Genomic DNA, 262,304 nt, shown 5'->3' on the forward strand with positions numbered 1-262,304 from the left:
GGAGCTGCTCCGGGGAAGCGGGTACGCGGGTTAACCCCCCGCCGGCTGGGTTGGGCGGCTGAGGAGAGAGAGGAGGAGGGCTCCCTGCCGGGGACGCAGCGCGGGGGTCGGGGAGGGGGGCTTGGAGCCGCAGAGTTTCAGCCGCTGAGGAGAAAATGGAGGCGCTGCCGTGAGGGGCCGCCCTCGTGCCGGGCGCGGGCCCCGCGGGGGGGGGGGGGGGGGGGGCGGCCGGGCCAGCGGCACCGAGGCCCCTCCGGAGCAGCCGTTACCGTTATTGCCCTCACCTGCGGTGACACCCCGCGGGGAGCTGGGGGCGAGCACGGGCGGCTTGGGTTGGGGGTAAGGGTGGGCTGCCGGAGAACGCTGATCAAAATGGCTGTTTCAGGAGGACCGTTGTGTTGCTGCGTGGGACTGCGGAGGAGCCGTCACCTGAGCACCAGGTAGCCTTTTAGCTGGAGGGGACGAGTGGGTTTGCCGTTAGCCACATGCTGAAGGAAGAGGGAAGGCTTGCTGGACCGCCATGGACCGCGCTTCCCCTTCAGGATCGAGGTCCCGACACCGCACCCCTGTGCCCCACAGCCTCAGGGAGTGAGGTAAGCCTGGCTCCTCACCCCAGAAGCTCTGCGCACTGTTTCTGGTGTTAGGTCTGGCCTGTGCCATCTGACTCCGTTTACTGTGCATCCCGTGGCTTTTTTAATAAGTTTTGTTCCTGTCTACATCTGTGTGTAGATCAGGGAAGCTGTATGGGACAGGGATTAAAAAAAAAAAAGGTATGTATTTAACAGTGTTCAGGTGAGAATTGAAGAGGATTCAGAGGCATTTCTTTTACCTTCTCTTTTCCATATGGTCACTCTGAATTGGCTGATACTCTTTGTATTTTTCACCTAAATGCTTACTTTGTCTTCACATAAACCTCAAACTTGCTATCAGCTTCAGTGCTCAAGTGGTGGGTAGTATGTTATTTTCAGCGTGCATGTTTCAGTGAGAGGAGTTAAAAGCAGTGGTGGGCCAGATACGCCTTACTGTTGGGCAAGGACAGGGCACCATCACCTGGAGACAGTCATGAGCCTGACAAGGTGATATTACAGCAGGCCTTATCCAGCTGGGGCAGGAAGAACCAGAGTGCTTGTGGGGGAGTGACCAGAGCTGTGCCCCAGCTGGGGTGACCAGGTGTGTTGCCAAGGCTCAGGGGCACAAGTTTGGTCTGGAGGCAGACCTCGTGAGGAGCTGAGAACATAAAGGTTTCAGATGGGCAAGAAATCACGGCCCTCATCAGAGCAAGTGACTTTGCTGAGAGAAGGGTGGTTTGAGGAAAAGTCATGGGGAGCCCCGAGGGGGTGGAGCGTGGGCTTTGGTTGTGTGACAAGATGGGAAGGAATGGCTGACCTGGTTGTAGGCCTGGGTGTAGTGTTTGTACGGGAAGCCCGTGACTGTGCCCTATGGACAGCGTACCCCATCTCTGGAACATGAGGCTGTTGGGTTATCCAGAGGCCTAATAGCATGGACCTTTGGCTCTACCTGCAGCTCTGCATGCCAGAGACTTGGCTTCTCAGGTTTCTCTTCACAATGTCATTGCTGGTGTAGTTTGCTGTTATTTTTGAGGGGTTAGGTGAAGAGACTGTCACTGAGAATTAGCTTTTTATAGCAGTTTGCTACAATGCGTGACCATCCGTCTCAGAGGTGTAACATCTTCCTGTCCTACTTGGGACTGTGCTCAGTCACAGGTCTTTTTAGGGTGGGAGGTATCTGCTCAACAAAATCAGGTAAGAAAAATTGTAGCACGTCTATAGTTCCTAAAATACTTTTTTTCCCCGAGGATGAGCCTCATGAGCTGCATAAGACGCTTTGTTAAAAATGATTGTTGGAGGTATCCTGTAGTAGTGTGTGTAAATTGTCTTAATATAACAATTGCTTGGAAAAAAAGCTTCTAAGTAATTCAGCTGCCTTTTAAATTTTTCAATTCTGTCTACCTAAAATATGTTGCAATGTATTGGTACTGTGTTTGTACTGTTACGAGGCAAGTGAATTAAGAGAGTCCAGATCCTTTCTTGGTGTTTGGTTATTCTGCTGGGAAGAAATCATACAGGAGTCTGTAGAACATGTGGAAAGATATAAAGCAGGCAGATGTGTAACTGGAGTAGATCCAAAGCCAGCTGCTGGCGACAGATCACTTACTAACAATGGTCTGTCATGCCAGGGTCCAGAAGTAGACCCTGCTATTTAACAGACTGTGACTGGGGCCCAGGGATGTGCTGTTATGCAAATACTGGCCTAAATTTATTTGTGATTCATTTTTTATCTTAAAGGCTGAATTCATAGAGCTATTCCATTTGACATGCATGATGTTGGAAGAGAGATATTATACAGGAGAACATACAATTTTCTGAAGTTATTCGAGCAAAATCACTATAATTACATTGTAAATGGGACCATGGTAAATAAAGTGATCAGTTAGCAGGGCAAGCTGTATAAAATTATTTAGATTTCTAGTTTTGGGCTTTCTAGAGCATATAAGGCAATTTATGATTTTCTTGTTGAGTGTATCCTCGTGTTACTTACAGAGAGATAAGAATAGTCATGCACGTGGAGCTACAAGTACCTTGGCTTTTGCCATAGCTGATAGATACAGCTTTTTTTCAGACCACAGTCAGATCTACCTAGGTAATGCTGCTTACAGGAGGGGGATCTGTGTTTTCTGTATGTAGAGATGTCTCATGGTTGCATGCAGTGAGGTTGAACCAGATGTATTCTTCAGCTTCTGTTCTCTGGAGCAGTAACTGCTTGTTTCCTTCATGTAGTTTCTCTTCCTAGTTAGCTAACATCTACATTGCAGAACTGATTTCCTGGGTCTCAATGCTCAGAATCAGTTGATGTAACCTTCTTTTGCTTTGAAAGCTGAGGCCGTTTAGCCTGCAATGGTATGTGCTTTCAATGCATTTTAAGCTAAAATACATAAATAGTTCTTGTGTGGCTTGTGGGTACCAGAGTTCTCACCTTTTCACAGCTGAGAGCCCTAATTGCTGGGGTAGAGAACAATGCTCACTCTCTTTGGTCTGAGCAACCTCTTAGTCCTGTACGTGATATAGAAGCAGCAGCACCTCTTGTAACTGTGTTGAATGAAAGGCTTGACCTTCCCCACAGGAGAAGTTTGGTGCCTGATTATAGGGGACAGTTCAGGGCTGCCTCCAAACAGAGGTAGACACTTTCCCACAGTCCAGTACAGCACCGAAGGAGAGGAGCCTCGAAGAAGAGTGAGGTTTCAGATAGTTTTTTTGTTTTTTTTTTCTTAACCTCTCCTTGTCTTTCTGGGGTAATTCCACATTCATCTCACTGCTTCTGGGAATGCCTAACTTTCTTCAGGTAATACAGATAGAGTATAGGTGCTTTCTGCCAGCTCCACATGGAGGGTGGGAGTCTTAAGAGCCTACTAGGTAATGACTAAAGGGCTTACCCAGCCCTGATCATCCTTCTTCTGTTTTTTGTGGCAAAGCAGAGACTTGTGGCCAGTCTAAATGCCATGCTACAGCCTGTTCTTTTAAATACTGAACTGTATTGCTAGGAGGGTTTGTCTTTGCCCTTTAGCAGAGGAGAGAATGATTGGGAGAGGAAGGAGTTTGCTTTCCTTCATGCTTGCTGATTCTTGATACAAACTGTTAATGTAAAAGTGATCCCAGAGCCTCAGTTGACTGCTGCTGCCATGGTAGCCTCATTTCGGACTGGAGCCCTCTTAGGAAAGTGGTGTCAGGTAGAATCCTCTTTTAATCTTTGCTTTTTCTCTTTGGCTAATAAGTGTGACCTTCTTTACAAGTCCTAGCATTTGAACGGTGGGGGGGTGCAGTAGTAATTTATCGTTATCCTGTGGGTCATTTAGGACCCATTAAGAATTAGGAAAATTTTTTTCTACCATGTTTAGAATGATTTGAAACCTATGACAAGGTGCTGAAAAGCAGTTGAAACACCCCTTTCCCTCCGTTCCCCCCTTTCCTTCTTTTTTTTTTTAATGGTGCTGAAAAGCATTCAGTGTCTTTCAGGAATGACACCTCCAACTGTTTAGCTCAACCTGGTGTATTAGGTCACTGCACTTAGTACCTAAGATATTTTAGTTCAAAAACTACACCTTCGCCTTGAACCACACTACAGGGATTGCAAGATTATTCTTAAATGTCTGTTTCATGGGTTTTTAATGCACTTCAGAGGGTGGGCAGTTTGTTGGGTATGCTGATTAAGTAGTTGTAGAATTGCACCAAGTGTTTTGAACATTAGCACATCTCAAAGTTGCTGTTTTGTTTTAGTGGAAGAGTTCTTACAGCCACCCAAACATGGGCGGGATGCACCTGAGGTGACACAGACTGCATACCATAGCACAGACTAAGTGCTGGAGATAGCTTTTTCAACAAGATTGATAGGTTCAGAAGGAAAATCTGCCAGCTTATGCTTTTCATAAAATAGTGTGGAAAAAAGTGATGCAGTTTTCATGGAAATGAAAAGTTTGGTTTTGCAGCGTAAGTGCCAAGGAGACAGAAAACTTAAGTTCAATGGATATGTTGTACTTAGGAATATATTACTACAGGATGGTTTGGGGCAGATGGGACAGGGGAGGCAGGGCCTGAATCGCTTGAGAAACAGCAGTGACCTTCTGTAAGAATATCTGGAAGGAAAAGACCTCTGAACAAAATCTCTAGGGAACAGAATGAAGATAAACATGCTAGTACACTTCTCTAAATTATCAAACTGGAAGTTTGTTTTCAAGACCATGTGGGTTCCTTTCTTACTGTCTTGCTTTTGAAGTTCTCGCTCTCTTCCTCCCACTGAAGCTTTCTTGCCTCCTTCTCCCCACCTGAAACTGTACTTCCACTCAGATTCTTCATTTCAAGGAGCACTGGCTGTTTATTTCTTTAAAAAGTCACACTGGGAGAATTCCAGATGTTCATTCTCTTTGTTTTGAAAATTGTTTCAAGAGGCTACAGACTGTTACAAATGTGACTGAGAATTTTTTTCCATTAATGATGATGAATGTAACGTTTATTCTGTTTAATGGCTTTGGCTCCGCTGAGTGAAGCAAATCCTAATGGACTGTTCAGATGGGTTCCACTTTTGAGAAGTTCAAGTAACAAAGTTACGTGGGCCAAAGAAACGTGGGGTAATACAGGCTGTTTCACCACTGGATGTCATGCCTAGCCTGCCTGTCTCGGTTTAGAACTGTCTGGGCAAATAATTTATGTCCTGTGTTAAAGGTAGACCAAGCAGGGTGTACTCATACCACTGAATCTATTTGCTGCTAGAAAACTATCCTAATAAAAAAGAGGGCAATAAAACTCTCTTCTGACAACTTCAACCTGAAATAAAAACAAAACGATACCTGAATGTAACAAAAATGGCAATGCTGCCTGCGAGTTTGGGACATGACTTTCAGCACCTTTTGGACAGGCAGTGCATGCTCTTCATGACAAAATCTGCACTGGAAGTCTGTCATGCCTGAGCTTCAAGCAATTTCTGTAATTAATGTTAATTAAAATACTTATGACCTGCTGTGATCTGAAGTGTCTGTCTCTCCCTTTGTCAGCTGTTGTTACTGCTCATGTATAAGGGGATGCTTGATCTTTAATAAACTTTGCAGCACATGATCTGCAGGAACTTTCAAAGACCCTGGGAAGAACAGTGTTCATCCGGGAGGCACAGATCAGCACTCCAGCCCCAGCAGGTGCATTTTAGAAAGGAAGATGACTGACCTGTCCTTGACAGTGTTTTTGCTGACATTGGAGCTTCTTAGAAAACATGCATAAAATCAGAGGGCTGAGTTCTGGGGGTTGCTGACAGCTCTTCAGGAGTTGCTGTATATATCTCAGGTAAGTGGTTCATTGCATACAGCTGAAGCCACTTTATGCCTTTGGTTTGAGTGGTGCTTATTAGGGAGGCAGCTTTCTTGCCCCCTAAAAGGATATATAATGGACAGTGCATTTAAGGGGAAGCAGCTGACAACGTATTACATATCTGCAAGTGGCAGATAGATATTCTTCTGAGGCTGCGGTGGATGTAATGATTCCTTCTCCTGTTGCCACTTCTGTAAAATGTAGCCTGGAGGTAGCACTAAGTGATAAAACTCCTGTCGCTCCAAATGGCATTGTCCTTTGACAGGAGGCCTCCAGCTATGGGGCTTTCAGTTCAACCAGATAATAGGACTGACTGTCTGAGGGAATCCTTCAGGATCCAGAAGTGTGGCTGAAGGCAGATACTTGCTGAACAGTCCCCAGCAGCGTTTGGGCTATGTTCCTGCTTCTGCAAGCGCAGAGAAAGCTGAACCCAGATATCAGGGAACATCTGTGAAAAGAAGTAGATTCTCTTCCTAGTGGAAGAATTGGTGAAAAACCTTCCTCTAAGGCTGTGGCAGACAAACTTTCCTCAAAAAAAGGTTGTGTTATATGGGACCAAAAAGCACCTCCCAAAACAGGTAGTCTACTATCTTTGTTCATGTCTCCTACTTGAGTATAAAATGAGCTTAGTAAGGCTTTCTTGGAAAGCTGATAGAACACATGGCCCTAAATGAGTGTAAATCAATCTGATTCCATTTCACTCCATTGCTCATCAGTAATACAGATGGTACCAGCTCAAGTAAATACATCTCACATGGCAACACTTGTTATACTATTATACCTGTACTAAAACTTGATAGTGGATTGTAAGATGCGCTTTCCCTGTTGAATCTCAGCACCGGAATTTAAGACTGATAAGGCAGTTAACAAATTTTTAATTTTATTATTTTTGTTGGGGAGTTTAATTAAGCAATTGTATAGTAAGTATTATTAAGAGGTAGCTAAAATGTTCTTTTTCTTGGCCTCGTGTAGTATCAGTGTCTTTTCTCAGACTACTTTGAAACTAATTAAGCCTACCCAAGATGATGTGCAGTAATTAAGAAAAATATAGGCCACATAGGCACATATGGCTTGGGGCCATAACATGCCAAATGACAGAAGACATGCAGTATATAGTCATTCTGGGACTGTGCTGAGGAAACAGCACCTGGTGAAAATAAGTTAAGATTGACAAAAATAACTGCATTCTACAGTAAAACTTGGGTCCAGGGAAGGCAGGCATTCTGATGTGACTGTACCCAGTATTCTGGTTGTGGATAGGGAGTTGTTTCTGACCTGACAAGTACGTGAGAATCAGGAGTGATTTGTTCTGATTTCAGTGCAATTTCTTATAAAAGTTGACGAGTGTGGTCATATAGAAGTGGTCTGAGTAAGTGATTAGTGGTAATGAAAAAAATACGGTGCGATAACAAAAAAATCTGTCTTTCATTAGGAAATAAGACTGGATCTCAAAGCCTTTGATCATAAAAAAACAACAAACCTATATTGGATATTGGGATGCAGTAAGGCCTAGTTCATTTAGACATGATTGTGAAACCCTCTTTAGAAATATGCTATGTATTTCAGTTTTAGAAAGCCTATTCTAGCAGTTTCTTCGGTAGTGAAAAGGCTTGGCTTCTGATTGTGATAAAATTTATAAACTTGGTAGATTCTTCATTCTTTACAATTGTTTTCTCTGTACTTAGAAGCACTGAACAGGACTGTAAAGCAACAAAGCCAAGGCTCTTGAGGTAATTAAGTGAATGCTGGCCAGCCAGCATGATGGGAATGCGTCTTTGATATTTCTGAATTTGAATGGGCTTTCAGCTTGTTGGAATGTGTTTGGGGTTTGGGTTTTTTGTTTGTTTGTTTTTCTTTGATAAGGGTATGAGGCAGAAAATCCTGAGGTGGTTAACTGCGTACAGCTGAAATCAATGTCCTAGCTTTATGTCAATACGGTTGTTTCCTTTTGGGTTTGGTCATTTTTTTTCCCCACCTCCAAGTCTGGTAAAACTACATAGCCCACAGTATACTTTTTATCACTTAGAGCTGAGGGGATGCTAAGTATTTTCTATAACTTGGGTTCATACAACAAACGTCAGCAAATAGATAGAGAATTAACTTCTGACTACCATATACACCTTGACACAGTTACTTTCTTTGTGCAAAATGGGAGTAAGTGCTTCTAGACTAGAATTCTCTCTTTGTACTGATAGTGTTTTACAGCTGTGCAGCATGCACTTTCCACGTTTTTTAAGGATTGCATAAAAATTAAGTCAGTGGGAAATTAAGTCTGGTACAGATCAGCATATAGAAGAAGGATAATGGTCTGACTCAGACTTATTAAAGGGTTGTTATCAGAGGCTTCATACTAGTACAACTCAAGGTATTTGGATACAGTAAGAGTCTTCGCCTGTAAGATGCATACCTTTTTAGTGGTGTACTTGCTTACACTTGTGTATTTGTAATGCGTGACAAAAAAAGTGTGTTTTAGCCTTATATTATGCACAATATTAGAAGAGGTCTTCATTGTGAATTGGTCACACGTATCATAAGTGAGTTCTAATTTCCGCAGGGTGTCCAGTTGAGAAGGTTTTTGTTTGGGACACTTGTTTCTGAATTCTTAAAATAATTTGTACTGTAGTTGTTGCTAACTTTAGAAGAAACTTTTCTAAAATTTCAAGCCTCTTAACTGCTTGGGAACCAAAATGTGTAAATTGCTCAGTTTGAAGGAAAAAGTAGGGAAAATAAGATTAGGAGCAATTGGGAGTCTCATACTGTGTATGCATACGTGCTTGTTTTGTTACAGTGAATGATAAATTACCTGTTTCTCAGGTGTGACATTGGATTCATGCTTCTGCATGGTATCTGGACAGATCATGTATTCAACTTTCTCTGGTTCTTCAGAATGTAGAGTAAAACATCTCAGAAAAAATGGAAACTCTGTTTTGCAATTGAGCAAAATGAACTTCCAGCATTCTTATGGGAAGCTTAGAATCAGTTGAAAAGCCAGTTTTCTATATTGAATCCACATTAATGTTCATTTAATATCAAATTAAGATGTTTTATTTGGTAACAAAGGAAAACTAAGAATGTTTAAATGCGCTTTCAACCATATTTTTTTTCCCTGGCTTTTAATGCATTTTTGTGTTTGTAGCTGCTTTGCTTATCAACTCCCCAGAGAACCAGGGAACAAAAGATTATGTAAAAGTTGTCTGAAAAAAATTTATGAAAACCCCAAATTTGCAAAAATCAGAAAATTATGAAAAGTTACAAAATATTATGTACTTTTCAAATAAATTTTTGCTATGCAGCAGCTTTTTAATCAAGTTCCCATAGTGTTTATGTACAATAGACTTATCCTGTACTTAATTGCTATGTACAACTATTGCTAGCCAAAAGAAGGGTCACGTTAATGTCTTAGTATCCTTCTAACTGCATGAAGATTTTTCTCTCCGTAACAATTTTTCTTTCTAATGACTACTGGACCTTTCATATGCTCTGTTGAAATACTCTGTTACTTAAACTCTTTTTAGGCATTACAGATCATACCAGATGCGTGGTTTGCACCTGAGTGCTAATTCTTAAGTACCTTGGAAGTGACACACCATTTACTTTTGATTTTTGTTCAGTAAAATGTAAATAGGACTGTGATTTTTTTTTTTTTTTTTTTTTTTTTTTTAAGGGCAGTTACTTCTGAGTATGTGTACAGCTACAAAACGTTAGTCAAGATCTCTTTTGATCCAAATGCTAAAGATCAGTGGAACAGAGACATAACATGATAAAAATTTGTCTGGTCTTCCAATGTCTTAGCTAATTAAACCACAAAAGAATCTAGCAAATTTATTATAGTATTCTTTTTAAAATCTCATACCATGACTGTAACCATGGTATCTGAGCACCTTCTAGTCACGGACGGCTTTCATAATGGTGTGAAATATTCTCTAAGGATTAGCAAGAAACTGATCAACTTGACTTTTTTTGCCAGCTAGGTTCTTGCTCAGAAAAATCACTAATGTTCACAAAAAGACTTACATTCATGCTTATCTTTAAATGTGGGTTTAAAATCTTCTTAACTACTTACTGAACTGTAACTTCAGGAGAAGTTAAGCATCTGATGACTTTGTAGCCAAGATACAGAATTCCCTGCTGTGGAAAGCTGCTGGTTATTTGCTAGGTGTTATTTTTGTTCTCTGATTCAGTATCCTAAAATATTAAGTGACATTGTGTATTTGGAGGTGTCCCATGGTTGAAACAATATAAAGCTGCAGTCCAGATGCCCTATAGCTATTTTGTAAGGATAGCTGTTGGCTGTGGTAGGCTGGCCAGTTTCCCATTTCAGTAATTGCTTTTGGCATCCCTGAGATGTGCCCTGCTGCTTCAATGAGATGCAATGTCTGTCTTTTGTTTCCTGCCCTATATTGTCCTGTAGTCATGCTCCCATGTCACATTTGTATGTGAAACTATTGTGCAGCACAGCCTGATTCCTCATGCTGTAAAAACCATTATTTTCAGATAGAGAAGAACATTTAGAACTGAATTAAAAGCCTAACCTTGAGCTCTCTGAAGGGTGGGATGATGCATCTATTCCAGTTGCTCTTCTAAAGGATCTTTGACCTATGCTGCTCTTGTCTCCCCATTAGATCTAAGCATCCCTGGCCGCCTTTGCAAAGCCTGAAAATCCTTCTCAGCGGCCTGCTTCAAGGGAAGAGCCCCTCTCTGTGCTCTTTCCATTGCTGTAGACTTTCTGCCTGTCTTGCCCCAATTTAGGCATGGCTGTTGATCCTGGGGCACGTTCGAGCAGCCAGGAATGGAATGAGCACTGGTTTGAAGCTTCACATGTCCCACATCAGTGCCTGGAAAGGTGGACAGGCAGGTACCATCCCTCCTGCCCTCCCTGTTATTTCACTATTGTTTTGCCTTATTGTCTCCCTGTTCTATGTGCATGATGGCCTAATCTGTTCTCCAGTGCTCAACTCTGGCACAGCTTCATCCCAGTAATTCCCTAATAGGGAGTGGGACCATAAAATAAACCCAAAGGGCTGAGTGAGTGCAAGGGCATGTCCTGGCAGAGGGGTGCTAGAGAGCATCACTAGCAGTCCCCACTGTGTCACAGTGCTTCTGCCCCAAGACTTACCAATAATGGAAAAACAATAATCAGATAATACTCTGCGTTGAAGTATGTATTATGTCAGAGAGCTTTCTCTTTGCCCAGGCCACTGTGACTATATTTCTGCTTTCAGACAGGCATGGCATAGGCGAACACTATTTTTCACTATTGATGCTGGTGTATTTATAAAAATTGGTCACTGTTACAGTATCATGTGTTACATGATTCCTGTTTATACCTTGTCCTTTGAAATCTGGAGGCAAGATCGGGAATGTTTCTTCAGGCTACCATCTATTTCAAGTTACATTCTTCCGTTTTATTAATGCTTTAAAGTAATAGATAGAATTTTTGTGAGGCAGCAGCTGTAGGCTTGTGATTTGTAACTGTGCAGCTGTGTCTGCAGTGATGGTGCTCCTGACATCTAGCAGCAATAGCAATGTAAGAAGAATAGTCTGAGCAGGATTTTCCTCTGTTGGTAACAGCATTCTCAATCCATATGTCCCAAATAGCCTTCCTGCAAAACTGCTGCTGCAAATACTACTTCTGAATTACCTTCCTGTAGTGTTGATTCCTAGTTTTCACAGTAGCATTTCAGCTTTTGTTTCAAGGAGGACACCCTTACATGAAGTGTGCATGATGGAAAATGTCCATATTGCTTTAACTGCCTTGGTGCTTTTGGTTTAGTTGGATCATGCTTGTTGCATCCCTTTTAAACTGGGACCAAGGTAAATGACTATTTTTTTTTATTATTTTCAATCATGAACTTAAAAAATCTTTCTTCCCGCAGCACCTGAGCAATCATATTAATTTGTATTGTTTTATTCAACTGCTGCCCGAAAGGGTGACATCAGTTTCAATTTTAATTCCTTTGGTCCTTGGTGTATGTTTCTTAAGACACCAGTTACATAGAAGACAGAGCTAAGGACATTTATTGGCGTGGCATCTCCAAGTGTTAGAATAGTTTGCTCTCTGTTCTGTACAGTTACACATCCTACAGAAGGCTTGTGAATGAGGGTGGGCACCTTATACTTCAGGCATTGAAAATACTGCAGACCAAGCTACCAAGCTAACTCATTCCTATGCTTCCCCCATCTTCTCTGTTGTACCCAGTTGATGCTGGAGCCTCTCCTCTGCTTGAGGCTAACGTTAGCTAGCATTAAATTAGGACACACTGCATTTTCAAGCAGCTGGATCACACAGCGTTTCACTAGACTTCCTCCGTGCTGGGCCTGAACAACAGGCACCCCCCGCCACCAGTGAGTGAAAGGCAGCGGCTGCTGGACTGAGCAGGGGCCAACTGGAATAAAGTGCGTTTGCAGGCTGGCTGGCCGCGCAGCGCAGGTGGGCCAGCTCAGATGCTGATGGCCATGAGGGGAAATTGGACAATGTACTTAAAAAGGGGAGAAAGGGTTGTGGACGAGGGAAGCAGGGGAATGACACTGAGGAGAAGCTGGGAGAGGTAGGGAAGGGTCACTGTATTGCATAGTGGGGGGAGCAAAGTTTAGGGAGGTGTAGGTGGTAGCAGTGGGTGTGGGGTCATCCGCTGTCCTGAGGCATGTTCCCGGTTGATACCTTCTAATACAATAGGAATTTTTATTTCTATGACACCCCATAGCAACAGAAAATAGAGGTCTACTGTCATTCCCACGTCACCATGCTGAAACTAACCATCCTGGTACTTGTCATGTTAGTATGTTTAATTCTGTAGCTCGGACTTTGAGCCTAGCACCAGTATTCAACACTGCGTAACCTCATTCTGAAATACGAATGTGAGAGCACGACCAAAAAGGATCTTAAAGCGTCCACCCCATTTCAAAGGCTATGTAATTGTACATCAGTGTGATAAACTCTACATGTGATAGCAGAGAGTATGAACTTACTGAGTGCTTCAGCTGGAAAAGATAACTGACCTAGTGAATTTCTAAGCTCACTCAAAAAATGCTCCTTTCAGAATTTTTCTGTCCTTTTTGGTGCTTCCTTCACCCTATTGACGTGTCCTTTTCTGTCACTCTGGATGGTTATTTAAATATGGGGGAGGGAGGGAATCTTTAATCAGTACTATATTATTGTGTTGTCTTTGATTTATCTTCTCTATGCTACTCAATAATAATTTCTGTGATTACTTATGTGCAGCATAAACAGGGCTATATTTTAAAAATTAAGATAAATCTTCAGAGTAATAAAATGAAGCAACCTAACACAGAAAGCTTTTGTAAAAAGCCCAATCAAAACTGCTAAGTCACAACATAATCTGAATGAATTAAATTGCCCTATTAGCTAATTCCTTTAGAAGGAAAAAGGAAAATGATAATTTTGAGTATTAGCTACATTGTTGAACCAGTTTAGTTTAACTGAAGTTCATGGATTCTCCCATGCACTTAATCACCTGAATGGATCACTTTTCTTTGTCATTTCCATTGTTTATAGTTGACAAAACACTATACAAGGGATAGACACATCTAAGCTAGGGCAAAACCAGCCTCTTGCTACTAAACTGGAAAAGAGTGTAGTGACATTTTTAGTGAATACAGTGCTGATTAGTTGAAAGAAGAAAAAATAACGTACAAATACAGTAACAAACGCAGTTGTTCTGTATTTGCACTACCTTGTTAGCATTTTCCATGGACAAATGACAAGATGTTATAGTTATTTATCAATTGATATTAAAGGATGTTTTGAGGCTGTATTCAACTGTTGCAGCTAATTGCATACCTTTATTTTTTTTAAGGACTGAAAAACTTGGAATGAGACCCAGTATTGTATAATTTCCCTAAGACCTTATTTAATTATATCTTGGACAGCTGGGCAATGCTGGACCATGCTGGACCTTCATGCAAACTCCAAGGGTTAATTTCTGTCTTTAATAAAACTTCCTTACTGAAGTTTGGAGGGTGCTGCTTAATGTAAAATGTATTCTGTACTTAGTTCATAACATGCTGAACTAAACTATTCACAGAGTTAGAGGCTGCTCTTTGCTTGGCACCCAGAAATCAAGAATTGATGAGGTTTCTCTAATATTCACTTAAATGAAAGTATTTCAGAAATAGGAACATAGAGGAATTTGGAAGGTATACAGAAAATTTAAAAGGAGGAAAATTTATTGAAGAATGTCATGGTATATTAGGGAGTGTCTTGTTCTGTGTGTGTCTCAGTGGTATTCAGGGCTCTGAGGTTTTGCTGGGTTTACTGCAAACTGTTGTCTTCTGGTAGAATTTCACACATGGGATTTTGTGAATATTTATGTTATATTTATTATAAAAACTTCTTTTTTTCACTGACTGATCAAAGCTGCAATTTTAGCCTGCAGAACTGGGCTCTTCTAGTCTGAATGTGAATGACAGTACATCTGGTGATTTAACTGAAAACTGATGTTATACCAGTTTCCTCAAGCATGAGGGCTTCAAAATACCTAAATATTTCTTCAGGTGATACAGCTTAAGGGAAACTTGAAAATGGTGTACTGAACTGTTGGAACACTGGAGGAACCACAGCTTTAAGAGTGACCTTTTTTAGGGAAATGTCACCTTGTAACAAGTTATGCTGAATATTCTAAGAAAACAGGTTGAAGGGAGAGTTTTGGGTTTTTGCTGAATTCTTGGAATTTGTAAAAAACAAACAAACAAACAAATCACATTCCACACCTGTGAGTTGCTTTATGTACAGAATTTTCATTTGTTAGCAATTTGTTAACATTCCAAGTACAGAAATAGTGTCCAGAAAGTTCAGATGGGGATAACTTGCATCCCATCCTAAATGTGCAAATTACCCAGAGGATGTATTGATGGACTGTTCCTCAGGACACCAGCTTGGTTAAATAGGATGCCCTTTGCAGCCCTTTCTGTGCAATGGGCAGAGCTTTCTATTCATCTAGCCAAAGATTTCTATATAATGGAACTGCTTTTCATTTGAAAGCAAAACTTTTGTCTATTTTGGGCATTTTTTTCTATTAGAAGAATTACAGGTTTTTGTTAAACAAACAAAAAAAAGACAGCTACTCAAAGTAAGGTGTTGTGCAATAGTTCCGTTCCATTCCTGGGGAGAGGAGCGAAAGGTTACTAATGCTATTTTCTGTGTGATCATGTAATTAAATTGATTTAGCACTATCTACCTAGAGCTTAAGATAGTACACTTGGAGAAAATTCAAAAGTAAATGTAGGATGGAGTTTTAACTGAATTTGTTGGTGTGTATTTGTCTTGCTCTTTTTTTACTTTGCCTTTTTTTTTAATAGTTTTGCTGGCTCCTATCTGTTTTCATAATTTCCCTTGTGAAATCTTTACATTCTTTTTTAATTTTTATTACTGTTTATGGCAACATTTAAAACCAAACATCACACAAAATTAAGAACCTATTCTAGTTATGTTCAGCTTGTATTAGATCAGACCTTTTACCGTAGCTGTACTCTTCCGATGGAAGCTGCTGACCTGCGTTGATCAAGTGTGCACTGCTGCAGCTGCCGGTGAGATCTGATACGAGGAGGCTGGCTCTGAAGATAGACTGTGGCTCTGGTTTTAGCACACTGAGTCCGGCCAGTACTTTCTCTGAGATTCCCCTCTGAAATGAGGAGGGGAAATTTGAGAGGGGAATTTTGAGAAATTTGAGAATCCCCTGAGATGAGCAGTTTGTCCCCATGAATTGAAGGAAAAACTGGCATGAGAAATAGGTCTGACTGGACCCTACATACTGTTCAGAAATATGTGTCTGAAATCTGCCTGGAAGTGGAAGGGGTGGGTGAGGATGGGGGCAAGTGGGCCAGCGTGCAGATTGGCCATAAAGCGGCACGTAAGGACGTTTGACCGTGGATTGCGTAGGCTGCGTGGGACAGCCGGGCCCTCCGGCCTGCCCGCTCACTGACTGCTGCTGTCCTGGCCGGGCCGCTGTGGTGCCCGTGGCCGGGTGCTGTGCTGTACGCCTTGCCGCTCTCACCTTCAGGGCCTGCATCCCAGCCAGCAGCACCCAGCCGCGAGTCAGCGCCTTTAAGGAGCTCAATACTCCTGCAGTTTGGCAAGGAGGAAAAATAGGCAGCTTGGGGGAATTAAAAATAACAGCAAGAAAAACCTGTTCAGTAATCAGCTGAATGCTGAGGGAGGGGTGAGGAGGAAGATCAAATAGAGTGTAGCCAGCTGTATGTGTTTGCCCCTTAGCACAGCATTTGGGCATGGGGATTGATTATACCAAATCCTGAATGTGTGACTGAGCAAACACTTCTTACAAGAGAAGATACAATTAAAGAAAGAATAAAGTTTCACCCTTTACTTGCTATAACCTACTTAAAAATTTTTATGATGGGATTTTATTGGCTTTTTCACTTCTAGAAAAATTGGGCAAAAAAAAAAATACGTCTCAGCCGTGAAGTAGCCTGTGTGCAGGAGTTTGCCATAGTGTATTGACTGGCTTCTCACCTCTTCCTCCTTGCTACTTATTCCTCTCTCATAGCCTGACAGAACACTTCTCTCTGGTCATACCTCAAAAAGTACTATCCATCATGAGCAGGTATTGTAATTTAGCATCCTCAGCTAAGTGGACAGAATATGTCTTTCAGAGTATGTGTTCTCCTTTTCCAAGGCATATCCACAGAAAATTGTCCCTTTGGCTTTTCCCATCCCAAACCCATTATTACGAACCACCCAAATGTGCATTTGCTGTACATCCCTAACACACAGAAGACCAGAAACACTTAACCCCAAACCCTCAAAAACACACCTCAACTCATTTTTGAGAAGCAATAAACAGGTTCCCAGCTCAATTTCTGATGTTTTTCTCAGCTGGATGATTATTCAGGCTTGAGTTAATTCTTTAATTCAGATGATTCAGGACAAATTGGAAATAGCTGCAGGTAGCTATGTGACCAGTTCCAGAAAACCAGTTGTTTTCCTTTAATATTTAAAAAGTGAACTAATATCTTCAGGTTGTGCATGCTAAGGCTCATCTTGACTTCAAATTTTTGCCTGCCTGATTCTACGGCTGAGTGGGGCTTTGGTGGTTTTTGGAGGGCGGGGGAGTTTTGTTAATAAGTGCAGTTACAGAGAGAGCCATGTGCCTTTAACCAAGCGTGCAAGAACAGAAGATGGAAATAATGTGCCTCTGTATTGATGCCAGTGGCATCCATCCTAGTCATTTATCAGCATAAGTAGGTTGGGACAGACAGCACAGCTGTATTGGTCTTTTACTAACTTGTTAATTGGCTGAAGTGTTTATTAGTGTTTCACAATATAAATGTTTTAGTTAATCCTTTTTCTAGATGATTTAGGGCTGAATTAGCTATGGCAAAGAGGAATTGTCTGTTGCTTGCTCTGTGATTTTTGTCTGTTGAGTCCAGAACTTCATGGCACATACAGATCCAGATGCCTGTGGGCAGGATGTCTGGGCTTTTGGGTTAAACACTAGTATTGGGTTGTGGAGTCTGGAGCTGTATTCCTGGCTCTGCTCTGAGTTGTACACTGAAACGCCATAATAGCTTTGGAAAAGTTGCTTCATCTGTCTAGGCTTCATTTTTTACCTCTCTGAAATGAAGATGTTGATAGTGCTTCATGTGAAAGATTTCTTTCCAGTGTTCATTTTGAAAGTGACCTTTATGTTTCCGTGCCTCTTTTGTGAGTGGACACTTTCTTTCCCTAGCAGCAGCGAGGTATTGTAGTGGTAGCAGCCCAAGAAGCTACGTGGGGCAGAAAAAAGCAATGCTTGAACTTTACCAGTCTCTTTCTAAAAAGACCAGTATGAGCAGGGGTTTTCTTGTAAAAGTAGAATATTAGGTAACATGCTGAGCTGGAACACAACCTGTGCTAGACATGTTGGGAAGAGATAATTATCCTATTTATACCTTGTGTTTTCCCCATCTAAGGGAAAGATGATTCCTTTTGACAAACAGTTTGAGATCTCAAACTGAAAGGTGTGGGAGGGTATTATTTGTGTTGTGGTGCTTGCTGGAAAAAATGAATGCAAGAACAAATGGAATGAGAGGAAACGTGAAAACAATGGGAAGAGAAAAACTGCTTTTAGCCTTACAGAGTAGTCATTGATTCATGAAAGCAGAAAGATAATTCCTCATTGTATAGCTTTCAGACAACAGTTAGAATATTCACTTCCAGTTAAAGACTAGAAAAACATCAATGAACTGATGGAAACCAAAGGAAAAAAAAAAAAAGTTAGGGGACTGGGGGAATAACTAATAGGAAAAGAGGAAAAAAAAATATAGTTTAGTGAACTGGTGGAATGGAGCATGAGCAAGGAAGTGACATAGCTGTCAGAGTTGGAAAAGATGATAGAGAAAAATGAATTGCTTTTGTAGCTCAAGTTTAGAAAGAGGAATTCTGCAATGAAAATAAAGGTGGGGTTTTTTCCCAAAAAAGATCTTTTGGGAAAATCTTTTTTTATCTGAGGGATGATCTCCTAGAGGAAATGGAAGAAGTCATTATTTGTAAGAATGCTAAACAATTGATTAGAATATGCTGTACAGACAAGACGTTTTCCAATATCTTTCAGGCTTCATGTGGCGCAGTTACCTGAGTATTGTGTGTAACCATGGTCTTTGGATGTTGTTAGTTTTGAGGATAGCTTTACCATTTTTATGCATCTGTATTCTGCGAAGAAAAAATAAAAGAATCACAACTATAAAGTGCTTCTTTTCCTAGGCTTAATATTTATTAGTGACTTCTATAAAATTAATGCTGTATTCTGACTTAAAAAACTAAATGTCTCTTGCTGAAAGAAATCATGCATAGGGCATCTTGCATGGAACAATTACGGTAAAGTATAGTAACATTTTGCATTTGTGCAAAAAGTTAGAGCAATCTGAAAGCAAGTTATACATCTAACTAGTGGCATTATGCCCATTTCAGAGAGGAATAAAATAGGAAGGGGACTTACTCAAGGTCAGATGGCCTCAATGAAAAAAATGGAAGCTTTTTGCTTAACCAAAGCCATCTAGATAAACTATTTAAGTATTACTTTTTTTTCTCCTTATGAAAATGGAGGCTGGATCAGTGCTGTGCTTATGACTGCATAAACTTTAATTTTAATCTTTATTCCTTAAATTTTTCACCTCTCTAGAATTTCCTTGAAGCAAACCAGAATATTGGTGCTTGCTAGAAACAGCTCAAGTGTGATTTTGCTACAGAGTCCAGTTTCATATGATGCAACTCTTCGTAAATATTAACTCGTGAAATACTGTGGCTACTCCTTTTTGGAACAGCGGTGAGTTTACTGTGCATTAAGTTAATGTGTACAGGCACACATCTCTTGCGTACTATATTTGGCAGTCCTCCAGCACATCCCCCTGTGTCCTGCCAAGACTAACCAGCCTGTTTGCTTCTGTTGCTCCAGGGCCATGATAGCTGGATAACCTCTCCACTTTAAATGCAAAGGGACAACTAGTCTCAGTTTGTTTGCATCTGCGTGCTCCAGTAGCAAGCACAAAGGTGATGTTAGAGCTCGGTGTTGTCTCTTTTCTGTGTTTCCATCCAGAGGTCTTGGTTTGCTGTGCTTACTGAGTAGGAAAGGCTGCGGGCGGCTGGAGGGGAGCAATTCTGACAAGTACTTTTCTTTTCCTAATTGTATTGCTAAAGGGATATGAAGTGGGGACACAACTGCAGGATTGCACAACAGTGGTTCTTAAAAGAAAGCGGAGGACTAAAACTCACTCCTAAGGTCCTAAAGGTATTGTGAGCAACTGGTAAGAGTACAGCTGGGGGGGTGGTAATCCTATGAATGGTACTTTGACCATTGGTCGTTTATTAATTCTTTCTAGTATCTTTATGCATATAATTATGACACAATATTTAAGCTGCACTTTGTCTGTGCACTGGATGCTGTCATATTGAGCTAACGTGAATTACTCATCATTTTGAAGTTCTAATACCCTTCTTGCTACATATGCTCAGAATGTTTTGTATCCATGCATAGATTAGTTTGGAATTAGTCTTGTGTATGAATTTAGTTGTTACTTAGTTGTTCATGTATAATCCTTTTATTTTCCCCTTTATGTTCTCATTCATGGTCTTCGAGTGCAAACCCGTCCTGTTCCTGTGTGTTTGTCTCATTTGTTCTCTGGCATGTTTCCTGTTCTAGCCTGCCCAAGGGCATTTCTGAGGTGCAGAACACTGTTTCACCCAGGCTGGCTTGTAACAGTGTGAAAAAGTTACCGGCTAGCTAGATAAAGGGAGAGATGGTGACAGATTGAATGAGACCTTAGATTTGAGGTTACTTCAGACTGGTTCCTACTCATCATTTTACAGTGTGTTGGGATCCAACAGTAGTAGAAGAAAGGAATTGACACAGCCGCCTGCAATCCTGAGCTCTGAAAGTGCTGATTATGTGGCAGTGATGATTTGTACTGGGGTAAGAGCCAGCTGGCTGTGTGGAAGTGGCTGTAGATTGCGTTCTAATAAATAACAGTTAGTATGGCTCAGCTTGGTATGAACGGGAAGTGCCATGCAGAAGAACTGTCACTCCAGAACATGAGTCAGAAGATGAAATTAGCGACTGACACAGATGCATATATTTCAATGCCTCCACGTTTGGCATCCCTGTACAGGCAAAATGTTCTAATAACAGCTCCCCTCATATACCTTGGATCCAAAGGAAAAGAGCTAGTGTTGTGATGAGTAACATATAGAAGGCATAGGTGAATGGTATTTTTAGCCTGGCAGTCAATTTTTCCAGATACTTCATAGATTGGTGTAGGCTGGCTTCAGTCATGTTTCTTAGCACTTGCAACTGCTTCTTCCACAGCTGATCAGTGACTGACACAAGCTCCTTTCCTCATCTTTTAATTGGTAAATTTGCCTCTCTAAAATATTTTTCTTTTGCCTCATGTAAATTGTGAACTCATTGGCCAAGAGAAGTGTCTTGCGTTTGAGCCCTCAGAGGGAAATGATTTTTTCAAGACCTTTATTGGGATGAGTATACAATACAAGACTCTTCTCATGTATTTCTGAACATTAAGAGCAGCATTTATTTGGGCAAATCTGGGTCTGGTCTAGTTAAGTAACTGCACAGGCAGATCACTGTGATTTTAATAACACTCGAGAGTGACAAAGCATTACCCACAGAGCCCTAATTGCAAGATGGGGTCACAAGTAGCAATTTGGTGTCTCGTATCCAATCAAGGAGCTTATGTTCAATGTCTTTTGTTGCTGTTTCGGCTCTTTCTTTTTTTCCCCGTTGACCATTTATTAAATGGTGGCACAGAAACATCCGGTGTCCATTATTCTAATTGTTGTCCCATTTCTGTATAAAATGATTTCTGAGTCGCATCCAAAAACATATAGACTCGTTTCATTGCCATGACAACAGCAAGGCATGCCAATGTTAGCGGTGTCTGCTGGAAAAAAGTCAGTAAAAGCAAAACAGAGTTTATTGAGACATTTAATATATAAATCTTTTTCTGTAATGATCCAACATTATCCTGCATTGTGGAGAAGTAGTTAAGAACAACCCCTAGATAAACAGCATAGTCTAATGCTGAATATTGGGTCCTGTCCTAGGGCACTGCATTATGAAAAAAGATCTTACAAAAGTAGTAAAGAGTGGAATTGGTCTTAGCCCTGGTATAATGTCTGGATCAGAAGAGGATAGAGTTAAATGTGGTTACTAAAAATAAAGGATAATTACTAACAATTTTAGAAAAAGAAAGTCTTGATGTTAAAGTGTGCATTGTTCTTTCATTATCATACCTTTCTCATCATTGCCTAAGATTAAAAGTACATTTGATGGGATTACATAACAGTACATTTAAAATTAACAAATAATGCAGCAACTCATATAAAATAATAGGAAATCATTGGTGTGAAACAGGTCTTGTAGAGCTGAATGCTAGAAGAAATCTGCCTTAGTCCAAGTGAAGCTTGGAAGGAGGAAAGCCAGGGGGTGGGACTTGAGAGATCTGTAGTCATCAGGAGGGATTACTTCTGTTTTAAAAAAGAGGTGGGAGCACAGAGCTAATGGAGGTAGTATCTACAGCCTCCTTTTCCTTGAAACTTGCACATCGTATGGGCTTTCTCCTGGCCTCCCTCTATGCTTTGAAGCTAAGATGAAGACTGTCTTGGAAATAGAAATTGAGCATGAATATCCTGCAGTCAGGGGCATTACCTGCCGAACTTTAGAAATTTGTAGGTTTTGAAGACTTCTGCTTATGCTTGCTGTGAAGGAGGGGGAGAAGATTAATGATGTTGCCCGCTGTGAAGCTGTGATTCGGGTTTTCCTGGCCTATGTCTGGGGTTCTCCTATAAAACTCTTCTCAACTGTTTTTGTTATTTTCTCCCTGTTAATATGTAGCTGCAGATGGCTGGAGGGCTAATCTTCCCTCTGATGTGTCTGCAGGGTGCCCAAAAGAGTTTCAGGAGCCTCTGCAATTTCCAAGGGGTGGCAGTGCTACGTTTTCATTTAACGATAGTTTGACTCTCAAATGAGGTGGCTGATTTCTAGTGACAGCCATAGGCGACGTCAGAGCAAATGTAGGTCTTGTTCCCCTTATTTATGTCCTTATCCTTAGACCTACTGGTACTGCTGTAGACTAGGATGCTGTTGGCTTTGTTTGGGTTCTCAGGAATTTTGACGATACCTGCCTGCTTAGTACAGGGAGATGGAATAGGCCTCCTTGTCCCGCATCACTTGCCATCCTGGGTTTTCTTTGAGTCGGGGCGGGGGTCCCGAGTGCCAGCTGGCTGTAATCGCAGACGGTAGCTCAGACCCTAGCGAGTGGGGACTCCAGCTCTGAAAGAGCCCTCCTGGGCTCCCAGAGAAACTGGGGAAGTCACTTGACTTCTAGATGCTGTTTGAGACTTACCAAAGATTGCAGTTAATATAAAATATTAACATTTGCTATCCAATAAACAAACTTCATGTGAGGATTCAAAAAGATAAATTGCAATGGTCCTTTGGGACATTGGAAGCATTCTATGGGCTGAAAACCTTACGAAGGTTGAGTACGCCAAAGTGGATTTTCCTTTTTTTTTGTTGTCCCTCTTACCCCCACCTTTAGTTGGCAGCATGCTATTTCGCAAAAGTAATGATCAGAAATTACGTGGCAATGATTTTCAAGGCATCTTAGAGAATTAGGTACTTTGATTACAACAGTCTATATTATGGTCATCATGTATGTTTAAAAAGATATATATTCTAAAATGATAGGAAGATTTTAAATTTAGAACACTCCTATTAATTTGCTTCCTTGATTCTTCTCATGTTCTTGGCACCTCAGGTCACAGTCTGGAGAGTGGCTGCATAATGTCTCCAGTGTAACTTAGATGCTGAGATCAACGAGCCTCTGTGTAAACGGACAGATAGATCCGCATACAGACGAATTGCAGGATGAAAGTCCTAGACTCTCAGTATTGCAAGGTGATTGATGGGCTGTGTCAAGACTTGACAAACAAAACAAGAAAACCTTGCAGCTTTGTGAACTTAATATCTAAGTGTATGTAACTTAAAAACATTAAACGTTTGCAAAGCTAAGAAATTCCTTGAGAATTGTACAACACTTGGTTGCTGGTGGAGCCTGCAAGCCATAAAAACCTGCAGTTAATGATAAGGTTTGTCTTCGTGCTGTGGTTAACATAAGTATGTGGGTGTGGGGCATGTTAACACGTTGAAGAGCACTGCTTAGTGTGTCTGTTTATTCTGCTTTCTGTTCTGTGGAATGGCAGATCTGCTGGACATTTCTGAATTGAATGTATTTTGATGTATCTGTTGAATTTTTTAAGTTTATGTCTTACGCAGCATCCTCTAGCTGGCATATTTTAAATACTTAAAGAATGCTTTCAAATGTTTTTATGGTTTACCCCATTTTTAGTGATGTTTGTTTGCAAAGGTGATCTTACCAGCAAAGCAGCTGCTGATTCACAGCAGAGTTTGACTATGGCTTTAGACAAAAGATTAGCTGGTGCAGTTAGGGGTACAAAACTAAAAAAACTTAAAAGACTCCTTGAACAAAAATGGGTTGTCTTGACCATTGTTCTGTGGGTTGGTACTACATGGTTCCTAACAGAGACTTTGTTTTGGTGTGTGTTTTTTAGCTTGGTTGGGTCAAAGACTATTTTCAAAACAAGGCATTTGGGTTTTATTCTGCTGCAAAGAATTACGAACCCATGAGTAGCCTTTTAGGGGGACAGAATAAAGGTCCCTGAATAGCTGGGATCTGCCTCCAAAGCTGCCAGTGTCATTTGATCTAATCTTGGTTGGAACCTGTGCCATGAAGTGCAACAGCCCCTCCAGGGAGCTGAGCCTGTAGTAAATCCCCTAACCACTTTATACCTCAGAATAAACTGTTACGGATACGTGCTTTGGGCTGAGAGGGGGGCTTACACTGAGGAGAGATGAAGTAAAGATGGGCTGTAGGACAAGGACGTGAGGATGGGAACGCTGGCCCCTTGATACCGTGTGTCTGAGGACAGCCATCAGCAGATGCCTAGGGAAGAAAAGGCAAGAGCAAGCCCACAGTAATGCGTCCCCAAATACTTTGCGGGTCAGGGTGTTTTTCAACCAGAGGAGGTTTCTTTGGTAATCTGTGATGGATTTTTTTTTTTTTTTTTCCTTTCATGTTTTATGCTGGTCCCTTTTTGAGTCCAGGTAAACTTTTGCTACATAGTGTCCTGCAGCAAGGTGTTCTACAGCTTACTTATGTGTGAAGAAATAATTGCTCTTTTGCTTGTTCTGAATTTGACATCTACTAGTTCCACTCATTAGCCTCTAGCTCTTCTATTGGAAGAGACAGTTAACAATTGTTCCCTGTTCACCTATTTCATGTCACCAATCTTTCTAAGCTTCTTTTATATTCCTACCTTAGGCTGACGTATCTAAACATACGCAATGGCTCCTTGCAGAGAAGTTTTTCTCTTGCCTCTCTTTTCAGTTTTCCCATTTATTTAATGAAAGTCACGAACAATGTGTGTGAATTCAGTCATGACATCCCTACCATTGTACGGACCATAACCAATTGACGTGGGCGTAAGTGAAATTTCTCACTTTTGTTTCTTGCTGGTGTGGCCTCACTGATCTTACGTGGCATGTCATTGTTGCTGCCACCATCTTAGCCTGTAATTCAGTCTTGACAGTACACTTTTCCTATTTTAGACCCAGAATTTCAATCCCCAGTGACACTTCTTGTTGTTATCCCGTTCATTTTGCTTAAGCCAAAGCTTGCTTTCTCAGTATACTCCTGCTCATCCACTACCGTGACCTGTTTTGCCTTCTCTGCACAATTTCTATCCCTGCATGGCAGCATCTGTTTCTCTTCCTTTCACTGACTTTCCAGTACATCTATTTGATCGGTATCCTCATCTAAATTAGATGTTTCGCTCCTCATCCAAATCAGGCGTTTCACTCCTCTAACCTGTTTTTTAGATTGTTTTTGTGCGAAGCCAGTTGTCTGCTATTCCTTGCACTTTAAGAAAACAAACAACTGCTCTGGTCATGTTTTCATGCCCGATGCCGGCATCCCACTTCCATTTTGACTGAGGAAAAGCCATCCCCGCTGGACGTACTGCCCCTGCTCCAGCCCGGCCCCGTGTGATGGGCTTGGGCTCCTCTTTCTTCTGCACGCCGACGGTTCGTTTCCCGGTTTCTCCGTGGCTCTTGTCAGACTCCCTCACGGCCCTGCTGGGAGCCTCTTTGCCTCGCCAAGCTCCCGTCGGCTCAGCAACGGGCACCCGAGGTGCAGCCCGGCTGCCTCGGTGCTGTCCGCGCACCCGCACCGCGGGCGCTCCGGGCAGCCAGCCGCCCTGCCCCCGTCCCTCCGGCGGGGCTGCTGCAGGCCTCGCTGGGGTGAGCTGCTGCGCTCCCTCCGCCTGCCGGCAGTCCCCTCCGTTCGGGGGTTGCTTTGCAACTCGTCGACCCGGGGAGAGGAGGCCCCTGCGCCCGCCCCTCGGCGGGGAAGCCCGCCTGCTCGGCCGGGGGCTCTGGGCGTGCCTCCCCCCCCCTCGCCCGCGGAGCCGGGCTGCCGGCGGGGCCGAGCCCCGAGCGCGCCCCCCGCGCCCTCCGCTGGGCACCGCCGCGGCGCGGCGAGCCGCGCGCGGGCCAGCGCGCGCAGAGGAGGCGAGGCGCGGGGCGGGGCGGGCGGCCGCGCGCCCAACTTTCCCGCGGCGCGGCCGGCGGCCGCTCGCGGCCCCTGCGCGCGGAGGCGGGGAGCGCCCGGCGCCTCGCGAGACCGGCGCGGTAGCCCCGCGAGATCTCGCCGCCTCCCTCCCCCTCCCCGCCCGCGTCATGTTTTCTCTTTGACAAGCCGCCGTCGCCGTTGCTGCCGCAGGAAAGGACGCGGCTCCCGGCGGGGACTTGCCGCTTGCCCCGGCCTCGCGAAAGACCCCGGACTAAGGTCCGCCGCCTCCCTTCCCCCCCCCCCCCGCTGCCCGGTGAGCGCTCGGCTGCGGGGGGGGGGCTGACGAGCCCGGCCCCCGGCGGGGACAGGGGTGGGAGGCCTGAGCGAGCCCGGCGGGGGAGGGGGGGGTTCTCCTCAGCGCCGCTCCCCACCGAGACAAACCGCCGCCTCGCGGGGCGCGGCCGTAGCAGGCGGGGGGGGGGGCGGGGGGCAGCTGCACCCCGGCACGGCCCCCCCGCCTTGTCTTGCGGGGGCGGCTGCACCCCCTGTGCCGCCGACGGGCTTGTGGGGGGGCGGGCGCGGGGAGGCGAGGCCGCGGGTCTGGCGACGGGCGTGTGGGAAGGGGGGAAGGTGCAGGCGGGGATGGAGGAAAGCGGGGGAGGCAGGTGGGGCCGGTCAGATGTCGATGCCCTGTTGCTGAGGGTGGGAGAACGACGGGCGTCCGGCAGCTCTTCTCCCTTTGTAGGGAGGGGAGGAGGGGGGCTTTTTGTGCCTCTTCAGAGCCGTGTAAACCGTACGAAATCTGCGTTGTGCTTCGGCTGAGGTGCTCGGAGCCTGTGCTTTTCCCCTTGAGCGTCATGAATGCGGTTGTAGCGTGGCCGTGCGTTCTTCCCCTAAGCGTTGAATGCGTCTCTGGCTGTGTGCGTCCTAGGTGGATCTCGCTGGTGTCACAAAATTCGGTCTGAAATTTGTCATCTTGGCCTTTATCAACTGTGTGTATGACTGGAGGTGTTCCATGTATCTCCAGACCTGTCATCTGAATTGCATTGTCTCTCCATGGCTTGTTTGCTGGCTCTTACTTCCAGTACTGAAAAATTACATGAATACTTTTTCTCAGAGATTTTTTATGGTGTATTCTGAAGTGATGTCCTAGCAGGTGTTTTGTGGTTTTTTGGGGGGCGGTGGGGTGTTGTGGTGTTGTTTGGTTTTTAACTGCATACACTTAATTTCTTTTAGAAGTTACTGTATACAAGCTGCTTTTCATGTTTTTTAGGGACAGAACCCTATTGTTATGCTCTCTCCCTTTCACAGTGTATGTAGGAGAGGTTTGTGTGCAGTTGGTGAAGCATCTTTATCTTCTGTTGTTTTAGACCTGTTCTTCATATTTAAGCTGATGGTTGCTTCGTGGACTGTTTAATTTGCTGTAGCTGGGACCATGTGCTCTCTATATATGCATGCATATTACATACCTATATATATGTGTATATATACACGTACATATTGTATCACAAGCTTGATCAGATCTGTAGTTCAGGAGAGTGTTCTATGCTGTTACTTCATAACAAAACCTCAAAGCTATAAATTTATACATACTGAATTTAATGCTCCTTGTTAGAGGCCACATATAAAATACATCATCTCCAATGCATAGGGATGTGGGACTGCAGAGGACTTGGACCTCAGGATTGAGTCTCACATAATTATGGGGAAAAATATAATAGACGTTTAATCTGGAAAGGTAGATCGTTATACCTGGTCAGCCTGCTACTGCTTCCCAAGCATATTCTAAGAGGAATATTCTAAGAGGAATCTATTAATTTTGCATGAAAGATTAAACGCTATGCCATGATGATGTGCAACAGGACAGAAGGGCATTGGCTGTCTCCTGTATCCTCACACTTATAAGGAATTTGTTAGGCGGCTTTATACACAGTAGTTGTCTCTCAGAATGAAACATCTTGTGGCTCCTTGTCTCCGAGTATAAACAAACTTGTATATGTTTGAGGTTTTCCTCTCTGCTTTTGTGTTCTTATTTAAATGTATCATGTATGTTTTGTTCATTGTCTTAATGTTAAGGATAACCATGTTTTTGTGGCTAGAAGTATGTAAGTTCAAGGGGGAGTAGGAGTGTTGAACTTGGTTTTTTTTTTCTGCAAGCTGTGTAAAGGAGGTATTGATATCTAATTGTTAATTAAGAATAACAGGAATATAAAGTCTGACTTATTTTTGCTGAAGCACTGCTTGGTATAGTAAGAGTATAACACAGCATTTTTTTATTCATTTAATTCTTGAACTGAAAGATAGTTTACCAGTGAAAGCTTTTTCTTCTGTTATTTCAGAACTGAATTAAATGGATATTAGTTGATTAGGAAAGGATTTAAGTGGCCTGAATAAAATCTCAGTTGTTTTTTTTGTCTTTAATTTACCAACTTCAGATAGCCATAATCTTCCCTTTTTTAAGAAGACGGTACGGGGTGCTCCGCATGTTTTAAAATATCAGTGATAACTGGAGTGGGACCTTTTTACAGATGGGAAAAGCTACATGTGAAATCAGGCTTTGTATTTTGGTAGTAAAATTAGGAGTATATGCATTTAAATACTTTTGTTTAAGACTCACTTCTAGTATTCTGATCTTTTTTTCCATTTTTTATGCAATTATTCTTGTAATTATCATGGGGCAGAGAAGCACTTTTATCCTTATTTTAGAAATAAGTAACGGAGACAAAAAATATATGTATTTCAGGAAGACATGGTGGAGCGGGCATTTGAGTTCTCGTCATATGTTGTTAGGAAGTCATTATGCTTTCAATACAACGGTCTTCATTTAGGTACTGTACTGATAATCTTCCTCTGTTTATGTAACTTGAAAGATTTTTATCTTGCATTAGTATGTTTTAGTTAAATGTAGGGTGCATTTGTCTATGGCTGATTTGACTTCCTGGTGTCGAAGTTATCTTAGCAAATGGTGTGTGCTGTGTTGGTTTATGTTTCTTTCTCATGATCGGTTCTCTAAAGTACTCAAACTCTGAAATTGCTGGCAGGTTTTCTTTTTTTCTGGTTCCCTGTAGTGGTTGACAGTCATGTGGAACATTCAAATCTAGTAGGTGTTTTCTCTTTAAAAACATCTAAAGTAGCCCTCAGAAAATGAAGCTGTACTTTCCTAGGGCTGCTGAGGTAACTGGCAGTGTGCTGCAGCTGCTTACTGTGCATCATAGTAACTTCATAGTAATCCTTTCAATTTCTGAAGATGAGGAAAAAAAAAAATTAGCCTGGAAACCAGTGGCTGTGGAATTTCCCAGTCAACACCAAGTGTAATTGTGGCCTGGGAACTGGCCAGGTATATTCTCTGGCCTTGACTGCCTGTTGTGATTGACCTGATGTCATCAAGCTAGTTGGGAGTATGTTCAGGTGGCTCAAGCAATCATGTTCTCTGCTGGAAGCTGGAATTAATTTACTGTTTAAAGAAGAGCCTACAGTTTGAGTCCACCTTGCTAGTAATAATTTTTTTTTGCTGTCAGCACTGCGTAATACAGAAATTTTATCCTCAAACATCTTACAAATGCACAAATTTTATACAACAAAAGTTTCTTTTTCAGTTAGCTATACTGGGAGTACTCTGAGTCAAGAAATGGAAATGTTAACACAAAGTGTATACTTCACTTATTTTGCATTTAAGTTGCAGTCTTGCTCGAGTAGTACTTTTTTTTTTTTACTCTTTGAAATGAGAAATTGCACATTAAAGCAAAAATGGGCTCAATTGTATTTTAAAGTAGAGTTACTTACACCTTATTCACTGTATTCCAGAGAGGGAAGGGATTCAAAAACTTGCTAAGAGGGCTATCAGATAATTAGGTTGTAAGTCACCTCTGGAGGTCACACAGTCATAGAATCACAGAATGGTTTGGGTTTGAAAGGACCTTAAAGATCATCTAGTTCCAACTCCCCTGCCATGGGCAGGGACACCTTCCACTAGACCAAGTTGCTCAAAGCCCCATCCAACCTGGCCTCGAACACTTCCAGGGATAGGGCATCCACAGCTGCTTCGGTGCCTCACTGCCCTCACTATAAAAAATTTCTTCTTGATATCCAATCTAAACCTACCCTTTTTCAGTTTAAAACCATTGCCCCTTGTCCTGTTACTACAGGCCCTGATAAAAAGTTTCTCTCCATCTTTCTTATATGCCCCCTTCATATATACATATGGAAAGGCTGCTGTCCACCTCTCTGCTTACATCAGAGCTAACTTGAAAGTTAAATGAGATCCCTGATCAGGTTGAATTTTGAATACCTATACATATGCGGATTTTGCAATCTCCTATCCATTGCTGACTTTCTCAATTTAAAGTCATGATTACTAGTAATAGATCTTAATAATTTTTCCAGTTTTTACAAGAAAATATCTGTTCCTTTGTCTTAGTGGTGGTTGGAAATACTACGACTATATGGTTAGTAGTAGTACAAGTTAGTAGAAGTACAAGTGATCGTACCTTTGGGGGAAAGTGATGGTGGTAAAACCTCACCAGGGTTTTCAGCACTTTCCCAATGCCAGATCAGGCACCTTTCTTTCCTCAAATTGTTAGAACATTTTTGATGCATCGGGATGTCTGCTTCTCAGCTCCTCTTTTTACTAGCTGCTTTTGATGATTATGTATGTGGACTGTCTCTACATTCTCTGCTTTTGTTTCAGTATACTTTTATGCATCTGAAGAAGTAATGGATTAAATTGATTTTTGTAAGTTTCTCTGCTGAATAATAATAATAAACTTTTATTTCTGTTCTGCTTGGGTGGGTTTTGTACAGCACTAAAGGGTATAAAGGTTTACATTCACAAACCATTATTAGGTTTTTGTATCATTTTCTTTATAAACATAAGGGCAAAAGAGCAAAGAAATTTAATTTCTTAACAACTTAAAAATAACTTTGTCATCCTTTTGTCTGTCTCCCAAAAGATTTTCGGAGTGACCAGTTATGACCGGCTGAAAGCATAGGGTTATGTTGGTTTCATTAGTAGACCTGATAATGAATAAATAATCCTAAGGGAGCCTAAAATCATGGAGGAAGGCTAAATTTGCAAGAATATCAGTAGTACCTCAGCATGGCTTACCCGACAAATATTATAAAGCTAGGTGGAATTTAATGTTTGGAAAGAAAAGTTGATAGTTGGCTGCAGAATTAATCTGAACTAGGATATCAGTAATTTGGTTTCCGTATGCTGAGCAGAAGGCTAATACAAAGAGGAAAGGTAGTGGACGATGTGACCAATGGAGACAGATGTTCACACAAATCAATTAATGTTAGTGTGTATTCACTGTAACGTTTTTCTTATGAGTGAAGAACAATCTGCTGTAGCTGCTGTTCTTGCTTGCTCTTTCTGGTTTAGTTCCTTTTGCTTGATGTCTTGCTGTTCCAGATTTGTAGGAGACCATGGCTTATTTTTTCTGCATCGTTTTACTGTCCATCTCCTATTATCCAGCACCTCTCCCTTTTCCCTTTTTTTCTGCTTCTAACGTCTCTTTTTGTCTCTTTAGTTTCAATTCTCTGTTAATTTGTAGTAATTTCTCTGCAATGTCAGTATTTTCTCATTTAATCGTTTTCTCTTTTTCTTTCCCATGACTGTTTTGTATAGATTCCCATTCACCTCACATCTGTCATGACACTGCATATAGACTAAATGTATTGGCCAAAAAGAACATCTGAGGAGCATTACCTTGCACAGTGATCTACAGTGGTTTTTGGCATGAGTAAAATATTGAACAAATGACTCTTTTAGGCAACATTATGTCCTGTTACCATTGGTTTTAACTGTCATAGTTTGCCTGGGCCATGAGTAATATGGAACAACTTGTGGGTTTTGCATTGCTTGTAGGTTTTACATTGTTGGCCGATGACAAGGCAGGATTTTAATTAATTTTATGTATTCCTGGTTTCTAAATTAACCTTTCAAGAAAAGGCTGTAAATGTTGTTTGGAGCCCTCATATCTGCTGCTAAATCACATATATACAACCCTTTATTTATGAAAAAAGGAAAGCAAAGAGTTTGCTTTTCTTTTAGTTGTACTTTCAGATTGCAGAATTTTAGTAAGGGTTGCAAAAATTGCAATTCTAACAGTTGGTAGCATGTGGAGCATGATTCTTACTGGGACTTTGTGCCTGCTTTGTAAGAAGTATGAAAGACTGGAATGGTAAAAGTTCAGGTAATATGTCATTTTATGGAATGCTAGGAACTGTGAGGACTGGAACTTAGCAAAACCAGAAAACAGTCCTTCTGTTGCACAAATTCAAGGTACATCTGTATCTTGAATTCCACATTCAGTTCTGGAGTCATACAGATGAACATACAGATACATATATACTGATGCTACAGGTAGGTCATTATATCATTATAGATGATCATATAGCAATAGGGGAACTAAGAAAAAGGCAAAGGAATGTGGTATGGATGATTACAGGTATGCAATGCTTCTGTGGAGAGAGAGAGTCTTTGGTTTCAGTTGATCCTGCAGAGGTGAAATAAAATAACCACATTTTTGTGTGTCATAGTTGTATTAGGAATTGGACAGAATATCGAGATAATAATTTAGCAGACTTAGATACAGAATAAAGGCTTTGGTATACTGGTAAGAATGTTACATTTATTTGAATTAACAAAATAATTTATAATGGTTCTAAGCGCTTATGCTACAAAACTAAAACGTTGCAACTTTGAAGAGATTCCACTTGTATAATGGAATTGTAGTATTATTGTCACAGTGAGGCAGTAAATGTAAACATATTTGTCCTGGTTTCGGCTGGGATAGGGTTAATTTTCTTCCTAGTAGCTGGTGTAATGCTGTGTTTTGGATTTAGGATGAGAAGAGTGTTAATAACACATTGATCTTTTAGTTGTTGCTGAGCAGTGCTTACACGAAGTCAAGGACTTTTCAGCTTCTCTTGCTGCCCTGCCAGCGAGTAGGCTGGGGGTGCACAAGAAGCTGGGAGGGGACACAGCCGGGACAGCTGACCCCAGCTGACCAAAGGGGTATGCCATGCTGTATGAAGTCATGCTGAAAAATAAAACTGGGGGAAGTTGGCTGGGGGGGGTGGTAGCCTGCTGCTTGGGGACTGGCTGGGCATCAGTCAGCGGGTGGTGAGCAGTTGCATTGTGTGTCACTTGTTTTGTATATTCTTTTATCATTATTATTATTTTCCCTGCTTTTTCTGTCCTGTTAAACTGTCTTAACCCACAAGTTTTACCTTTTTTTCGATTGTCTCCCCCATCCCACTGGGGGGAAGTGAGCAAATGGCTGTGTGGTGTTTAGCTGCCTGCGAGGTTAAACCACAACAATATTGCATCAGGTTTTCAGTCATATTTCAAATAAATTAACTGTTCCAGACCCATGATCAGCTGTGTATATAGAACTTCTGCTTTCTTAAGGACTTAACTAAAATAACATCACAGAAAAAAGAAGTTTTTGAATAGTCAGTCTCACTTGCAGTGAATGAATTGAATTATATTTTTAATGAGCTAGTAGAATTACCTGATTATTATGATTGTGAAATCTTTCCTGAGTTTTGTGTAAGCCACAAAAAGCTTGATTTTTCTGGCCCATCCACAGAAATTATTTCTTACTGTTGCAAACAAAGATTTAACTACTTTCAGCAACATTAAGAGCTGTAGTGTGCCCTGGCTGCCATCCACTTAAATATTACATTTTCTAATCCTTTCCAGAAACTGCCCAGGTGACATGCTTAAAGTATCTCTAGCACAGTTTACTCTAGGACCAGTCATGTTGAAAATAGTAAATGAAACTGCTGTGAACTTGAGAAAGATCATTGTCAGTGAACACACGCTGAAGAACTCTGTCCTTTGGAAGTACACAAATCTGCTTATTTGTTTTGCTTATTTGTTGAAGTTTTTTTTTTTTTCTTGCAGTGGGTTTAGAAAGTATCTTTGCCTATCCATTGGGGAAAGGTGGTATAACATTACAGTGGGGCAGTAAATAGAATTCAGACGTGTGAGTTTCACAACCAGTTCTATGCATGTTCTTCAGTTTTGGTGTTTCCTGCCTTTGATTTGACTGTACAGACTTCCAGCTTTTTGTGTTACAAGCTTTTGTAATTAGGTGCCCATAAAATAAAGTTACATGTAGTCAGCACCTTACAAAGGCTGCTGAAATTGCTAATTGCAGAGAGGGAGAGAGTGAGTGCTTGTGAGGTTTATTTTTCCTCTGAGAAAACTTTTGATTTTTAGGACATGTAATGTTTGCAGCTTTATAGGTGCAGTTTTGCAAGAGCTTTGCAGAAGATAAAGCTTTCAGCTGCTTTTGTAGCTGTTCTAAGAGTCTGAGCACTTAGCTTCTGTCAGAATAATTGTTTTTGTCTGTGCTTGATTTCTGCTGTAGTCAGACTAAATCAAAGAAAAATGTGGTAGTAAGTAGCTTCGTTAAATTCTGACCTTGTTATTATCTTCAGTGTGTGTGCTGGATTTAAGAAAACATATTTTCTTCATACTGATTGAAGATACTGTATTTCATTTTATGCATATTGATTCTCAGATTGTGGTTCATCGAGTAGTGCTGTCTTCATGTTTCCAGAATTGAGAAGCTTCTGGATCATGGTTTAGTGGGCATGGGTGATGGTTGGACCCAATGATCTTGAAGGTCTTTTCCAACCTAAATGATTCTATGATTCTATGATACTTAAATTTTTTTTTCATTACCTTTCTAATATTTATTTTCACTTTTCCATAAGTTAATCCTGGTTTTGCTACAGGATATTACAACTTAACTCTTTATAATTACTAAAGTAATTTTCTAGCTCTTCCCACATATCTTCTAGCTTTTGGGGTAGATTGTTGAAGCTGTTTTTAATTGCTTCATACCTAATACATTACTTACACAGGGAGTGAATAATCCTACATTTTATTCAGTTGACAGTGTAGCAAGAAACAAAATTAGCTAAAATAGAATTTGGGTAGAATGTTAAATTTCATTCTTCTAATACTCTTAAGTGTTGCTCAGATCTTTTTAAAATTACAAGTGATAATATCTATGGTTTTTCTCTCCAGAAACTTTGTCCTAACTTACTGTTGAGTCATAATATTGCTTCCTACAACACAGAATTCTCTCCTCTTGTTTCTCTGGCTGACATGCCATGCTTTTTCTGAGCAGAAGAATATGACAGCGTTTTCCAAATCTTCAAGAGGCTTTTGTGTTTTTGGATACGTTTATAATTGTAGGAGTTTGTGATGATGTTCTTATAGTTGAACCTTCCTCAATTGTAAAAGTCATGATGAGATACTTGTGTTACAGAGATGGACCTTGTACAAGACACAGTGTTTTCAGTATTTTTGATTGTCGTAAAGAAATGTTGGCAAAATATCTTAAAAATCTGGTTTTTATTTTGAAAAAAAAAAAAAAATTATGCTCTGCTTTCTGTTTGAGTGCCAGACTTCAAAAATGCAATCAGGTATGCTTACCGGGAAGTATTATTACCGTTTAAGAGAAAAGTAGCAGAGGAATAGACTTTCATGAGTCATAGAAAACTTTGAAACTTGTAATTGTGTTAGTTGAAGAATGATTTTTGTAAGGTTGAAAATCTCCATGGACTGTGACAAGTGATGCCTAAAGACTAGGTGAAAATATATTTCCCTTTTTTACTGTGTCCATTTGATGACACTTAATGTAAGATCAGTTTTGCTTTTTATCCCTGTATTACAGTGTTTACCTGTTTGGACCTTGTACACAGGGAGGAAAGCACAAAGTTGTAAAATAAGAATTAAGCACGAAGATTCAGGTATATATAAGCAATGGGAAACCACTGTACTTGAAGATTTAGCTACATTTCTGAGTTGATTGTTCAATTTTTCTGTTTAGCAGTCTGGGCAGCAGTTATGCCTTCTTCCTTCTTATTTGTGGGCTTTTATAATTGAAATTCTTGATGGAATACCAATGATTAACCGCATTTGATAATGAGGTAGAATCACTGTGTTGGACATCATGATTCTTTTAAAAAAAACCAACAAACCAACAAACAAACAATAACTAAAAAACCCTAAGATCACCTCTTCCCTTCCACACACTTGGGTGTTTTCTGTCTGTTGATAAGCTGAATGTGTGTGCTAAGGACTGAAAAAACAAAACACTCTTTGTGGGGAAACTGTGCTGTTACACTCTCTACTTTTTAAAATGGTAAGATAATTTTCCTGTCTTCCACTTGTTAATGATCTTTGTACAACCTTCTTTTAAACAAAACAAAAAACCCTCTACTTTTTCTTGCCTTGACTCTCATACTTTAAATCTCTTCTTGCAGGAAGTTAGAGTTATCTCTTTGGGGTTGCCTAGAGCTATTCCTTATCTTCCTGTTCCTCCCTCAAAAAGAAGCTACAGTGTGTGCCATGATCACTTTATATAGCTTCTGCCCCATCTCTACCTTTCTTTAATTTATCACAGCCATCTTCCTCTTAGATCTATACACAGCACCTTCTCAGTATTTTTTTTTTTTTTTTTTTTTTTAAATCTAAACCCTAGAAGGGAGTTTCCTATTTACTTACATTAGGATAAATTATCAGCTGCGTGGAGGCAGTTCTTTGGTGACAAATTCAGATCTCTCCCATAGTTTCCAAGCTGACATGGAAAGGGAAGACTATGGAAATTCCTTCTGGGAAGTTGTGCATACGTTCTGTCCAGGGCCAATGTTTTCTGCTAAGCTCAGAAAAAGGACTTTTATAACCTTATAAGCTTTGACCTTCAACCCCATGTTGAAGTCCTATTATTATTATTATTATTATTATTTCCCACCCCTTGGAATATAGGAATAATTGCTGTACTTTACAAATTCTGAAGTCTTTCGACTGCGTTGAAGTTGAGAATTTCTCTTATTAACCTGTTTTGTAATGTTTTTTTTCCCTCTAGTGAGTTGTTCTTATACTTGCATTTGAAGTTGATCAAAGCTGTCCCACTTACCTCAGAGTGAGAAGACCTAAAAACTTAGTGGTTTCCAGAAGCTGTAGTAAAAATCTGACAAAAATTTGTTCTTAGAGATTTGACAGTCTTCACATCTGAGCCAACCAAGTGGATTTATGAGAACTCTTTAGTGTTTCCTTTGTTCCCCTTCTAGAAGAATCTGCATTTTCCATAGATAATTTAGGAGGTGGTGGTAAGTGGCTGGAAAACTTACTGTTACTTTCCAGTCCCATTTTACCTTTTCTATGGTAGATTATATAAACACAAAAATATATTTTACATAATTTTCCCTATAATTTCACTTTGATGTTAACTGTGATATTTTGAAAAAATTACTCTACTTTTGAAAAGAAATAATTGTTACACAGAAGTTACTCATGCTTTAGACATATATACATGAAACACTGAAATATTTGTAGTATATACTATAAATACTGAAATATATATATTTGTGTATATCTTAAAAAATACTGAAACACTTATAGTGGAATACCTATTTTGTTATATCTCTTAGTGAGTTTTACATCAGGGTATTCCTCATGCATCCCTGCAGTCAGTGGCTTGGTATTGTATATATAAAATAAACAAGCTGGGATGAATTGCAAGATCAAGTTCCTCTTTCTGTTTCTGAGTGTTTAAATTGCTATGGTGACAGAGAGAAGAAAGGAGCAGTATTTATAGTTTATCACTTCATAATTTATTTCCGCTTCATGGAAATAACTTGTAAATTTAGTTATATGCATCTCCAGTCTCTTATTCTTATTTAAGATACAGGGATAGTTCTTACTTCCTTAGAAAATATCCAGTTTTCCTCAGTAAAAGCATTTACTGTTTCCTGTTTAATTAGTGATAGAAACTTAATCTTAATTGAAAGCTCATTTGTTCAGTAGTCTGTTGTACTTAATGATTACTTCAAACAGGCCTTTCACATTTTAATACATGTGATTTATTAGTTATTTTAGGCAAGCTTACATCTCAAAAGTGAATGTTTTAAGTGATCTGTAAGAAGTAGATGGTGGTTTCAGGCTGAATTAATTCCTATTTAAGAAAACCAAACTCTTTAATAACACAGAATGTTTTAAATTCTTTAAAAGTATTTGCTAGGACACTAAAGACTGCATTCTCTTCCTGAAATATGACAGCTTTCCTCTTTTTCTTTATATTTAACTCAAGGGAGGAACATGAATGTATTAATTGTTATTAGCATTTACTCTGTCTTGGTGACAAACATGTGCACGCTCTTGGTTTTGTGTTTGTTTTTTTCCTAGATGCAGGGAACACTGTCTAAACCAAAACCTCTTTAAAATCATCATATAAATAAATAGATAAACTGAAATATGTGGAAAAAGGGGAAATGAAATTTGTTGTAAACTTTCATTCTCTTTGAGTTCTTGGCCATGTGGAAATGTGTGCCAAGCATTTAATTATTATAGTTTCATAATGCTTAAAATTGCTTGTCAGTTGATTTATTTGAATTTGAAATGCAGCCTATTATCTTCTTTTTATGCTTACTAATTATTGCAAGATGTGAAGACTTCATCCTGAGCTTAGAATTTGAGTGATAATAGCATGAGGTAATTTGTATATTTGGTGTTAGTTTGTTTACATAATGGGGAAAGCCATGAACACACCAGAAGAGGTAGCTGTTTTGTACTTTTGTGCTTGAAAACACAGAATCTGAAACATAGGGGAATGATCATTCATTATGCTGTGAGCTGCAGCTTTGGAAATTGTAGGTTTGTCTTTGGGTGTATTTTAAGTGGTGGACTGATAAAAGGAAAAAGAACCTTTGTCTGTGCTGCAGGTAGGTTCCATGTTTCTTATAACATTAAAAGAGAGCGCTCTTAAGCGTATTTTCTTCTGTTATTTAAATGTTCTACTCTCCTCTTAGCTCAAGACTCCCCCCTCCCCCCTTGATTATGTTCCTCTTGTTTTCACACGTTTCATTTTAAAGTTCTTTTCTTCTCGTTTCTTTCATATGCTGTAAGAGAAAAAACCAGCAGTTAGTGTCCTAATTGAAGTGAGGGGTAACTAACAGCTTGCTTTGTTCTACAGCTTGCAAATATTCCAGTAGAGTATTTGATGAATCCGAGCTTTTTCTTCAGTTCAGTTGTAGAGTCTGCAGCACTGTCTGTGACGCACAGAGCTATGAAGCATCATTTTTTCCCCAGCTTCAACAGTAGTTTCTAAGAGGGTGGTGGACAAATGCTTTTTCCTTCATCTTCTGTTTGGCAGCAGTTCTTTCTTTTTGGAACTGCCAGTAGTATTGGTAAGAGTCTGAATCTTCCGCCTTTTTTCACCTGCTAATGAAAACCACTTTCTCGGCAAGTATTAAGTTGGATAAGAAATACCCAACTACTTTTGTCCAAATAATGTTTATAAGGAAGGCAGTTGACCTTTGACCTTCCCCAGGGTTTTGCTGGAGGTAGTCTCATGCTTGTATCTTTGCTTTACTTTTTCATGTTTCTTGTTTACTCCTGTTGTAACGAAGTTTCATCAGCTACACTTGATTAGTGTTTCCACTTAAATGTGTTCCTGAATTTTTTTTTTTCTCAGAGAGTCAGCTCTTAGGTGGAGATTTTCCGTATTGTTTTCTTTCTTATAAACAACTTGGAATTCTAAGTTAGCAAACAAGCTCTGAAGGCAGTCTTAGAAACCTTCAGATTTGTTCTACTGCAGCTCCAGTTGCTGCCACTGCTATTTTGAAAAAAATTCTACATCCAGGATACATAGAACTTGTTTTTTAGGGTTTGATATTTTCATTTTGTCCTAACTGTTTCCTAGAGTAAGCTTTTGAAATAGGTGTTAAATTTGGTAAGACTGTCTTGTAATCCTTGTTCAGCTATGAGTTCTAAGTCCATTTTAGTTGACTTACTGATCAGTGACAGCAAAATATATGTGGGCATTTACTCCCCCAAAATGGCTATTTGCCCAACAGGAACTGTGGTTCTAAAAGATATGACAAATGAGTTGTGTTGCAAATTCTTTCTATTTTCTACCTTTTTTTTTTTCTTTTTTTTTTTTTTCCCCCGGGGTGGAGAGGTAGGCTTTTGTAGTGCATGTTTTGTCAATGTGAATAGATTTTTCTCCACCTGTGCTGGACAGATACATTTTTATATAAGGTAAAATATCAAAACTTTCTCTAATAATTCTAATTTAAAAACTTGGTTATGTATCTGGAAATTATGCAACAGGTAATGTTTAAGGCATCATCTTGGCTAAATCATAGCTTTTTTGAACCAGTGAGAGCTGTTCACTTGAAAGATTTGGAGGTTTACTGCATGTAAAATGTTGGCTAGTGATTTGACAGTAGGATAAGTTATTTTCAGATTGCTGAAAGGAATATTTTCTGTAATTGGAGTCCCAAAATATGAAAATATAAACACATAACAAAATGTGATAGGGCTGGTTTTAAGGGGGAGCAGTTGTTGCAATTTCAAAAAGATGTTTTGGTTGCCTTTTTTGGGTTTTTTGGGGTTTTTTTTTTGTTTTGGTTTTGTTCAAATAGAAATCCAAGAAACTTCTGGGAACTTTGAATTTGGAACTTTGAATTCAAAGTGTTTTAAGTGCTCCATTGTTGAAATAATTTTATAAAAATGTTGCTATACATTTAGACTGGTTTTGGTTTATGCTGCTGCTGCTGAAGGAAGAGTACTTCCTTTCTCCGCTGCTTGTCACATGTTTCTGCCTTCTCCCTTTGTGCTTGGCCATATGATCAGCTTGTTTGGAAAGTTGGTGGGACTACAGGCTGACCCACACTGCAGAATTGGTACCTTCCACGTGGTCAGCTGATCTTGTAGTGGTTAGATGTAGTAAAACATCAGTTAGTATATTCACATGGTCTTTCAAAGTCAAATGTATTTTCTTTTTGCCTGCACTTAGAAAGAAATGAAATGTCCTTGCCCATGCTCCAGAGGAATTATAAACCTTACATTTGTGGTCCTCAGCAATGAGCTGGAGGAAATAAAGCCTATTTATAAACTGTGCTAGCCATTGTTGCCTAGTTTCTGCTTAACTTCAGTGATACATAGTCGCTATGCTTATACTCCACACAGAGACGGAGAATTTACATTTGTATTCAGAGAGCTTTTTCAGGGTTATATCAAATCGGCTTGGTGCCATCAGTGCGTCCGGTTGAAGACTGCTACTTGTCATATCAAACTAAATGTTATTTTCAAGATGGACCGAAGTATTTCTTTTGAAAGTTGCAGTGGGAGAGTAGGTCACTACTAAGAGCTCAGATTCAAGCTCCAGTCTCTATTTTTAGAGATGTGAACAAGGGGAAGAGAAAAAAATCTATTTGGTTTCAGGAAGAGGAGTAGTATTTGCACCTTTGAGGTATGTGAGCAAGTCTTGAAATTTCTGAATGAAGAATAGCTGGTGTAAGCATAACATAAAGCAAATGAATGAGTCTTTATTCAGGGAACTTCTTAATGTGGCTAGATCCCCATGTGTTGTCTCTTGAGAAGGCGCTAACTTTGTTACTGAAGACCAGAGTTTTGAAGTTTGCATTAATTGGCCTTACAGTTGCAATTCAGATCAAACAGTAGTCAACAAATCCTTCCTGACAAATGAGAAAATGTTGCCTTTTCTTTGTGAAGAAGGTCCTGGAAGTAATAATACCTATCTGTGTCACTTGGAGGCTGAGCTGTTGGTGTGTTTTGTAGTGTGAGTAAACAGAAGACACTAGAACAGCGTCTAGTATGAAATGCAAAGAACACTCACTACCTCTGAATGGTAGTTAACAGTTGTGGCTCCAGTTTTTGTGTGATAGACATGTAAGGATTTTGTCTGCTGTAATACTACTGGAGTTGCTTGGGCAAGGCTCACTGAGGCTCAAATAAGACTTTTGATGAAGGTGCTAATCTATTTTAGAGAAAATTTGGCTGGAATAAAAGTAGATGCTTAATAGCACAAAATGTGCTATATTGGCAGAAGAGCTGTAGTATAGGTCTCTGATCTTTAAATTTTTTTTTTAAGTGTGAAATACCAAGACAAAGAGAGAACAAAGTTGCATTATACATTACCCGTTGCACTAGAAGCATTACAGCTGTAGGAAGCACATCCTCTCACTAGATGGCAGAGAGATTCCCTCCACCTCCCAGAGGTTTAGTTTTAAATTAGATCAAACAGGGCTCTCTTTCAGAATATTACATTACTTTTTGGTGAAATTGTAGTACATTAGAACTTGAAGGGTCAACGAACAGAAATTGATCTTTCAGAACCTAGGTAACCCAACACCTCTTTTTAAAAAAGAGCAGTTTGAAAACACTCCTTTGCTTTGAAAAAGCTTCCTTGCATATTAAGCTATAAGTTAGCTTGGCAAAATTTACAGTTGACATCAAGAATCCTGTTGAAGAAACTGGAGTTCTAAATGCTACCAGCATTAAAATTAGTAACTCAGGTGTCTCTTTGGGAGGAGAGTGTGCTGTTCTTTTTATTAATTTTAAAAAATTTTCTCAGACTGAGACTTAGAAACCCTGGGCTCAACTAGTTGTGATCATTCTGCATTCTTGTATGTGAGAAGTTTTTCAAACTCAGTGTTTGTTTTTGGAATTAGGGTTTTTTTGTCACGTTATCAATGCTTTTACTTTTGCAGCACTTGAGCGTTGTATAAATGCTAACTAAGAAACGTTGATTTTAATGACTTCATTGTTATTTCGCATGCATGTAGTTCTTGTGCTTTATGTTTTTGCTGTTGAGTTCAAAAGCTGTCTACTGAAAATACTGTGTTTATGAGGGTAAAATATTAAGCAAGAAAAACAAGCATAAAAAAATTATTTTATTGGAGTACAGAAATTGAAGTCAGTAAAAAAGTATCCTAAATCCAGCTGCAAAGCACTGAAATACTAAAATGCTGCTAGATTGCAAGTGAACAATAAAAATAATAAGACATTAAAGTAGTCTTTGAAATCTGCGGGACACATATAAATATGAAATGCTCAATGTACATTGCATTTGTGCTCTTCTATAGATTCCTCCTCCTCATGCCAGGGTTCTGATCCAGAACTATGAATAGGATCTGACAATGAAGCCCTCACTTCATTTTTAAGTAGCTGAATATCCCAAAAGTTAGTTATTCCAAAACCATATTGCATTCTTTTTTTTGGTCTTAAGTGTCGACAGAACAGCCTGAAATTGCAAGATAAAAGTTAAAACCAAGAAGAAATAGACTGAACAGTTTTATGACACATGCTGCAGCAAGATATGTGAACTAGCTTGGATCCAGTAAAACATGACTGTATCAGCAGGGTGCTGTGCTTGAGCTAATAAGCCCTTCTGAGAAGCTATCCTAATACAACCTTTGCTTGTATCTCAGCTTAGTCTCACATAGGCCAACACTTCTAGACCATACAAACACTGGTCTCTGCAGCAGCTTGCCTTTGGGTACCAGTGGCATACATTAATGGTTTTGGTTAGAATAATTTTTTGAAGAATACTAACATCTTCCGTTTCTAAGCTTTAAACAACATGTATGGTATAGGAATTCTAGTCATTGCTTTAGTCTTGGGAGAGTGCTGTCATTTGTATTTCCTTGTTCTTTGGTTGATGGAATTTCTTGTTGTTACAGGAGAGATGTGGACTGTTCAGCAGTTTACATTTTTTTCAGAAAAGCTACCCCATTAGGTTAGCCTCCTTTATCCTTATAAAATACCAGAACATGAGGGCAGGGTCATACACTGTATAATTCAATGCAGACATAAATCATCATAATGCTGAGATACGCTTATCAATTCTGCAACTTTTTAGTTCTTCAGATCTAGATCTTGAATTACCTTGTCTGTTAAATAAATGCTGTTCATGTGTACTTTTAAAATAATAACAAGGTAAACTAAAACTGTGGTTACTAACGTTAAAGTACGATTCTATAGTACTGGGAAGAAGTGAATTACGGTGAGATGTCTATCATGACAAAGAAGAAATGTCATGCGTTGCTGCATTCATATGGAACAGTATTCCTCCATACATCCTCATCTGTCTGTGAGAGAGCAGTCACTAAGCACTAGGCACTTTCTAAATACATTTGAAAAACAATGAATTTACTTTATGGCTCTAAGTATTGCAAAATTGGAACAAATGTCGCTTTGTGCTGCAGATTACTTAGGATTTATTTTTGTGATAGAAATCTCTTCAGGGAAGATCTTTTTGTTAGCCTGAAATAAATGTTTTCCTAATAGAATGACAACATGAGACTATAAAAGTGCTCTGTGTTGTATATCAGAATTTATTGTACTCCATTTCAAAAGTGTTTGCTATTTCCATTAGAAGCTCATTGCAGAATTTAACTGGGAACAAACTTCTGAGTTTTTCAGTTTAAATTCATTTGTGATTGTTTCATACCCATTTATCATAGAATCATATAGGTTGGAAAAGACCTTCAAGATTATAGAGTCCAACCGTCAACCATGCCCACTGAACCATGTCCTGAAGTGCCTTGTCTACACGCTTTTTGAATACCTCCAGGGATGGTGACTCAACCGCTTCCCTGGGCAGCCTGTTCCAATGCCTGACAACCCTCTCAGTAAAAAAATTTTTCCTAATACCCAATCTAAACCTCCCCTGTTGCAACTTGAGGCCATTTCCTCTCGTCCTATCTCCAGCCACCTGACAGAAGAGACCAGCACCCACCTCCTTTCACGTAGTTGTAGAGAGCGATAAGGTCTCCCCTCAGCCTCCTTTTCTCCAGACTGAACAGCCCCAGTTCCCTCAGCTGCTCCTCGTAAGACTTGTGCTCCAGGCCCCTCACCAACTTGGTTGCCCTTCTCTGAACACGCTCCAGCACCTCCATGTCTTTCCTGTAGCGAGGGGCCCAAAACTGAACACAGGACTCGAGGTGCAGCCTCACCAGTGCCGAGTACAGGGGAACGATCACCTCCCTGCTCCTGCTGGCCACACTATTTCTGATACAGGCCAGGATGCCGTTGGCCTTCTTGGCCACCTGGGCACACTGCTGGCTCATATTCAGCCGGCCGTCAACCAGCACCCCCAGGTCTTTTTCTGCCGGGCAGCTTTCCAGCCACTCTTCCCCAAGCCTGTAGCGCTGCGTGGGGTTGTCGTGACCCAAGTGCAGGACCCGGCACTTGGCCTTGTTGAACCTCATACAATTGGCCTCGGCCCATCGATCCAGCCTGTCCACATCCCTCTGTAGAGCCTCCCTAGCCTCAGGCAGATCAACCCTGCCTCCCAGCTTGGTGTCATCTGCAAACTTGCTGAGGGTGCACTCGATCGCCTCGTCCAAATCATTGATAAAGATATTAAACAGAACTGGCCCCAATACTGAGCCCTGGGGAACACCACTTGTGACCAGCCGCCAACTGGATTTCACCCCATTCACCACAACCCTCTGGGCTCGTCCATCCGGCCAGTTTTTCACCCAGCGAAGAGTGCACTTGTCTAAGCCATGAGCCGCCAGCTTCTCAAGGAGTATGCCATGAGAGACAGTGTCGAAAGCCTTACTGAAGTCTAGGTAGACAACATCCACAGCCTTTCCCTCATGCACTAGGCGGGTCCCCTGGTCATAGAAGGAGATCAGGTTGGTCAAGCAGGACCTGCCTTTCATGGACCCATGCTGACAGGGCCTGATCCTCTGGTTGTGCTGCACATGCCATGTGAGCGCACTCAGGATGAACCAACTGTTCCATAATCTTCCCCGGTACAGAGGTCAGGCTGACAGGCCTGTAGTTCCCCGGATCCTCCCTCTGACCCTTCTTGTAAATGGGCATCACATTGGCAAGCCTCCCGTCATCTGGGACCTCCCCGTTGACCAGGATTGCTGATAAATGATGGAGAGTGGCTTGTTAAGCTCCTCTGCCAGCTCCCTCAGTACTCTTGGATGGGTCCCATCTGGTCCCATAGACTTGTGAGTGTCCAAATGACGTAGTAGGTCACTATTTCCTCCTGGATTATGGGGGGTATATTCTGCTCTCTGTCCCTGTTTTCCAGCTCAGGGGACTGAGTACCCCGAGGATAACTGATCTCACTATTAAAGACTGAGGCAAAGGGGGCATTAAGTACCTCATCCTTTTCCTCATCTCTGGTAGCAATGTTCCCTTCTGTATCCAATAAAGGATAGGTTTTCTCCTTGGGATTCTTTTTACTGTTACCGTATTTGTAAAAACATTTTTTGTTGTCCCTTACAATAGTGGCCAGATTTAGTTCTAGCTGAGCTTTTGCCTTTCTGATTTCCTCTCTGCATGACCTAACAAGATTCCTGTATTCTTCCTGAGTTGCCTGCCCTTTCTTCCAAAGATGGTAAATTCTCCTGTTTTTCTTGAGTCCTAGCAAAAGTTCCCCGTTAGCCAGGTCAGTCGTCTTCCTCGACAGTTTGTCTCGCAGTGCATGGGAATAGCCTGGTCCTGAGCCATTAAGGTTTCCTTCTTGAAGAATGTCCATCCCTCCTGGACCCCTTTGCCCTTCAGGACTGCCTCCCAAGGGACTCTCTTAACCAGTGTCCTGAAAAGGCCAAAGTTTGTCCTCTGGAAGTCCATAGCGGTGGTTTTGCTGACCACCTTCCTTGCCTCACCAAAAATAGAGAATTCTGTCATTTCATGGTCACTAAGCCCAAGATGGCCTCCAACCATCACACCTCCCACCAGTCCTTCCCTGTTTGTAAACGGTAGGTCCAGGAAGGCTCCTCCCCTGGTCGGCTCACCTACCAGCTGTGTCAGGAAGTTCTCTTCCACACACACCAGGAACCTCATAGACAGCTTGCTCTCTGCTGTGTTTTATTTCCAGCAGATGTCTGGAAAGTTCAAGTCCCCCACGAGAACAAGGGCACATGACTGTGAGACTACTGCTAGCTGCTTGTAGAATGTTTCATCTGTCTCTTTAACCTGGCTGGGTGGTCTGTAACAGACTCCCAGCACGATATCTGACTTGTTGGCCTTCCCTCTCATCCTTACCCATAAGCATTTGTTCTTATGCTCATATTCTCCTTTTGCTTATTTTGCCACTCACCCCCCTTTTTTCTCTGCTGTATTTATAAACCAGATTTAATTTTATTTCATTTTTATTATGAATTTATTTATTTTTATTTGCTGTGCTGAAAAGCCACACTCCTAGTCTTACCTTCAGGCTAGATTCTCTGTTAGGGTAGTTCACAGTAATAATCTTTTTCTCTGCATGATCCAGTGTCAGTCTTTAATGAGTTCAGGATATAGGTGATGCTAATTCAATTGATTATCATTTTATAAAATTGTGTAAAAATGCTTCACTTACCTAACCATTCTGGAAATGCTTGTTAATGCTACTCAGGATTGTATTTTTTTTTTGTGATGACTCATGATCCTTCTGTGATTCACTAGATTCTTTTAACTTTTGAATCTGCAAATAATAGATTCACTAGTTATGGGAAAACTTTTTATTCCATAATTGTGTAAGCTTGCGTGTTTTACTATAAATTTTCAAGCTATTAATCTTCCTGCTTGTTACCTACATATGGTTCTTCCCATGTGACATACTACAGTGATACAGGTGCCTCTGCACTTTGTGTTGTCATTGTTTTACCAACTCATTAATCAACATATTACACTGTTGGTTTCAAGATAGAGAAGATCTCAGAACTTAACTAAAAAATAACCTGATATTTTTTCCTTGTTTTACCTCCAAATTTTGTCTTCCTAACACACAGTTCTTCTGTAAACTTATACCACATTAATTTTGGAATTAGTTTATTACGGCATCATTTGCCTAAATAATACTGTATGCTTTTGAATATACAAGATGCCCTTCTGGTGTTTTTGTTTTTTTTTTTTTTTTTTTTTAAATGGCTTACACTTTCATTTTGAGTAGTATGGTTAAGAGGTTTGCAATGACTGAGCATTGAGGAACTACAAGGCCACATGCACATTTGCCGTACTGTCTGTGCCATACACCTATGATGCGTCATCCCGAAAGAAGGACTTTGTAGAGAAAATAATCTGCTTTTCCAACACTATATTCTTCCTTCTGAAAGTGATCAAAGAGGACTTGTTGCCATGTTCAGTTTGAAAACTGATGCACTCAGATTAAATTTCAAAAACGGGCTGATATTCTGTAATTTAAGTGTAACCTTTCCATCTGTTGATTTATTTTAGATTTTGAATTTTGAAACGGTGAACAAAAAATGCAATCCTGTCTTATTAATTGTAAACCTTGAAACTACTTTTCACTTAAGCCAACTTACAAGTGGTTTAATATCAAAGCATTCAGGTTTCACACATGGAGTTTGTAACCGAGGTTTTAGACCACCTGTGTAGAGCTCAGTCAGACCCTACTGTGTCTCTCAAGGGAATAACAAGAGAAAAAGGGATCTTTCCATTCAGCTAAATAAGTTGACTTGAGTTCAGGCAGTGCAAAAGTCACAAAAGAGATGTATGCCAGCGCCTAGTGCTAGCCAAAAAAAGCTTTGTGGTATGTGGCAAGGATTGCCATTTTAACTGTAGGATTCCCAGGAATTTTGTAGCAATTTCATCATAATGTTTCATTGAGTTTGAGTCCACGTAAAAGTGTCATGATTCATAACGTGTTGGGTTTTTTTCCTAAAACTGTCAGCAGAAAGAGATCTCAAATTCATTGATGTCTTTGATTTGAAAGAGTGTTGTAAGCTTTCAAGTTGGTTTGGCAACCAATTTGAACTTTCCTGGTAAACCAATGTTGTTGCATTAAGTTTTCTCTTTACCTCCATGTTGTTAGTGATCCCTTCCTTAAATATCTGTCCTGAAAGCTTTGAATACTTTCAAAGTCATACTGTATACAACGTAATGTAATACATAATTTTCAATACTGTAAATTTACTTGGAGTAGTTGTTATGTGAATTTGGCTCTGAAGAGCCTATGCACTAAATGAATAGGACCTACATAATATGCTACTCTAGCAGTGAAGCCATATGTCCTGTTCTCCATTTAACATTGACATGGATTTTAAGGAGATCTCTAGCTTAGAAAGGGGGAAGAGTGGCCTGTGACGGCAGGACTTAGAGTTTGGTAGGTTGAGCCCTTAGTTATGGTCTGAATTAGTAGTCCTATTTATTGTAAAATGGAGGTTTACTCTGGTACTCCATTCACTTGTACACAGTTTTGTATGATCTTGTGCATTTTTTGAAGTCTTTGTCCTCAGTTTTGCTGTCTGTAAAGGGAATATTATTTATTCTAAAGAATATTAAAAGTGTATTTTCTTTGAAACATAGCAGAATTACATCTGCTTTGTGTGAATTTTCATGCATATGGATTTAGAAAATGCAGACTTACACTAAAATTCTTACATCATGTTAAGGAAGTTGCACATACGCATGTATGTACTTGTTTAAAAGGAAGATAAAAAATAATCTGCAAAACGTCTTTTTTATACTACTAAACTATTCTGTTAGTATTTGATCTGAATTCCAGGTTGCAGCACTTGCATGGGTAAAAAGGTGGAACTTTGGTAATTCTTGGCGATTAATCTTTTGCTACTTGCTTTCTTAAAGGATTATTAGGAATTGTCCTAGTGTGAGTAATAAATTCTGCAGATAATATTGTACACCTATTTACAGTTTTTTTCATCTTCAGGACTAATGGCAAAGGAGTAAACCAACATGGCAGCTATGGTCCCACCTGTGAAGCTGAAATGGCTTGAACATCTCAACAGCTCCTGGATCACAGAAGACAGTGAATCTATTGCAACAAGGGAGGGAGTTTCTATCTTGTACGCTAAGTTAGTCAGCAATAAAGAAGTAGTGCCATTGCCCCAGCAGGTTCTGTGCCTCAAAGGACCTCAGTTACCAGATTTTGAGCGGGAATCTCTATCTAGTGATGAACAGGACCACTACTTGGATGCCCTTCTTAGCAGCCAGCTGGCACTGGCGAAGATGGTATGCTCAGATTCTCCATTTGCTGGAGCGCTTCGAAAACGTCTTCTTGTGTTGCAGCGTGTCTTCTATGCACTTTCTAATAAATACCATGATAAGGGTAAGGTGAAACAACAGCAGCATTCACCAGAAAGCAGTTCTGGATCAACAGATGTGCATTCTGTCAGTGAACGTCCTAGGTCAAGTACAGATGCACTTATAGAAATGGGAGTTCGGACTGGGTTAAGCTTGTTATTTGCACTGCTAAGACAAAGTTGGATGATGCCGGCGTCAGGACCTGGCCTCAGTCTTTGCAATGATGTTATCCATACTGCAATAGAAGTTGTGAGCTCTTTACCACCTTTATCTTTAGCAAATGAAAGCAAGATTCCACCAATGGGGTTGGACTGTTTATCACAAGTAACAACATTTCTTAAAGGAGTAACAATTCCAAACTCTGGGGCAGACACTTTAGGTCGTAGATTAGCTTCTGAATTGCTTCTTGGCTTGGCTGCCCAACGAGGTTCCTTACGATACCTTCTTGAATGGATAGAAATGGCTTTAGGTGCTTCAGCTGTAGTAAACGCTATGGAGAAAACCAAGTTGCTGCAAAGTCCGGAAGGGATGATCAGCTTTGATTGCTTTATGAGTATATTAACACAGATGCGACGATCTTTGGTAGGTATACCAGTTTTGTTTTTTCTACATTGCAAATATAGTTGCATTCTTAACTTTAAATGGTTTCTCAACACTGAATGCCAGTTTGCTCAATAGTTTGCTTAGTATGTTAAAAAAGGGGGGGGGGGGGGGGGTGTGAATTTTTTTTCTTTCAGTATTTGCTTTGTTACCCACTGTCTCTTTCTCTCCCTCCCTGCCCGCCTGTTTCCTCATAGGTAAAGATGAAACAGCAAAGCAATCCCTGTGTTGTCACTTTTGGCATTATGCTCTAACTTCAGGGAAAGAATCAAAGATGTACTTGATCCACTTGCACTTTACGTTTAAGTTCATAGCAAGAAAGTTAGAAAGTATGGAACTGTTTTTACGGCTTGCTATGCTGAATTTGCTTAGAATTCAAAGTTTTGCAGTATGCCTTGTTGCCTGTTCAAAGTTATTAATGTTGGACATTCCTGCTCTCCAATTAACCTGGACCTCTGCTTATACATCTTTGGAGAATCAGTAAGATTTGAGATGTTTAGCATTTTTGCTACTGCTCAGAAACTAATACAATAGGAAAATGAGCCACATTGTTTGGAAGTATGGCACACTGCTTTGTATGTTGAGTGCTTACTTCTGGTCCTAGATGAATATTCTTTTTAAAGGTATGAAATGATATCACAATATGCAGTCAGAGGCTGTAGCAAGCTTCTGCCTCGTAGGCTCAGACGGAAACAGGGAATGACTTTTTCCCTGAAGTGGGCATTCATTTCTCTCAGGCTTGTAATGCTTTCTAATAAACATAAATTTTAAAACCTAAAAAATTTAAAGCGTGGGGACCATGAGAAGAGCATGGCAGTGGCAGGATCTGAATTGGATTGAATGTCCTGATAGGCAGCTTTATTTGTTGTTGATTTTGGACTAGGTGTAAAATTAGAGACCAAAATATGGAAGATACATAAACACAAAAATAATTATGATTAGACATCTTTAAAAAATAATCACTTTAAACTCAACACAAATGACATGCATTTCGGAACAAAACAGTGTTAGGAGAAATTAACTCTAGACCCAGATATTTTCACAAAAATGAATAAATAAGAATGTTTAACTAGCACTTATCACATTTTTGTTATCCTGAAGTGTATGCAGATACTACAGCTCAGGGGAGAAAGGTAGTTTACATATGCTTATAGAAAGAGCTTTCAATTTTGCTTAACTGTAAGAACAAATCCCTAATGTATTTTGTACAGGTGCACTGTTGCTGTATGGAAGTATTTTTCTCATAACATTTAAAAATTGTAGGGATCATCTGCTGATCGAAGTCAATGGAGAGAGCCAACTAGAACGTCTGACGGCTTATGTTCTCTTTACGAGGCAGCTCTGTGTTTATTTGAAGAGGTATGTCTTGAAATAAACCTTGACTTTAAGGTAACTGTAGTTTACTTCCCCCTCACACATCTGATTGGTGTGTGCATGTGGGTATGGTCCAGTCTCTGCTGAGTTATTCTGAAGTAGAAGAGGAAGGCAAAAAAAGGTGAAAAATGAAGATGTAGAGAAACAAAGTAATTTGGGCAAGCTAATGATACGGTGATGGATGATTTGTGTTTTAGGCAGAGAATCATATTGAAGGGAAATTGAAGTTGCATTAAACATTGTTACTATGTGGAAAGAAATGAAAATGCTACTGTGTAATAAATCTCTCATTTTAATAGGTTTGTCGAATGGCATCAGACTATTCAAGAACATGTGCCAGTCCTGACAGCATTCAAACGGGTGATGCTCCCATTGTTTCCGAGACCTGTGAAGTTTATGTTTGGGGTAGCAACAGCAGTCATCAACTGGTAGAAGGAACTCAAGAGAAAATACTTCAACCCAAGCTTGCTCCAAGTTTTTCTGATGCACAGACAGTGAGTGACATTTATAGTGGTACATTATGTAACATTTAACAGCTTCATAGTTACAGTATGAAATTGGAAAATAGTACTTTGTTTCTGAGTGTCAAGTTGTAATGAAGTAGACGCTCGGAAGTAATCACAGAAGTTGTTTTACTGTAAGTATCTCACTACTTTTATTGATTCCTGGAAAAAACATTCTTTTTCATTTTTAATGACACACAGAGATTGATATCGATGTAACAAGAACAACCAAATTATCTAACTTGGATGAAATGCATTTGCAGAGACGAATTTGCTTGCCTGTAGTTATTTATTTTTTTTACAGTTGTTTAAAAGTTATCTTAAGTACTTAATCTTCTGTTCCACTGGTGGTTTTCACACCAAGGTTGTCTAGTTTAAAAGTCCAAACCAGACTAACTGCTGGCACAGCAACCTTATTTATCTTTCTGAAAATCAATATACAGTATGCTCTTTCTGCTCTCAGTCACAGATTCTGCAGTTGCAACTGAGCACTTCTGTTGATGCGTGACACAGAATATAAGTTTGCTTTTCTGTTTACTATATTGGCTTTGCAGTGTTGACTTAAGTAAAAGCATTTTTTTGGTTGCTAAACAATTTAGGTACATTTTGTGGAATTGTTTCTGTTGACGTCACTGGTATATTTTATGTGCCAATGGACTGCAGGACCAGGCATCATAAAGCAAATTTCTGCATTCAAAAAACTTTGTTTAAACAAAACACTAATACACAAGAGTGGAATGAGTGATCTGAGTGAATGGGTTACTCTTTAAATAGTATGGTATACACCCATACAACCTATTTATGTGATTTCCCACTGGGTTAAAGAATTTTTTCTTTAACCTTCATTGATGATCTTTGTAGGATTTGTCTATATGAAGAAGTTAATTCACAGTAAATAGGGCTGTCACTGTGCAGCCTACCACCTGCTTTGTGCTATGTTATGATGTGGACATGCAGTGCCTTTATGCCTCAGATTTGAACCTGCTTTGCACTTCTGGTGGGCTAAGAATCCTATAGGAAATTATTCCAGGGTTAGTTGGTTTGCTATTAGGTCATTCTTCAGCTGCGTGCCGACTTTCCATTAGAGGCAAGTTCTTTCTTAAAAACTTTTGGTCTTATTTCTTTGGTGTTTATGTAATTAAAATGCATAGTCTCAAATGGTGGATTTTTAGCATTTGGCGTATTTCTGTAATGTTACCTCTTGGTACTGGTTAAAACTAAGCAAAACCTACAGTGCTTTATCAAGCTGTTATTTTGTCTTTTTAATCTTAAAAAAAATTAAGATTCCTTCAAACACTGTCCATTTCCATCCGTGAGTCTTGGAGATCTGAAGGCAGCCTGAGTTCTGTAGTCTGTAGGAGAGATGCAAATAATAGATCAATTGCTGTTTACATCCTTTATCTCAAGAAAATGGATTTACTCATATTTTCCAGGAATTTGAATTGTACTGCTTGCTGAAGTGCAAATTCTCCTTAATGTTTATATTACGTTATATGAAAGGGTTATGTAAAGAAACTGACATTCTGTTTTTAAAAATACAGACTTCTAGACCTATATGTGAATTTTACATTTATCTAATCTTTCTTTTTTACTGTCATAACCTTTTTGTTTATAGATTGAAGCTGGACAGTATTGTACATTTGTTATCTCTACGGATGGTTCTGTTAGAGCCTGTGGTAAAGGCAGCTACGGGAGACTAGGACTGGGTGATTCCAATAATCAGTCCACATTGAAAAAACTGACTTTTGAGCCTCATAGGTCTATTAAAAAAGTGTCATCTTCAAAAGGATCTGATGGTCACACTTTAGCATTTACAACAGAAGGGGAAGTCTTCAGCTGGGGTGATGGTGACTATGGAAAATTGGGACATGGAAATAGTTCAACTCAGAAATATCCCAAACTTATTCAGGGTCCTCTGCAAGGAAAGGTATGTTTTGTATAGTAGAACACCTATTTTTGTTCTGTTCAGTTGTGATGTGTAAAATTTGAAATACATAAAATCTTAAGAAAAAGTTTAGTGTTTTTTCTAAACTTCTCTTAGAAGCTGCTTTTGCTTTCAGCAAAGCACTAAAACTTATGATTGCCTTTAGGCATGTGATTTAGGCAATGACATTGTCAGTAAACCTTCTCATAGTCTTAAGAGTAAAACTTGCTCATATGCTTTTGCTGAACTGTGATGACGTTCCAGGAGATGGTTGCTTTTGTTAGCTGTAACATTAGGACTTCTCCTATACAACTCTTCAGTGAATTCATTTGATAAGTGGCTTTGTATTGTCCTAAAGGCCTTCTCTTCCCTATCTGTCTATGTTTTGGCCAGTGTTTTAAACTTCCACTGATGCTTCATTTTGCTGTTGTAAGACTAGGATATCATTATGTTAAATTTGCTTGATAAATAAATTATGACGAGTTTATATATAAACTTGTCTCTTTGTGTACTGATTTTCACTTTATGAAATACTGAATATAAAAGATTGCAAAGCTTAATTTGTGTGTGTACTTGCTCCACACAAGTGAACAAGTCAGTTTACATAGAATGCTTCTGAAACTTGACTTTCGTAAGCTTTCAAACTTCCTGTTCATTTTGTGTAAAAGCTTGATTTTTATTTTTGCATGTAATGTAGGTTGTTGTTTGTGTATCAGCTGGATACAGACATAGTGCTGCTGTTACAGAAGATGGAGAGCTATATACATGGGGAGAAGGAGACTTTGGAAGATTAGGTAACTTTAAAATTTCATGAGATGCTTTTGAAAGAATTCCTGTGTCTGGTAATGGTACTATATGTGTATTTTCCTTGTTCTCTTATTGTCCCCTCTAAATACACATGCACACATGTGCAGAGGTGTGTGTGTATAGGTGACTGACTGCATTAAAACTAGTGCAGAGACACTTAAAAGATTCTAATGCAGTTAATTTTACAAAGATTCTATTTTTTAAAATTTTTCTTTTCAGGAAAAGTTGCCTTTGTTCATTCATAAGACTATATTTGATTGCCACTGTCACTTAAATGTAAACAGTAGACATTTTAAACTGGAATTCTACATAAACGTAATCTCGTGACGGTAGGATGGTTCTTTGAACAGTCATGAATAACTGGCTAATAATATCAAGGGTCTGATTCTAATGTGATACTAATAAGGATACTTGACATTGTTTGCCAGAATGGGTTAATGTCCTTTTATCTTAATATGTCCAAAAAGTTTCATTTAACTGAAACAAAAACCACAGTATTATGCTTAAATTTCACTTGTATATTTCATCATCTTTGCTGTACAGCTGGTATGCCTAGTATAAAACCACCCTTCTCAAGCAGGTTCAGTTGAACCAACAGCTTTTGCATAGAAAATTGCTTCAAGTTGGGCTTCAGTTCCTTTCTGCTGTCTTTGCTTTGAATGTCATGATTGCCAAGTAGAGGGGTGAAAGCAAGTACCTGACAGGGGCAGAAGAGGAGGACAGTGTTTCACGGTAATCAGTGGAAGTGCTGAGTCTACCCCTGCTGTTAAGAACACTGGGTTAGAGGTTTAACCTACAATTTTGGGGTGAATTGTGGAAATGTTCTCATTGAGTTTTAGGTTAATGTGGGGTTTTTATGTGCTTTGGGGAGCTTGGAGTGTGCAATGGTGAGTTCCAGTGTGCAGCTAAAAAGTAGCATTTAGTTAGGTCATAGTAACTTGTTCACTTTTAATCAGTTATGGATATCATGTAGTATTCTTTCCCCTCTCTTCCCCATTTTTCTTCCATATCTGCAGCATTTCTGTAGTTTTAGACATGTAAGTCATACTTACTGTGAAGTAGGTGATACTGTAATGTATTTGGCTTCTGCAGAAAGGACCAGTTAGAATTGTGACTGTCTAAAACTAGCTAGTTTGTTGGTTTTATTTGTCTGTGCAGTATGTATGCTTGTATTGACAGTAGTAAGAGTATGCTCTCATTTTAGTTTCCTCATGCTGTTCAGGCTACCTGCTGCCCAGTATTAGGAAGTGTAGCTACCTAATTAACTAGTTTTAAAGGCAATTGTGCTAGTAATTCTTTTTATTTCTTTTAAACTAGGTAGAAAATAGTCCTATGATTTGGTGGCAGTAAGGTATGAACTAGTGTTATGGATGGAGTACATCTTATAAAAATGATATGTTTGTTAACCTTACTACAGATCTCTTCCAAACCTTACTACAAATCTTTCCAAAAAGTGGGCAGAAATTATATTTTGTGATGATTACAGTGTATATGGGTTTTGCAAAATCTTACTGAAATTACAAACCATAAATAGAACTTAAATCTTCACAAAAAGAAAAATTCTTTTTTTTTTTTTCCTTAGGTCATGGTGACAGCAACAGCCGCAACATTCCAACTTTAGTAAAAGATATTAGCAATGTAGGAGAGGTTTCCTGTGGCAGTTCACACACAATAGCTCTGTCCAAAGATGGGAGAACAGTATGGTCATTTGGAGGAGGAGACAATGGTAGGTAAAACTAACATTATGGTAGTAATTTTCATCTTATTCCATCTACCTCATAGCCTCAGTACTCTTGAAGTTTGGGGGGGAGGGGTTTTGTCATTTGGTAGCTGTTCAAGTAAAGGATTTTAGTAAAACCTAAAAACAATATTTTAAGTTTAACTGCAAGATTATAGACTTTAAGAAAGGATATCAGAAGGAAGAGGTGTTTCACAGAGCAGAAAGCTCAATGAATGCATAAGCAATTCTGGAAAAATGCTATGCTGATAACTTTCAAATAAACTCACTCATTTGATATGGCAATAACTGTATTCACATACTCGAAACTGTTGCATTTAAACTGCCTCTTGAAGAAACACGTCCCATCTCAGAAATGAAGGGCTTCTGACCTTCACTGCCAGTAGACGCTTCGTCAAACACAGAATCATTCATTTTCTATTATTACCGTATTTAGCTAAATTTGGTTATGCTGCTAGATAAAATTTAAAAGTCAGATTAAAATTGCTGTATTATTGCTTCCTAGCCTAGCGTGAGAAGAGAGGAAAATGCAGACTACAGAAATCTCATAATCAAATTGGTGGTTAATAGAACTGGGTAGGAATTTGAATTTTGTTTGAAAGCTAGCTCAGACATGCACATATAGAATTTGTCCCACTCCTCTGTCTCCCTCTTTCTGTAATTTCAGTTGAAAAATTTTTTAGCAGGACAGGCATCTTAATCTTCACAAAGTATTGGAGTTTGTTCTTCTGTTTCAGTAAATTAGAGAATTTGGCTTTTGGATATTAAAGATACGCTACTACAGTGTTGCATGAAAGCTAAAGCAACATGAATCAAAGCATAACATTTGTAAAAATTATCAGTTTTTGTAATATATTTCACATTTGATTTTTTTTTTTTCTCCTTCCTTTTGAGGAATGTTTTTCTGTCAGCACACTGACATGGTCTAGTGACAGTCTTGTTTTTGAGGTCATTGATTGAAAATGGTGAAGTTGTGGAGAGAAATAGCTGCTTTCAGGAGAAACTTAAAGGAGGAATAAGGGAATAAAAATATTAATGGTTACACAAATGCACACAGCTGTTAGAAAAAATGCAGAAAAGATGGGTTTTTTTCAAGTCACTTTGTAAAGTAATCTTTTTTTGCCGAATGTGAAAAGGTTTAGTGCTTTGGAAGGCTTTAGTAATTAAACAGCAGGCAATGAACAGTGTAGATATATGGAATTAATGTTTCAATTTTTAAATACACTATAATAAATATGTATTTCCTGAAGTCTGTAATTACTGCAATTGAAAGAGAAGAGGTTTTATAAAAATTGTAATATGTTTTAATTTTGAATATATACTCTGACACTTCTGGAAATCCAAGGAGAGTTGGTTTTGGGTACTTCTATTTGTTGTAGTTTATGTATTGAAAATACCTTCCACTTGTGTTCCCTCCTTTTGTAGGCAAACTTGGTCACGGTGATACAAACAGAGTGTATAAACCTAAAGTTATAGAAGCCTTGCAAGGAATGTTTATTCGAAAAGTTTGTGCTGGGAGCCAGTCTTCACTTGCCTTGACATCAACAGGGCAGGTAGGCAAAAACAAGTTTTCACTCAAATGGTGAGAGTTGGTGAAGATGGTGTGGGTTCATTATTTCAGCATTTATTATTTGACTGTTGAGAAAATATTCAACTAGTACTTAAATATCAGTAAAGTTCTTGATTAGGGATTGACTAAAGTACTGAGATCCTAATGCACTAGAGTAATTAAAAACGTGCTGAAGAATCATGTAAAAGTACGCTTTTCAAGAGTCTTGTTTAGCCACAGAAAATGAGTTATTTTTAGGTTAATAAACGTAACCAGTGCAAAATCAAATTGGATTCAGGAAGCAAAGTGGGTTCTGGAAGCAAAAAGCAGTGAAATGCTTGTAATTTTTAATGCATTAACCAACTCAGGTGGTTAAGTGATTTAATAATTTTTTTTTAAATGTATGTGTATTTTAGAATGTAGGTGTTAACTGAAAATTTTATTTCTAATCTGAAAAATCTCGGGAGTGCTTGGAGAGAAATGTTTAGCTGGTAAATAAGACTCCTTACTAGCATGATGTATGTACATGTAATACAGTAAGCATTTCTACACATGTAACCTAACTGACCCCAACCCTCACCCCACTGTGATTCAAAGGCAACGGGTTTTAAAAGTATGGATTAGGCATGCTGAAGTTTACTGCAGCTGTTTCTTTTCTTACAACAGCCTCCCCATTGATGTGCTCTGTGGCCAGTGATCTGAGTAGTTGGGGGAAGAAATGTAGATGATACGAAATGTACATTAGAGTCCTGAAAGTACTGTACATGTTTGGTTGAAAGCATAGTTGCAATCATTGTGCAAGTGGTTATCTGGTATTTTGTTTGTTCTTGGTCACCAGTAATACAAATTCGACATGCTAATATTTTGTGGTTTGTTTGCTCTAGGTTTATGCATGGGGCTGCGGTGCATGCCTTGGCTGTGGCTCTTCAGAGGCTACTGCTCTCAGACCCAAGCTTATTGAAGAACTGGCTGCTACAAGAATAGTTGATATTTCGATTGGTGACAGTCACTGTTTGGCACTTTCTCATGGTAAACAGAATAAGGTGTAAAAATACATAATCCCCCTCTTAATCAAAAGCAATTGTATCTCAGGTTTTGTCTTCTACTTTATAGATAATGAAGTTTATGCTTGGGGTAACAATTCAATGGGACAGTGTGGTCAGGGAAACTCTACTGGTCCCATTACTAAACCGAAGAAAGTAAGTGGTTTAGATGGAGTTGCAATTCAACAGATTTCAGCAGGAACATCCCATAGCCTTGCCTGGACGGCTCTTCCAAGGGACAGGTAACAATGACATTGGGGGACATTGGTATAAATTTTTTTTTATACAAGTCCACTTTGGGATACTTTTAACTCTTTCCTGAAAGTGTTAACCATGTAATGCGTTTCAAGTATTCTGCTTGTAATGTTTTGGACTGGAAAGTCTTTTCTTCTCTCTTCCTCTCTCCTCTTTCTCTTCCTCTCTTTCTCTTCTTCTCTTTTCTCCTCTTCTCTTCCTCTTTTTAAATTTAAATTTCTTTTCTTCTTTTTAAATTTACAAGTGAAAATATAGCAGCACCAAGGATTTGGATGTTATATACAAATTTCTTTGTATATGAAGATTTCTTGCCTGCTGTTAGACAAAAATTACCTCTGTTTACTAAAAATCGAAAAGTTAGGCAGTGGGAGGAGAAACAACTCAGTATTTTTTATTTTGTGCTTCTGACAGGATTTTTTTTATGGCTTAGGCAGTTTCCTTTAGTGTAACAATGAGTAGACTAAGCAGAAGACTTTGGGAAACGGGGATGTTTAGACAAATTACTGATGTGGATTTAAATATCTACAAATTTCTGGGTGGTTACATGTTAACCTAAACTAAAAAAAAGTACCTAAATAAATAGTTTGGTTATTAATATACAATAATTGAAGTAATACTTTGTTACACCAAAGACATGAGCAAGTGATTGAAATGAAGCAGTAAGCATCAGATTTATACATGGACTAAAACAAAGGAATAGAAAAACTTAATATTTGGAAGATAATTCGGGAAGAATTTCAAATGCCCTGTTTTAAAGAGAGCAATCTTATAAAAATCAGTTAAGAAAATAGTGAGACTCAAAACAGTACTAAGTGGTACTACTCCTTTTGAATTCTCCCTGCATTGTATCAAAGTCTCTTTATAATCTGGCATTTGTACTAAAAACGGCTTTGTGAGTACTGGTCAGCTTTTGCAAGAATCAGATTAAACACGTATGGCTTTATATTTATGGCATTGTAGGTGTCTTTGTTCATAAATGAAGAGTGTTTGTAAAGAACTTTACAGAAAAGAGAGCAGAAAATACCTTCAGGGATCAGGAAGTTAGTCTGCCTCAATCATACTAGTTTGTTCTAAGAAAAAAATTGGTTTGGTCAAGCACATACACAACCTGCTTAAACTGTTAATTTATTAAAGCAGTTAGAATATTTTCAGTAGTTAACTTGCTTTGATGTTTGATTCCAGGCAAGTTGTGGCGTGGCACAGACCCTATTGTGTAGACCTTGAAGAAAGTACCTTTTCGCATCTTCGTTCTTTTCTTGAGCACTACTGTGACAAAATTAACAGTGAAATCCCCCCTCTTCCTTTTCCTTCATCAAGGTATATACGTTATATGCATGTTATAGATTTATAAAATTTTTTTTTCTTTACAGCAGTGGTGCATGGCTTAGTCCTGGTTAGTCTTTTCTTTAACAAGCATAAGTCTAGTTTATTTGCTGGTTCAGGTGCCATTTGTTTGTTTGTATAACACAGGAGCTTTTCAGTGCCTCAAATGTAGCAGGATCTTTTGTGTGGAATTGATTTTAATTATACACCAAATTAAATATTTTCTTTCAGTTATGCTTTAAAACACATTTTTCTATATAGTTGAAATGCATTTACTATTTCTGTACATTATTTCTGCTTTGCCAGTTCTTCTTCCTGTAACCTGTTTGAGTGGATGCTTACTGGCTCTAATCTACTGATAATCTTAGGCAAAAAAAACCCTCTTCAAGTGATAATCTATCAATCCATACATTCAGTTACAGACTAACACATGTATGATGCTCAGACCGGGAGGTGTATAGTTGCCACTGTGTTTTGAGTTGGGATCAATGCTCTGATAAAACCCTGTTTCCGTCTAAGGAATTAGGATATTTTTCTACAAGTGTTTTTAGCATGGTGGGGTGGGCTATTTTCTTCCTGCAGCTCAAGGTCTCTGATCATCTCTGGAGAGCTAGAAGTCGTTCAGAATGCGTGAAAGACTTTTTTTAAAGGTTATGTATGACTCTGTTGTTCAGGTTATGTCAAGTAGCATAACTGTTACAAAATGGCGAAAGGCAGTTCAATTTTTTCAGGAACTGATTGGCTGTGGAACTTTGTAATGAGGCGTAGTATTACAGTTACAGCAGTTTGCTTCTGATACAGACAGAGGTTAGTGGTGGACAGTTTGGGATATTTCATGATCAGTTCCATGTGGTGGTTTGGGGTTTTGTTTGTTTCTTTGGTTTTTTTTTAAAGATAAGATGTTCCATTATTTTAGAAAGTGCAGTTTTACAAATGTGAGATTCATAGACGTGAAATGTCACTTAGGTTTGAAATATATGGGCAAGAAGCATTTTCCTTGCTTTGGATTTGGGGAGCCTTTCTGCATTTCCACAAATTTGTCTTTTCTGGAAGGTGCTCCAGAAAATGAAATGCAACAAAACTAAGCTTATCTTGATAGTGCCATGTTGACTGAAACAGCCTCTTGAGAAATCATTAGTAATCGTTATTACAGATTCCAGATTTGAGTCTTTTCACCAAAGGTGACGTTTTTTAATGTATTGCTATAAAATATGAAAGCTTGAATGTTTCCTCACTGACGTTTGCAAAAAACACTATAAATATCAAAGATCCTTATGAATCGTTTTTTCCTTGCTACAAAGTTTTTCAAAAGTTTTCTTTTTTAAGAAGACTAGAAATTAATATCCTGACTTCTCATTTTTAATCCGATTGTACTCCTAAATCTCCTGAGAGAGGATTACATTTATTACTTCTTAAAAGGAGGGGTTTGTTCCTTTTTGAGGAATATATTTGTCTGCCTATTTGTGTATTTTGGGATGATTTTGCCTCCTAATTCATGGGAATACTTTTCTAAACGGAATGCCTCTTGGAACCGTTGTCCACAAAGACACTTTTCTCTCGTCTAGGTTTGGTTTTTGTTCTTTTAAGCAGGTTGGCAGTAGGTTTTCAGAGGAGTTTCTTTGAAGTCCCAGTTGTAATTATCTTTCTGTTAAGCAAAATCAAATGAGAGTTAAAAGCTTAGTGCGCAAATAAGTGTAAGGGAGCAAGGCTAATAATAGAATAGATTAACAGGGACGTATTTCTTTTTACAGGGAACATCACAATTTTCTTAAATTGTGTTTGAAGCTGCTTTCTAATCATCTTGCACTTGCACTGGCTGGAGGCGTAGCTACTAGCATTCTTGGCCGGCAAGCTGGTCCTCTTCGAAATTTGTTGTTTAGACTGATGGACTCTTCTGTCCCTGATGAAATTCAGGAAGTAAGTAATGTTTCTTTTGTTCACATGTGAAAATTCTACTACTCTCTTTTCTTTCTTTCTTTGACTGTGTAATTAGAGATTGTCTGACTTTCTGAACTTGGCACTCTGATGAACATGATTCTTACCCGTTTTACTCATTAAAGTTAAAAAATTTAATCACCATCACTGTTTTATGATCTGAAAGCAGAGGCAAATGTTTGCATAAGAATTTCAAAAAGCTGCTTTTATTTTGTAACATTTTAATTATTATTGCTTGTAATAATGAGCCGAAAATGTTCATGTTGTGGATTGAGTAACTAACTTACTTGAGTAACTTCTCCTAAGATGGCACTCTTATGGGAAATAGCAATTTACAATGAATTTTTTATGGTTTTGACAATATGTTGGTCTTGTTTCACTCCACCTATCTTTGCATCACAGCATAAAAGATTAATATGCTATTGTGTGATAGAATTCTGATGTTAAATGAAATTAAGTGGATGTTTTGGATATATCGTGTTTGATGTATTTTTTAAAGGTACAGTTGACTTGATGCTTTCCCCCCTGCCACTGAAAATTTTTTCTGCTACTCTAATTTTAGGTTGTAATTGAGACTCTCTCAGTAGGAGCAACTATGCTACTTCCTCCATTGCGAGAGAGAATGGAATTGCTACATTCTCTTCTACCCCAGGGTCCTGATAGATGGGAAAGCTTATCAAAAGGACAGGTAAGGTCTGTCTTTGAAAGCAATTGTGGTGTGTTTTTTGGTGTGTTTTTTTTTCTTTTGCTAGAACATTTTGAACAGTGAGGAGAACCTCATTTGCAAAGTGCAAGCAAGTTATTGGTGAGATGCAGCGCAAAGCCCAACTTTACAAAATCTGTAGGTAGCCTGGCTAAATCAGAATCTAGTGAGATAGGGAGCACTACATGTTTTCTCAAGTGAAGGTTGACTACAGAAAGGTTAGGAATTGCTGTGTTAAGAGTATCTAGACAAGTTTAAAGATTAGATATTTTTGAATACTAGCCTGATTTAGTAAGTCTTGGTAACAGAAAATTAACTATTTTCTATGAAGAATACTTGTATAATGCTTTTCCTACATGGATTTCACCCTACTTTGCAAAGATGACTGGGATGTTACTTTTTTCTTTTTCTTTCTTGAATGTAAAGATCAGGAATTAATGCAGGATAGGAGACTTGCCCAGCATCTTAAAAGTGGAAGGAAAGAAATTCAAAGAACATCTGTTTCTGTTCTTGAGGGCAGTAGGAACTGAAGCTTCAGCAGTAGTCTCAGATTAAAAAATGAGAGAAACTATTATTCAGTTCTGTACACATAGGATCCTGGTCAAATCCTTTTTTTCATACACTATGGAATAGACTGGTTTACTCTGATACTGAAACTATGAAGAAGAATCTTCTGATCTAATTTTCTAAAGATTTCTGAAGATTAGTACCGGTACAAACTAAAACCCCCAACAATTACTAGGGTAGAACAAATTTTGATTTTTCAGGATTCATAACCAGCAGTAGTGGGGAACAATACTGAAATTGAAGGTTGTATCTGCATCTGCCACCTCCCTTGGTCTAATGTATGCTTCTCCTGCTTTTTACCCTTTTCCTTTTTCCTATGTATAGATTAGAAGAATTGTCGCCCGCCCCCCCTCCCCCCCCCCATAAGATAACTAGAACAAACTGAAGAAAGCATTTGGTCCAATGTGTAATATCTCTCTCTTAATCTCAGATCTTTACTGGGTATGGTCATTTAATTTGGTATATTTATCTGTTCTCTAATACAACAAATCTGCAGGAAAAAACTGGATTTTTTTTTTTTTGTAAAGTCCTCCAGCTTATTTTCATATCTCATTAGAATATTTTTACTGCATAACTATGCCTGATGGTTTTTTCTTCTTAGCTCATTATTTTGTCTTCATTAACAAAGAAAGTTTCTTGTGTCTAAACATTTTTCTTTAGAGAATGCAATTGGATATTATTCTGACAAGCTTGCAGGACCACACCCATGTAGCTTCCCTGCTTGGCTACAGCTCACCATCTGATGCCACAGAAACTTCCTCATTATGTATCAGCTATGGAAATCTCTCCGATCAAACATATGCTGTCCAGAGTAGTCATCCGGATACTCATCTAGCTGAAATCCTAATGAAGACTCTTCTAAGAAATTTGGGATTTTATACAGTATGTATAGGCCTTGTATTTATTATTTATTTTAACTGGTTATGAATTTTGAATACTTGGAAGGGTTAAAAGTTTTTCCCCACTTTCAGAAAATGGTGCTCTTTTTGTTTAGCTAAAGTAGTAGTGCCATATTTATTTGTCCTGAAGTGGACTAAAATCAGTTAAATCATTTCTAACATTATGGTTCTAATACTGTTATAGTGGTATTTATTGTTTAACTTGGCTTATGTAAATGTAGGTGCTTTCATATCAGACTAAAGTATTTTATTGCTCTTACTTTGGCTTCAAAAATTTTTGGAAGATAGAATGTAACACATCAAGTAGATTGTATGGAACCCTTTTTTGTCAGTATAATCTCAGCCACTAGAGAAAGATAGGCAGACACCAGAAACGTGAATCTGTTTAATTAACTTCGCTAGGGTAACTACCTTATAATAGTGCAGCAAGTACAGGTCAGCTATCTTATTACACATAATAGTGTGTCAAACAGATTGTTGTTCTTAGAAAGTTTAGGGGAGTGTAAGAGCAAGTAACTGACTTGCCCTTCTTATTTAACTAGCCAGTCAAATATAACAGCAAAAAGAAATTGGAGATTTTTACTCCTCCTCTGGCATAGTATCCCTAGCTCCTGAGGGTGAGGGTTGCTAGTTTTTTATTCTTTTCTCTGGACCTCCACCAGACATTTAGATTGAGATATCTGCTTTGAATTTTCTACTTGAAACTAACTCATTTTTTTCAGTAGATTTCAGAATGAAGTCAAGCAGCCATCTACCTTCTGCTCCTTTTGTTGCCATCCTAGATAATGCAAGGAAGGATTCTAATCTGAAACATTTGTATCAGCCCACAATAAATTCTAAAGGGTTATTACTTATTTTAACATACTGTGATTTGGGGGCCAGGGTGGTGAGTAAGTTCTTTCATCCAGTTATCCATGGTGAGTTGAACAAAAAATATTTCTGCCTCAGAAAATACCCTTTTTTGGAATAGAAAAGTTCACCTGACAGCTATCACAATCACTATTGTGATATTCTAAATGATTGTAATTTCAAGTTTGGTTATCCCATGATCCACTTGACATTATCTGATTCCTTCGATAATTACAAGTGCACATGGTAGAAGTAAAAAAAGCTTCTTTGTAAGATTATAGTAAAGTGTTATAGCACTTGAAGGCAGAATTAATTGTTCTTTTTTTTCCCCCTTTTTGTCTTAATAGGACCAAGCCTTTGGAGAACTGGAAAAAAACAGTGATAAATTTTTACTGGGTACATCATCATCAGAAAACAGCCAACCTGCTCATCTTCATGAGCTTTTATGTTCACTGCAGAAACAGTTGCTGGCTTATTGCCACATCAACAGTGTTAGTGAGGTGTGTGCCCTAATTTTTGTCATTTGGGGGGGGAAATTAATTCAATATGCATAAGCACCAGAATGTTGTAAGGTCCCTGTTGAAAATCTTCTGAATATTTGAAAGCTAAACTGATTTAAATAATTAACCCCTTAAATACATTTACAGAATTATTCTTAGGTATGTTTGTTTCCTTCCAGAATTCCAGCAGTGTGGCACTGCTTCACAAACACCTTCAGCTTTTATTGCCTCATGCTACAGATATCTATTCCCGTTCTGCAACACTGCTTAAGGAGAGCTCTTGGAATGGTAGTGTTGGGGAAAAACTGAGAGGTAAATATTCATGGAAAAATCAGTAATGGTGGCTCCATAAGCTCAGGGCAGTTCTTATTTGTTTAGATTTGAATAATAAAATACCTTATTTTCCCTATATCTGATAAAGTAGACATCCCAAGCCTCCCCCAAAGGAGGAGATTAAGTGTCTACCCAAGCGTCGCATCTGGTTCATGTTTTCGATAGAACATCTTGCATACAGGAGAAATACCGAATAGAGAGGATATTGTCTCTGTGCATTATTGTTTCAGTTTCGTTAGTTCTAGAATTCTCTCTTTAAAAGTACATTTTTTCTGAGATTACTGAAAAGTGTGGAAGTAAAATATGGAATGGATTAATAATTATTAAACAAACCCCTCAATTCAACATGTACAGTTGAGACATTTTGAGACAGCTAAGCAATTTTTATGCAGTTCTTTCTGACTTGTTAAATTGTGCTTGGAATATAATTGTATAGCTATAACTATAATTCAGAATTATTTTTTTTTTCTCTGTAGGTGTAATTTATGTGTCGGCTGCTGGTAGTATGCTCTCTCAGATTGTCAACTCATTATTGTTACTACCAGTATCAGTAGCTCGGCCTTTGTTGAGTTACCTGCTAGATCTGTTGCCACCTTTAGATCGCCTTAATAGACTGTTACCTGCTGCAGCCCTTTTAGAAGATCAGGAATTACAGTGGCCACTTCATGGTAAGTGTAATAGCTAACACACTTTTAATCTGAAAAATAAAGAATGGCATGTCACCTTTTTGAAGTGGAAATTTAACTTTCCCCTTTAAGATGTTTTTTTTTTTTTTTTAAGCTAGGCATCTTGCTACATCTCCTTTTCAAATTCCTAGATGTGTTAACATCCCTTGCCATGAAATACTTCGAGCTGCAGGCAAACTTCTTTATTCTGTCAACCCAGAATGTATATTGACTTGAGTGGGAATCCAAGAGCAATATGGGAAATATATATATTGAACTGAAAATACTAAGTTTGTAATACATGAAAATACCATTCTTTACTTGTAAAAGAAACACTGATTTTAGAATCATGGAATATCTCAAGTTGGAAAGGACCCATAAAGATAGTTGAGTCCAACTCCTTGCTCCTCGCAGTACTACCTAAAACTAAACCATATGACTAAGAGCGTTGCCCAGAAGCTCTTGAACTCTGACAGGCTTGGGACCGTGACCGCTTCCTGAGGGACTCTGATCCAGTGACCGACTACCCTCTCAGTGAAGAATCTTTTCATAATGTCTAATCTGAACTTCCCCTGACGCAGCTAATAGATAATTTTGTCATGATCTATTTGTTTTCATTTCCAAATTTTACTTTTGCTTTCCATTTTGTAGCGTAATAGAATTTTAACTTAAAATCATGAATTACCTGCTAACTTCCTAAACATGTGCCACCAGATATTTCTGGTGCCAATGAAATAGAAATATAAAGAAAGAGGTAAAGTGACTGAAATTTGTGATAGGAGGTACTATACGTATTTGCTATTCATGGAATTTTTCATTAATGTTTTTGGCAAAATTTTCTGCTTTAATTGAGTGCTGTTATCTATACATGTTTATCAGAACACAAAGAAATATGTATTGGACAAAATAGGTGCTTGGGCAGAGTTTAAAACAGCCTTTACTTCATTGAATATGAACAGTTGTACCATGAATGGTGATGGCCTCTGCTGCTGCTGAAGTTGAAATGTTAAGCGATCTCTTTGTCCTAACTGCTGTTTCTTCAGTTTAAAGGTTGTTGTCTGAGGGGCAAATCTGCTATTAACTGGGAAATATTAACAAGATCTGCCATTAATTTTACTAATTTTGGAATTGTTTTTAACATCTGGGCAACAGTGACTAATTTGACTCTTCATTGCTAATACTTTTAGGTGGACCTGAATTAATTGATCCTGCTGGAGTGCCCTTACCACAGCCTGCCCAGTCTTGGGTATGGCTTGTTGATCTAGAGAGAACTGTAGCTTTGCTTATTGGGCGGTGTCTTGGTGGCATGCTTCAAGGACCTCCAGTGTCCCCTGAGGAACAAGATACAGCCTATTGGTTGAAAACTCCACTTTTCAGTGACGGAGTGGAAATGGATATTCCTCATTTAGGTAAGCTGTTAAATGCAAGTGTCTAATTGTTATTGTAAATATTTGTGTTCAGTTTTGAAATTTCGGATGATGTTTGAATAAGTCTGTGTACTTAGGGTTTGTCTTTCAGCATTCTTGTCTATTTGTGTAGTAATACAAAAAGTTGGAAAACGGGTATTTAAGTATATGCTGCAGTTTACAAAGGGTCTTGGAAATGCATGCGGAAGGGAAAAAAACGTGCAGTTTCTTAGTGAAAGAAGCAACACAGACTTCACTGAGTTAATTTTCAGTGTTTTACTCTTAGATGCTCGGCATTTAACAGACACACCAGGGGCTCCAGTGTTAATGTTAATTATTGAAAAAGATTATCTTAAATTGTATTCTACTTACAAAGTGGAATTTTTATTAATTAGAAATAATACTATTAACAACAAACTTCAATCCTTCTAATCTACCAGAAGTGCTAACAGGTCTCGGCATTAGTATTTCAAGTCATCCCTTCCTATCTGAATAATGCACCTGCTTCTGCTTCTCTGTGGCCCGTTGCTCTTAGTTGATATCTCCTTCTTCCTCTGATTCCAAGTAGATGACTTCAAGACTTACTTACAAGACATAATAATTTGAAATGAGTCCATACAATAATTGCAAGTGTATGGCTATATAGTTCAGGTAGAATTAATGATACAGAATTACGCTATTGAAGCAGAGTTGGATAACGCTTCTAAATCTTCATAGGTTTTATGTAAATTGTAACTCTAAGTCACTTTTTTCCTTACCTAACATGAGTTTGTAGTCGAACAATGAGATGTCTTAATTTCTTTTTTTAAACGAAGTGGAGAGTGAAAGCTGTTTTATACACTTTTAGATTGATGCATGTAATCCTCAAAATTTTCAGAGTTTAATTTCTTAGGTATTTCCCTTCTGTTAGACAAATGCATGAGCTCCTTATTAGAAGTGGCCCTATCTGGAAATGAGGAACAGAAGCCATTTGATTATAAGCTGAGACCTGAGATTACAGTCTATGTTGATTTGGCCTTGGGTTGTACAAAAGAGCCAGCAAGGAGCCTTTGGATCAGTATGCAAGACTATGCTGTCAGTAAAGGTAAGATGTTGAAAATACATATGCACGCGCGTGTGTGCATTAAAAGCATATTACATGCTCCAACTATGTGCCTAGCAGAATCTTGTATTTTCTTTGGCAACGACTTTTAATTCTGCAACATGATAAACTTAATTTATTGTCATGTTCCACGATCTTTCTTTCACTTTTTCTGTTACTTATTTTTGACATTGATTCCAGTGATTGGCAAACATGTGGTTCAATGTTCTTTTTCCCTCCAAACTAGAAAAAAGAGACTCTTATTTGCTTACTCAGTTGTTGGTGTTTCTGTTTTCCTAGTAGAGCAGGGTGAAACTTGGAATTAAAAAGGAAAATTGATGGGGAGGAGATGGGGGAAGGCAAAGTAACTTGCAAAATATGTTAGGAATGGCATGAAGGGCTAAGTCATCTTCTGTTTTTCAAGTCTCTGGGAGGCTGGTCTTAGACTATTAATGGTTCTTCATGCTTATTATCTAAAATCTGGGTTCCTGCTCAAGCTTCCCAGGTCTCCTTTTACTAAGATCTACTAAGCCTTGCAGTTGTACTGTAACTCTCTGCTGGATCCAGAGATAGTTTTCTGTAGCTCTGGCGAAGCTAGGCCAGACCAAGAAGACAGCAAATGGCATTGTGTGCCTGTTGAGAGCAACAGGGAGAATTCTGTTGCAGAATTCCACGGAAGTAGGAATTCCAGTAAAAAATGCTGGTTGTCTGTTTGCAAAATCTGAGATGAAGAGGCTAATTTGTATTATTTTGGTTATGGAATTGGGTGTTTTAGAAGTCGATGTGGTTCTGCTCTGTTCACAGTACAAGCTGACTGAAAGTTGTATGGTGATGGTTAGCATAGCATCAAATGCAAAGTAATAGAACTTGCTAAGGAGCAGGTATGTTAGACTAAACTGTATGTGGCCAGGTAAGTTTTTGTGATTTCTAAAGCAGTTTGCAAGGATTCATAGACAATATTTAATTGAAAAAGATATTATGAAGGTATTTGTAAGGAAGTGGGAAAGTAATTTCCGCCCCCAACCCCCATGAAAAATTACAGTGCCTTGTGGAGGTTTGCTTAGCAGTTTGGTATTTTTATACTAGAACAGTATTACCTTTGTAATGGTTCTTTTTAAAGTAGGGAAAAACTATTTTGAAATGAAAAGGTCAGTTTCTGAATATACTGGTCAAACCTTAATTTTGAGACCTGGAAATGTCTCTTGTTAATATTGGCAGTGAAGCTTGTGCTTGTGTTAATAGTTGGCTTTCCTACTGGAGATAAGGCTTTTTCATCATAATTGAGTCTGCGAAGTAATTCTCGAGTGTGGTTTCAACCACGTGTAAAAGAGCAGAAAGCCTCAAATACGGTGTGTTTCTAAAGAAGTTCCATGTAAATCAGTGGCTCAGTGAAGAGAAGAATTCCAGTTCGGTATCCCTGATTTAAAGAGAGGTTGCACCCTAAATTCAGCTCTTTGAGTCTCTGATGGCACTTTGTGTGCATACCCTTGGCTGGCTGTTAGACTTAAGTGCCTTGAGCAGACCAAAACACATTTGTCTGAAGCAGTGTACTTATTGATGTTAAACTTTCTTAAGCATTAAAACTTCTTCTAAATTGAAAGACTTAAATGGGTAAAGATTTTTTTTTTTCATGTCATTGAAAATATATTTGTTTGTCGGAAACCACAGCCAGTTTTGATGAACCCTTTCTTTTTTCAGATTGGGATACTGCAACTTTAAGTAATGAATCACTCCTAGATACTGTGTCCAGATTTGTTCTTGCAGCGCTTCTGAAACATACAAGTTTACTTAGTCAAGCTTGTGGTGAGAGCAGGCAAGTAACTTAAACCTGCTTTTAAAAGTTCAACTTCAATTTTTAAAAGAAAGTTTGTATGATTTTTTTTCTGGTTTGGGTCTCTTTTTTGTAGGTACCAGCCTGGCAAAGCCTTGGCAGAAGTGTACCGTTGTGTATATAAAGTTCGGAGTCGCTTACTTGCCTGCAAGAACATGGAACTTATTCAGACTAGATCGTCATCGAGAGACAGATGGGTGAGACTGTAAATCTTTTTTCAGTTCTTCAGGCTTTACTGTGTATTAAGAAAATATTACATTAAGTTAGTTTCATATATGTTGCTGGCATTTTTGTTCTACCTTGTTGCAAAACTTTTAGGAGTTTTTAAATGAAAGTGGACAATGTATAATTAGTCGTCCATTAATCTGTAGTACATGTGATATTAAATCAGCCGAAGCAAATGATTGACTCACAATATTTGACTCAAGCACATCCTGAAGCCTAGTTTTACCTGTAAACATAGCATGTTGTACCATAGAAGACTACAACTTGGATGTAGATTGCTTAGCTGTGTTGACCAGGCCACAGCTTAGTCTGGCTGCCATCCCTGAATCCAGCTGAGTTATCTGGGCCTCTAATCTCTGTCCCTTTCTGCACCTCTCTCTTCCCCTTCCCTGCCTTACCCCTTTCTCCTTCCTCCCCGGCCAAATTCTTCTCTTAGTCCTAACATTACCTTAAGGCTACTTGTCCTTGTCAGCCCTACATGAATGTTAGACGTGATAGGACTGGGCCTGAAACTACCATGATGGCAAATTCTGAATAATTTTATTAAGCCAGGTCAGAATTGATGATGGAAGTATTCATTGAGTTACTCAGGGCTGGGGACTTTAGGCATTACAAGGTTGTCCTTAAAGTAGGATGAGGGTTTATCCGATAGAATTTTTAGTTGCTGTTTACAATCTACAGGTGGGATATTTTTACTCAAAGAAATTTTCGTGTGACATCAGGATTATGAGGCTTTTTAGTAATACTGTAAAGCACTAGTCATGGTTTTTAAAATTGTGTAGGTCTCTATCCTCCTTTTAATTAATATCAAGGGGATACGTGTCTTTGCCTCTTCCTTTCTCGTGGTAGGGGTCTAATATCTGCAAGAGATTCAGCACTTCTGAAAGCATTGGATGTAGTGTGTGTACACAGGACAGTATACATACATTAAGACTCATGGTTCTCTGGTTTACCAAGCATACACAGGGTGGTTGTTTTGTACACATGTAATAAATCTGTTGCTTCATGTTCATGTTGTAGCTGTGGTGTATGCTCACAGTCAGGTACTGTGTACTCTGTGTGCAGTAAGTTCCATTACTCCTGGAAATCCTCGAGCTTATTGGGCGGATGCAGCACAGCAAATCTAAATGTATGCAGTAGATTTGTCGCTTCAGGGAGATCTCAGATTTAATACTATTGGGAAAAAATAGCTAGTTTGCATTTGCACAGTATACACAGGCTTACTGGTAGAATGACGAGAGCAAATAAGAGGCGCCAGAAAAACGGTGACCATGATCTGCTGCTACCAAGACCTTCTGGTTTTTTGGAAAGGAAAACTGCCAGGAGAGGGCAGATGAATTATGCTGGTGGGGTGTGTATGTCCCAAGATTTGTACAATTAATTACCTTCTGAAGTATTCTAAAACTTCTAATCTAACAGTATGATTTATATGTAAAGCTTTGCCTTCTTCAGATTGTCTGAAGCTGTTTCCTGCATTGGAAAATTGTCTGTTAGGTAGTCAGTATTTTGCTGGTCAGCACTTATATCTTCAAATTGAAGTAAAGCATCAACCCAAATATATCCACTCAATCAAAAAGATTTTTTAAATTCAAATCCTAAGAATATTATTCTTCTTGTGCACCTCATATGCTAATCTTTGATCTTAGGGTATGCGTCTGTTTAATTTCATTGAAATAAAAGGGAGGAAAAGAACTGCAAATTCAGGACTGTTAAGAATAAAAATGAGAACATATTTGATATCGCTTTAAGTAACAAAATCTTGTCCATCCAAGTAAGTTTTATCATATTCATGCCCTTTAAAAAGGGAGAAGATTTTATGAGACAGCAGCACATGGTTGCTAAAGGCTTTGATGCTGAAGAGTCCAAGTTTGACAGTAGAGTCTAAGCATCACAAGGAGACATTTTTCTGCAAATAATCTGAGGAACAGTTATTAAAGGAAAATTAAATTTTCCAACTTACGTATTTAAAGCCTTGAATGTAAACAGTTGTCTGTTGTTTATATCACACAATATGAAAAGTATCTTTTTGATAGGAAAAAAACCTTGTTAAATACCTATGTCCTTTTCTGTTCATCTTTCATTTTGGTGAGAATTAATTTCACTGTATATATATATTTTTTTATCAAGATGTTAGATAACCAAGAATCTGCTGATATTGATACTCAAGAACATTCTTTTACTCGTACAATTGATGAAGAAGCGGAAATGGAGGAGCAGGCAGAACGCGACAGAGAAGACGGACATCCAGAACAAGAAGATGAAGAAGAGGAAAGAGAACATGAAGTTATGACAGCTGGTAGTAAGTACTAGTTATGTGTGTCAATAATGTAGTATGCTTTGGAAGGAGAGTATATTTTTCTCTCCAAGGTAAAATGAAGACATTATTTAAAAGATGGTGAAAGATTTGTCTGCACAAATATTGTGAGAAGCTGATTTTTATAAAATGGTGTAGTGCTTTTATTGGGTCAGAAATGCCTTTTGATACAAGGGAATGTGAATACTAGGCAAGTAGACTGTCTTTCTGGGCAATTCTCAGGACATCTGACCTAAACCAACAGCTCTTATATGCACTGTCTACAAGACTGATAGGTTTCATATTGTTTTCTCTAAACTTCTATTCAGTAGATCTCTGAGTTTTCATCAGTATTTATATATAGAATTTTTGCTGTGTTTGTATGTGTTAATCTTGTATGTAATAAGCTTTGAAGAGTAGTAGAATCACAGAATGGTTTGGGTTGGAAGGGACCTTAAAGATCATCTAGTTCCAACCCCCCTGCCATGGGCAGGGACACCTTCCACTAGACCAGGTTGCTCAAAGCCCCATCCAACCTGGCCTTGAACACTTCCAGGGATGGGGCATCCACAACCTCTCTGGGCAACCTGTTCCAGTGCCTCACCACCGTCACAGTGAAGAACTTCTTCCTTACCTCTACTCTACATCTACCCTCTTTCACTTTAAAGCCATTACCCCTTGTCCTATCACTACATGCCCTTGTAAAAAGTCCCTCTCTGGTTCTCTTGTAGGCCCTCTTTAGGTACTGGCAGGCTGCTATAAGGTCTCCCCGGAGCCTTCTCTTCTCGAGGCTGAACAACCCCAACTCTCTCAGCCTCTCTTCACAGGAGAGGTGCTCCAGCCCTCCTCTGGACTTGCTCCAACAGGTCCATGTCCTTCTTATGTTGGGGGCCCCAGAGGTGAATATTCAGTACTCCAGGTGGGGTCTCATGAGAGTGCAGCAGAGGGTCAGAATCACCTCCCTCGACCTGCTGGTCACGCTGCTTTTGATGCAGCCCAGGATACGGTTGGCTTTCTGGGCTGCAAGCACACATTGCTGGGTCATGTTGAGCTTCTCTTCAGCCAACACCCCCAAGCCCTCCTCTGGGCTGCTCTCAATCCACTCATCGACCAGCCTATATTTGTGCTTGGGGTTGCCCCAACCCATGTGCAGGACCTTGCAGTTGGCCTTGTTGAACTTCATGAGGTTCACACGGGCCCACCTCTTAAGCCTGTCACGGTCCCTCTGGATGGCATCCCTTCCCTCCAGCGTGTCGACCGCACAACACAGCTTGGTGTCATCGGCAAACTTGCCGAGGGTGCGCTCAATCCCACTGTCCATGTCGCCGACAAAGATGTTAAACAGTGCAGGTCCCAATACTGACCCCTGAGGAACGCCACTTATCACTGGTCTCCACTCGGCCATCCAGCTGTTGACCGCAACTCTTTGAGTGCGACCATCCAGACAATTCCTTATCCACCGAGTGGTCCATCCGTCCAATCCATGTCTCTCCAATTTAGAGACCAGGATGTTGTGCAGGACAGTGTCAAATGCTTTGCCCAAGTCCAGGTAGATGACGTCAGCTGCTCTTCCCTAATCCGCCAACGCTGTAACCCCGTCGTAGAAGGCCACCAGATTTGTCAGGCAGGATTCGCCCTTAGTGAAGCCATGTAGGCTGCTGCCAATCACCTCCTTATTTTCCATGTGTCTTAGCAGAGTTTCCAGGAGGATCTGCTCCTTGATCTTGCCAGGCACAGAGGTGAGACTGACTGGCCTGTAGTTCTCCAGGTCTTCCTTTTTTCCCCTTTTTAAAAATGGGTGTTATGTTTCCCCTTTTCCAGTCAGTGGGAACCTCCCTGGACTGACATGACTTCTCAAATACGATGGATAGTGGCTTAGCCGCTTCATCCGCCAGTTCCCTCAGGACCCGCAGATGCACCTCATCAGGTCCCGTGGACTTGCGTACCTTCAGGTTCCCTAGGTGGTCTCGAACCTGATCTTCCACTATGGCGGGCAGCTCTTCGTTCTCCCAGTCCCTGCCTTTGCCTTCTGCATCCTGGGCAGCGTGGCTGGAGCACTTGCCAGGGAAGACTGAGGCAAAACAGTCATTGAGTACCTCACCCTTCTCCATGTCCCAGGTAACCAGGTCCTCTGCTTCCTTCCGGAGAGGACCCCATTTTCCCTAGTCTTCCTTTTATCACTGACATACCTATAGAAGCTTTTCTTGTTGCCCTTGACGTCCCTGGCCAGATTTAGTTCTATCAGGGCTTTGGCTTTCCTAACCTGATCCCTGGCTAAAAGTGTACTACAGAGTTAAAGTGCACAATCATGAGATGATTTATGGTTCTAGAAGGTGTACATGTGTTACCTGTTCAGTAGATGCAATATGCTTTTGCTGCTTGATACACAGTTATTGTGGGCAAATGCTTCGTGGGCAAATGCTTAGTGTTCTCAAATTCTACCTGGCAGGGTTTCTGGGTACAGTAAAGGAAATGTATCCAGAAATATGCAGACAGACAGTAGTGTTACGTGCACAAATAAGTAGGAAGATGATGACTCTTATTGAAGATCTTAAGAGATGCTGATCCTGACATGCAGAGTTCAGTTAGTGTCCTTGATGTCTTGCTGCCTCTATTAACATCAGTGAAGGAAGTGTTTGGATTACCTTTGCGTTTGCAAAGGGGAACTGAACTTTAAAATAATTAAGTCAAGAGCTTTAGGTCTTTGGACAGAGGTGATGTGGTCTCTCACACAGCTTCTTTAGAAGAATCTGGTACTTGAGACAAATTAAGTAACATGAAGGCTAAGAATTTTGATAGGATCTTCATTGTACTGACCAAAACAAATAAAAGCCTGAAACTGTTTCAGTATTGAATTACAGATATGCTGGTGTCTGGAATACAGATTTACAGAAGCATTACCTCGTATGCATCTGCTAAAAGGCAAACATGAAATAATCTTTCTTTGCTATCTGAACAGGAGTTGGGTTGCAGTAAGACACTGAAAGAGCGTTTAGTGTTCTGTCAAATAGCATTGTCCTCTTCATTTTAATATTAACATTGTATAAATGCTTTGTTCAACCTGTTTGTGTGACTTCTTTTATAGCTTTGTATTACTAATCTGTTGTTTTATTGTTGGAAAAATCTTTGTTGTTCTTTGTAGTGGGGCAGTTTTTGGCCCAAGATGTAGATGAATGTTTCATTCTATGTAGCTTTGTCTAGAAGTTAAGACTTTCTTTTTGTGTTGCGTGTTACAGAAATATTTCAATGTTTCCTATCAGCCCGTGAAGTAGCTCGCAGTCGGGATCGAGATAGGATGAACACTGGGACAGGGACTAGACTTGATGATCCACCTCCTCAGTCTCAGCAGGAACGAAGAATCAGCACTGATCTGACGGAGGGTCAAGATGTCTATACTGCTGCATGCAACTCTGTGATCCACAGATGTGCCTTGTTGATCTTGGGAGTAAGCCCTGTTATCGAGGAGCTCCAGAAACGAAGGGAGGATGGACAGTTACAGCAACCTCCCTCTGCTGCTTCTGAGGGGATCGGACTCATGACAAGGTGGGGTTTGCTGACTGCTTAGAATAGTTAACTCTTCTCTGCTTCCTTTATAATTGATTAAATAACCTCAGTTTTTCTCTGAGGCTTCTTAGAACTTTTTTTAAAAGAAGATTTTTGCCTAGAGCAATGTTATGTTTTTGTTGAGAATAGTGATTTTTCTCAATATTCTTTGTCCACATTAACTAAACCTTAAGAAGAGTTTTATTCTGTGTGGACTGTATTTGCTTTTCAAAGTTGGGTTTAGTGATAAATAGTAATAAAGTCCAGATCATCAGTTATGCAGATAATCTGAGGTAACTGGAAAAATTGTTTATTTTTCCTAAAATTTGTTTATGTGTTTGGATTTTTTTATTACCATACTTGTATTATCTTGAACTTTATCAATGTCCTATATAGTAGTGTCCACAAAAAATTTGTAGGTCATGTTTAAAAGCAAAAGTTTCAAAGACTATTATGAAAAAAGCGTCGTTCATGATTGATTTTTAAAAATATTTCTAACATATTGACATGTGTAAGACACTGTTGTTAGGTATAGGAGAATAACAAATTAAAGCCAGACAGCTCATTGAATTGGAGAAGTGTATAATTTAAATAGTGTAAGTACTTCATAATGTATTTTAATTTTCATAACCTGAGATATTCTTGGTAACACAGTTTTATTCTAAACTTGACCCTTTTAAACTTTTATTCTAGACATCTTTGTGTGTGTGTGTATTGGAACATAACACAGGAATTGCGTAGCTGATGCTACTAGTGAACTCCTGAGTCTACTTAAGCTTCTAGCGTACAGAAACTCTGTTCTGAAACTTTAAATGAAGATATTGACGGGGAGTTCAGAGGGAGATTATATATATTCAGTACCCTTTTATTCTTTTTGCCTCTTTTTGGAAATCTAGTCCCTAAAGCATGGGTGGCTGCCTCTGTCGTTGTCAAAGTGGCTTTCATCTCCAGCATATCAACTTTAGGATGCATTTTATGGGTGGGTTTTTAATAAGTTCAGTGCTTTTTCACCCACTTACTCTGTCTCTGTTTTCTTGTCCTCTCAGCTCAGAAGTGTTTTTGTATATTGTATGTAATACTTACCAAGGCACTTGAATGATCAGTCATTTGAGGTTGCCATTTGTTCAGTTGACCAGTAAGGGTGTTAAGAAGTAACAAGGTTTACTAATACCCTTTTTAAGCATAATTGAAGCCATCAGACCACTTGTTTCCTCTTTGGTGTGGTCTTGTGATGTTCTGTGGTAGTCTGCTCCCAAATAAAACTGTGGTACCTGCTAAATTTGACTACCAACTCTTACTTTTGCCTAATACCAGTATTTTCTTTCTTTGTGTGTGTGTGCGCGCACGCGCACAAATGTGTGTGCACCTGAAGCAGGAGTGAAAGTCTTACTGCAGAAAGTCGCTCAATCCATGCAAACTCAAACTACAGACTGATGAAGTCAAGAAGTGAATCTGATTTATCTCAGCCAGAATCAGATGAGGAAGGTTATTCACTGGTAAGTAAACTAGCATTATGTATTTAGAGATTGTCAATGTAATATTTAGGTGGGAAGTACACCTTAAACATTTGTTTAGTACTGTGTTTCAGTACTTTAGTTTCTCTTGTAATAACCACCATTATTAAGAGAAAATAATAGTGGTAAAAAAACAATTGAAATTATTATAGCTCTGTTAACTTTTTCACTTTTATGGGTGAAGGATGCATTTTAAATACTCAAATATTATGCACCACATAAGTTCACCTAAAGAAATGAGACTTTTATTAATCTTTTAATGTAGAGTGGAAGACGAAATGTTGATTTGGATTTGGCATCATCACACAGAAAGAGGGGTAAGTTTAATTGTTTACCTAGTGAATATTGACCTGATAAATGTATTAGTATTTCTTAAGTTAAAATGTGTTTGCAGTTAAATACATTACATAATGGCAATCAGGATGTTAAAACTGAGTATTTAAAAATAACATTTAAAATAATTATTACCTACTGTTTGTTGTGCTAGGTTCTGTTGCTTTGTGGCTTGGTTATAGTATTTCCTAGGTTCTAGAATTGCAATGCCCTTTTGAAGCAAGTGAGGATTTCTTTGAGGTCAAGTGAATTAGGAACTTTCACTCTGTTTTCACTCACGTGACTTCAGGAAGAAAAAATTGGCAGAGAAGTTCAAGTGGAATGCTCTGTTCTTGTGCTAACAATGAACTTTTACCTTAAAATGTGCTTGAACTTGGAGAATTTGTATCCAGAAAATACAGCTTCAATTTTTGCATCCTCAACACCAGCACACCTACAGAACCAAGCAACCACTTCTGCCATTGCTCCAATATAAATCCAGTTTTTAGCTTTTTTACTGCTTTTTGTTGCTGCTTCATTCTGGGGAATCTCAATCAGCTTCTTCACAGGAGGTAGTGGAGGGAGCAAAGGATGTTTGTTTACACAGAGACCAAAAAGTCCCACTTCACTCTGGATGATGCAGAGTCGCTGCTAGAATCACGACTTATGTCCATTGTGTCTGTAAAAATCTTGGGAAGAGGGTAACAGGAATTAGGCTGAGTTATGATATGCCTTAATTACAGAAGCCTTAATACTGTAAGGTAGCGTAAGAGTTCTAGTTTAATAGCCTTCATCATTAAGCAGAGTACTGAGAGGTTGCATCCTTTTTGAAGTCTTTTGGAATTGTAAAGCATTCGATGGCAGCACCCATTACACTTCAATTTTTAAATAATGTGGAAAGGATTTCACTGTACACGGATAATCACTTGAACGAGTTGAGCAAGTAAAGAAGTTTACTAGAACTGTTCAACAGTGACAGCAGGATGTTTGCTGGCATTCTCAGTGTCAGAAGATCTGATAGCCTCTGTCAGCACTCTGATCTGCAGTATATTCTTTGAAGTCACCATTTTTAGCTTTGCCATTAATCTGACCCAGAACTCTGCACTTGCTTTTCTCTATATCCTAAAAGTAATCCAGGAAATCATCTTGGGTTAGATCTGAGATACAATATATCTTATGGACTTACGGTTCCTGAACTGTTGGTTAGACTGATGAGGTTGTTCTGGCCACGGGCTCCAGGAAATGAGGAATAACGCAAGAACAGACTTTATCAACCAACCAGTCTATAGAAGCTTTTTGTTACAGAAGAAGGTTCTGCACCAGGTGTGTAACACTGAGGAGAAACAGGGGTAAATGCAGTTGATCTATCCAGAACCTGAAGAAGCTCAAGTAGCTCATTTGCAGACTGAACACTGTGACAACATGTACCAATACCAGTTTTCTGGTACTGGAGGACTTATTTGCTGTCCCATGGTACTTAAAGATTTTTTTTTTTTTTTTTTTGTCTGGTTTTGGCAACTGGGAGTTAGTCAACATACAATAATGAAAACTTTTCTCCTTGTGCCGGATGATATATATGACAGTTTTGGTTGATACTCAGTACCAGACTAATCCAGTGAATGCAGGGTGCATTTACAGGGAAACATTCCTGATACTTATATCACGGTCAGGAAAAGATCTACAAAGATCTGTGTGATCAAGTAGATGAGCTATATTCAGCTCAGTGCTGTTTAAGGTCAGTCATTTCTTATGAAATGTCTGGTTTTGTGAATCCTAGTTATCTTCTAGAACTGAAGCATGCCCCAGTGTTTGGTGAAGATGTAACTTGCAGCCATTTCGGATTGTCCACCCCTTGTAACATAGCCAGCACACTGAAGTGCTAGAGATACTGCAGTGTCTATCAAGGATGTTTTGACTGGTAAAACTCCTTCAGTTTCATCTTTATTCTTGTGATATGCTGTGACTAATAGAGGGGACATTTATATTCACTGTTACCTCATCTTGAAGAACAGGAGAAATCTGAATTCTTAAAGCATATTCACATTATGCTGTGCTCTGTCCCGAGTTGCTGGCAAAAGAGATTAAGGAGTTCAATCAGAATGAGCTATCTGCATTTGAATTTGCTAGATTTGTTAAGAATTGAAGGATTAGAAAAAAGCCTAGTTTCCTGGTTTTGGCAAGTAAACCGCTGTAGAAGAGAGGACCTACGGAAGACTACAGCGTTGTTCCTCATGATGTTCTGCAGCTGGATTTTTAAGTGCCACCAAAGTCAGATTCCGCTGAAGCAACCATTAGACATTTTTTTGAGAAACAAACAGCATATTTTTATTTGTTAGGGGTTTTTTTTGAGATGTTCTTTCTATATTCATGTTTGTACCTTGTGCTCCTAGGACTTCCACATATGATCTGCTTTTTAGTGGAAGATATGGAAGGTTTTATGTTCCTCTAAATGAGGAGAAGGAGAGGAAGGAAACGTATGCCATATAGATGCTAGAGAAGATCTCTGTTTTGAGTGCAGAGGATAGTTCCGCGTTGCAGCAGAAGTTTACGTGGGAAACACTTCTCAAATTGCAATTAACGTAAAGCCTCCTGTTTTTTCTTGTCTCTATATCTACAAAACAGCAGTAACCATTGTTGCTTTAAGGGACTTACAGCTGAACTTTTCAAATTTTTGTTGGATTGAATGTAGAGTTGACAGTGTTAGGTGGGAAAGAACAAGTGGAGTCTTACAGAAGAACCATAGGAACTGCAAGAACCACTTCTCATTTCTTTCAGTTGAAGTTTATTATTCAAAAAATTCAATCATGTTTCCTTTTAACATTGGTTTTTAGAATAATATCTTACTGCAGTTTGCAGCAGTCTCTTGAAAATACTTGTTCTCTTAAGTGCATCTTCGTAAACTGTGTGAAGGAAGTTGACAAGCAGAGCTAATCGGAAAGCAAGTTTTTTTCCTTTTATCACCATTCTTTTTTTCCTGTAGGCTGTGGTATTTTGGAGACTTAAAAGGTAATTTTCACTAAAAAAAGTTCCTTAATATATGGACATGAGGTTCCTTCTATCTCTTCTTAAAACAAGTTGACTAGAATTTAACCACACTACTTACAGAACCGTGGCCACACATGATGTTTCCAGCTGAGGTTTTGTAGGGTTAATTTATCCTCAGCTATAGTCTATGCAGAGTATTTGATCCTTGCAAAGTTCTTAAAAGAATGTAGTGTGTATAGGGTGTTGGTAAGTGGTTCTTTTGTAACAGGCAAGAGAGTAATTCCCTCTGGAGTGGATTGGCTTATTTTAGAACTTTTGTTTATGGAGTGCAGCAACTTGTTATTCAAATTCAGATCATGTTTCCTTGATAATTAAATCTCACTATTGGTTATAGTCTGATTTTTATGCTATGAAAGCTGTTCCTATTCATAAGTTGCAATGTAGAAAACTAGCAGTAGAAAAACTACTGATACTGTAAGTTGTTCCTATGGTCTTGCAGATGAGTATGGAAAGAAAGCATTCTCTTTTTACTCAATTAACATCTTAGCCACTCAGTCCAGTCTTCAATCTAATTGCATTCTTTCTCTATTTATTGTATCTGTTCAGAAATATGATTGTGGTATTCCTACTTCAGCCTGAGGATCCTTTGAGTATCTTGTGCCTTGCTATTATTTAGTTATTTCTGAGTTAGTAAACTTTTCCTTCCATTCCTGCAGAAAAAGTCTGTTTTCAAGACTTTTGCCATAAGGGGTGATGAGCACATTATTATTTTCCCCTAATATCTAAGGCCTTTGGGGTTTTTTTTGTTGCTTAGATTAATCTTTTTCAATTTTGCAGAGCCAGAGATTATGCGTCAAAATGTTGTACCTGTCCTGTACAGTACCAGCAGGATACTGTACACTGCATTAGATACTTAACAGTAAAGAATGTGTATTTAGCAGTGCAATCATAAACATAGTTGCAGACAGGTAAATGAGAGTCCTCCAGTCTTGGGTTTTCTTACTTCCGATAAATTTTAATTCAGTGAATTTCAGTGTGCTTGTGTGTACTGTAGTACTTTACTAACACAGCTGGGCAACTCTGAAAAAAGCAGCAACTTAAATAAAATCCAAATTAAATTGAAATAATTTTGTGTACCTGTAATAATACAAGTTCTGCATTTTGGAATTGAAAGATCTTGTTTGAGTAAGGGATGTAAACATGTCTCGGTGTATTCATATAACTGTGTTAAAGGGAATATATTTTTTTTTCCCTGAAAAAAAGGTGGAGAATTTAGAAAGTCTGTTACCTAGGCTGTACTAATTCAAAACAAGAGTAAATATCTTTTTTCCCCAGGCTTCGCTCCTTGATATATTGTTGTATTAATTGAGAAGAGACTGATCATTTAAGTCTAAGTCAGAATAATATGAGGAAGAGATTTTATGACTATGTTACCTTCTGTTTCAAATGTCTGCTTTTGTCTTCTGATTCTTGTGTGGTGTAGTGTATTTACTCCTTTTTGGCCAGTTGAGCCCCAGAAAAAAGAAGAGCTTCAAGCAAGTAACTGATGGCATGTTTATTTTTTTGTCTCTATAGCTTCCCTACATATTTTATGTTTTATGAAGTGTGTATTGCAGCTGTGCCACATTCATTTAGAAAACTCATTATTACAAGCTGGCTTATAAGGACAAATAAACTTTTTTTTTTTTTTTTTTTTACTGTAAGCTTAAAGTTTATTCTTATGTGCAATTCTATTCATGTGATTGTAGAGGCTTATGGAAGTGCTAAGCTGCAATCAATTCTGTGTAATTGATATTACACAGAATCAAGCTAAGCTCTAATATACAATCATACTTTTGATTCTTCTGCTGATATTTAACATCTTCAATGAAAAAAAATTTATTTTGTTTTAGATTTGTGTGCCCTAATCCTTAAATGTTTTTAATTCTGAAGTATACTACTTTGACTTCTGATATCTTTGTTTTTAAACTATACTTTTAGTTATAACTTGTCTTGTTTTGCACTTAATCTGTATCTCATAATTGTTGGAATTTTCTCCTAATTTGAAACAATTCTAAATTGTTCTTACATTTAAACATTCTTGCATTTAATACTAAAATGATTAGCTAAGACCTCATCTTTTTTCAAATATGAAATAGTTTAGGTTTTTATTAATATATGGTGGGGTTTTTTTCTTGTAAGATTTGTTGACTATCAAAACTAAATTTTCTCGTGATGTTCTGTTAATCCTTGGAAGGTATCCTTTAGCTTATGATTTAAGACATTGGACTTGCTTTTTGTTTCTTTAAAAATCCTTTGATTCTGTGCTGTGCTTCATAGTGGCGTAGCATAGGACAGGTAGAGGATAGGAAGCTAATGTCGCTCTGGAGTGCTTTAAGCTCTCCTGCTGTTCAAAGACTGTAGGGCTTAAGGAGGCTTTTGAAATAGTTGTTGCTATGTAGGCAACATTTTGTGGGCTTGGTAATAAAATAGCTATGCTTCCGGTAGGTAATCTGAGGCTTCGTTTATCCTCTCCGTTGGGCTCTGTTCACCGTGCATATGCTAGGAAACTCCTTCCTACATGAAACTATTTTAGCACCTTTTTATTCTACTGTGTCCTATTTATCTTGTTTCTCACCTGCCACTTCAGCATATAATTTAGTTTTTAATAGAGAGCTTTAAAACAAGTATTATAAGAATTCATATTAAAATTAAGGATAAGGTGGTATCTGTCTTTACTTTTGTTTTAAATATTGTTGCCAGGTATAAATTGTAAAATTGAGTAACATAATTTCTTTAAATTCTTTCATAGTAAACATGAAAAAATAGGTAGTTCTCTGTAAACCAGGTAATATCACTGTGTTACATAAACCAGCTGAAATTGGTAAATCAGATTGCACTTTGAAAAGTAGTGTTTAAACTTAATCTTTGCATTACCCAAAATAAATTTGTGTGTGTGTATTTTTGTCAAATGCCTAATATGACCTAAGTACTGTGATGGTTCTTTCTGAAGCTGTCGTGGTTTAACCCCAGCCAGCAGCTAAGCACCACGCAGCCGCTCACTCACTCCCCCCCACCCAGTGGGATGGGGGAGAAAATCGGGAAAAAGAAGCAAAACCCACGGGTTGAGATAAGAACAGTTTAATAGAACAGAAAAGAAGAAACGAATAATGATAATGATGACACTAATAAAATGACAACAGCAATAATGAAAGGATTGGAATGTACAAATGATACGCAGTGCAATTGCTCACCACCCGCCGACCGGCACCCAGCTAGTCCCCGAGCGGCAATTCCCCGCCCCCCACTTCCCAGTTCCTATACGAGATGGGACGTCCCATGGTATGGAATACCCTGGGTATTGGGTCAGCTGCCCTGGCTGTGTCCTGTGCCAACTTCTTGTGCCCCTCCAGCTTTCTCACTGGCTGGGCATGAGAAGCTGAAAAATCCTTGACTTGAGACTAAACATTACTTAGCAACAACTGGAAACATCAGTGTTATCAACATTCTTCTCATACTAAACTCAAAACATAGCACCGTACCAGCTCCTAGGAAGACAGTTAACTCTATTCCAGCTGAAACTAGGACAGAAGCCATTGCAATATGTTTAGTAGCAAGTGTAAGGAATACCATGCAAACACACATGAACACTATTTACAGAAAAGGAAATGGGATGTGAACAGGTTTTCATAATTTATAGCCCTGACAATTAAATTTTTTGACAACTAAGTAGAGACAAACTACCTAATTTACAAAGGAAAAGCAAAATTTCACAGTATTTTAAATTTGAGTTGCATGAATGTGTAAATTGTGACCTGCAGGTGCAGATTAGTTGACAGAATAATAGCTTTTTGCCTTTACCTCAGGTAAAGAATGGTGTAGAATGGTTGCTAGGAGAGTTGTCCTAAGTTCAAAAACTGATGTGTCTGTCTTTCCTTGTTCCGATGAGCAGCTGCTTACAGAGCTGCTGCAGGTAGGCAGTGTTTAAAGGAGGTCCTGAAACTAGTATGTAGCTGTTACCATTGGAACTCAGCCTCACTGATGAAAGAAAGCTTTCGACAGATTAATTTCTATGAATTTTTGCGACTTTTTCCTGAAAATGGCTATGTTTAATGATGTCTGAGGCTGATACTCTGGAGACAGATTTTGAAAACTGAATTGTTAATGTAGATTTGTATGAGTACTGTGAATGAGTTGTGATTCTCTAAATGATATCTGTAGCTCATTGTGCACAAGAGAGATAAATATTTAAAAATTCTATGTAGATTATTTAAGATAATTCAAACTAAAATTTCAAAGTGAATTTAAACATACGTTAGGTTTCCACATAGGTCTCCAGACATTAACTATCTATAGAGATGGAAAGTTCTTTTGTGCAATACCCTCTTGTAATACCTTGCATAGCTCCAAATCGGCTAACAGCATTTACAAAAATAATAAAATACCAACTTCTGTGTTGATATGTGTATTTAACTGACGCAAATCAGTTAACTACTGATGAAGGTATAACTTTAGTGACATTGCACTCACTTGTGCCAGGGATGGAGTTCTAGCAAAACTCTTTTGGAAATGAGATCAAATATATGGTGATAAATAAGTTCCAGTGCTGCAGATTGATGACTGATGCTCATTTGAAGAAGTACGCTTATTAGTGACGGTAAAGTTTCAGGTAGTGTAATGACATGCTGATGTAATAGGAAATACTTGAAAATAGACTTGTGAAATTGCCAGATGACAAAGATATAGATCTAATACATGCTGTAGATAGTATTTAATATACACGTATCTATTTATCTTGATTCATAACAAAGTGAATGTTCTCTGATAGTCTAAAATAAAAATTTTCTGTTCCCTTCTGCAGTCATGAATTCTGTAAATATTTAATCCAAAATAACATTGTGCTTTTTCAAAACTATGAAATATATAGTGGCTTGATTAAAACCTAAAAACACTCTTGTTTTATGCTTAGGTCTTAAAATAAATATCCGAAGTGCACAATTTCTGTTGTAGCAGATCTTTTCTTTACTATTTTGTCATTTAGCTGCAAAGCATTTTTATTCAGTGTTCTAGCTTTAAGCTGAGCAGTTTGAGTGGCTTCTATCTTTTTGTTTTCTCACTTGGCAGTGTGTTGCAGTACTGCTTGACATAATTAAAAGAAATACAGCCTTTTCTTTAAGGAAATTGCTGTAAAGTTAAATCAAGTGTTTTGCTCTAAGTTGCTTAATGCATGGTATAATTAACATGAATATCCATTTTCCACCTGTATGAATAGCAGCAGTTCAGTCTTTACCTACTGTCAAAATGTGTTACCTGGTGAATTGGAATTTATCAGACTTCATTATGTATATCTTTAGGAGCCATACACAGTCAAGTGGAACCTTTAAGTGACTCATGGGCTCGACTAAAACACAGCAGAGATTGGTTATATACTTCCTCCTACTCATTTGTTGAGTCTGATTTTGATCTCTCAAGATCCCTTGGAGTTCATACTTTGATTGAAAATGTTGTTAGTTTTGTAAGTGGAGATGTGGGAAACTCGCCAGGATTTAAGGAACCAGAGGAAAGTATGTCCACCAGTCCACAAGCGTCAATAATTGCAATGGAGCAGCAGCAGTTGAGGGCTGAGGTAAGTCTCAGTTTAACACCTTTTCTTAGTCTTCATACATTATGCTCATTTTATGGATTTTTTTTTTTTTAAAACCTTGTCCAATTCTGTCTATTAAGGACATTTTTAATCTCTCTTCTGTTAAGCTCTAAAATAAAACTGAAAGAATTCCCTTTTTTAAAAAAAAAAGAAGTGTCGATGAGAAAACAGCTACCTCATTCATTCTTGCTTGCAGTTGAAGATGATCTAATTCTAATTTCTAAGGATACTTGCTACTTACTTAATACTGTCTTTTGCCTGCCTTTATTTTTAGCTTCGTCTGGAAGCGCTTCATCAGATTTTAGTGCTTCTCTCAGGGATGGAGGAAAAAGGCAGTGTGCCATTAATGGGAAGTCGTCAAGTACCAGGATTTCAGTCTTCTTCATTGCTTACTTCTGTTAGACTACAATTTCTTGCTGGCTGCTTTGGCTTGGGCACTGTAGGACACGCAGGCACCAAAGGGGAGAGTGTAAGATTGCATCACTACCAGGTATCTACTTCAATAGTTTCTGCTGTTTCAATAACTGGGCGATAAAAATGTATCAGTCCTTATAATACTTATTTGTTTGACCCAGGATGGTATCAGAGCAGCCAAGAGAAGTATTCAAATTGAAATCCAGGTGGCTGTGCACAAAATTTACCAGCAATTATCTGCTACGTTAGAAAGAGCTCTGCAAGCTAATAAGCATCACATAGGTAAGTGAAAACCAGATTTGTAAAATATGTTCTCTAATATACAGTACAACAGCTTATACGTTTAACAAAGCAGACTTTGATATTAGTGACCAGAATTCACTGAAGTGTCTGTCTGACTTCTTTTTGCAAGAGAGAGAAGCTTTTTAACCTTTTTCTGTCTTAATTTTCTTCAAGTGTTAGGCCTTTTTATTTTAAGACTTTTAAGTATTGTCAGCCTTTCTATTCCACATACCACAATCCTCCCATGTCTTCAGCACTTCAAAGTGATCTTCAGGTTTTTCAGGGATAACCAGTTTTCTGAAGAGATGAAAAATCTCCAATCCTCTTTCCTTCATTCAAGTGAACTTTCTTTAAACTCAAAACCAAAGACCAGGGCATCTTGCCTGTTTCGAAAGCCCTTCCTTCTGTCCTTCTATACCCAGATGTTGCTGTGTGGTTCTGTCCTTAAGGGATAGCTGGAACTCTTGCACCTCTTTGTGCCTTTGTATGTGTGCTGACTGAGAGCTTCAGTACAGAAGAGAGTTCTACAATTTAGTTTGTAGGTAGAGTCTAATGGGCATTCTTACCTGAATTGTTTTGTTGTTTCACTTACAATTAAAATGGAACTGAAAGAAACTTCTTGAGAATAAACTTGAAGTACAAATGGAAAATTAAGTATTTCACCCAGTTATCCTTACCCTAGAAAGAAGTTTCTGGTTTGAGAGTTAGCCTCAGAACATCTACATCACAAACTAGATCTACGTGATGTTCTTCCTTGGACAACCTTGATATAGAGGTTGCATTGAGTTAAAGGGGGCTACAATAGTACTACCTCAAAGTGTCTGACAAAGGCGGCTAAGTCTTTACTTGATCATTTAATTAATTAAATTTTATTTAAAAGATAATATGCTGTTCTTCTGTCTTACTGTTCTTACTCTAAACGGCTTATTAATTAAAAACAACTCTATTTTAATCTTAGAAGCACAACAGCGTCTTCTGTTGGTAACAGTTTTTGCTCTAAGTGTACACTATCAGCCAGTTGATGTCTCCTTGGCCATTTCCACTGGTCTGCTAAATGTGCTATCACAGTTGTGTGGCACAGACACGATGTTAGGACAACCACTGCAGTTGCTGCCCAAAACTGGTATTTCTCAGCTCAGCACAGCTTTGAAAGTAGCCAGTACAAGACTACTTCAGATCCTTGCTATCACCACAGGGTAAGTATCGAATGCTCCCTTGCTTTCAGAAAACTTAATCGTTAAGCTTTTCAACACCCTTTAAAAATAACTCTTCTTTTGTATGAGCTTTCTTTAGGACAATAAATGTTGTTCAGAAGCGTGTAAGTGAAGGGGGGGGGAAGAGTAGTCACATTATTCATAAGAAAGATGCACATAAGACTGATAAATATTTTTAAATTGTAAGTGAGGAATTTGGACCAGAATTGTTAGAACTTTATGGTCTGTAAGTACTGTATTCTAGTATTCCCCATTTTTCTAGTTTGGCTTTGTATTTAGACCTCTTCAGTTGATATGATGAGGCTTTCTGTTGCTGTGTAAAAGTCATTTGTGTAAAAGCGATACCAATAATGTGGTAGGAGTTTTTCAGAGCAGTACATTGTGCTTCTTTTCAGAATATAAAGTAACCTTTTGAGGAATACTGGCCTCTGCTAGACCAGAGAACAGCATCCAGAATCCTATCAACACTTAAATATTTAGTTTAACTCAGTAAAGAAAAAAGCAGTGGAGAAAGCATTTTCTATTTGGAACAAGCGGATTATTTAATATTCAGTACATGCATGTTCGTTTCAGTGTTCATACAACAAATTGCATTTACCTGCCAAATCTGTTATGTAAAAAAACCCCAATAACCCCACACCAAATAAACCCCAAAACCCAAACCCACAAAACCAACACCTCATCATTGGAAGTTCCAGTGGGATTGTGTTTAATTGACTAAGTTGTTCTTTTTCCCCTAGGAATTACTGGAAATGTATCCTTTGATTCCCAAGATTGGACAGTTTTAAAGTGTCTTAAAAATAGGGTTTAAATAAGAATAATCTGCCGAGCATATAGTGGAGGATGAGGAAAAGTAACCGCTGCAATACAATGAATTAGAATTAGTGCTGTGTTAGGCCCAGTTGTCACTTGCGCTGAGTTTGCAGTTGTGTCTTATGTTATTGTTCCTTGGATGAGCTCTCTTATTTTTACTTTTTTTGTGTGTGTGTATAGAACCTATGCTGACAAACTGAGCCCAAAGGTGGTCCAGTCTTTGCTGGATTTATTATGCAGTCAGCTGAAGAACTTGTTATCACAAGCTGGTGTAATGCTTATGGCTTCCTTTGGAGAAGGGGAAGGTGAGGAAGATGAAGTAGAATCAAAAAAGGCAGATTCAAATGGGGATAATGAGAAGAGAGACTTCAGAGGTAATTATCTTGCATAATTTCTGTTACAAGTTTGAAATACCAGGAAACATAATAAAAGAAACCACTGAATGCTGAGGCCCTCACCCACTCTACTGTATTTTGATTATTGTTGGGTCATCCTTAACTCTGTAAATTAGATTAAACAAAGTCATCAAATAATTCTGTGCTCAGTTCAGATTAATATAGACTTGATACGTAAAGCAATTTAAAGGTAGGAGCAGGTTGAGAATAAGAATTGCTCCAGCTGGTTTGGAATTAGAAGACTACTCTTTTCCCTCAAAAAATGAGTTATTGGTAGTAGTGTTTTTCATAAATGCAGTCATAGGAGTTTAATTATCTAAATTTCAAACTGCAAATAAATATAGTTTAATTCAGGAAATTGTTGCATTTGCTTTGTATTATGCAGTTTTGCAGTCTGAGTGGATGGGAAGAGGTTGACCCTATCCTGTCATATTAAAAGACCTGCAACAAAAGATTTTCTGAACTATTAATATCTTCACGTAATTTGCAGTCCTTTAATGAGCATTTTGAATTTCTGTGGAAATTGCGTGTTTGAAGAAATTTTTAATTGTAGCGTAGTTTTAGGTATACATATGGTTTTGGTTGTGCTTATAACTGTCTTCACTCATAAAAAATGCAATAGCTGATGAATTCTTTAGATAATTAGTTAATTAGAAATTAGGATATAAGGTCTTTCCACAAACATTTTCTTGTTGAAACTGCCTTGGAATACGAATCAGGGGTGTGAGGAAGTATGGTGTTTTGCATCAAAAATCCCCATAAAACAAAAAACTTACTTAGAAACCAATGGTTACATTTTATAGTAGAGGGATATTTATAAAAAGTCGTGTGAATTGGATTTATGTGGCAAGGTTTTGGTAGTGGGAGGGGGTTGCAGGGGTGGCTTCTGTGAGAAGAAGTCAGGAGCTTGCCCCATGTCAGATAGAACCAGTTTCAGCCAGCTCCAAAACAGACCCACCGCTGTCCAACGCTGAGCCAGTCAGCAACACTGGTGGTGCCTCTGTGATAACATATTTAAGAAAGGGTAAAAACCACCGTACAGCAGCTGTGTGAGAGAGGAGTGGGGATAATGTGAGAGAGACAACCTTGCAGACACCAAGGTCAGTGAGGAAGGAGGGGGACGAGGAGGAGGTGCTCCAGGCTCTGGAGCAGGGATTCCCCTGCAGCCGGTGAAGAAGACCATGGTGAAGCAGTTGTCCATCTGCAGCCCGTGAAGGACCCCTGCCAGAGCAGGTGGATATGCCTTGAAGGAGGCTGCAGCCCGTGGAGAGCCTATGCAGGAACACGATTCTGGCAGGAACTGTGGCTTGTGGGGGACCCATGCTGGAGCAGTCTGTTCCTGAAGGACTGTATCCCGTGGAAGAGGATCCGCAGTGGAGCAGTTCTTGGAGAACTGCAGTCCACGGGAGGGACCTGTTATGGAGCAGGAGTAGTAGAGACGAAGTGTTACGAAGTGACCGCAACCCCCTCAGGTTCTCGATCCCCCTGCTCCACTCAGGGGTGGGGAGGTAGAAGAGTTGGGAGTGAAGTCTAGCCTGGGAAGAAGGGGTGGTTGGGGGGGAAGGTGTTTCAATTTTGTCTTACTCTATTTTTCACTGACAATAAATCAAATTAATCTTCCCCAAGTTGAGTCTGTTTTGCCCGTGATGGTAATTGGTAAGTGATGTCACTGCCCTTATCTTGACCAGTGAGCCTTTTCATCTTATTTTCTCTCCCTGTCTTGCTGAGGAGCAGAAGCGAGAGAGCAGCTTGGCGCGCAGCTATCAGTCAGCAAAGGATAATAGGCCAGCCATCTTGTAATAGCTGATCATTGTATTTTTACTTACAGAACAGTTTGTTGCCAGTAACAAGGACTGCTAGTAACATTGTAATAATAAGGTTGTAAATGAAAACTTTAAATTTAACTTCTTAGCTGCCCTCCGAAAGCAACATGCAGCGGAATTGCACCTGGGTGACTTCCTTGTTTTCCTACGTAGAGTAGTGTCTTCAAAAGCAATTCAGTCAAAAATGGCATCTCCAAAGTGGACGGAAGTACTTCTTAACATTGCTTCTCAGAAGTGTTGCTCAGGTATGATCTTTTCAAAATATGCTCAGTCGTTACTTGCATCTCTGTAGTGCAGTTCCTAAAAATAGGTCCTGTTAGAACATATGTTACATAGCGAACAACTAAAACTAACTTCAGTAGATGTACACAAGTTACACTTCGGAGAATTGTGCGCTAGTGGCATGCAGCTGGCATCATAGGCGCGTGCCTGATGCAGAAGTCACTTTCAGATTATTAACATATTGTTGCATCTTTAGGAATTCCCTTGGTTGGCAATTTGAGGACTAGACTTCTTGCACTTCACGTACTAGAAGCTGTATTACCTGCTTGTGAATCTGGCGTTGAAGATGATCAAATGGCTCAGGTCTTTATATTTCATTATAAGCTTTTACATCTGTTTCTTCAGATAGTCTCGTTAAACTTTTAAATGTTTCATAGGTTTGTTCAGAATCCAAATCAAGTGAGGCTCAGTGTAGATATTTGCTAATCTAAGAGCATTAAATATGTTGACATTTATAGCTAGAAAGTAAAGTAAAAACAATATAATGCTATTTGTTGTCCTCCTCTTGGATTTAAAATTATCTGAATTATATTCTAACGCACCAGGTTGTTGAACGATTATTTTCACTTCTGTCTGACTGCATGTGGGAGACTCCAATAGCTCAGGCTAAACATGCAATTCAAATAAAGGAGAAAGAGCAAGAAATGAAGCTACAGGTAATGAAGTTTCTACTTTCTCTCTTGACGGAATGCAACTGAGTTACATTTACCACAGGTATTTTGTCCTATTTCTGACAGAAGCAAGGAGAGTCTGAAGATGAAGATGAGAATCTTCCCATACAGGAAGTGTCCTTTGACCCTGAGAAAGCTCAGTGCTGCATAGTGGAGAATGGGCAGATTCTAACGCATGGAAGTGGAGGTAAAGGATATGGTTTAGCATCCACTGGAGTTACTTCTGGGTGTTACCAGTGGAAGGTAGGTTGCATAAAAGCGTATTTCTTCTCTTACTTTGTTTGGGAAATATACTATGATCTATAACCAACAGCTACCTTTGTTTTTTCCCTTATGACAGCTTTCTTGAGTAAATGATATTTTGGCAGTGTTACATTTATGGTTGGACTCGATGACCTTAAGGGTCTTTTCCAACCTAGATCATTCCATGATTCTATGATTTTGAATCCAAAGTGAAGACTTTGTGGCTGCTTTTGAGGACTGCCATTTGGGTATCTCAGTACACGGATCGGAGACTGTGAATATGTGTTGCCTATTTGTAGAGGTGATCGTACTTGTCCCTAACATCCATAGTCAGCACAAGTGCGCGTTGTCTTGCAGAAGCTACCTACTGAAATATGTAGATTTTGAATTTTTTCTTTCGAAAACCACTTCACAAAATTATTTTGTTTTCTTGCAAAAAGTCACATCAGCCTGTCTGACTGACAAGACCAGCTTTTAATACAACATGTGGAGTGATTTTTTTTAGGAATATAGATACATAAACAGTTGTAGTCCTTGTTAGTACCATCTTTGAGCATAACACTTTCGCTTCTTTTTTAACTGGAATCTGTGTAAATCACTCACTGTAAATGTGAGAAATAAAGCTTATTTATTTCTGTAATATTAATTTTAGCACTTTTAACCTAACTTCTGGGTGTGTACATTTTGAGTCTGGAAAAAAACCACAACTGCTTTGTGTATTTACATACAGTTTTCTTAATTACTAGTAGGTTAAGTTTAAATGACTTGTTAATGACTGACCCTATACACCAAGATGTCATTTTAGAGGTAGAGCATGATTTTAGCTTATTAGCTTATTATTTTTTATATATTAAAACCTTCTGACTAAAACAGTTAAAGTATACATAAATATGTGTAAGGTAAATTTTCATTACTTTATTGTATTAAAATGTATATTCTTGACTTTTTTGCCCTGTTTGTTTTGTTTTGCCTGCTAGTTCTACATTGTGAAGGAGAATCGAGGCAATGAAGGCACATGCGTAGGAGTTTCTCGCTGGCCAGTACATGATTTTAACCATCGCACTACCTCAGATATGTGGCTGTATAGAGCCTATAGTGGTAACCTCTATCACAATGGAGAACAAACTTTGACTCTGTCCAGCTTTACCCAAGGAGATTTCATCACATGCGTCTTAGATATGGAAGCAAGAACTATTTCCTTTGGTAAAAATGGAGAGGTATTTAACATCAGTTGGTTTTTTGCTGTTTTTTGCAATAGTAATTTGGCATGGATATTTTATATGAAGTTAAGCATGATAGTTAAGACGTGACGGTTTCAGTACTTAAAAGCATTATAATACAGATACAACCTTGCCATGTTTCCTATTTTTGCTTGTTAAGGTGTTCTAAGTTTGAGGGTTTTTGTTTTGTCTTTTAACTAGGAGCCAAAACTAGCTTTCGAAGATGTGGATGCAGCGGAGTTATACCCTTGTGTTATGTTCTATAGCAGTAATCCAGGAGAGAAGGTAACTTAAATGTTGATTTGAATAAGTGTACTGGTTTTGGCTGGGATAAAGTCGATGCCTGTATGATGCTGTGTTTTGGATTTGTGAACAAATCAGTGTTGATAATGCACAGTGCTTTAGCTATTGTTGAGCAGTGTTTACACAGCATCAAAGCTTTCTCAGTTTCTCACTCTGTCCCTCCCAGCAAGTAGGTTGGGCGTAGGCAAGAGGGTGGGAGGGAGCACAGCCGGTCAGCTCACTTAAAGTGACCAAAGAGGTATTACATATGATATAACGTTATGCGCAGCAATAAAACTGCAGAGAAGTTTGCCAGGTGTTTCTGTTGCTCAGGGACTGTCTGGGCATTGGTCAGCTAGTGGTGAGCAATTGCATTTTACATCCCTTGTTTTTCTTCGTTTTGTTTTATTTTGTCTTTTTTTTTTTTCTCTTTTATTTATGAAACTTTCTTTATCTCAACCCATGAGTTTTCTCACTTTTGCCCTTCTGATTCTCTTCCCCATCCTGATGGAGGGGAGTGATTCAGTGGCTGTGTAGGGCTTAGCTGCCTTACCGGGGTTAACCCATAACAAGAGGTCATAAGTTTGTCCTTTCCCTTCTGTTTTCCTCTGTGTCAAATGTTATGGATGTTGGGTTTTTTGGGGGTGGGGGTGGTAGCTAATAAGTACTGAGAACGTCACTGGTTATTCATTTTGGTTTATGACATACATAGCACTACATTACTTGCACACTAGCTAGACTTTTCATAAATTCCTATATTGTGCAATCTATTGTCAATTTAAAATGTATTTTATTATTTAGAATTGATTTACAGACTTAATGTTATACACACAAAATTGCATTCCCCAGAAACCAGGGAGAATGTAGTATTAGGAATTTCAGATAGTCTTATGTGAGAAACCATGAACTGTTATAATTTCAGTGTCCTTGAGTTTGAAGGGATGCAGGTTTTGATTAGTGTTAAGGTGAATTTCCTAGGGATCCCAAGCAAAAAAAGACAATGCTAGTAATTTTTTCTATTCAGCAGAAGACTCTTGTATTTATAAAAGGAGCTTCTTCAGGTACGTTGAGAAGATAACTTTTAAACTGTTCTCTTTAAACATTTAGGTGAAAATCTGTGATATGCAGATGCGTGGTACACCAAGAGATTTGCTACCTGGTGACCCCATCTGTAGTCCTGTTGCTGCAGTGCTGGCAGAAGCCACTATCCAACTCATTCGTATCCTTCATCGCACAGACCGTTGGACACACTGCATCAATAAAAAAATGATGGAAAGACTGAATAAAATCAAAACATGTCTTAAAGAAGCAGGCCAAAAGCTGAAGAAAAGTCGCTCAATTCAAAGTCGAGAAGAGAATGAGGTGAGAGAGGAGAAAGAAAATAAAGAGGAGGAGAAAAGCAAACATAGTAGGCATGGTCTGGCTGACCTTTCAGAACTGCAGTTGAAGATGCTCTGTGTGGAAGTGTGGCCTGTTCTAGCAGTAATTGGTGGAGTTGATGCTGGTCTTAGAGTTGGAGGTCGATGTGTACACAAGCAAACTGGACGTCATGCCACCTTGCTTGGAGTAGTGAAGGAAGGCAGTACATCTGCCAAGGTCCAATGGGATGAAGCAGAAATTACTATCAGGTATGCTCATTTCCTACACTTTACACAATCTAGCGGTGTTTTGTGCTTGGCGATCTTCAGAAGTAACATACATTTTATATTAGAGTTGTGCTGATGAATTATTTTAAGCTTAGACTTCAAAATTTGGCATTTTAAAACAAATATTATGAGTTAATTTTTTATGCTATCTAGTAATAAAACGCCTTTTGTAAAAAAATAAATTTGATAGTTTTGAATTGACAAGCATTGTTAGACTTCGTATATTTGGCCTCTAGGTTTTAGAGTTGGGATGTGACCAGCTTGCCAGTTTTCCTAGATATGAAATGAGCATTGCTTGGTTTAGATTTGGCATGTATTGGCTAACTAAAACATTGTTGCTGTCTTAATTTACCACAGCTTCTTGATTACATCTGTAAAGAACACAAATTTTTACTGGGGGCTAGTGCATGCTTTTGTGGTAAATGGTCAACCTCGTTCTGAAGAGAGACCTGGTTCAGTTTATCAGAGCTGAGAACAGGTATCTTTGCTGCATTGTCAGTCCCTTCTTAGGGGACTGGAAATTGCTCTGTGGGGCTTGAGGAGTGGTTAAGGTCAGGAGGTGGGAGGATTCTCTCTTCTTAATGGTGGATTGAATGATGGTATTCAAATTAATGCTGCCTTGAAGTAGTGTGTGTTTATTCTCTGACCTGCCTTAGAGAGCTAAAGGAATGCCCCTGTATTAGATGATAATACTCCAGAGTTGTTCTGCAGATGATGGTGAGAATTGGGGAGGAGGCTGGAAGGAGATACTCCTTTTTCCACCTATCTTGCAGATGCGCCTTCGAAGTGAAGTCACTTGGAAGGAAACTCTGAAGTGAAGCTAGTGGCTTCTCTGGGCTCTCTGGTGCTCTTGCAGGAATTGCCTGCATTTTTTTGTGGAAAAGATTTGATTCACTAAATTTCTTAAACTCCTTCTGGCTATAGTTGAACCATAATCTTCTGGAGAAATTGAACAGTAATTATTTTTTTTGCCACCAGTTACAGTTGCATTCTGAAACAACCGAGGTCAGTTCACCTCTTAGCTCTGTTGCAACATTATGCCTATTTTGTCTTTATGCAAAGGCTGTTGTCACTTCAACTAAATATAGTGAAGTGCAACTGATGGTCAAATTTAGTTCCAGATATAAATTCTTTCACGTATGCCCGTGTGACAGTGTAGCCTTAAAGTAAGTGTGCCCTTAAAATAATTTGAAATATTATTTGAGTGAAGTGGTACAGTGCTTGAACGTAGGCAAGCTTTTGTTAATGCATTGAATTAAGTTCAGAATATACCTTCTTAACTAAAACCAGGCTAAAGCTTGCTTTCATTTTTAGGTAGAAGTTTACGTTGTAAAATAGGAAAACATTTTGGGATAATAAAACGAAGATTTAAAAGTCCTTTATCTGTTGGATGTATGGAAAATACAAGATTTATGGAAATACAGGCTGATGAATTTTTGTCCTGCTTAGAGTGAAAATTAGTCAAATGTAACAGTCCTAAATATTACAAAATATTATCACTGAATATAGATGGACAGATAGACAGACATATACTATGTATATCTGTTGGGTTTTCTGACCTGTGTTTTTAAAAAGTCAGTGTTCTCTCCAGGTAATCTCTCCTGACATAACCAGAGACAGAATTATCATAAGCTATCAGTAATGTGCTCCTTGTGGTGAATCGTTGAACAGGAATGTGAGGTCAATCAAAGGTTTACCTTAATGTGAATAAAGTTTAGGAGTGTTTTCTTTCTAAGCTTTTATACCTATTCACAAATTCAGCTCAGGTACGATGATAAAATTTGGCTTTAGGTATTTTTTCTTAGTAGAACTCTGTTACATATTTCTAAATAATACAGCAGAAACCTCTATCAGCACAGAATTGATAGCTTCTATGATGCTTCTGGGTTTTAATGCTTGTTGTTGAAAACCTGTGCGTGCTTTGTTGCCTTTACTCTGATACCATATCTCCCCATTTTCTGATCATAACCTCATTTTCCCCTGTTTACATTTAATTTTTAGAATTGGTTTGTTTATTTTATTAAATATATTTTACATCTTACTTTGCCTACATTATTTCCTGTACTTTCCTCCTGTCTCTCCCTCACTTGCTTTTTCCTGTGTCATTCTGATCTTTATTAAAGCTTCCCAACTTTTTGGTCGCCTAGTGATACTCCATTGTATAATCTGGAGCCCTGCGAACCACTGCCTTTTGATGTTGCAAGATTTCGTGGGCTGACAGCTACTGTGTTGCTGGACCTTACCTATCTGACTGGTATTCATGAAGATATGGGAAAGCAAAGCACCAAGAGACATGAGAAAAAACACAGACATGAATCTGAAGATAAAGGGGAAATGGACCAGAAAATGGAGGGTGATGTTGGATCAGATATACGATTAGGACAAAGTGCTGATGATAACAAAGGACATAGCGCTACAAGCTCTAAGTCGGAAAATGAAATTGCTTCCTTTTCTTTAGAACCATCAACACTAGGTATGGAATCCCAACATCAACCTGCTGAAGGAAGAAAAAAGAATCATGAACATACTCCAAGAAATCATGATATAGTGCAGTCGGAAATCAGAGCAGTACAGCTATCTTATCTTTATCTTGGTGCTATGAAGTCACTTAGTGTTCTTCTCAGTTGTAGTAAATATGCTGAACTACTGTTAATACCAAAAGTCCTGGCAGAAAATGGTCACAACTCTGATTGTGCTAGTTCTCCAGTTGTTCATGAAGATGTTGAAATGCGTGCTGCCTTGCAGTTCCTGATGCGACACATGGTGAAACGGGCAGTCATGCGTTCACCAATTAAAAGAGCCCTAGGACTGGCAGATTTGGAACGAGCGCAAGCCATGATCTACAAATTAGTGGTTCACGGGCTGCTGGAGGATCAGTTTGGTGGCAGACTTAAACAAGGTACATTTTCAAAATTATGGAAGTATAGTGCTAAATTATTTTTTTATTTGTATTAAAATTAATAGTAACAATTATAATACAAATAACAATCCTGTAATTTTTTAGTGGTTATACTTTGAAGGAATGTTAATTGGACAGAGAAATTTTACAAAGATGTTTTACTGTTTTGTAGGTAATAATACTGACTTTTTTGTCTTTTCCCCGATTCCTTATTTTAATAAAAAGTGAATCCATATCAGTCAAACAGAAATATAAGAGCTTCTAGTTTGTCTTTAATACTTTTTAAAAATGAGCAGTTCTGTATATACTTGTCAGAAGGATTTGCATGTGATGTAAATCATAAAGTTCACTGTTAAATGTGATTGTATGCGGTCATGTTAACAGACGATGTTGAGCATGTGTATGTTCAGGGTGTAAGTAACCTGTGTTTCTATGAAAATCTCTAAATCAGTTGTGGGGTTTTGGTTTTGGGGTTTTGTTTTCCGAGATATTTGTCACTACACTAAAGAAGCTGAAAAGAAAATGTGTATCATTCTTTTTCTTCTTAAAAATATGTGTATTACAGTCTGCATCTTCAGGGAAACAATTTAAATCAGTGTAAACAAAGAATAAGTATTTAGAATATTAAAACTAATTACTGCACTATCTGGTTCTTTACTGTCTTAAGGACTTCTTCTAAACCAACCAAAAAACCCCTTCAAAAATCTGTTAGTTACACAGCTGAGTTAAAAATAGCTTTTTAGTTAATCAACTCTTTCTATATCTGAGACTTCTTTCCTTTTTGCCTAAGAGAATAATCCTGACTGTTACAATCATAAATCTAAATCTCTAAATCTAAATATCATAAGATCTAACCAAGTAAATGACTTCTGTTATCATCTGGAGAGACTTGTTTCCTGTTTACCTTGTATCAGTATGACAACAGCAAGAGCCGATAGGCTGATTTCTTTACCTAAGTCCATGAGTTATTGGCAGAAGTATGTGCGTGGTGTGCATTTCTGCACACCCCTTTCTTTGGGGGGAATTTTAAATAATGAAAGTTAGTTTTGAAGGTTTAGCCACAGCTACTATTTTGCTCTACACAATTATATTAATGTTCCTGTAACGTCCTTTTTTGTGTTGCAGAAGTAGATCAACAAGTAGAAGAAGGGGATCAGTCTCAGCAAGCCCAAACACCAGTTACAACCAGCCCTTCTGCTTCTAGCACGACATCTTTCATGAGCAGCTCCCTGGAGGATACTACCACTGCTACTACTCCGGTAACTGATACTGAAACAGTTCCAGCTTCAGAATCACCTGGTGTTATGCCTCTCAGTCTTCTTAGGTAAAATAACTTTATTGTCAGCATATACGATTTTGTGGGTGTAGGGAACCAGTTGTGTGGTTTCTATACAATATATGTCTTTAGCTGTCTAAGCTTTTGAAAATGTCAGTGATTGTATTTACTGTCAAGAACTGCCTCTGCAGAGGACAGAGTTTAATTTGTTCTCTGCCTTGCAGGACAGGGGTTACTAGAAATAAAAAGTTGTTAAGCTTTTAGTATACACTGTGTATATATGTAACATCTGAATTCTTCAAGACAGAAGAAAATACCTTCCTTATGTTGTCCTTCAGTTCTCACATTTATTTGGTAAAGTTTAAATTACAAATCTCTGAAATTCTGTATTTTTAACAAATAGTTGTTGATTCTCAGACTAGAGTAGATCTTAGTTTGTAGGTAACATCCTGCAAGCTAAGGCCTCATTTCATCCTACCCTCACATACAGAAATGGAAGTAAGATAAAGCTAGTTAATCTACAGAGGCTATTTGTGATGTAGAAGGAAATCTGCTTCACATTGAATAGAGTCCTGTTCTAAGTTTATTAATTCTGTTGATGTATCTGACCTCTTTTCTTAAAGGTTTTGCAGATACAATTTGACAAAAGCCAGAACAATGTGCTATTACCAGGAATGGGAAGAGTGTTTACTTCTCTTTTATCTCCTAGGACAGCTCTTGCTCTATGATGGGTTTTTTTAGGTGCATACTTAGAATTTAACTTTCTAGGCAAAGGTGGTAGGAATAAGCTGTTCCAACAGGGTTTTTCTGCACCCCCCCACCCCACCCACCCCTCCCCCCCCCCCACCCACACCTCCCCCACCCCCCCCCCCCCCCCCCCCCCCGTATGTTTGTGCCTTACCCTTTCAAAACTCAATTGCTGTAAAGTATGACTTGCCAAGTGCACTCTAATTTGATGTATTTCTTGTGTCAGTCCTTTTTCAGCATAGCTCTTTTTAATATTAATGTATATTGTTCTTTTTTAAAGGCAAATGTTCTCTAGTTATCCTACTACAACTGTACTTCCAGCACGACGTGCTCAGACTCCTCCAATATCTTCTTTACCAACATCTCCTTCAGATGAAGTTGGAAGGAGACAAAGTTTGACTTCTCCTGATTCCCAGTCTGCGAGGCCTGCCAATCGTACAGGTAAATTTGTAGTCAATATAGATAGAAATGCGGACAAGTTACTAGTTTGCAGAAGTTCAGTGTAGTTTTTTAAGACATTGAAAACCAACGGGATTTCTTTTTAATGCAACCTAACATGCAAAGCATTGTTGAAAACCTTTTAGTGACTATCTTAGGACAAAAAGCTGTAGATTGTCTAGGTGTAGGCTTTATCAAGCAAATGAAATTGGTTTTTAAAAGCTGTGGAATGGATTACTAACTACATGTATAAAATGAGAATGCAGTATAACTGGTAATTGCTTCAAAATTTTAATCCGCCTTGGACTTGCTTCCCTGGTTGCGTGCCACTGTTTAGTGCACTGATTGTCTAGCTTTTGTCAGATCATATACCATGCAGAAGACAAGAATTGGTGTATTTTATGATACATACACCAGCATAGCTCCCTCCAATTAATCTTGTTCAATGAGATAGAGGGCTGTCCAGCCTTCATGGGCTCCTCATGCTGCTGTTTGGAATCATGGAGGTAATGGGAGGCTTCTGTTCATAGAAGTTCTATTACTGCCTGCACTGTACTACTCAGAACAGAAACTCGCTCTATTCCAGTGTACATACAGAATGGAATAGCTAGGAGGTTGAGCATCTTGAGAGAATCTTGAGCTTCTAAAGAGCACAAATGAGTGTTGTGATGCAAAGGAGATAATACTAAAAAGAAAAATACAAGTCCATATGTATGTGTTTTGTATGAAATGAATAGAAGAGGCTGAGTTAAAGTATGTTCTCCAGATTTCATACTCAGTTCTGAGCAACAAAGTCCATGCTTTAAAATTCCTGACTGATAGAACTTTTTATTCTTGCTCTTATATCCATGCTATTAGTTGGGTCTTGTAGCTGTTTCATTTGTTGCATAGCAACTTGTCTGTTCAGTTTCACTTCTTTTTTTTTTTTTTTTTTTTTTTTTGAGAGAGAGAGAGAGAGAGAGAGAGAGATGGCTTGCTTCTAGTCATGGTACTGTCTTTACAGCAATGTTTGTTAGTATGTTATTGATGCCTTCGTTGATCAGATCTCACTTTCATGGCAAATGATAAGGACACTGTGTTTTGGACAGTAGCTGACCTTTTTAGAGTCCCTTGAAAGACTCTGCACAGAAGTACAGCCAACATCTGCAAAGAGATTTTTCAGATACGCCACCAGCTTAGCTGAGGTCTCTTTCTGTACCTTAAGAGGAATGTGGATTGGTGTGATCTCGTAACGTTTGGGAATCTTGATGATTCGGACAAAGATAACTTTATCTAGTCTACCTAAATATAAATCAAATAGATAATTTGATACACTATTAAATGGAAATAAACTACTTGGAAATATCTTAAAAGAAATAGTTCTTTGAATATCATCAGTATCCTCCTTGATTAAAAAGAGGCTTATGTAACACGTTACCAATAAGAATGAACACTGTCTGATTTCATTACAAAAAGCATCTTACTTTGTGGAAGTAGTAGAGAGGAAAATTGTTATGGCCAATTATTCCCTTATTTGAAGCTAATATATCAAAGTAAGGTCTGGTAAAGTAACACTGAAGAAAGATTTATGCACTTTACATTTAATGTTTTCTGTCTTTTAAGCTTTGTCTGATCCAAGCAGCCGACTTTCAACATCACCTCCTCCTCCTGCCATTGCTGTTCCATTGTTAGAAATGGGGTTCTCCCTCAGGCAAATTGCAAAAGCTATGGAAGCTACAGGTAATCAATAACTATAATATCAGTTTAAACTGAAAAATTAGATAAATATGAAATACTTTTTTCCAATGCAATACTTAATTTTTAAGTTCTATAACCACTTATGGGGAAGAATTGATTTTTTCACCATCGATGATACAATACAATTCTAAAGTGTGATTTTTCCCGCTTTCAGGTGCCAGAGGAGAAGCAGATGCACAGAATATCACAGTGCTGGCCATGTGGATGATAGAGCACCCCGGAAATGAAGAGGATGAAGAGCCCCAGTCAGAAGGGACTGCAGATTCACGACATGGGACAATAGTCTCTGGAAGTGGTGGAAAATCCGGTGATCATTGTTACTTGCAGTCACCAGGTGATATCCCTTCTGCTGATGCCACTGAAATGGAGGAAGGATTTAGTGAAAGGTAAAATGTAGTTTTCTTCCAATTGCTTGTAATCTGTTGCTGAAACTCACAAGTTCATTGTTGCTGACAGAACATTACTTTGTAATGCCACTTTTGAATTTTGTTAACAGCATGAGTAAAAGCAAAGGTGCGATTAAATTAGGTGTACATGGTGCATTTATTTTCCAGTACTGTTTGTACACAGAACTGGGGAAGAATGTAATTGAGCATCCTTCCTTCAAAAAAAAAAAGAGGAAAGAGGAACAAAAAAAATGAGAGCATAGAGCTTACGTTTTACCTAAAAGACCTAGTAATAAAGCAGAATTTGACTGGAGTGGTTTTTTTCTTCAGTGTATTCATGAACGCGTATTTTTCTACATTCTTCTTTTTAAATTAATTCTTGGTTTGTCCAGAGAGGATGAAACTGAATTGAAGTTTACTTCTCAGTCACCTTCGCAACCTTAGATCTAAACTATTTATTAAACAAGGAGGGAAGGTGGTTGTTTTTCTTCTGTTTTGTTTTTAATCCTAAAAGTAGTGGTTATATTTTTAAGTGACACCTATTAGGAACCATACCAGCCTTTTCGTTAATAGGGAGGATGACAATTGCAAGATATATTTTGAGAATGTTTTGTTCAGATTCCTCAATCCTACTGAGATATGCATTTTTAAGTTTTCTCAGTTACTTTGTCCCAGGTAAACTGTCATTTCATGCAGATTGCAGTTGGGAAAAATAAACTAAGCAACAAGTCTTACTAATTAACTTAAATTCATGTTTTGCAAAAGATTTTGGGCAAAAGGGGGAATGACGGAGGCAGCAACAACAGAAATGTTGGTTTTATTTCTTTTAAAAAAGAGAAGAAACTTAGTTTGAGCTGTAGTTAACATTGACAGCATAAAATGAGTGCTCTCCCAAAATTTCTGCAATGCTTAGGCACTGTGGAAGCATCGAATAGGTGTTGACATTGCTGCATGTAATTTGTTTGAGGTAAATCTCACAGTCAAAAGACAGCAAATAGGTGCTGCAGTGGAACTGAAAATTCTTGATTTCCAAATTCCCTTTTTTATCTTCCGTGAAAGAAAGAAAAAAAAATGCCAATAAATACTGTCCTAGTATTTTTGCTTACTTACTGTATGTGGCTGTTTAAAACTTGATTTACCTGTAAATTACAAATCCTTGTAGCCCTGATAATATGGATCATGTGGATAATGCAGCTTCTGCAAGCGGACCTCCTTCTAGAAGTCGGTCAGCTGTAACGAGAAGACACAAATTTGATTTAGCTGCTCGAACATTGCTAGCACGTGCTGGTAAGTATACTGAAAGACTTCCAAGGCCTTTGCTTATCCAGTAAATGAAGAGGAGGGGGATTGGTACTTAGCATGGAAGTTACAAGACTCTCCTTCACAAATGTGTATCAGTGTATATTTAAGTGTTTCATGTGGTAATAAGTAGATTATGTTTAGCAGAAAAGTTAAAAACAAAGCAGAAGGAAGTTGAAAGTACAGCCATCTTTATTACATGCAAAATAACAGTACTACTTTCCTTCTTTTTTTTCCCCCTTTTTTTTTTTTTTTTTTTTTTTTTTACTTGAGCGGGATTATACCGCTCTGTACAGGCCCACAGGAATCAGAGTCGAAGAGAAGGGATATCTTTGCAGCAAGATCCAGGGGCGCTTTATGACTTCAACTTGGATGAGGAGTTGGAAATTGACCTTGATGATGAAGCAATGGAAGCTATGTTTGGGCAAGACCTGGCTAGTGATAATGATATTCTGGGAATGTGGATCCCAGAGGTATTGGATTGGCCTACCTGGGTGTGTGTGACTGCAGCGGGGGCTGCTTTAACTTACTGCTTTTTGCATGTTCATATTTTTAAATTTAAAGTAACATGCACATGCTTATAACCCTTTTGAAAATATCTTACTAAATTCCAACAATGCTTAAAATCTTCTTGTATTCCGTAGCTTCACTTTTAGATTAAGAATAATGCTTTCTTGTGTTTCTTGCTCTGCACTTTTACATGTACGTAGTTTTTCTTCTCCCTCTCCTGAAAGACGAGAGCAGAACTAGTATAGTTGTTGTTTCGATATCACTTAGAAATCAAGTAGGTGTTCCAGGTTGCTTAACTGTGTGAGAGAACAAACATTGTTGTAAATGTTTGTTGTTGTTGTAGTAGTAGTAGTAGTAGTAGTAAAAATAATAATAATAATATCATCATTATAATCTGATCTGTTGCAACATAGTTTGCACTTAAATCAGTTTTTCTTAATTTAGTCATGTCATGTATTTCATTCTCTGGGAAGGAAATGGTGACAGTCCTCGCTATCGTTGTATAGCCCACTAAAAATACATTTGAGGTGGAAAAGAAATATAACAGCAGCAGCTTGTTAATCTTGGATTATCCATGTCAAATTAGACAAGCATCCCACAAGACTAAGCTTTCGTCTCCTAATTACGATGTTACCTGCTTCTGATATGGAAGCAAGTTTCAGTATGCATATTGAATTCTTCAGAGAGCTTGTTTCACTGGGACATCACAATGAAATTACTGACTTAGGACGGAAACATAATTGTAGAAAACTGAACTTTATATTCAGATAAAACCTCAGAATTTATTGACACAAATGGTAATTATTGTTGCTCAGTAAATGTAAAGTCCAATTGTCTGAAAAAGAAAGGATTCTTTTTTCTTCTCAGTGAAGTTCTGGGGAGAACCAGATAACTTAAAGACAGCATTGAATGTCAGTTAGCAGAGTTATATGTGAAGAGTTACACTGTCAAGAATTTTGAGTCAGATCTGAAATGAAATAGGAAAATCTCATCCTCTGAAACTTTATTTTCAAATGTTTTTCCTGTTCTGAGATGGTCTGCTCTTTTTTATGTCTTAAATTGTCTATTATGTCTTAAATTGTCTATTTCTGCTTTGCTTTTGTGCATGTTAACCATATAAATACCACTCTGTGTGTGTAACAGAAATGGGCAGGAACATCCACCTAAGAATATTGGCATATTTTATATCTAATATGAAGATATTTATTCTTAACAAATAACATGTGAAAATCTTACTACGCAGCATGTTTGTGAATCTGAAGACAGAGAAGAAGTAGTGGTTTGTGAACTGTGTGAATCCAGTGTTGTCAGCTTCAATCAACACATGAAAAGAAACCACCCAGGCTGTGGTCGCAGTGCAAATCGGCAGGGCTATCGTAGCAATGGTTCTTACGTAGATGGATGGTTTGGTGGTGAATGTGGAAGCGGAAATCCTTACTATTTATTGTGCGGCATCTGCAGAGAGAAATACTTAGCCCTGAAGAGCAAATCTAAAACATCAACTTCTGAAAGGTACAGAAATACAAGATAGTAGAATACTCTGTGTAAAGAAAGGAAACAGCTTAACAATGTTTACTAGCACTAGCATTTTAAGAATTTGATTGAAGAAGCCAAAATTCCTAGCAGAATGTGTCTTTATTCATTTTTAACCGAGGCTTAAAATCGTTCTCTATATAACAAATGCATATTTAGAAAAAAGGTTGTCTTGGTATTTCTATTTTTTAGATGAAAAATAAGGAATTACTTCTTGGGATGTTGCTTACTCTTGACTTTTGAAAACTTCCTTTTCAATTTTGTCTGACAGTTCCAGTATTTTTTATGAATGTTTCTCACATTACTACTGCAAATGCTTCCTCCCTCCACAGATACTTTTAGGAGTCCTTTTATTTATTTCTCTGTTACTAGCTATTTCCAGAGATCATATATATATTGACCTAACAGTTAAAATTATTATGTATATATGTAAAATATTAGAGCCATTCAGTTGTTTTCTTTGTTATTTTTTCATACAGGTACAAAGGCCAGGCTCCTGATTTAATAGGTAAACAAGACAGCGTCTATGAAGGTATGTTTTTAAGTTGCTGAAGATATTAAATACTTCGCACTTGCATAGTGCAAGTTTTGTTTTTCAGTAAAGGTACTTCCCTGCAAATAAACCTGTCATGAAACTGCACATGAAGGTATACTTTAAAATCTTCTTCAGACTAGATGTAGTATTTTAATTTTTTTTTTTAGTTCACATGGGAAAAAAATCAGTGACCTTTTTTCCCCGTGTCTTTCATCTAAGTAGCTGAAATGGCAAATACCTAACTTTGGGTAATAAGGTATTGTGGGTAGATGTTATATCCAGAACTGCACATACAAAGCCTTATGTTCAAATACATTTCTTCAGATGCCTTTGTGGGAGGACATAAGTTAGAGTCTCAAAAGTCTGCCATTAGGCTTATTCTTGCTTTTTCTACCTTTGTGCTAGCTGAGAGTGTCCGGAGGATGGCTTTCACTTTAAACAGATTATTTCTAGTGACTGTAGAAAACCTTTCCCTGATGATTCTTTGATTCTGGGCCTTTCTGTAACTTGTATGATCGCAATTGTATGATTTACCACATTTGTCTATTTAAGACTAAATGAGTGCTCCGGAACTTAATGGCAAGTCCATTTTCCAATAGATAAAAGGTGTTCAGATTCTACTGTATGGGGGCTGAGATAGAGCAGGAGGGATCCTAAATATAAGTTGACTTCTGTGTAAATGATTGGAAGTGAATGGAATGCATAACTTAATTGCAATTATAGTGCTTTTTCTGCCCCCTCCCCCTATGGAAGGAAAAGCAAAAGCCTGGGTATACAGTTATGATCTAAGAACTCATGCATACTTTTTTGATAAATACGAAGACCAGAAATTTCTAGTATCTGTCCTTACTATTCAGTCCTTCGGAATATGCACCTGTTACCATGATTTAAAGCACAACTGTATGTCTACACTTTTCACTATATCCCAGGTTTTGGAGTTGTCTTGTGCTAGATGTGATGACCTCTCATTTCTGTGTTTTAAAAACACAGCTAGTTTGATACTTCAGAGAATCTTCCATGAAACTTCTCTGTAGTAGAAATAAAGATCAAATTTAATGGAGAGGGGCAAGAGCGGGATTTTGTTTTTCTGATTTGCTATGTTGTGTCTATGTCAACATCAGAAAATGAGTTTTTAAGACTACTATGTTCCAGATTAGAATCCACATTTTATACTCGGTTTTTTAATTAATTGAAATTATTTAATATTTTTACCTTTTGTAACCAAGTCTAATTATATTTCTCCAATTGTAGAAGACTGGGATATGTTAGATGTAGATGAAGATGAAAAGCTGACAGGAGAAGAGGAGTTTGAATTACTGGCTGGACCTCTTGGGTTAAATGATCGACGTATTGTACCTGAACCTGTACAGTTCCCTGACAGTGACCCTCTGGGTGCTTCAGTTGCAATGGTGACAGCCACCAACAGTATGGAAGAAACACTGATGCAAATAGGTAAATTTTAAATGAGTTTAATTTGAAGAACAAATACCTCCCCTTTGGTGTGATTTTATAGGGGCAATGCAGAAATATTTTGACAGTCTTTCCTGCCTCCCACCATGAGGAAGTGAAGACAGGTTCTAAATAGTCATTTTATTATAGAGGAGTTAGAGAGAGGAGTGTGAGGCATTCATATTGGTAGAAGGCTTGAAGCTTTGATTTACTAACAAAACTGCAACCGTAGTCCTGCAATGGATGCCAGTAGCATGTTTTGCAGAACTCAAAGATGGATTCATGGATTTAATTTGGGACTTAATGACCAGGCTATTGAAATGCAGGATCAATATTTAAGTTTGTAGGTCCCTCTAATGGAAAAGGGAAACAGAATTAACATTAACTTGAGTATTGTCAAGTTGTGCTCATCTATCTATCTTTGAAAATAAGGAATAATTAAATTATGGAGTGTATTTCAGGAGTGTATTTTCCTTTCAGTCATTATCACTATAGTTCTGTATGTATGAAATGTTGAAAAATTAATGAGTAATTTGCAAACTTAGGCCAAATTTGCTTCTGTTCTTGTTACTATATGATAATGTTTTGGTTTTTTTTAAACACTAATGCAAATTATCATTATTTCCAAGGCTGTCACGGCTCTATAGAAAAAAGTTCTTCTGGCAGGATAACCTTAGGAGAACAAGCAGCTGCCCTAGTAAATCCACATGACCGTGTTATGGCTCTAAGAAGAGTGACAGCTGCTGCCCAAGTCCTCCTTGCAAGAACTATGGTTATGAGAGCGCTCTCACTTTTGTCTGTCAGGTTTGTGGCATCCTTGGCAACACTTCCACCTTTCCATTTGAAACCAGTTATCAAGTTATGTTCGATAGGGATGCAGTTTTAAGCTATTTGAGAAAGCAATTCTCATTTATTTACTTACATCATACTATTAAGAGAAAAAATTCTGTTAATTTTGTTCTTTTGAACCCTATCTTCAACCTTTTTGAAAGAAACTTCTACATCTTATTTGGAAAGTGAACTCTAGTAGTATCAGCCATTCAGAACGTAAAGATGCTGTGTTTGTCAGTGAGTTTTTGTTCAAGGCAAGTATTAGAACTTAGAGGTAAACATTAGAGGAACGAAGATGAAGTGCAGGAGTTGATGGGATATGAGGATTTAAAAACTGGCTTTGTAGAAGATACCTGTGCAACTATGAAGACATCACAGACATCTGACATGTACATGTGTATGTTGTCATAGTATAACTCTGAACATGAATTATCCATATAACTCTGTTTATAAGTGATTCCAGGTAAACTCATGGATGTTTGCTAGGGCAAGTCTATAATGTGTTTTTGTCTTCAGTTTAAAAGAAAAGGAGTGGAGGGGCTGCAGCTTCATTTCTCTTTCTTCCCCTTCCCCATGCATGGTAACAATGTCCAGCTAATCAAACAGGCAGTGTTCACTTACGGTTTGGGAATAGTTTTATCCAAACATAACTTTCTTTTAAAATGTACCAACAAAACCAAGAGCACTTATGTTTGGTTTTGACAGTGGTTCCAGTTGTAGCCTGGCAGCTGGTCTTGAATCATTGGGATTAACAGATATCAGAACTTTGGTTCGTTTAATGTGCCTCGCTGCAGCAGGGAGAGCAGGCCTCTCCACAAGTCCATCCACTGTGTCAAGTTCAACAGAGCGATCTAGAGGAATACACAGCAAAACAAGCAAGCCTATATCTTGCCTTGCCTATCTGAGTACAGCAGTAGGCTGTTTGGCATCAAACACTCCTAGTGCTGCAAAACTGCTGGTACAGTTATGTACACAGGTAGGACTATTATTTCAACATAAATATTTGTATTAAACTACTTATATATGAGAAGCAGCAATCCATTTTGTACCTATTGATAATTTGTGCTTTTAGCTTCTGAACTGTGATGAGACTGCCCTCAGTTTGAGGATCTCCTTAAGAGTTCTTGTTTATGGCTTTACACAAGGTTATGTTGTATTGTTGGTAAAAATCAAGTAACTTTACGTTTTTTTGCTGAGTACTCTTTTCAAGTGGAGAAAAATGGATGTGCTTTTTGTATTGACAGGGTTTTTCTGTTAAAGTTTGGGGTTTTTTAATTGAATCAACTCTATGTGGAGCAGAGATTATTTAGAAAGATGATCTACAGCTGTGGACACGCAGCAGATTTCATATGTATCGGGAAACTTCTAAGCAGAGTAATTGTTCTGTTCTGTTCTGAGTTTGAAATATAATTGTGGAGAAATACGAGTGTTGGATGGAATGATGGAGTTCATTATGTGTTACTGCTTTTTATCCTACTACCAGGTGCATAACTTTATAAAAAGTTCTTCTATAAGCTCCTTAGTTCTTGCTGGTATTCTTGGTTACTCGATACTTTTTTTTTTTTTTCTTTTTTAATCCCTGGATCTGAATAGTTGGTTCCATTAAGACCAGGTATTCCCCAGGGCACAGGACTTAAATTCCATACTGTACATGATCTTTGCTTGTTAAAATAAAAGTGGTTGGGAGCTGAGAATTTCTGAAAAAAAAATACGAAAATCTTTAAAACTCTGCATAATTTGTTCAACTAAAAATGTTTTCCAAAATTGATCTTTCTGTTTGTTCTGGTTATTTATTGTCTTTAATTATTTATTTTTAGAATTTGATTTCTGCAGCGACTGGTGTAAACTTGACAACAGTTGATGATCCAATTCAGCGAAAATTTTTGCCAAGTTTTTTAAGAGGAATTGCAGAAGAAAACAAACTTGTCACGTCTCCGAATTTTGTGGTTACTCAAGCACTTGTAGCATTGCTGGCAGACAAAGGGGCCAAACTGAGGCCAAACTATGATAAAGCAGAAATTGAAAAGAAAGGTACGATATAGCTTTGTTTTTAAATGTTAATTATTAAATCTTCAATTCCTCATTTATATTTAAGGAGAGACTAGCTAGAATAATGTATAAATAAATATACTTTCAAAAACGTACAAAGCTTGTTTTAATCAAAATAATCTTATAGTTTAGTACACAAATTTTACTTAGAAATATGATCTTATTACATAATTACATCTTTTGCCACTCTAAAAAAAAAATGTGAACGGGTGTGTATTCAAAGCCATATAGCTGAGACATTAAGCCTCGGTTGTGCCACCTAATGAAGTTAAGGGGAGTAACAGTTGCTTACCACCACCAAAGTGCCGTTCTGTCTCTGACGCAGAAAGTTGCGCTGCCTCCGCTGTGAGAGGTCAGGGAGCCAAAAACCAGCTGCTGTGCCTCCACACCAGGCTGTTGCTGTGTTAAAGGGAGGGAAGGACATAGCAGTGACAACAGCTTATCTCTGTAAGAGGAGGCATTTTCCTGTTCAGAAGGCACTTGCACTTTGAACAGCTGTTTTCCATATGGTGGGAATAAGGCTATTCATAATTCTATTCTTAAGGGGTTTTTGTGAAATTTTAAAGGGAGTTATTTTTCTTCTAGTATCAGAAGAGTGTTTTTTCGAATAGTTAACATGATTGCAACGTTCTTACAAGATGTTTGTTAATCTCTTTCTTTTTCTGGAAATTATGGCTAATGCTGTGTTCATCTCTGTAATTCTGTTTGGTACTCATCTAGGCATCATCTCATTGTTTTGTTTAAGCAGGTTTAATTGCCCATTTGTATGCCCATCCTTCCTATGATCCTTCTGCTGTAGGCCCTCTGGAGCTGGCTAATGCACTAGCAGCTTGCTGCCTCTCTTCAAGGTTATCTTCACAGCATAGGCAGTGGGCTGCTCAGCAGCTGGTGCGAACTCTTGCAGCACATGATCGAGATAATCAAACTATTCCTCAGACCCTCGCTGATATGGGGGGAGACTTACGAAAATGTTCCTTCATAAAATTAGAGGCTCATCAGAACAGGGTAAGCATTTCTCCCAAAATTGCATGAATTTTAATACTCTCTTCTGTAGAATGCAGAAAAAGAAAAATACTATTATTTTACAAATACAGTGACTGAAATTATTTCCCACAAGAAGTAATTTTTTGGTGATTAAGTTATTGCTTGAGGGTACCTCTGATGCAGAAAAATGCTTAGCTTCTTTGAAGCTTCAGTTAAAGGGGACGTGAAAGTCAGCAGAATCACCTAGATCTTTTCTTAGGCTAGATCTTAATTTGCACTGATTTTTCTCTCACAGTAGTTAACCTCTTTGTCCAGCATTCTGTGCAGTAGTGGCCTGTGGAGCATGGGTCTGAATGAAGTGTAGCATCCTTATAAAGCATGCTTAATTACAGGACACAATACTGTAGAAGTAGAAAAATATATCTTGATTGTTAACTGTGTATTTCAGTAATATAGCTAATGCTCTGTCCCATTGGTTAATGTTTGCTTAATGTTAGTGAACAAACATACCTAAGCTTTAGATTTAAATTCCAGTTTTGCCATGGTTTCTTTGGTATTTGTAGGTCATGACATGTGTTTGGTGCAATAAAAAGGGACTTTTGGCAACTAGTGGAAATGATGGCACCATAAGAGTGTGGAATGTTACAAAGAAGCAGTATTCATTGCAACAAACCTGTGTGCTCAACAAGCTGTAAGTTGATTCTTCATAATAGTCAAGATATTTAATTTAAGCTGTAATCATGCAAGATAATTAAAAGAGCCAACCCTGCCATATCTCCTGCACTGACATTCTCTCATTTTTTCTCTGGGACTGTTGCTGTATTTATGGCATGCAATGTAAATAGCTTAAGACTGAAAACAGAACTTAAATACCAAGCTGATAAGAGTCGGTATAAAGAGATTGTGTTAAAGCTGTTTAAAAATATTCTTCATTAATTCGTATAATGAGAAATGGGTAAAATAAAAACTGTTAGGGACTGCCATATAAAAAAAAAATCCCTTCAGTGGGTTCCAGTGGACAGTTCCAATGTATAACAAGTTCCAACGATAATTACGAGTGTGGTCATTTGAGTCAAGTGTGAAAAAAGAATTTGTGACTTCTGGGATTGAGTAACTGAGCTCAATTCTGCATCATGAGAGGGTCTGGGAAGTACTTTTGTATCATTTGGATGTGTCCAAAAAAGAAGAAAGAAAAAGGAAAGATTAAAATCTTAATTCCTTAGTACAGCTTAGGTGTAGTTTAACTTGGGACGATGAAGAAACAATAGTGAACTTAGAAGGTTGTTTCATGATGATTTCTTAGTGGTCGTTTTAGTTCTTGTTTGCTTGCTACTGTTAGATGCTGCCTTAAACAGAATGAACGGAATGACGTAACTTGACTTCAGAAGATAGTAATGAGAGCAGCATCTTCCTTTTACAGAGATCTTCTGTTATTTGTGTGGCAGAAAAGTATGCTTCATGTATAGCAGATTAAGAATTCAGTACTTTCATGGGCTTCTTTGCTAACAATCTCAATGATGACTTTAAATACAAATGCAACACAATTCTATTTGTATTCTTTATTTCAGTGGGTAAGTGCAAGTTCTTCTTTAAAGGTAGAATTATTTTTTTAGCCCTTAGAGATGACCAGATGAAAAGGCATTATCCCTTCTTTTTGATAGAATTATCTCCTCTTCCTGTGAGAATACGTTTTGTTTTTCTGAGTTTGGAGGAACATTATTTAAATGCTACTAGATTACTATTCCCTGATACAGTATTGCGACCTGTTATGTTAAGTTTTTATGTTAATACTGTTACATGTGTTAGTAAGTTAGTGTTGTTAATAATAGTTAGAACATCCCATTACTTGCTTTGTTCACAAATGAAATGTCTCCTGCTTAAGCAAGAACACACCGAAGGTACGCCTCCGGTTATCTTCAAAAATACAGGGGTGATACAGTATTTGGCCTACAATATACATCCTGGCAATATTATAGCCTTCATTTTCTTGTTACTACAATGAGTAAAAACTGTGCCTGTCGTGTATGGCCTTAAGGGCAGTAAAACATACCAGTGGTCCTGTTACAGTTAGTCAAAGCAAACTTTAAAATAGAATTTTGAAACAGTGTAACAACGTTGTAACAGGAGGAAGAGTTTAAACTAGAATTGAGAGCAAGATGTACCTCTTTCATTTCTTTTGTCCAAGTTATTCTGTTTCATTTCATGACTTCCCAGAAAGTTTTGCCCTCACCAAAGATGTTAAATTTGAGACATAAATAGGTAAAATTAAAGATAATTAAACATATTTTTCTAATTGAAACCTAACTTCAAATTTCTTACCGTGGAAATAACTAGTATCTCATTCTGTAATTTGAAGTGGTTTTAAATAGAATAGAGAACTATGAGCAGGAAAAATTTAATATGTAAATCTGCAGTGATGGCAAGAGGACTCCAGATTTTAACTCGGCTATTTCATGAACTCTGTGTTTTCCTGTCTGCTTAAAGGAAATGCCCTTTTAAAATCACATTATTTCATTCTGTTATAGGGAAGGTGATTCTGAAGAAAGTCTGGGGTCACCGAGTGACCTTAGTTTGTCTCTTGTCTGTTGGAGCATCAGTGGCAAGTATCTGGCTGGAGCTACAGAAAAGATGGTGAACATATGGCAAGTCAATGGTATGCTCTTAACTACCTGTGAACACTTTATGATACAATGTATTTCTCAGGAAGCTGCTAAGTTATTGAGTATTTGTTTACCCAAGTATTTAACTGTGTGTGCTCTCTGATTTAAATTCCTATCATCTTCCATAATGTCTTGTGAACCTATTTAATTAGAGAAAGGCACTAACCGCAAATGGATGTTTGGTTTACAATTAATTCGGTAGAAAACTGAGCAGCATATAAGTCCTTGTTGAATCAGAAGTGTTTAGGTGTGAGGCTTGATCGCTTGACAATTTTTGTCTGTAAAATCTATCTTCCTATTGTCTGCAAAAATTACCTTTCTACATGCGATAGGGAGAATGCGAAAATTGACTGAAATGGGTGAAGGAAAAGATTTCCAGAGTGATCATCTAGATGGAGTGTCTTCTAATGAGAGTAGAATGAGTGAGCTTTGTTTGTTCATTTGAACAAAAGAGTCTTGGAGGAAGAAGCTTATAAATAAATACATTGGGAAGATAAACTCTAGGAGAAGCTCAGGGAGAAAAAGCAGCTATGTAAGTAAATGGATAGTGTTGACACAAGAAGAAATGTAAATAAATAACTTCAAGAAAGTCTCTAATGTTCAAAAGATTGTCATCCCGTATTTTATAAGGAGGAGTGACAATTGGGGAAGAAATACTATAAAATTAATTAGATAAATTTATGAGATTGCATAGTGATAGCGGGGACTGAACCTGATCCAGGAGAGGCCCTTTCCAATTCCATGGTTCAGTTTGCAAGCACCGTTGAGTGGATTCTCTTACGTTTTTACTGTCATTTGTGCTGCAGTTGACTAATCCAGCCTACCTTTAGAACTCCTTTGAGAGGAAGACTATTGACTATTAATCACTTTGTCATTTGTAATCTTTGAAACTTCATTCTGTTGTTTTGCTGTTACAAAAATCACCAGTTACGCTGCCCGTGTTAATAGGCGGTCTACAGGAAAATTATAAATTTACTTAGTACTGAAGAATTTAGCTTCCTTCCTTGACAAAACTATGTAACTTGACTGATAATTGAGATTTGTTAGCTAGATTTTGTCTTTTGTAGATGAGTGGACCGTTGCATCGTAGTCTTGTAACTTACATGAATTTGTAGTATGTCCTAGCTCTAAATGGGATCTCTTGATATTTTCCCGTGGAAAGTATTTTTGTTGTGTTGTTTTCTTTTCTTTATGAAGATGAAGTAGTTTTAAAAGACTTTTTGGGCTCCTAGGAGGAAAAGGATTATTAGATCTTCAGCCTCACTGGGTATCTGCTCTAGCTTGGCCAGAAGAAGGGCCAGCTGCAGCGTGGACAGGAGATGCTCCAGAATTATTATTAATTGGTCGTATGGATGGATCTCTTGGTCTTATTGAAGTTGTAGATATTTCAACCATGCACCGGCTAGAACTGGAACACTGCTACAGAAAGGATGGTAGGTGACTGTATCAGTATTTAAGTAGAAATTAAAATTATGCATTTCCCCCAACTTTTTTTTATTAAGCAAGTATATAATATCAATTTTGTATTATTGTTCATGGGATATGACTTCTTGTACCTTACCTGCAAGCATCATTCACTTACGTTCATGGGAGGAGAAAAGTCAGTGGGGTCTGTGGGATCTCCATCTGCACCCTGGTTCCCCTACAGCACAGGCAGACAGTTTGCAGCAACCTAGTCAAATCCTGACATTCCTTGCAACCTAGTCAAATCCTGACATTCCTTGCAAAATCAATATAGATTTCCTGCAGGGTGTGCTTTGTCTACAGATAGCATGTAGTCAGTGTCATTTGAATTACTGAATTACTGCCATTTTTCCTTTATAGTTCCAGTCCCAGGGGACATCAAGTAGCACACCTTTGGTAGCATTGTGTAGTTTTGCATATTGCTGCTTCGGGAAATTTACAGATTTTTTTTAGCAGAATCAAGTGAGGTAATATCTACGTGCTAAGAAAGGCTCAAATTGTTTTCAGTGCTTTTCTTAGAAGCATCCGTATCTCAGATACATGTATAGGATTCAGTCTACTTTTTCTCCTAGCCTAGTTCTTTTCACCATGTCAGGAATGTAAATTCAGTTATTTTAATAAAAAGAAGAAGAATGAAAAAACTGTTACAAAAGAATCCCAACAGCTGTCATTACAGTGGTACTCAGTTTTATCCCTACCGTATAAATTCAGGAAAATTTTCAGACCAAAAGTATGTTAAGTAAGCTTGGTGGTGGGAGAAGTTGTTATGCGCTTCATATTTTAGACAATTGTACTGCAAAAACCTCTTTGGCCGGAGTGAAGTTTAATTAATTTTTGTGTTGTCTGTTTACATAGTGTCTGTTGCATGCCTTGCCTGGTTCAGTGAAGACAGACCATTTGCAGTTGGCTATTCAGATGGAAAATTGCTAATAGGAACAAAGGAGCCACTTGAAAAAGGAGGAATCGTTCTAGTTGATGCACATAAGGTAGAGTTAGTCCTTTTAGAACTAATGTATAATTTTTGTAGGTAAAGATCTGTTAGAGCTATTTTCTGTATTTGAAAGCTACTTATGAAGTCAAGTGCAGATTATTTTAAGAACACATACCTATTTCTAATACACATATTAAACACAATATATTTTAAAGGAGCAGTCTACCAAATTAAAAAAAAAAACAAGGAAAAATAAATTTTATAGCCTTTTTTGCTATTACAGATTGTGAAGTGTATATACATACATTGACAGAAGTGTATTAAGGACATGGCTATGCATGTCTGGATTTAAAAGACTGTAGTTATTTTAATTTGCAAAAGTGCTCATAATAAATTCTAATTTTGGTTATGTCGCTTTTTTTTAAAGCTTAAGTTACTGTGCAAAGCAAAAGACGTTCTTCTAAATATGTAGCTGCAAAGGTTTAGAACCTTTGCTCGGCTAGTATGTAATAATAAGTCATTAATAGTCCATAAATGATTTGTTAGGCTAAGAGGAGAATTCCTCAAGTCTAGGTGTAGTAAAAGCATCTTGAGTGCTTCCATGAACTGGTGTTGGTATTTGGAGCATGGTAGTCACAGAAGTGAGCAAGTTATGACAATAAAACTGTATTTGCCTTTTCCACTATGGGCTGTTCTCCTTTCCTCCCTCAGACTCAAAGCTACATCTGGCCCATTGCCTAATATGTTTATGAGCCATATACCTTTAATGTAATTTATACTACAATTTCATAATATAAAAAAAGAAGGAAAACTTGTCTACTTCTTTGGGGAAAAAAAATAATCAAGGAAGGTGTGCAATGAAAAGAGAACATTTTTTTTCTACGTCTTCCCTTTAGTTTCTCTCAGGAGCCTAGGATTTTGTTTTAATTTGATAGTTCTTAAAAGTACCGTTATGCTTTTAATAACTGCAGCTCACTATCTCTGCAACAGTTTATTTGAGAATAAAATGTTCTTTGTTATTAATAATTAAACATTACATTAGCTCTGAGAGTTAAATTTTCTCTGTTCTTACCATGTTACTTCATACCAACTTTTAATTTTTTAAAATCCAATAGGATATGATTGTTAGCATGAAGTGGGATCCAACTGGTAAGATTCTCCTGACATGTGCCAGAGAAGAAACAGTGAAACTCTGGGGATATATGGGAGGATGTTGGAGACGTCTGCATTCACTGGCCCATCCAGCTCTTGTGAACGGCATTGCCTGGTGTGCTCTTCCAGGGAAAGGACCCAAGCTGCAGCTTTTACTAGCTACGTATGTAATTTTTTTTAATTGTTTCTATAGCTCTTTTGCACGTATTTTCTACCGGTCTTTAGTGTCCAGAGCAAAGAAAAGTTTTGTCTTTTTTTTTAAATAACACAGATTCAGTAAGCCAGCTGCCCTGAGATCCATGAGGCTTCAGAACTCAAATGGAAAGAGTGGCTCTGGTCATGTTACCAACTGTTTTCTCCATGCCATGAGACCTGTGTGTGGTGGTCCTGCTTGGAATTTTTTTGCTTCATCCAAATATTTTTTCTGAGAATATGTTGTTAGGAAAAATTGAAAAGCTACAATGGGGGAAGAATAGGAAAAAATGGATTTACCCGTTAGGAGCGTGCCTTTCCCCATTAGATTATTTGTTGCAATGTAGTTTTATAGGGAGGTGATGAAGACTACTGATATTTTAAGGTAATACCAGACTACTGATACCTACCAACCTTTAGTTTTTTTTCTGATTTATCCTGATTTCCTTTAGAGGATGCCACAATGGTTTGGTGTGTGTCTGGACTGTTCCCCAGGACATAGTAATCCCATTGCAGTCCAGCTCAACTTGCTCAGAAGGATGGTGGGACCAAGAAACAAGTGCCAAGGTAAAAGGAGTAAAGTTGGTGTTTAAGAAATTCTCTTTGCTCATTCTGAAATTGGGGGAGGAGAAGAATGTGAGCAAGTTACTCAAATCTCAACATTGCCTGAGAGAAGAGATTTGCTAAAAAATGTTTATATTGCATTTGTATATGCGTAGGCATTTTCAGACCAGGAAATGAAAAATCAAAGGTTTAAATGAATTTTATTTGGCTAAAGATTATATTTTGATCTGTTTTCATTTTTTTTAAAGTTGATAAATCTATACTAAAATTTAGTAAGAGTTTAAAATTTTTTCTAGATAAAATTAAGTCAAGATTAATTTCTCCTACATAAATTGCAATGTGGTCTTTAATGTTGATGGCATTTTGTAAGGGGAGAAAAGATGATAATGTGACAAAGATATTATAGTACTGGTCTTTTTTATTATCTTCTGGAAAATACCCCATCTCTACAGATGATCAGTATTTATTGCAGAATACAGAAGCTGTTACACTACTCTGTTGTCTGTAAATAGTTCCATATTCCATAACTATGAAATAATTTGCAGGATGGATACAGAAAAGCAGTCGAAGTCAAGTGTGTTTTTCAACTGAGAGGACATATTACTCCTGTTCGGACTGTTGCATTCAGTCCTGATGGACTGGCATTAGTATCTGGTGGACTTGGTGGTCTCATGAATATTTGGTCTTTACGGGTAAGATCATCTTTGACGTGCCATAATTCTTTTTTTAGTGTGAGTATCTAAAATGGTCAAGGCATCAGACTAGCTTCCCCCCTCCCTCAGTACATTAGAAACATCAGAGAAAGCATGGTATAAAATAATGGTATGAAATTATAAATAATAAAATGCAAGTTGAAATTTTACTTAACATTGAAGTATTTTATATTTTATGGTTCAATTACTGATTCATTCTGTACACTTGGTCATGTTAGTTAGGTTTTGCAGAACCAGCCACTCTGTCTTTATAGTTGGGAACAATATTCTCTTACTTCAAGAACTTTTCCAAGAGTCAGATAATGTGGATTATTGAACAATTCTAAATCCTTAGTTATCTCCTTAATAAGATAAAAATGCCAGATTTTTTTTGTTTTTAGTGTAAACATTTCAGTTTTTAAATACTTATTGAACAGCTTAGGAGAATATCATCCCTTAGGAATGTGATTGTATGCATTTAAACAGAAAAATAGCTGTGTATACACACTGACTCAAAACACTTCTTTCCTTAGGATGGTTCAGTATTACAGAGTGTTGTGATAGGTTCTGGAGCTATTCAGACTGCAGTATGGATACCTGAAGTTGGAGTAGCTGCTTGCTCTAACAGATCCAAGGTGACACTATGTGTTAAAATAATGTTCTTTCAAATTTCTTACTAAAAGAAAATGCCATTTGTCTGTCTGTATTTTTCCTTTCTTTTTTTTTTTTTTTTTTTTTTTTAAATACACAGATAGAAATATCTATCTAACTGTTATATTTTCAAGACACATTGTTTTGGCTTTCAACTATCACCTGACCCTAAAAAGACTGGGTTTTTTTTAATAGTATCCCATGTTTAATTTGGGGGTGCAGGGTGGAATCCTTCTGAGCCAGTGGTTATAAAGGATGTTGCACACTGGTTACGTCAGCTTCTCTGTTTAATGGCAGCAGCTGTAAGTGGACAATAAAGATAGGCAGAAGACAGATTTCATACCCCACCCTGCCCTTTATGCAGCATGAAGAAATGTTTCATTTCCCCCAGCAAATAAGATGCTTCAGTGATATAACTTAATTTAAAACAGCCTCAATCTCAGAAATTTTTAGGGAGCAGCAGAATTTACTTCAGTGTTTGCTGTGTCAGGAACTGCTGGCATCTGAACAGAAGTTTCGTAACAGTTGATTATTCCAAAAGATGGTATTTTGTGTCAGTGAAGATAAATATGGCACAAGTTATGACTCCTGTTAGTAAAGTCGTGCTGCATGTGGATCTAAATATTTTGGGATTCCTTGAAAGTCTTCTCTGAATTCAGACCAAATATTGAAGGTCATATTACAAGGCAAATCCTAAACTGAGGTGACACCTAAACTAAATCCTAAACTAAGGTTACAGCATTCACTGAAATGAACTCTGCTTATTACCATGTTTGCATTCTTCATTGGGGTGATAATTGTAGTGTTGCCATGGGAATGTGAGGAAGTGGCAAACGGAGATGGCTATTCCGTAGCATTTGTTAGCAGATTATTCATCAACAGAGACAAAAATGTTCAAGCTTGTGTGTTTTCTGGCCTCTATGGAAACTAAGATGATTGGTGATAAATCAGTGGAGCAGTGGAATCCTGCTTTATGAATTTTTAATTTCTAATGTGTCTTGTGACTGCTATTATTAAACAGGATGTGTTGGTAGCGAACTGTACATCAGAGTGGATATCTTCCAATCACGTCCTTGCAACATGTAGGACTGCACTGAAGCAGCAAGGAGTTCTAGGATTAAATATGGCTCCTTGCATGCGAGCTTTCTTGGAACGTTTGCCAGTAATGCTTCAGGAACAGTATGCTTACGAAAAGGTAAGAAGACCTAATGCGAACATTTAAAATTCATGTCTGATGTGAGGTCACTTTTTGAATCTCAGCTGATTTCAGTCTTTCACCACAGAGAACCCAGAATACTTTCCTACATCCTATTTGCAAACGTCTTTCAGTATTCTCAAAGGTAGTAGTCTCCTAATTTGAGACCATTTCAAATATTAGAAAAACTTTGATTAAGCATGGAGGAAAGTATTTTTCTACAGGACTAGCTTTCAAGGACTCCTATTTCTGAATTGATTAATACATATTTCTAACTTTGCATGTTCAATTTCTCTCTCCCACTGCCCTCACTTTTAGCCCCATGTTGTTTGTGGAGACCAGCTTGTTCATAGTCCTTACATGCAGTGCTTGGCATCACTCGCTGTGGGCCTTCACCTAGATCAGCTCTTGTGCAATCCTCCAGTACCACCTCATCACCAGAACTGCCTCCCTGATCCTTCAGCCTGGAATCCCACGGAATGGGCCTGGCTAGAGTGTTTCTCTACTACCATAAAAGCTGCTGAAGCCCTGGCCAAAGGAGCAGAGTTCCCAGAATCCTTTACTGTTCCAGACCTGGAGCCTGTTCCAGAGGATGAGCTAACTCTCCTAATGGTAAAATGTGCTATATTGTCTCAGCAGTGAAGCGTGTTGTTATTGAGCGTATCGTATGATGCAGTTAATATCTCTGAACTGTAAAGATTTATGTTCATTACCATAAGCGCCAGCAATAAGTGTAAGTTTATTTTTTAATTAACTGGTTAGAATATACTGTAAAGATTGCTCTCTGTGTGTGTAGTGAGTGCAAATCAGTTGCATATTAAAAACCAAAACAACCCAAAAGTGTGACAGTAATTTTCGTATGTGATAGAAGCAAGAAATGTAGACCTTCACAATGCTACTTTTAAAGTAACATTTTGGCACATTTCTACACCAAATTATTTTGCTAGTGTCAGTTGTTCTTATAACTTGTTATGATACATAAACAAAAATAAGAATTTTTTATCAGCAAGCTTATAACATTTTAAGCCAGTGTTTGCAATTAAAACTTCAAAAAGCACTAAGGATCAGTAAATAGGAAAAGATTACTTCATCATGACTTTCCTTTGTTTGTTTTGTTTTGTTTTTTTTATTTGGATTGCAAGTCATGGATAGCAGTGTCATTGCTAGATAGGTGTAGTAAGGAAATAAACTTGGCCTACGGACAAAAATAAAGTATTTGAGTCTGCACACATTCATTCTTATTGCTATACCATTTAGAATAATTTGGATGTCAATATTGTTCTCAGAAAGGAAAATATGTATTGCATAACAGAAAAATAATGTGCATCTCTTGAACTGAATGTGGTAACTGTGGCTTTTGTGTAGGATAACAGTAAATGGATCAATGGTATGGATGAACAGATAATGTCTTGGGCAACATCAAGGCCAGAGGTTAGTAAAACTGATGGTTTGGTTTTTGGTTTTTTTCTTTTTTTTTTTTATTTTATTCTTTTTAAACATTGGAAGCTATTGAAAGCACTCTTGTTCTAAAGCATTCTTTCATGCTATTCCGTAGGATTGGCACTTGGGAGGCAAATGTGACGTTTATCTGTGGGGAGCAGGAAGACATGGACAGTTAGCAGAAGCTGGTAGAAATGTCATGATACCAGTAGCAGCGCCTTCATTCTCTCAGGCTCAGCAGGTGACCACTTAAAAACGGTCATGATTTCATGATTTACCACGTATTGTTTGTACAGTTTGTAAAAATCTCTCTCTCTAAATGTCTTTTCAATTTGTTGTTTGAATTGACTATGAAGTACCCCCAAAACATTTGTTTTCACTGAAGAGGAAATCTTTAATTATTTGACAAATTCAAACCAAGAAGCTGCTGAAATCTGACAAAACAGAATTGTTTGATATAAGCATGATTTGAAAATACCTGCACAGCTTTAACGTAATACAATTTTGCTTTCTGAAATAACATTGACGTTCTGGATGGGAACATCAAAACTAAATCTCAGGTGGGAGTATATTGCGATTTCTGTCACTGGAAGAAGGTTTACCAAGACTAGTAGCAAGTTTCAATGAAGTAATTTTTATTATGATGTGATTGAGTAACAAAACTCTGTTAAACATGAGGTGAGTGAAGTCTTAATGTTAATAGGGTTGTCACAAAGTATTTTGCAGTGTGACAAAAGAGTCTGTTGTCTTGATATAATTACAAAGAAAAAAAATTTAAAAGGACATTGTACATTGTAATGCAGGTATTACAACGTTACTGCATCTAACACAAAAATCATTAAAACTCCTTTATGTCTTTTTAAACTAGGTTGTTTGTGGTCAGAATTGTACTTTTGTCATTCAAGCTAATGGCACCGTTTTGGCTTGTGGAGAAGGGAGCTATGGGCGACTGGGACAAGGCAATTCTGATGATCTTCATGTGTTAACAGTCATTTCAGCCCTACAAGGTAAAATTGTTGGGCTCGAAATGAGTCAATTGATAGAGCACAAATAAGTATTTTGGTAGTTAATATAATCATTTGTGTTGATGCTATTTTTGCAGATTTACACATTAAAATATTGTAGTCTTTAATTAAAAAATCGAACAAGTAAACTAGATGTTCATTTTTCCTGAAGAATTAAGTAGTAGTATGTTACAATTCCTTAATTTTGAAGGCTTCAAAAAGGGAAAAGTGTTTGCTTAAGATAGGAACATCTCATTTCAAAACTAATGGCAGGCCAGAAAAGTATACATTGTACGTGAGAAGACGAAGGTTTTGTTCAGAATAAAAATAAATAAATTGCTGTAACAGGAAAACTGTTGTTGTGGTTGGTTCCCTTCCCCAGACTTAATTGTCTGCTATTAGGGGCACTTGGATAAATGTATGTTTAAGAGTTTATTATAATTTATTCTAAACTTTGTTTTCTCGTTTTTCTTTAACAGGCTTTGTTGTAACACAGCTGGTGACCTCTTGTGGATCTGATGGACATTCCATGGCTTTAACAGAAAGTGGGGAAGTCTTTAGCTGGGGAGATGGAGATTATGGCAAACTGGGACATGGGAACAGCGACAGGCAGCGCAGGCCTAGACAAATAGAGGCTCTGCAAGGAGAAGAAGTGGTGCAGGTTACAAAATACTTTTTGTCTTCTACAGACTGTGGTGTGGTAACCTAGTGCTAGGAACATTCCAGAACCATTGTTTGTCTTGACAGTTTGAGTCGATATACTGAATGAAAACAGGCAACTTGTTACTTCTCTGAGCATTATGAACCAAGTTGATAATTTCCAGTTGAAGGATGTTAGTATCAGAGAGCTCATTGTTGATGTGTGATGTTAATTGACAGTTGTTACTGGAGAAGACTAAAAATTAGAAAGAGCGTGGAAGAGAGGGATGATCAAAAGATTGTCAAAATACAGGCATGATTTAGAAGTTTCTGTTGGTCCTTGTCAGATGACTTTGACCTACAAAACTAGTCACCGAGACCTCCTCCTAAGTACTAAGTGTGCATTATAGCAGTGCAAAAAAACATTAAGCTTTGACTGGAGGTTTCATATAAAAATACAAAATATTTGTACAACAAAAGCAATCTGCTTGCAGAAAACAGTAGTTGGTAAAAATAAATAAATAAATAAAACACCTGAAAGCCTTTCTTCATGCAAATATCCACCTGTCCTCCTCCTCCTCAACGTTACCACTGAGAAGAGCAAGAGATAGGTTGTTGGAGAAATCGTTAATACTAAAACATCTGTATTTTAGCTCTTTATAAAGTGAATATAGTTTAGGGGAGGAAGAGGTATTAGATATTTACATGTAATAGCTAATACAATTTTTTCCCCAAAATTTAAAATGCATGTAAAAATTATGTTTACTTTGTTTACAGATGTCATGTGGCTTCAAACACTCGGCTGTGGTGACAGCAGATGGCAAACTTTTTACATTTGGAAACGGTGATTATGGTCGATTAGGACTTGGAAATACTTCCAATAAGAAACTTCCAGAAAGAGTGACAGCGCTGGAAGGTTACCAGATTGGACAGGCATGGTTCATCTAAAACTAGCAATGTATCTTTGTTTAAAGCTGATGTTTTCAACGTATTTAAGTGTTCTGGTTTTTTTTTTTTAACCTTGGGTTTGCTTTTTATTATGATGGCAGAATTTGACTATGCATAATTTTTTAAATAATTACTTTCCTGACTCTGAAAGATACTGAAGGATTCTCTTTCTGCAAAACTGCCCATGTTTTTTAACATTTTAACATTTTGAGATTTAGGCATTTTTAAGCGTGAATTCATGAGCTATTCTATATTCTTAAAACAACGAGCATGTGTGGCATAATACTATCCTTTGGTTCTAGGAGCTGAGAGGAAGCAACTACCTAAAAAACACTACTGTGGTCGTAAATGTCTTTAAAACACTGTAATAAGCAATTGAAGTTTTAATAGTTTTAAAAGGGTACTTATTTTTTAAAACATTATTTTTCTTCTCTTAAAGGTAGTTGGGGTGTTTGAGTTAGTAGTAAGTTAGCAAAAACTGTGGTAATAACATAATTCTCTCAACCAGGTGGCCTGTGGACTCAATCACACTGTAGCTGTGTCAACAGATGGCTCAATGGTTTGGGCTTTTGGAGATGGAGATTATGGTAAACTTGGTTTGGGAAATTCCACTGCAAAATCCTCACCACAGGTTAGAATTTATAGAGAAGTTATTCTTTGCATAAATTTTCACTGTTGTTAAACTTGTTGCACAGTGTTCAGTGTGTAATTTTGAGAAGTTAAATTATTAATTCCATCTACTAAACTGTTCTAATACAATCTGGCATAAATAATTCTGATGATACATTATGCTGAGCCTGATACTTTAAAGGGTTTCACGTAAATAATATTGACCTTATCTCAGTGGCAATACAAATAGTAAAAATCTTAGGATTAGTTTAAAGAAGAGAGCTTTCTTATTTTGGAATCTGGGGGGAGGGTTGTTTACAGACTCGTCTACTTCTTCCCATGCCACTCTCCACTCACTCCCAGTAAAAAAGGGTGTTTTGAATCATTGTACGTAGAATAAGGTGTTAGTGCCATTAAAGAAAAAGAGAAAACTGTCTCGGTTTCCTCTTAATTTACAAGCAGTAATTAGAATAATTACAATGTATGCATTGCACAGTGGGAATTATAAAATTTCTTTTTGGAAGCAGGAGTTACAGGTGAAGTTCATGTCTGCTTTCTGTTTATATCCTCATAATACCATAGCTCTTTTTCCTTTCACTTACCCCTTAGAAAGTGGATATTCTTTGTGGAATTGGAATAAAAAAAGTTGCTTGTGGAACCCAGTTCTCTGTTGCACTGACAAAAGATGGTCATGTATATACTTTTGGACAAGGTAGGACAATCTGGTATTTGGACCTTTCCATCTATAGGTTCGTGTGTATTGCAAGTGAAAAGGAAGAATATTAAGACATCTTTATAACACTGACCTAATGCTACTTTTTAGATTTGTGCTGACCTAATCTGGATTTTGCAGCTTCAACAATGCAGTTTTAGCATACGCCTAAAATCCAGATTTGTAGCTCTGTCTAGTTTGATCTCAGAATAGCCTTTCAGTTTATTAATTTACTTTTTAAAGAGCATTTTTCTAAAACTTTATTGAATTTCACATGTCCAAAAATATTGGCTTACTTAAAAGTTTACTTTGTCTAATAAAGCATATGCCTACACAAGTTGTTTAAAAATCTCGACAGGAGAATTTCCAAGTGCACTGAATTAAACGTGTTTAAACTTCTCAAGTCAGTTAATTCATTTGTATTATAAAAACCATACATTTAGATCTAGAAGTCTTGTTTTAATAGAATTTGATCTTGTTTCAGACCTAAAGTTAAAATAACAGCTTTAGCAGTATTAACGAGTACTGTAGGAAGCACTGTTTGTAGGAGACATACGCTAGGTTTCTCCTTAACCTATTGCATTTGTGTCCCAGCTCCAAGAGTATGTAGAATTGCTTTTTGTCCCTCCCTGACTTCTGCATGCAAGTAAAATTAGCCTTTTAATGTTCTTTACATATATAGACATGTGCTTGCAATTTTAGATCGCCTGATAGGTTTGCCAGAAGGTCGTGCTCGAAATCACAACAGACCCCAACAAGTTCCAGTACTGTCGGGAATCTTCATTGAAGACATAGCTGTAGGAGCAGAGCATACACTAGCTTTATCATCTACAGGGGATGTATATGCTTGGGGTAGCAACTCTGAAGGGCAGGTATGTTTATTTCTAACCTTTGTAAGGCTATAATTGTCCTTTACAGATGTGGTTGGAATACCTTTATTTTGGTGGAAAAGAAAGCTTTATGTTTTTATCCCCACACCCCCCCAACATTGTAGGCATTTCCATTATTTTATTTTTTATATCCTGTGCTTTTACATGGTATCAGTTTGGGAGAGCACTTAAAACATTCTAACCAAATTATTTTAATTGAAGCTTTTTGAAAAAATCACAGATTTTTACCTAATTCTTGAGCTATCATCAATTTTTTCAACATAGTAAAATTTATGGTTGGTGTCAGTCAGATTTGTGAACTCTTTAGATGCCTTTCATAAAGAAAATAGAAATTAACTTTTTTTTAGAGAATAATTGTTAAAGTCAGAAAAAAATTAGTAAATAATAAATTCTCTCTTTTCTTTGGGGCTCTAATTTTATCCCTGCCCATTCTCCCTCACCCCATGTACAAGTCAAATTTTTGAAAGGACTTCAGCTTTTTGACAGTTTTGTGTGCTACAAGTATAAGAAAGAGCCTCTTGGTACGTTAGCTGTTGGTGTTTCAGGAAGTTTTGGCAAAGTTTGTTCTCTGGTATTTCAGGATTGAGTTTTTGAGAAGGGATGTTGAGCAAGTTGTTTAGAATTATTTCTAAGCGGAACCTCTTTGGTTTTTTGGAGTTTTCTTTTTATAGGGTGCTTACTTTGTGTTTCTGGAAGAGAAAAAATTCTTAGGGTAAAAAATTTAGAGAAACTTCATTCTGAAAGCCTGTTTTATATGATTTTCCTTGCAGTGCAAAAAAATTTTTTTATATGAGGTGGTAAAAAAAAATTATACACTGAATGAAATTAATATAAAATTAGAATGTGATATGAAACTATCAGTACAAAGTTAAAACAGCTTCAGTAAATTTTCTCTTCACACAGATTGTGTTTTCATAAACTGTTGTAGGAATTTACATGCTAAAACAAAAATGGTATTTAAACGGCACAGAAGAGACATATGAGCTATGTTGTCTATGCATGAGAAAGACCATGCAACATAGATGACTTAGCAGCATAGATTAGTTCCTCAGTCTGCAAAAGAGCTTGCAAAAAAATCTCTAGCTGTTTTAAGGTCTCTTTGACACCTAGAGCTGCTACTGCCACTGAATATGGATGCAATATTCTATCGAAATAAAAGGTAAATGCTAGCATAATAAAAGATATATACAGTAAATATTTTTTTATCCCAGTATATGCTGTAGATAAATACTATTTCTTACCATTTTTGCTTAGAGAGTTTTAGAAATATCATCACAGTTGTTAATTCTTCTTTGTCCCTTTTACATCTGTTATAAATTGTCAGCTTGGACTGGGCCATACCAACCATGTCAGAGAACCAACCCTAATAACAGTCCTGCAAGGAAAGAACGTTCGACAAATTTCGGCAGGACGTTGCCACAGTGCTGCCTGGACAGCTCCACCTGTTCCACCAAGAGCTCCAGGTAAAGAACTGAGATTGTATGGTCTTTGATTTAGTCTTTGTGCTTCCTGGGGGATGACTGCAACAAGTACTTCTGAAGATTTGGAGCAAAATTTCTTTTGTTTTATATTGATGCAGGTTTTCAAATTATCTTAGTCTCTTAATTTTGCTGCTGTCATGGTTTAACTCCGGTAGGCAGCTAAGCACTGCATAGAAAATCAATTCTATCCCAGCCAAAAGCAGTTACAGCTATCCTTTATGTAATAATGCTTTTTTTCTTTTTCTGTGGTAGGTGTTTCAGTGCCTTTACAGCTTGGTTTACCTGATGCCATTCCACCACAGTATGGGGCACTGAAAGAAGTGAGCATTCATACAGTAAGAGCAAGGCTCAGACTGCTGTACCATTTTTCTGACCTCATGTACTCTTCATGGAGATTACTTAACCTCAGTCCCAATAACCAGGTAAAATTCCATTTGGGAAAAAAAAAAAAAACCAAAACAGCTCAGCTGTGTTGTGTTATGCCATGTCACTAGAGAGTTTCTGACCAGATCAAGATGGATCTTAGTAATAGGTTCTATAGGTTTTTCATAATAAATAAAAAAAATATATAAATCTGGATTAAACCAAACTCTGTCAAAGTATCGTTACATATTTTCGCTTGTGCTAACATTGACATGTCAATGTTTCGGTTTCCAAAAGTTTGTTAGCCTCAAAGCTAAAAACAGAAAGTGCTAACCTGTTTCCTGAAACATTGAAGTGCTAGTGATTACTATGAAGGTTTTTATTCTGTGAAGAGTGGAACTAATATCCTGTATTAATATGTTTATTCTCATACTGCTTTATTGCAGAACAGTACATCTCATTACAATGCTGGAACATGGGGAATAGTTCAAGGACAGCTTAGGCCCTTGCTAGCACCACGAGTATACACGCTCCCCATGGTACGCTCTATAGGGAAAACTATGGTTCAGGGGAAAAATTATGGGCCACAGATCACTGTGAAAAGGATATCAACCAGGTCAGTATTGTATTCACAGGCGTTGTATTAGACTGGAAATGAATACTGATATTCATCCTTTTTCCATAACTTTTGGCATACTGAGCTCTCTTTGTACAACTTTGTTAATCAAGTGACTTCGGTAGCCTTTACATGTTTATGAGTTACATTGTATGGCTGTGTCTTTTTTTTTTTTTTTTTTTTTTTTTTTTTATTTTGAAAGAGGTCGGAAATGCAAGCCCATTTTTGTACAGATAGCAAGACAAGTGGTAAAGCTGAATGCATCAGACCTTCGCCTACCTTCACGTGCCTGGAAAGTGAAGCTGGTTGGAGAAGGAGCTGATGATGCAGGTGGTGTGTTTGATGACACTATTACAGAAATGTGTCAGGTATGAAAAGTCTATTACTTCAAAACGCCTGGGTTGAGGTTTTGTTCTCTGTGGTGTCTTTTACTAATTTTCAAATTTCTGTTGTGCAGCATAGCAAACACTTGTGCTTCAGTCCTGAGCCCACAACACTAGAGCTGCCTACCTAGGGATGTCTCTGAGGACAAAGAAGTCTTCCTAGATTGTGGCAAGGAGACGCCATAAGGCCACACTATAACTAGTGTTTACAGTAGCTCCTCTGGGATTCTGAGATGGCCCCTACACAGTATGGAAGCATTTTGCAGCCCCCCCATTCTGTCCAGCCAATACCTTCTATAAGAGAAGTTGGACTGCATTCCGTGATTACAGTACTTTCCATGCATACAATACAGAAACACCTCAGGCAGGTGTTTCTCACATACCCGAGGATACGTGTCACCTCTCAGATTCAGTGCCGGAAAGGAGATCAGTAGAAGAAAGTGCACGTTTTTGCCTGTCCGTAACCAGGATAGGATATCGTTGCTGTTGTCAACATAGCTGTCTTTTCAGATTCCCCTGGGAACTGAAGGCTTCAGACCACCAGCACTAAGATAAAACTGGTCAATGCTAATGTGTACTGCTTATAATTTTAAAGATGTGTCTTGACCCTGTGACACAACTATGATTGTAGCCAGGAGAAGGATTCAAGGCAGTGCTGGCTGGAGAAGTTTGGTTGTTCCTTAATCTTCCAGGAGCCTCAAAACCCAAAGAATGAGGATTAGTGAGGATAATTAGTGTATCTGCTTAGTCTGGGACAGGGAAACAGCTACAGATAGGCCTGGAGCTGGCATTAGAGTTAGGATACAGGATGGAAGAAACTGAAGAACTCCATTTTTTAATGGAATTTCTGAAGCCTGTAAGACTAGAGTAGGGTTGATTCAGGTAAGGACTTGAGGTATAATTTTGGGGTTCTTTCCTAGGCAGTTTACATTAAATATGAGGTGTGATGAGGGTTCAGAACAGAACTTACTGAAAAATTTGCTTCATTTTTCGTTCTTGACAAGCTGCGCTGGTAGGGTGTATAGCTTATGGCTTCTGATTATTTCTGAAACAGGTACCTGGAATGTATCACAGAGCAGTCACAGTAAAATAACCATTACAGTCTGATGTAAGGGCAGGTCTTGAAATAAACACATTTTTATTACTAAAAATCATCCCTTGCATGTTTACTTTTTCTTAAAGGTTTCCTATTAATTTGTAAGTAGTAATCACCACTCTAATGGAATAATCTGTCTTGTAATGCTATAATGTCATAATATTTCTGTAATAGGTTTGTTATCCTTGTGTCTGAGAAGGCTTTTTTGTTGTTGATTTTTAAGGAACTGGAAACTGGAATAGTAGACCTGCTTATTCCTTCCCCAAATGCTACAGCTGAAGTAGGCTACAACAGGGATAGGTAGGTTGTCCAGGATTTGCTTTTATTGCAGATGTTAGTGGGTGAAAATTTAAATCTTCTATTAACTGTTTTTTACCTACTGATGAGACTTCACGATTGTCTCTAGTATATCTTTTCCTTCAGGTTGTGATGTTACTTTATTGTGGAGGAGAGGGCACGATTTTAATATGGACTTGCTGGATTGCTGATGGCAGAATTCAGAGTAACATAAAGAGTGCCAGCCTTTGTGGTCAGAATTAGTTCTGCCCATCTCAGCCTCCATTATTTTAACAGCTAAAGAGAACAATAATCTTCTTATTTGGACACCCCTTGCTGATAATTGTGTTGACAGTTACTACGCTGTGCTTTAGAAATGTTTTGGTTTTTACTTCTAATGAAGTAGCATAGAAATAATACTAGAGTATTTTCACTGATTCTTTGTTCTTTCAGGTTTCTCTTTAACCCTTCAGCATGTTTAGATGAACATCTGATGCAGTTTAAGTTCTTGGGCATTCTCATGGGTGTAGCTATTCGTACAAAAAAGCCATTAGATCTTCATTTGGCTCCAATGGTCTGGAAGCAACTTTGTTGTATCCCACTCATCTTGGAGGATTTGGAGGAGGTAGATCTGCTCTATGTGCAGACCCTCAACAGCATTCTTCACATTGAAGACAGTGGGATTACTGAAGAAAATTTCCATGAGGTGAGATATGAAAGTTGGAGCTTTTAGCTTTATTCTGAAAGCAGTTACTTTATCAGATTGACCTTAACTTCAGTGTTTATATAATTCAATGTCTCCTGTTACTGGGATAACAAGCACTTCATATGCATTTGAAATAGTTGTGATCTTATTATAGCTCCAGGTGACTGATAGTAAAATATTAAACTTGGATCACTAGAGTGACTTACGCTGAACATTTCCTGTTTTGCATAACAGATGATTCCTTTAGATTCTTTTGTTGGCCAAAGTGCTGATGGCAAAATGGTTCCCATAATTCCTGGAGGGAACAGTATCCCACTTACCTTTTCAAACAGGAAAGAATATGTGGAGAGGGCAATTGAGTACAGACTTCATGAAATGGACCGCCAGGTAAGAAGCTCATTGTGACCCTATCCCTGTTGTTAATGCAAACAGTGGTTTTGATTTATGCAAGTTTCCGTTACAATTTATTTGGGAATAAGGAAAGCTCGGCTTTCTGCATCTTGCCTGGGTCTGTGTGGCTTCCCGCCCCACAACTGTTTTGGGGTTTTGTTTTAAATTAGTCCTATTTTTCTTAGTAATTGCTCAGTTGACAAAAGAGAGTTAGAAATCAGAACTTGTCTTTGATTAAAGTCGCCCCCACTGCAACTGTCAGCCCCACTTCAGAAAATAACCCGCAATGGTGCATGCTGTGCACTGTAATTAGACGTTATAGCAACATGGAGACTAGCGAAAGTAAATATTATTGACAAACATTTAAAACTATTTCTCTTCTCCTTTAGCACAGAAACTACAAATATTTCATTATATGTTTTGAGAAGTGTTAATTACCTATTTGCATACTTTTGTGTATTTTGTCATTTGTATAGTGAAGCTTGTGAAAGCAGTATACTAATCACATGCTAGGAAAATTCTTTTCCTTTTTCTCAAGATACAGATGCATGCATGATATTATCTGCATTAGAAAAGTAACTTTCTTATCAGAGGTACCAAATCCTAAGTATTCTAGAACAAGTATGGACTTCTTGCAAATGTGACTTTGTGCCAGCTTAGATGTAGTATTAATACAGTTTTTTGGTTTAGCCATCATCATTTGTGCTGCTAAGTTGTACTTTTTTAAGTTCTGTTTTGTATCAAAACATGTTCTTCAATGTGCAATTACAATTAAAAATAGCTGTAATATTTATTCTCCAGGATTTTGAGAGGGGATACAGCCCTTGCGGGGGATGCATGTCTGGGAGGTTGTTCTTAGCAGATGTTCTATAATTCTATCTCTCTATCCCATTTCTCAGCTTATACGTTACTTTTGCATTTGGGTGGTACAGTAAGTAGCAGAGGTAAGACAATTGCACTTCAAATGTCTCTTCTTTTTGGGGCAATAGGTGGCTGCTGTAAGAGAAGGAATGTCTTGGATTGTTCCAGTTCCTTTGTTGTCTCTTCTGACTGCCAAGCAGTTGGAGCAAATGGTCTGTGGAATGCCAGAAATATCAGTTGAAGTTCTGAAGAAAGTTGTGCGATACAGAGAAGTTGATGAGCAGCATCAGCTAGTACAGTGGTTCTGGCACACCCTTGAGGAATTCTCAAATGAGGAGAGAGTCCTTTTCATGAGGTTTGTGTCAGGAAGATCTCGATTGCCAGCCAACACAGCTGATATCTCTCAGCGATTCCAAATAATGAAGGTTGATAGGGTAAGATCCTGTTTTCTTTTCTTTTTTTTTTTTTTTTTTTTTTTTTTTTTTTTTGTTTGTTTTTTTTGTTGTTGTTGTTGTTTTGGGTTTTGTTTTTTTTGGTTGGTTGGTTGTTTTTAATTCCTGCCTAGTATAATCTGTCCTTTGGCAATAGGAGACAGGTTTCCATAATTGTAAATTTACAGAGAAAGTATAGGATGGGATATGCTCTGAGCTGTTAAAACCAAACATTTTAATTGTGTAGAAGGACATACACTGCATGAATTGCATCTTAATTCATTTGGTGCATTTACTATAGTTACATGATTGGAAGTCAAGACAAGTTCTTGCACAAGAAACAAATCATCTTGTATTGTAACTTGTCCACAGTCAATTTTCTGTTCCAATCTCTTTTCCTTCGATAATTTTCACTCTTTTTTTTTTTTTTTTTAAGTTTTAAATCTGTTTAAGTGGCAACATACGACCACTAGTGAACTCTACGGTCTTAAAACCACTGTAATGAGTTTACAGTATGTTACTTTACATACAGGATGCATTCCTTTGGCATTACTTTTGGTTTTTGTGCAGTGAAAGCACATTGTCTGTGAACTACATGAATCAAAAACTTGGCAAAATCGAAGATAACAGTGGTTTGACTGTCATCTTTGGTTAGGTGTTTCTCAAATTGCCTCATGTTAAGGCACACTATGGTATGTAATTTGAATGTTGCTTGGTATCTTCTAGTGGGCTGATAAATAGTAGTGCGATCAACTTTTCAAATGAATTATTTACAGAGCAGGTGATACAGCAGTGGTTTTGCACATACTCAAGGATGAAACAAGTGATGTAAACAAGGGAGGATAGTCTGCTGCTTAAAAGGAATTTGGAGATAGAATGTGAAAACGCTGAATGATAGAGGCAAGGAAGGGAGGGAGCAATGAAATATGGATATGTTGCATTTTATGCTTCATTCACAACTTAACAGTGTCCCACCTTTTATCCATTTCCACAGCCTTACGACAGCTTGCCTACCTCACAGACTTGTTTCTTTCAACTGAGGCTCCCACCTTACTCCAGTCAACTAATCATGGCAGAGCGTTTGCGCTATGCAATCAATAATTGCAGGTCTATAGATATGGACAATTATATGCTCTCACGGAATGTGGACAATGCAGAGGGCTCAGACACAGATTATTAACATTCTGTGAACAAAATCATCTTCCTTTTACTACAAATAGTGCCCTAAGTCCAATTCATTGTTGACATAATTTTACAGTAACCATAGATGTTTTAGGAGCATAAAACCAGATGTTAATAGACAGTGGCCACATTTTAGTTACTCTAAATGTAACAAAAAATTAGATGTTTTTATTTTTTTGTGATTGTAAAAAAGAAAAAAATGAAAAAGAATACAAAAAAAGTATGATCAGTAAGTTTTTTCTCCTTTTTTGGTCACTTTTGATAAGTTTGCATGGAGACATTTTGGTGCATTTTTGTTGGGAATAGTACATTTGTAAGCCCTCCCAGTGAACATGAAGAGTTGTACATTGTGTATAATTGTTCATTAGCAAGGACAGTTTTACATGAATATTCACATATTTATTTTGTTTTAATTTGAATTGCCTGTGCAGGGTTCCTTATGCAGAGAAAAATAAAGCAAATTCAAGAATTGGTTGCTTGTATGCATTTGTGAACTGTGATTGGTTTACTCAGTCTTCATACTTTTATATTTTGTCTCAGGAAACTAGTATTACAGTGTTTAGACAGGACGTGGCATTTGAAGCATCTTAAAATGTTTTATCTTCAACGAATCTGATGTGTAGTACTGTGCTCCGCGTTCTTAATGTCTTTGAGGTACTGGCTTTTTCGGGTATACCACTATTTATTCCTCGTACTTCAATACAAGGTAACATTGTACTTGGTTCCTTCTTGATTTTCATTTAAACATTTTTCTCCTCCAGAGTAGTAGTTGTTGACAATAATAACAAACTGCCACCTTGACTGAGAAACCTTTAAGTCTTTTGTAAAAAGAAAAAAAAAAAATCCTTTTTAATGTAGAGATTGATATAGTTGATTCCTGGACAGAGTACCAAAAAATTAAAGTGACAGGGTAGTAGTCGAGGCTATGGATTTTATATAAGTTCTTAGTTTATGCCTTTGGGTTTAGTAAATGTCATGTGTTTGGTCTCATTTCGTTGCAGTTGTAATTGTATTATGATCAGCAGGGTGGGGCTTACACTGTAATGTTCATATTTGGTTAGGACAGTAATGTACTGTACAAAGAAATTTTTGTTCTGTGTCTTAGGGAAGTGCTGAAGAATAGATAATTCCCCAGTGTCTCTATCAAAAACATGATTTGTGTCAAACTACAAATGCTGCTTGGTGTTCAGGAGCAGGATTTACCTAGGCTGAGGAAAAGGGTAGAGTCTGTCCCCTGGTAAGTCACTGCTGCTCTGCCCTGATTTTTTTCCCCACCTCATTCTGACTGAACTCCTTGGTAAGGATGCCGTGGGACCTGAGGACTAGCAAGAACATTTAACTTGATCTCACCTGGGACAAGACTGGTCTGTCAGAGCCTGGAGAAGAGGGTAGAAATTCGTATTGTTTTCCCTCGTGTGATTGTTGTATGTTAGCAGGGATTGATAGGGAACCTTCCCGGTTGTTCGAGACGGAACTGGTATATTGCTGCCAGCTAATAGTGGTCAAAGGGCTGACTTGATAAGCTGTAAAAATTTGCAGATCCGGGTTTTGTCTGGTGAAGTTCTTCCAGTTAGGATTAGTTGTTGACTCATGACAAAGGCAAAAGGTTCTTGAGCTACGACCAAGAACCAGACTGCAACGTGAAACGTCTAGAGGGGGGCTTTCAGCAGTGCTGGGTGGAGGGACTCAGGGCTCTGAAATCATGCAGACTTAGTCTCCTGCCTCATTATTATGGTTCCAAATTGGAAGATTTTGGTGTCCCATCACTATGTTGTGGGGGAATATATTCACATCTTGGTCTAAATTTATAGGTGTAATACATAAAAAAATACAAAGTTACAAATAAAAGGGGAAACTGCTGTATAAAGTCCTGTATTATTGCACACTAGACTTCGTTTATGTGTCTGAATTAGTGCTGCTAATTTGTCAGTCTGTTTAAATCAGGCACAGAAAATAATAGAACTGTGCCTACAGTTCTGCATGGACTATGCAGTTGGCTTCTTGGATAATGAGGGTCTTTTTGGAGGCAGTTTACAGTAAAGTGAAAGAGGATGTTGATACTGGTGAATATTGATGTTGATTAAAGGATTGTGCTTGATTGTTTTATTTGAGACTTTTTTATTGATTGTCCTTGCCCTTTGAATATTCTATCTTAGCATCATTAAAACTACCAAGTGCTTAATTATTTTTATTTTATCCTACTGGTTTTTTTCACCATAATTACATTGTGCGTACATTCCTTTTAAGCTGCTGATTGACATTTTTCTGTTGCTGAGGCATCTGAGACTGGAATCATGTTCAAGTTTCTTATATAATGCTTCTTATATGTAATTTCATATGAAGATACAGAATGTACAGCACCGATTATGTCCTACTATTGGAGACCGACCATCTGAGAAAGTTCCGACTTTGTCAGTTTAAGGGTATTTTATGTATGCAAACCTCTCCCTATATAGAAAGGGGAATAAATATTACTAGCGTATGTCTGCGTTCTGTAGTATAAGTAGGTCATATATGCAGTTATTTAAAGAAAAAATATGCAACTCAATCTTGTAGCAAACCTTCCAGTGGCAGCGTTGTTGCATTAGGCAGAGTTGGCTGTAGCAAGGTGGACTGCAAGCGATTTCCAAATGTCGTACCTCATTTCCTTTCCACCTTTCAGCATTGGATGGGACGTGTATGACTGAAGCAGGGAGTATCAGTGGTAACAAATGCATGTCAGAGCTAAGAACAGGTGTGTGACAATGTGTTTATCTAGACCCATTTCAAATTAATATGAGATACGGAGGCACAGTAAGCTTAGAAGTGTTAAAGTCTAAGCATAACTAGAGAAAAACAGCTCGAAAAGTTCTAGCCACAAAAGTAATGTGCTGGGTAGGTATTATATATAGGCAAGCACTTAGATGCCAAAAGCCTGTGTCTCTTGTTGAACATGACTACTATTTGCTGCTGCTTACTTTTTGCTGTACATGAGTAGTACCTAACCTTTTCCTTATGCCTCAAGTAACTCTCAAGCAGCGCTCACTCTCTCTGGTTTCTAAGGCTGTTGCTTCATGAAGCCCATAATATCTGTTTCTCATCCTGTTTTTACCCTGGGATTAGGTAATTTCTTCTCTACCACCTCTGGTATTTCCAGTCACTTTTTCCCACTTCCCCCCAGCCCCCCGAAGTACATCCCTAGCCTTTTGGGCTATCAGACAGCTGGATAGCCCTTTGAAACAGGTAGGCACACTACAACAGAGAGAAGATAAACAGCCAGTCCCTGAGACTAGAGGTAGGCAAGTTACTTTTAACTGGGTGAAGCCTTACTCTTTCTGGAGCTAGTGGTAGTACTGTTGATTCATCTGACAGAGCTGGAATGTAGCAGTAGGTGGAATGCGTGCCTGTCATGCTGAGAGGGGACGGGTAAGAGCAGAATGTGTTCTTGAACAGCAGTATTCTCTAGAGAATAGGTGAACGAGTGATCAGGTCGGGTCTGGAAGTTTGATTTAGATCTGTCATTTAGCCCTTTTGACTGGGTGATGGAAGTTTAACGGCAAAAAAACACCGCTGCTGGTAAGTAAGCAGTTTTACTGTGCTGCAGGACTTTGCTTAATTTCCTTTTACCAAGGAAAAATTTCCTTTTGCGAAGCTGAGCTATGCTGTCACAGTGGAAATCTGAAGGGTCTTCTGGATGTTGCTTTTCACCTATTGTGTAGGAAAAGACACAAACTTTTGATAATGAAGTCTTGTTTGCCACTTTCATCTGATAACCTGATGCAGCTTCCAAGTAGGCATCTTGGTTTATTTCACCTTTCTTTTAGTACTTTCATAAAATGATAGATAACAAGCCTTCTTCCCTCTATACCTGGTACGTTAGAGTTAGGGTCTGTGAAGAGTAAAAAAATGTTTCAGTAATGTTAAGAGAACTTTGATGGAACTCAGATGGCTTGGAACTAAAGAAAACTGTTAACATGCTTCAGTCCTTACCTAATACTGTAAGTAAAATGTAATCATTATATACTGAATTTACAAACTGGATTGCTAAGAAAATTTATTATTGATGCTGAAAAAATTTATCAACATAACTGTGTTCAAGTTTTACCATGTCACAAACAAATAACCCCATTCAAGGAGGGGAAGAGCAAAGCAATAGGACTCGGAGTATTTGTACGCAGATGGGCAAAGAAACCAAGTGGGAGAGTGTTCCAAGGCCCTTTTTAGCTCTGTAAAGTAAAAAACCACAAAACCCACACCACCACTGCCCCACCCAGCCCCCCCCCAAACAGTCCTGATAGAAAACTGGCAAAAAGGCATAAATAATATGTAGACAGATGCAAACCTGCTTTCACATCTTGTAGCTACTTGAAAATCTGTTGGGTGTTGCATCTGCAGAGATGTATCTTTCATCACAGAGTGCTTAGAGAGCTGGCATCAAGAGAAGGTCTTTGGTTAGTAATGTGACTATATAGAATTCCTACCTTGTTTTGGCTTGTCGGCAATATATGAAACTGGTGTTTTTTCACCAGTTGTGTATCCAAGGTAGGAATTGTGTCAACATCCCAATTTCCACATCACAATCAAGTTTGTTCAGCCCAGCAGTCTCCTTTCCAAGTTGTAAATGCTCTGTCAGGACTGCTGTTTGTCTTTCCTGTCTGTGCTTCCAGTTTTGTTCCTTACTTTGTAGTGCATAAGGGTCCTACTTAGGAATTCCTTTAGGAATTCCATTCCTTTAGGAATGAGTTAATGAAATACCAGAATATTACAGTGTCGTGCCATTAAATATCTCTTAAGTTGTAAAGATGCAATAGTGAAATTATTTTCTTTATTTGTCTTCTGGGTAAGTGTTTCTTACTCCTACTGATTAAGTATTTCTCTAGAATTTCAGCTCTGTTTGACTAAGTTTCTGTAAAGCTGTGATTTATTTCTTAGCTCAGCCAAATTAGTGACTACCAAAGGATATCTGTGGATCAGTTAACCAGGATGGAAAGGAGTAAGTATTTTCACTTACATTGAGAGCTGTAAAGTCCTTTTTCTATTTTTGATGCACCACATAAAGAATATTTTCAAGAGTTCATAGTTAGCTCATCGGTTCTCGCAGAGGAAAGAATAAGCCCTAGGTTTTTGTAGTCTATTAAAATATTTCTGCTGAGATTGTTTGAAACTTATCTTCCTAGAGAAACTGATTGGAAATACAGTTTACAGTACTACTCTTGCAGTAACAATTGACTTCAAGTGGAATTTTGATAGCATGTTTCCTTTCTTTCTGTTCAAACATGAACAAAAGACAGTGTATCAGTTGGAATAAATCTCTCAAGACTACCTGAGGCATCAGAGCCAAGCTCTCCATTATGACACCCCAAGCATTTCCTCCATGTAGCTTTAATAAAAGGAGCAACAGTATTGTAAAAAGAATACAGCAAGAAATTGGAAAAATCAAACCAGTTATTCCTAAGTATCTGAGGCCTAACTTCAGAACTTGTTTCTACAGTTTAGATGCCAATGAGAGGGGAAAAGGTCTGCTTTACTTCAGTAGTAGTTTTTAACGTTCTTTTTGTTTTAGAGAGGTACTACAGTCACGCTGTTCTCTAAATTTAAAGAACATGTATCATGTTAGACATTTGTGACAACATTTAATACTTTGTTAAATAGCAACTTAAGAAGTCACAAATTCTGATCCTTAGAGGAAAAGCTAGCTCTTGTAGTCTTCCAGTTATATAAAAGATTAAAATGCAGACAAGTAGTAAGTGTGCAAAGCTACTGTTAAAATGCAGCAAAGCTATTGGATTATTTTAAACCATGATAGTCTTGATATACTTGAATTCCAGCGATGCGAGTTCGAGTTCATGTGTTTTTAACTAGCAAATTTCATCAGTGTTCTGTTACCAGTTCAGTAAGATTAATTCAACAATTGCAGAGCCCCTCATGTAAATGAGAAACAGACTTACTATGGTATATGCACATAGATTGCTGTAGTGACAAAGTCTTGAATAATCGTTATGTAATGGAACAGAAATGTTGACTGTCTTTATGCGACAGAACAGTATTTCCAAAAGTTAGTATTTCTAAATTTGCTTGAATTTTAAGGACACGCACACTCAGGTATTCCTACTCTGTGTAAGGTTTTAATTTAAAATTAAATTTAAACTGCTGTAGACTTCATTGTGATTTAAGCTGGAACTATTCAGGATCCATAGTTTGTCAAACTGGTCTGTATGCAGCCTTCTGTTTGACAGCTAAGCTGAACTGACATCTGGTCCTCTAGGGGAAACGAAGTTCTCGGTAGCCAGATTTAACTATCTGTCATTCTTAGTAAGTGTAAAGTTCTTCAGTGGATTGTATTGAATGGGAGAGAGATGTAAGGTAAATACAAGTTCAGCTGCAGAGTCAGCAAGAATGGGCAGGATTATATATTATGGTGTGCTCTCTAGGAGTCAGAATTCTGACTTCATATTGCTGACCAAAATGAAAAATAACGGAAAGCAGAACTTGAGGACATGCTCCCACATAGAGTAAAGCACAAAGTTTGAGATGGGGTGCTTTTTAAAAAAGCATGCTGTAGTTCAAACAAAAACCTGAATAATTCAAACTGGATGATCACAGTGATTTTTCTGTATTGTTATACTGAAACAGACTCGACAAATAAAACTTTTGACAGGTTACAGCAGTACAGTTGACACAGTAAGGTGGCACTCAGACATGTTTACCTTTCCTCAGGCAAAAATCTGTAAGTGCATAAAGAGTCTTGAATGTGATGTTACCAGTCCCGAGTACTTGATACCATGACCAAATCGCAGTGTGTTGTATCAAGGCAGATTTTATACAGCAAAATAAAACTGTGCCAACCTTTGGTGTCAAATTTTGTAGATGATGCCATAGCAACCCTTCATAAAAAAAAAAAAAGAAGGAAAAAAAAAAAAAAAAGGTTTCACTTCCATGTAGCAGAGCAGCATGCAGGAAAGTGACAGCCTCGTGGTTTGGGATGAAAATCGCTATTTTTTTTTTTTTCCTTTGCAGTGAGAAACAGGTATTCATAAAGATCTCTACTGTAGTATGTTCCTAATTTAGTGTTTAAAGCTATGGGTTGTAAGTCACTGTCTTTTCCTGTGGGTTAGTACTGTCAACTAGTTCATATTGCGCTTCTTTTAGTGTCAACTTTAAAAAAATAACTTGGTGTATCTTGTCAAAGTACATTACGCAGAGGGTCAAACTGTGTTTTGCATGTATTGCCATGCATCCCTCATTTAGTAAATAAGCCTGACAAATCGGCTACAAATGTTAATCACTGAGGAACTGATGGTTGTCAGGTACTGTGCTTTTGCTAGGAGGATCCTACGTGGTGTGGTTACCACCCTTAGTGGATGGAACGACCGTACGGATATATCCTATAACAGAAATTTATCACTCCTTCCCTGAAATTTGTGTAAATCATACAGTTACCCAAGCTCTATCTGCTGTGGCTTCGTGCCCTTTCCCATTACATGAGGAGTTTAGAAAGCAAGAGGGCCCACTCTGAACCTCGTGACTCAACAGGAGGGTCCTCCTTACTCTTTGTATCTCTTCTGTTAGACTCAAACCGTTGAGCAAGTCTAAGATTGGATCCAGCCGCACCTAGGCTCTATAGAGTTTAGAAAGCAAGGGGGTCCACTCTCAACCTTGTGACTCAATGGGAGGGTCTCCCTTATTCTTTGCGTCTCTGGTCAGTTCTAACTCAATTTTCCTTTGTATGTTTCTTCCATGCAGTAATTAATAAGGTGAACCTTGCCCTCAAACTTACTGAACCTTGTCAAACCACTGTTAAACTTTGTTAAATTCCATCAAGTTTATTGAAATCTGTCAAATTATTATTTTACCTCAATAAAACATACTGCTACTTCTCTCTTTTGAGTGAGTTGCATTCCACTCATCCGTGACAAGAGGGTATCAAAATTGCAGTTTTCAGCCTTAATCAGGTCTAGCATTTTGTGACAGCAATGCAGGGTTTCCCACTTTCAGGGAACAACAGAAAGCAAATAGGTTTTTTCTCCTAAGACTGTCCTGGTGGAGATGTATGCCTTTTCCCAGTGCAGCCTTTACAAAACATATCAACCATGTGTTTGGACTTAAACCAGAATACAGGAAAGTAGCCACAGTTCATTGAAGCAATGCTACCCAAGAGGAGAGTGGAAGCAAAATAACCCACATTGACTGAGTTTATACAATTTGTTGCACTTAAAGCTGAACCCATCGTCTTGATGCTTTTTCAAGCATCACCTTTTTTTCTGGCTTATTGTCTGGAATCATGTTAGCACTTCTCTCTGCTCTCAGCATTACCGAAGGACATTTTTCCCTGACTCTCTCTAGACCAGTTTGTGTTATGTTCCGGCAGAAATCCACGTGGAGCGTTTGCAGTGATCCCCCATAGAGGGTCACTGCTTCTAGCGTCTGGTCAGTGATCCGCACACAGTTTTCCAGTTTGAGTGTCTTGAGGTTTGGGCAGTTCTTGAGCAGAAGCAAGATGCAATCGTCTGTAACATGGCCGCATCCAGAGAGGGTCAGAGATAGCAGGTTTGGACATCTGAAAACATGATCGTTACAGGTGAGATGAGGGGAAAAATAAATAATAGAGCTTGGAGAAGCTAGTATCGTTAAGGATAATATGCGAGTTAGAAAAATACCTCCTCTTCCATCAGGAGGGGCAAGAATGCATGAGTAGGTGGGGGTATATGTAGATCTTTTGCTCAGCTTTACTAATCGCAAAACTTACCTTCTTTTTCTGTTGGTAGCAACATCTATAGCTCAATTGGCATAGTAGAGAAGGGGACGTGGACACCTATATAAGCTGCAGCTGCATTGTTTTTTCTTAAGGAGTTGCATGGTGCTGCGCTTGGAGAAGCGCAGCGAATGAAGATCCAGTAGAGATGAGATTCAAGTCAGGTTGAATTTGAGGACAATTGAGTGAAGAGGCTGCTGTGTAGACGTGCTGAGCATGGGCAAGTAAGACACTCCCACTCTTGACTGTACAGGGGATTTATTAATGGGTGTATTTCATGTCCTTGGATTTACTGAAGAGATGCCAGCTACAACCTAAGAGTGTTGATGTTTGAAGCCCACACAACTCTTAAACCTTCCTTCAAGTCATTGAAACTGATAAGAACTCTACTGTTAAACAACAACACATCAGATTAAAAGAGCTTTCTTTTTTGTTGCTTGGGTAGACTTGGGAAAGTACAGAAAAGCCCTGTTCCAAGTCAGTGTGTTGATGACTTACACTAACTATCCTTGTGTAGAAAACTGGAGCAGACCAGTTATTTGTTGTACTGACCAGGCATGTTTGCAAGGACCCTTGTGCACTAACCTGCAAAGCCTTTTGTACAAAGCGTTTGGTTTCTGGCTTACACCTCTCTCCAGGGAGAAGCAGTTCCGCCATCCATCTGTTTAGCTAAATGCAGCTTCATGTTTCTCTGTTAGCACAGGACTTCAGGCTCTGTTGTTGTGGGGAGAAATGGTTACAGCAATGCTCATGTTGATCTTGTGAGACCTGTGGACAGAACTATTAGCCTGCCTCCGTCCTGTAAGAACCGTATGGTACCCGTGAGCACTTCCATATAAACATTTGTGCCTACAGCCTGTATCGGGGTTCGAGGTGGGGGCAAACAAGGGGCTCTGCCATCAATCACTGCAGCTTTTTCTTTTGTCCTTAAAAATTGGTACATGGTATGTTCCTCTTTCTCTACACCCCACCCCATCCCCCCTGCTGCTGCTTGACTTCACCTTTTGAGCAGAGGTAATTACGTTCATGTCAGCTGCATCATCTTTTTTTTACTCTTTTCCTTTATGCTTATGAACAGTTAGGAGAACAAATGTTTTAAAGCAGGCAAGGTCAAGAAAGGCTCTGACCTGCCATCGCTTGTGGCTTTGCCAACAGAATAAAAGTACTCCAAACTCAGGGAGAAAAGCTGTATATTTGTTTAATTTCCATTTTTCTTTGCAGAGGATGCTAGGAATTTTGTTCGGATGGAAATGCTTTCAACGGGTTGCTGCAAAAAAGGCAGGAACTTGTCTTAGGAAGGCTAAAATGGAGGGGGGGGGTGAGTGTCAATATAATAAACTGTAACTTATAAAAGTTCAGTTTAACTTGTGGAAATGAATCTATGTAAGGCTGAAAGGCATTTGCTGAATTTTTATGGACTTTGAGATTGCTTACTACCCAGGCTTTGCTTTGAATTTTGTCAAGCAACCAGTTTGGGCTTATGGATTCTGCAGAGGAAAAAGGCACTTAAAACTATTTCTGCAGAGCTGTGGTTTTGCATGCTCTTTCTGAATCCTAATTTGTGATGGCAAAAAAAAGGAAATAAATAAGAGTGGCCTCATGGTAGTAGACATTCCAGTGCCAGAATGAGAGAATACTTTCTTCTACGCCCTCCTGTGTAGGCATAGATGTGCTTCCCTAATGATACTTTGCTAATTAATCCACATTTTTTATCAGTTGTTCTAGAACAGTTACTTCTGAAATTTTGTACTTGCAACTTAACGTTCTGGTTTGAACCTACATTTCAGTCCTTGTTTGAGATTGCACTGTTTGCTGGTTCTCACAAAGACACTGTGTCCTGTCAGTATCCTGTAGTTTGTTGGATTTTTTTAAATTGTTGTTTCCACATAGAACTTTCTGCCTTCCACGTTGTGGCACAAAGCTGAGGGCTGGCTGTGGCACAAAGGCGTGCCATTTCAGGACAGGTGCTGACGTGCCCCTTTCAGCTCTCATCTAGGACCACAACCATCCAGAGGTGCTTTTCCACAGTGGTATTTCTTTTCCTTTACTGTCATTTATAAAAAGCTTAGACAATAAGAGTTAAATTTCAATACAAAAGCAATGCTTACTTACTAGAATGAAACAAATTTTGGTGTTTAGTAACGTGTTTAATGAACTTGGTTTTGTTGCACCTCTTTCCTGTAGCCCCTCGCCCCAGGACAATGCTTTGCCCTGCCAGAAGGGTATGTTTCAGTTAAGCAGCAATTTAGTAGGCAGTACTGCACTTTTCTATATTAATTATTAATTCTTTAAAAAAAAGGAGGGGGGGGGTAGAAATAGGCTTAAGGAAAGTCGATATGAAGTATATGCTATTGCCACTATAAAACCAACTTAACGCTATATTAAAACTGCAAAGTCAAAGCACTCACGTACTTAATGCTCCATTTCAGATAAATAGGATGTAAATAGCTGACAATTGTCTCATTTCAAGGCAGTTAACCTTTACAGTAGATGTAAAAGTTCACACCCGAAGAACATACCTGTTGCAAACTTCTAGTAAAAAATCATTGACAGTGTTTTCATGCCTGTTACAGAAGTCTTTCTGGAAATTGTTTTTCATCCAGTCCTCAATGTTACACACCTTGACTCTCTCTGAATACCAGCAGATGGATAAGTATTTTAAAGCAGGTCCCAGGAGAAAATTATCCTTCTTTAGTTCCGCTGGAGAACGAAAGTGTAACAAAGACCACAGTAAAGGATCCTGAAACACTTCCAGCAGCTTGTGACATGTTTTTGCTAAACTTTTCCTACTATTTTTGTCCAGAAAAGAAAATAGATGTAAAAGGCATTCCCGATTCAGCTGGGTTATATGCATAGCCCGTCAGAGCGTGTGAGAAAGAAGACAGTCTCCTGGCCTTGCGGAATAACGGCAGTGCTGGAGGGGGCTCAGAATCACCAGAAGGCTGTTGCACATATATGGTTGTGGAATGGTGTTTATTTTTGGCGAACAACTGCTGCAGACGCTAAGAACAGCGAAAGGAAAAGAAACATGCATGCATGAAACTCTTGTTCTGTTTCTACAAGGGAATGGAATGGGCATGTAGAATAGCAGCACTTGACTTTCATGAAATGCTTCCTTAAAAGGGATTTCTTTCCTTGTAGGCACTCCTGAAGTTTAGCAAAGTTAGTTCCTAACTAGGGGGTGGGGACGGGGGTGTAGCTTACAACTGCAAGGAGTAGCTTTGCCAGCCTCTCCAGTTTGGAGGATTCGGCTTTCAGAGCAGAAGTTTGTTTTTGCAGTGTACAACAATTTTAGCCTTGATTTGTTCACCGATTTCTCTAAGGTTGCACTTTTCCTTCATGTTCAATGACTGTTTACACTGGATAATGAAATTTCACGAACAGCTTGTAAAATGAGTTGAAAAATGCCCTGGGTGCTTTAACATGTGTACACACACAGTCTGCAGCTTCAATTTACAAGCCTCAGACTTAGGGCAGGTTCCTGCACACTGTTGTTTGAATAAACAAAGCCAGCTGGTTCCCTGCCTTCTTTTGCATGGAGGAAGGTAATGATACACAGGAACAGCATGTCTGTGTTCAGCTGTTTGTAGGTTTGTGCTTTTAATAGATGTCTTCTATTAGCTTGACTTTTACAAGTTTTCTTGTGTTGTTTATGTTTTTGTAGGCTTAGTTCCATTACTGTAGACTTGGCAGTTTTGGTGGGAAAAGAATATACAGAATTGGTTTTAGGAATAAAAGCGTGTTTTCCAGTAATGAGAGAAACTGTAGCAGAAAGTTTCTCCTAGAAGAAAAATAAAGCTACAGCAAATGGCAGGTTGGAATTAAAAGCAACAACAAACAGCCCTATAACTTCCATGTTTGTGAAATAAAAATGCTCAAGATTAAGGTAGTTTATGCCCATCTTCTGTCTGATGGTAATACAGGAAAATAATACATTCAGCTAAGTAGCAGATCTTAACATCAAAACAGCCCTGCAGGAATTTTTGAAGTGGCTTGCACAATTTTAGTAGCTGGGAGATTTTGTGTACCTGTGCCTTTTAATTGGGTTTGTTTCAATATATGACAGGGCTGAGTGGGACCAAAGTTCATCTTTTCCTTCTTACCCTGAGAATGTAGTTTGAAATTCAACTCTGAAAAACAAGATTTGAAATTTGTTTGCAGTCTGCAACAATTATTTTAGCTTCTATCTGTGCTTGAGTAATGTGTATGCTTAAACAGAGTGACTCAAAAAAATGACAATTACGGATCTGTTTAATTCTTTGGAGTTAGTAATTTTCTGTTATACATGGTAAGCAGTGCTTAACAGTTGCCAGTCTTTTTGGTTTCATATCCTTTGTCATTTAATATTATCCTTGAAACGAGAAGATTTCTGCTCCCCACCCACGCTCAAAAACAGGCTATGGACAGTGGCACGAGTACTTTATGAAGCCACAAAAGGGACAAGAAGAGTAGATGATTTCACATACCAGGTAAGCCGGTCACTGGAAAACAGCAGCTTAAATGGTGTACCAGCAGTTGTTCTTCGTTCTCATAGTAGCATTTTCAGTTCTTGTCCCTTCATCCTTTTCAGTACTTACCTTAATTTTTGAGCAGGTTTAAATAGTTAAAACTGCTCAGAGTTGCAGTACATACACACAGGAATATCATTTATTTAAAAAACAAAAAAAAAACCCCAAAAAAACCCCCACAACAAATGAGCAAACTTGAATGACAAGGTTACCATTGCTAGGATGGACTCTTACTACAATCTGACATGAAAATTAACAGCTGTTGGGTGATAAGGCCCTTAAAAATTGAACAGCAGGTCCTCTTTGGGTTTAGAGGCTAAGTTTTGGTAGAGGTCTTAAATAGTGGGAACCCTTCGGTTTGCTTTATTTTGTTTTCCCCCGAACAAGGTAGAATACTCTGCCATCTGTGTGCAGAGGATTTACACTAATGATATTCTGCAAGCCTGTAGAAGGACAAGAGGAGTTTCATTTTCTAAGGAAAGGAGACACTTTAATGGCACATTTTCCATAAACACACTGTGTGAATGAGAGAGAATTCACATTCAACCTGGAAACGCTCCAGAAACACACAAGATGAGCACAGTCAGTTATCCTCACTGAAAATTACACACTAGATTTTAATGGTAAACAATTACAACTATGGCACTACAGTACTTGAGGATATCCTAAAGCACATTGGAATCAATTTTCAAGGTGCTGATTACCTCATCAGTAAGACACAGACACATCAGTAATGAAACATTGTTGGGGAAACTTTTGAACACCACGTGTTACACTTTCCATTGATTTAGTAAAATCCTCGTAAATGGCCTCCTGCTTTTCATACAAGTCCACTGTCCCTGCCTGTCTGAAAGTTTTAAACTCTCCTCTCAGGCAGACATCTGTTACCACCTGGAAAGCACCTTCTGACTATACAGTGAGAAGGAGCTCCGTTTGTAAGTGCATGCCTTAGAGTGTCGCATAATGCTGCACTTAACAGCTCAACTATACAACACACTAAAGCAGAAGTATTCTGAGAGCTGGACATTTTGCAGTTTTGTTTTACATAAATCTTGTCTCCAGTTGTATACGTGGCTAAACAATTACTAACAAAAGGACAACCTTTGATGAGACAAATTTTGGTGAAAAATATGCAAGTCTTTGAACTGTAGAGAGCAGTTGTTGCTTGCAGAGCAATCACAAGCAAGAAAAAAAATTCTTGCCAGTTAGTGTGTACTACGATCAGCAGTAAGTAGAAAAGAAACATTTGGCTTAAATGAAATGAGATATTCCCTCTCCCCCCAAGCTAGTAGATAAATATAGGATATACAAGTAAGGTTAAAAATGTAATACTAGGCCAGGTGCAGTATATGTTACTGGTTCAGTGCTCAGTTACTTTTTTTTTCTTTTGACACCACACTGAATAGAATACAGTGGATAAGCAAAGTTCTCCACCAGGAAGAGAAATACTTGTGTTGCCACAACAAACTGTTCATACTGTCCATCTGGGTTTGCAGTGGGAGAAAGTTAAATTAGGAAAGGATTTACAATGTACTTGTTCCAGCAAAGCATATGGCCGGAGCCGTTACCGCCACATGCTGCAAAGAACAAGCCTGACGTGATTGCATTGTGTTCCCATGGCCGTGTCTCAAATGGACTACGCTGGATAGATAGATACCATTGCCCAAGACCTTAATGTTACAGAGCAAATGTTACTGAAAGGAAATACTGAAGTGAGAACGTAACTCTGACCCAAGAAATTTACTGGAGAAGTAGAAGCTGCATAAAGTAAGCGAATGAATGTTGCTGAAGATTACAAATTTAAGTTTCTACAAGTAGAGAAAGGCACATTTACATCACTGGTTTGCGAGAACACTGCATACACCTGACTACTGTAAGTTAAACTGTTTCTGGCCCGTAGCTAGTTGTGTATTTTAAGCTTTGTATTCTCAAAACTAAAGTTCTAAAGCAATCCAATCCAAGTAGCATACAGACAAAACGCAGCTATAGATGGAATCTACTTAACTCCCCAACTAACTGTGAGCAGTAAGGCTGCCTGCCCTTCAGGATAATCATGTGGTAAGATACTTCACTTGCCCCGCACACCAATGAAATCAGTCAAATACCTTTTTCTGCCTTGTATAAATGATGACGGCCACCTATTCTGATTAGAAGAAAGGCTCTGGCTGCAAGAAACGGAGAAATGGTAGGTGACAAACTATCTACAATTTAAAGCAATGAATAGTTCTATTTATTGTTCAACTTGAGTAAAAGAAGACATCCTTATATATATGTCACTTAATGTATCAAATAATAATCACAATAGGTTTTAACTAGTGTACAGTTTACATATTCATATACCATTAGCAATGCTGAATGCTTTCTGCAGTTTTATATTAAGCCAATTTCTCTCTTGCCTGGTTTAATATGCTGTGAAAAAGCTATGAAGGAGGACATTTTAGAAAACATCTGACTGTGATTTTTTTCATACTTGTCAGCGTACAGCTAGCAGGTAACCCACAGCAAGGAAAGTAGAGATACTCCATGTGCACCAGGTTGAGCTATGGTACAATCTGTAGGGAAATTTTTACTATGTGCTATATATGATGTCTTTCAGAAGCATTAACTAAAAAAGGGTAATCACATTTTACTTGAGTTCTTACGTGTTTTCAGACAATTTATACTGTTATTACAACTACAAGGTGCTGTTTGATTGTGTGACTCTACATCAAGTAAATTCTACTCTCCCTACCATGCTTTTAAGATTTTAGGAGTGTCCAGTTCCTTGCTAGGCACACGGGGGCTAGCTAGACAGGATGGGCTGGGGGAAGAGAAATGAAATGCAGCATTTGTCAAAGTTCAGATTTTTTGGGTGCTCCTGGCTTTTGCAATATTGGTTTTCCTGTCCACCTTTTTAAAATCATATTAGCTGACTTCCACTCTCCAGAACAGCAGTACAGCTAAAATGTGATTATTTTTTTTTTAAACATAAGTCTTTCTCCATTACATAGCCAAGTTTTAGAAATTGTATCATGCCACCAGTGTTTGTCAAGAGACTGTAAATAAAGATCCCTCACTGGGCCAATGCTTAAATACTACAGCTACCCGAGTCTGCTGCAGTCAGCAAGGAGTCTTGGCTCATCATGTCCCATCAGGCAGGCTATACTGTGAAACTGAGCGTCTTCCCTTTAGTTTGCGTTTAAACTGATAAAACAATTGTCATAAGCAAAGGATCTGGAACACCATCCGCTTCCTTTCAGTTTTAAGTGAATTGCAGGCATTTAGTGGACAGGAGCTGTATATTTAGACCTAAGACTGTTCTCACAAACCCCAAACTTTGGGGCTGTACTCCCAATTCCCACCAGGAAGGAGGGTTGGAGTCCCATTGCCAGGAAGTCTCCAAGCAAGTAAGTGTTCACAATCAAATTTCAGGATGACAGTTTAAACCAGGAGATGTCTAAAGCAATTCTGGTTCGGTTAAAAAAACATAAATCTCAATACAATTTAGACATGTATATATTTTAAAATAATTTTTTTAAATTTGAAGGGTTGGAAGGCAGAGCATATTTGAGGAATACTTGAATTAAACTGCAGTATTGATACAATTGAACCAAGTGTTTATTTACAATGAGTCCTGAAAGTCAGCAGCCTGAATACACACCAATATAGCAGCAATTACCTGGTCTATTTAATGATGCCACATCTCCTCTCTTCTGCAGACAAAGAATGATTGTTCAGAGGTCGCTGTTTAGTTTCTTGCACGAGGGAAAATAGTACGTGCAAACAATTCCTTGATTTAAAGAGATTAAATCCTATCTACATAACAGCTGTGAGAACAGCATGAAGTTGTATTGCTCTTCATAATCAGAAGCACATTTATCTTGCTTGTAAGGAGGACAGAAAGCTTCTCTGATGTAAATGTGCCTTTAGAAAGTGAGAACTGAAAACATTAATATAAAAAAAGTCAAATAACTAAGTATTTCATGAAACTATATATATAAAAATTGAGTTATCACAACTAAAGCAGCAAATCAAAATCTGCTGAGGTTTTCTGGTATAACTAAAAAAAAAAAAAAAAGTTAGTTTGTGTCCAAGTTCAGTAAGTCAAATGCTACCATTGACACAACAAAACTAAAACCCACAAGAGGAAATTGAAAAGTGCACAATGAAATTAATAGTCTTGGATCAAGTATTTATGGAAAAATGGAAATGTTTTGTCCGGTGGACTTGATAAGTAAGAATTAAAAGGAGGTATTAAAGTTTATCTGATCCAGATTTGGCTTGCCGTTCCACGTAGAAGAGGATGTAGGCCTTGGCCTTTACCACAGTCTCCTCGTCGGTCAAAGTTACAGTACTGTCATTGAAATGGAACCAACGGCCTTCATGAGCTGCGTATGCGGTGTAATGTCCAGAGCCAACGCTGTCAGCAGGGGGGAGGCGGGGAAAGAAAGGACAATCAGAAGGAGACAAGACCACCTCATTCTCTGATGCATTTTCTATTAGGGCTAAGAGACTTCCAGGAACCAGAGGAAGAAAGAAACTGACAGCCCTCCACAACAGTTGGTAAGATGCTTCCCTTCTTAATCTGTGGGGCTCAGAGTTCTCCAAATTAAAGTTTTATGTTAAGGAAAAGAATCACTTCCTGGGGCGAGTTGAAAGGTACTTGTTAGCATCCCAGTCTGTGTGCAAGCAAGGCTTCTTGTAACACTGTACTTCCATGTTTGCCTACATACAAATCAAGTCTATTATCTGTTATTATTGAAGCATTAGCTATAATAATTTCTGCTATGCTCTATTTTCAGAAATCTTCTCCGTTTAGGTCTAGAGTCATGTAGTCTAAATACAATCAAAAGCACTCACAGCAAAACTAATCCCAGAATACAAAGAAAATTTTTCAGGTTCATCTTAAACAACAGATCCATGACTTGGAGCCATATTTCTTGAATCTAAGAACATGCCAGAACTACAAACCCATCAGTTTTCATTACCCTGCCACCCCAAGATAAGGCCTGCTTTCACTTGCTTACACATTATAACATGTACTCAATGTTTCAAACCATCTAATTCCATTCTAATCATGACCAGCTGTCCATAGTTGACTTTGACACACCAGTCAGATGCGCTGTGGTGCTACAAGGGGTGCCTTGAGTAGTCAGATGTTCCTAAGAAAGAGTGCAGACCATTCCTCTAGAGAAAGCAAAAGGAGGGGCTTTCTGGACAGAACTTTTGGTTATGTATCTTTGAATTAAATTCAGGTATCAGCAAGGTTTTGATTAATAGGGTTTAGTTTCTCTTCTAAGAAAACACCTTTCACAGCTCATACCCATAGAGTGATTGCCTAAACAACACGAACATGTTTCTTTCAGAATAAACAGTTGTCTTGTCCCTAATACTGTTACTCCAAACAGATCTGACCGGGGCTGGGAAAAGGAAAAAACACAAAAACCACACCCAGCAACTTTACTTCAAAACATGAATGCTAGCCAGCCTTGTTTGTGGCATGCCTATTAGCGTTCACTCCTGTAGGAGAGAAGGTAAATACAGGTAATTACTTTCACTGGCTAATCTTAAGTAAGTCTACAGTTGTTCCAAACATACACGCACCTTTCAAAGTGAGGAAAAAACATTTCTGCTTCATACTAAGGATTTCAAAATGATGCGCTAACTTCTGGAAGGCTCCTTGATTCACTCTTTTGGTTTAGGGCTTTCCATTCCTAGATGAACTAGACTATTTTCATTCCGTCTCACACGTCTAGTCATTGCCCCCAAAGACTGCCAGTGGGCATTCACAGGAGTAACTGTATAGATCTATCTGAAGTTAATTCAGCTTAGCTTAGTTCCATGTAAGTTTATAAATTACTGCTTATTTGCACCAGTAAAAAACACAGACATTCACTAGGGACAGAAAAACCTTAATTAACTCTGCATGTGCTTCAGTGGGGAGGAGGTCTCTGCCAAGAAGCAGGCTTACTCCATGTACTCACCCTGAACCATGATGCACAACAACAGCCGCAAGGTCATACAGGCAGCTTTCTGGGCCACTGTTTTCAGGCTGTGGTTAAAAAGACAGATAACTCTTCAATCTCAATAGCACCTACTATATAATTTGTAGTAAAGGCATAGGTCACTTAACAAATTTCTACAGAAAGTACGGATGAGCCTTCATACCTCTAACAAGTAGCATTTCATGTCTAGGCCTCGTAAGGGAAACTCAACATAGGTATCAACCTTGTTTCTCAGATATGCTGTCCAGTGAAATCGTTTCAAGTGTAAGCATAGCACCTACAAGATTAAAAAAAAAAATAAAAAATACATTCATTAGAGGAAGAGGTTGAACTTAGTGCTAGACATCTGCAGTTACCTATGGGAGGGGTTTAGGTGTTGGTCTACTGTAAATGATTGAATCATTATTTCCTTTGACATATTGTCACACTGTTACTTTTCATGCTTATACAAACCTTTGGTAGTTTCTGAATCCAGAATTTTTTGGTGGACTTCTGTTTCTTTTTGCATTTGTGACACATATACAGCTCTGTCTCATCAAGTTCTTCCAGGTCTGTAAAACTGCGAAGACAATCTAAAAAAAGAACAAGATACAAAAAAAACAAAACACCCACACAAAGAAACCTGATTCAAAATGACATCAAGTGATTTTTGTAACATGAAATACAACAAATACAGCAATATAAAAAAGGTGTGCATAACTGCTGCAGTCATTCTAGTTGTTATATACATTTGTGCAGCAAAAAGCTGTGTAATAGTGTGTTATAATGCAATAACATTTTTTAACATCCAGCATTCCCTGTTCCTGAAAACACAGCTATAAGTAGTTCAAAAGAAAAAAAGGCATTCACGAAATCGCCATCTTTCAAACAAGATTCTGTCCTGACATTCAGCACAACTATTTTCGAAAGAAATGAAATGACTTTCTAACAAAGAATATTCTGCTTTTAAAGGTGATTTTGTCTTAGGTACAAAGTGAACACAGAAAATAATGGGGGTTTGATTAATATTTCACAATCTGCAGCAAGTATATTCACAAATCTGTAAAAATTAACATTCTTTAAAACAAGGTCAGTAACGGCACTACTGCCCAACTTTGCAGGGTTGTGTTCATGTTGTTCAAAAAGCAGAACACCCAAGAGCCATCCTTACTATGCGCAAGGGGTGCATACTTCTAAGCACAGAGCCTTAAGCAAATGCCAACAGGCAACAATGCAGATGAGTGTTGGTTGGAAAGACTGGCATACTCTGACCACAAAGAAAAACCTCTGCTGGAATCCTCCTTGATATTTAGCTGACCTCCTGAAGCACTTTGCAGCCCCAGTTTATCAAAGTAGTATGTCAATACACAGTGACTGGGGTAAAACCTGCATGGAAAAATTATTTTGGCACCTTCTACCACGGAATCTCATAAAATTAGATGGCATGCACACCAAGGCACACCCTAGGTGAAAGCCTGGCTCCTCTGAAGTAGGTACTCTGAAGAGTATATATACTCTTAGTCCTGGTAAGGATTTCATTATCCAAGCACTCTTACCTCGTAGTGTGCACATTGGTCCACTTTCCTGATTTTTAGTACGTTTATTTCTGAACTGACTTGGAATATCTAGTGAAAGGTCTAGAAAAACAAAGATTAAAAAAAATGAGGGCTGAATAAAACAATGCCCAATCTTTTCAGGCTAAAACTCTGGTTCAGTCATGTGACATCAAAATATATCAAGCTTCAGATTTACTTTTCTGCCTTTAGTCACCTGGTATTTTGAAAGCAAGAGGCACCTTACCTAGGAATGGGTCAAACTTTCTAGATTCAGTCCCACATATTAGGCAGTTGACTTCATTTTGAAGAATGCCTCCAAAAATTGCTGTGACAACAGTAGACGCTCCATTTCTAGACAAACCACATCAGAGAGAAAAAGTCAGTCAGAATGTCTGAGCTTAATTTTCAGTATCTCTTATATGTTTACTGCTTACAATTCACCGCTATTAGGCAGAGCGGTTTTGTCCATGTGTAACAAACAGTGACTGAGTTCACCCACCAGGCATTTCATTGACCCCAGAATTGTACAGTGCAAGTATTTAGCTGCTGAAATACTTTTGCTTTGTCTTGTACCTAAAGAAATTGTGAGCCGCGCATGCTCTAAGCAGATGCTGAAAATTTCAGTGTTGAAAGTATTCCGGTTGATTGCATTTCTATAGTGGAGAGCCGATGCCCACAGGGGTACAGTATTTTAACCCTGTAATTGAGGCTGTTCCTGAAACAAAAATTCTTCCTTTTTAGGTGGGTTGAACATATTTTTGTTTTAATTCTACACCCTTTGTTACAAGTAATTTTGACTTCTTAAAGCATATTTCTGCACTTCACTTCCAAAGACAGCTTAAGTTGCACTAAGATGTGAGAAACAATATGCATCATCATCATCATCATTGTTCTCTATGCTTTCATTACTCTCTTACTTAATCTCTTGAGCAGATTATGTAATGGACTTACTTCTCATAGTCCAATTAATTAAAAAAATTTGAATTTTAACTTATATTATTACACAACTTCTAAACTTGCTAGTTTGTGCTTGCAGATCTGACACTACAAGCCTGCAGAAACCTGTGTTCCTTATCTGCACTCCACCTACATCTTTACAGTTAATTTGAATGCTTCTTGTTGAGCAGAAGGAAATGGCTACCCCAATAAACTGGCACTCAAGAAGAGAGCGTTCACAGCATATTTATTATTTTACTGTAGGCATTTAAGTGTATGTGACCTTAATTTGCCCTTGACAGAAGGCAATTTACTCCACCTCACCATGCACTTGAACAGCCATTCTCAAGACAAATTTACAGTAGATATGTGAACAAAGTTTAAATTCTCCTTGGGTTTTGACATTCAGAATGTTGACAAAACAAAATTGGTTTAGTTTTCAAATACACTTCAATTTTAAGAACACTTTTAAGATTCTTTTGTGGGATTTTTAAGCACCAGCAAAGCAATATAAATGTGGTAAAGAGCACAGTCCAAACTCCAGGCTTTCCCTAATGAAGCATCTATAAAATCCAGATCTCTCAGACCTGCTTACTATTATCCTAATCAGTATAGGAAGGGAAAACTCACTCAACTCTTACATAGGGAATCCAAGGACTTAGGGACCAAATGTGCAGGCTGAACTGACTTAACATTCCTTCCTGAAGCAAATTAAAATGTTTTCTCTCTGTGACAGTTTCAGTCTGAGAGAGAACACACCTGGGACAGAATTCAGAAACGACAGTATTTTGAGAAGTACAGAAAGAGAAGGGAAACACATGGATTACCTCTATTTCAAGACACACAGTAACACGAAAAATCAAAATTACCAGGAAAAAAAAAGCAACAGCTTTAGCTGTGTTGAGTGATATGCAAACATAGCAAGATCATCTGCAGGAAAATCGACTTCAAACTGTAACTGCATTGCTCAGTCATTAATCCAGGTCTGCTGACAATTTAAACCCACAAATACTTGGCCATCTTTTTTGCCTCTGTACCGTTCAGGCCATCTATCACCCAAAGACAATGAGATTGTCTGAACAGAAGAAAGAATTCTATATGGATATAGAACAGAAAATACAGAGTTCTTGGGTTTTATTTCTGAAAGAGTAATGAATTAAAAATGTGTTTACAACTTTTAGCCTGTATGCTCACTCACACCTATGAAAATGTTGATCTAAGACACTTCCTTTTGAACAGAAGCAGCACATCCTACAGGATGCTAATCCTTTATGACCTGTAGCTTTGTAATTCATAACATTACAGAGGCACTAAAGAACACGTAAGCAAGGAACCATGAATTTGAAATTTCAGATCCACCACACACAGACCCAACACAAAGGCATTAATGTTTTGAAGAAATTAAAAAACGCTTCTTACATGCAACATTTGTTGCTTGCAGACAGGCTAGAATTTTCTTGCAAAATTACTGAACGTGAAACACCATTGAAGCCACCCTGGAGTTCCAGGTGTAGATGGTCCAAAAGGTAACGCATGAACTCGTGGGCATCCTGTTGCTGGTATCCCCTTAAGAGAAAAGGAAACAGCAACAAAATCACCATATATTCGGGTTGCTTTAGTGCCACCACACAGAGAGCACCAGGATCACAGGAAGGAACCTTTGCTTATTTAGTAATACTGAGCAGGCTTTACAGAGATATACGTATTTTGTACCAAAAAAGTTTTCCAAGTAGCCTTTGGAAAGGTACAGCTATGTCTAGACAAACTAAGCAATTTTGGTCCTTGGCAGCTCGCTTGCTCTCTGCACATCTCTTTTCGAGGATGGAGAAACATTTAAGAATATACATTTGCTCACATACTCAGTTAACATTGCTGCCGTGTTAATTGGCCTCACCAAACTCAGTCTGTGCTAGTAACATCCTAGGTCTCACACACATTAAAATACACAATGGTAGCAGTGATTTCCCCTCACTTACACAAAGCATTTCTCCTTTTTCTTTGTTATTGACTGTTATTTGATTAGTTCTGCAGAATTGTTATTAATCACATTCAGGCAGCCCACTATTCATCCCTACTTTGAAACTACTATAAATTATGGTCAATATATTGACATCTCAAACCTGGCAAGATTCAAAAGAAAGACACCACAAAATGCATTGTTCATGTGGGATTCAGAGTTAGTATTTCTGAGTGGTTTTCATTCAGCTACTGATACTGCTCACTTTAGTAGTTCCAGGTGTTAGCTTGCCTGTTTGTTCCCCTCCCCACCAAAGCCAGAAATTTAATCTTTGGGTTTGTTTTCCACATGCATCTTTCAGCAACAGTATGAAGTTTGAAATAATAATTAGGATGAAAGAGAGACTTCTTTCCTCTTCGAGGATGAGATCTATAGCCATGCTTAGAATTGCACACCTCCCCTACATAACCCACACACCATTTGTTGGGAGAGGGAGGTAACGGTGGGGTAGCCAGAGCATCTCTTGAGCATTTGGATTTGGTAGGATAGGGCTCCAGTCTCAGATGTGTCATGCTGTCAGCAGCAATGCCACTCAAAGAGTCGCCATTATTATTTCACCACTAACAAACTTAACTGAAGGGAACAGAGAAGCCATCAGGGTAAAATATGCCTTTAAAGTTATTTAAGCTAAATCACGCATCAAATTTAACAAACAACTATTCATTTGCCGTAAGATGTATACTGAGATGAAGTAGGAAAGCATACATAGTGAAACAGCAAAAGCTTTGTGCAACACTGACATAATTATGCAAGTCTTTGTAGGCCTAGTTACAAAAACCCCTACATAGTAGAGTTGGCTTTCCCTCTTCCTCTTCTCCGTTCTTTTAAGCTGCTTTATCATGCCTCCCCTGCCCCTTTTCCTGCTCGCTACTCCACATAAGTAGTGGCAGTGACTGTCACGTAGGAACGTCTGGGAAAGAGCAACAGAGATGGGGTTTTTTATGCTACTGCTCAGGGGAGGGAAAATGTCCGTAAGACTCATGGCACAGTACCCAGAGTTGAAGAGAAATGAGAACAGACTCGGTGCAACAGAACTATGCAATGTAAGGCTGATGTGCTCAGTGAAGAACATAGGTATGTCCTACAAAAGTATTGCTAGGAGGTAACAAAATAAAAATTAAATAAAGCCTTTTCATCTTGTAGAATTACAGTAATGTTTTCTTCCAGACTAGCAGCTTTAAAAGAAATCACTGAGTTTGTATGTAGATCTTACAGCACCCTGAAAAACATGGGCAAAACTACCTACCTTTTACAACAGAAAAACTGGCACACAGAAACACTGCTGTGCTTCAACAGGCCAGAGTGCCGTACAGCCAAAAATAGGACTTATTCTACCAAAGTTGCAAAATAATTATACGTTATTACGGAACAAAGTAGTAAACAGAACTCAACTTCAAAGCTGCATGTTAACTGTGCACGCTATAGGATAAATTTGAAGTTGCTGAGATAACACAGGATTTGCTTAGTTTACTGAATACAGGTATCTTCAATTTAATAAACATATAAGCAATCATAATAAACAGCTGAAGATGAAATTTATGCAAAGTCTTTGCTTCAAACACCTTTTCAACATTAAATTCCTCTTAAAAGATCTCTGAGGTATATGGCACACTTGCTCTGCAACAAATTCGATTAAATAACCTTTGGAATCATTCCACATTGTTGGTTGTGCTCATGTGCTTATACTTGCATACAAATACGTTAATTATAGAGGAAAGATTCTTTGGATTTGTTAGAAAGCATAAGCATAGATACAGATCTTTAAAAGAACATGACGATATGGACGGTGCACTGTTTAAAATAAACTATGATCTTAAAGCCCTTCAGCAAAAAGCATAGTTTCTCCGATAGTCAGCTTGTGTAATAAAACTGATCTCCATCCACCCGAAGCAATTCAATTCGAGCCCACCTCTGACACTCCTTTTCCTACTGGCAACAAGGTAGGATATAAACAGGAAGAGTTACTAGGAAAATAGAGCAATAAATTTATACAGCAGTAAATCAGCAAAATACACATCTTGCAACTCAGTGTGAGGCTACAGCTATCTCTGCTGCTGTCATTCTACTGCATGCTGATTTTATCCAACAGTCAAGGAGCAGGACTTCCGCAGCAGCGTTAGAGCCCAGAGGCAATCCACTTGTGCTTATTGCAACTATAAATTATATTCTCTACTCCCTGTATGCAATAGAAGACAGAGGGCCATGGAGTGCATCAGCAGCAGTTTTTTCTGTAACCTTAGCACTTGCAGTCCTTGGCGGCAGGCACGACATGCCTTTAACAACTGAAATCTCTCTGGGCTAAAACAATTAAACTGTGTTTCCTCCCCCTGTCCCATCACTTTGGGCTTCATAAGCACAAGCCAAAGTGTTTGCTGTTAACATGCTACTGGCTCTGGCTGTCTTTCACATGTATGTCCATCCACCTTCTCCCAATCTCACAAGAAGCACACAAGGTAGAACTAGAATTGTAGCATCATTAGCTTTTACAAGGTACAATTAAGCACTCAACAAATTCAAATTTTCTCCCTCGATCATGTGGGAGCAGGGATTTACTGAGCAGCTGACTCTATTCACCATGTGATTTAATGAGTTCTCCTACCAATTAATCATGGACATGCTCCCAGCTAACTGGAAATAAAAAGGGGGAGAACCCCAACAAACAGCACTTTTAAAAGCTGTAACAGAACCCACAGTGCTGAAAATCTGCTTGAGGAACTTTAATGAACTCATTTCTCACTTAGTCTAACAAGAATTATAGTGAAGACTGTAATAGGGAAACTGGTCAAGGACATTATGGATGATGTTCATTTGCCTATAATGTTTTGGTCGCTGCTTGCAACTACTGGTATTAAACTTCCTTGATTCTCATAAGCCAAGTGAAACATTAGGCAGTGTGAAGAATAGAAGAAATAGATTTGGGTTACTCGGGTTACTCATTGAGCAGATGTGTTCACAGCATCTTTTCAGCACTGCTGGAGATGTAACAGATAACAGAACATCTTTACTACCTGAGAACATGGAGCAACTTACCTTCATCACAATATATCCTAACAGGTTTCAGTGCTCCTTTGAAAGAGGTTCAGGGGCCAGGACAGGGAGACCTTGGAGAGGAATGATACTTTGATTTACTTGGGTAACCTTCTTTTTCCCTTTCTTTTTATCGTCTTTTTTTGTCAGTATGGGCACAAAACGCCTATTATGCACAAGATTTTTTTCTTATAGCCCTTATCTCATGTGCAGCTGGTGACTACAGTATTTTGAGAGAATCAAGGAAGTTTCAGCCAGTATGTTTGCATTTAGGCCTGCAGGTGCTGTACCTTTTTTAATCTGACTACATCACTTTCTTATTGCAGCCAAACTTGGGTTCTGTCAACACCACGCACTTGGCACTTGCCTACCAGTCATTATCTTGATTCTACTGCCCTTTGGAACACTGGCTTAAAGGTGCAACTACTACTATTTTAGTATTTGAGATATTTGTCCTCTCCGACACTGCTACACATAGCACGTGGTAGAAGGGCTGGGGGGGGAGGGGGAGCACTACCAATGAACACAAAACTGTCCATCAAAGTGAAGATCCTTTTCAAAGCATATTTGTGGGCATATGGGAAAGCTGCATAGAGTGCATCCCGTGGATTCGGCAAATTTTAGGGTAGGACACCAGCAATACAAGGCTGCAATCAAGAATATTGTTCTTATTTTACAAAACTTACCTAAAATTTGGCATGATTTTCCAAACAACGTAAAATAAAGACTCTGGACTAAATGCAGTTTGGCTTCCTTGCCATAAAGCACAGAGCGTCTTTCTGAATTCTTCTACCAATGAACTGGAAAGAAAGTAAAAGCTAGTGATTAATATGGGTTTGTGTTAGAACCCTTAGAAGTTTACTAGCTCAATGGTAGAAATATCAGACATTACTTTGGTTAAGATTGTAATGATTGCGTAAATATCCTTTCCAGTACTTCAAAGATTTTATGTCCAAAAACCTACCCATAACATCAGAGAGACACAGGTTAGGAAAATCACATTTCAGATGTTGAGGAATCACTTGGAAGTCCATCCGTGCTTCACCATTTTACCATAGACTTTGCTAACATTGTCCCTTTAACACTTGCTCAAACAAGCTACAGATTGTAAATTGCTTGCTGTGCTTGGTTTTTTGTTTTTTGGTTTGTTTGGGTTTTTTTTTTGGTATGTTCACTTGCAGACACATTCCCATGACCGTATTTTAGCTGGAATTAAGTAACGTAATGTCTGGAGTACATATAACTAGCACTTCTTAACCTTACTTTAAATGCAGTTACACTCCAGTGCTTTCTGATGTATCTGACTGCTTCCCCCTGCAGCACCAGACCTATGTAAGCAAACTGCAAGTGACACAAGTTTCTTTTTTTGTGCAGCCAGCTATTTTTCTATGGCTCTGTTTCCCCATGAATCATTTTTCTATGATTCTGCAACACTGAAAGCCTATAGTGGCTCTACTACCTAAGCATTTGTTGTTTTCTGTAAAGTTCAGTGCTAACAAGGAACATGCAGCTTACACATTGTTATCCCCCTGGCTCCTGGTATGGTAAGTTCGCCTGCCTGCCGTCTTCCCATTCCTCAGCTCCACAGCAGGCAACTCTTTGAAGTAACAGCAAAACTGTTGAATGTTACTACAGAAAAAGGAAAAATGAATGAAATCCTTAAAGGGCAGAGAACAGAGTATTATGTATTCTGGAGCCTGTTTTTTGAAATGCATAAACACAACTTCATGCAGTGATAGAGGATGGCAATCACGAACAGTTGAAGGTACAAGAAATACCATAGCAAATACTCATCTTCTGTAAATGACTGAGCAGATCTGTGAATATCATCATCATCCCAACTACCTGAAATAATTACATTTTGGCTCTGCTTGCACTAAGAGATACCATGACAGACTGAAGTATCAGAAGGCATTCCCTAACAAACCAGACTGCGTCTGCTGAGGAGGTTAACTCCATGTCTACCACCACCTATCAATTCTAACCTCTGCTACCACAGTCCCAGTAATGGACCATACGAAGCATGTGCCTCAACTCCTGCCAGTGAACCCTGAAGGATGGAAAAGAAAATGGAGACCGGTTAGTCCTGCTATAGCCCGACTCAGTAGTCTCCGAGAGAAGTAGGCAAATTCAGAAATGCAAAAGGACAATTCCAGAGCAGCAGTAGTCTTGGCAGCAATGAAATGAAGCCTAACATCTCAGCACTGCAGAAACTGTTCTCCTACCCGCTTCCATGAGACCCCATCCCTCAAAGTGCTGTCTCTGCTTTCACGGTGACCATAAGCATCAACATGTTTCAACAGCCTTGGCAATGAAAGGGCAGTCTCCTTTTCTGCTGAGGATACAGCAGGCTTCCTCTGGAACACTGCATCACACAAGTCCCTCACACTACAACGCAACTTTATGGTACCTGCACACACCTGTTCCTCCAAATCCAGGTACTCTTATGTATAGTGGTAACTTGCCAAATTCCCTTGCCTGATGCTACAGCACACAACCACTCTCACAGAGGCGTGGGGAAAGCTTCAGAGGTACCTGAGCGACTGAAGGATTGCATTCATGAAACACGTATTCCCCAGGTTCCGAAGGCCTGTGGCACAAAGGGCAGTGGTGCTTCCCTGGAAATGAGAATGATTAAGTTAAAGAAAGACTTATCATTGCTCCCGCACTTTCTCCCCACAGAGCTGTTACTGCTGTATCAGCATAGATTTAAACCATAATAAACTACACTGTTTGAAAAGTGCAGTTTCAAAGCCAAAGCAACGACTTCACCAGCTCAAACTGCCTTGAAGCTCCATCTTGACATGAAACCTGTTTCTTACTCATTCCTGTCAACAGAAAACTCTACGAAATCTTTTCCTGTGCAAATAAATCTAGAATAGGACAACACAGAGTTAATCACAGGCTTTTATTGAAAAGTATTTGTGGGTATATATATTAAATAATCACAGTCTGATAATGTTCAGTGAGAACTGGACAGCAATTTCCCTAAAGTGCCTTTGAAAAATGAAAATACCAATCTTTATCCATCTAGTCCATGTCTAATATGCACAGCGTGGCAGCCTGCAGGTTGTTGCTAAGTCACCAGCCCTAGGCTGCTGCCTTAGTGGGGTTATGTGGTGGCCAGGAGGATTTTTGAAAGACAGACAACAGCATTTATTTGGGAAAGAAGCAGTCAAGTTAGACTGTGCAAAGAAAAAGCAATGTATTGAATGAAGAGAAGCAAAAATATACACCATTTACAGTCTAGGAGTTTCAACAGGTTAGAGCAATGTTACCCACAGATAAGCTTGCTTTTCACCAAATAATCTTCCAGGTGGGCTGGGAGGAGAGGGAAGAGAAATGTTGACAGTGTTGCATTTATGATTTCTAGAATCCGCAACACTTGGACACATTCCGTTGTCTACAAAATATCACATTGGAAGTTCAACAAATTTTGGGGCGTTATTCATTGTTCTAATGGAATTTAAAAGCTAGACTATCTTTTAGTAGTAGTATCTCAAATGTATTACTTGACACCAAAGACTGCATGCAAATCCAGGTTACCAAATATGTATTCAAAGTGTTCCAATAAAACTTATTTTCCTCCCCAAATCTACGACAAACAATATCTCTGGTGAAGAACTAATGACAGCAGGATATTTGTGTATATGTTGTTGAAAAAAAAAAGTAGCATTATTTACATAAGCAATTTACCAATTCAGTAAGAATTATTTAGAGACACCTGTTTTCCAATAAGGGAAGAAAACTTTTAAGTACAAACACCACAGTGCCCTTAGCATATTCTTTTCTCACTCTTGCCCAGGGGGAGACAGCATGGTATTAATGCAAACAGCAGTGCCCTCTCTTTTCTAGATATGGAAACAGTGTGCCCACAACAAAAAGATCATCTGTTGCTATGGGCAATATTTAAGTACTAATAAAACTGAGAAAACAGCACAGACTACGAAGAATAAAAGCAGCATTAAGTTCATGCTTTCTAATTCTGTCTTCTCTATATCTAAATGTTGCCTAGAATTTTCCTTCTGTTTTTTACTGGCTTTGAGTTTTCCAGACAATGATGCTGTGTATTGCCATAGCAAAAAAAAACCCACTATTTCTCCGAGGCTTCCTCAATCACCCCAAGATCGGGACAGTACAGGAAGCATACACAGCACATTCAGAGGACCCTAAACTGCCTGTACGCAGCACATTTTTTAAGTAACTAAACCCCTAGACACTTTGCAAAACAGTAACTGGCTGCTTTGCTCCCACCCCACCCTCTTATTTCCATTCATACTCCTCCCTAGAACTTTTCTCTTCATAATCAGGTTTGTCATAGCTGAAGACAGCTATTACTTCAGCTCCCCTTTGACTACATTGCTGTCCTGCAGCCGAAAGGGCCAAGGAGGAATAGCTCTGCTCTACCACTCCTTCTGGCCAAGGGTAAAAATGAAGCAGTTGCGTACAACTGGGTCTGTATCTTCCCTCTCCGTCCCTAAAATCTGGGAGAAATTATGAAGATTAGAAACTCCCTCAACCCAAACTGTGGAAAACAGAGACATTTGGTTTGGGGCATTCTTTGTCTGGAAGAAACTATGCAGCCCTTTCAGCTATCTAGCAAGGGCTGCATAATCCTCTCCTGGGTGCTATTCTGCAGATGTGAAGTTAAAATAGCAGGAAGATGAGAGATGAGAGTGAGAAAAGCTTTCGTAATAGTTCTTAGTAAAACTTGCTTTGAAAATGAACTGTGGTCTTCTAAAAATTTTTTTACTTTTTCCTAACAATTACTCTTATCCCCCTAGAAAAAGACAGTGCACCTGCTGCTTTGCCTTCTGCACTGTAAAAACAAACAAACAAAAAGACAAAAACCCCTTGTCTGCTCAGAAAAGTCTTATGTCTAGCCCTGTGTTAATCTCAATAGGTACTAGCTCCTTCCAATACTGCTGATCCTAGCAAGCTCAAACTGCCCTGAAGTTCCATCTTGACATGAAACCCTTCTTAAGCACAGGGAAGCTCAAAGTCTTGGTCAACAGAAATGCAGCAGAATATCAAACGTTCCTTTGTGAGATGGGGCACTTCTAGGTGTGTGGTCAGGAGATGAGAAAGACAAAGTGCACCAAGCAGAATTTGGGTAACTGACTGCACATATTTCAAGTCTAGGCCAACTATAAGCCTCCACAGGTTTAGAAAAAACCCTTAAACTCACTGTACCGGATCTGTTGTACTTACATTTACTTTTAATAACTTGCTGTTCAGAGATGAGTTTTCCAATAGTTTTCTTTTCCTATGTCTGTCTGATGGAAAGGCTGAACTGTTGGAAAGTAATTAAAAGAGGTTACTTACTATAAAAACAAAATACTGTGTGAAATGGACAACACAAGCATCCTAATGTTTAACATGGTGATTACACCTGCCATCAGTTGTCATTAAGACAGCAAAGAGCTTCCTGACTGCAACATATGCTTTTCATAGTCTTGAAATAGACACCACCTCCCTCAGAGTACAGACGCACATCCTATTTTCAACACTAATGTCCGAGTTAATGACATTAAGTTATGCATGCTACAGTATGCGTCCTGAAGAGTGGCCTTATTAGCATGCTACTTTTCATCTAAAATATTGATCTTTGTCCTTAATCAAAGCAATACTTAGTGCAGAATATTCCATAAAATACTTCTGTCAGAAGAATCATCTAAGCCTTTAGAAAGACAATTTCAAAAAAAACCAGGACAAAGTAAAGTTACCAAAAATCTAAAATATCTCGAGTGCTAGCACTTATATATTATAGCTGACTTCTCTTACTTAAGTAAAAATCATAAGGTTATAACATTTGTGTAATACTAATACAAAGTTAGAAGAACAATTAGTTATTCTTCTCCACATCACTGGAGATTACTGGCCCCTTAATTCTACCAGTTTATGATTTCTCTCTAATCTAATGGCAAAACCATAACTTCTTCCAGATTTGGGGGGGGGGGGGGGTGGGGGGGTGGAATGGGGTGTCTTTTTAATTTAAAAAAAAAAAAAAAAAAAAAAAAAAAAGCCCTCCAAACATTCAAAAGTTGTCATTACACACAACAGAAGCCTCCACGGTATCATTTACCTCCTAAAGAGTTAGATCTCCTGGACCTTTCCAAAATACTAATGTGCACTTCTCATTATGCTTAAACATCTTTACTTCTCATTACGTACCTGAGAAGCCCATCAAAAAGAGAAGGGAAAATAACGAAAATGTTAATATTACCTACAGAGTAAGTGAAAAAGATTGTAATATCAACTTTTCAGTGGAATAGAACCAGATAAAGACAGAGGAAAAACATGTCTCTTCTGTACGATTCCAAGTTCATAAGCCTTCTTAATCTTTTTGTTCGGAAACCAAACTATGCAATTAGCATGAAGACTACTTCCACCTGCATTTTCACTTCAATGTCTCTGCTCCAGAAACCTACTCTGGTTTTAACAAAACTATGATTTTGTTCTTGAAACTCTCTCCCACATATATGGAAAAAGACCATAACTATTGGCTAGGTACCAAGAAAGTTAATAGGTATCTAAATTCCTGTATCACCATATGCTACTTCTAATAAGATTCACCGTATAAGAAACAAAACATATGAGATCAGTCAGATCCATTTGTTCTGCACCTCAGCTTCTCAGTGATGAAAACAATATTTAAACACGCACAGTATCACACACATAGAAGCACCAAAATATATATATTAAATACGTATATACACATAGAAATGCCACTTAAATGACGCCATATTACAAGTCCACCCAAAGCAGTCTGGATGTAAACAAACTACTTACTTTTCCAAGTTCTGTAGGTGCTCTCTGACCTTCTGTACCAGGCCCAGCTTGGTATCATTGACTACAAAATCATCACAGCGGTAACTGCAAGAAAAACATTTATCAGAATGTGCGAAGGATTTCAATGAAGTACTCCAAAACAATCATGCAAGCCTACGTGTGGCAAGCACTGAAGTGATTCAGTGGAAGATTATGAGGGGAACAGGGGAGCACACCTACGTACTGAGCTTTGTTCTCTGAAAACTAGCCTATAGGAAGAGAAGGTACAGGCACTATCTTATTACATGTTTTTTCTTCTAGCTCAGTTCTTTATTAGGAATCAGAAGCATGACGTACTGCTTGTCCCAATGCAGAATTCCAGTTCAACAAAAGCTCAAACATACAGTGTAACCAAAAGCAGCATCAGTAGACAATCCACAGAAGACTCATCAGATTTATCCAAAGTCACACCAGAAGTCTGTGGCAACTCGCACCTCATGCTTTAACCACAAATATCACTCAATCTCTCATATAGTTTTTATATATACAGAAGCTCTTACAAAACTTAAGCTAGTATTTTAAGCTTTTCCAGGGTTAAGCGTGCAAAAGTAACTGAGCTGAAAAAGAGAGAGGAGCTGATCCCCCCACTGCCTCACAGCAAATGTAAAGCGAAGCCAAATCAAAATGTCCTCTCAGCAGAAGCAAGGGTTACAAAAGTCTACAATCCTATAAAATCCTACAAAGATCTCACATTTCCCAAGAAGCAAAGATGTTAATTACAATCTAATATTCAAACTCTGGGCTTCTAACACCTCATAGAGTGCACAAAGACAAAGGTTACAGACCATTTCTAAAGAGGGAGGAGGAGGGTCCTTTAGGGAATGCTGAAAAAAACCCCCACACCTTATTTCACTATTTTCCTGAGTACATCTAAATCCACGGGGCACATGTCGATTTAAAGAAATAAGAGAGTAGCAAAGAAAACTGTCATAAGGAGAACAAGATGGAATTAACTTCTGCTGCTTTGCTGTATTTTAAATGCCCTGCATTTCTTGCCCTCACAAGAGCAAATACAGGTCCCAGAGTGATGTGGACCCTCTTATCCATGCTCTGTCTTCCATTTGTGAAGGAAAGATGACACCTGTATATAGGGATGGGATAGTAGAAAGGGGAGGGGAAGGAAGGACAAAAATCCCTTAAAACCAAGAAACACAAATGCTGCAGTCAGCAAGGAAGCCCAGCCCTGCAGAATCCACACCTGCACATCAGTAAACCAAGAATTCCGTGCAGCCTGCTCGAGTCTCTCTCAAAGGAGGCAGTCAGTAGAGTGGAAGCTTTACTGCTATGCACAGGAGCTGCAGACGACGTTTCACAGTACTCTTGCAGGCTTAGCCAAGAGCTAGCTCAAGAACTAGATAACCCATATTCTGGCATGAGGAACAGGAAGGTAAGAAAAGACTTAACACCACTTGTACCAGCTCTTTTGAGAGCATTGCGACAAAAAGGGAGCAGAGACTTGTCACAGCTTCCCTTCACCCACATCCCATAAAGGTAACTCAGCTCTGAGCAGTGTTTGTCAGCCAGCCCCGTGCTTACAATGAAGCATCAAATTGCAGCTTCAAATTCTGTCAGGCAACTGAATGCTTCCTGTGAAGAAAGGTAACTTACTTTGGATATGTTTAATATCAGAACCGTAGCTATTTCTCTCCTTTCCCTTTGCCACAGGACTGACTCAAAAATGAAATACATCCTCGTCATCTCAGGTTACTCCTTTGCTGGAGCAGATCCGTGCTTCGTAAATTAATGAAGCTATCGACTTCAGGCACAACTGGAATTTACAACATTCTTTGTTGCTAAGTCTGTGATGTAGTTCAAAGGCAACAGTATTGCTAGTGTTAATTCAAACACTGAATTCTTGAAGAGACTACAGAGTTGAGAAAGTAAAGGCCCTTGCCACCAAAAGGAGTCTGTAAGACCAGTCCGTCCAGGATCTCTGTTGATTTTTGCCTCCAAGAAGAGAAATTAATACAACACTCAAGATTTCCAAACACTGAACACAGCAGTTGTGGATACTTACACAAGATCTAGAAATTATTAAGTTAGCTATTGCCAGATTTTTTTTTTTTTTCCCCAAAAGATTGCCACAGACCTAGTTAGTTTGGGAGGGGGAAGAAGTCTGTAAACGTGCTTATTTTTCAGCCATGTTTTAAGTAGTCCTATTCAGCTTTATCAGCCACCTACAATTAGCTAATGAAGTGTTCCTACATTTGCCACTCTCACAGGACACCACACCTCAAGGACAGCTATCAGAGCAAACTACCCAGGCCAGCTTTGCTGAGAGGTAAATAGGGTGCAGGTGGATGCAGTACAGTCCGACTCCTCCTCAATACCAAATGTGTCCACACCCCCAGGTATACTAGCACAATTTTATTGCTACTCTAGTTGTGTAGCGACTAACATTTACAAACAGGGAATGAAAGCAGACACAAGCTCACTGAAAGCCTCTAAGCCAACTTATTGCTGAAAGATGATTTAATACTTGCTCCTGTGCCCTAAAGATCATGCTAACCTTTTTTTTAGTCTGATCTCACATACCAGTTACATCTTTACATAAAACTGCAAGTTAGCACTTTCCCCAAGATGGAGGAATAAAACCAAATACATCACTAAATGTCAGAGTTTTTGCAACAGTGGAAAAGTAATTTTAAGATTCACTTAAAAACAAGACAAGCTGCTTTTATTTCTCTTTTTAATGGGAAGGTTTTTTAAACTACCTCCCTTGGAACACTGAGGGTTTAGCACTACTACTAGAAATAACAGCACTACAACCAATCTATTTTGGATAAACGAAGTAAACAGCACAGGACAGTTTATGCTTTAATAGCTTAAAGTTTGCTGAGCCCACACACCTTAAAGGTAAACTGCTGAGAGATTACTTCCTATATGTGAAGCTGACATTCAAAACAAATGTTTAATTTGTGACCGTCGGAGTTATCACAAATTAACAATACACCTTTCTGAATACAGCAGTTCTACAATATGCTTTTAACAGCAATTGTACAGAACAAATTCTATACTTCAGGGAGGGTCCCTCATATGGATTAGCACAATATCTTCCTCTCTATACACTTTCTATTTTTAGCACCTCTGCCACCTCTAAGGCCTGGTCTTTTTGGGCCTCCTTTGTTGCTAACATGGCAGCAAGCCAGTGAATGTATGCACTGCTCTGGGGAACACTTATGGTTAGTTCTGGCTGTTTCACTAGGTTACAGAATTTCATGCTATGTTTAAAAGCCAACTGAAGAATTACAGAACAAGAAAAATTAAGAAAATCCAAGTTTCCTTAGTTGTGCTAACTCCTTATATGAATAAACTAAGAACTCAAGTTTTATTGTCTTGATAAAAGGCTTTTTAATCTCTTTAATTTCCCACTGACTGTAGAATGCAAAATAATGGTCCTAAGCAATCTCATTTTCAGATGCTCATGCACTAGCACAGTAAGTCTGTCTTTTAAATAGAACCACCACCACAAAAAGAAAGACTAAAAAAGAATTTTTTAAAGTCCTCGGCATTTAGTTATTTTTACATCAGCCCGCAGGGGCTGGGGAGCACACAGGACTGGATGAGGACATTTGCACAACTATGTGCCTTTAAGGAGGCTAACGGGTCAGAAATCTGACCTGCAAGTTGTGTATGGGATTAAATGAACACGGGAAACATATTATGCAAATACATAAACAGGGCAGCCTTTCTTCTTCTGTGCTAACCAACTGTCTTTGCACTAGCACAGAGAAAAAAAATTTACAAGAGTCCTCTTTCAGGAAACATATTTCTGAAAGCAGGCTTCTTATACATATCATTCTACTTCTTGTGCACAGAAAAATGACCACTAACACAGCAGGAGAAAGCATCATATGACAGCTTGAAGACAAAAAAGATCTGTACTTCTTGTAAACTCTTTGTGCTTAGTACTTTAGAACTAACTGAAAGGCTGATTACCTCCAAAAAGTGGAATTCAGGGGTCTGTTTTTCTCAGTGCTTAGGGTCTCAAACATAATTCAGTCTGAAGATTTAGTATTGCATGTACTGTCTCAAAAGTGACCAAAGAATCAAGAGAATTGTACTCTCATAATACATAAAAGATTAACATCCTCTCAACTTTTCCACTGTGAAGACTGAACAGGTGAATAGGACATAGAAGAAAGATCAAAATCCTCTGGAAATCAAATCCCTAGTTGCCTAATACTTGAGGATACCTCAAGCATGCCTGTATTTTTCAAAACATTACCAAATTCATAAATACAATAAAAACCTCACCTCAGATTAAAAAAAAAAAAAAAAAATTAACCACCATCCCACCAGAACTGAAACATTTTCCTTTCAAAGCTATGTTGAAAGCTTGTGATCACTTAAAAGAAGACATCCACACCTAGACTTCCACGCTGAAATGCAGTTACAGGAGACTGCTTGATCTCATTTTGGTTTACAGCAAGACTGCATGTGAACTATAAACAAAATTCAGTAAACCACGGTAGGTTCAACAGTCACATAGTATTTCTTCCCTTTGGGCTGACAAGAATAGCTAAGGCAAACCCTGGACTGTGCTCTCATGACTGCATGAAAGGTTATGACAAGGCCAAGGAAAAGCAAAGGATTAAATGTCTTCTGCTTCGAAAAGAGCCCATACAGGCCTGTTCACTGCTACTATCATGCAAGCTAAGGAACACAGTAAATTGGGATCTATAGGATAAAAATGGAACAAGAGTATTCTACTCAACTCTGTGCAGTAAACAAAATGGCAAATAGAAATATAAAAGCCAGCACTGCATCAAATTACCTCCATTATTTTTACAGTAGAAGTAAAATTCAGTTAAGTCTTAGAATGGTATTTTCTTGACTTTCAAATTATTGAGGATGCCCACATTGCTAGCATAAAATATTATTCTTTAAATAAAAGTTCACTTAAAAGAAACATCATTGCATAAATATAGCACTGTCTACTGGATTCATGTCTACACTGAAGAAGCTAACAAATAACATTTCAAAATTCAATCCCCAGAGTAGATAGTTACGACTTGAATTCACCCAACTATTTGCTTTAACTGGCAAGCACTATTTGATAGCAGCCCCTGCAGTACTGTCTGAAATAAAGGGGCAGAAGTTGGCCTGAATGCTTTCTGCTTCATCTTTACACATCTAAGCTCATTTCCACTGAAAAAAACGGGTGCAGTAACAAATCCAGGTATCTTTTTCTGATTATCAGGTGGGAACAAACTGAAATATCCTAAATGAAAGCAAAGATACACTGCTTTTGAAACTTGTTCAGCTTCACATTAGCATGGGAGAGTTACAATTTGCTAGTGAATTATACGCAACAGGAACTCCCCAAGGCAAAGCTCTCTACAATTAGTTCCAGTTCATCCATAGATGACTCAGCCTTCTACTTCGATTACAGCAGAAAAGACATCACATGCTAAACTGCTTCTCATCTGTCCTACCACAAATATGCTGTGAAACACCAGTGAGCTTCCCAAGTGCATGCCTACCTGCTCCTCATAAGCACAATTTGCTTCAGTAATAGATCCCACAGTCCTCAGTTTGGCTGTCATCATTTTGCAATGCCCATATTGGGTTTGGAATAAGGTCAGCAGAGCGCTCTGACTTGCTAATGTAACTCATCAAGCCTCAGCAAGTTGGGCATACTATTTGTCATAGTAAATGGAGCTATAATCAAGACTTCAAATACCCTGCTAAAATTCCTCCACACATTATTACCTTCAGAGTGACTAGAAGACAGGTCATACTTCAAACAAAACAAAAAGCCACAACGTAGAACTCAGTGGTTAACAGCATTAATTGGGAAAGTGGAATTAGCTTCCCACAGCTGTTCCAATGCTGGTAACATGTATCACTTGGAAAAATTTTATGTTTTCTAACTTTTTCACATAGGGGCAGATAAAAATGCTGGTCATTTAAATAAAATGTAAATAGAAGCAAAATCGCCACACATCAAAGCTACTCAAACCTTTCTTCTATGCTTAACATCTGTACAGCTGCATGCACCAGCTTGAATAATTTTTTAGTTGCTACAACAAAATTTCTTAAGGTGACACCACTTAACTGTGGTTTTACTTGTAGGGGAAAAAAAATATTTGTTACGGAAGTATTCCTCATAAAACTGGATACCCAAACTTCAGCAAACAGATTTTTCCCTGACGAAGTACACAAAAGATACCTAATTATTTGAATAGAACACCCATCAGTGGGGCTATATACTCAGTAATTTTACAAGACCATAATACCGATTTCCCTGAGATCTGCACTGTTCAAATTCTGCACTGCCACACCGCACGACTAACAACATACATGGGAAACCATGAAGCTAACAGGAAATGGGGAAACAGCTATCAACAGTTTTTGCTGAGGGGTAAAGAGGATGGAAGATGCTGAGCACACAAAAGCATTGTTTTCAATAGACTGCCAGTCTTTGCTCTCTGAGGAACAAGGAAGATAGGGAACCTGACATTACCAGCATAACTATTAAACCTTCCTAAACAGTACTCATATCTCACTGTAAGAAACTGATAGAATAAGTCAGTCCAGGCCATTCTCCTGTTAGAATAATCACTTCTGTGATTCTGCTATGTAATCTTGCTAGAGAGTTGATGCTGCTTCCCAACAGCATCCATCATTTTCCCAAACTCATACAGGTTGCACCAAATCTCCAAAAAAAGCAGCCTTTCTTTCAGAGTGAAGAAAAAAAATTAATACTGGAAAAAAAACCAAACAAAACACACACATACACACCACAAGTTCACATCTCTTGGGCAGGATCTATAGTGTATTACTTTCTGATATTCTGACAAATAAATGGTATGTGAAAGGCTCACCAATTTGATGGAAGGAGCAACTAAAACCAAACAACAGTTTTTGCAATTGAAAGGTTAGGTTCTCAACATACCCCAAAGCAAACAGAAGCAACTCCAAATCACATAAATAGCATTTATTTAAAAAAGTTTCTGCTAAGTCATTTGAAATGCGGGAGTTTAGCCACAACCAGTGCTACAATACACATGCAGAAGCAGAGGGTTATTTCACAACTGTTTTTAAACAGCCAGGTCTGGAAATCAAGAGATGAAGTGCTCAAAAATATGTGTGTAATATAATGCTTCAGAAGAGTCTAAAAGTTTCCACCTTCTAGTACATAAAAAGTTGTCAAATTACAGCGTTTAAACCCTTACCAGTATGTACTGTAACTACTGCAATCCATACACACAGTATGCTGAACTTTCTCTTGTTTTTCTGTTTTCTTATGATTGGTCATAGGAATCTGTGCATCTTCATAATGCTTTTTTGCATGGCCATTCACATATCTAAAATAAATGAAAAACAAAAGGTCTTATACTTTTAAACAGTTACTTAACCAACATTCCTTGAAAATAAAAAGAAAAAAAGGCAGCCTAATAAGCATCCAGTATTTATACAGGCATTAAAATAGGCAATTCATCTGTGTGAAAACATTGGTTAGATTTTCTCACTTTTTACCCCTTTACTCTCCCACGTTGTCCAAATTAATCTCTCCATCTCCTTCATAGCAACCACAAACTGGCATCCTTGTACCAAACCCCAGGATCTGGGCCCTGAACAGCCTGATGTGCCTTCACAGCTGAGAAAATCATTAGCTCCCTTTTTCAATACCTGTAATGTGGTTAGCCCTCCATATTGCTTTCCCACATATTTTTTCTTACAGCTCTACTTTTTTCTCTACCCAGCACTCATCATGCTTGTGATTACTTTAACAGTATGCTGACCCCTACATAAAAGCACAACCATTTTAAGCTTTCCCATTCTGCAGCACTATTTAATATTAGAGCATTCTACATTTTATAAAGTTCATGAATTTGAAAGGCTCTAGGGCTTGGGGTCACATAACTGAAAAAGAAACCTAAAATCCTACAGCTCTTTTGCTGACATAATGAGCATTTTCATGCTCAAAATTTGAGATGTAGGAAATTAAGCATCTTTAATTAAAAAAGTGTCATTACAAATGCAAGAGCCCTAAGTATCAGCTGAAAATCAGTAACACTTACAAGTGCATGGCCAGACCTCAGGTGAATTCTCTCCTCCCCCATTTCTTGCTTGTTGAACTCAGAAATGCTAACCAGTAGGAACTCTGCACATGGTCCCCATGAAGGTCTTTGTATTCTACACTTGTTCTCTCACATGCAGGTGTAACTAATGCAGCTGTGTTAGCAGAATTGTTTAAGGCACTGAAGCCACAGGGTTACCAACATTGCTGTGCTGGCAGAATCCTGCAGCAATTATGTCATAACCTGAATGAGACAGTTGTGCTTGCAGGAGTTGGTTTTCTGCCTAACAACGCAAATGACAGGTTTATAAAGCTATGCTCCCACCAGAAATGCTCTGCTGCTGTAACACCATCAGTAACATTCCCTATGACCCTACCTGGAGGATGTACTTCAAGTGAAGATCTGAAAAGCTCTCTTCCTTTGATTTCAAATATTATCTGAACACAAGAACATGCCGTGTGCTTTCATGATCAAAAGTGCTCCCACTACAAGGTCTATATTACATTCTTCTCATTCAATTGTTTTCCATCCTAAGGATGGGAGCAGTTTGGAAAGCCAAAACAAGCTACATAAATAACTGACTCGATGTCTACTAACTGCACACAAGAAAGGTCACATGTGGACAGTAATAATGTTTTTTTTTTAAATTAATAACAAGTAAAATATTCAAAACTATTTATTTCACACCGTCACATAACATGAAGTAGCTCCCCCCCTCTTAGCTCTCACCAAGTATAAATTTATAAAATAAATTAATAAATAAAGAGAGAAAAAGGGGTTTGTGCTGAAAACTCTGAATAAGAGACACAATTAAAATTGTGGCACTTACTGCTATGCAGATCAAAGAAACAAAACCTGGAGTTCATTGAATCCACTTTGAAAGACAAAGTCACTAAGTTTAATGATGCCTTTCCAGAATAAAAGCACACCAGCACAGACGCTATCCTACAGATGAAAACATGTTCACATCTCAGATACTGTCTAAATGTCAACACTAACTGCATTCTCATTAGTATGTGCATCTCAAACATTTATGTAACAGCAAATAACAGCATTGACTGTATCATGCCTCTACAAATTCTTTTGGTGTACTTCAACTAACACAGACAAAAAACAGGTGTATTCTGAAGGAATTCTGATGGTAGCTAGTCCTTATATGTTATGGCAATAACTTCATTCCAAAACTACACTATAGTACATTTAAGGTATTTTCTGTCTAAGCTGGACAGTTGCTGTTTTTCTCAAAATAAGCTGTGCCAACTTTGGATTTGTAGGTTTCCAAGAATTCTTATTGGTTTAACCTAATTACAATAGAAACATCCTTTACAGAATGGACCTTTACAATAATCCACTGAATGAGCAATTCTCCAGGCACTTCATGAGCTGAGCAATCACATTCACCATATGCCTTTCTTTGGGAAAAAAATTATGTCGAGTATAATCTCTGGACTCTCATAAGGTAGCAAAGAAGTGTGTTTAGTATAAACATACAATGTTAAATGAGATCATGAAAGGTTTATTTCAAGAAATTATATATAAGGCATTCAGGAAAATTTTGAATGAACTGCCTCAGTCAAGCAACAAAGGAAAAAGATAAAGGTCTGAAAAGATTTGCACACTAACACTTTGTACTCACCTTCCACAATGGACACTTGAGCACGTCAAACAGACCCATGGACTTTTATTTGACCGGCACACTATAAAAGATTAAAAAAAAAGTATCAAATGAATTGGCTCTGATATTACAGTTGTATAACACATCCTGAGCACTAGCAATAGCTCTGCTGACTCCACCTTAGCAGCACAATTATATAAAAGAGCCCGTCATGTTCATTAACCTATATTAGGGACTAAACTAACAGACTGAAGAGCTATTGACACTAAAGCACATTAGCCTTCTGGCTTGGGTTTTAGTCACAAGCTACATGTTTACCTGTTACTTTCCAAGAAAAAATTTAATTTTTTTGTTTGTATTATATCCACATGAGGTCTACTTGATTTTGAAATACAATACAGAAATATCAGAAGCACAAGTAGCAAAAACACTGGTAAAGTTTAAAAACCTTTCTTTTAGCTTTTAATAAGGCAGTCCACAGAACACGGGAAAAAAAAGCCACAGCACTCCACTTCTGTTTCATAAAACTTGTTATACAAGAAGCCATTTTAAAGAAGATAATGCAAGAAAGCCTGGCAATCTGATAAGAAGCACAGAGAATTACTTTGCAATGCCTGATAATACACACCATTTATAAAATACGTATTCCTATGCTGCAGTGCCAGTAAAGGCTTTATCCATAAAGATTTTTACCCTTTCAGTCAAGAAGCTGAAAAATTAAAATGTAACACAGTGCTGTGCTTCGCAATCCATTCAAGACATCAGAAGATGTTATCTGAGTTTTTAGCTGTCTTCTAAGTCTAGAAAACTTAAATTAAACAAACATGGATGTTTTTAAGCTAAAGGGCTTAAAGTGAAAAAACAACAGATACTAGAAAATGATGGAACACCATCCCAGGGTAGAGTCACAGAAACAGGATATTCCAACTCCTACCCCAAGCCAGTAGCAAAGCCTGCAAATTCAGATTAGAAACAAAATCTCAATAAATAACCCAGGTAGGCAGAACACAGTAAAACAGGCAAGCAGAGCAAAATTGCCATTAGTCAAGTCAAGAAAAAGTATATGCATCTTTATAAACAACAGCCATTTTGGAACTACAACTAAATCGATATTGAATCCTCAAATTTTGAGAGGAATTCCATTTTGGATCATGTCATTGAAGAAGGGATGCTACGATATACAACACTTAGATTTGAACGAAGTAAAATTGTTAACAACTATGCATTACCACAGAATTTACAGAAATAGCATTACACTTTCAAATGCCCAACTAATATGATGAGAAAAGAAAAATGAAATGCTAAGTGAACTTCTGCAAGGGCCAAAAACAACAATAAAAAGACAACTTCGCTTATCCCAAAAATACAAAAGGGTATGATGCCACCTAATTTTTCTACACGCTATAAATAACTGCTTCTTGGAGCAGCCAGTCAAGAGTCACAGTAGAAAAACAAGACATCAGAAACATGAGAGTCTGTAAGGCCAGGGGGAAGGCGGACAAAGAGAAGAGGATTAAACCTAGTGTACATGTAAATTATTTATATTGTTATTTATTGTGGAAAAGCTTGAGAACAGCCTTCCCTGACTGGAGTCACACCTTAGAAAAAGGAACTGAGGAAACAAGCATGCACAGAAGCTGCTCCAGGGCAGGATCACCTGAGCAGGCTAATTCAGGACTTCTAGCAAAACTCAAAAATATGTTCACCAAGCTACAAACCATGGTACATATCAAACTGTTAAGATCAAAGACTATGAGAGAAAGCCAAGCTAACAAAAGTCAAAGAAGTTTCTTTATCAAATTAAATGCTAATTAAAAAGAAAAGGCAAGGAGGGGGTCAATATTTAACTGGGAGAGAAGCGACTAGCGTAGCTGTTTAGAAGAGCCAATATACTTTTCCACCATTAGATTTCACCTTTTTTAAATCAGACAGAAAAATAAACTAGCTAACACTGCTTCTTAAAGAATTGTTTTCTGGATTTGAATTCATTATTACAAATAGTTGTTGTATTTCAATTCACAGGCCCAATCCAAGGAATGTTTAAAACTAAGAATTTTACTTTTACTATGTTCACTGGAAAAAAGCACATTCCATAGAAATATTATTTGAACTAACTACTTTAAACTCTTTAGCAAAGACTCCAGAATTGTTTTCTGCAACTGGTGCAATTATTACTTTACTTGAGAAATACATTTTCTCACATGTCTCAGTTTTCTGGTTGTGGTTTTCCAAAAACAAATTTTCCTATTTCTAAAGTTGATGGGTTCCCACAACTGTGATGGTAATCTTGCAATAGATAGAAGACAGCCAGGTAGAGCTGTTTTGGCTTACATTTCAAGTTAGAAAAGTGGAAGAAGTTAGTCTAGTTTGACCAAAACGTTATCGAGAAAACCAACATTTGGCACTGGCAAATAGAAGAGAAAGGGAAGACATTAAATAGCCATCATCAATTAAAAACGGGCTAAATGGACTACTGCTTAACCTGATACAATTTTATTTTCCTGAATTACACAAACTGAAAGGTAAAAAATTAATGATAAGGAAAGAAAAGCCAAAACCATTCATTCCCTTAAACACAGAATAAGTGCTGCATGAACAAACCACTACCCTACACTCTCCTTGCCAGGAACATGAAACAGTCTTCCTAGACATTAAAATCCCAGCAGAAATCTCTCACTTTGCAATAACATTTTTGCTTTCACTGTGTTATCATCTGTGGACAGAACAGGTTCTCAACCAGTAGGTCAAAGCATTACAATGCAAACTATTAGTCTTACTTTCCACCATGTACCAGACAATTACAATTTTATATTCAGGTATTTGAAATACCTGCACTGCTTGCTTGTCAAGTGACAAATTATACTGAAGTAGTGCTCATTCTGTAAAGTTCACACCACGTTTAAGTGTTCTGCACAAAGCCAGCATACAAGTCCACCAACTCTGCACAATGCCAAACAAACAGTGTCCACTAAAATTTTCCGTCTTTCGTATCAGGGAATAGGAAAAGATGGCTCATTTGTTTGCTTTAACTTTTACGAAGAACTTTGCTCCAATTGCATCACATTAGAAATGTGTAGTTTATCTTCTGCACAAACATCTCCTCCCACAAAGAACTCGAATAACATGGAAGTGACTCCCACTAAGATTAAACACAGAAGCCAATATTAAATTTGTGACCCACAGTTGCTCTGTTCTGAGAGGATTACACAACTGATTTTTTTAGAGGTTGCTGAAGATTGTATTCTGTATTTCTCTGAGGTTGGCTTGGTAGATACCTGCATTAAAACTTGGCTCTCTAGGTATTCCTCAATTCAGATCTTGAAGCAGTTACCGTCCGTTACCTACTGTTAATAAATTAAATTAGGCTGGGATCTTCAGTTATTAGTCAGGACTCTAACAAGACAGGCACCATGGAATGCACAGCAGAAGCGCAGTCACTGCCCTGAACTGCTTATAATCTAAATTAAAGGTAGACAGTTTGGCTTCATCTGTAAAGAAAGTGCATGTTACTCCTTTCAGATATGGTACTGACACAAAGGCACTAGACTTAAAAGTAGACCAGAAACAAGAGAGACAGACAGATCCATCGCAAAACTCTTCTCAATTCAGAGCACATTACACAGCCCTGGAACTTGGCCCTTAAAACAGACTTGGATGTTCAGGACTTTCAAGTCAGACAGTTACATCGAATCGTGAGGAAAGACTCCCGGACCCATTTGTACAGGTATATATGTGTTCCCTCAATAATCAGTATTCCAATTGGGATTTGGGGTTTTATTTTTTTTAGTGCTGTTTAGAAAAAGGAGGGGTGCACTACATTAGCACCCCCTACTTTGGAATAAAGTCATGTACAACAAACATCTTAACCACATTAAAAACCCCTTAATTATCTGTGTTTGTTACACCTTATTTAGTGGTATACAGGCTAAGGAACACTGGCTGCTTTCTCGGCTTGAACTAAAGTGGCTATTGCAACAGTTACCAACTGCCTCATTTTGCTATATTTTTAGAATAGCTTCAAGTGGTTAGGCAAATATGATACTAACATGTCAAAAGAAAAGGGAAAGCAAATCTGCCAGGCCACAATGTTGTCTGAAGTAGTAAGTAATTTGCCATTTTACATCAGTATTGGCTTATTCAGAAGCTTAGAAACATAGTTTTTCATCACGTAATAGGAAGGGGAAATACTATCTTTTACTTTATCTTTCTCTAAGAGAAATCTGAATACTCATTTGTTATACAGCCTACAAAGCCCTCTGTAAATGAAGAGGAGTATCAATCCCTCCCCATGAGAGCAATCAAACACCACTACATACAGACTCATACATAACTATGGGAACATTCAGAGACGTCCCTCCAGCTTCCACTTTCTGTAAATCATCCTGATAACATTCATCAAGTTACGCCAAGTAGAATGAGTAAGATATGGTTAATCAGTTTGGCACTCTCATCACAGGGGCCCCACCCCATCTTACCCTCATGATCACTCAGATGTGTACTTATGAATCTTGACTTTTTTTTTTCTTACTGAAAACCGACTCCAAGTGCAGTCTTGTGAAGCATGAATGCTCCTGGCAAACATTGTATTCCTTACAGAAGAAAGCTGCAGATTTCCACTGTAGGAAAGTTACAACTACGTAGAAGTATACAAACAACCCGTGAAACTAATAGTATTGTTCAAATAGCACACTGCATAATTTAGAAACTGGCAAAAGAAAAAAGAAGCAGGAAGAGGAGGAGACAAACAGGAAGCAGTTTCTGTAAGGCAGCCAAGTTAAGAAACCTGCAAGATACAGTGTCCACCAAAGAACTGGCAGTAGCGCAGCCATGTGATCAACGCAAACTGGCGACTTCGCCAGTCACAGGAGCACAAGTGACCTGAGGCCATAGCTACTACAGAACTGTGCCTACATCCAAGTTTTAAAACAGTTCTTTATTACATCACTAAAGAAAAGGCCACAAAATATCAGCACAATAAGGGCAATACTTCAGTCCTTCTGTTAAGAGCACATTGAATGGAAACAAGATTAGCATCATTAGACTATTTCCAGCAGTCTCCACAGCCTTTACAAGATGGCCTAGATTTTGTTCTCAAAAGGAGCTGTACCAACACTACTATCCTACTTGTATAATTGTATGGTTAAACTACAGCAACATAATGACCCGCACAGAAACGTCTTTGGACTAAGTGACCTTTTTTTCTGTTCAGTTTATGTTGACATAGTAGGTCAGCTATACGGATATAAGCTAAACTGAAAAAGGCCACTGTTAACTCCACTCAGCATCTGCACAAGGAACAGTATTTACACAGTTGCAGCTGCACTGGTATACTGATACTGTGCTGAGCAAATTGTCCCACAAACATAAGCACTTGGTGACAAACATATATATGCTACATATGTATAGCATGCTGTATGTGTAGCATGTATACACATGCTATATGTATGCATGTGTGTATACACACACATAAATGTGCATATATAAAAAAACCCAATACTGTTATAAAGTATTTTAGAGAAATAGACTTACTTTTCCTTTCCCATACCTTTAACTTAATTTTGCCTAACAATCCCTCAGTGCCTGGCTTAATTAAGATTTGATAGCAGGACAATGTTACTCTACATTTTGCTCCTAAAAGAACCTGACAAATGCAGCAAAAAAAGAGCTGGGCAGTGTCCATTAACAACATGTGAAGAAAAAAGAAGCAACAATCCGTATATCAAAATGTGAAACCCCTGCTTTGTGAAACATAATCCTTCTGTCTGTGACACATGCCTAAGGAACCAGACTTAAAGGTGCCTCCTCCAAAGATCTGGAAGTAAAGGTGAGAGAAACTTGCAAGCAAAAATCCTGGGAAACGATCACAAGTGGTGGGAATACAAAAATCTGCACAAACATTTAACCAAAATTATGCAAACCCCTTTAGTAATAACATTTCAAATGCAAAGTTTTCAGTCACAGGATTCAGAGCGTTTCTCAGAGAGCCCACTTCCATTTTACAGACTGAAAAATGGAGAATGAGAGATCGAATAATTTACAAAAAGAATTTTAAGTTTATCAGCATAGATCAGAACTGAGCCTACTAGCCCTAAGACCTGATTCCTTTATGTCATTTTACTTGCAGGCAAGAGTAAAACATCCCAAAACTCAGCACTCTACACAAACCTTTTAAGGTGACTTGCCAAAACAGCTCTAAATTAAACACCTAAAACTTCCCATATGCTATATACCAGGGGTTATCGTGCATCTGAGAGTGTCATCTATGAAAGCCAGTATTCTAAGTACGGAATTGCTGAAGCCTATGAGAAATATCAAGGAGACAAACTTGTTGGATGTGGTCCCTCCTCTGGGCTTACATGCTGGGGTTGCAAAAAGGCTCTGCCCACCACTGGAATTTACAGCTGTAGAACTCCCTCTGGATGCCCGCATGAAGTCTTTCTGAAGACTGAATGTATCAGCTGAGTTTTCTCCGCAATTCCCATTCATTCAAGATGTGAATGCCTCAAGTTTAATGCACATACCTCCTACCCTTGGAAGACCTTCCTTCCAGACTACTCCTAAGTGCTGAGGGAGGACTGACAATTACTTACGTTAAAGCCAGCACTTCTCATAAATAAGCAGTTATTTGGGGGAACAGCAAGACAAAGCAAGAGAGAGCGTGACTTTCACCAAGCCTAGCATTTACAGCTTTTATCCAGCCTGCAGTCTCCCCAGCAATGAATGTCCATGCATTCTATATTCAAAATCCACCAGACGAAACATTCAGTCGTTAGAATTGAGACTGGAACCAAGGATTTTCCACTTAAAATGAACTAACTGTCCAAATCACAACATTACAGAGCCATGTGCATTCTTTCCTTCTGGGCCACAAACTTGGTTATAAACCAGCATGAACAATAAAACAGCTTCTCAGGGTAAAAATTAGAAGTCTTACTCGTCACAGAACAGTCCAGACTACAGGACATCTGGATATGTGCAGAATTGGACACTCTGGCACTGAAAAAACCATTTTATTAGCAAAATTAAAGCAGCCTAAAAAAAAATATAGGTATCCTCCAAGCTAAGTCAGTATTTTTACATGTAAAGATTCATAACAGGCAATATAAGGTACTTAGTACTAAGTACACATGTATTAACACATCTGATCATGTTCCTGCTTTTTGACTTCAAATTCTTTTGTGTATTTAAAAAGGCAGTTGCTACAAGTATCCACATAAGCTTTATTATCTGACCCTATTGTCCATTTACATTCAGGAGGAATCAAAAATACTCAAATGAGTACCTCAGCTAAACATGTTGGTAAAATCATAAGGCACTGCAGGCATTAACATATACAGAAGCACACTAAATCCAAGCAGAATGTTAACATTATTTTATAATCTAGGAGTAGGTTCCAGAACTTAAATACTGAGTTAAACATCTACAGTTGTTGATCGTTCGTTGTTTTTTTTTGTTTGTTTGGGGTTGGGTTTTTTGGGGGTGGGGTGGGGAGTGGTGTGTTTAAACTGTATACACATCTGGTAAGTATCTGCTCTACATTTTAAGAACTTAAGGCTAGTCAATTCCAGATGAGTAACTGTAATGAAAACCAGGTGACTGAAAAAGGAAGTAAATGTTACAAGACTATTTTTTAAACCTTTGAGTAGGCTAAAGCCCCTTTCTAAACACAGAATGCAGGAAAAAGGAACGTTACAGGCTTTGAAAACTAGAGACATGTTCTACACCTTATGAGCCAGCTGTTTTACTGTTTAGGTTTTAAAGAGTATTCCCATTTGTTTTCAAACTTCATTTCACATAAAGCTGTTCTTTCTATCCTACCCTCAGCACCATTACAAGGAGTTCATAAATGGACTGCACTTGTTCTAAACTGTTTGATATTAGAAAAATAAATATTCTATTTAACAACATTTTACATCAGTTTCATTTGTTAGATATCTTTATTGCATATTTTAGAAAAACAGCATTCTAGTCAAAATGAAACCAGACAGAAGGGGAAATGGTTTTAATTATACTATTTAAAATGTTTTGTTTCAAAATCAGCTAACACCCACGTACTAGGTGAAAAGATAAGAAAAGATGAAATTTAAATTACATTTCAATCAAAGCAAGAGAATTTACAAGAAAGCAAGTTTCCTGGTAAGCATTACTAACAATACAAAAATGTTAACCATTCTTTCAGTGCTTCATACCCTCATAACAAAGAGATGCACAATGAATAGAAGTCTCACAGCATCAAGTCTTAGCCTGACTCAAATCACATTGAAATGTAAGAGAGTTCAAACTCTGAAGAACATTCAAAAAAAGAAAGGAAGAAAGAAAGAAACAAACAAACAAACCTACCCTAACTTTACAGCTATGGAAGAAAACCAGTTATTTCTTCTATTATCTTTCAACCAAAACCAGAAAGATTAAGTTTTTAGTGAGAAAACAAATAATAAGTGACAGTGAGTGAACTTATGAAATCAACTAATATTTGTGTTCATGCGTAACGGTACATGTGGTTTCCTCCTCTTTGTCACTAAAAAAAAAGCATTGCTCAGTCTCACATAAGAAAGTTCACAGATGGTTACAGTAAACCACTCTATCGCAATGGAAGACCATATATAATTCAGACATTCTAAACAACAACTGAGTATGAATATAAAACACGGGTAGGTAAACAGTTTTTCATAGAATAAATAGGTCATTGAAGTCCCAAACACATTCCTAACATTGAAGAAAGTTTGTCAGAGAACAACATGATTAGCTTCATCCGCATGTAATTCACCTCCCCAGTTACACTCCACCACATTGGCTTACAGTTCGGTATTTTGATTATGCAATCAGAATTCCACATTGAAAAACTTGGAAGTTAAAAAAAGTATGTGTTTTTATTTGCCTATATTCTTAGTCTAGGAATGGAAAAGCAGACAGGTAGGTAAGGAAAACTTCTTTCAACCAGTGTAAACAGACATGTCAGTTCCTGAGGACACATAAAGCATGCCCCGCTGCTGCTTTTGTTATGGTAAAGAAATAAGGTCACTTAGCACTACCAATCTCACACATAGATGCTTAGCTCTCTGGCTACAGTAGTGCCATATTTTTTGCTAATTTCATCTTTCTACATGTCAAGTCAAACTTCAGGTCAAGAAATGTCAGCAGTTGATCTTCCTGCATATACCACATAAATCACATCCTACCTGAAAGCAACAGTAATAAAACATGCATTAAAGAAAGAAAGAAAGAAAGAAAGAAAGAAAGAAAGAAAGAAAGAAAAAGAAAATTAAGATGTAACACATCAGTAGCAGGTGTTATTGCCTCTATTTCGTCTTTACATTCTAAAACCAATTTCTAGTGGTTTGGCTACTTTGATAACTAACTAGTATCCAAATTTAAATACATACATACACACATATATATACTTACATATTTTTAAATTAAATGCTTTCTAGTCCTCACAGCAAAACAGATACTGTTTCTCATTATAGTAGCAGAATGCCAAGGGGAAAAAAAAAAAAATTATTCAATCTTTATGTTAGAGTGAGACACACAAATATTCATTTTCAAACAGCAGCCAGAAAAAACACAGCAAAGCCAACAGTGTAACGTAATTTTTAAACCCTTAAGGAAAGGAATCTTCTTGAGTCAGTTAGCAATCAATCGCAGGTCAAAACATTCAAGCTGGAAATAAGAGGGAAAAGAGGAGAGAGACAGCAAGAAGGCTTCTTGCTTTCTTTATATAACCTAGTAATTAATCTACTTATTTGAGTCCCCACTATTTCATTCCTACTTCCCCAATACTAGCAAAAGACACATTACTAACCATCCCTGTGAACAAAAAGGAAAGAAATCAAATGCTCAGTGGACAAAAACATTACCAAATGAAAAACTTATGAACCAAAGTTTAAAAAAATCTTTTTAAAGGGTCATGGCTATCTTGAGAAAATGCACCTGTATTTTGACATAGACAAGCAGACGCTCACTTTCACACAGAAACCTAAATGATGTACCTATGAATTACCTTGAAAAATCAGTATCTGCCTGTTTGGTATTGATAAGGACCTCCAACCCCCACCCTCAAGCCTGATAGTACCATGTCACTTTTAAGTTAAAAAGCTGTCTGCTTGCAATATTGGGGGGCAGGCTAACTTCCAGAATAATCACCTTATTTTGCCAGGTTGCCTGTGCGTATTGTGATTAGATTCCAATGGGTAACAAAATCTGTCAAAGAAATTTCATAACTACATTTACAAGATCCAAAATTACACAACATATTCCAAAGGGGGGAAAAAAACCCCAACCACTAGAGGACTGCTCTGACATACCAGTTAAGATTGCTGAATGCTAAGCGTATTCATCGTGTCACGTACAGTTTAAAACACCCTCTTATAATCAAAGAAATGAATCATTAAGGACACAAAATCTTGCACTGCTCCCATAACAAGGACACCATAAAGCAATGAATATTTTATCAGATGTAATTCTAATTCACTCTACAATAAAAACTGTTTCCTCCAACAATCTCAAAATAAAAATCAGAAAAGCCTTAACTAGTTTTCAGATCTACATTTCTGATTAAGTTGCACTTTCTAACTTCCATGGATTATTTTAATTAATGGCCTTTAACCACTTTTTACCTAGGTAACAAACGTTTGTTAAAACAGAAAACAAAGCATGAACAGGTTACTAAATGGAGTGGCACTGATCAAATGAGAAATAGCTCAAAGCTTAATTTCATTCCAAACATTGGGTCTGAAACTTTCACTCTATGAACCTCAGACACAGATGCAACAAAAAAATTAACTAGTCTAACCCTGTCGGCCTTAGTACCTTGCAACAATCAGAGAATCAAAGAATAATGCATTGATCTTGTTTAACACCTGGACATATTGATGGTCTTGGGAAAGGCAGGTGAAAATTATTATCCTGCTTACATTTAAACCAGCTGTAATGAGATTTGAACTAATCTGTGGATAAATCAAGAGTCTGCCACGCACATGAGTCTCTCTCCTACACACTTGTGTGTGCCTTATATATCCCACTTCCACAAAGCCTCAGACTATCCTGTCTCCTTACCATATGGTATACTTTGAAGAATATTTTCAAAACATTGGTTTTTAGTTAGATCATAAATACTTTTGAACAGTCAGTAATAAAATTTGTCCTTCAAAGTTTATAGTCAAAATCGTCATGAAGATTAGATCTAGTTTCTAAACAAAGGCACTGTATTAAATGTCTGACTACCTTCCTCTGAAGCAGCCTCTTTCCTCAGCTAACATTCAAGTTTTGTGACTGATTGTGATTCTGTTGAGTAGAGAGTACAAACATATTTTTGAAGAGAAAATCTAGGAAATACTAATCACCATCAACTTAAGTTTATTGACTTTTAAAAGATACCAAGTATGTGAAAACAAAGACTCCCCTTTTTTGTAATTAAAAGGACAATTATGAGCTTATGAGACCGAAATTGAGACCCTTACCCCATCTTAATAAGCGTGCATCTTCTAACAGAATCAGTTCCAAAGCACTATGCTCTATCACACAGGCAAAGATAACTACTGCCCCCATGGTTAGCTCATACATCAGTAACCAATTCAAATGGAAAAAAAAAAAAAAACCAACATCAACAGTTTTAAGGAAAACAAGGCTGAGTCTGAAAAAAACCCAAATCTAACAACCTTTACTTAAAAAAAGACAGCCAGGGAATTAATTTAAGGAGATATAACAACCTATAAAGTCTGCAGAGTTACTAACAAGCATTCCTGCCTTGCAGTGACCCAGAGAAACAGATGAAAGACTACCCAACTTTGAAATTGACTGAATTAAAAAAAAAAAAGTAATTTTTTTTACGTACTTATTTTGTCATTTACATTTCAGAATAAATCTGGTAGTTTCCAGGCCAAATTAATTTTCCAGATGTAGGGTGACAAATAACCCTCACACATACAGACCATTAGGTCCACACACTGTCCATGAGCTTACCCTGAGTCTACAGCTGACTGAACAGAATTTTTCACAGGAAGAAGGCCCTACCTACCCTTCTCCAGTTTCACTGAGTTGTCTCTGCTTCTCCTTTACTCTAGTAAGAATGGAAGGAAAGAGGAAATTAGGTCCTCTAGTAATAAAAAGGAAAAAACAAAAGGAGAGACAAATACTCATGGAGACAGAGAAGAAACACAACGAGGAGTTGAGATGAAAAGGAAAGCCAAGACGGTTAAAGTCTGTGTACCTGAGCTTTTACAGTGTATTTGTTTTGGCACTGACTGCAACAGTCCAACGCCAAAAAACACAGTGTGGCAGAATGCTGTTACCTACCCCAGTGAAAAGAGAACAGTGTAACTGATTTAACTGAGAAAACAAAAACAAAAACTGAGGGGGAGGGGGGCAAACAAAAAAAAAAACACATCAAAAGCAGTCTGACCCAGTTCAGTCATGCTCTTGAAAGTTCTACTCGGCCAAAAACATTTGCTCTCACATATAAATGAAGTATTCAGTGATATTCAGGGTTATTCTGAACTAACTGAATTTCCTAAGTAATTTAGTACATTACTTCAAACACAGAAATAATGTCATTAATTCAGCATGTGGATTTCCACCATAATCATCGTTCACTAGGCCTCAAACAGCTTCCTCGTGCTAGCTCTCCTCTGTACTTTTTATGGTCCCAGCGTCATTTGCAAATGCCACAATATATGTTTCTGACCAACTGTGAAATTACAGCTCTTACTCAACAGAACTTAGAATGCAAGAAACAGATGCCAGGCAAATATATTTAGCATTTACAGGAAATACCAGTCTACAGCCAGAATTGCTATTCAATATCTAACAAAATTATGTTATTTAAGAAAAAAATGTATTCAGCTGACAGTGATCTGGAAAGCAACAGTTTTAAGCATACTTCAGAAGTACAATTCTCCTTTACAAAAATAAAAATATAAATCACCAAATCTCCCTTTCAGCAGACACAATCCTATCTGTCTGCAGTTGTTCTTCTAAAGAAAGAACTTCAAATTATACAGTGAACAATCAATGAGTTCAGTGAGAACTAATGAATCCTCAACCACACAGAAAATAAAAGTTGGAAAAACACTTCAGACTTGCACAGGTGTGCTTAGAAGATTGCAATCTCACTTAGGTGAGGCATGAATCCCTGTGGTTTCATGAGCCTATGAAAAGTTGTTGAGAAATACCACATCTGAGCTGTTCCAGAGTACTTTTCGTAATTACATGATTTGCACAACAGTGCTGAAGGTGTGGCACATCATACAAATTCAACTGATTCAGTCTGTGACACTTTGCAGTCTTGCCAACGCCTCCAGCTACTCTGCTTCCAACTTCAGCAGAAGCTTCAGAAATTAAAGTGCATTGAAAGACTGTACTGTAATTGGAATTAGCAGACATCTGCATACAGTATTTCACGTGACAGCACTGATTAAAAGCCATTTTCAGTTTCTGTACAATTTCTACATTATATATTCATCTCCTCTCTTCTCAAATGCCCCATTACAGTAACAACAAAAACAAACTGCCTCTGGATCTGCAAAAAGGCATTCTGTGCTCTCTTTTGATAGTCTTAGAGCTCCTCAAAGCAAATGCGTGCCGCTTTCTGCATCGCTTACTGTACAGAGCACGCTTGACCGGACTAAATACTCAGGGGAAAGCATGCCATTTTCTAAACAGGAGTGCTTAAACTCTCAGACTTCCAAACTACATAACAGTAACATAACAGACATTCTAGAGACACTTAAAAATGAACATACATCGTTACTCTTTAATTTGGAGCAAAAGCATTCATACTTGGATCAACACACTTGTCAACGCTTCCTCTCACTGCTTTTTTAAGAGTCTTCCTTCATCACAAGGCCTCCATAACAACTCTGTCAGATAGCTTCAAGGAGAACTGATTTAGGCCAAAAGAGCAATTCAGGCTGGTGCACATGCTCCTCTGATCAATTCCCTAAGTTCAGTAAAGCTACCTTCCAAATATCGTCAAATGCAACACCCCTCCATTATACGATGACACAATATTCAATATCAAATAAGAATATTAAAAAATGCCTCCATATTACCTTGTGAAGTTAATGTTGCAATCAGGAGAGTTTTTGTGGAGAGGCGAGAAAAAGGTACTTAACCAACAGGCATCACTCAGCATGACAATTCCAGCCCCTCAAATCGCAGAAACGCAAGATAATGATAAAAATAGCCACTGGCAGTCTCAACCAAGAACTCGCTCTCCAACCTATTCTGCAATGTTTTGCTATCACTGGCAGGTCATGTGACTGCCAGAAAGCTTCCTGTATCAGTATCTTCACTTACTCTCCTTTTCTGGAAAGGTCAGCAGCAACGCGGAACAGGATTGACGACAAGTTCTGAATCATTTTGAGACAACGTGCTTGATGAGAGATGCCTTATTATTACAGACTGGAGAAAATTACCTTCTAAAGATTTTTCTCCAACTGAGGCAACACCAACAACAAAAACAACTAAGCCCACAGAACCTTAGAAAACAGCATCAAAAGCAATAGAAAATGCATTAAATTGACAAGATATACATGGCATTTTCTCTCTTTAATTTTATATTACCAAGTTGCAGCAAAACCAGAAAATAAGAAATGGTATTTATTGTGAATTGACAGAAACAAGTATTACACATCTTTAAAAAAATTAATCTCACTAAAATGAGCACCAACAAGAAAGAGACAGTACTCTATATACCATTAATCACATATCACTAGCTGGAACTGAAAAGGAGGGCACTACATTTTACTATACTAGTAAGAACGCAAAATTCATTTTTAAAAAGAACAATTTTCATTTGCTTTAAATTAACAAGAGCCTGCTATTTGTTCGTTGGAATGTTCTAAATTCAATGCACCTACCTTTTTCCCTATCCACTTGTTAAGAATTCAATAGTTATCTATGTGAGTATTGTGTGACTTAATTTTAATCTTAATTTTCTTAAAAAGCATAGCTAAGAGAGACACTCCCCTAGACATGGTATCCTCATCAATCTATTCAGCTCCCCAAAGTGTCCGGCACCTTCTTCCTGCCTCCCAGCTGTAATAAATCAGTTGATTGCTCAGCAACTGGCTCTCCCTGTAAGTGCTGCTTTGGGAAAAACACCTCTGAACAACAAAGAAAAATTTGTTTTAATTGCTGAACTTCTTTGTTGAGAAGCAGCATGCCTAACAGGGTCCTGTAGCTGTAAACTGGCTAATTTTTGAAGTTGGAAAGTCATATTAATACCTGAGCATATATTTTTAGTTTTGACAATTTTGTCTTTTTAAAGTTCTCCAAAGGGTGGTTCCCTACTGCCATATGCTTCTGGTTGACAGCTTTGCTTACCCTTGATACTCTGAAGATAAGAGCTGGACCTACAGCGTTAGACGACTTGTCATTAATTTTTTTTCAGTAAAGAAACATTAGGGACAACAGATTTTCCTGTACTCCTCCTTTCCTTCTAATCATTCTCCACATTATTCCACTGTAAAGTGTACTCCCTCTAAAATCAAAAGCATTACAGAGTAAAATAACTGGTTTTGCCAACGGAAGCAGCGGCACTACCACACCTTGGCTCCAGGAAACTGCAATCAGGGAAGAACTCAAGTAAGCAACAGCCTTCCCACACGAAAGCACCGATACTGCGAGACAAAGGACAACCATCTTTCCTTTAAAAAAAGGAACACCTTAAAATATATCTAGGATTTTGGCGCTCCCCGATCAGTCATTCCGGAACGAGGCTTTCTCTCCGGTGCCCATAGGCGCAAGTCACGCTGCTGCTCAAAGTGGGGCCTACTTCCTATGTTAAACGCACTTGGTCGTGTCTACTTTCATACCGAGCATTAACTAAACACATTACAGTTACAGCAAACAAAAACACGTACCAAAAATGACAGCAATCATCTGCAGTTATTTGTGCAGAAGCGTGCGATGATCCGTTAGAAAGCTAAATTTAAAACACCTTGGGCATGGCACCTTTAAAGGAAAAGCCCCTGAACAAACAAGATCATGAGAGGGACAGTACTGAAGACAGGATAAATTTCAAAGACGGTAATTTGCATTATTAAATCAGTGAGCAAAGTACTAAAAAAAGATGACCTCTACACTCCTACGGACCCACACAGCACAGTAGCTGAGCATGACTCCCAGACCGCCCACAGACCACCTTCACTGAGCTGCTCCGCGGATTGAAGGGGGGGGGGCCACGCATCACCTTCAGCCTCAGGAGTCCAATTACAACTACACTCCCCAAAGCTCTTTCAAAAATGTATATTAAGAAAAAATAGTCATCTCAGACTGATTTAAAGAACGCACTGACGCTGCAGCGGCCACCGGCTCCTCTCCTCTCCGCCCCGGTCCCCGCGGCCAGGCTTCCCCTGGGCAGGGCTAAGCACGCAGCTCCTCCGGCAGACAAAAGGAGCCAGGAGCCGCGATCTCGCATTCCTCCGCGCCCGGCGGGGCCGGGGGCGCCGGCCCCCGGCGGAGACAAAGTCTGCCGCCCGCCCCGGGCCGGCCGGCCGGCCGCGCTCCCGCGCCGGACAAAGCTGCGCAGGCAAGGCCAGGGCCGGGGCAGCAGCGGGGGCTGCCCCCCCCCCCCCCCGCCCCGACACATGTGGCGGCCGCTCCGCGGGGAGCAGAAGGGGTGGAAAGAGCAGCGCAGCGGCATCCCCCGCCGCCCCGCAACGCCCCCGGAGAGGGGATCCCACGGGGCGGCCCCCGCCGGGCTGGGGGGCCGGGGCAGCCTCCCTCCCTCCCCCGTACCCCCGGGCCCTCCCCCGGCCGCGGGGCGCCGTCCCGCCGAGGGGGCAGCGACACCCCGCGAGGCCCGCGCCGGCCGCGGGGAACAAAGGAGCGGCGGGGCGGCGGCGAGAGGCGGCCGGGGGCCGCGGGGCGGCCGGGCCACCTCGGGCCGGGAGGGCCGGCGCAGGCTAGGCCGCGCCGGGCGCACTCACCGCTGCAGCACCAGGAGGAGGGCGAGCCCTGCGGGAACTTGGCCGAGTCGGGTGCGATGCAGACGCTGGAGCCGAGGTGCGGGCACTCCATGGCGGGCGAGGCGGCGCGGGGGAGTGGGGGGGGGGGGGGGGGGCGCGGCGGGCGGCTCCTCGCGGCGCTACAGCAACGGCGCCCCGCGCACAACAGCCATCTTAGGGCCAAGCTCGCGATCCGCTCGCCGGGCTTTGCGGGCAGCCGCCCTCCCGTCCGCGCCCAGCGGCTGCCTCAGCCCGCCTCGCCGCCGCCCGCCGGGCTTTCCGAGGAGCCGGCCTCCCGTCCGCCGCTCCGCCCGCCGGGCTTTCCGCGCTGCCGCCGCCGCCTCCCGTCCGGGCGAGGCAGAGGGGCGCGGCGGCGCGCCTTGCGGGCGAGCGGCCGCCGGTTGCTGTCGCGCGTGGCGGGGGAGGCCCGGCGCGCCGCGCCGCGCCCCGCCTCCCCCGGGCGCGTGCTGTGGGTGCCGCGCGGGGCTCGCTCCCGGCGGGGTGCTCGGTTCCCCGCGGCAGCACCGCGGTCGCCGCTTGGGGGGGCGGTGAGAGAGAGAGGCCCCGCTCTTTTGCAAGGCCGGCGTGCAGCCGCTGGGGTCGCTGAGGGGACGCGCAGGCAGCAAACGGCTGCCCGGCGGAGGCCTGCGGCGGGCTGTTGTCCGGTCCTGGCGAAGGCCAGCGGTGTGGCGGAGCTCTGTCCCTCCCATCTCCTCGTCCGAAACGTTTCACGGCTCTCCGCCGCAGGTTTCCGCACCGAAAGGCAGTGCCGGGCCCTCGCTCTCTCCTGGTGGTTACTTGGGGCACGAATCGCAGGCTGGAGCAGCCGTGCGGCCGCTGCCCGCTCTGCCTGCGGCAGGCACGTCCCCCCCCACGGCGGGCCGCGAGGGTTCCCGTGCGCCCCGCTCACAAAAGCGCTACGGCTCTGTGGACGTGGTAAGGCGGGCGCGGCGTTCAAGCCATCGGTTCCTTGCGATGCGCAGCCGACGGCGTACGCTTGCTGCCTGAGCTCCGTGGTTTAACTTCTCCCCGGAGACAACGGGAAGTCGTGGTAATCTTGTGTCTCTGCTGATTAGCTGCAAATACCTTCGCCTCACGCTTTTTTTTTAAAGAGTTACCTGGCCTCGAATTTAGCTTGTTACCGAGTTTCCCGCTCTGTGGCCGAAACCTTTAAGTCCAGTGGCAGTAGAAGTACAGATGTTGTATTACAGCTTTTCCAGACAACGTAGAGTTAACAATTGTACGGCTCAGCAGTTTGCGTGCTTATGCTGGATCGATACAAATGTTGCATTGAAAATACTCAGTTCCTTTTCAAACGTAGCAAGTAAAGTCCGCCACCGTAATACCTGAAAAAGTGGGTTTTTTTTAATCTAAGGAACTGTGTCTCCTCCTGCATATTAGGAGTTTTAGACATTTTCTCTTACCATAACTAATGGGAGAAATACAATTTTGCCACTAGTTTTGCCCACTGTGTGATCTGCATATACACAGGAAAAGCATCTATCTCCATGTATTTTACATGGCACAGCACTATTTCATAGAAGATTACTTTAGAAATTGACAGTTCTGTATGGATTTTCAGATGAGATAATATCAAAGATGTCTCCGTGGTCACAAATCTCCTTGGCAGAACGCTGTTCTTTACCCCCTTTGTTCTTTTTCACTGTGTTTACAGGGGGGAAATTGAGAGCAATGAAAGATCCAGTTTTCCACAGCATCAGAAACTACTTCAACTACACTGAGTGGAGATTGTATTTCTAGCTGTGTAGTTAGAAACAGAATTAGTTCATAGATACCCAACTGTGAATTAAATGGCTGCAAATGTTATCTTGACACAAAACCATGGTGCTTCCTCACATATCCCCCGTCCTTCAAAACTGTCAGTTTGATCAATCAGGTAAGTAACATTCCCAACATATATTTCATAGGTTCTACAGAAAGCATGTATTTGTATAGTTTTCTAACAAATACTGTATAAATAGAGAAAAAATGAATCGGGAGGACAGAATTTTAAAAATTGTTTCATACAACACAACTTTGATATACACCTAAGAATCACTTATACAAGTTTAAGGAGCAAAAAGGTGGTCAGGTTAGCATGTTTATATATTAGCCAAGGGGTCCTTTTGTTTCTTCTCCACCCTCTGCCACAATGTATAACAAAGACACACATTAAATTAAAGCAGCAGTTTGACTGCAGTTGCTTTCTCTCTTTTCTAACCAATGCATACATTTAATTCTCGTCATGCCCCACCCATCCTTACACACAAACGATGAGAAAGAAACCTCAACTGGATCTGCCCTTCTCATTTTCCCCTACGTAGCAGTGTCACTTGGCCTTCTCTCAGTAGTATTTCGCAACCAGAGTTTAACCAAAACAGTCAGTTCTTATCTCACTGTGTGGATTGTTAGTAGTATATTTAGTCTTTCAGAAGTAAAGAGCTGGTTAACAATGATTAAATATGGTAAAATAAACATGTTTAAATACTTTTAATTATCTACTTTCATTTTAGCACTCCCATTCATTACTTTACAGTTGATATAATATACCTGGAGAGGAGAACCAATTCCTTTCCTAAGTAAACGAAACCAGGGTGTCTCAAAAGAACAGTATGGCCTTGCAGTCACTGGAGTTGAACCCCTGCCAGTACGAACTACTACATCTCTACCAAACACAATGTACTGAAATCAGTAGAGCTACAATACCTTATATTAGAACAGTTCTTATAAGCATAGCCATGTTGGAAGAGTATCTTCTGGCAAGATACTACTAGATCCAAGTACGAAGTAAGAGCGAATAGGAGATCGCCATCTTGTTTCCCTAAGCTCCTCATGGACTTAACAGAATAACAGTCTGAACGGGGTAGCAGATAGGAACGAGTGTTACTATTTTGGTGGGGATGGGGGGGGTGGAGTGCTAGTAGTATCTTTAAAAGAAGATGAAGATGAAAAGGCATGATCCATTGCAGTAAAACTGTAATAAACATAGCGGACTGTGAAAGACATGCTCAAAAATGTCTAGAGATATAAGGCCTATGTACTGCTTTCTCTTAGAGTTCCTCTTTTTAGTCCAGAAGGCTGCAAACTTGCAGACTTCTCAAAGAAAAAAAAAGCCACATGACTTCGGTTTAAGAGGCCTTTGATCACCATCTATTACCTTTATTTTAAGATGCAACTGTTCAACTTGCAATATAACGCACAATGTCCTTTCTCCTCTGCTGTGAAGTTATTAAGATCCCTGTAAAAAAAGGTGCTTGGAATTGCAGGAGGTTGGGAGGGACTGCATAACTCTGCTAAGCCCAGCATTTCCTAGAATGACAGACATCGGTTATAACTTCTCTGGGCAGCATTTAGCTGTGAAAAACTACTAAATAAAAAGGTGTCAGCTTACCAAGATAGGCCCTTCATCTTCCATCCCTGATGTTTCATGTTTAGGAGCCAAACCAATCCACACTGTGACACCTTGTTCCTTTGCAAGATAATAATGGAGTTTTATTCCTCCTTTCATTTGTGGGTTGACAGCCATTTAGCGAAACTCTTTTAAAAGTGTAATTTTGCCCAAATGCTTGCATGTTTCTCATTTTAGTTGCCATGCCCACAGCAAATGTGGTAGCCTTTAAATTTTTTATCTTTCGTTGCCAAGAGAAATACTCAAGTAAGGATGATTCAATCTGTTAGGGAGTCATGATGCATAGCAGTTAGTTATCACATATGTGAGGATGCATAAGGACAATTTAGAAGAGCAATAAGTATATTTGTAATGCAGCCTCTTTGCCTACTGAAAAATAATGGATCATTAATGCAACTCTATGAGCACTTGGATCTCAAAAGCACTACTACAACAAGTTTAGTTTTAAGTGGCTTGCAGTGAGGCATACATGTTGAATGCAGAGGAAAACTGGAGTAGAAGCTCTGGGTATAATTTTCCTTTTCAGTTTGCTTTTTCAGTGCAATTTCTTGAGTACAAATCCCTTGATTTGGAACTGGAGTCCCATCTCTTGCTCCCATCTTTCCTCAGATCAGAGTAATTTAGATGATAGCTAAAATAAATTCTATAGGCATGCTCACAATGAGTGCAATCAGTGCAGAACAGAAGCCTGTGAATTAGCATTATAAATAAGAAATTTCTATTTAATATAGCACATCATCATCTCTACTATAACAGAGCTATTCCACACAACATCCTCTTGTGGAATATATGTAGTCATCCATCTATGCTATAGGCTCCATCTGAAAGCATCTGAGCTTAGACTTTGGCCCTGAATTGGTAGCTTGCATATATGCTAACAATTTACAGTGGGGAAGTTTACTTGGAGGGTTCTTTAGTTCTGCTGTATTTCTCAGAAATAAAAGCTGTGGTCTTAAATATTTGAAAACATTAACTTGCCTCCCTTGTGTATGTATTGTGATATGGTCTAATGATGCAGTAGCACAATTTTCCATGTGATCTTGGCTTCCTTGAAAATCACTAGATGAACATCACTCGATGGATCAACTGAAGTAGATTGTTGCCTTAGATGATTTCCTCATTTGCTATAGAAACTGGAGAGCATGGAATGAAGAAGGGACGACGCTGGAGGAGTGGAATGAATGCTAACCTGAAGAACTAGAATCTAATTCAGTCTTTGCCAGACAATTCTTGTATGCCACCTGGCAAGTTATTTAAACCGATTTTTTTACTAAGTAGATCTGTTTGCTTAAGTTAGAAGTCTAACCTCCTTCTCAACTACAGCTGAGGAAAAGAGGCCAGCTCTGCTCAGAGCACACATTTTGGAGTCCTCCTATCTCTATGGCTAAACATTCATCCTCAATTTCTAGATTAAAGGCATAGAGAGAATATCATCTCCCATGGCGAGTTTCTTCTTTTCTAAGTGGTAAACTCAGAATGTGTGGAATGAGATTGGCAGATGCCCTGAACACTCAGCTGAAAAGGATATTAGCAAGCCTTTTGCTCTGAACGCACACAGCAGTAAACACACTGAAAACACTACATGCCAATGCAGACCTAGCAGAAACTTGATAGATTGGGCTTTCACCTCTTATTTCCCAAAGGTGTAAAAGTGAAACAATCAGATATGATGGCGATAACAACAGAAACTACCCAGAAACCCACCACAAGGAAATGAATTCTTTACTTAGTGCAGATGTAACTCTGAGGCAGACAACTGGCATGGAAAATATCAACAGAAAGCATCAGAATATATGTAAGTTCTAATACAGGGTCTCAGCTTAAGAAAACCTTTACTAGAGGCTGGCCTAGCAGCTCTGCGACTTATATACCATCTCTGCAGCGGACAGAAGCTTAGCTGCATGCATCTGTGTATGAAACTATGCTACAGCACATTAAATACCACAAGCACATTTCCGGCAGCATGTTGTCTCATTAACAAATCTACTTCCATTTCCTGCATGTCCTCTGAAAATAAAGGTCACGCTTTTACGGTGTTTGATCATAACACCACAAGCGACTCCCTTTACAAGGTTCAAGATTCTTCTCTAAAAGGCAAGATGCCCAAGATGAAGGACAAAAATTTAAAACTAGGCAAATGACCAGAGCAAGCATCTGTGACAGTATTTAGAACTTAAGATTAAAGAGTGTAAATAGGCATGACTCCCTTCAAAGCATGTCCACGACACTTCTGTACACATACCTTGAGGGGGCGGTGTGACACAAAGTATTGTGCAAAGGTCCCGGGTAGTGCCAAAGGACAGAAGTGTTCTTCATTCCCCGCTGCTTACACTACGTGAACTTCTACTTCCACTGGATTAATGGTTCTCTTCAGTGGTAAGGACAGATACCTCATTTCTTAATGAGTTGCTTCTTGTGGGGAATAATGTTGACTATAGCAGTACAATTGTATTAGGCCGATATAGATTCCATCAGAGCAGAAGATTACCTTTTTTTAAGTCTAATTCAAGTATGTATCTGAGGTCTACAGAGCAGCTGTGCTCCCTAAAACACACAGAAAAGAAGGAAACTGGCCAAAGAAATTGCATGCTATCGATAGGATCCATGTGGCCTGGATTGTGTACAAACATGCACACACACATATATATGGGTTTTTTTTCCTTGTATATTTTCCTCTGTGTGTGTGTATATATATATGTTTCTCTAGAAGAATGTTCCTTCACGCAATCAGAACTACGGATCAGATTCCCCAGGTGGTATACACTAGAGTTCTATTAACTTGAGTCCAGACTAGCTGAGAAGCTGCCTTTGTTTCTTTCAAATGAAATCAACAGGTTGTTTCACTCTTCCTCCAAACCCATGAGTCAGAATGGGCCAAAGGCACAATTTGTTAATGTGTTACTGTCACATGTCCTTTTCCACAGTTTATGTTTGCCCAAAGAGATCGAGTGTTTTCTGGGCCTTGACTACAAACTGGTATTCCATGAAGTCTATTGTAACAGATTTGATCTTCCCATTGCTGAGCATGCCTGCAAAATCCAGTTCCTAGAAGTAGACATTTTGGAAAAGGTATTTTGAGGTGATGCAGTCCTCTAGACTGGATACTCCTCTGCAGGAAACAAACAGCACCGTAGTATTAAAAGTATCTGAAATAATCTTGTCATTTGCAACAGTGTTAAGAATGCTAAATGGGAATGCAAAAAGTGGGAAATCTGCTGCAGCCTGATCTCCCAGTTGAAATCCTGAGGACGTGGCTCTAGTTCCCTGTATTCTGAGAGCCGTAGCTGGGGAAAAGAGCAGTAGTAGAAGGAAGAGAGTAGTGCAACAGACAAGCAAAGAGCTGTAGTCTTTTTACCAGAAATTTCCATTTTCAACAAAACCAACAGATATTCATATGATCTTCTAGTGCTTTGATTTCTGAAAGCCTATGCTAATTTTACATCACTTTTCCAAGGATTCCAGAAGCATCCTATCAAACAAAGGCAAAGCTTTAACTCTGATCCAAACTTTGCTTTGTCTGCACTATCACAGCCTGGTCACAATGCAAGGTATAAATAAAGATGAATGTGACTATTCTGCGTGGTGGGTTTTTTGAACCAAGGGAGATGTGAAAAATAAATGCTACAAATAAACTGAATGGTTTTTAAATTTTCCACATTGCTTTCTTAATGTGTTATTTGTACAGATGAAGGGTTATTTTAATTCATGCTTTAAACAAATGCCTGAAAGTTCTCATACGTCTGGCAGCTTTCAACACCACCTTCATCAATTGTTATACTGTCCTCCAGAGTCTGTTCAGTAATGCAAGTGCATCAGGGTGACATCCAGCAGTATTATTTCATCTCACTGGCATTTAGCTTTTACTGTAATCAGTTATGTAAATTTTATATTATATTATTTCCAAATGTAGTCTTGAAAATACAATAATGATTCTGTACTTGTGCTTAAGCTACTTTTAAGATCAGCAGGCTTTATTTCATCCTATCTTAATCAAAATAGAACATTTTACAGCCAACATAACTAATTTCTCTTCATCACAACTGAACAAGGCTTACTCACTAATTTTTGGCAAACAAGGGGACTACAGGTATATTAAAAAAAAAAATAGGCAGCTCAGTTTACATACTGTGTCAGAGCACAGAGAACTCCCAAACATCCCGTTGAAACAAAACCTAGTACTACCTATTTGCCTGGAAAATGTGATAGCTGGGACCAGCCTATCCACCTATCTGTTTGATCAAGGAAGGAGAAACTGTTCAAAAGCACTTGAGTAATTCCAGAACCTAAAAATCACTAGTACTATTTCTTATGTCACATGGGGCAAAACCGTAGATGGTTCTAAGCCACATACACTGCATGTTTAAATAACAAGCAGGTTTTCAATTTCACCACTACAATTAGCTTGTTAACAGTCTAAGGAAAATAGACAATAATCCAGTCACAAAAATTAAATGAAGAATTACTCAGATGATAATCTGGGAGGACTGGGAAGAGAATGAGATGGTACAGAATGATACTATTTCAGATAAAACTCAGGAATCAGAATGTGAAATCTATTTGCCTGTGAAAAGAACATGTAAAGAAAATATTGTAAAAGCAGTGTTTAGATTAATTTCTAAAGTTCCATTCCAAACACTTAAAAATGGTATGATAGAAAACTCCCAGGATGAACTGGGTGAACTAATATGACTTTTTTCACCTCTAACATCTGTTATTTCCATGTAGAATATTACTACAGTAAAAGTATCATATGTATCTGTGAACTGTAACTGTACACAAACAATTTCACTTTTCCCTCTGTATTAAAGACTGTTGATAGCCAAAATACTCCACAAGCTACTTTTGCTTCTTTGTTTGCTGTAAGCTACAAAGGCATCCCACCTGTCTCTCTGCTGCACATGCTTGCTTCTAGTTTTGTACAAAGAATTTTGTACTGTACTGCACACATAGTAGATCTTGGTTCTACTTTACTGACCACAGGGAACTGTAAATATTAACACAAAAGGTGCCAATGTCTCCAAGCATTTTGATTCTGAAGTGTTTTGACTCCAAAGCAAAGTATCCCTGGGAAAAACTTGCCATTGTACACAAAGACAGTATATACACTTCACTGATAATTGTGTTGAATAAGACTTGTTAGCTCACAAATAGCAGCATTTTATCCTGATTGGAGATCAGCTCATTACCAGGGAAATAGGAATCTTCTTGACATGTCACTAGGATTATATTATTTGTTATTACGTTATTCTTCAGGCTCAGTTATTCACAACGTTGAGTAGCAATCTGAATTGTGAAAAAGGAGACCATTGGTTCAGATTTCCTTTCCTCGCTCCCTTCGCTTAACATCTGCTAATTCAAGGACTGAACAAGGCCTTCCGGAATTTTTCTGCTCTAGCTGGAACTTGCAACTGAGATGCCAAAATACAGTGAGAGGGAGATACCCAGCTTGTTCTGAAATAAGAAGCCACTGGGACGCCCTATGAGCAGTACTAGATCTTTCAAAGCGGTCTTGCTAAGCTCCAAACACCAAACTGATTTACTCATTATAGCAAAGGGTGAATGTGCCAATGGCTATTCAGTGCCTTAATCAAAGAGGTTCTATGAACTGCTGACACAGTGAAGAATTTTGAAGAACAGAGATGTAGCTGAGTTTTTTGGGATTTTTACTTGCTTCACACTAAATATATTTTTAATCATTTAAATGCATGGCATTTTGTAGATGAGGAGGATCAGGAAGTTAGTACGTAGTGTGATACGATTCACATTCAAGAAAATTATCTGAAGACCTTTTATAGAATTTTAAATCTGCAATGCCTATTATTTTTTTCACTCAGAGCCTTGTACAATTAGACTCAATATAACTAAGGCAACTGTTTAAAAATATTTACGGGTCTACATTACTACTTCTCTACCTGGTAGACTCTAGAATTTACCCAGGCTGATTTCTGTAATGCCTGTGTGGCCAAGAATTTATGGTGCACCATGAAAAATTATTTACTGGCACTCGCTCAGGAAGTGCTTAGTAACTCATCCACGCTCACATAATGCAACCATCCCCAATCCACTGTGACACTGTACCACATTAACACGCATTTCTGTATGTTCGGAGATCTGTGTGTCTAAAAGAATCTAAGGTGACACATAACTGCAGTAAAAGCTTTCCTTACTATAATTCCCTTTTGTTAAAAGTGTGCTTTAATAGCAGGGATCCAATAGATGTTGCAGTCAGTAAATGAGTAAGCTTGGTAAGACCTGCTGCATTTTGTGGTCCCTCCTTGCCCTATCACTAGTCACTTAAAGATAGTTAAGCAGCAGCTGCATAACTACATTCTGATGTCTTCACTGATTCACATATCCCTATCAACAATATTCCATATTTCATTTGAACCACTTCCCATGGTTCAAACATACAAGCAACGTAAAATAGGCTAAAACCAGATGACTAATCACCATCTCTCCCTTCTGCATGTTAGCAGTTTTGTAAAGTAGCAAACAGCTGAAAAAATGATGCAGGGATCTCATCATAGTGATCCTTTCATTAAATTATTATTGTTTCAGTAGAAAATCACTTTGTATGTTCCATCATGTCCTAAAAATCACTGAAGCCTAAGCAATGTGAGACTTGACTGCTGTACCATCTCTATCCTAAGCATGGTATTTAAAGTAGGTAGAGACTGCCAGGCCTGCATTTAGAGCATACTGAGATTTTACTCTTGTAAACATGACTGAGTATCCAAGCCCAAGAAAATTATTAAACTTGTGTGGTGTGTAGTGTAGTGTAAAAAAAGGGCTTTTAATTCAGGACAGCTGGTTCTCCTTTGTCTCACTTAATGCCACTTCATGCAAGCCCAAGGGAAAATGGCAGGCTCAACATCTTTCAGGCCCATAAGGGCCAAAACTCTGAAGTACAGGTTAACCAAGACATGCTTGACGAAGGTAGGATAATTTTCTCTTGATGGGTAAATGTAACAGCTGTAGTAGATCAAAAAGCTGATCTAAATAGCCAGAGCATTTAGGCACTCATAAGCATGGCATGTAATCATGAATCTTGCTCCCAGATTCAGGGCTTAAGCTTTACACCATTGCTATCAGTATTTCTGCATGAAGATAAACCTTCTCATTACAGTCTTTCTCTAAGAAAACAGAGGTTAACAAGCCTGACTTCTCATTACAGCTTCTCATCCACATAGACAACACTGCATTTTGCCATTCCTAGGATAAGAGGCTGGGGCGGAGCCACTCCAGCCATGAAGACAGGAAGGAAAGAAAAGAAGTGAAAACAGCAACCTCAGTTGCTGGGCTGCTGATCAGTCTGACTCCAGACTTTGCCATACCCATCCCATCTCCTTCTGCCTAAACACCAACCATAGCCGCAACCAGACTGGTTGTCTGGGGTTGTGGCATAGGCATTTCTGCCGCCAGTAGGCTGCTATTCCAGGCAGCTATTTTGCTAATGTCTAGGGTCAACTCTGGCTGTTAACTGCAGAAAGAGAACTGGTATGTCACCTTGTCATGTGGGAAAATGAGCAAATGTTGTTGATGGTGCTGTAAAACCATTAGCAATATGAAACCACAATGTATCTATTAAGACTTATGACTACTTGCAGACTTCTTCCTGCAAGTATGTGCACTGTGTACTTTTTGTATGTGTTCTTGGCACATGCTGCTTATATTGTTTGCAAATTGTTCTGTTCTCAGAGAGACCTACAAACATTTCAGAGTTTTAGCAGTTTGAGGTTATATTTACTTAGATGGCTGCAAGTCATCAGGGATTGTGAAGATGCATCACTAAGGGCTGAAATTAAGGGATGATATTAAAAGTGAAATTAAAAACCCATCTGACTTACCATCATGTGGACAGGTTTGTGCACCTAATGTGGACAAACTCTTCATGCATTGCCTGTCAGTGAACAAGTCATTCCCATTCCCAGCAGCACCTCTGTAAGCAAATGGTTTGCAGCAGTTCACAGTTCTGTAATAAGAGAGGCTCTTCAGGAATGCTTACAATCTACAGTCCTGGGTTATGCTGGTCCCCTTTTATCCTCTTTGCTATGATCATGTGGTTATTGCTATGTATGAAATATCACATTGCAGCTCTGGACACAAGACTGCTGCAGTGAACAAGCTGGTGGGAGAACTCCAACAGCTCCATGTTCCAAGGGCTGCATGAAAAACCCCCTCGTGGGGAGGTTTCAAACCAGCAGCTGCACCACTGGTGCACTGCCTTCCCAAAGGGAGTACGGGCCAGAAGACGTGGACTCCCTGCATTCCTGGATGACAATATTTTTGAAGATTTTTGGAACATATTATTGTAATATAAGCAGAATACATTTCATTTAAAACACACTCATTTTTTATGCTTTCTTGCAAAGAATTGGCCCCCATTTCCTTTTCCCTCTTCCGCCACCCCTAACTCCCTGGCTTTTGCAGTCACTATTAGGAGATTTACATTTCTGGAAAACTACAACACTGACTTCTTTCATGTTGACTTTTAAAGCCAACATATGACTGGCAAAGTTTACCAGCAAGACAAACAAGCAAGCTTTTTATGTCTCCAAAGCTAATAAAATACGGCTTGGAGCACAGCTTGCCTTGAGATTCTGCACGAGCAGAGCTCATTCTGCAAGCCCAACATGAGGAGACAGCTATTTTAATCATCCTGTAGTAGCTTAAGCATAGGTTCTCCTGTTGATTTAGAACAGTCTCAATGCAGAACACTAAGCCATAAATACATCTGGAACTGAGGCTGAAGAAGAGTTAATAGTCATCTCTCTAGTTTTATTTTAAAATATACCTTTAGATCTCCTGATGTGTAGCAGACATCAGTGAGTCACTCCAGACAGCTTAAAGATATTTTGGAAAAACCTGTAAAGTGAGTTTTTGGGTTTGTTTTTCTTTTTCTTTCTTTCTTTTTTTTTTTTTTTTCCTCCAGTCACAAGCAGACTTGGCTTAGTTATTTGGTTTTGTTTTGTAATAGAAGGAGAACTAGAGTTGCATAGAAGTTAATGAGCACATAACATCCCTCAGCCACACAGACACTCCAAGAGAAACGAAAGGACTTCTGGTCTGACTCTAGCCAGCCATCCTGTGTCGATGAAGCTAGTGGAGCGGTAACAAGGGGCCTTTGCATTCATCCTCTGTGCAGCAGCATCAACTGCAGTGAACTTCTATGCTCAGAACAAAGAGTACAATTGCACCAGTGGAAGGAGGAAACAGAGCAGTGAGGCCATTTTTCCGAGCTTCCCCAGTTCATACTGCTTTATAGGTCTTGTTGGCTGCAACGTGGAAAGTATGCAGCATCTACAGATATTTACAAAGGGTAGAGACAGAAATTAAGCAGAAGGAAGTCAGTCACACAGTCAGAAACTGAAATCCAGCATGGGGACTCCTGGTACCCTGTCCAGATCACTCCCTTCTACACTGCCAGCTTAGAACCCAGACAAGGCCAGAATTGACGATGTAAGTATCTGAATGCCTGTCTTCCCTATAGCAAGACTTTTGTCTGGCTACTCCTTCGGTGTCTCACATTTAAGCTCTTGAGCCAACACCATGACCATGTACGGTGAATGAAGCAGACAGAGCAGAGGCCAGCAACAAAAATGATCATGTTATTCTGAGGAGTATTTCTGGCAGGATCCAGAAGTGCAAAGCAATGAGAAGAAAGCTGTGTTCCATCTTTAGCAGAATGCCTCAATTTGCTGTACTCTGCTTCTTGACTTGTTTGCTTGAGCCTTTTTTTAACCACACTTCAGGGCTTTCCAGTGTGTGCAGACAGGACAAATATAGTGACTCACAAGTGTATACCTATTATTTAGTTGTTATATAAAGCCCACCTGAGAGCACCATGAATTCACATTTTAGGTTTGCTGGAAACTTTTGCTGGAAACTTGTTCTGGTCTGTTACCACCTTGCAGGGATCCTTTCTCATACCCCACACACAAGCAAATCCTCAACATGTTTTTAAATGAGTACAGAGAAACCCTGTTAGTCACAGCAGTGACCACAGAAAAAGTTTTGCCTTTGAGATTCTTTTATTATTTCATACAGCTTTACTAGGTAACCTTTCATAACAGAGGATACCATTTGTGCTTTTTATGTGGTGGCAGGGGTCACCATCCTGCCATGTGACAAGGAAATTTATTGGAGCCTATCTGAGATACCAATTCTTGTTGCACATTATTCATATACTCATCACTTCTCCTCCATTCCCCCATTCAGTGACTTAGGTCCTCAGCTCCACTCTAACAATGGGGAAAGATCTGAGTCTCTGATAAAATGGAACCTAGGACAGTCTGATAAATCAAAGATTGTAAAGAAAAACGTGAGGGATCCTTCTCTAGAGGGGTAGTGCCATTATTCGGATAAACGCAACAGATGAAGAGAGCTAACACTTAATGCTTCTCCTCTATTTGCCTTACAAACCCCATTTTAATATGCTTCAGAACACATCACAGTGAAATATTCTCAACTTTATGCCCCATCATTATTGCTCAGTTAGTACCACAATACAGCACCTCAGAAGAGATAGTGCTCTGAGCCAAAGACCAAAACAAGATGCCTCTGCTTTACAGAGGGCTCTGCAAATTCATGCATCTCCACACATTAGGCTGGAAAAGTGGAAAGGTACTGCTGAGTGAGCTCCCCTCCCTTCTGCCCCCAGCCATGAGGTAAAGACGAGTTGCATAATGTAAAAGGACTATCTCTGTTTTTTTTCCAAGGAGGAAACTAAATGGTCATGCCCAGCACTCCTCCCAAAATTTCCATATTATTTTCTGGTAATTCTGCAGAGAAGCTGGTACCCTACTGAGGCATGCTGGCGAGGGGGAAAAGGCAGCCTGGAGAATGCACTGATGCAGGAAATGGGAGGCAGGAACGTGGGCACATGGCACCCCAGCCCTTGAGTTACCAACGGTTGGCATTGTAATGACTGGCTCAGGCTCATTAAAGGAGCTTCTTGTTGAATTACTGGCAGAGAAGCAGGGAAGCACTCTGCTGTGAGAGTGCTGACTCCCTGGCCATGTCTTCAAAGCCCAGGATCCTCACCAGGCTGGCTGCCCTATTAGGGATGGGCTGCATTTGGTTTAAGCTGACCAGTTCTGTCCTCAGTGCTCCCCATCTACATCTAGGCCTTCAGCAAATTTTGCATCTTCCTGTTTTCTTTGCCAAACCCTACAAACATTTCAACATTGCAGGGATGTAGCACAATATTAAAACACAGATTTCAATAGTAATGACTCAGGCTTAATGGCCTGGCTGCAAAGCTCATTTTCCTCCTGCCAGCTCCCTCTACCCTGCAGTTCACATTTCCTAGAAGGTTGAATAGGTTTAGGAACCAACAGTGTATTCAAAAAGGAGTACTTTTGACTACAAAAGGCTAGAGAGGCTATTATAATTATTTCCTATTTTCAAGCAAAAAACAATCCCAAATGTTGTTTACTGAAGACAGACAGCCAGCAGTTTTCCATAATCTTTGGGAAACTTTCCACGGCCCCACCGCAGAATGCTGGTGACTTAGAGAACGACGCACCTAGGAGCAGTGTCAGTCACTCCCCTGAATGGGCTCTGGGAACCCACTCAAATACGAGGTGATCCTCATGTCCTGAAAGTTATATAGAATAAGCCATGCCCTTGCAGAGCACACAGCAACCATGGCCAGTCCCTACACTTACAGTTCATTATAAACCAGCGTATCTACCTCAACCCTGTGACTGAGAACCTCTGTTAAGTCATATTATCTATTAGCACCAAAAAGGTTAATGTTTAGCTTTGTATATACTCAGTTTGTTATTCATTGCATATATTCCCCACATGCAACTAAGCAGATACTTGACAGGTCTTTTTCTCAGAAACCAAATGTAATGCCTTGAAATTAACTGGCAATATATTTGGACTTTTGACTCACATGCATGCCAAGATTAGAAATATTTCTAAATGGTGATAGTTACAGCCACTGTAAATACAGCATTCAGTATGCTGCTTTTATGGGTGCTGCTTAACCTATTCTAAGCATCACAGTTGAGTCTACTGTTTAAACACAAGTTGAGTTTTCCCAACAGCTGGGACCCAAGGCCAAGCTGCTTTGCAGTCATATTTTACTGTAATAGGTTAAATTCAACCCAGCAGTTTAAGAGAAATGAATCCTGCTAAAAAACATACTCTGAACAAACCAATATATGCACTCAGAGGGAGTTTTAGTTCTGTGCCTGATGTGATCTTACATGTTCCTGTAGATCTGTTTGAGAGCTGACTTCAGGGAAGACAGGCTCTAAATCCGAGTACTAGGTTGAACAGAAAAAAAGGTTGGGGAAATTGATTTGAATTTGTGCAAGTGGCCACACACAATCGCGCCTGGCCTTCTCATATGGGAAATCCTGGAGTGCTGCTCTGCTCAGTCTGCCAGTTACCAGCCCATTTAGCATATGCTTCAGAACACGCAAGAACCCTTGAATTTGACTTCACTGGGCTACTGCGCCACAGCAGAAATTTCTTCCATAAGGGCATAATATTTTTGGGAGGGCAGATGGAAAAATCACTAACATACAGGGAATTTCAGAGAGGTAGAATATAATTTAGAGGGCAGGGCATTGGATTTATGAATTCCTGCTCTAACTCTGTGGCTTGTAATGACCAGTGATCAGTATCTTGGTTTTGTGCATCATCCCCAATATGAAGGATTTTTTAAAAAGTAGTTCTTACCTTCCAAACTTGCTGATGTAATGAAAATGAGGCAAGAGCAAAATGAAAACACAGCAGAAAAAAATCTACCATTATGCATTGTGCCTCAGGACACACATTCAGTGCCTTTGCCAAGAAAGAGAAGGTTGTCTACTGTCCCCACAGTTTATCTGATAATGTAAGGTTCCCTTCAAAGCCTGATCTCTGCCAATAAGGAGTTAATATGCATTTATTTTTAATAGCTAGCTACCTAGTAATGATTTTATATCTTGATGTATCCCTTCAAAAAAATTAAATGGATATGTCCATCTCCTCCTAGTTGTTTTATTACATATTTATTATATATTCCTATTCTGAGACACCCAAAATATTATTAACAAGTTGGTTTTTTAAGGGCTCCCTCTCATACACACGTTTTCTGGGATCTCTTTGTCCTCATCTAGTAATTCCTAAGGTGCGAGTCCTAGTTATACAGCCAAGAAGACTAAATACTAATTTCCAGGGATGAAATTACAGCTCTCCCTAGTTCCCACTTTCCAAATGCCTTTTGAAGAGTCATCAGATGCCAGCAAGATCCAACCTTTGGAACAGAGCAAAACATCTGCTGTTTTTGCAGGCTAACGGTTTGTCACTGGATGACAAATGCAAGACTCAAAATGAATTTCTGGGACTTCCACTAAAATTCCTTTTTGTACCCACTGGAGTGCTTCTGGGTTTCATTTTTAATTAAGAGTCACACTGAAGTGCATACAGACATATGCATGCCTGTGCAACACTGAGCCATAGGACTCAAGCCACAAAAGTGCAACAGTAGAAACTACGGCACTTAAGCTTAGAAGGCTGAAAACAGATCTATGATCTCATCAGAGTAAGCTGTAGATTTCCAAGAGAGCTCTCCCGTGGCTGCTCCTGTGTCTCCAGCTCCTGCCTGCCTGGCTGGTTGTGCCTCACTGACCAAGACCAGAATTCAGCTCCAGGGCTTTGGGTTAGTCTCTCCTGAATTTAACGGACCACAAGCCCCTCCAGCTCTCTTATATACGCTCCTATGGCCAAACATAAGTGAGGTTCAGGCCTTTGCACTAGGAAGGAGCGCAGAACTGGGACGGCCATATGTGACAATTGACAGTATGCAGTCCAGCATTTCCATCTATTATTGCATCTACCGATTCTACTGCTCTCCCTCCTTCCCTCACTCTTTGGTAATCCTCAGCATATTATTTTGTACATCTAAACTGCTCATTAAAGAGTAACAAGTGGTTCAGCAGCTGTCTGTGTTTTCATAAAAAAGAACTTGGCTATCGCGAATTGCTTCTGTCAGTCTTGGATCACATGTAGGAAGCACTTGTAACCAGCCCTGTGACTGGAGCCAACTGGTGCAGGATACTCCTATGGTTTTCACCTCGCCTGTGTGCAGTGTTGCAAGAAGTTGTTCCTAGCACTAACGTTTGGCTGTGAAAGGCAGACAGGCAATACCTAGTAGGGTTAACTCCTCTCAGCTTCATCTGCTTGCCAAACAACTAACTGAAAGTATGTGATCTTTCAGTAGGGTAGATATGATATAAGCAAAGATACTGAACAATTTCCTGCATTGCATAGTAATTTAGAAATGCAGTTTTGAGAGACTGAAAGGCCTGAAGGAAGATCACATCAAGGAAAGACGGAACTTGCCTGAGATAAAAATACCACTCAAAATCCCATAACATGGAAATGGCCAGTTTAACAATAGAGTGACCTTTCTAGGGGAGCCAGTGTCAAAAAGACGACAATGAATATTGAAGCTCTGAACAACCTGTTTTATCTACACAACTAGAGGCTCCGAGAGGATGAACTTAATGGCAGTGTGCACTAACATTTCAAACATAGACATCAAGGTTTATATTCCAGCATAGCTCAAACACGGCAACAGGACTCAGTTTAAAGATTTCTGTCTTGGGTCACTGATGCAAACTGCCCAACACCCAAGACTCCTCAAGCATTGTTAGGGTTTCTGAGACAACTAGACTACATCCGCCTGTCAATGCTGTGCCCTTGGCCTCCCAAATTCTTCAGACAGTCCTGGGGTTAGACCTTTTGCTTACACACAGCAGGTTACCAGTAAACCAGCATGGGTTTGAATCATTTGTGTCACAGCAGGCTGCAATGGAGCCTTGCAGCCACCCACTCTCACTGGGCCTCATTGCCAGCAGTCACCCCAACATCCACCAGCTCACAAACCCAGGGGGTGGGATGGGTGAACGGGTGAGACCCCACTAGATGGCAGTACGACCCAGACTGATTTTAGTTATTGCACACGTTGAGTTCATTTCTTATTTTGGATCCAACTGACTTTCTTGTTTGCTTTCTGTTTACAGTATGCATGGTGCTCCACAGTCTGTTTGTTATGGCCACTTATCCATATGTTTGCTAAAATGTTTTTTAAAGAAAAGTAGCCATGCAGTATCAGCATCTCCCCTGACCTTTGACACTGCTCACATCAAAGCCTTCTTTTCCATTTTATTTCAGCTTCATCTTTGAAGCTAAACACACCAGGAAGAGGGAGTGAGGGTGGTCAGTCAAATCATCACGAAATTTGCAAGTGAAAACTCCAAATGTGCTCTCTTATGAGAAGGCCTTGTCTCATCCATTTAATGGGCTGGGATTATCAAATATTTAATAGCGTCACTTGTGCATATTGACTGATCAGCATCCAGGCTAACCAGCTTGCAATAAGATAAACAAAAAACATTCCCACTAACTTTGCAGAGAGCTCTAATAGGCACTAAAAGTTAACTCTCGTATACCTGCTCAACGGCTCATTTGTTGACACTCTCTGAAGAACATCTGAAAGCCCACATTCCCAGTCTGATTTCCTGCTAGAATAGATGACTCTCATTTGATTCCTGCATAACTGGGATGATATGACCCCTTCCCATGCTCCAGCATGGGAAGCACTTTAGGAATTAATTTGCAAAAAAAATCCACAAGATATAACAAGGTATATACAGTAATGGCTGTACAACATTTATTCCATGGGAAAAACAAAATAGGGAATGCATAATGAAGATAGGAAAAAAAAAAAAAGAAATTTTGTCTGAGCATGTGTTGGATGATGCTGTCAAAACTGTGCAAGCAAGGCCAAAACAATCATAAAGATACAGGGAGTATTTCTAATTTCTTGCAATCTGGAATTGCTGGAAGTGTATCGGCTTCATTTCCTTCTTCCAAAATTCTTGAGTCCACCATCATGAAATGTGTCTGTTTGACAATGGCAGAGTTTGATTTAGTAAATAAATTTGGCAATTTGCATGTCAGAAACACAGCTATTCCTGGCAGCCTTGAATCGCAACTGCAGAGCTAATTTAACTTTTTCCATATAGTTTGGAAAAATGGCTATTCTGGCTCATTCATAATATGAACAGCTTTCATAAAAAGACCTACACAACCTGTTTCGTATATTGTGTAGTCATTAAAGGTCTTTTGACTTATTGCAAATGGTGACAGCATCACTTGTTATCTACATTTTTCATTTCTTTTTCTTGTGTCTCATTCTCATACCTACTGCGATCACAGTAAAGGGCATTGCCATGATGAAGGAATTCTTGGAACAACAAATACAGAGTATTTATTAATCCAAAAATGAAGGACAAATTAGAAAACATGAGCTAATAAGAAGTAGTTTCCCAATATGGGAGCCAAGTGTCATTGTTGTGCCTGTCGATCTGTACTTGGAGTTTGGAGTTTGTTCTGTGTGTGGTGTGCTATGGGCTGGACAAAATTAATAAACGGGGATGGGCTGATTTTGAGGAGAGAAGCAGTTGGGACCCCAGAGGTCTTTGCTTTTGTAATCAGATTAGTAGAACTCAAAGGTAAGTGAGATAGAGCAGAATTTCCTTTGCTGATGAACTGCAGAACATGTGCTGGCCAACTAAACGTGTGTAGCCATTTTCAAAAGAAGGATATTTACACATGAAGATGTTTACCCATGTCTGTCTACTTGCAATACTCGACCTGTGTGTCCACTGCAACTGCTACCATACCAAAAACGCAACCATGAGCAAGGAGCTGCTTTTTTTAGCATACTTAAGCCTGAGCACTGCAGAAAGCAGCAGTAATAATCTTGACTGGTGGTCATAACAGTCTCAGTGTACTACATTCAACAGAGCTCACTGTCATATGTAACTCCTGAAGTCCGGCACATGTTCAGATGTATCATGGAAAACAACAAAAGAGTAAATTTTCAAACTAAATTAGTATTTTGCTAATCTAAGTTACTCAGGAAGATAGTCTGCAGTGAGATCACTTCATATGCCCTGAGGCACAGGAGAAACACATAGCTCTTGAACAGATGTAATAGAGGGCTGACTTGGTTATGGACTAGGGTTATGTCACTGCCCAGGTCTAATCATAAATATCCATGACAAGTGTGTTCTTCTCTGATTTTCCTTACCTAATGGTCATTTACCCTATCATTGTCCAATTTCTACAGCACTATGCTTTGGGAAGCAATGTCCCGCCTTTTTTTCTGTTCCCAATTCTACACACAGAGATTGGGATGAAAAATTGGTTCAGAATAATTTGACTGAAAATAACTGCTGACAACAGTGCCCTTTGAAATATACCTCAATAGAGGGAATTACCTGTTTTTAAAGCAGTTCTGTTCATACACTCTGAGACTGAGGTAGTGTTTAATACTTCATTGTGTTTGTCATGTTGAGGTGCCACAGAAGCCAAAGTTTCAGTGTAATTTGGAGAAAATCAGCCTGTACTGTAAACTCCTGGTTAGCTAGATCACAGCTGGATGGTGATAATATTTTGGTATCATTGCTACGGGGAACTCTTGCAGCATAAGCCAGCCAAGCTCCACTACCTTCTCAGCTGAGAACAGCAGAACTGAAAGTTTTTCAATGAACTGCTCTAGAGAAGAACAAGGTAGAAAAACTGAGCAACAGAAATAATGGAGCTGCTAAGCAAATCCATATTCAGGCCAGATAGCACCCTGCACTTGATCCTGCTTTTAAAAAGGATTCATGATCCTTAATTGCATCGGGTGGGGAGTGCTGCCTGCTAACTGGGGCAGGGCCTCAAACTCTGGGGACTGTAAGCTCAATTTTTCTCCAACACTGGGACATTAGGCAACCTATCGTTCACCCCTTGTATTCCTTTGCCGCAGCTTTAAAATGGGAAATCACAACTAGGGAGAAACAGGATATGGAATCATCTTATGTTACAGCATAATTGCACTTCTGCAGTTCCATTCAACCGGGAATCCCATAGCAATACTGAGTCTCCTCTGAAGCCCATGGTCCTGCTGGGTGGTTGTGTTTTGTTTTTTTCTCCATGATCCACATCATCTTTCATCCTCCCTGTTCTTAGCTCTACTTATTGCATACTGCATTGTAAACATGTATTTTAATATGGCAAACACCCACATTCACGGAAGACATTTTTCAGCATAATGAGTTCCCTTAAACTTGTCCTGTGCACTTTCCAGGATGACTATCACATTAGTCTATATGTTACTACCGGTTTGACAAACACCACTAAAGTTAGGAGACAGTGCAAGTTAAAGATTGATAAACCCACACCACAAAATTTCAACCTGACCTGTCACACTGGGGATCTGAATTTACTTCTCATAAGCCCCACCGATCTATGAAAACCCTGCTCTGTCTCTGCCTTGGACTGATGCTAAGATGAAAACCAACTTGCTAGCAACCTAAAATTTCTTAAAGATAGAATAAAATGGCAAGCATTGTGTGGTTTGTGCAGAATACAGGCAGGTAACTGTGTCAAGGAGCTTTTTTTTTTTCTTTTTCTTTTTCTGTGGCTTGGGTTTTGCAAGCAAAGAGCTTTCTATCCAGCTAGCCTTGAAAGCACAAGCGCTGCCTGGAATTCCTCCCAAGGATGTGAAGCCAAACTATAGCAGAAACGGGGGAAGGAGAGTTGTAGATTGTGGAAATGCAAAAAAGAGCTGAGGGAAACTCTAAGAATCAGAGCATACTTCAACACGGTGAACTTTTCAAGAACACTGGCAGAAAAAAGGAAGGAAGGAGATATGAAAACACAGTTTGGCAGATAACTCAGTCCACACCCTCCTACACAACAGGGCCTTTTTGTAGAGGAAGTAATTTTCAACTGTTACTGATACCAGCCTTAGCAGCTTGTCAGACAGGTTGCCAGTTACCTGAAGGCTGATGACAAAACAATTTCTTCTACAGAAACATACAAAATTAAACTTCCAAACTTGCGGCAGGTTAGGGAAGGTCCTGCATGCAGTAACAACTGTGTGCTGATAGCCCACATGCTTCAACACACTCAGCATGCCCCTCTGTACAAACATGGTAGACAGCATGCCTCTTTTCTGGACAACAGCACTTAAAAAGCCATGTTAAAAACATTTTCACTATAGCTCATGCCCTCTCCCTCTAGATTACATCTGGCTGAACCAAAACAAGCAGAATTACAATCTAGGTTTACAAAATACTAAGAAGTATGAGAGAGGAACTGTACTCAACAACAGCTGCTTTCTAAGAGGCTACAAGACATTAATTAGCTGCTGCTGCTCCCTGCAGCCTTCCTCTGCCTAGCTTGGGAGGACACAGCTACAGAAGAGCAGCAGCAACAGGCCAGAATCATGCTCTACAGTAGGTCGCTACCTGGGATCTAGACAGAAGTGAGCCGTGATCCAGTCAACCTTCCTTTCCCTTTATCAGCCTCACAAATGATGGTTGGAAAAAATAAGCAAGTCTAATAACATTGAGCAATTAAATAGCAGTTGATAAATAAAGATGCTGAAAATAAAGTCTGACCAGTCAAAATGAATACATGCTACAAATCTGTTACTGAGATGTAGTAAGCAGTTAATAACAATTATAAATAATAATGTACTCAACTAAAACCAATAGCCTCTCCAATCCCACCTTCCACTCCTCAGCAATCCATAGTGGATCAGTTTAAGAGGTTATTCCTCAATCACCTTCAGAAGAGGACATTAACTTATACCCTGTGCTCCTCTTTACCCCTGTCCATACATGTCCTGAACATAACATTAGACTCTGGGGCTGTTTATTCATGAATTTTCACTCCTCCCCACTTCATGTGTTCTCCTGGTTCCAAGAGCTTTCAGCTTAGAAAAAATCCCTTCCTGACAAGTTGGATGGTTTTCATGGCAAGTGTCCATGGTCCCTCTGAGTTATTAACAGTCCCACACACAGCCTCACTTCTCTTCCCCTCCTTCCAGTCCTCACAGTGGCCCATTATGCTAAATCACACTGATCCAAAAATGGGAGCTGAAGGAGACACTCTGAAATAGGCTAGAAAAACTCTACTGTGGTATGGCCCATAAGAGGACAGCTTTTTTAAGCATTTGTGTCTCTGCTAAATAATTTCTGAGGTTCCACATTTAAATTCCCTCTCCAAGAGCTGGAGTCTGCCCTGTGAGGAGCTCACTAAAACTGAGGTAATGAAGGGTATGATCAGTTTTCTGAGGGTGCTGTGACCTAGAGGCAGGTCTGATTACATCATTTGTTTTGGGTTGAGTCTCAGGAGCTTTATAAAAAGCAGTCTCAAAAGGAAGGAGAGAGACAAGGGGAGAGAAGGGCAATAACTCATTAGCAGAAGCTCTGTGTGCATTCTGCTATTTGCTACATATCTACAAGGGAGTTTCTTCAGAGTGCAAGGAATCTGTGAACTGTTGGAATATTATAAGTCTTTCCTTGAGATGTCAGCCAAGAGCTTCAGTACAGTCACAGTCGCTACTGTGCTTATTTTCTTCCTAAAGATACAACTCTCAATGCAAGCGCCGTTGAATGGTAAAGTCTTTCAGCTTTCTATTTTATTGTCACTTGTAACTTAGGGCAGCTAATATATGCAGAAAACTGGCATCTTTTAGTCGTTACTATTTCAATAGCATGCTCAAAGCTGTATATTTTGCAGTCTGCAGTTCTTTGGAGTTAGTATCCTTATTTCAATTTCTCAGAATAGGCATTCTGATACATACAGGAAAAAGAAATTTGTGCTCTGATTTAATATGCATTACAGACTTCGTGCATGGTCAGTATGCCTTGCTTTGTGAACTTTTTGTTTCTCATAGAATGAAGCAGAGACTGGCCCTTCTCAGAGTTAGTGGAAGCATCACACCTTTCCCTCTGCCCTGTTTATTTTTAAACCAGAGGAAAAGAATGCAATCCCTGTGAAGCAGCCCATATACTAGACCTCATTCTCTTATATTTAAACAGGACCAGTTTCAGGAGGTCAGCCCTCACTCTCTTTTTAGGAGTTGTGTTCATCTATTCAAGCTGATTATAATCAATTTTCATCCATTCTAGCTAATTATAATCCACCTACTGTGATTACAGGATATGAGGGATAATCATTGTAAAGTGTTGTGTAAGAGGACTTACTCAGCACATATATTCATGGGATGAAAATCCTGAAGGCTCAAGCGTAATCCAGAGCTGTCAGTTTCATAAACAGCTCTGCCAAGACAAGCATTTTACCAGGTTTTTCACATGAGCTACATAAGGGGTGGAATTCAAACTTTTAAGGTCACCTTCTTATTTTGGGCATATATCCTCTGAAAAATGGGTATATTCTGTAGCAGAATCTCCCACTTGAACGGCAGTTTCCTAGAGCTTGGTGCTTTCCAGGTGCTTTCTCTGACAACACAGAAGCTTTGGAAGTGAAAGAATGTGTCGAAAAGATATGTCTTACAATATGTCCTGAAGGGAATGCTGGAGAATTTCTATCTTAGAATTAGATGCTCAGTACCAAGAAATGGCAAGAGCTACAGCATCTGCCCGTCTCTGACATCTACCCAAGTCAGAGACACAACTAACGTAGATTGTCGTAACTAAAACCATTCCCACTTTCCCAGCTCCCAACTGACATTTGTATTTGTAACCTGGATATTGACCAGTGAAACACAGATACACTGGCTCTAGGACCCTCCTCTGCCATGCATGGACACGTATCTGTGTTACACAGAAGCACTCACCCCAGCATGAACAAAGAGGCAGGAGAGTGCTCACAGGTACAGAGCTGTTGATAGTTCCCTTCTAGAATCAGACACTCTCTTGACTCTCCTCCAATTTTGGGAGACTGTGTGACAGTCTGCCTCATCCTTATTTCATTATCAAGCAGAATAAGGCTAATAACCTTGCTGATAGTCTGAGGATGGCAGCAAATCACTTTTGCAGCTCTACATGTTCATTCAGACAAAATCAAGAAGATTCTGCCATCTAGTCATCTATTCATCTGCTGATCTAAGTTAGATGAAATAAGTGTTAAATGGGCCTCAGCCCTACCTACACTAGTTGCTGTTACTGTGCTCATCAGTAAAGTCATAATGGTAGTGAATTGCAGATCATCAAAATGCTCACAGGCTAAGGAACATTTCACCTGGCAAAAGACTTTAAGCTTTCATTTATTTTTGTTTTGATTGGCACAAACACCCAAAATACTGAAAATCTTTGAAATTGACCATTTTAAGGTCATTCTAGATTATAAAAATCATAGTTTTGACACTTTGTACACATTTTAATGGGCAGTAGGAGCATGAGCAGAAAGTAGCTATTGTAGTTAACCCAGTATTTCTTCAAACCCTACTCAGATGAGGATGTGGCAATTTCTAAAACCTGTTGACAATCAGTTGCTATCTTCATGCAAGTTTTCCCTACAGAAGGTGCTGACCAGAGGACACAAGCACCCCCAAAAAACCTCAGTAAGAGATAATCCCCTGCAGAAAGAAGGGGAGAGGAGAATGAGGTTTCTCATCTTGAAATCTAACACAGTACATGAATTCTTCTATGCAAGGAACCTGGCGACTTCAGCCAGGATGATTACACAGACCTTGTTTTGAAAATTCCAGTGTAAAAGAACAAGGCATACTGGTCCTAACGAACTGGAAGCAAAGAGCTTAGTGTTCCCAGCATATATCAATAAAGAGCTAAGTGCAGCTGTTTTGCACATCCCTACAAATTAATCCCAAACATTTCACACAATATTCTTTGGAGAAGAGCTGTATCTGTGACCACGCTTCAGAGTACAAGAAATGCAGCCAAGAATCATGTACTGAGCAGACATGTGCATGTAAGAATAAATATCTGCATGCATGCATGCACACACACTGAGTGTTTGCAAGACTTGTAACTCAGGACTGTTTTCTAAGCAGAAATAAAATTAAATTTGCGGAGAGTAAAGATTTGCATTAGCCTGATAACCAAAAGTGTTCAGGTCTGTCAGGACAAGCATCTGGAATTACACAGCAAGCTGAATGACTGTAAGTAGGTTTCAGGACCAAAAAAAAAAAACCAACATTAAAAAGAGCATTTAATAAGTCAAGACATTTCCAAAGACATGCAGAGACACTGTCTCAAGTTCAGTTCCTTAAGCAACAGATGAATATTGATCATTTTAACACTCACTCAACCCCCCCAGGATACCCTGAGTTATATGGGTTCGTGTATCATACTCCCTTTTTTCAAAGTCCATCTATTCCTATCTGTTTCAGTTGGCAAATCCCAGAGCCACTGTACAGAAATGACTGTCCATCATTTCTCAGTGTAGCAATGGCAATCCACTGATGTTTTTCAAATTCCTCAACTAGGCACGAGGTGGTTCATTAAAGCTACACTCCATTTATATTCCTTAGTTTCCTAACCAGAAAAAAATCCGGGATGTACCTACGTAGAGAGTCTGTGGCTATTAAAAAAAAACCCAACAAACCAAAACCTGACAAAAGTTTCGCTCCAGGATTTAAGTGACCACAAGAAAGCCACCTCTATGGGCAGGATCACAGGGATAATTATAATTTGGGTGAGAAGGGTTCATAATCTTTGAAAGAGTCTATGTTTTGTTCAACATCTGGGGCTAGAAAGACAGATAAAAGTATTGCAAAATTCAGTACATGGGTTTAAGTGGCAATTTGTTTCTTTACAGAGCAAGATCAGTTTCAGATATTCACAGTAATATTTCTTTTGTCTTTAAACAGGGTCAAAATGGTCTTATATTGGTAAGTACTAACTAACTTGTACATACTAAGTTGTGGCTTTGTTCTGTATTTTAAGGACAACATGCCAAATGTATTCTGGTGAGAACCTACTAGGTTCAGTATCTTTACCCAGGTTTGGATCTGGCCCGTTGTCTTGAAATCTGTTATGCATCCATCAGGTTTCATACCTGGGTTTCTGGGTTCTAAATTGCCTTGCAGAATGACAGGAACTTCAGCAGACTAAGATTGGCCCTACAACTGCAGAGGTTCCCCAAAGCCCTGTTTCCCCACCAGTCACAGACCAGCAGCACATTTCAGCCTAGTTCTGCGAAGAGCATATCTCTCCCTACCCACATGGGTCTTCGGTTTTAAGTAGAGTCAGAGTTCAGCAAGTCACCTGTATTGTGTTACTGGAGACTTAGCTCCCTGAAAATCCCAGCACTGACAAGGTAGAATAAATCATATTCAGGAGAGCAGTGTTATTTTGTATACTAATCCTCTAAGTCAGCTACTAACCCAGAAGGATCTGATGGCTGCTCAGGAAGAATAATTATCTAGAGATTTTCTTTTAATTGATCAAATCCTCTGGCCAGTTATTTCCTCATTCAAAGTAGTGTTTTATATGCCACGTGCCCACAGAGAACTAGGCAGTACTGAGAATCTCAGCAAAAAATGCTTCTTCTTAAGCCTTTGGTGCTGCCCCAAGACAACACAAAGAACATCTGAGATTGAACTTGCTGCTAGTAACTACTCTCTTTGGCTGTGCTCCAGTTTACCTGACTTGCTTCATATAAGCAAAAGGAAAACTGTCAGCTGCATGTCTATAGGTATTAATCTAACTGCCAGTATGCACACATATACTTCACATCCTCATTAGGGAAAAAAAGCTTCGCACAGTTTGAATAACAAAAGCCTGTGTTTTCTACCTTGACAGCAGCCATCAGATGAACCTAACCCTGGTGGGTAGTAAGGAAAGCAAGACTTCTTTTACTACCATCAAAGTAGAAGTTTTGCCCTCCTTGCCAGGGTAATGCTTGTTTAAATTAGTTACTTCTCCCTTTCTGGGAATTTGGGTACCAGTGTTTATTTCAGAGTATGTTATTCTTAATGCCCAACTTCATCAGTTCCTGTTAAGTACTTCCATACTGCAGTCTGATTTCTAGCATGTACAGGAGGATAGAAGGAAGGTTCACAAAACAGATTCTTACTTTTTTCCTTCAACTACTGATTTTCAAATATATCTAGAAAAACATAAAAAAGCAACTTCAAAAAAATTAAAGTGGCAACTGAACTTGTACAGAATAGTTCTCTTCATATACCTGGAAAAAAGCAGAGGTAGAACATTGGTCTGCACAGAGAAAAACAGCGATTAGAGAGACTGCAGTCAGCCAGAAAAGAGCCTCTCCGTACTCTCCTGCTGATCCTGGTTCCTTACAGCAGCCTACACCTTCCACCATTTACCTTTAACCCTGCAACACTTTGCAATGCCTCCCACTAAAATTAAGTCAACAGGACAGGAAAGGAAGTCAAGCCATTATCATCCCAGTGCAGACTGATGTGAAGATGAGGGTCAAGGTACAAGATTAAGGGTGGAGGAGAAATCCGGGTGCTGATTGTCAATCAAAGTTCTCTTTGTTTAGTACAACAATATGTAAAACTGAATGTTGACACAGCTCAGGGCATGGTGGCAAAGCAAGATGACACTGCCTGTGATCAGGCCTTATCTCTTCAGTGCAAGCTTTCCAAAGAAATGAGCATTTGGCTTGGCTATAATGGAAACTACTGCTTGTCATGGTTTAACCCCAGCCAGCAACTAAGCACCATGCAGCTGCTCGCTCACTTACCTCCCACCCAGCAGGATGGGGGAGAAAATGGGGAAAAAAAAGTAAAACTTGTAGATTGAGATAAGAACAGTTTAATAGAACAGAAAAGAAGAAACTAATAATAATAACACTAATAAAATGACAACAGTAATAATAAAAGGATTGGAATATACAATGCAATTGCTCACCACCCGCTGACCAATGCCCAGTTAATCCCCGAGCGGCGATCCCCCCACCCCCACTCCTCCCAGTTTATATACTGGACGTGACGTCACACGGTACGGAATACCCCGTTGGCCAGTTTGGGTCAGCTGCCCTGGCTGTGTCCCCTCCCAATGTCTTGTGCCCCTCCAGCCTTCTTGCTGGCTGGGCATGAGCAGCTGAAAAATCCTTGACTTGAGACTAAACATTACTTAGCAACAACTGAAAACATCAGTGTTATCAACATTCTTCTCATACCTAACTCAAAAACATAGCACTATACCAGCTACTAGGAAGACAATTAACTCTATCCCAGCTGAAACCAGGACACTGCTTCAGATACAATAAAGGCTAAACCTCTCCTCTACTTGCCTCTTCCTTAGCCAAACTGTAGCAATGCTATTTGTTCTTCCTGATTTCGCTACTCTTGTATATAGCCCAAGAAAAAGTGCCTGGAAGAAACAGCACAGGCCAGTGAGCTGGGGCATGAGCCCTCAGCCACCTCTGACACAGGCTTGCTTTGTGTCCTCTGATGGGCTGCTTCACCTTCTGTAAAATGTACAAAGTAGATGAAGTGTATCATGAGAAAGTGTTTTCAGTTAAAGAACTAAAAGAATTGTTGCCCCACAGCTCAGGATAGCATGTGCATGCAGCTTTTGGCAATGTTGCTGTGTGGCTGCAAGGTGCAGGCCTGAAATCCTCTGCCCCAGAAGTAAGTTGGTAGAATTGGAGATCTGGGCTTCAATTCTTCAGATTCTGGCTTTCTGCTTCTGTAATGTAAAAGGGCTGGAATGAAATCAAAGAACCAGAATCACTCCTTGAGAGTGGACAAGCAGCTACAATGGAGGAAACTAGCTTTACAGCCAAGTTTAAATTAATAGAGCCAACAGAATTATTAATGTGCTTTAGCATGTGAGGGGACAACTTCACACTACAAAGTAGACACAACAACTGTTGTAACAGACCTCAGGCTAATTGAACTTGCAAACTCCTTAGTTTTACTGTTGCCAAATACTCCAATGCAGTGAGGTGCTGAGAACTTGTGCTAAGACCCTCCACTTCCCCTTAGGAAATGCCAGCTTTAGTGAACGCACTAGAACTTGCCCAAAATTTCTCATACAGCACTTGAATGGAGTAGCAGGGACAGCTACAGCCCTTGGCAGTTCCTCTATCTCACAAGCTTCCCTCTGGACACATATGTGAAAGATACACACGTATTGGATATGTGTACACAGAATGGTATGACTGAGCTCTGCCTGTGCTCTGAGCGAAATGGAAACCATGGGGTCATGTTACTGTGGCAGGGAGCCTGGACTCTCAGCCTTCACTGCTAACTCAGCCCTGGGCTAACGGCAGCTATAAAGCTTCCAGCTGGCTGAAAACAGGGCAGAGTGCTCTGCCTGGCTGCAAAAATACCACAGACATTCCCCGTGTTACTGACCCAATGCATTTTACTACATTAGTTTGCTTCAGATGAAGAGAACTTCGACACCCCGTGAGAAGCTCGAGCAACATGAATATTAATTGGTCATCAGAGCAAAACTCTGTTGGTAACACTGGTGTCTTATAGGCCTGTTTTCTTCTTTTTTTAAGTCAGCCAATGTACACATCCTGGGAGCAGACACCATGGTTGTTCTTAAAGGAACATCTGTCCTGCATCACCCAGCAGCACTAGAGCTGCAAGGCTGGCTGAAAGCTTAGGCACAGAAAGCTAAAAGCTGCCAAAGGAGATGATACAATGGACGCATGCGGCCATGGTGCTGAGGGTATTTTGCTCAGCTCACCGTGCAGCTGGGCGGCAAGACTATCCAAAGAATTATTACTACTTTATTTACAGACATCTTCTGTAAAATAGCCATGAGGGCACAGTCAGGCTTAGGGTTATTTACAGTGCGGCAGGGGAACATGGTCCTGGAAACTCATGTACAAGAAGGCAGCCCACAAGCTGGATTTGAGCAACCCGAGTTTGCACTCCCTACAGCAGGGAGTGTTCGTGGCTGCACTGGGCGCAGTGGTAGCAGGAGGGGTCCTACTTCCACCCATACCAACAGCTCCGTACCTTAATTTGCTCACTCCAACAGCTGAATAGTAGTGTTGGGTGGGTAGGGCAGGCCCATGGCACAATTACTGCTCTGCTGACACAGTCCTGACGGGATCCTCATAGCAGCAAACATCATCTGAAATGCCTGGGTCGTTCCCTTTGTCACAAATGTTGTCACAAAAGAAGGGTATTAACTACTAAGATATTTTTGCAATATTTCTTATGTTAATACCTTTTGGGACTTGTAGTACAGGGCAATCTTAATACATCCACATGCTATTCTTTATTCAGTAGTGATCAGACAGAGCCTTTGTAAACATAATGTGATTTCCACTGAATTTATCTGAATGTGCTGGCACAGAAAAAGGAAAATCTGGTTCACAATCAATCATTCATTTTCAACAGAGCTAGCTGAGAAATGCCTTCCAGCTGTGTGGTTTATCTACCATGGAAATCTCAATTTCACATATGCAAACCCAAGCTGCAGTGAGCTCAGCTCTTTGAGACAGGAGTTTTGAGGCACTGAAATTAGGAAGACTACGTGACAAAAGGCAGAATTTCTAGAAAAACTGGTTTTGTACCAAAAAAGGCTTTTTGTTTGGTTTGCTTGGGTTTTTTTTAATTGAGCAGGAATGAGAAGCAAAAACTGCTGTAGCTTAGAGGCCTGTGAGTGGAGTTGCAGATTTATGTCAAGGAAAGGGTAACTGCTAGTAAAGATCAAGGTACATAAAGACTGCAATAACTACAGCATTTTACAGAAAAGACAAAAGTTTCCCTTCTGAACTGCTGATGTTGGTGTGGAAGTTCCCATACTCTGTTGCCAGCTCTTAAGGGCATTCAACTCATCCAAACATAGTATTGAAAAAGTGAGTGGTACTTCATGACATGGTTTCCACTGGCTGGGACTAGACTTCTATTTTATGCACCAATTAAAAATTACCTATTTAATTATCAAGTCTCCAAACCTACAATATGTAATATATTGACGTCTTCTTGCAAACTCACTATCTTATCAGCGCATGGAAACCCCAAGCCTTTTAAAATTACTCAAGTCTTTTTACAATAAAGGTTTCTCAGCAATTTTTTCTGACACTGCTGTAGTCTTAGCTCCCTGGAAAGTGTTAAATTTCAGTGTCATTGACTTGCACATCAAGTTTCAACCTCAAGAAACTCATTTCCTGGTATATCCTGATATATATTTTTCTGGGAAATGTTCTTGAATATGTATATCCCATAGTGTGGAAATTATGCTCCTCTGAATGGATTTGTTATTTGCCAAAAACTATGTAGACGACAGTATACAGTCTTCTATAATGTCAGCATAACATGTATTAGCTTTTAAAATTAATTTCAATTTCAATAACTTTAAGATAGTACCATGAAGATCTAAGAGGAGAGAAATTAATGTGATTGCCAGCGAACTGGAGTCAAAGATTTATGTTACAGCAACATCAAGGCCTATTTATACTGGAAAGCACTGACTGAGTCTGAGTATCCACACTGCAAACAACACCATGTGCTAACCTATGTCTTGAATAATCTTAAAGAGCTTTAACAAGGAAGTAAGTCTCTCTTTGAGCACCAGAACTGCACTTGCCAATTCTGTCACATACACTATGTTTAAGTCACATTCACCCCCACTATCCATATCCTTGGAAACTGTCTTTCACGTTAAAAAGTGAGCCTCTAATAATATTCTCCTGATTGTTAATTTTCCTTCAGAAAAGATCTGAACTTGCTTTGCTACTGATGACCCGATCTAACATTAGATTCTGGCATTCACGATTCATGGAAGATGTTAACACACTGGAGAGACTTCAAAGAAGCCACAAGGAACATTATAGGTTTGGAAAAGCAGCCTTCTAACCAAAGACTCAAGGAACTCAATCTATTTAGTTTAAGAGAATTGAGAAACCATGTCCTCTATTTATAAATACTTTAATGAGGAACAGAAGTATGCTGACAGGAGGCTCTTCAATTTCTAAGCAAAGGATTAAAAGCAATCACTATCTAAATGAAGTCAAAGCTAGACAAACTCACAGTGAAAAGCAAGCTACCAAGGAGAGTAATTATCCATTGGGCACTAATGAAGTATCTTTTACCTGCAAAGCTTAAAGGCAGAGTAGATTTTTTTTCCCTTCTGAAAGATACGGCCTCACTGAAGTAGAAATTAATCCAGGGAGGTCCAATGTCTTGTGTTATACAGATCAGGCTGGGTGATCCCAAAAGACCTTCCTGCCTTAGAAAGAATTATGATGAATCTTCAGAGTAAAGAAGAAACACAAGTTGCAAGTACCTCTTTTGGTATTTAAATCCAAATGGTCTCAGCTTACAGCTTGTGAACAGCTGCTAGCTATTAATCTGTAATTAAATCAAAGGCACAATTAAAAATCTCTTGATATTATCTATTCTTTGTAGATCCTACCTAGGGCAAAAGACTGTGATGAAGAAAAGTTTCACCAGAGTTTGAGCAAGTTATTGCAGGTCAAATTGTCATAACACCTTCCATTTTTGCAAGTTAGCTTTTCACTGTGCATTATGCAACATGGCTAGATAGATCCAGACAGTTTGTATGGTAAGGAAATTTTATAAGGGTCTGGCTTTCTACATACTGAAAAGTATGGAAACTTTCCTCTGTCAACATGAAGTCACTTCTTTCAGCAATTCTCTTCAGAAGGCTGGAGGAGCTGCGTTACTGTGCAGATGCCTGTTACTTCCATAGGGAAAAGTAAATAATCCAAATATTGTCACAGATCCAAACTCTACTTGTCACACTTGTGCACTCTGAAGAGAGACAATACCATCATGAGAGGGTCAGAGGCACTGTGGCTGGCTGTGGTGCTGCTGCCTGCAGGCCTAACCTGGTGAGCTACCAGGCCTGCAGTTCCCCAAGGGTGTAACATCAACAGCAGTTGAGATTGTAAAAAAATAGAGGGGTGGTAGAGTGTCTCTATGTGAGATTTTTGTTGGCATTTGGCCCTTTTCTATCTAATGGCACACTGGAAAGATGAAATTAAGTTAAAAAAAAAAAGTCTTAAAAATTCAGAAAAGGCTCCTTTTCCAAATTTTGGGTGAAGGCTGAAACAGGGGAGTTTTTATATTAATTGCATAGTTAAGGCTTGACAAATGTGCCTCTTTGTTAATTTACACAGGTCCTGATGGAGAGAAGGCCTGGCCAAAGAAATACCCATTTTGTGGAGGAGTATTCCAATCGCCAATAGATTTCCACAAAGATATTCTCCAGTATGATTCTAATCTCTTGCCTTTAGAATTCATAGGCTATAATGTGCCCTCCACTGACCAGTTTACATTGACCAATAATGGTCATTCAGGTAAGGAAGCTCAATGACAGCAAGGGATTGTGAAGGAAAGAGTTGCCGGAGCTCGTCATTTTTTATTTCATGGGTGAACTACTTTGATTATCAAATGAAATTAAACTGTCATGATGAAGCCTTCACATCAGCATACCTACATCTAGAGAACAGGCTAGGGAAACTTGGGAGTGTACTAAGTACAAATGGATTCGCAGTAAGCCAAATTGACTATGGTTTTTAAATAAACTGTAGGCATGTCAGAATTCATTCCTGAGCTTTTCTTATTACTTTGGTTGGAGTGCTCTGAAACAGAAACAGACTTTGTGATTATGTTAAAAAGAGATGAACTGATAAAATATGGGTGCAATGGGTCTCTGACATTCCAGTCTAATCAAAGCAGCTCAGCTGAATTATGGGGGGGAAGGGGAGAGGGAAAAACAAAAACCTAGTAGCACCATTCTGTTCCTTTGACTTGAGATAGAAACCTCTTTAGTGTAAGATAGTACAGATAGATAAAAAGACAGAAAAATAATTAGAAATAGCGTTCAAACATGCCCTCCATTGTAGTACTAAACCAAAGGTCAGTACAGTAGGTAAATGCAGAGAAGATGCAGTCTCATAAAGGTCTACTATATTGACACAATATACAATACCAGCAAGCTAGTCTCACCATTTTTTGTTCCTTCCTGAAACATTTGAAGACATAGAAATAAGAACAGTTATAAGGCCTTCCTTCTTTGTATCCTCCTCTGTTGCATCAAAAGAACCTGTGTTATAAAATACTCTCTGCCTCTGGTCTTCTCTGGCATGCTTGGTTAAAAGATGAGTGACGTGAAAACATCTCTTTTTTTCTCACTCTTTCAGTGGGGTAAACCTGCTCTGTAGAACATCATAAGCCCACTCTTCAGGCATGGTTCCTGGTTTCCCTCTTGATCAATTTCTTCATCAAAACCAGGTTGCTTTAGACTAGGAATGGCTGGAACAACCTTTCCTTGTGAACCTTCTTTTCCTAAGAGCCTTTCTTGGTCCTGAGTGAAAGATTGTACTGTCACAGTTGAATGTATTAGGCTGATGTAAGTGACAGGCAGAGAAGGAAACATTGTCATTGTGGACTTTAATGCTGCCAGAGAGCAGGTGGAGACAAAAGAACAACACCGAGAGCCTGTCCCTCACATAACAGTTGCACAGGTAAAAGCAAATTCCTCGTAGAGCCTACATCACTAACATTGTCAGATCTTGCCCCTAAAACAAGAAGTTCAACCACTTCCTAATGAAAGCCAAGACAAAAACAGATTTCCCCCCCTCAGTAAAAATGGGAATTCACTTATAAGGCCAGTGCCCTCCTAGAAAGCAGGGGACATGTGACCCACTCTAGAAACCTCACTCAGATACAAACCTTAATTGCTCTGAGTAATGAAAAATTAGCCTCTGTTAGAGTGATCATTACACCATCTGCTGCTGTCTTCTCTTATGGCTAGAAAGGAAATCAGTAGGATGCTTAATATTGTGGTATCAGTCATTCCTACATATAATTAATGGTACTTCACCAGCCAGCTAATCCAGACACAATTACCTACTTCAGCTAGACTGAAAGCAGTAGAGCTCAAAAAAAGCTTTTTAGCACTAGCATAAAAACACATAGGCTTGCAGCTGTTCCTTCATTAAGGTTTTGAGCCTTGTTTCCCCTGCAAAACACATCTGGAACACTCCAGAAACAAGTTGTATTCACACTGGAAAATAATAAATTGCAAAGAAATTGATCTGTTCTTTACATAAATCGTTGCTTTATGAAGCACCAAACTTCTCAAGTGAACAAGTCAGTTTCTGCTGAGTTGAGAATTACTACTGTAATTTCTACACAAAAAAAATAACCCAGCCTGTCTTCCACACTGGAGAGCATAAGTGAGCAGAAGGGAGTGTAATGCATACAAAGGTCTCCCTCCAGAATGTCAAGAGAGGAAATGCTAGTTCTTAAGGCCTGTGATTATCTTGCTGCTTGACATCAATGATCTGGGTTTCAGGGGGAGCGGGGAGAGGGGGAAGCTTATTTGGTTTTGCCATATGCTCCTAAAAGAAGATTAAGAGGCAGAGGAGTTCAATATAACAAGAGTTTAAAAATACCATGAGAAATACTAATTTATTAAGCCATTTTCAACCACTATAAGGGGATTGACAGAAGGCACACGAGCCTAAGTTTTGCTTCGACACGTTCAGTAACTGACTCTTCAATAGGACTGAGATAATTTTGCATTCTTCAGGGAGAAGAAAGATTTCCATTAGCAACAACTCTCACATTCAATTCCTTTAGTTTAAGAAAATAGAAAAAGGGTATATTCTAAATTCTCCTGCATTACCTAGAAAGGGTTAAAGACAACTAAAGTGTTTATCTCCTACCACAGACTGAGATGGATTTAAGTTAAGAATCTGCTTTGTTCACGCTCCATACATAATATACTTAGACACAGTATTTTTATTTGCCCTGTGCTTGAAAGCCATGGTATCATTTGCTCCCCTCTGGTTTTGGTCTGCTTACAGTGAAAATGTATCTGTCGCCTACTATGTGCATCAGAAACCTCCCTTTTGAATACACTGCGTCTCAACTTCACCTACACTGGGGCAACAGAAACAAGTCAGAAGGCTCAGAGCACACAGTCAGTGGGAAGCATTTTGCAGCAGAGGTAAGAGAAGCTCAGATCAGGGAAAGAAACAAAGAAGGCTGGGCAGGTCTCACTGTTTCAAAGTGAGATTTTTATCTTGGGTATATGACTGTAAAAGGCTGCAAGGTTCTAATCCAAGTTCTCATGGTCTGGGTATATACTAAAAAAATGCATTGTGCACTGCAAAAAGGATGGACTCTGATGTACTTTCATGAATACACCACAAGTCAGGGAGTTAGAATTTAGGTTCTAAACTCAGGGCCGGCACTGGGTCACTTGAGTAATTTCAAGCAAATTGCTAGATATTTGACACCTTGGTTCTTCTCTGTAAACCAGGTATATCTTTTAGTTGCACAACATTGCTTCTCTGTCTACTTTTACTCACCTTCTATCCAGTGAAGAACTATTTGTTATCTTTTCTAATCCTAAATTATGGATTTGGGAATAGATTTTGAAAAGCAGTACCAATTGGATATTTACCCCAAAATTATTAAAAGAGAAATCAGTCAGAATAATTTGCTTGCATAACAGCACTTGAGGAATCCATTTCTTCTCTAGTTACATTTAACACCTGGTTTTACATTTTAAACATTGGAGAGCCCCAAGAGTGCTAAGGTGTAACTTTTTCAGAAAAATTTACTAGTACCCCAGTCAAGATGCCTTGAAACTGAAGTTATCCTCTTCCCCCCGTCATTGCGGGGCGTGGGGGGTGGGGAACGGAGTGTAACTTGGCTACAGCAGGAGTGGTAGTTTCAGGACCTTTTGCTTTTCTCTAAAAAGATCTTACCACTACACCCAGAAATCACTGAAGGATCCCATTGTATTGTCTTAGCCTGAGGTGGCTACACTGGTCCTCTTTAGCTGTGAAACAGAAATGTGAGCATGCCCCAGAGGTTACCATAACATAGTATCTCCTTCTTTGTAGCTGCATGTTGTACATTATAACTCTGAGAAATATCCAGATATAACAGCAGCAATGGACAAAGCGGATGGACTGGCGGTTTTGGCTGTTCTTCTTGAGGTAGGATGCAGGACCTTTTTTTTTTTGTTGTTGTTTAGAATATGCTTTCAATCATTAAGTCATCACAGACCTTTAACATATAAAACTACCTAGATTATTTAACAGTGCTGTGGCTGAATTAAGGTTCTTCCTTTTCTCTTTCACAAAAAAGGGCTAGATTCCAGCAGCACATACATAAACAGAAACAAATTTTAAGAGAAGAGGAATTCTAAGTATTTCCTCGTGGTTTTCAGTAAGTTAACTTCAGCTATGTTAAATTCATTTTTGCATTCATTTACAAACTAAGGATTGGCAGAGTTTATCAAACAATAGACAACAGTGAATTTCAAGCTCACTTACTCAAAACTGCCCATTGTAGCATGAAGCAGTTTTAACACAGCAGAGAGGCATAGGCAGACACAACCCTGGCTTTGGCGACTATATGTAATTAGAATTTGACCACAGTCTTCAGGTTGCAAACTTCCCAGATTCTTTGAATCACAGATTACAGTAAACAAGTAAATTCAGTGCCCTTTTTAAGATGACAGGACAGCTTTCCAGTTTTCCCCTCTAAAGCCCCACATACAAGCAATTAAAGATAAAAATGATCTGAAAGAAACATTTTTAGAAGCTTGTACATATATAATTCTCCTTTTTCTTGAGGATTAAAACTCCTCAGTAAGAAAGATAACTATAAAGATGATTTTTAAAAGTGAGGATTTCCTGCAGCATAAAAAAAACCTGAAAACACCCAGGTTTTCGCATTTCCATCAAAAAAGTGAAAATGTTCTAGTTAGCAGAAAAAGCTCTAATTCTCATTAATATTATCCAAGCTCGCTTCCTAGCAGCTCTAAGACTTTGACAATAATTTTGTGTTAAATTTCAGTTCATTTGGAAGTTGCAGCTGTGAAAAGTGTCAGAGTATTGTATATTATGCTAGGGAATAATACTGGGATTCTGGTTATTTCTAAGCAATGATGTTTAAAAATCAAATAAGGGAACAATGGAGATTAGGTCTTTCAAAAACTTTCAGACAGCTGGTGGCTATTACAGTTGATCTAAGGACACCAGTTTACTATGTCTGGTTGTCAGAGGAGTTGCTAAGCACCAACTCTAAAGAATTCATAAAAAAGGCATTGATTATGAGACTGAAAAGCTACTGGTAGCAGTTGAAAAACATGGTCTTGTTTGATAGTTGAGTTATAGCCCTTGCCAGATAGTTGAGTTATAGCCCTTGCCAGTGTCCCTGTGGTACCCAATCGTGTCATTCTTTATCTTCCTGGACTGTGAGGAGCAGCAGACTAAGAAATGTTTGTGGGTGGAAAAATGCAGCTTTGACTAGAAACCAGTAGATGACCTGAGAACCCTGTCAGTTGAGACCTTATGCCTGCAATGTTCTCAGAAGAAATGGTTTCTCTTCATCTGCACAGCATGCTGAACAGGCAAGGGGAATAGGGTCCTTCAAGTGCTCACAAGAGGTCTACACTGCAGTTGTTAGATAGCATTATGACAAAGCAGCCCTAATAGCTCAGGAAGCGAGTAAGAGTGTTATTGAGGTTCTGAGGATAGTGTTAATGTTTTGAGTAAAAAGAGTATTTATGCCATTCTAGTATATGAATATCTGGACAGCGGAGACACTTGCCTTATGGCAGAGGCCATCAAATACTGCTGTCCGCTGTGTGCAGAAGCAAAGACTCATTCAGACTGCGGTGATTTGCACAGCTGTTAACAGTCTGCTCATTACAGATTGGACCCTTCAACCCGTCCTACGAAAAGATCTTCAGGCACTTCCGGAATGTGAAATACAAAGGTGAGTGGCTATAAACCTGCAGTGGATTGAGAATGGCTAAGAGTATCAGATGTCACCCTGAGAGGGATCAAACCAGCTGAAGAAACAGTCCAGAAATCCCAGACAAATCTGTCACAAACTGTGAAAGACTTATAAATGCAGTGCATTTCTGTGAAGAATGTATGGCTAGCATGTACCATGTGTTTCTGACTGGGCCTTATTTCTTGCACATGGTGTTTTTTGGTTAATATGGCCACAGTTTATGTTACGGAATTCTGATTTGGTATCTAAAACAAGATTCCTACATAGGAAACCTAGAAAGCTGTATTCCTTATTAAATTGGGATCATCTCTGTTAAAATGTATTTTTCTTTTCCTAGTGATATGACCGAAAACATCCTACTTACTGAAAAGCAAATTCACTTCACTGATATACTACCTGTGTAGTAATGACGCAGCATCTAACATGAATCCCCTATTTTAGATCAGATGGTCCAAGTCCCTGGTTTCAATATTCGAGAACTGCTTCCTGACAGACTGGATGAGTATTATCGCTATGAAGGATCCCTGACAACTCCTCCTTGCTACCCTAGCGTTCTCTGGACAGTTTTCCGACACCCCGTTAAAATTTCACAAGAGCAGGCAAGTTTAAATACAGCACGTGTTTTCCTGATTGGTGTCTGCTAAAGAACAGTATATGCATATTCTCATTTCCTGGATTTCTCTTATGTTCCTGTAAAACCGAAAGATGACCATTGCTAAAATCCCTTAAGTGGGAAGAAGAGCACAGAACTGACATAAATCAATATCCTGTTCTGTTTCTAGTTAGCATGTTTTCAGTTGACCAGAATCAATAAAGGACCGACAACTGCGTAGCAATTGGTATAGTATCAGCTTGAAAAATCACAGTCAAGTGAGATTACCTTCTGTTTTCACTATGTACTTACTTCCTGCTTTGAGTCTTTCCATGAGTCACTTCCAGAGCATTTTTGTTCAGGCTTCACAGCTGAACCCTATTCACTAAGTATTTTAGTGCTACTTTGATCCTGACTGACTTAGGTATGATAGGTTGGGTAGATGTTAAGTTTCTAAAAACCATGTGATGTGTTACTTGTCAATCTTGAATGCCCTGGCTTTTCTCCAGCTTATGTTTTTTGTGCTCACCTGATTAACTTTTTTTGTTCATAGGTGGCCACTTACATAGACTATAAACTCCCAATCACTATGTTCTGATTCACCTAATTGTAAACACAGGGGAAAAAATATTATCAAAATCTCTGATCAAATTACTGCGCGCTCCTTGTTATGAAAGTCCATTCTTAACTTTGTCCACTCTGCCAGATCATGTCTTTACCAAAGTAGAGAGGTCTTTCATAAAGTAGTTTTTAGTACTGCTTAGGAGTTAGACTGTGCTATGGAGAACATGCTGCAAAGGGCCACCATGTTTCCTCCCATCCAGTTTTCCTGGTGGATAATTACCAAGTAGGATTAATCTTATCAGGATGTAAACAAAATATAGGTATGAGTTTGGAGATGTCACACTGTTTACACATTATTCTGTATTTGGACTCACAGGTCACACAAGACTTAAATATTACTTAATGTATCCTCTTCCCTTTGACTACCCCTTTGATTTCAAACACACTCTCAGTAATCATACACTGGCAATGCTTCTTCCGTATTCTGGGAGCTGAACAGGGTGCTTCCCTTTATAGTTACTGGCACTGGAAACAGCCATGTACTGCACAGAGAGTGATGACCCAGAACCCCTGGAAATGGTTGATAACTTCCGAAACGTTCAGGAATTTCATGAAAGACTGGTTTTTATCTCCTTCCGTGAAGGTAAGTTGTATGAATGCTTCTATGCAAAGACACAGTGCACAGTGATTTGTGTAAACTTGAAATACTGAAGTGGCAGTCCTGTTGCACTCTACCACTACAAAAATCTAGCAATCTTATTTTCCCGCAGTTCACTTTGTTCCCTTTTCTTCTCTTACTGCATTGTTGCATGGGCAACTGTATGAGAATAAGGTATTCAGAGAGTATATAGGAAGGTTTTTTTTCCACAGTGGGTATCAGGCAAGCCCTGCAACCCTTCTGGCCAAAGACAAGGAGATAAAAGAAGGAAGACATGTTTGGCCTTGTCATGCTTAGCAGAAATACTTGCTGTCACTCCAAACACTAAACAGTTCTCTACAGCTGAGCTGTTTCAGTCAGCATAAAGTGCTTGAGCTGGCCTTGTCTCACCAGCAACATTTGCTGGTTCTCAGCAATATCAGGATTGTTTTTATGCAGACCACACATCTAAAGGGAATCACAGCTTTGCCTTTCAGGGAGTCTGGTTTTGGGAAATTACATAGAATCCTTGAGGAATTAAAAATCAAGAAACAAAAATAATTCACAACACTGGATTGTATGATCCAGTGTTACAAGTGAAAAAAAAATTTGCCATCTTATGAGGAAGAACGGATTTAAAAGCTTAATTATACAGTGTTACACAATGACAGTGCATAGGTTTGGGGGGCGAGTTGTGCACAAAAACCTGCATCTGTGGTGAGAAGCTTAGCTGTGCCCCACAATAAGGCATTCGAGTATACTCTTTGTGCAAAATGTATTGTTCCAATTTCTGTGTTGTCTTGCAAACAAATACCCTTAAGCAGTTGTGAAGCTGGCACATACACTGAAGGCAGATGAATCTAGGCAAGCCTCTACACTATTTGAAACTGGGAGTAAAATATTTTTAAAAGAAAAAACAGACTTCACAAAAAAGACTGGCCAAGCAGTGAACTTTCAAATTAATAAAACGTGTTAGCACATCATTTCAACTTTGCCTGCTAGTTTCTTCACTGTTTAGATGAAAGAATGGAAAACACAGGAGTTGTCTATATTGGGAAATTTCGCACAATAGCCACTGCAGGAAACAGTTCTCCCTGCAGGCATACTGCAGTAGCTGTTCTTGCCATTCCCCTCTGCAGACAGCCCCTTTCATAATATATCTTTTATAATATAAAGCTATAAAGGAGAAAAGTGAAAATTAAAGATCAGCCAAAACAAATCCCAGCGAAAACATTTCTCTGAAATCAGAGAAGATTTAGATTTGCCACCAAAAGTTGGCTGGTCTCTTTGTCAGATTAGCTGCATCAAAACTCCCAACCAGAACACTGTGGAGCATCAGCAGCATGTGGCCCTTATTTGAAGCAAATCTCCCATCTTTGAGATAAAACCCAGAGACAATTTCAGAAGTTGTTCTGTGGCTGGGGACCATTTCAGTTCTCATGGAAACATTTTAAAATCTTTCTAAAGCTTCCCATAGAGGAACACAATTCTACCACAAAGTTTCTTTTGAGTGCCTTCTCTGGAATTATTGCACATAACTTAGTAATTATTTAAATAAGCATGTTGATGCTACTGTCCTTGCTACTTAAGCACATTTCTCTCATTGAGTTCTAATGATTTAGTTATTCATTTCTCTGTATTTTTACTGGAGTAAAAAGTATTTAACAGTTCTGAGCTGACTGACTATATGGCTTGAACCACAAGCCATGACTTCCCATTCTCCAGCTCTGCATTAAATCTCTGCATTTCATAATCTCCAAAGCTTCAGCGACAAAGGCTACATCTCCTTAACTGCAGCATCTCCTGACTTTTATTTTATTAACCATTCTATCTGCAGTTAACATAGTGGATCCTTAGGAGAAGGCTTATGGACCAGGTATATGAAGAAGGGCAGACTACAGTGCTAAAGGCAATACACAGTTTTCAATGCAGTTCAGGGATCCAAAATACCTCAGGTTCTCATTTCTGTACACTCAGCAGAAAGCTACTGACTAGAAAACCAACTATTTTAACTTGCAGCACAGAAGGAGGGGCAGTGATTTAAGAAGAGATGGGATACTTCCAAATTTTGAGGTGCAGAGAAACAGCATAACATATCCTTTTATTTAAAGTATGATTAAGGAGCTGAAGATGTAACACCTGATAGGTTAAGTCATCACTATATGACTTTGTACTTTTTACTGAGCATCTTGAAAGGTGCTCAGGTTCTCAAGGACCCTCCTGTGTGTACACAGCTTCCAGTTTGTAAATAAAGGCCTAGAACAGTGACTTTCCCCCAAAATAGCTGAGTAGTTTTCATCTCCCACCCTTATTCTGGAAGCTAGAAATGCATTCATTCCAGATACCTCAAAAAAAGGTCCCCAGGCCTGTTGAGACTACAGTGCAAAGCTCTGTAGGCATCCACACTAGTTCTTTGCAGTCAAGCAGCTGAAGCATTTTTCTGCTTTCGCTGTCATTTCTCCATTTGTCTCCTTGTTTCTTTGCTGCCAAAGGTATCTTACCGTCTTTTCCATTACTAGCACCAGATAGCTAAATATTTAAGTCTAAACTAGCTTAGTTTAGTTATACCCTTCTTTTATTTAGCACTACCATTTCTGCTTTTGAATACTGCTGAAAGAAGTTACTCTGATAAATTGTCTTCTTTCTCATTTTAATTTGTTTATAGTTTGAAGCCCAGTTTCAAGGTCTGACTAAAACAAAATACTGAGTACTGTTGGCTACCAAAATTTTGTGTCAGTCTGCATCAGCTCACGTGTTAACAAAACATAAGATTTTTCCCTTTCTTAAGGATCATTAATACCTTTCTGCTATGCATGATGAAGAGTCTCCGCAATCTCTGTTCATGTGTAGTTCTCTGCACTACGCAATAACCTAAATCTTACTGCTTCAGTCAAGAATAAGTAACAGAACAACCTCCCTATCAATTTATCAGCGAAGAAAACTGATTTGTTCGTATTATATTGGTAACAAGTGGAAACCTTGTTTCTTGACTGTAATATGACCTGCATTAGACAAAAGTTATTTCTGTGACTATATACAAGTCACACAGGGCATACACAAGTCACGCTTGGGATTTTGCTGGTTCTGTTCCTTGATTTCTCGTTGTATACTATATAAAGCCATAGTCATAATATTCTATTCTATGTTCAAGCCTCTTATCAAGTCCCTATGCTGCCACTTGCAGAGTATAACGGTTACAGAAAAATGCCTCAATTTAATCTCATTTTAAAATAAGAATTACACTAGGAATTCTTTTGTTGCTAGATTCTAACCAAAATATATAAGAAAATTACAGGTTTACCAAATCATCAACAGTCCTTAATAGCCCCATGATTAATATACAAACTGGTATTAGTTGCACAAACAATATTTTGAGTAAATGAAAAGATTGCTAAATAGTGAAAAAGGGAAAGAACTAGAGTATGCCAATCCTTTTCCTGCTTTTATGGATTGGCCAGCTAGAAATATCCCTCTCCCCCATGGCATTCTTATATGACCAGGAAGAGGGTTAAAACTTTCTTCCCAAACCTCCAATCTCAAACAGCAGCTGCCAGCTAGAGAACTAGTTAGGTCCAGAATGGCTATTTTAGTAATCCCCTTCAAATCTCTGCTCAAGTCAGATTATGTACAATGATTTTAAACAGCAGAATCAGGATTTGCAATACGGCTGCCAAGTTTTTGCGACTGTAAGGCTTCCTCTGCAGGGTGTTTCTTAAATTCATGCACAGACAATCTACTATAGCAATGCCACTGCAGAAACACTTACTGAAGTAACAGAAGTTCTGGAGTGAGCAGGTACCTTATGTTTAAGACCGGTTCACCATGGAATCCTAGAGATCCAACTTTTACGTTTTCTACTCTCTCAATTCATCAGAAATGAGAAATGCAGTTTTCCATCTGTTTCTTAAGCTGACCTTTCAGCACTTGACTACCTCCTCTCTGTAAATCACACTCAATACTTAAAAGTAAAAGGTAGAGAGTTACAATCTGTGATCCCAGTGACTGAAAATCAGATACTATGCTTTTCATCCAGGAATCTCTAAACACTTCACAGAAATAGTGTAAGAATTATTATTTCCATCTATGAGGGAAAATTTGACCCAGATGTGACTTTCTCAAAATTGTTGCTGTGAACCAGTGCCAAACCCAAGAATAACATTTGGCTCCCATGCAGAGGTGACACCAGCTATAAAAGCATTTTCAATGTATCTTTAAACTTGGCATGACTTAACCAGAGTTGAATTGTATGGGTTATTGCCCATCCTGCTGTTCTCACCCAAGAACTGGTCTCTATGGCTATGAAAGGCATTGCTCAGCGCTACTTTAATAGAAACCCCATTCAGTCTAAGTACATTTAATTACAAAAGCTCATTGACTCTATCAGTGAACCATAGAAAAATGTTCTACCCATTTCAAAAAAGGTATTCATCACCCCTGTAATCTCACATTCCACCTACTATGGTCACAAAGGCTCCCTCACAGGTGCAGTCCCTCACCTCAAGGGGAAGAAAAAAAAAAAAGGGTTCCTGTCAAAGCGCAATTAAAGTGCACCTGGTTGCTGGCTACAAGTGCCGAGCCTGTTGCAGCCAGCTGTACCACAGGTAGGAACAGAGCACACTTACTAAGAAGGGAAGGAGAAGCCATACACAGAATCATGGCTTGGGTCAGGCAACCACAGAAATTTGTGAAAGAAATCCTGTTGTGCACACTCTAGGCCACTACTAAAGCAGGTTTTCAGAGCAACTTTTCTGCCTTTTCAGTATCAAGACCGACGGCTGCTATCTTCACCTGAGCACAAACACCACAAGATGGGGCTATTGAGCGGAGTTTTGTATCAAAAACGCAACCGACCAAACTGTTCGGTCCTCCGCCTTTTGATGCCAGTAATTAAAATCTAAATTCATGCTCACTATTAACAAGTACTACATTTCAAAATGTCTCTAATCTTAAAGGATTATTCAGCAAAACTCAAACATGTTTATAATGTGTTTTGCCTGTCAGCAATCTATTCTAATAAAATCAGCTTCAGATACATGCAGCTGAAATTTATTACGATGTTCAAACCTTCCACTGCCCACAAGTTAAATGGGAACTGGTGTCTAGTCCTGATTATAGCACCATGCTGAAATACTATCTAACTAAATTTGCAAGAAGGTCTTCTCATCAAACAGAAATGTCCCCTACCCTTCCTCTTCAAACTACAAGCTCTCTTTCTACAATTATCTACTTGGTGTAATATTTTGTTGCCCATTTGATGCACCTTTACTATAACAAAACTCTCCTGTTTTAAAATACAGGTTTTTTTCAACTCCACGGATTGCAAGCTTCTTCTATTCAGTTGGACTCAAAACTAATAAAGCATCTAGTGGGTTAAATGGGATACGGTTAAACTCCAGGTTTTACATTTCTGTTTTCTCAACAGCTTATTTAATAAGAGAAAATATTTAGATGGAATACATGATACCTGTCAGCTTCCCTCTGTGATGGTTCTGATGTTCCTTAGAGAGGAACAGTCATTTGATAAAATATTAAAAAAATGTGTATATGAATTATGAAAATGCAGTTAAGAAAAGTGTGCTCACCTTCAGGGTCTTTGGGAAGGCCAAAATAAATAAAAATACTTTCATTGCCAAAAATATAGGAAGGTCATTATCAGAGACGGCATTATAATGATAATGCTCAACATCTCAATGCAAACATGAGATCACTCAGTTCTTCACACTAATATCCTGAATTCATTCTTACCTTCATAGATGCCTTTAAGCAATGTTCTCAAGAGCAAAGCATATCACTCTTCAGCTGTCCACATTAAACGGTGTTCTTCTGCCTTGAAAAAACAAAAGGCATCAAATTTAACATCCTCAGTTGCCTGGGTTTAGTTGTTCAGTTTTGCTTATGCCCTCTCATAGATTATAGCATTGAAATCCAAAGAGTTTCTGATCTGCTATGCCTGTGCCTGCATGTTGGCTTTGTGACTTCAGCAGGTGTCTAAATTCACAGCACTGTGAACTGTGGATCCAATTGTGGGATTAGGACCTTCCAGTATACATCTATGCAAAGTTATCCATTCCATAATTGCAAAGTGGTATGAGCAGGCTGTAGGAAAGTTGCAGATGCAGAATGCAAATGTTATGATAGATTAGAGACTAACATTCTCCTCTCAAGTAAATGAAATTAACTGTTTTGTATGCTGTCCCTCTTTTCCTAGGTTTTGTTGCTTCTGTTGTGATAGCCTGCATTCTGGGAGTTCTCATCATTCTTGCAGTAGCCTTCTGGCTACTGAAGAGGAAAAGGTAAGATGTCCAGCTGTTTGTCACATCGCAGGAAAAGAAGTCAAACCAAATTTTTCTTCTGACACAAAGAAGTGCTTGTGTGTCCAAAACCTTGCACATTTTTAATAGTGGTAATGTTTGATCTTTTATATGATATGATCTCTTCCTACAAGCTTTGATTTGTTTTTATCAATGTAGATGTTATTTCTCCTCTATCATATACTCCAAAGTAATTCTATTTTATTGCCAGCAAAATATACGGCTAAAAGGCCTCTAGTTGCTATGACCTTTGTGCCACAGTGGCCACCATTCTGCCACTGTAGGAATGGTTGGGTTTTGTGAAGAGCAACTATATAGGGTTGTTTTTCCACAAAATAATAATTACTGGAACAGTGCTCATGTAAACCCTTAAAAGATACAAGGAAAGGAAATAGGGAATTGTATGTGAGTATCAAGAACACAAAACCACTTTCTACTCTAGGTATTGACTGCTCCAACAAGCAGTTAGGAAATGAGACTCCCTTTCCAGGGTAAGCGGCACAAGCAGGCTGGGTTGATAATAGACTTACCCAGTTTTTCTGTTTCTCAATTGCCATTTGTTCTTTTTCTTGTTCTTTTTGCTAGCATTGCTGCTCCTAATTGCTTTTTTAATGCTTTCATTTTTTCCTAGAACAGTAAGTGAAACAAGAGGGGAATGAAGTTTTAGAAAAAACTTCTCCCGAAGGTCACCTCATTTAAGGGGAAGAAATCTGTACTGACAAGAGATCATTTAGCCAGACTGTTTGCCACCAAAGCCAAATTCTGGAAAAAAGACTAAGATTACAAACTTTCCTAGAGCCTGATCCCTTTGCAGTCAGCATTGACTCTGCCACACAGAATGCATTCTCCTGAAATATTTGTAACAATAAGCTACTGTGACATTTGCACTGGTACAGAGAAAAATAATCTCATGCATGCATAATTGACCATTTTAAGTAACCAATGGTGCTTTTCCTTCATCAGAATTACAATTGTTTAACACATTTCTTTTATTTTAGCTGCAAAAAGGGAGGCGAAGACAACAGGGGAGTCATCTACAAACGAGGCACGTACAAGGAGGAAGAAGACATCTCCAAACTTTGATGCCCCTGCTCTGTCACAAAAGCCCCTATTCATTCACAGCACTGATTTATTTTGCATTGGTGGAACATGTCTCTTGTTCTTGGCTAATGATAAGCCTCAAGAGTGTTCTAAAAATGCACCAGCCAAAAGTTTTCTGTAGCCCTTGTTCTCTTGTCTTCCAGGGAGATAGGATCAGTGAATACTCCTGAGCTAAATTCTTCACCACATTCTTTCCATGTTTGCTGCTTACTGAGTCTGGGTCTTTTAATTGATTTTACAGTTACTCCTAAACTCCCATTTTATGGTTTGTTTAGCACAGATTTTCCCACAGGTATTCAAGTCTGAAGACACTCATCAATCTACAAGGACTCTTCCCTGCTAAATCAAGGTATTGGTTTTAGCATCATGAAAATAAACAAGATAAAGGGCAATGTGTATTTGAGATAAGAATTTGAGGTAGGTTGTTCAGCAGATACTGTTTTTAAAATCACAGCAAATGATGCTAGTACGTTCACCAGTGGCTTTGTAACAGAAATATTAGAGGAAAAGGCAAGTGTAAATGCAATGAGAGCCACATGGATTGTTAATGGGGTTCTCTGGAATCCCCAGGAACTGAGTGCTGAAAAACCACTACTGCTAGAGGAATGGCTCACTTTCCAGTTATTACACAGCCTCACAAATCTGTTACGGACATCAGCCTCTGTCTGTCATTAGAATTAGAGAAGGACCTAGTCTTATCCTGCTCTTATTTATAGTGCGTGCATGAATGCTGTGGAGATAATGCAGTTGCTGCTGCTTTTAAGCAGACTTGTCATTTAATCATGAAATCTTGATTGATTTTACAGTGTATATTACAACTGCAATTATACAGTAGACAGTTTTGCTGATTTAGTTCTCTGAATTTAGTAAGTTAATTATTAGAAAGTAATCAAAATTACCTTTTCAAATCTCATAAGCTAGATACTCTTGAGTCTCATTATGCATTTTTGAAAGTGAGAAGCATAAACCTAACTCTGTTTCCACTGAAGACAATGTGAAATGTCATTGCCTTCAGGAAGAATAGGGTTTAACCAGCCTAGCCCCAGATGTATACAGAATTCCTCTTGAACTTGCCATCTAAAGCGAGGGTCTGAAATGTTTGTACTTCAGTATACAGGCAGGAAGTCATTGAGCACAGGCTTATACCTAAAATAACTTCAGGTCTGAAAGCTGCTAAACACTACCAGGGAAATTCCAGTCTGAACTTTACACTTAGGTCCATTTTATATTCAGTACCACCACCACCACATTTGTGATTTTAAATAAATAAATTGTTACTGTATGTGTTTTCTCCTTTAAAGACGGCAGATGCATACTTATGTTTTAGATTCTTCCCCTTCCACCCCCAAGAAAACTGTTTGATGTCAAAAGCAAGCTTTTGAGTGAAAGGAGAAATAACTTATTAATACTTACTGTACATGAAATTTAGGAGCATAATCTTACAACTAAGTACATTGCATTTGCCAGCATTTTTATCTCGCATAAACAAGCACATAAAGATCATCTTGTTGAAATGTTTGGAATTACTTAAAAAGCAGCATTTGTGTGCTATGGGGAACATTACTTACTCTTTGAATACAGGTGTTTAAAGACAAGAATAGATAATAAATTTTTATGATGTTTCTCTGGTTTCTCTTATTTCTTCTAGAAGAGTAACATTTTAATTAGTATTTTAATCTTCAGCTCAGCTGATTAGAAACATTGATCAATCACTTTCTTTTGCATGCAACATCCTTGGCATCTGTAAAAAGAAGCATAAAAACCTCAGCCAAATACTGTATGCTTACTGCGAGGAAAAGTCTCACATAACCAGCAAAGAAAAAATTACACATTAGGCAAAAAAGAGTCTCCTTCAGAACTATTTCTTAAGCAAAAGAACAAACTGAAAAGGGATTCACACAAATCATATTCCTGCTACTACCACTTGTAACACTCTCTAGCTGCATGGAGTCCTCCTATGAAATCCATGCTGCCTTTGAAAACGCAAGCACGTGGCAATTTTTGTTTTTCCTTAATACTATATTACCAGTTTGCACTGCCAGTGGTGCCTGAGCTGAAAGAATCTAACTCTATATGTTTTCTGGGCTCTTTAGCCACTATCATTTAATAAACCTATTGAAGTATCACATTTTTTTAATACTTGCCAGGACATTTCTTTTCTCATTCTTACATGCACAACATGTCAGATGTCTGGAAAAATCAAGCATGATCAGAAAGACAGATGCAGTTAACACACTACCATAATAAATTAAATCAAGTTACAAAAATCACAATTCACTCCTTTTTAAATTGAATTACCCATTTTTGAGGCTCCAATAGCAGAAATGAAGCCTAAATAATTTCAGCCAGAAAAGTGAAAGAGTTAGATGCCACAAGGGGTATAGAGCTCTCCTTCCATTTCCTTGTGATATAAGGAAACCCATTCCTTTGTGTTACAGTGCACCTACAGCATGACTATTCTCAAGCAGATTATTCTCAAGTCCAAACTCAGGAGTATTCACTTCTTGTAAGCAAATATGAATATCCTCACAGCGGTGCTTTACTGACTGCCCTACTTCCTGGTTTAGCCAAGAATCTCTCCTCTCAGGAAGAGGTTATCAAAATAGCAGCTACCAGGTTTTCTTTTTTTCTTCAGAAAGGAGAACTTACTTCAGGACATCCTATCATAGTTTATATAACAAAGTTTGAAGTCATGTTGGTACAACTTTGTCCGAACTGGCTGACCAAGCTGTATTTGTGGTTAAAAAAGCCGCACATGACAATTAAGTCACAATTAATAGTCACAAGACTATTCTGCCAGAAGGTGTATACAGTGGGATCATGATAAATATCTTACTTTTACATTTTGTCCACTGTGAACAGTGTAGGGGTACAACACATCTTGCACAACTAAGCGTATTTCAAAATTTACTCAGGAAGCACTGAGAAGCACCGAGTCACAGAAAGTTCTGCATTTGTCATATCTATTGTATGAAAACAAACCCTAAAGGATTACTTTTAATATATACACCTAAAATTTAATGACCAACAAAAGCAAATTTTAACTTCTGAGAAAGTGTATTAAATATAGCAGATTAAAAAAAAAAAAAGGCTTCTTGACTTCAGCTAAAATTGAGGAAGAAAATGGAGTTGTTTTGCTATTGCAAAGCTTACTGTGTTGAAGTAAAATGTTATTTTCATTAATTCTGTAGCAAGATCAATATATTAATTCTCATCTAAGTTTAAGACCTAGTCATCAGCTTTAAATCTCTTACCCATAGTTAAACATATACATTTAACATTGAATCATTTGTCTTACTATTGCAGAAAGCTGCAAGTGAACTAGTAAGTTCTCAGATGTGTGGCATCCATGAGGAGGTTTGAATTGTGCATTTCAAACAGCTGCCGGACAAAAGCCAAGTTATGTAGTAAACAAATACTGTTTTTTTCCTCCCCCTAAATTCAAGAAGGCATCAGTTGCTCTAAATGCGTAGAGAGATTATAGAGGATATTAGGCACTATCTGGGATGCTGATGAGCTAAAAGGAAGTCACTGGCCCTGCATAACAAGCAGCGTTTCAGATTTTGAAGGGAGCCACCTGCAGTGAAGAAAGTCTAAGTCCCCATGAGGATCAGGGTAATAAAGAATGGCGGTATGCTACCTTCATAGTGAGGATGCAGAAAAGTCTGCAAAAATAAAAATAAAGTAGCAGGAAGTAAGTAAATCCAGAGTTCTTCACATGAGAAGCGATAGTTGGGTGTCAAACAGCTAGGGAAGTGAAATGAAAAGGTGTCATTTTAAATAAATCAGAGCTTTTCAAAAACCCAGAGTCCTGTAATATGCAGTGTGTTAGCTGCAGCTGTCTGTCCCAGAGTTTCATCCATTTCAGCACTCAGGATCGGCAGACCCAGTAACCCCAAAGTGAAGGAACACAGCAAACTGCAAAGACAATGGGAAAATCAATTGTATCCCGTGGCTGGGTAGCTGGATACCCAGAATTGGACAAATGCTGGGTGGAATATTGCCCTCAACTTTCACACTACAAATAAATCGTCAGTGCGTACCTCTGCTCATTTTACAGTGGCCTGATAATCTGCCCCACTTTCTACTTCTCCTACTGTCAAGACCTTAAGGAAATGAAACTGATTGGTGAACTCATGAAACCCAATGCCATCAGGTGGCTCAGAACAACCAGCACCACTGCCAACCATTGCTTTTTTATTATTTTCAAGTTATTATTTCCAAGTAATCAAATTTTCTGAAATTCTAAAGAAAACTGTAAATAGTTATTCTTACGCATAGAGTATATTTTGAAAAATCAGCTTATGAACTAATTGTGGTGTGGGGTTTTTTTAACCACAAATACAGCTTGGGACATAAAAATTTAAAAAGACACTCTGAGGTTTCTATTATTGCCTTGCAAGGAATAGTCAAATCTTATTAACTTGCACTTTATTTTATTTTCCTTGTTTGTCCTTCTACTTAAAAAAACACAAACATTTTTCTCCATCACTAGAAAATGTAAACTGGAGCTTAACCTACCCCACAGGCCTCTTTAAAAGAAGGCAATATTTATATGTTCTATATTTCAAAAATGCCAGATAATCAGGAACATTACAGAAAAGTAAAATCTGACACCTTGTTTCAGTTTTGGCTGCCTATTCAACACGTAAATGTTTACAGACAGATTTCAAATTGCCGGTACTTTAAGCCCAACAAAAGCAAACAGAAGACTTTGTAAGACACTTACAAAATTTCCCCCCCATGTTCATTTTTCAGAGTTGATGAAAAAACACCGGTGACTGCTGGATGGCCTTACATGGCTGTACAACACTTGGAGTGCCTGTATCCAACTGCCAAGAGCAGTGCAGGCTGACACAACTAAGTATCCGGCACCAGGATACGCTGAAATCTCCATTTCTTTAACATGAATGTTTAGTACATGGTTGGCTCTTCACAGAATAAGTAAGAAGTAAGAAAGAGATGGTGGCTTGGAAGCCTCAGGGAACCAAGCAGCTCACACAGCCAGTTAAATGTTTTGGTGGTACCCGTTTTAGACCATTTGATTATATTAAAAGCTTTTCTTGACCATCCCGGAGGCTCTGCCCATGTTCTAACCTAGAATCGTAACCCGCTTACTGTATAGCTTTAGACAATTTATGTATTCACTACTTTTTCTGAAACTTGTAAAGTTGTTGTGTAACTAACCTAACTCATTGCACCTTGTCCACTCATAAAAAGACTTTCTACCACAATATAGCAACTACGGTTTTAGAACATCATTCCTCACCGAGAAAAGACTTCTGGCTAGCAAATCAACACCTGATACTAGGATCATTCAAAATAAGTAATTTTATTAATAAAAAGCATTCCTGTGAATGTTAAGTTCTACTCTGCCATTCCCTCAATTTGAGCTATTACAAAAAAGTGTCAAAGCCATTTTGAAAAAATGGTTTTGCAAGCCTTCCTATTTTTGACCAGCTAAATAGAAAAGCGTGCGGTTAAATGTGGAAATACTACCCATCGCTTGTACCTAACTCTTAATCAGCACACAAGTTGTGACAATACACTAAATTACCATGTAGCTTTTTAATGTGAAATTATGAAACAAAAGTTCCCCAGACAACTTTTAGCCTGTTACATGAAACTGCACATAGTTGTTTCTGTGGTATCGCAGGACTACAGTAAGATATATAAATGAGCCACTGTTAACTCTCTCCTTTTCAGTTCTTAGTACAGTCATAGAGAAATATAGAGCAATTGTCCATGGATGAAAACGGCTATACCTCAACTGCAGTGAACTGTATTACAATTCACATTAGCTGCAGATACTTACCTAGACCTCAGGAAGGAAAAAAGACCCTCAAACAAATCTACATTTAAAATGTGCATTTTTATCAAATCAGGTCTCATTATCAAAGTCAGTAAAATATATGTAAACGAATGTAAAACTACAAGTTTATGACAATTTAAAAGAACAGAACTTGGAAATGTTGCACATTTTCATTAATAAATTAGTTTTATTTGAGCAAAACATATATATTGCATAGTCTCAGAAAAAAAACATAGTTCCAAAAAAGAACTCAAAAGTCCAATTATTTTGTTTTCTTTTAAAAACATAATTAACAACTGTTACTAAAAATAATATGTAAGACAGTTTCTGATTCCAGAGAAGTGAAATGGCACCATCTAGTGACTTACCAATGAGAAAAATCAAGTCAGGAAAGTTGTCACTTCTTTTACTTCCTCACCACACCATACATTCAAGTTTGGAAACAATAGCAAAAGGAAATGTAAAAATAAACACGAATGCTGGAACACTTACTATGGAACAAGGAATTGAAAGTCAAGTATTACTACTCAAGGATTATTTTTCTACCAAACTAGGTACCTGTAGTCTTCAGTATATTAAAATGTTTTTGAAGGCACACACAATATAAGTTTAATAGTCACATACTACTGACCCAAATATCTTCCCAGGAAAGCCAAATGCTTTTCAAGCAATGGCAACAACAGCTTATTCAGGAGTTTTCTATCAATTAATGATAACACACATAGTCATCAAACTTTATGAATAAAAATCGAGTAAGTTTGGATGTATCTAACTCTTCACTGACAAAATCAAGTAAGGCAGCAGCTCCTCCTCTTCAATTAGTAACAACACATCATAATTTGCACAGGCACCATGATCCTATGTGTATATGTTCACTGATTCACATTTCCAGCAGACTGCCTGCAAGCTGCCAGCATAGAACATTTCTAAGCTATTTTGCCAGAACTAACCTTTAACTGCTTCTGTACAGATTGCATATATTTTATAACATCTTCTAGAAATTCATCCACTAGAAAAATACAGACAAAAGCAGAACATTTGCTACTTCTTATATTTTTTTCCTCTGTGCTTTTCTTAAAGGAATATATTGAAAAAAAAACTTAGTCACTTTTTTCTCAACAAGAAGTCATATGCCCTCTGGAGGACTACCAAGGAGGGATTTTCTTTTAGGAATTGCTGTACAAAAAGTGAAAGAGTGAAGGAGGTTGCGCAGTGGAGATTCTATACTCTTCAGACATTTTCCACCAATGTTTCCTCTTCTGTTCTTTGCTTTCTGTGTGTATTTAATAAACATGAAGAGTTTCTTGCTTTGCTAGAAAAGTTAAGTCTCTAGCAACTCAAAAAAAACCCCACCAAAACCCACCACTCTATAAACTTTTAGAGTGTCCCACCCTAAAAAGTGGGACAGGTTGAAATTATAGCATCAGAGGATTATCTTTTTTTACACACTGAGAGACTGAAAATACTTTGTGAAGAACATTACCGTGATCTGAGGCTCTGCTGGCTTCTCGCTTATCCATAGCTCTATGGCAGGACAAAGAATACTACCTATTCCTAATAAAACCAAGATAAATAACAGTAACTGTTTATTGCAACAGGGTTGAAAGCCATTAAGAAAAGCAACAGACAGGAGAGTTGGCATTGCTCCATACTGCTACAATCTTCAGCAAGAACAAGTAAAAAAAACTCATCAGGGAAATCACAGAAGAGCAAGCTACTACAAGCTACTACAGGTATGGACCATATTCCAAGAACACATGGATAAAATCCTTTCTGGTTAGAACAAGCACTGGGTCAAACAATTTTATGCACTAACTTCAACATATGCAGCTGGCCCAGATCACATTATTTCTCTATTTCTATGAACCAATTCACCACACAGATACCTATTTTAGCTTTGGCAGAGCACAGAAACATGTATTTGAACAGACTGCCCTTCCTCTTTCAAAACTGATTTCACTTCAAGCTGAAATTTATGCCTGCAAGAATGGTTTTCAGCTGACACACAGTTAAAATGGGACTCTTGTAATCAGTCTTTTGAGAACACCTGCAGAGCTCCCTTTTACAAAAACCTGTATGATTTTCAAAATGTGATTTTTTTTAAAACTTTATTTGCAAATAGGTGGGGGTATTATTTATAAAAATTAATTCCCACTTGTTTTAACCATCATGGAGACAAACATAGTGGAAGTCCACAGACTCCCATTTGAAATGATGACTTTTCCAAGCTCAACTACAGATACAGTCATGGGACTAAAACAGCAAATGCTTCTGGTCATAAAAAGCAGTAAAACAAGGAAAAGACATGTTAGAGTATCTTCTGATTCTAAAATTTTGTATGAATACCCTGAACAAAAAGGCATGCAAATAATTCAGAGAGAATACACAAACAAATACGCTTTTTTAGGACTAGCTGTTACTGTGTTTTGTCTTTAAGTTAGTTGCACTAAACATTTGATAAGCTAATGTTCACCCACTGAATTAGTTACATAATTAAAAGGAGATATGTTAAACTGGTCCCTAAAATTGAAAGGAAAAAAGGTAATTTCTACTACTTAAAGCCTAATAATAAGAGACTTCAGTAACATTTAAAATTTAGGACCCTGCACGTCTCGAAATAAAAGTAGCAGAAAATGTCAGAGGAAAACTTGCTTGTCCTCTAAACCTCGCTTTTGATGTAGGTGAACCTCTGAAAGGGAGGCTGAGCTTACTTGTTGGAAACCACTGCTCTAGATCAAGAACGACAGACTTGCCATGGCGTCTTTCAAGAGGCACTTAAGCATCTGACACCTCCTTTAAAAATCGAAGGAGCATGCACCTTTAGATCTTGAATTAGTGAAACTAGTGAGCATGGTAGTATATTATCAGGGTATGGGGGGGGTCTTTGGTGACCAACTGAAAATCAGAGGCACAGACCAATTTTATAAATAGATGGTATCACTTAAAATATTCTAACTACGGTAAACATGCAAAGATGGTCAACATACAGAGGTGCTGACCATCTCAGCCACCTCTATAACTGAATCTTTATTAATGTAATCTAATAATTGGTATAGTTATCATAACACAGTCTTCATCTTGGTCGCACAGGAAATGCTTAGGGCACTCTGACTGACTTCATACTTTGCATGCTATAGACACAATCATGTCTCCACGCAAGACATGCACATGTGTCTGTCAAAAAGCTGACAAAACGCCAGTGGCATCAGGAATATAATTCATTAGTATGGAGAAATATACACTAATCAAAATCAGTGTTGGTCACCTTTTCCCCAAAGCAAGAGGATTTTGGAAAGATTTTTGGAACACACATCAAAGTTTTCACTTGTTATTTGGAAACTGAAAATAAAAATAATATCTTTTTCTCTTGGTTTAACATCAGAAATCAATCTCTTGAAAGAAAACCACCTCATTATCATTTTGCACATATTACCTGAATTATAAGAAGCTACCCATAAAGGACATTTACTGTTTGAGTTATTAAAGATTACTTTTCTGTCATAAAATGGTAATTACAGGGCAAGTATCACAGAATGCTATGCATGCAATTCCAGGTCAGTGAAGCGAGCTGTTGCTTTTGCACTCAACCATAGTCACTCATCTGACATTTTATATAGCAGTCACAAGACAACATATCATGATATCAAAGGCTACCATATGACACTGCAACCCACTTCTCAGAAAACTTACCTTACTCTACTAATTTTGTGCTCTCATTTAGATAGAATTTAAATAAAGGGAAGAAACACTTTTAAAGGTCAAATTAAATATTTCATTCTACATTCTTAAGCAAAAGGCAGTTTGGAAAGTTTATTATCGTTTAATCACTTTGATCTTTACAGAAAGAGCTAAGGTGTCGTAAGTTGAAGAAAACTGGCAGGCAGTAATAACAGTAACTCATGAAAACTTCTAAATTTATGGTTGAAAGGTGTTTGCTCCAATACTAACTTTTAATGAAGAGCTGTGATAAATGAAATATAAACTACTTTGTTTTAAATCCTCTTTCTTTCCAAGAGGTGGCCCTTCCTATGGAAGAAAGTTCAAGGGTTAATTGATAGGGTTAACCCTTTTAGTTGTGTTTGACCTCCAATTTGCATCATAGACTAAAATTTAAAAATTAAAGTTCCTAAGTTTTATTATTTGCTTTAAGGCTGCAATCATTTTATTTTATATTATTAAACCTAACTCTTGAGAAAGTATGTTGCCAGAAGAGAACTGCTGATACTGAATACTGTTAGCTATTTGTCCAGTGTGATGCCACGCTTAAGGAATCTCCAGTGAATGGGAAATATCATGACTTACTTCAGAAATCTGTTGTAGGTAAATCGGAATAGTTCCTGGGGCAGAAAACACCACTCCAAAGATGAACACGTTTTTCCATACTGATGCTTAATGGCTACCACCAATTTGCACAGAAACAAATCACACAAGGGAAGAAAGCAGCAGGGAGACCAGCCAGATGAAAGCCCTTCAATCAAAGAGGGGGGAAAAAACCCAAAGAACTGTTATTCATATTGCATCTTCCACTAGCTATTTGAAATTTCTAATAAGAATCTCCATGAGGCAAATAAATTGGTTAGAGAGTTGCAGAGTAAATACCACAAAGAAATACATTCTAAAGAAGAGTGCGTTTCCCATGACAAGAAACTATTTTTTAATTTTAATAAAAATTAAACTAGCAATTTCACCTCTGATGTGGAGCGGGTGGTTAAAAAACAGTTAAGTAACTCTACCCATTTATGCAAACTACATTACTACTGAAAGAGGAAGGACTAGCCTCATTACACTGTGTGAGAAAATACAGAAAAGCAGGCCCACCTCTTAAAAACACTTTTGGTAAAGTCTGTTTCCTACCGTGGCTACGGTTCTTGGGAATACCCGCGAGGCACCAAAAATGAAACAATACTGCCTCGAAAAGAATTAAAAAATGCATATGAAAACGGATGGCCTGCCTAAACATCGGAGCTGGAACGGGCCCAGGCTGGCGAACACGGGGCTGCGCGCACTGGGGGCTCGCGGCCAGGCCTTCCCCAGGCGGGACACCCTGGTCACCTCCGCAGGGCGCACCAGCCCTCGGGGGCAGCTGCAGCAGGACAGAGGCTGTGCACCCCCGCACCCTGGGTGCTCACCCACCCGCGTCCGCTTACTCTAACGCGGCACTGGGAGCTTCCTCACGGATGCCCCGGGAGCAGCCAAACCTCGGTCACCACCACGTAGAGATCCCTGGTTTTTCACCCCCAAGCACTACAGCACAGCAGCGTGGTGCCCGCACGGCACAGCCCGTACCTGCCATCCCCAGCACGCTGTGCCCCAGAAGGGTGACTGAGGGCACGGGGCACGGCACGGGAGACCTTTACGGCCAAGGGGTGCAGCTGCCGAGGGTTCTCGTGGGAAGCCTGGGCGAAGGTCCCCTGCGGCCGCCTGGGCCTGCGGGGCCGTGCTCCAGGACCACGGGACAGCTGGTTTTCTGGGGCAGAAGTGGCCGGAGCCCCCCCCCCGGGGCGGCGGGCACCCCCGGCCGGGGGGCGTGGGGTACCCCAAGGCGGCGGCCCCACAGAAACGCCTGAGGAGAGACGAGGGCGGGGGTCAGCTGCCGTCGCCATCTCAGAAAAGAACACTGCCCGCTGGGAGGGCCCGGCCGGGCGAGACCGAGACCGCGGCACGGCGCCGGCTGCCCTTGGAGGTGCGGGGGCCCGCGTTGAGGGCAGCGGAGCTCAGGCCCGCTCGGCTCTGGGCCCGGCCGCCTCCTCACCGGTCGCCCGGCCGGCAGGGCGGGACGGCCGCCTGCGACGAGGGAGGCGGCGCACGGCTGCAGAGCGCCGGCCCGACAGCGACGAGCCCGCGCCCGGGGAAGGCCGCCCCAAACCCGGCAGCCGCTTCCCGCCCGCCGTGCCGGTATCCCCACAGCCCGGGAGGTTTCCCTACCCCCGGGCGTGCGGCTGCCCGCCGGGACGAACCTGCCGCCGCGGCCTCGGCCGCCGCCGGGCTGTGAGGAGGGCGCGGAGGGCCTGAGGCTGCGCGGGCCGCGCCGCTCCCCTCAGGCGGCGCTGGGCGGGAAGCGGGGTCTCGCCCTGCCGAGGCCGGCAGACAGGGAGGGGAAACGGCTTCGGTTCTACCTTCTGCTTCGCTGGTTTTTTTCCCCTCCTCTCTCTTGAAACAGATAGAATACCTGCAGAGTGATGGAGCAGCGTGTGCTGGTTCTTTAACAGTTAATTAGTTGAATACTATTTTTAAAGGAGTGCCCATCCCCACACTTGGCACGGGGAGTTGCTTGGCCATGGCCTAGGCTCAAGCACAGTGCTATTCTGGAAAACTACTTACAAACGGTATTTAAGACACAGGTGGTCGCCTTTTCCTTGTAGTTTATTGGTTCAGGGCATAAATGCGAGTTTTACAAAGTCATTGCATTTCAGGTGAGGATGTTCAGAAGCAGTATTTGGCAGCATTAGACATTAATCTCATGGACAGAACTTGCTCAGGCTTCTTGGAAAAATTCATTCCTTCATCTAGAATACATACCAGAGCTAGTTAGTTGCTATCTTGCCTGGAAGGAAAAAAAAAAAAAAAAAAGTAAAGTAACACTAAGGATTTGCAAACAGCCTTGAAAGTAAACATTCAACTTTGCCTTAAAAAAAAAAAAAAAAATAGTATTGATATAGTAAGTTGCACTTCACTTGTAGTTAATTGGGCAAGTAAAGTCTGCACTTTACTGATGAGCACATTGCCAGCAGCCCAACAAAATCACGTATGTGGGTGAAATAGTGCCGAAATCCAAAGACAAGTATGTTCACAATAGCATCATCTCTTTATGCTGTTCCGCAAGGGTATTAAACCAAGTCAGAAAGGTTAGTGAGCACAATGGTTACATTTCCCTGAGAAATCAAAAACCATTTTGAAACAGATCCATCAATCTGAGACACCACTGCCTAACACAAGGCCTTGGGATACCAGGTGTAGCTGTGTATCATGGACACTCCTTTGGAGTGGTGGCACAAGCAGAAAAAGTCACAACTGCAGTAAATAATCTCAAACATCTACTCAGGGAAGGTATTTAATAGGGTGAGATTCTCAATACTTAGTGATTGTTTACAGAATTTTTGTTCACTTTGAAGTCAGTACAACGCATACAAGAGTAGAGTTCAAGTTACGCACACTTTCCACAATTCATTAAACATGTTAATTCCTCAGACGAGGAAAATGCTTGGATCCTGCTCAAAACTTAACTTTATTTCACAAATTGAAGGAAGAATATGTACTGGGTATGTGCTCAGAGGAATTTGTAACATTTGTTCACACCAGAAGCATAGTGCTGATGTGCTCTGCTGAAGACAGTAAGATTTCTGAAGCAACTACAAAACATCCTAGAGCACTAAAAATTCTCTTCAGCATGTTTTGCATTCCATTCCATGCCCTTTCTTTAAACCTCTAGATGGCATGAGTAACACTACGCAACCTAGAAGCTTCATTTATGTATCTCCTAAAGATTAGAACCTTTCTGAAGAAAAATTATTTTGAAATCTTACATTATATTGATGACTTTGGTATAGTTCAAGAATTCTAAAGAGACGCTAGTCAACCAAGTTGGAAAAAAAATCATTTAGGAAAAAGGCAATTTATCAGATTATAAAAGCTGGACACATCCTACATGTGTACTAACAACTTACCTCTGGTCTACAACTGTGCACTATTTGTATAGTAATTCATAGAATCATAGAATGGTTTGGGTTAGAAAGGACCTTAAAGATCATCTAGTTCCAACCCCCCTGCCATGGGCAGGGACACCTTCCACTAGACCAGGTTGCTCAAAGCCCCATCCAACCTGGCCTTGAACACTTCCAGGGATGAGGCATCCACAACCTCTCTGGGCAACCTGTTCCAGTGCCTCACCACCATCACAGTGAAGAACTTCTTCCTGACATCTAACCTAAATCTACCCTCTTTCACTTTAAAGCCATTACCCCTTGTCCTGTCACTACATGCCCTTGTAAAAAGTCCCTCTCTGGTTCTCTTGTAGGCCCTCTTTAGGTACTGGCAGGCTGCTATAAGGTCTCCCCGGAGCCTTCTCTTCTCCAGGCTGAACAACCCCAGCTCTCTCGGCCTCTCTTCACAGGAGAGGTGCTCCAGCCCCCCTCTGGACTCGCTCCAACAGGTCCATGTCCTTCTTATGTTGGGGGCCCCAGAGCTGAACACAGTACTCCAGGTGGGGTTTCAGGAGAGCAGAGGGGCAGAATCACCTCCCTCGACCTGCCAGCCACACTTTTGATGCAGCCCAGAATGGGACTGGCTTTCTGGGCTGCAAGCGCACAGTGCTGGCTCATAGTCAGGTTTTCATCCACTAATACCCCCAAGTCCTTCTCTTCCAGGCTGCTCTCAATCCACTCGTTGACCAGCCTGTATTTGTGCTTGGGTTGCCCCGACCCATGTGCAGGACCTTGCAGTTGGCCTTGTTGAACTTCACGAGGTTCGCACAGGCCCACCTCTCAAGCCTGTCAAGGTCCCTCTGGATGGCATCCCTTCCTTGCTAGTCTGCAACCAAAAAAAGATCCAGGAACTGTAATAAATCACCATTTTTAAGCTGTGTATGCCTGCTATTTCCTTTTAACAAATGGAGAATGCAAATGTATTTAAAAATGTTATTGGGATGCAGATGCATGCCACTAACTCCTGTGAGAACTGAAGGACTTGCAGAAGTGATTTTAGGACTGCTGAGCATCTAGAACCAGTTCAGATCAAGGGCATCTACAAAATAATGTTTAAACAGCTGGACCTAAAGCAGCAAACTTGTCTGGCAGAAACAGTCTGAAAAAAAAAACCCAAAAAACCCACACAACAAAACAAAACCAACAAATAATAAGGTGTAACAAGAATGTAACTCTAGCTTTCTGCTGCTTAAGGTAAAGAGACAATGCATTCTTTCAGCTAAATACAGTTTATTAGATGAACATGTAAAAAGCACGGATTTTAGAAGCTACTTGTCATCCATGTATTTCCCATTTATTCCTTAGGGTGCCCACTTGGGTGTCTCAACTATTAATCTGCTTTTGTCTTGGGTAGACAAAACCATTCTTTCCTTAGGTTTCCTAATTTTCATACCAGATGTGAGTTACTGCCAAACCACAATAATTTGAAAGTCAAGAACTATTGCTAATATAATAGCCAACAAATATTTCTGTCAAATCCCTCAATATTCAGTGTTGAAGGAAGCTGGACAAACAGTATTGCTATATTAATTAGTGATATCTGTGCCTCAGGTTACTTAGGAGCCTTACCTTTCACATAACACTGATTTAAAACAGCAACAACAACAACAAAGAAATATTAACAGTTTAAGTGAGTAGATAATTCTAAATCAAATTGGAGATTGTGTCTCGTTATCTTTACTGGCATTGCTCAGAAGTTACTTTGGAAGAGTATTTCATGACACTAAATGTCTGGAAAATGGTTCCTTATGAAGCTGAAGGTCATTGAAATAATATACTTAGATTTAAGCAATCACTACAGGAAT

General features: G+C 39.0%; 4 protein-coding genes and 4 long non-coding RNA genes across 23 annotated transcripts; 5 read left to right on the plus strand and 3 right to left on the minus strand.

Moving 5' to 3' along the window:
- The first annotated feature begins 19,319 nt into the window (after positions 1–19,319).
- On the plus strand, positions 19,320–23,486 carry LOC115341353. Of its 2 annotated transcripts, XR_005932384.1 has the most exons (3): positions 19,320–19,374; positions 19,522–19,612; positions 23,157–23,486. It is a non-coding gene; the product is annotated as an uncharacterized LOC115341353 (long non-coding RNA). The 2 variants fall into 2 exon arrangements; XR_003923366.2 differs by lacking the exon at positions 19,320–19,374 and having other exon boundaries at positions 19,382–19,612.
- Positions 23,487–26,117: 2,631 nt separating this feature from the next.
- On the plus strand, positions 26,118–138,181 carry HERC1 (HECT and RLD domain containing E3 ubiquitin protein ligase family member 1). 11 transcript variants are annotated; one of them, XM_041123485.1, is made up of 78 exons: positions 26,118–26,264; positions 49,460–50,415; positions 51,697–51,792; positions 52,107–52,301; positions 53,926–54,237; positions 54,932–55,028; positions 56,624–56,767; positions 58,205–58,332; positions 59,213–59,357; positions 59,442–59,613; positions 60,809–60,943; positions 62,701–62,866; positions 63,447–63,572; positions 64,815–65,036; positions 66,250–66,402; positions 66,582–66,714; positions 67,212–67,403; positions 68,588–68,809; positions 69,684–69,890; positions 71,586–71,700; positions 71,795–71,915; positions 74,071–74,242; positions 77,473–77,779; positions 79,155–79,275; positions 79,559–79,610; positions 87,924–88,195; positions 88,488–88,703; positions 88,789–88,909; positions 89,868–90,105; positions 91,117–91,310; positions 93,244–93,399; positions 93,633–93,739; positions 93,982–94,092; positions 94,174–94,350; positions 95,328–95,567; positions 95,772–95,855; positions 96,960–97,480; positions 99,622–100,397; positions 101,523–101,721; positions 102,701–102,861; positions 104,461–104,577; positions 104,750–104,981; positions 106,144–106,268; positions 106,554–106,774; positions 108,034–108,302; positions 108,803–108,855; positions 110,110–110,310; positions 110,937–111,111; positions 111,844–112,114; positions 112,956–113,169; positions 113,936–114,192; positions 114,735–114,862; positions 116,697–116,824; positions 118,064–118,264; positions 119,151–119,281; positions 120,342–120,541; positions 121,023–121,137; positions 121,680–121,826; positions 122,360–122,461; positions 123,499–123,672; positions 123,991–124,284; positions 125,038–125,103; positions 125,228–125,353; positions 125,981–126,119; positions 126,596–126,777; positions 127,533–127,688; positions 128,212–128,334; positions 128,922–129,024; positions 129,727–129,896; positions 131,239–131,377; positions 131,648–131,817; positions 132,205–132,374; positions 132,577–132,742; positions 134,077–134,153; positions 134,583–134,835; positions 135,070–135,222; positions 136,215–136,520; positions 137,512–138,181. In XM_041123485.1, the coding sequence occupies exons 2-78, from the start codon at positions 49,486–49,488 to the stop codon at positions 137,695–137,697; spliced, it is 14,676 nt and encodes a 4,891-aa protein (XP_040979419.1). In that variant the 5' UTR covers positions 26,118–26,264; positions 49,460–49,485; the 3' UTR covers positions 137,698–138,181. The 11 variants fall into 11 exon arrangements, with proteins under 11 accessions (XP_040979419.1, XP_040979418.1, XP_040979426.1 ...); XM_041123484.1 differs by having other exon boundaries at positions 26,142–26,301; XM_041123492.1 differs by having other exon boundaries at positions 26,142–26,301; positions 113,987–114,192.
- Positions 138,182–144,654: 6,473 nt separating this feature from the next.
- FBXL22 (F-box and leucine rich repeat protein 22) lies at positions 144,655–150,445 on the minus strand. Its single transcript, XM_030014170.2, has 2 exons — positions 148,950–150,445; positions 144,655–146,235 (listed from the first exon to the last, which is right to left on the minus strand). Exons 1-2 carry the CDS (start codon positions 149,282–149,284, stop codon positions 145,890–145,892), a joined length of 681 nt encoding a protein of 226 aa, XP_029870030.1. The 5' UTR covers positions 149,285–150,445; the 3' UTR covers positions 144,655–145,889.
- Positions 150,446–151,406: 961 nt separating this feature from the next.
- On the minus strand, positions 151,407–198,131 carry USP3 (ubiquitin specific peptidase 3). Of its 4 annotated transcripts, none has more exons than XM_030014166.2 (15): positions 197,845–198,131; positions 180,935–180,995; positions 178,450–178,581; positions 171,230–171,313; positions 169,649–169,730; positions 166,973–167,055; positions 165,953–166,066; positions 165,124–165,237; positions 160,813–160,959; positions 158,702–158,808; positions 158,458–158,538; positions 157,376–157,494; positions 157,086–157,199; positions 156,902–156,969; positions 151,407–155,337 (listed from the first exon to the last, which is right to left on the minus strand). In XM_030014166.2, exons 1-15 carry the CDS (start codon positions 197,933–197,935, stop codon positions 155,172–155,174), a joined length of 1,563 nt encoding a protein of 520 aa, XP_029870026.1. In that variant the 5' UTR covers positions 197,936–198,131; the 3' UTR covers positions 151,407–155,171. The 4 variants fall into 4 exon arrangements, with proteins under 4 accessions (XP_029870026.1, XP_040979427.1, XP_029870027.1 ...); XM_041123493.1 differs by lacking the exon at positions 197,845–198,131 and adding an exon at positions 196,462–196,570; XM_030014167.2 differs by lacking the exon at positions 197,845–198,131 and adding an exon at positions 194,962–195,140.
- LOC121233308 lies at positions 155,333–164,943 on the plus strand. Its single transcript, XR_005932386.1, has 2 exons — positions 155,333–155,480; positions 164,764–164,943. It is a non-coding gene; the product is annotated as an uncharacterized LOC121233308 (long non-coding RNA).
- On the plus strand, positions 197,849–206,060 carry LOC115341354. The gene is made up of 3 exons (XR_005932385.1): positions 197,849–197,920; positions 199,538–199,759; positions 202,335–206,060. It is a non-coding gene; the product is annotated as an uncharacterized LOC115341354 (long non-coding RNA).
- Positions 206,061–209,126: 3,066 nt separating this feature from the next.
- On the minus strand, positions 209,127–248,729 carry LOC115341355. Its single transcript, XR_003923368.1, has 4 exons — positions 248,556–248,729; positions 246,417–246,513; positions 245,321–245,402; positions 209,127–209,243 (listed from the first exon to the last, which is right to left on the minus strand). It is a non-coding gene; the product is annotated as an uncharacterized LOC115341355 (long non-coding RNA).
- On the plus strand, positions 221,502–248,609 carry CA12 (carbonic anhydrase 12). 2 transcript variants are annotated; one of them, XM_030014168.2, is made up of 10 exons: positions 221,502–221,736; positions 224,916–224,936; positions 232,133–232,312; positions 234,830–234,972; positions 235,877–235,972; positions 237,698–237,761; positions 238,224–238,381; positions 239,455–239,581; positions 245,784–245,868; positions 246,885–248,609. In XM_030014168.2, the coding sequence occupies exons 1-10, from the start codon at positions 221,646–221,648 to the stop codon at positions 246,967–246,969; spliced, it is 1,050 nt and encodes a 349-aa protein (XP_029870028.1). In that variant the 5' UTR covers positions 221,502–221,645; the 3' UTR covers positions 246,970–248,609. The 2 variants fall into 2 exon arrangements, with proteins under 2 accessions (XP_029870028.1, XP_029870029.1); XM_030014169.2 differs by lacking the exon at positions 232,133–232,312.
- Positions 248,730–262,304: the final 13,575 nt, after the last annotated feature.

This window comes from Aquila chrysaetos, chromosome 5 (assembly GCF_900496995.4).
Source record: "Aquila chrysaetos chrysaetos chromosome 5, bAquChr1.4, whole genome shotgun sequence".
Taxonomy (NCBI): domain Eukaryota; kingdom Metazoa; phylum Chordata; class Aves; order Accipitriformes; family Accipitridae; genus Aquila; species Aquila chrysaetos.

Coding starts and splice junctions, on each gene's coding strand:
- HERC1 (XM_041123485.1), top strand. CDS start 49,486: ATGGCAGCTATGGTCCCACCTGTGAAGCTGAAATGGCTTGAACATCTC. Junction 108,856..110,109: donor ACAAGACAGCGTCTATGAAG/GTATGTTTTTAA, acceptor CTCCAATTGTAG/AAGACTGGGATATGTTAGAT. Junction 134,154..134,582: donor GTAGGCTACAACAGGGATAG/GTAGGTTGTCCA, acceptor TTGTTCTTTCAG/GTTTCTCTTTAACCCTTCAG.
- FBXL22 (XM_030014170.2), bottom strand. CDS start 149,284: ATGCATATAACCCAGCTGAATCGGGAATGCCTTTTACATCTATTTTCT. Junction 146,236..148,949: donor TTACTAGAAGTTTGCAACAG/GTATGTTCTTCG, acceptor TCATGTTTTCAG/ATGTCCAAACCTGCTATCTC.
- USP3 (XM_030014165.2), bottom strand. CDS start 192,475: ATGTATGAGCTAACCATGGGGGCAGTAGTTATCTTTGCCTGTGTGATA. Junction 167,056..169,648: donor GCAAGTTATTAAAAGTAAAT/GTAAGTACAACA, acceptor TCTCATTTCCAG/GGAAGCACCACTGCCCTTTG. Junction 158,539..158,701: donor AAAGTTTGACCCATTCCTAG/GTAAGGTGCCTC, acceptor TTGTTTTTCTAG/ACCTTTCACTAGATATTCCA.
- CA12 (XM_030014168.2), top strand. CDS start 221,646: ATGTCAGCCAAGAGCTTCAGTACAGTCACAGTCGCTACTGTGCTTATT. Junction 238,382..239,454: donor TTAAAATTTCACAAGAGCAG/GCAAGTTTAAAT, acceptor TTCCCTTTATAG/TTACTGGCACTGGAAACAGC. Junction 239,582..245,783: donor TTTTATCTCCTTCCGTGAAG/GTAAGTTGTATG, acceptor CTCTTTTCCTAG/GTTTTGTTGCTTCTGTTGTG.